At 42.8% G+C, this 288,358-nt stretch overlaps 2 protein-coding genes and 1 pseudogene across 8 annotated transcripts in view; 2 read left to right on the top strand and 1 right to left on the bottom strand.

Annotated features, from left to right (window-relative positions):
- The window catches only part of VPS20.2 (vacuolar protein sorting-associated protein 20.2), a 17,112-nt gene extending 13,482 nt beyond the window's left edge, over window positions 1-3,630 (top strand). For 5 of the 6 annotated variants that reach the window (XM_087662082.1, XM_087662083.1, XM_087662081.1 and 2 more), the window contains 3 exons: window positions 2,195-2,278; window positions 2,773-3,055; window positions 3,197-3,630. In XM_087662082.1, coding sequence (XP_087518208.1) covers window positions 2,195-2,278; window positions 2,773-3,055; window positions 3,197-3,225 — 396 coding nt within the window. In that variant the 3' untranslated portion in view covers window positions 3,226-3,630. The remainder of the gene's footprint in view (window positions 1-2,194; window positions 2,279-2,772; window positions 3,056-3,196) is intronic. The other variant, XM_087662084.1, reaches the window with a different exon arrangement.
- Window positions 3,631-59,402: 55,772 nt separating this feature from the next.
- Window positions 59,403-279,889, bottom strand: LOC148018275 (Insulinase (Peptidase family M16) family protein). Of its 2 annotated transcripts, none has more exons than XM_087661217.1 (26): window positions 279,622-279,889; window positions 279,131-279,206; window positions 254,280-254,347; window positions 222,776-222,867; window positions 222,488-222,561; window positions 222,305-222,348; window positions 220,714-220,765; window positions 220,509-220,631; window positions 220,255-220,367; window positions 220,005-220,167; window positions 177,999-178,091; window positions 177,773-177,858; window positions 177,417-177,512; window positions 172,514-172,617; window positions 122,186-122,288; window positions 121,948-122,043; window positions 121,649-121,838; window positions 121,490-121,551; window positions 120,054-120,158; window positions 105,648-105,849; window positions 105,348-105,556; window positions 92,721-92,845; window positions 92,424-92,475; window positions 61,883-61,969; window positions 61,686-61,808; window positions 59,403-60,833 (listed from the first exon to the last, which is right to left on the bottom strand). In XM_087661217.1, exons 1-26 carry the CDS (start codon window positions 279,739-279,741, stop codon window positions 60,528-60,530), a joined length of 2,964 nt encoding a protein of 987 aa, XP_087517343.1. In that variant the 5' UTR covers window positions 279,742-279,889; the 3' UTR covers window positions 59,403-60,527. The 2 variants fall into 2 exon arrangements, with proteins under 2 accessions (XP_087517343.1, XP_087517344.1); XM_087661218.1 differs by lacking the exon at window positions 177,417-177,512 and adding an exon at window positions 177,513-177,599 and having other exon boundaries at window positions 59,405-60,833.
- Window positions 76,532-77,502, top strand: LOC148018276 (uncharacterized; annotated as a pseudogene).
- Window positions 279,890-288,358: the final 8,469 nt, after the last annotated feature.

Here is a 288,358-nt window from a genome sequence, read left to right as displayed (position 1 = left end):
GTGATGCTTATTTAGCTAGCATTGGGTTCAAAAAATAGTCTAAGTGCTCCCACTCTCTACATTAAGAACGAAGGAGGCCACTTGCGGGTTATCATTCTCTATGTAGAGGATATGCTGCTAACCAGACCTACAGAGGATAAAATTGTAGATTTTAAGGCTGATTTGAAACATGCTTTTGTTATGTTAGATGTGGGCTGTTTACACTATTATTTGGGGATTCAATTCACCCAAAATTAGAATGGTATCATCATATCACAATCATAGTATGTGGACAAGCTCTTGCATAGATTCGACATGCAAGATTGGAAGCCTATGAGCATTTTGATGGAGCTAGGGCTGAAGCTATCCATGCATGATGGTAGTGAGATGCTTGATGTTGCAATCGACAATGAGATCGTTGGCTGTCTTATTTATCCTTGTGACACAGGCCTTGACATACAGTTTGCAATATCTTAGGTGAGTAGGTTTACGCATAGCCCATGGACATTGCATAATACATTGACAAGCTGTTAAGCGGATCTTTCACTATTTGCAAGGTACTCACACATATGTATTATTTTTTTTGGGGGGGAGACTTGTAGCTACAAGCCAATGATTTAGATTGGGTTGGACACTCAGACACTTGGTAGTCTACTAGTGGATATTGTTTATTTTTTGCGCTATTCATACATTTCATGCCTTCGTAAGAAAGTCTACAATGTCTACCTTGTCTTGGGATACTTGATTACATAGAATGTAGTGAGAGAGGAGACACTTGAGGTACTCGTGGTCAACCAGCTTGAACAATTAGAAGGAAAGGTTCAAAAGTTCAATCATAGAATGTAGTGAGAGAGGAGACACTTGAGGTACTCGTGGTCAACCAGCTTGAACAATTAGAAGGAAAGGTTCAAAAGTTCAATCATAGTTCAGAGTTAAAGTAAGCACATACAAATGGGATAAACAATAAAGGTATTGTATGAGACACGATAACTGATATGTGCAAACCCCTCGTTAAAGCATAACGTGAAGCAAAAGTATACTCAGCCATAACACAAATCCAATAGGGTGAAAAGGAAGAGTTGACAGCTGAAGCACGAGGAGAAATTCAATGTGAGGCAGCACATAACATCCCAAAAAGCAATGGGGGCAGCGTGAGATAGGGTGCAGCATATTAGATCTGAAAATGCAGAGTTGGGAGGAGGAAAACCAGTTGACCAGCTCAGGAAAGAGTTGCCTAGCACCTTGATCAGGTTGCAGCAGTGAAACAGAGTTATGGGCTGCACTGAAAACACACAGCTGAGACTGTGCGCAGGGAAGAACAGCAGCACACAGCACCAAGATCACCAACATGGACATCTGATACCATGTCAAAGTAGTGGAAAGCAATGGAAGCAAAGAGACACTGCTGTAATAGACTGCAAGCATACAATGAACAGAGAAGAACACTGCAAAGAACTCAAACAATCATCAAATGGGCAATGGGAGCCATAGCACAAATTGCAATGCAAGAGTTGTATTGTACAAACCACTCAAGTGAATGGCACGTGTGGTGACTGGTAGTACCTCTAGACTCCCTCTCTCCAAGTAGATGTGACAACAAGAAGGGAGGAATGGAGTACATATAGGGACCGGGGGGAGACAAATGAGCTAGCCCTAAAGTAGCAACTGCCTATAAAGGTGCCCAATACAAGGCCTAAACAAATGGCCTAGCACCCATGAAATGTACATTGCTAACAAGCAGACCCTGCTGTTTGTGGCCTTTTCTGAGATTTCTCCTATCTCCATAATTATTGTGCCATCAACTGTTTCAGGGAAGGTCCTATTTTATCTCTCAAGCTTGCCAAAAAATTGCTTTACTCTGTTTGCCAGAAAACAGAGAGGATTAGGAGTACTCTTGGGGTAAAAGGGTAGGTGTTTTATTGTATATAAACTTTAGTCTTCATGTAAGGTGCATATTTAACAAGAGGAGAAACAGGCTTTATGAAGACAAATACAGCTAAGATAGTGTACCTTTGTGGGAGATATCCAAAAAAAAGAAGAAACTATTTAAAGGCTCCCATCTAACTGTTTATGACAAAAGTCTTGCTACAGATTCTCTAGGCCACCAAATGGAATGCACTAGAGGCTTTTGATTGTTTCCACTGAAGCTTCAATACGTCTGTTGATTGTCAAGGAAGCATTTGTGTTCTGACGAAAGAAAACTGGTTGAATGCAGGAAATAAATGCAGTGCTTGGGGAACGTCTTACAGCTGAAGATGAGGAAGCAGTGCTCGCAGAATTTGATGAGCTGGAAACTAAGGTTCAAAATTTTTATTTTTTTATTTTGAAAAAGTTCAATGTTTCATTTGTCAGTTATCACAAGCCACTGATGATTTATGATGATTTTATCATATAGGAGCTCCGGCTGATGTTTCAGTCTCGTGTTGATGAACTATGATGCTAGATAGTTGAATGATTTACTGTGCTTTTTCAGAGTCATAGACCAGTCCTTAAATTACACCAGTACTACTTAGTGTGTCACTGAACGGTGTTTGGTTTAGAAAGTGTAAAAACCATGCGTCCAGAACCTTCATAGAGGTTCTTGATATGGAGCCTCTTGGTTGTTTTTACTGCAGCTTGAAATTCTTTATTTCTGCTTCATTTGTCTGCTTGACATGCAACTTTGGAATACCAGTTTCCTGAAAGGGTTTTATTATGAGCGTGGTGCTTTCCTGCCATAGTTGTTTTGTGGACCTTCATAGTGAGTATTCTGTGCATGGTAATCACATTTGTGCGCTTTTCTTCTGGATACAGATGGCACTAGAAAGTTTGCCAAATGTGCCCAGACCAGCTGTTGCAACTGAAGGACCAGATGAGGAAAGACCTGTGGAAGCGAACAAGGCCCCGAAGCAAGCAATAGCAGAATTGGCAGAAGCACCATCTGTGAAATCAGAAGTGCGAGAGCAGAGGGACAAAGAAGCTGAAACTGATGACATTCTTGATCTGCCGAGTCCTCCAAGCAATGTACTTCCTGTAGTCACTCATGCAGATTCTGAGGCTGATGGTCATGAGTCTCAGAATGCTAGCAAAGGGGAAGGTGAGATATTGTGACATCTTCAAATGGAATGGCTGTCCTCTTCTATCAAATTCAGTGACCTTATCTTACCTTGAGCCAAATTAAGATCAGGTTACCATGTAATATTTGTTTGAGGCCTGAGCATTAACTATTCTCTGTTAGTTGCAGAACGGATACTTTTAGCAGCATAATCCAAATCAAGTGCCTGAACAGGTGCGAGTGACAACAGACTGACTGGGATTTTTGGAGAGGCAACCACATTGCTGTCAATCACAGAACGACACTCGCACACTTAGATGGACAAACAATCATTATCAGACTTGTGAGCTCTGAACACATTTGGAACTTCTGTACAATTAGCCTTCCCTCTCGCAATATTATTACAGCTAATAATGGCCTGTCAGCATCTCAGAATTAAGATTTGTGAGAAGAGTCGTACAATATTGGTGTGGTCGTGGATACTGGCTCATGTTAAAATTTATACAGAATATTCGGTACAAACTACTCAGATTGCTCAAAAAGAGGCCACATTTGATGTCTTATGGACTTGTGTACATTTTGTGTTCTTAATTCCAGATACCATGTGTTTCAAGTTACCAATGAGATTGTGAGCGGATAGGTGTTGCAGACTGGCAAACTGGAGATATCTACAGTATGCACGCATACATGATGCACTCTCTTGCTTGCTGTTGTCTTGTGTTGCTCTTATCTGGATTGTATGCAAAGCTCACAGGCCTTGTGCAAATGGCTGAGTAAGACTTGCACCGTATAAGCTTGATAAAGGTTTCTTCATTTTTTAAATTGGATTAAAGTACATAACCAACAGTTTGAAACTAGAGATCTCTTTCAATAAGGCAGCTAAGTCGGAAGAGTAGCCCAGGTGGCTTCCTGTAAGGTATGGTGACACTAAAGTTGAAGGTGGGTCCAAAGTGATGTGAGTGGGAAATTGGTGTTGATGACCTCTTTAGCCGTCATTAATGTTTGCTGTGTCATGCTTCCGAAGGAGGACCCTCACTAGTCTACACACAAGTTAACGAGTTCCAAGATCTCTAGGGGATCAGATTGAAAGCCATTGGTAGTGACACCTGCAGAATATGGCTGGCAGACAAGCTAGGTGGCGAATGGATGCACCCAAGGTATGGAACAGCAGGGCATGCCTGTGTAATTTCATTCCTTGGTGAGCTCTTATCACGATGTATCAGGCTTCCAGGCCACTGGTGGACCACCCAGAAGGGTGAAATACCAGGGCTTTTTCGTATTCTGTGAGAAGCCTATAGCTAGATATCAAAACATATCTGATCCCTTGTGGAAGCGACTATGTTCCTTCAATGCCTGAAATTAATGGTCTTAATACTCTGCTTCATATCATAATTATCATCACAAGGGACAATATGGTCTGCACCTTCGAGCTGGGCTCCAGTGGCATTTCAGAGACGTGCTGGCCTCTCAGCCAGTTATCAGTGCCTTGGATTAAAACCAGTAGCAAAGAGGTTGGCCTTTGCGAAGGCAAATCCATAGAATTTCAACTGGAAAAGTTCTACTTGCCTAGCTCGTGGAAAGACAAAAAATGAAAGAATTTGGAAAAATGACTGGTAGAAGAAGCTCGTTCCTCATTTCCAGAACATGTTGTAAATTCAAACAACTTGTGTGTGGAAGTAAGTCGCATTTTTGAAGCAACATGCATCTACAACTGTATGTCTTGTTTTATCATCTCTACTTTAAGAACCTTGGTTGATTGTTCAATTGTACGACTGAGCCTTTTATATCATGTAACATGTCTAGGAGAATGAACTTACCTAAACTCATTATTCTGGTTGTGCTTGGTGGACTGCTCATAAAATGTACATCAATATTGTTAGGTGGATGTGCACACTATAATGTGGCCGAGTGGTAGGGTGGTTATAAAGAACCGAGTGATCATACTAGCTCAACTTTGCCTTAGTTGAAGCGAACTCTCTTGACATTGTGAGCTCAATTTGTTGCCATATGTGAACTCAATTTGTCGCCATGTGTGAATTTCATGATTAAAGAAATTGTACCAATAATTTCCCAAGAATGGTCAATCTATTAGCTATGAAGGCTTTTTGTCATTGGCAATACATGATGTTTTCATCTTTGTGTGCTACCAAGTGATAGTAGATATGATGTTTTCATCTGTGTGCGCTACCAAGTGATAATAGATTGGTGGGAAATTCTTAAAGGGTAAAAGTGCAATATCTTGGTGCCTATGTAATTTTGACTCAATGTATGTATGTTTTGGCTATGTTGCAATGAAATGCTATATGGCCTATTCAACCAGTTACCAAATTGTTGTCATTTGACTACTCAGAATGATCCCATAGAAGTGCCCCATGGTGCTCAACATGCATAAAGTTGAGCAAACATTCTATTTAGGGCATCTAAGATTGATTTTTTTGTTGCCTTCTAATGTTGTAAAAATTGCACACGGATAAGTTTGTGAGAATATTTTTTATAGGATACAATGGTCTTCATTCTAAGTCTCTCTAGATGCAATGATGTGACCAAGTTTGTCTAATTGCAATGAAACACAAACAAACACATCATCATCACATTTTAAGAGTGGCCAGAAGAAGAAAGCCTTGAATGTGTTCATCATTGCCTCAATGCCCTTATGGCTTAAGTGCGACGGTGAATGATTTTTTGCCTAAAAGAGGTTAGCTAGAAGGCAACAAATTGTAGACTCGAAAAATCCTCATTTTGTGCATATTTCTTCATCTCATCAAAATTCATGGTAAAACACAATAGAGATTGTTGAAACCTTTGGCTTACGCAATGAAGCATCATTGACCACATTCTTTGTTCTATCTACATGAATACAATCTAAAAGTAGAATATGGTAATATGTTATGTAGAATAGGAAGATCATACAAGGGTTGAGCAAGTATTATATTTAGGCAATCTTAGATTGATTTGTATGTTCTTTTTTTGTCCAATGTTGTAAAAATTGCACAAGGATAAGTACGTGCAATGATTTTTTGTTTCTTGGTAAGTTCCGAGGGTCTACAATTGAAGTTTTTCTAAATGCAATGTGATCAAGCCTCTAATTGCAATGACATAAGCGAATGCATCATCATCTTGTCTTAGAGCGCGTCAATAGAAGAAAGCCTTGAACACATCATTGCCTCAATGCCCTTGCTCGAGTGTGATGGTGAATGCCTTTCTACCTCAAAAGGTTTGGCTTGCAAACACCTAACCATAAACTCAAAAAATCCCCATCATAAGCTTATTTCTCCATCTCCTCAAGCTCATGATAAAACACAATAGTGATGGTTGAAACCTTTGGATTCCACAACGCAGCATCATTTGCCACATTCTTTGTTCCATCTACATGAAAAGTTCAAAGGTGAAACATGGTAATATGTTACGTAGAATTGGAAGATCATCATACAACCCCTTTGAAACTCCCTCAAAAACTTGGTCCAGATCCATTTAGTGAAATATCATAACATGTTTCTTTTGAAAATCTTGAAAAATTATTGATTGATACAATAAATGTTGGATTAATGAAATTGGTCCTTTTGGATAAGTAATAATGAATAGGGTGATGTCTCACCTAATTATTAGCTAGGATTCATGGCAACAACCTCCTTGAAGACAAGCCTTTTCATCTCATTAGGGCTTCACTTTGGAGGGCATTAATAAACATTTCGAGACCAACATCATATTGTTGGCCACGATGTTAAAAGTAAGGGACTTGCTTGAGTTTGGATCAATAGCTTTGAATATTTTCTCAAAACATTACAATGTAGAGAACAACATGAACGCATAATCATAAGGATATTGGGAATGAGATCAAAGAATATGCCACAACAACAATATATAATTGTTGTAGGCATAGTGAAGAGGAATATAGCCTTTCATCCACATTAAGGCTAATGCCTCTCACACCTAAGATCTCCACAATGAGATGCCAAAGTATAGGTGTATGCACGTGGAGCTAGGGTTAGTATAGGCAGATCTTAAGTGAGTCCCCATAAGAAGAAATAAAGTTCAAGTAATACTAACATATATGAATTGACTTCTGGCACATTTATCTATAATATACTTTCAACAACCCAAGTAATGAACATGCCAAAATTAGATTAGGAATTTGAGAAGAATGTATTTGGCTCAGGGGAAGATACTAAAAGTTGGAGAATAAATCATTTTTCAAGGTGGTGAATTTAACTACAAGATACAAAGAAAATGATATATAGCTTCAAGTACTTAATATTAGTACTAATAACATTGTGTGTTAAAGCTAGAAAATGCATTTTTAAGAAAATACTAAAATGGTGAATTTGGCACGGTTGAATTAATAACATAATTGACAAGTGGTGAGGATTATCTCTATTTTAAAATAAAAAGTATATGGAACCTAGGTACGTGGAAGTTTTTGATTTTACATCAATTTGAGAAAAATATTATTGATACATAAATAAAGATGCAAATGTTAGCTTAAGCAATAAGGATGCTAAAAGAGGTCTTAGATAAGGTATTGGACGGCACGCGTGCGTGCGGGCACACACGCACACACGCACGCACACACACACACACACACACACAAGATCTATGGAAGTGATTCAACATAAATGACATTCATTAAACAAGAAATACAATGGAAAATAGGTAGAGATCAACTAAGAAAAATATTGCCACTTCATATGCTTGAAAGTTGATTTTTATAATCAAAATGGATGTGTGAGTTAACCAAATATTATATGTGTATAGTTAGAGGACATTGGAGGGATTGGGAGTAGACACACACAATCCTCAATGGGTGCTTGGAAAGCATTCTAGACATAATTTAGAAACATTATAATGGAGTCTCAATGTCTCTATTTTATAGGCCATTTCATGATTGAGTTGCATTTGAGACACAACTTGAAGTGTTTGCAATATTACATCATAGTCCCAATACTTTATATACATGTCCCATGTGTTTAAACCATTGCAAAAAGAGGAACTCCCAAGCCATGTTCACTTACATTGTCCTTAGTAGATATGTCTACATGGGTTCTTATTCAATGTTACATAGATGTGAGCATATTGTTCTTGATCCAAGTGGATATACAAAGTAGTTTGATGCATTAGAAGTGAATTTGAGGCCAAATGACATGTGAAAGGATTTGATTAATTTTTTAATTGCATCCTTACTAGATATGAATTGGGAAAGAAGGAAACCTTATTTATTACTCATTTTCCTCTAAATCTAGACAAGCATTCATCTAAAATAATGGCAACGCCTCACTCTTTTCTCTATTTCCCCTTTCATTTCATGTTTGATAGTTCCATTCCCCAAGAATATTGAGTAGGATCTCCAAAAATTTTTTTCCTTCCCCAAGATTTTTGATTATGACTTGAAAATTGTAGTTCTTTGAATTTTGATTATGTTTAATAATGGCTTTGATTTTTTTAAAGTACTTTTTACTTTTGTACTTTTTAATTTTCTTTTGTTATACTTGTTTGTTGTTTGATTTTCTTATTATTTTTTAGTGTCTTCTCACCATCTCTTCTTCTCTCATCTCCATATGCACCATTGGAACAAACTTGAGGCATAATTTAGATTGTAAGAAGAAATAAACTTGTCAAGGTATGTTTTGGAATACGAAGAGAGTATAATTTTAATTTATAATTGTTTTTATACTAGTTTTTGAAGTCTTAATAAACATATACTTGACTATCACACACTTTTCTCTTCATCTTCTTTCTTCCCTCACCTTTCTATGTATTTATACCGTTAGAAGAAGCTTGAGGTATAATTTGGATTGAAAACTAAGAAACCTATCAAGATTGTTTGTAATACTGAAAATGAAAATCTTATATTGTGTTTGCATTTGCAATAATTTTAGCAATCCTAATGAATATACATTATTTCATGCCTCCTCTCCCCATCTCTCTCTGTCACACACACACACACACACACACACACACACACACACACACACACACACACACACACGCACGCACGCACGCACGCACGCACGCACGCACGCACGCACGCACAACTAGCACTTGGATATGCCATAAGGAGATACTTAAAGTTGCTATTCAAATCTTCAATAGTACTCTCTTTCTTTCTAAGTCAAGGTAACTATGGCCTCAAGGAGGTTATAACTGACCATTGATTTTTTACAAATTTTTATGTAATGTATATAATATATTCAATATTTAAAAGTATTTAATGTTACGAGCCTTTCTCTTCATTTTAGGAGATATGGATAAAGTTTTTATAAAAAGAAAGAGTCATATCCATATAAACAACCATAAGGTTCTGAGTGAGATAAAGTTGAAGTTGAATGGCTAAGAGATGAAGGTAAGAATCAAATTGATCTTTATGTGGATGTAGGGTTATGTCCATAGATCCATGCTTGTATTATATAGATAGAATGACCCCTTTGGCTAGACATAATGGTAAGAGCTTGGGAAAAAAGACCACATTTTATTTAGTAAGCATTTTACCTTTCAACTTTAAGTCATAATTTTTATGTTTTCTTATAGCCCTAGCATGTTTTTTCATGTGTACCACATTTTATTAAGGCACGTAATATCCTCTGTTGACAATTATGAAAAATTGTCAAATTGGAATAATTAAGACATGGAGAAATGCCACTATCAAGCAATAACATTTTACTTAAACACCATAATACATAGTAGTGGGATAATAATAAAAGCAAAATCCCCATGCAAGAAATAAAGAAGATAACTTTGATGTATAAGTTCATCAAACACTCCACAACAAATTAAAATACACATAGAAGGACATCCAAATGTTGGTCATTATGAAGTTTCTCATTAGTATGATGAGAGTTTGCATAATAGATGTGATTTAATAAGTTTACTTTGTATAGAACTCAATCAAACAACCTTCTCTTTTTGCTAGTTTTAGATTTCTCATCTTTGATTCCCCCTTCAACAAGATAGCGTTTCCTGTATTATGCATGGCATATTTTTATAGCCCTTGAATGAGGGATTTCTTATTAACAAGATTATCAACCAAGGCACAAGCATTATACCACATGACATATCTACTTTTGGGCCTTTGAAGCTTTGAGTGTAGCAAAAAAAATTAATTGTAACAAACTTTTCAATAAGTATAACCTTATGTCTTTTTTGGAGGTATGTGGAAAAAGCCCAAAAACTTAGATGAATATTTTAACACATATAGTAGTAAGATTGGGTGATTTGAAACTTGGCATAATAAATCTTCAAAATATCTAGGCTAAACCTTGGTAAGTAATGGCCAAGGGTTATTTAAGCATATAAATGATTGATACACCCAAATCTAATAGCGGATCTCATTTTTTGAGGATTCTAGTACTCCACCACTCTTTTGTTCTTTCAAAGGTTGATGGAACCCATCACTAGTTCCTCTATAATAATCACTAATGCATACGGAATGCTAGGTCGCTTCGCAATAGCTTCACATGTGTGAAGTTGTCGTGAAGCAGTGTTGTGAGTTCTCCTCCTTTCCTTCATCATCATCATCATCATCATCATCATCATCATCATCATCATCATCATCATCTTCTTCTTCTTCTTCTTCTTCTTCTTCTTCACACACACACACACACACACACACACACACACACACACACACACACACACACACACACACACACACACACACACACACACACACACACACACACACACACACACACACACACACACACACACACACACACACACACACACACACACACACACACACACACACACACACACACACACACACACACACACACACACACACACACACACACACACACACACACACACACACACACACACACACACACACACATTCATTATCACCATAATGATATTCCCACATGTTATAACCTTGGGAACACCAACTACCATGGGAACTTAGGTAAATTTGACAACCTTTCCCATCTCATGTTTTTTTATTCTTAGCAAGCAACTTTAGCTTGCCTCATGGGAGCTTATACAAGAAGCGATATCATAAAGATGCATTGAGAAAGGAACAAACCTATCATGTTCCCTTGCATCTATTATTTCCAAGAGAGTCAATTAATATAACTCACCACACGTAAAAGTATAGCAAATCTAAAATAGTAAAAAAAATATAACTGATTTTTGATATGAATAAAAATATATAGATCAAAATATCTCCAAGCGATGCATAAGATCTCCAATGTTAATTAAAAAAAAGAGTTTCCCTAGTTCAGCTAATCAAAGTGAAGCTATCTCTTCCTCTATGAATGATTTGAAAATTTTGATTTGCATGCCAAACATGGGCAGGTGAAGCCACAATATGCTCTTGCATTAGCATAACGGATGATGTGCTAGTATCTCCCCACCTTCTTACGCCTATTATCAACAAAAACTACAATGTAAACTAAGCACCATAGGTTACCAATAACAAGGATAGTATTAAACTAATAAAGATCATTACATTACATGCTCATCACAAAATAAAAATACATGGCCCAATATTCCTAGACCATTTGGTAGGTGCTATGTGGCCTTAATGTATGGCCACGAAGCAACCCAAGCCCTTACTTTCATACTTCATCCAACCCATGGGTATCTTATTTATATGAGATCAATTATACTTGTGGTTCTGGTTAGGGGTAGCCAAGTGAACATGAAAACACTAAATGTAACCTACGTGTGAGATTTCAACAAATAGGGGAAACATAATGTCTATATTGGGACCAAACTCCACATGCTCAATGACTCTAGCTAGAGTCCTTATAATAGCATGGCTAGTAACTGTTCACAAAGTACGCTGTAGATACTTTTGATACTCAAACACGGGATAGTAGGCATATCTTGGAGTAGGCATTTGCAAAAGTCGAGTAAAAACTTACGAAAGAGAGAGACCCATAATTAAGAAATAACTTTCTAGACACATCATAAATTTACGAAAGAGAGAGACCCATAATTAAGAAATAAACTTGGAGTAGGCATTTGCAAAGGTCGAGCAAAAACTTATGAAAGAGAGAGACCTAGAATTAAAAAATAACTTTCTAGACACATCATAAAGGATATTTGTAAAATACATGAGGCAAGTGATTGTAAGGGGATACCAACAAATACATCTCTCAGAAGAAGCATTTGATATCATTGCACTTTTTGAAGTACATCTTTATACACAAAGTTTGTAGTGACATTTGTGTCATCTACACTTTTTCGAGTAAGACTTTCACACCAGATGATGATTTCACCCTTGAAAGTGCTACACACAATTGGCCATGAGTAAACATAGGTGTTTTCAAGTAAAGGCCAACAACAGACAAAGTTTGTACTTGAGACTTATTGATTGTCATAGCAAATGCTAGCTGAACAAGAAACTACTTTCATTTCATAGTAAATGGAAAATGTAAATTGCTAGGAATGAACGTGATTCGAGGGATAAAAACCCTTTCACCTATATTTGCCCATGTTATTATTTGTGCATTATCAACTCTTTGTTAAAAGCCTTGCATATCAATCTCATGCGATTACACAATCCCTTTCTTGGATTAAAGTTTCTAAAGAGAATTATAGGTGCATTAATTTTCAACAACAAGAGATAAGGACAAAATCCACCTTCCAAATCCAGGGTATTTAGATACTCCATAGAGTACAAAAATGAGTTATCATCTATCTCTGCAATTGAATCTACAATGTAATAATGTGTAACTTCTCGTGGCATCAATTGCAATGCATGGTGATTTAAAGTGGCAACCTTTGAATTATGTGATGCAAGGATGGCACGCTTTCTAAAAGATGTTCCAAAATCAGTCATGTGAACACTTGGTGGTACACACTATGAACCAATGCCTCAATAGATTATTTTTTCAACACCACAATTGATGGAATGTGCAACTTATCACAATCATCTACAATATCTATCCCATCCCCAATCCTTTGAATCCAACTGCTAAAACCACAATCATTTACAATGCCAAATGTACATATACGCATATTCTTAGAGAGTCTTAAAACCTTCACATATTGCCATAAATAAGAATAGCATAGAGTCGCATTAACAATACTCTCATGGGAACCCTTGACCACTACTAGCAAGATCTGTCTAAAATATCCTCCAAAAAAAGTAACATTTCCACCAAATGGATTATCACACCTCATAATATCCCTCCAAGTCCTATCAAGTGCCTCAAAGTCCTATCAACTGCCTCAAAGGCATATCAATGCATCGTAGGAGCCTCATCCCACAAAATCAGGTTCGTTTGTTTGAATAATTGAGCAAGGTCACTTTGAACATGAATATTGCAAGTGGATTGACTATCCAATTCCAATGGGATTTTGAACCTAGAGTAAGCAGTATGACCACCGAGTAGAAGCAATGCAACAATCCTTGATGATGCAGTTGCCAATGCTATAGGTTGATCACTTCTTAACTTGGCCACCAAATCGTTATAAACAAAAGTCTTTCTAGACTGACTAGGACCATCCAAAAAGAATATGTCCCCAGAGTTCAATTCCATGGCACCCATAAAAAACAATATGCAACTTGATGTCTATAATTTAGTATTGCCTCCATAGACATATAAGCTCTTTGTTGCTCTACAATATCATATAGATATTCATATTGTAAAAGTGGATTGATATGCAATTGAGCATTTCGATCATGAGGATAGGATATGGTAACCTTGGAAAGTCTGACAAACTTCACCTATGCTAACGTAGAAAGTCTTGGAGTTGTAATAAAGCCTTATTAGATACTTCTTATTGCAGAGAATAATGGGAATTTCCATGACCTTCTTGCAACCTATACAAAATGTCCTTTGTCATTGGCATAAAAAACCTTTCCCAAAGTTGACCAGGTCGAGTAGGCTCACAAAAGTGTTGGGGGTAAAGGCGCCTCCACCTAGCCGCCCGTGTATTACTACACTGACAGTACCCGCCACTGCACACTGTAGGTGGCGGGCGCCCATCACAGTCACTTATTCTTTATTCTTTTAGTAAAAGTTTGAATAAAGGAAGGCCCTGCCACACATTGTGGTTGTTGGAGTTCCCACTTTTGAGTCTCTCTCTCTTTTGCTCTTGCTCTCCATCCGCCATAGCTCTCACCGCCAAGCTTCTTCCTCTTGGGCTCTACTTCCCTTTCAACCAGTATCAGTGCAAAAGCATTGGAGCTTGCCCGTCATTCTCTTCAACCCAAGCTTCAATGGCAACCATGGGACCTTCATTTGCAGGTATGTTTTGATCTCCCGTCTCCTCCATGACCTTCCGGCCTTCCATTGGCACCTTCCAGGGTTGCATCAGATCCCCCTTAACATTGCCAAGTGCTCTAGAGCACTGCTGAAGATCCCCCAGCCCCCAGGAATAGCCAGCGCAAAATGCGGCACATTTTTAGGGGGCTGGGCTGATCTGTTCTCGGTATTTCCAGCTTCTTCCCCGGCTGCCCAGCTCTGTTTGGCAACCTTCCCGATCATTGTTGGAGTCCTCGGCATTAGTTCTTGACTCCCGATGATCGATTCGAGTGCTTCCATCTTCAACCATTGCTATATACACAGTCCCAGGACTGTCAAAACAGGGAAGCACTTGACATTTACTATTTGATGCTTCTTGGCATTGCCCCTTTGATGCCTATTGATACTCGGTGATGCCCGAATGTTATGGGATACTATGTCTATGCTTTGGGACTAACTTGGAGCAGATTTGGGTACCAATTGAGCTTCATTTAACAGTAAATGTGCTGCTGTAATACAGTGGGCTGAAGCTCATTTACTTGGTGTATGCATTGGTTCTTGGATCCGGGGTGCTTACCGGAGATTTGAATGATGATATCGATGTATTTGGAGATTGTCAAATGCTTCTTTTTGGTTCTGGAATGCTTTTGAGTTTGGAATAGGCTCTACCTTGGTCATCATTCATTGGCATTTGGCTTCAGTTTTGGCATGCTTTGGACCGGTTTATGCCTGTTGTCACTGCTTGACATTTAGGTTTCTTGCATTTATGCTTTGGTCAGATATGGATTCCACTTGGTTTGCCCATGCTTGACACTCACTTGGAGCTTCGTCTTCAGATGTATTTGAGCATTTTAAACCTACTGGGCATTACATTTGGTTGTCAGTTACATGCTATTTGAATGATTTTAGGCTTATGCTTTATAGGTTGGGATTTTATGCTCAGGATGTACCCTACTGGGATTTGGCATGTTTGATGCTATGTACTTGATGTATTTGAGCGTTGCTTGCTCTATTTGCATCTGACTTTACTTCCAGTGGGAGCCTCTTGGTATATTCGGATGTACACAGAGTCTTACTTACACTTGAGCTTGAGCTTGTGGGACAATTCCATGCATTTGCTCTCTTGAGAGCTTTATGTCTACAACTAGTCTGTAGTGGGCTGATTTGATACGCCTATTGGAACAGGCACCTATCTCTGTCACAGGTTTGTCAGTTTTGTATGCATCTTGGATGGTCATTCATTGAGCTTCTTACTCTATTAGTTGTGCTTGTGCTTGGTCTATTCTCTTACCGTGAGACCCATTACATGCATGACTTCTAGACCTATGAGATATCTCTTGCGTGACAGGTTATTGGTTTGACAGTTCTTGGTACCTTCTTTCCCCTTGACACTCATTGTTGGATGTATCTTACTTCCTGGCAGTTGTAGTGACATTTGTATCAATGATTGCTTCACTTTGGGACAATTTTACATACTGGTGTCATTTATTCTAGCAAGCTGAAATTGCAGATTTCAAGTGCTTCTATGAGGGTAATGCTTATTGTTTGATGTTATCTTGGTCATATTTGGTGGACAGGTGATTCTCTTAGTGAAATCCACTCTTTCAGCTAGTTTTAGTAATGGTTTTAGTGCATTTTCTACCAATTACAACAACATGCAATTTTGCATTTTTGCTTTGATTTGGGACAGTATGGCTTGTCATATGAAAGACACAACTCTCTTTAACATTTCCAAGTTGGATGGTACCAACTATGGATATTGGAAGTCCTAGATATGGCAGGTTTTGGTGCAAAAGCTGCGGATTAAACCCTTGCATTTCAAGGGTGTTAAACTCGAAGATATGGATGACGATGTTTGGATGGAAGTTGATGAGCTATGCAAGTCTACCATTATCTTGTCACTCTCAGAAGAGGTCCATCATAATGTTGTTGAAGATGAGAATTAGAGTGCATGCAATTTATGGGAGAAGATTTGGGAGCTTTATGCTCAACAGAGTCCTGCATCACAGATGTATTGGCTGAAGTAGTTAATGCACCTTCACATGGAGGGGACATCCCTGTCATCTCTTTTCAGTTTCATGCTATCATGAAGAATCTGTTGTCACAGGGTATTGAGTTCAAAGACAACTTGCACTCATTGTTTCTGCTTGGCACCTTGCCTGAATCATGGGATGTCTTCCGTACTGCCATATGCACGAACAAGCTTGATGGGCTGAAAATCAGAGATGTTGAGAGTGCTTTATTGACTAAGGAAATCAATAGGAGAAACAATGATGCTTCCTACTCTTCACATGCATTGACCGTTAGAGGTGGCAGACATGGCATGCATGATAATGATCATAAGGGCATGGACTCTCAGAAGTCCAGGTCCAAGTCATGTGGTCGCAGTAAGTCCCATGAATGGAAGTCAGATCTTACTTGTCATTATTGTGGAAAAGTAGGACATATTAGGCTACAGTGCCATAAGATGCGCGATGATAAGCGCAAGGAAAAGGGAAAAGAGAAAGTGCAGGAAAAGTCTTCTGAGCACAGTATTGTACCTGCAAAGTCTAGTGTGAAGATAGAAGAGGTTAATGTCATGTAGGCCACTGATTCAGATGAAGATTACATACTTGTAGCTTCTTCATGCGATGCCTTATAGGCTTCTGAGATACATTCTATGTATGCGTAGTGCTGGATTTTGGATTCGGGTGCATCATTTCATGTGACACCCTGTAGAGATTGGTTTCATACCTATCGTACCATCTCTGGTTCTGTGCGTCTTGGTGATGATAGGTCCCTTGACATTGTGGGCATTGGAGATGTTAGGCTGCTGCAGTTTCCTTCTGGCAGTTCTTTTGTTTTGCATGATGTATGCCATGTACCTGATGTAGGGTATTTTGTGTCTTTTGGAGACTTTGCATGGAATATTACTTGTGGCAAGCTTGTGCTTGCAAGAGGTGCCAAGTCTGGCAGTCTCTATCCCTTGTATCTGGAGCTACATTGGATCATGTTTTGTCTATGGGTTCTATCCTCCATGTATTCCTCTAGCATGCTCGTTTGGGGCATATGTCCCTTAAAGGAATGAAAATGCTCCGTGCTTTGCAATATCTTCCGCCTTTTGACTCTTCACATTTTGATTCTTGTGATCATTGTTTGTATGGCAGGCAGACTCGGAATAGGCATAAAAAGTTTGGTAAGAACTGCATGGGTGAGCCCTTGGCTCTTGTGCACTCAGATGTATGTGGGCCCATGCCCTGTCAGTCACTCGATGGGGCAAAGTACTTTGTTACTTTCATAGATGATTACTCACGTAAGGTTTGGGCTTATCCCATCAAGATAAAATCTGATGTCTTAGACACATTTCAACGTTGGCTTGTATTGGTAGAGAACCAGTCTGGGCATAGGCTGAAATGCCTAAGGTCAGATAATAGGGGCGAGTATGTATCACATGCTTTTGAGCAGTTTTGTGATGAGCGGGGTATTAAGCATTAGTTGACTACCCCTTACACCCCTCCCCAGAATGGTATGGCTGAGCGCTTGAATATGACCATTCAGGAAAGGGTTCGTAGCATGCTTGGCTAGGCTGGCTTACTGCAACACTTTTGGGCTAAGGCAGTTACTACTGCACTGCATCTCATTAACCGGTCACCTAGCAATGGCATTGACTTTCAGGTTGCAGAGGAGGTATGGGCAGGCAAGCCCCCCTCTTATGATTATTTGCGTGTCTTTGGATGTGAGGCATTCTGCCATATGTCCAAGGACAAACGCAATAAGCTGGATCCTAAAAGTGTCAAATGCATTTTCATTGGCTATGGAGATGCAGGAGAGATGGGTTACCATCTATGGGATCTGCAGGGCGCAGAAAGTGATCCGTAGCCATGATGTTATCTTTCATGAGGACAGAATGCATATGCAGCTTGAGAAAGTGGTTGAGGTACGTAGAGTTATCTTTCAGGAGGAGCCACCTGCTTCTGTTTAGCCAGCTCCACGGCCAGCTAGACAATGTTCAATATCACCTGATGCTCATGGCCTAGATGTTAGACATGATGATGTTAGACAGGATATCGGTTAGGCAGTAGAGCCTAGGTTGAGGCGTTCTACTAGAGATAGACAACCTCTTGACAGTTTTGTGCCCTCTATGGATTATGTACTGGTTACAGATGCATGAGAGCCTCTCACTTATGATGAGGCTATGCACAGGGGTGATTGTCACTCTTGGAAGAGGGCTATGCAGTCTGATCTTGACTCATTGCATAAGAATTAGACTTGGGATTTGGTTTCCTTGCCTCAGGGTAAAAAGGCTTTGCCATGCAAGTGGGTGTACAAGCTGAAAAGTACCCCTGGACACCCCAAGCCGGCATACAAGGCTCGATTGGTTGCTAAGGGTTTTAAGTAGGAGCATGGTGTTGACTTTGATGAAGTCTTTTCTCCTGTGGTCAAGATGACTACCCTATGCTTAGTCTTGGCCTTGGTTGCACAGCTTGACCTAGACTTATACGAGATGGATGTTCAGACGACTTTTTTACATGGGGACTTGCATGATGAGATTTATATGGAGTAGCCTAAGGGCTTTGCAGACCCTGGCAAGGAACACCTAGTGTGCAAGCTAAAGAAGAGTCTATATGGCTTGAAGCAAGCACCTATGGAATGGTACCATAAGTTTGATGGATTCATGCAGTCATAGGGCTATAGCCACGGGCTACAGCCATAGTGCTATGGATTTGTGCTTATACACGAAGAAAGCCCGTGATGGTTCTTTACTGATTTTGGTACTCTATGTGGATGACATGATTTTAGCAGAGACAACTCATGAGGAGCTAGATGCCCTTAAGGCTCAGCCCAAGAAGAGCTTTGAGATGAAAGATCTGGGACATGCCTCTCATATATTTGGTATGTGCATTACGTGTGATCCTTGAGTACATCCATATATATGGTTGTACATCCATATATATGGTAAGGATTTTATGAATATACATTCATAAAATCCTTGAGTGCTTCCGTATGTAGGATGTTAAGCCTATTGGTTGTCCATTACCTTCTCATGTGAAGGTTTCATAGGCCGATTATCTGCAGACAGATGAGTAGAGGGCCGAGATGGCCAAGATTCCCTATGCATCAGCCGTGGACAGTCTTATGTATGCCATGATAGCCACCCATCTAGATATTGCTTTTGCAATTGGGGTTGTGGCACGTTATATAGCTACACATGGCAAGAAACATTGGGATGCCATGAAGGGTATCATGAGGTACCTGAAGGGCACAACATATATGTGTATTTGCTATGGTAGCTAGGATACAAGAGTTATGGGGTACATTGACTTTGATTATGCAAGACATGCAGATAGTAGGAAGTCCACTTCTGGCTATGTGTTCACTTATGCTGGAGGCGCTATCTCTTGGATGTCCAGGGCGTAGAAGTGTATGGCTCTTTCTACTGTAGAGGCCAAGTATATTGTAGCCATAGAGGCTTGCAAGGAGGTTATTTGGTCAGGCCATTTGATTGCAGACCTTGGTATAACATATGCTATGCCTACACTGCATTCAGATTCTATGAGTGCCATTTAGTTGGCCAAGAATTCCGTCTTCCATGCGAAGACGAAACATATTGAGGCGAGGTATCGCTTCATTCGCGAGGTCGTTGAGGATAGGTATGTTAACCTTGTCAAGATTCCAATTGAGCAGAATCCTGCAGTCTTGCTCACGAAGAGCATCACTACAGAGCGCTTTCCCTTCCTCAGGAGATTGATGGGCTTTGGATGAGATGACATCTTTTTCCTCATCCTGTTGTACATGTGTACATGTTGTAATGCCTTTTTTTGTTTTTACTCTCTCACTAGGGAAGATTCACCTTTAAGTGAGAGGTTTTTGGGGGTAAAGGCGCTTCCGCCTAGCTGCCCGTGTATTACTATACTGACAGTACCTGCCACCGCACACTGCAGGTGGCGGGCGCTTGTCATAGTCACTTATTCTTTATTCTTTTAGTGACAATTTGAATAAAGGAAGGCCTGGCCACACCTTGTGGTTGTTAGAGTTCCCACTTTTGAGTCTCTCTCTCTCTCTCTCTCTCTCGCTCTTGCCCTCCATCTGCCATAGCTCTCACCACCAAGCTTCTTCCTCCTGGGCTCTACTTCCCTTTCAAAAAGATCAAAATGGTTGCAAATAGCATTCGAACTTATGTACCAATTTGTATACATGCAACTTCTTCTAAGCACAAAGTTCACTCATCATCACTTTTAAGCATTTCTTTTAAAATGCATGCCTCATTTAAAGTATTAGATACCACATTGTCAATAGTACGCAAATCCTCAAAAGAGGTACATCGCTTAGATACTGTCAAAAGCATCCGTATGTAATAATATTTTGGAGAGGCAAGGGCCACAAAGTATACCCAGCCAACAATATTTCCATGTTATTTCTTGCTCCAAATCTTTCATTATGCATTCCACACCCCAAAATAGTGGAAAATCTTGATAGAGAATAGTCCTAGCCCCTTAGGATGAACTCTATTGCATAAAAACCATTCAATAAGAGTAGTTTTTTGGATATTATCATTTTGCATAACATTTGTTATATCATCTGTATCTTGAAAGACCACAAAATTCTCATCTAGCAAATGCACTTGTAAGCGTTGTATATTGGGCCTTCATTATGGAGCGAAAAATCAAATGTTCGCCAACATGCCACAGAAGCAGATATATATCATGTATTTAAGTAGCTTTTGATCTCATCCACCTCATGGTCCCTTGTAAGATTAGGTGCCCATAGTAGAGAACTAAATGGTTGCACAATCATGTCATTTATATATATACTTATATTTAAGTATATTGATATAAGTATACAAAAGCTACTGCAAAGTGTCATTTATATATGTCTATATACAATTGGCCATGAGTAAACATTGGGGTTTTCAAGTAAAGGCAAAAAAAAAAAAAGAAGTTTGTCCCTAAGACTTATTGATTGTTGGAGCCCCAAGAGAAACACCAAGAAAAAGGAATTCTCTTGCAAGAAAGTCTATCTTGTAACATCAACAAGCTTGTTTATTAGGTTTCATATGATCACAATGAAGAAAAGAACACCAGGCACAACAAATCTTCATGCAACATCATGTAGATCTCCCACGGATTTGATAGAATCAGCCATATTCTTCAATATCTTCACAAAATCCATCAATAGAACAAAGAAAGCAAAGGAATACACCATCTTTGAATGGAAGTACGTCACATAGTATTCATCTTCAATATCTTCATAGTCTTCTCTCTCAATCTCTCATATACAATCACTCTGTTTTAGTAGATTTGGCTATCTCTGACTCTCTCTCTCTCTCCATCAATAATACATCATATCCTCACTACAATCTCTCATAATCACTCTCAATAATCCTTCTTAGGTCGTGGATACCCCTCCCAAGAGGTATGTGTGATATGAAGAGTCACCAGAGCCACTACAGTGTCCTTTCATAGCTCACTACTGTCACTTCACTCCAGTCTTCACTTGAGTCTTCAGCAGCTACTTCTTTCACTTCTTTTAGCTCTTGCACTTGTATTCACCTCTTTCCAAGGCTAGAAAACTTTCCCAAGCTACACTCTCATCCAACAGAATACATACAGAAGCATATAGAACAGTCACAGTACAGTAACAGAACAGCTATAGTACAGAGACAGAAGCTCTACAGAAGACCTATAGAAGGTTACAGAATGTCATCAAAACCTCGTAACTCATACTCAAATCATTCCAAACTCTCATAAACCATTCAATAAGCTTTCATAAGATCTCAGTCTTCATCAATCAATACTCCATCCCTTCTTACAGAAGACAATTAGAACAAAACAGAACAAAACAGAAGCTATATAGAAGGTATACAGAACCAATCAGAATCTCTCAGAACCTCATATCTCTACTGATAAACATCATGAGCTTCCAAAACATAATCAATATAATCCAAAACACTCTCAAACCACTTCCAAACCAATCAATCATCTCATAAAATCAACCATTCAGCTCTCAAAAACAACAAAAATCAGCCAAAAAACAAGTCATTTCAACACTCAACATATCCCCACACTTAATAAGGAAGCATCCTCGCGACCCAGGAAAAAGGGAATACAAGTTCATCCAGAAGCTCAACTTTGATATTCAATAAATCTTCAAAAACAGTCCATCCAACCACGACCCCAACTTATCACCTGTATCTGATATAAAAATACAACGAAAGGAAAACCCTTTATACATTAACACTTCTTATCAAACTAAAAATCACAACAAACTTGTAAAGGATATAAGAGGTTGCTTCTTCTTATTCTTCTTCTTTTTCAGCATCTTCAACTCTCCAACCACGACCCCATCACCACAATTCTTCAAAAGGTAGCTCGCACGAAAGGCAATCCAATAGGCAATCACCACGTTCTTTTTACATAAATTAACCCAAAACACTACACACTACACACAACACAACCATCTGAATGACTCCTCCAAAAAAGAGAGATTTTCATTAAAAAGCATCCACCATACATTGGAAAAGGTATCAATGAAGATGATCCCTCTTAAAAGATTTATGATTTCGAAAACGATCCATAGACAAAGATTCATCTACAAATGTTTTGGGAGGATTCTGAAAAAACTGAAGGCAGCACATTCTTTCCAATAGGACAAGGTATCTGCTAGGCAAACAAAGGGCATGAAAATACAATATATCCAGCTGCTGGGAATCAATACTCACATTGACATTCATGCACAACTTTGGAATAGGCTTGGAATCATTATGAGAATGCCTATGCATGTACTCCAGGTACCAAGCAAAGTGAGCAGTTAATCTCACTGAAGGATCTGCAGACTGTGAATACTGCTGAGCAAAATGAATATAGTTCTGGTATGCTTGACTGGCAGTTATCCAATCTCCTGGAATTACTGGCCAGTTTATTTGAGGTCTTGTAAGAGAATCATTTGAGCTCCATCCTCTTCTTCTGGAAATCTGATGATCAAACCCGTCATAGTCACTAACCAACTGAGGTGGTTGAGATATAGAAGTATTAGGAGAGGGAAGTGGAATAAGGAAAAGTGGATGGAGATGGGTAGGCAAAATCATAAAAGGAAGAATAGTTTAAAGAAGGAGTTGCTGAAATTTGTAAGGAATCACTAAGGAAGGGTGTTAATTGATAAATAGGAAAGGTAGAAGGTACATGAATGGATGGAGAAGGACATGGTGGAGAAGGGAAAAATACTCTATCCTCGATAAAAGAATAGTATGTAAAGATGGGAATTTGAGGAAAAGATTGAGGTTGGAAAAGAAGGGGTAAAATGGTTGTGAAATTAGATTGACAAAGGGAAAGATATATATGATATCGGTGAGCCATTTGTTGGTAATACAGGAGGGTAGGAACAGAAGGTCCTAAGAGAGATATTCTATGATAGGCATAAAAAAAGGTAGAATCAAACAGATTATGTTTTGAAAGATAAGCTAAGAGATCCACCCTCAGTTGATTAGTACTCTGGGCATAGGTAGGGGCTGTGTTCTGTCTTTGATTCAGGACCACAGAATCAATCATGATATGCTAGGAATTATCAGGGCAATTAGCCACTTTGGAGGAGTAACTCTGGAACATGTCATCTATGCACAACTCCAAATGGTTGATATACAAAACAGCTTGTAAAACCACGTCTCCCACATACCAAGCCATATCCACCTCATCTGGAATCAACAAGTCTCCTCGTAGATACATGTAGGACATCAACATGGTATCTGTCGTGACAAAATATTCAAACACCATCCTTACCATCTCTGTCAGCAACTCAACAGACCAAGCCCCACTCCATCCATCCTCTGGAAGAGGTAAATCCATCGTGGAAAGCTTCATGTAGAAGGCCAACTTCTGTAAGTGATAGTGGACAAAGAAAGAATGGTTTGGAGGAACATATTCCTGAAACTGCTCAAATGTAGACCATAGCAAGTCCATCCTAGAATGGAATCGTTCCACTTTATCTTGGAAGAGAGGACACAAGGTAGCATGTCTCTGAAGAGTTGCCAAGTCCTGCTGTGAGAGAGAAGGGATCAAGGGAACATTAGGGCTTGGAGGAACAGACCGTGACTTTGCCAGTTGAGCTTGCAACTGCTTGATTTGGGAGGCTTGTGATTCCACTGTGTCATTAGCAGTCTGTAAGGCTGAAAGTTTGTCATCTAAAAGAGTTTGGAACTCCTGTGCTTCTCTGGACATCCTCTCCTTCTCCTCTGAAAGGCTAGTAACCTCTGATTGAGCCTCTAGTAATTGGATCTTCAAAGAAGATATCTCATCTCTTTGGGTTGCAACCAGTTGGGTTTGTTGCTCCATCTGCTTAAACAAATCTGCTAGGGTATCCTTAGCAGAGGCTAACTCGGATGTTGCCTTATGCAACTGGTCCTTAGACTGCATCAGTTCTTTATAAAAGGAAGCGTACAACTGTTGAACACAGGCTGTCACTGACAATTCAATGGAACTCTGAATGTCTTTACAGAGGAAAGGAATAGCATCTTCCGAGACGAGACTAGTCAATGAGGGGACTAATAGATCCAACAAACCTTCGCGATGTGCTCGGAATAGGTTATTACATGTGAGATACCCAGGGAGATCACTGCCAGAGGTAGCAGGAATGGGCACTGAAGGAAGAACTAAAGGAGCTTTATCCGCTACCCGCTTCAAGCGTTTGCGCTGTATGACCAGGGGAGGCGGAGAATCATCATCCTCTATATCAATGGGTTCTGACTCATTTGAAGGTGGAGGAGGAGGTACTGGATCTGATGGAGGAGGTGGAGGCACACTCGTCTGTAAACCTGAGCAGGTCAAGAAGGCAGATAAATACGATCCATAGGTGACATTGCCCCTGGTGACTTTGACGAAATGTTGATCCATCTTAGTGAGTAGGTAAGTGCTCCAATCAATAGCTACTCCTTTCAACACCATCCTTGAAGCTGTAAAAAGCTCTTTGGATAAGTACTGGGATGGCGTTTTTGCAGGCATAAACCTGTCCTAGAGAAACTGACAGACCATCTTTCACACAGGATCAGTGATCATGGAAAAGGAAACTCTTGAAGAGTTGATCACCTTCTTAACATCCAGTATTTCCCTTGTCTGTTTTTGTAACGGCTTCAAAATCTCTTCATTAGAGAAAAGCTGGCGAGTGGTAACAAAGGGTTCACCTTTGGAGGGAAGAGAAAGAGCCTTCTCTAAGCCTCGAGGTGTCAAAGTCATAGAAATACCCTAGACCAGTCCTGACTTCTTGCTGTAGGAGGCCAGAAACTCGTCACACATCAATGGATCCTTTGGAAGCAATGGAAAGGAGGTAGCTACAAAAGCAGCAAGTTCCGCCTTCGTGAGAGGCTCAAAAGTGAGTATGGAAGAGTAATCTCTACTAACTAGTGGGACATACTGGATAGGGGGAGGAGCGTGAGAAGGCGCCATTCAGATGGTGACACACACACCACAAACACAGACAATCAAGAAGAATGCATGCAAAGCAACAGACAAAAAACCAAGGATAAGAGAACAACCAAAACAATAAAACGTGACTCAACCAACTATCCCCAAGCAAACCACAGCCTAGAAAAAATTCGACATGACCTCGAGATATATGCGACCGAAAGCTTCATGCTATGCATCATACAAACACCCAAATCCTCGTATTAGGCAATAAAGAAAAAAAACTACACAGCGTACCCTTAACCGTAACAAAGAAACTGAACCAAAACATCACAACAACCCACACATATCAAGACCACAACTTTGATAAACCGGTATTTGACCATGGAAATAACTCCAAAGACTGCGCATACCCATCTCACGAAACCAGGTTCATTAAAAAGGGAAAATTAAGTGCAATGAGGGGGGAATTAATTTAATGATAGGTTCATTTTAATAAATTATTAAGAATGGGTGAATTTTATTAAGTGATAAACCTTATCAAGAAAATGACGGTTCCTTCTTAAAAAATTAATTACCAATTATTAGGTGAAAGCGGTGCTTTAATCCGAATCGCGGACTGCGATACCCAAACTGGGTCTCTAAATGCAAATTCATTGATTACAAATTAAGGTGATGTGGAGCGCTTTTTTGCCAGCGCGTGCTCTTGTGATGGCTGGTTCATTTTAATTAAAAATATTAAAGTGTCTCTTTAGCGCACTTAGCACGTGCTAAGTGAACGACTGGTTTATTTTTATTTAAAAAAATGGTGTGTTGAGCGTGAATGCGCGTGCCATGGTGGTGTGTAGGGTTCATCATTTGTTTATGTTTTTTAAAGAAATTAATCGTGATGTTTGGGGTAGCGAAAAAAATAATAATAATTATAAAAGAGAAAATACCTGGTAGTGGGCGTATGTAAATGCAAAGAATGCGCTCTCCTCAATCCAAAAATATCTCGATTTTTTCTCTGAAGGGTTAGGGGGTATGTGGATGAAAAAGGATGTTGTATTATATTGTTGTTTGTGTATGTTTTTTTTATTTTTGTTGTTGTGATGAATGTAGGTGTATAATGAAGTATTTTTTCAGCTTGGAAAACATGTCAAAAATAAGTAAAAATATTAATGGAATTTTTAGGATTTTTTTAAAAATTAATTTACATTTTTAGCATTTTTAATGAATTTTGATATTTTTTAGGTATTTTTAAAAGAATATTTAATGTGAAAATGGTCTGCTTTTTTTTGTTTTTTTAAATTTGTAGGTTAGAAAAAAAAAGGCAATTTGCTGCAGAAATAGTAGAAATTGTTCTAGATTTTGTTGGAATGTTTTTCAGAATTTTAAGTGGTTTTTAATAAGGTTTTTTTTGGTTGTTTTTTAATTATTCAATGTTTGTTAAAGGTTTGTGGGTATGTGAATTAAAAATCTGGGAAAATACCCAGAAATAAGCTGCGTGGCAGCTGCGTGTCCGCAACCAACAAACAAACACCCGCACCCGCGCACGATCAATCGCGAACAAGCTCAAGCCCCCACACGCGCGTACACACCTACATGTGTGTCTGCGTCTCGAGGGTGTCGACGGGTGGGACGAGGGTTTATGGAAGGGGTGTGGTGAGCTGTGGCGGGGGAATAGGGGGCTGACAGCGGGGTAGGGGGGTTTTGTGGATTAACTACGGGTGTGGATTAGGGTACGATGTGAGTGTGTGACGGGGGGCTTGCAGGGAGGTAGGTGTGTGCGGGTATTGGTGGGGGGAAAGGGGATGAGATGGGGTAAGAAGGTTGGTGTTTGGTTGCAGGGGAGGAAGGGGGGGTAATGGGGAATGGGTTAGTGTGTGGATGGTGTGGTGGGGTGGGAAAAAAGGGGGGGTAATGGGGAATGGGTTAGTGTGTGGATGGTGTGGTGGGGTGGGAAAAAAGGGGGGGAAGGGGGGCCTAGGGAGAGGGTGTGTGTGGGGTGTGTTTATGCAGGTGGGCACGTGGAGGAGGCCACGTGGAGGTCAATGGCGGCGGACTGGCGGGAACCACGGCGCGCTATCGGCGGGCGCAGAGGGCGAGGAGGGTGGGGAACCGTGGCAGGCCCGTGGCGCGGGCGCAGGAGGAGGGCGGCGCAGAGGGCGAGGAGGGTGGGGGACCATGGCGGGCTCGTGGCGCGTGTGCAGGAGGAGTGGGAAAGGGGAGAAGAGGGAGGTGGAGGAGGGGAAAGAGAGGAGGAGGGGGAAGGAGATGAAGGGGAGGGGAGAAGCAGAGAAGGAGGAGGGGAGGGAGGAGAAGATGGAGGAGGTAAAGAGGGAGGTGGAGGATAGGCGCACGCAGAGAAGGAGAGGGAAAGAGAGGGGGAGGCAGTTGGGATGGGGAAGGGGTTGGGAGAGGGGAGGGGGGATAGGGAAAGGTGGGGGTGGGTAGGGTGAATGGGCGGGAGGGATAGGGGTAGGGTGGTTAGGAGCAATGGGCATGGTAGGGTGGGGGTAGTGGAAATGGGCAGGGTAGGGGTAGGGGTGGGGTGGGTAGGGTTAATGGGCGGGAGGTGGTCAAGGGGAAAGGCATACCCCCATCTCGCGCCCATGTGTGGGGCGGGGTAAAAAAAATTTACTGTGACGGGATTGGAAGAGCGCACGGATGATGGGACGAGGCACGCGGACGCGACCAGGGCGCGTTAAGACACGTAAAATCGAAAACGGGCGCGTTCACACGCAGGACGAGTCACGTGAAAACACATAAAAATAAAGAAAAATTAATAACTCCCAATCCGATCGTCAAAACAAAATGGCGTAAAAATAAAAAGTGGACAGGACGACAGGGGGAAGACATGGAAAATGTGCAATGGGGGTTCTGGGGGAAAGACAGGGCGTTCACGTGCAAAAACACAAAAAATGGATTAAAAAACGTAATTAAAAATTAATATCAGAAGATCCGTGCATCGAAACGAGGTGCAGGAAAAAGAAAAACTGTGCAGAAAGACGTGCCCGACAATCCTATCACATCAAAACATAGTTTTGACTAAGATAAGACGCGTTCACGTGGGAAAAATCCAAAAAACAAATTCGAAAATGGGATCAGAAATTAATATTGGACGAACCGCTTGCCGGAAGTACATGCAGTAGGGGGGTACAAGGTTGTCATGTTAAAACACAGTTTCGGTGGAAGTAGGAGGGATTCACATGCAAAAAACACCAAAAATACGCCCGAAAACACATTTAAAAATTAATAATAAAAAATCCAGAAGGCGAAAGAGGGTGGAGGAAAAAGAAAAAAGGTGGGGAAAGGCATGGGGGACATGGCTGTCAAATCAAATTGGAATTCCGATGCAAACAAGGCAGGTTCACATGGAAAAATGTCAAAAAGACACACGAAAAAGTCTTAAAAAACCGGAAAATTAATATTGAACAAACCGTGCATCAGAATGACACGGAGTAAAAAGGAAAAATGTCAGAGGGAAAGTTGTTGTCAGGGCTATGATGTCAGATCATGGTTCCGAAGCAAGCAAAGCACGGTCACATGGAAAACCGGCTAATTTGCGCAAAATGCTTCAAAAAGTAATAACTTGAAAACTGTGCACCGGAACAGGGGTAGCTAAAAAGGAAAAATGGTCAATTCAGAGGGAGGAACATGGCTATAAGGTTGGATTTGGACTTCGGTGAACGTAGGATTCATTCACATATCAGGGAAACAAAAGCAGGGAATGAAGGAAAACTGCAAGGGAACAGCCCCAAGGGTGGGTGGAAAATGAACGAGTGGGTGGGAAGGGACCCCATCAGGGTAAAAGCAAGTCATGGCATAGAGGCATTAGCAAATTGAGGCAACAGGGACCTAGGACCATGCCACAGACCATCCACTAATGTCCCCACACTTAAAACATGAACGTCACTGAGAAACAGAAGTGGTAGGGTTAGAAAAACTTGGCCCACATTGTTGAGAATCAAGGTTGATTGTCAATGACACTTTCACCATCGCCGTCGGCTGCAGGAGGTACCAAGGCATCTTCACAGCACACATCCGTCATGGCAGGGACCATGCAGCAGCACCCAGGGAGGTAGCTGGTTGAAGGAATCGCAGGAAATTTGTTGATGGCGAGGGATGTTACACTCAACTCACAATCACTCAAATGGAATGAAAGAACAGTCACTCGCCCCATGACTAATATCACTCGAGGAAGAATGATTGAAACCCATATCTCGTACCCGGGTTAGAAATCGACAGGGGAATGGTGCAGAGGGAGTATGCCAGGGTGCACAGTTGATGGTGCATTAGTGCATCCAACCCATCTGGCATAAGTGCAAGGAGGAAGGTAAGGGAGCCTTACAATTCAGTGTACAGAACAGGGTGACGTGTCCTGTGATGACGGTAGAGACCCATCCCGTGGGTGCATAGGGAAACGGGAACATACCTAACTCCAAGTGTCGTAACGTCCCTCAATCTCACCTCTCGGTAATTGATTGAAGAAACTCCAGTCACACTCAGCCCACCCTCTGTCTCATGCTCTGTTGATATATATAGGAGGGCAACCATATCCTGAGACCCATTGATGTAATCCTCACGGTCACTTGTGCAAAGGTTGTATGCCTTGTGCGCATTGGATGGTGCAACTGTGCATCCCGCCCTGTGCCGGCATACGGTGCGAGAAGAAAGGCCAGGGAGCCTTATAGTGCAGTGCACAGAAACAAATGGTGCTTTGTGCATTGAGAGGCCTGTCCCGTGCATGCAACACTTCATTCATACTCCTCACCTCTCATTTGATTTGAAGGAAAAAGACTGGTCACTCGCCCCACCCTCTGTCTCACTCGTTGTTGATAGTTACAGAGGGCAACCCATACTCACGTCCCCATCTGGTTAGGATGAAAGCTCACGTCACTCGATTGTTTGTCGATGAAGATCGCGTCGTCAGTTGTTGAAGAGGCGTACCTAGGGAGGTAGCCATCAAATCGAACGTTGTGTTGGATAGGACATGTCGTCTGCTAGAGGACAGTTAGATGCTCTGCAGAAAGACCCAGGACACAACGTACTAAGGGAGGTAGCTTCGGAACTGGATCCTGGAAATGTTAATTGATGAATCCACTTTCTGGACTGCTGGGTGTTGCCACCTTTTCCACAGCCAGCTTCTCGTCCAAGGGTGTGTGCCACCTTTTCTTGGAACGAGGCCTGCTATGACAGGGAATTGCTTCCTTTTCTCCCATAACAGATTTGTTTTTCTTATCTTTTTTTTTCTTCTTTTTTTTTCTTTGTTTTCCCCTATTCCCGAGGGTGTTTCCACCTTTTCTCGAAGAATAGGTCGGCATGACAGGGACCTAAGTCCTTTTCTCCCATGACCGATATGTATAATTTTTTTCTTTTTTTTTTCCCTCGAATTAAGCAAGGGAATGGTAGAAAAACCATGTATCAGAACCAACCTCGCCACTGTCACTGGTGGAAAATAGAGGATAAGAGATCAAGGCTGGAAGGTAGGGTTGAGGGGACAGAGAGTTGTGTCCACCTCATCAGGAGTGGCTGAAGAACAGCTATCAGAAGTAGCATCATAAGAATGACAGTGCCACGCCAACGAGGTAAAGGATCAGGTGACCGTGATTGTCAGGATCCCCAAGGAGGGAAGTACTTCTTCAAGCGATATCCATTGATCAGGAAGGGATCATCAGAGGCATCAACGGTCTGCACTTGGACAGAGCCATTAGGGTTGACAAAAAGTACCTTATATGGGCTCATCCACCGCTATTGGAGCTTGCCAGGAAACTTGCCAAATCGTGAATCATAGGCTAGGACCAAATCACCTTCTTTGAACTCCTTGTGCTTGATGAAGCTGTCATGGTAAGCCTTGCGTCGAGCTTGCGTGGCTTCCATGCACTGTAGAGCCATCCTGCGAGTTTCGTCCAAACATTCCAGGTGCAGGAGACGGCGTTGCAGTGAATCATCGTCCCCCAAACACTCTTTGATAGCCACTCTCAAAGAGGGTAATTCCAGTTCAACAGGGAAAACAGCTTCTGTACCATACACTAGCTGGAAGGCTGTCTGTCCTGTTGCTGCTTTATGGGAGGTTCTGTACGCCTAGAGGGCCTCTGTAAGTCAATCATCCCAATCACGACGATGTGCGGCAATCGTTCTTGTCAGAATCGAGCAGAGGATGCGATTCGTGACTTCGACTTGGCTGTTGGCTCTGGGGTAATAAGGAGTGGACTTGCGGTGGCGGATCTTATACAACTCTGTCAACTCTTCCATGACTTTATTAATGAAATGAGTGCCTCTGTCACTTACCAGCTCTAAGGGACTGCCAAAACGGGTGATGATATTCTCGTACACGAACAAGGCCACGCTGTTACCATCATCCCGCTTTAGGGCTTTAGCTTCACACCACTTTGTGACATAATCCGTACATACGAGGATGTATCGGTTTTGCTTCCTTCTAGTGGGAGGATTGATCGGGCCTACGAAGTCGATGCCCCACTTCTCAAAAGGCTTCAAAGGAAGGATAGGTTGCAGTGGCATGGCACTTGTCTTGGTAGGTTTTTCCATTCGCTGACAAGCATCACATCTTTTACAGTAATCATAGGCATCCTTATGAAGGGCAGGCCACCAGTATCCTGCTAGCAGAGCCTTCCTGGCTGTAGCTTCTCTTGCAAAGTGGCCTCCACATGGCTCGTCATGGAAAGCCTTCAAAACAATCCCAATCTCATCTCCTGCAACACATCTTCTGAGCACTTCATCTTTGCCTTTCTTGTATAGTGCGTCGCCTAGCAGGGTGTAGGGGGCTGATTCTAACATAAGCTTCTTCCTCTCTCGACTAGAAATGCTAGGAGGATACTGTTGGGTTGCCAGTAGATTGGCAATGTTTGCATACCATGGGGTTACAGTTTCTACTAGCAATAGGGAAGCATCAAGGAGGTCTGGATCATCCTGCTCCTCGTCTGCAATTTGTGGGATACGTGACATATGATCTGCCAGAACATGGGAACGACCAGGTTTGGTAATCATCTCAAAGTTGAATTCCTGAAATAGAAGGAGCCATCTCATCATTCGTCCTTTCACGTCTGCTTTGTTCATCAAGAAGGACAGGGCCTCATGATCCACATAAAATTTAAAGTGGGTGGACATGAGGTAATTGCGAAACTTCTCTAGGGCAAACACCATTGCCAAGCACTCAAGCTCTGTCACTGTATAGTTCCGTTCCCTATCAGTGACTTTTCGGCTTGCATAATAGATGGGTTGATCCAGCTTCGAGGAGCCCTTCTGGCAGAGAACTGCGCCTAAGCCTTCAATAGATGCATCAGTGTGTACATGGAACTCTTTCGTCCAATCAGGAGGTTGCAGAATGGGTGCCTCAATCAGACACTGCTTCAGAGTGGTGAAGGCTTTGTCACATTCTTCAGTCCAAGTAAACTCTGCATCTTTCCTCAGAAGCTTGTGCAAGGCGGTTGCCTTTGTTGCAAAATGGGCTATGAACCTTCTGTAGTAACCCACATGGCCTAGGAATCCCCTCAACTATTTGAGGTTGGTGGGTGCTGTCAGAGCTGCGATCTTTTCGATCTTTGTAGGGTCTGTTGATATCCCTTGTGCAGAGACAATGTGGCCCAACAGAACTCCAGAAGAGATCCCAAAGATGCATTTGTCGGGGTTGAGGGAAATCCCATACTCCCAGCATCGGTCAAAGCATTGTTCCAAATGTCCCTAGTGTTTACGGATCAAACTATAGACACAGAAGTCATCCAAATATACCTCAATAAAATCGTGTAGATGATTTTGGAATGCGGCCATCATGACTCGCTAGAAAGTAGCAGGGGCATTGCAGAGCCCAAACGGCATCACTCGGTAAGTGTAGGTCCCCCATTCTGTGGTGAAGGTTGTTTTGGACTGGTCCTCTTCTACTATATGCGCTTGGTTGTATCCACTGAATCCATCCAAAAGGGAATAAAGCTCATGTCCTGCCACTGTGTCCAATAGTTGGTTTATGAAAGGAATCGGAAAGTGATCCTTCTTTGTCTTGGAATTGAGCTTTCGAAAGTCAACACATATACGAAGCTTGCCATTCTTCTTGGGTACCACCACGATGGGTGAAACCCATTCACTATTTGCCACTGGATAGATGAACTCGGCTTCCAGAAGCTTCAGCAGCTCTGCTTTTACCAATGTGGAATAATTCGGATTCATTCGCCTCTGTCGTTGCCATACTGGCTTGGCATCAGGCTCCAAGTCAATATGATGCTGACATATTGTGGGATCAATCCCCTTTAGGTCTTTATAGGACCACGCAAACACGTCCAAATTTTCTTTCAACAAGTTGTACAAGGTTGACAACTCCTCTTCTGGGAGGCTGCTACCCACCTTCAAGTGGCATTCAGTGCCATCTGCATCCACAAAAGTTAACTGCCTTTCACCTTCTACTTCACGGATGAAGGTCCCACGGACTGCTTCTGGATACAGATCCGACTCCTTCAAGGGAGTGATATCCTTTTCTGATGTCCCACTAGACCCAACTTCTTCTTTTGATGGAGACTTAGGTTGCTCCTTAAGATGTTGAAATGAGATTAGAGCCGTTTCAGGTTTGGTTTCAATATTAGTTACCTCTTGGCTTGAAGACTCATCTACTGATGACACATCCAGGAATGTCACATAACAGGGACCCTCTGATTTCTGTTGGAATCGTGAGACTGGTGCTGGTTGGTACAGTGCATCATCATCATCTTTTCTTGGCAAAGGCAGGTGAGGGTGGCAAGAGCCACTACTGAAAGACGGCTTATTCTTCTTAACCATTTCTTATAAAGATTTTTCATATGAGAAGATCCATTTACCAGACCAAATGGTACCATCGCCATTCTGTCTCATAGCATGAGCTTGTCTGCTTTTGATGCTTCTGGAACTTCTTCTTCAAATGTATCCTCTGCAGGTGAGATAGATTCTTCTGCCTCACTTTCATAACCTTCTTCTTCAATATCATCTCCATCCTCCTTTGTCTCTGTCTCTGTTGCTGTCGCTGTCGCTGTCTCTGGCTCTGGCTCTGGCTTTGGCTCTGTCTCTGGCTCTATCTCTGTCTCTGGCTCTGGCTCTGTCTCTGTCTCTGGCTCTGTAGGAGCTCTGTAAGAGAAGAACATATTCTCTGTTTCATCTTCTGCCTCTATCTCTGGCTCTGCTATGGCCGCATAACAGGGAGAGCAGTACATCCATGCTTCTATCTCACTGTCAGAAGTGATTTTAGAAGTCATTCCTGGTTCAGGCAGGAAGTATTCACCCATTGACAATGGCTTTGCATCTTTTGGGAGTTGGCTTATAGTATCCACTGTTAAGGAACGTGCCACTATTTTCTTGGGAAGGATCTGTTTGACAGCATCTTCGTCTACTGATGTTCCATCTGTAGCCTCATTAGGGGAGTCAGAAGATAATTCCAAGGAGGTGGACCCATGTCCTTTTTGAGAACCATATAACTTCAGCACCACTTTGTTGGGTCCTCTACCCAAGGTCAAGGTTCCTTTGAACCAATCCGTCCTTGCTCTGGCTTCAAAAAGCCATGGTCTGCCCAGTAACAGAGGGTAGGATGTACCATAAGAGTTTGGCTTCACCACCAGATAGGTTAGCCAATAATCTTTTCCAGCCACTGTAGTCTTCACATATGGGAGAATGCCCAAAGGCTTGATTCTGCTCTGATCCGCCAGTCTGATGAGCCATTGGGTGGGTTGCACACCTTGTAGGCCTAGATCCTTCATTGTCACATCCATCATGATGTTCATTGATGAACCTCCATCAATCAGTGCATTTGCAATGAAGCAGCCTTCTATCCACACGCCAGTCTCTGGGGTACCCGGATCTAGGAAGGCGTTAGCTACGTCCACTTCTTTTACAGACTTTGGAGCTTTATTGGATTTTGTTGCTGTTGAGGGAGAAATACTTAATCCACGTCTTCTTGTCAGTATACTTTTGAACTTTTTTCGGCAACTGGGAGACAACACCAATAATTGTCGAAATGTGAGATTTGGTTTAAAGGTATCTAGATCTCTGACCAGATCGTATTCCTTAATAGGATCCACTGGCTTCTCTAACCGGTTAGGGAATGGGGCAACACCCATTTTCATTTTCCTTATTTCTTCCAACAGAGGAATCATGGGAACTTCTTCTGTCCCTTGTGGCACTTCCTCCTCTTCTATCTCCTGGACCTTTGGTCCTGTCTCTAGAACTGTCTCTATAACGCTCTGTGGCACTGATGGCGCAACTTCCAATTCCACTAAATTGGAGGTAGGCTCTTGGGCCTTGGCCAGACTATCAGTAGCACTGTTTTTCACAGGGGCTGGGCTTGGACAGTCTTTTGCAGTGTGGCCTTCTCCTTTGCATCGACTGCATAAGGGCTTGTAATCCACTGACCTTCTGCGATTTGGACAATTTGGTGAAATGTGTCCCTTTTCTCCACATCTGTAACACTCCACTTCTGATCTCTGACCACCGCCAGATTGTCTTCCTCTGTAACTTTGGGATGGAAATCTTTTGGGTTCGAAATTAGGACCAAACTCTCTAGGCTTGGGTCCAATATCCTGTGTTGTCATTTTGGATTCCAGCAAGTTGAATCTTGCGTCTTCTTCCTTCCTTCTCCTATCATGCATCTCCTTCAGAGAGAAAATATCCTCTGTATGGTTCTTCCGCAAATAGTAGGAACAGAAAGCTCCAGGGATGGTTGGTTTTCGTATACATTCAGTGGCTAAATGGCCTACTTGATGACACTTACCACACCAAGTATTTGACTGCATCACATCTCTTCCTGCTCCTGCCACATTGGATATACTAGCAGTATTCACTTTCAGCGTCTGTAGCTGCTCTGTAATCACATCCATCAACTCCTTTTTGATATTTGCAACTGAGTTGGATAAATAATCTTTCAAGCTTTCTCCTCCTGAGGTACTGTCAGTAGGGTTTTGAGGAGTCTCTGTAATCACTGCATAAACAGGTTGGGCTGGTGTAGAGGGATCTTTGTTCTGATTCTGATTCAGAGCTCCTGTTTGAACTGTTGGTTGTTGGCTCCAGTTGGTAGGGTTCCACTGTTGCTATTGATTTAGCATTGGGAAAATTGGTTGGAACCATTGTTGTTGTGGTTGAACCATCATGTGAGGCATTGATTGTGGCCACTGTGGATTTGGTGCACTGTACTGTGATACTGAGGGCATTTGTTGGTAGGGGTAAGGGACTGTCCCTGGGACTGCATTTGTTGGGTACATCATTCCTGGCATCAGAGGAGGTAGGATTCCTCTTCTTGGATTCATCGCCAATCTAGCTTCCACTTCATCGTACAGTCTTGCACCTTCTGTTGCAGCTTGCAATGTGGCTGGTCTTTGCAGCTCCACAAACTTACGGACTTCTGGTTATAATCCTCTGAGAAACACCCCCTTCTGAATGCCATCATCTAGATTATGGTTAGTCCATCTCTTCAGGATGGATTCCATTCGTGAGACATAAACTTCTACTCTTTCTCCAGAGGACTGACTTAAATTCATAAATTCCTCTCGCATCCGCTCTTCAAAACCTTCACGCCTGAATTTAGTGAGGAAGGCCAACTTCAGGCCGTCCCATGTGCCAAAAGTTCTTGCTGCTTGTCTCTCATACCACTGAAACGCCGCGCCCTTGAAAGTGGCGGGGAATATTGCTAACCAATGCTCAGGGGTTCTGGCATTGTTAGCCACACATGCTACCATAAACTCTACTACATGAAGATCGGGGTCTTCATTGTACTCTCCCTTAAAAACTGGCAATGGGACTACATTCGTTGGCCTGTCACATCAATATTTCTAGGACGGATCTAGCTTGGAAGTGGACCTCCAGCAGGAGGAGGAAGGGCTTGATGTGCCATTGGGACTTCTGTAAAGAGTTCCGCAAGGGCGTCAAAGGCGGCTTCTGCTGCGACTCGTTCTCGGCTCTGATTTTTGGTTTCTCTCTTCTCACGTACCTCTGGACTCGTTCTAACGCTTGCCTCTTTATTGGGTCATTCATTAGGGGGTTGGCTCTACTATGTTGTTAGTGCTCCACAGAGGGTTAACAGAAGGCTTCAGTCTCTGGAGGACTCTCTTACCAACATTTCTTCTACTTCTTCCTTTTCAATGTCTCTGAATTCTTCTTTCATGCCGCTGCACAGAGGAAGGTATTCGGTTTTGAAGGTGTCAAAATGCATACGTCTGAGCATTGTGGTGGTGCTATCATCATAGTAATGCCAGCTTCTGATGGTTTCAACAGTGTATGTTGTGAAAAATACTCTGTCTACCAACTTTCAGTGGGTTGCTAATTGAACAAACAGAAGATTATCAGTGCACCAAGCATCCCATGTATCTTGCTGTTGAGCATCCACGAACAACTTCCAACTCTTTTCCTCCTTGTCTTTGTAAACCTCTACAAACCAAGATTCCTGAAGCTTCTTCACAATCTCCCACTTGATGATGTCTGGAAACTTCTCAATGAATGCCAAATCTTCCATGTATGGTCATTCTCTCTGTTTCAGCTCTTCAGTTAGTCCCCAAACAGTTTGCCACCAAGATGCAAGTTTCTGCTGCTTCAACAGGAAGAGGAAACTGTCCACCACATAGAGCATGCATCATGATGGTGATGTGTTTCCGCCATTGTGGGATGAACTTCTTGTGGAAAGTGGCTTTGATTATGAGAAATTCCAACTCTTCAGTGGAAGAAGGAACTTTACAAACATCCATTGAATTCTTCTCTTCTTGGCAATGCCATTTCCTTCATTTTCAGCCTCTTCTGGTGCTTGTTGATGGCAAGGTTCCCTGGCTGCGCACCAAAATGACAGCAACCCTCCCACGGCAAAAAAAACATGAAACCAAGGTAGAAGCATGTAAAATCTATGCACATGGCTGAGCATTAATCTCAAAACTAAAAAGAAACCATAAATCTTCCACTTAATAATGAACCGATTCGTTATCTTCATCATCTTCATCCATAGCTTCAACCATTATACAAGAACAAAAGGGAAAAGAAGAATTTCTGCACAAAAGACAAAGGAGAGAGGAGAGAGAACAACTTTTTGCACCACCAAAAAGGAGAATATGAAATTGGACAAGAGAGGGAAGGGAGAGAGGCACATAACCACTCGTGCACTCCACCCCACCTCTTCCCCAAAAAGCACATCCCTTTGTATTTTTATTATTTCTTTGAAACTTTGATACATTTGATATTATAAGACCTTCGGCCTTTAATTTTGAGTATTCCTACCCTTTACAAATGCATGCACGTAACACTTTTGTGTATACCATTTATTTATGATAGATGTGGATGTGGATGTGCCCCCCTCATATCTCTATCTCTTTTTGGTGATTTTATAACAATGTAGTATTATTCTCTTGACAAAAAATAAAAATATGATGCATGCTTGGATTCTTTTGTGCCTTGTTTTTATGCTTCTTTTGAGTGTCATCAATTGTCATAGCAAAGGCTAGTTGAAAAAGAAACTCGCTTTGTTTCATAGTAAATGGAAAGTGCAAATTGCTAGGAATCAATGTGATTCGAGGGATAAAAACCCTTTCTCCTATATTTGTCCCTCTTATTATTTCTACATATATCAACTTTTTGTTAAAAGTTTTGCATATCAATCTTGTGCCATTATACAACCCCTTTCATGGATATAAGTTTCTAAGGAGAATTATAGGCGCATTAATTTTTAGCAACAAAAGATGAGGAGGGAGTCTGCCTCCCAAATCCAAGGTATTCAAATCCTCTATAGAGTACAAAATGAGTTATCATTTGTCTTTCTTTGCAACCCAATCTCTACATTATAATACTACATAACTTCTTTGGGCATCAATTTCAATGCATGGTGATTTAAAGTGGCAACCTCTAATTTACGTGATGCAAGGATAACACACTCTCTAAAATATGCATCAAAATTAGTCACCATGAACACTTGGTGGTATACACTATGAATCAATGCCTTAATAGATTGTTTTTTCAACACCATGCTAGATGGAATTCACAACTTATCACATACATATCCCATCCCCAATCCCTTGAATCCAGTTACTAAAATCACAATAATTTACATCGCCATTTGCAAGTATATGCATATTCTTGAAGAGTCTTAAAACCTTAACATATTTCCATAAATAAGAGTAGAATAGAGTCGCATTAACAATACTCTCATGAGAGACCTTGACCAGTAATAGCAAGATCTGTCTAAAATCTCCTCCAAACAAAGTAACATTTCCAACAAATGGCCGATCACACGGCATAATATCCCTCAAAGTCCTATCAACTGCCTCAAAGGCATATCGATGTATTATCCTCATCCCACAAAATCAATCTTGTTTGTCTCAATAATTGAGAAATGTCACTTTGAAGAAGAATATCACAGGTGGGAATGCAATTGCCAGAGCTATAGCTCAATCACTTGTCAACTTGGCTAGCAAACACTTATAAAGAAAAGTCTTTCCAGACCCACTAGGACCATCCAAAAAAGAATGTCCCCAAAGTTTGATTCCATGTAATCCATAAATGTACAATATGCAAATCACTATCCATCATTTAGTATTGCCTCCATAGATATATAAGTTCTTTATTGCTCTATAATATCATATAGATATTCATCTTGTAAAAGTAGATTGATGAACAACTGAGCATTTAGATCATGAGGATTTGGCAAGTCTAGAAAGCCTGATAAACTTCACCTATGTTGACATAGAAAGTCTTGGAGTTCTAATAAAGCCTTATTAGATGCTTCTTGTTGTAGAGCATAATATGATACATTACCATGACCTTGTTGTAACCAGTGCAAGATGTCCTCTGTTACGTAGGCACTAAAAACCTTTCCCAAAGTTGACTAGGTTCAACATGCTTACAAAAGACTAGAATAGCCGCAAATAGCATTCGAACTTGTATTTTGGTTTGTATACATGCATCTTCTTCTAAGCGCAAAGTCCTCTCATCATCACTTTCAAGAATTCCCTTTTCAATGCAAGCCTCCTTAAAAGTATTACACACCACTTTGTCAATAGTATGCAAATCCTGAAAAGAAGTACATTCTTTAGATACCATCAAAAGCATCCATAAGTAAAAACATTCTCAAGAGGTAGACACCACAAAGTATATCCAACCAATAGTATTTCCACATTTTCTCTCAGTCCAAATCTTTCATTGTGCATTTGACATCCAAAAAAATAGTAGAAAATCTTGATAGAGAACATCCCTAGCCTCAAGATGAAACCTATTGCATACAAACCATTTAGTAAGAGTAGTTTTTTGGATATTATGATTTTACATAACATTTGATATATTATCTATGTCTTCAAACACCACAAAATCCTCACCTGGAAATTGCACCTATAAGTGTTGTATATCGAGCTCTTCATTATGGAGCAGAAAATCAAATATTCGCCAACATGTCTCAAAAGCAGATATGTATCATGGCATCTAAGTAGCATTTGATCTCATCTACCTCATGGTCACTTGTAAGATTAGGTGCTGAACCAACCCCAATAGAGAACTTAATGGTTGCGGGACCATGTCCTTACTTAACAACAACCAATGCCAAAATACCGCCACATTTATATGTGCATTGTATTTTTTACTCAAATAAGGATTGTATGGAACAACCCATTAGTTATCAAGAATATTACCCTTGATGATCATTATGTTTCAATAATCTCTCCTTCTATAAATTGGATAGCCAGTGTCACCAAACATTATTATGTGTGCAAAACTTTCAAGGAAATCTTTTAGTACATCATCCACTGTGCATGCAAGTACTCTTGGGATTCATTGGACTACAAGGACCATGAATATTGCATTTTTTAATTGTCTCAAATAAATTTGGAAACTTATCTTTGTTAAGCAAATCAACGCAAACCAATCTATCATAGTGATGAACCTCAACGGGTTTAAAGGGATGCCCCAAAATCAGTAAAGTATGGGAATGTGGCAACCCTCACTTTTGAAATTCAATCATATTAACATAACCTGTGATCTTCTCAAATAATTATTTCTTCAATAAGGTATGCATCATATTAGTATGCTTTGTATGGAACACTTATGCTATCAAGTTAGGACGATCATGACCACTTTGTCTAGGCAACAATGCATCGGTTACCTCAGACCACTTGGGATTGCATATCATTGTGATAAAGAGGTTAGATTTTTCCTTACCTCTAACTATGGCCATGGCATCTTGATATAATTGATACATATGTCTTCTCCCACAAGTAAAAGAGGATGGTAATACCACTCTTTACCAACAAAGATATCAGCCAATTGAGTTGACTGGTTATCAATTACCCTAACCATATCTTCCAAACCTTTGAAAACTTTTGAACGTAGAATTGATTGATTTTGATGGCACCAAGTTAGTATACATTGCTCTATGGCCATCACGTAATATGCATGCTTCTATGTCTTCACACACATGGAGGCAAAGTGCATAAAATTGCATTTGAGTTAAATAGTCTTTATTGTGTAATTCACATGCATGGATTGGAACATTGGAATTACTATAAGGAACTTTGATATGCCAACCATCATCACATTTGGGAAAAAGAAGGACATACAACATTGGCATATAAGCTCTATGCAAGTTTGACCATCTCGAGTATAAACATGAATATCTTGACGATAAAGAGTATCCTCATCATCACCTTGACTTGGCATGATAGCTACCACCTCGGTTGCCACTAGAGCCGAGTACTATCTATTACTCTATTGAACACCAAAAATAGTCATCCTCAATTCCATTTGAGGATTGTTTTGTAATTGTCAACCCACATATCTAAAAGCTTGTGCATATATATTGTGCTAATGAATCATCATAGATTGAAGCTCTCTAAGTAAGTTCAGTAAGAGGTCTGGCATAACCGCTAGCCAATTTGATAGCTCATTTTCAGTATCATAAACATACAATTGGGCAAATCTCGGTTTTTCTTGATGTTGCATATTGGGTAGAAGAGAACCTATACGATGATAAACTAAGGCATATAGTCTAGAAGTATAAGCATTACCAACACCACATAAGAGCTCATCAACATTTGCACCAAGAGATAAAAATGCAAGAGCACTATTATAAGCTCGTATATTATTTTTAAACTCTCTACTTTGAGGATGCACACCATGCAATAAATCGTACAATGGTTGCAATGGACATTGCAATGGAGGTAATATCACTTTTTCATTTTGCCAAGAATGTTTACCAAATAAAATAGAATGTTGCATTTGTGTTTTGCATCTCCACAGTTTGGTTGAGCATTGCTCACATACCTTAGAAAGACTCCCATGGAATGCATATCAAGGTGTTGAAACAACTTTATTGTGGTTGTTGGATGAATATCCATTGTGGGTAGAGTATGTAGAATGGAGCAAAATCCTCCATTCTTGGGGTTAAAAATGGGAACATTGTCAATATGTGATTCATTGATCACTGGATTTTCTAAACTTTGATCATTTTGAGAATTGGTACCATCCATTAGTACCAAAGGTTCATGTATAAGAATAGTTGGTTCAACATTTAAAGTAGAAATTTGGACATGAGAGGGCACATTTTGAGCAACAAAAGACATAATATCAATGAACACATTATGCCTCAGTAGTGGGACTTCTATTCTTTGTTGAATGTTATGGTAACCAACTTTTGGAAGAGAAGAAATATTCTAAACAACCAAAGGTATCATATTTAGCAACCTATCTTGTCTCTCAAACATATTCCTCTACTACGCAACATATAGAGAAATGGATGATCTGTTTTTGTAGTTGAACTATTTGAGTCTAGCAATTTGTCTTTGTTTATACCTAATAGACTTGAGTAGATGCCTATGAAACACGGAGGACATTGTCTTTAGCAATTATTCATTATGGCAACCCCATAGTTATTGCATTTAAAAAGAATTTAGCGTCAAGAGATAATTACATAATTGAGTCATAATTGTATGATTAGACAACTACATAATCTCTCTCTCTCTCTCTCTCTCTCTCTCTCTCTCTCATAAACTTGGAATTACAAATCTTTAAAATGGCCTTAATATCAACCTTAATATATGATCCTTTAAAGGAAACCATATTACTTTCTAGTTACATGATTGAAAGGGCCCAAGATAATGTTTTTAGGACACAAAAGATGGGGTTGACCATAAGGTTACATAAACCAATAAGATCTCTCTCTGTCTCTCTCTCTCTCTCCTTTTTCTTTGCATAACCTTTGGATGATACACAACATAGTTCTAGGTGAATGCTCTCACTATATATACATATATAGTGAGAGCATTCACTATAGGATGGTGCTCTCTTTCCCTCCCCTTCTCTCTCTCTCTCTCTCTCAAAATAAAATTGATACCTTTCTCGCACGAAAGTATTATTAGAAAAAAAGTGTAACAATAAAATTATTACAAGGTTGCAATGTTATTTTAGTAAAATGCTAGGCAAATAGCATGAGGGTAGCAAGTTTAATCCTCAATAAGTAGAATTGCATTGTTACACGAAAGGGAGGGGTTAGGGTTTCTTATGTTGTTTAACTTGATTTCTCCTTATCTTCATTGATTCATGTGGCTTCATGCGTGTCTCACATATGTGTAATGTGCTACTTTGCCTTCCTCTACGTACCTATATTTCCAATGAGTATCCTTATACATGTGTACATGTGTGTATATGTGTATGTACATATGCCTAAAGCAAATGTTCTTTGGCTTGTTCATTCAATTTAGTTGAAAACATCCTAAGGGCACCATCAAAATGTGCTTTGTTTGTCACACAACTTCATGCAAACCTTTGGCTTGTTCATTCAATTTAGTTGAAAACATCCTAAGAGCACCATCAAAATGTGCACACAAACTTGTTTGTTTATTAGATAGCTCTTTTATCTTGCTTGCCAGGAATTTAAAATATATAGAAGTTGGAGTTGGATAAGCTTCCCTCCTAGTTTTTATAATTCCTGCACATTGTGCATGAAAGATTTCCTATCTCCTTGCTACTTCTTTCATGTTTTGCACATTCACTTTCTTGGAGCCTACATTTGGATTGGCATAAAACATATAAAATATTCAACTTAAACATGCATAGTAAACTATGATAGGAACATGGATATGGAGGAGAAAAAAATTACATATCATACCCACGTAGTTCACAACAATTAGGCAAGCAACAAATAGAGGTTGGCATCATTGTCTCGCCTGATTTTAAGTTTGAGGAGTGGAAAGTACTACTTCTAGAAGGTCCACCATAGCATTTTTAATACTAGCTTCACCTTGCTCCATTAATATATAAGGTCCTATATTAAAAGAGAAAACTTCATGACTTACATAAATAATATACAAAGAAGCAAGTTACAAATCTATTTCAAGTTTAGGATAGACCTTAGGAGGTAGTCTTCAAAATGTGGTCAGAAAATCCTTGAGTTATGTGACATGAAGGTTAGAAAGTAGCCATAAGGCTACATAGGACTACCAATCTACGAGAAGATCAAATCCTCCCACTATATCTAGATTAAAATCTAAATTCAAAGGATCCTACTAATTATAGGGGTTTATGTTGTAAGAGCCTAGGGTTTAAATTATAGACTAAGAAAGATAGGGCCCTTTAGGTTATGGAGGAAAGTAGAGCCTAGGATTCTCTCCCTCTCTAGGTCAAATATCCCATTTGGGAGGGGGGCCTCTAAAACCTAAGAGAATGGGAACCTCTCTCTTTCTCTTTCTACGTGTGTGTATGTTTGTGAGAGCAAAAACCCACACATACATCAACCTCTATCTTACCCTCTACACATATTCTCAGTGTGATGTATCATCTCTTGATTGTGAGCTCTTGTTAGAGTTTGACAAATACATGGGAGATTTGGCATCTTTAGTGTGCATTTCTTCTTCTAGTCGAGTTTCTTGTGCATCTTATGCATTTTCCAACCTCTGTCACCCTGTCAATACACATTGTCATGTCCCTTGTGATTTTTGTGCCATGTTAGTTGCATTCCTAAAAAATTTTGTATGTTAACTGCATTAAATGCAATCAAACAACTAGTATCAAATTGACTAGTTTGGCCCATTTGCTGCTATATAGCAGGTTTGTTGGCTAGGGTAGATTATCTTATGCAAGTTGCTAATTCACTCCTCCATATTTGGCATACTCCATCTCTGGTGCTACTGTTGCCATCATCATTTCCAGCTTGATGTGGTGCCCTCCTTGACACCTCAAGTTGCATTCAAGGACTAATCAGTCCACATTGTTGTATTCAACATTCATTATTCACTCAATATGAATTTCTTTCTTTCTTCTTCTTCTTCTTCTTCTTGCTATCTCATTCTCTCTCCTTGTTCATGTTCTTCTTCCTTTGTGCACTCTCACTTGGTATCATTGCCAAAAGAGAAAACATGAAGTTGATCATCATCAAGGAGACTTCTCGAATTGTTGCTACAACCTTTTCAATCCCTATATTACTAAAATACAACCCTTATGGAGCCATGTGACAGCTCACACCTTGTGTTTTTATGCAAATGTAGCTTTCTAGTGCTTTTTGATTGTCATCACTAATCAACATTTTTGCTACACACATGGAATTTTGATGCACATGACATGTCTTCTCCTCTCGATAGATCATCTACATCATTCTTTCCATGAATCTATAGCTATTTTCACCTCTTGAGGAGAGATTTTTTACAAACATGGGTTTTTCAATTCTCTTGCACGCTATTGAAGATGTCTTATTATCCATTTGAAGGGTTTGATGACTCAGAGGATGAGGTCTCTCATCATTCCTTTGAGAGGTGGAGAGATAATTACACTAGTCCTCGATCACGAAGATCAAGAAGACTAGAGGTCATCAAGTGTGTTTCTATGGTAGCATTTTCCTCTTCCCTCCCTTCATGTTTCCCATAAGACCCATGCCACCATGGTCTTAAGATGCCTCCTTTAGCACCCTTAGTTCAGATGCTTGTACTTTCTTCTTTGCCCAAGCAGGACTACTTGGATGGTTCCAACTATTCTTTGTGGTCAAGTAAGGTGGAGTGTATTCTCAACACCTTTGACATTCGGGAATTTTTATTCATCGTGTTCCCCGTCTCATGGAGGATCCTGCGATTGTGCTACCTTATGAGATTGGCTCAAATCTTGAGCTAGATTCTTTCTTTTTATGACCTTGCAAGATTCTCTCTTGGTGCATGTTTGTAGATTGAAGATTGATGCAAAGGTTTGGAAGAAGCTCACGTCTCTATCATGAGAAGATGTTTCCTCATTGCATATCCTTTGAGAAGAAACTTTGGGTGCTCAATGTTGATGATTCTCCTTCCACACAAAGGACCACATCAACAAATTGGAGGACATGAGAGATGAGCTTTCATCACTCAGACGGATTATATCTTCTGAGGACACAACCATGATTCTATTAACTTGGTTGCATCTCCATAGTTTGATGTATTGTACACTACTGTTCTTACTTCATCAAGGACATGAGATACACTTTTTTGGGAGGATCTTGCCCCACTAGGCTTGGACTGCGTGATGCATGGCTCAAAGACATAACTACCAATGGATCTAGCTCCATGAGGGTTTTTAGTACAACTTTGAGGGAGGGAAGAAGAAGGGGAAGCCCTAGGCTAAGAAACAAAAGGACAAAAAGGATGATTCCAAGGGTTCCAACAAGAAGCTTAATGCCCCCATTAGGGCAAGGTAAGTCATTGTAAGGAGAACTACTAATAGAAGTACCCCCATTTGAAGCCCACAGAGGGGTCCAAGAACTCAAAGGCCACACTTGCTACCAAAAAGTCTGTCTTCATACACTTGTTCAAGGTGGAGGATAGGGCACTTTCTTCTTCTTTTGAGAAGCAGCCTTGGCTTGTGGGGATAGTGGGACCTCTTCCCACATGATGTAGCTCCAAGATTGGCTTTAGGACATGAGATCTAGAGGAGGATCCCTCACCATTGGTAACAACTCTTCCGTTACTATGCGAAGAGGTGTGGGGACCATTCCCCTCTTACCCAATTGGCATACTTCTTTAGCCAAAGTCCTCTACGTACCAAATTTGAGTTTTAACTTTTGAATTGTTTATAGTCTTAGATAGCTTGGTACTCGAGTCATATTTACCCAAGATGTAGTCACAATGGAGGATGCATCTTTTGGAGTTGCCCTTTTGACATATATAGAGGAGGGTGGACTCTAACACTCACATCCCTTGCTGCACGATCTTCCCATGAGCTTGGACTGCTTTGGCATGCTTGTTATGGGCATTTGAACCTTGATGATATTCGAGGGGATTCTTGAAAGAAGGAAGTTTAGCTGTTGACCATCTCAAGAATGAAACCTTCATTTCTTTCATCTCTTTGCGATAGCTTCATTAAAAAAGTTATTCTACACTTTTATTATATTGATCTAGGTCTCAAATAGACAGAAGATGGTGAAGGGACTTTTTAGCCAGCTAGTTGCCACCTATTTGACTTCATTTAATTCATTCGATAATATATGAAAATGCCAAAAAATGTAGCTAATGTGGCAAAAAATGCACAAGAAACTAGACTAGAAGAAAAAACACACACTAAAAATGCTAGAGATCCCATGTCTCTATCATACTTTGACAAGAGCTCAAATTCGAGAGATAATAGACTATCAACTCTATAATGGGTAGGCTAACAGTCCCTCTCAAATATTGGGAGTGTCTAAAGATTGAAGAATATCATGTGATGAAGCATAGAAGCCTTGGGCAAAGGCTTCATGAAGGGATCCACTACATTGTCCTCCATGGAACAATAAACCATCAATCACTCAGAATCCACGATCTGCTCTCAAACACAATGGTATTGAACCTTGATATGCTTTTTATGGGCATGAAATACGTGGATCTTAGCTAGAGCAAGGGCATTCTACTTGTCCACGATAGCACAAAATGTGTGAAGTGGCTGTTTGGTGAGCTTGAGTAGAAGTCTTCATAAAAGAAGATAGCAACATCCAGATCAAATAGCCAACAAGGCACTTGTAGTGGGTAGGATCTAGAAGGGGATCACTATTGCTAGTAACTTGGACTCGAGGTCCATGGGGCATGAAATAGGCTAACACCGACCATACCAAACTCTACAAGTAACTTGGAGATGTATCTATGATGGGAAATAAAGATGCCCCGTGCCATCTAATAAATCTCCAAACCAATGAAGAAGAGTAGGATCCCAAGATTTGTCATGTCAAACTCCTACCATAATATCTCCCAAGTCTGACTAACCTCCTATGAGGCACTCCCTATGATAATGAGGTCATCCACATACAAGATGACCAACACACACATGTCACCCATAACCTTGCAATAATGGTTGGAATCATGATCCCGAATTATGGAAACCACTCTGTAAGAAGAAGCAATCAATCCTTTGGTATCAAACTCAAGGAGCTTGCTTGAGGCCATATAGGGCCTTCCACAACTTGTAAACATGGTCCGCCTTCCCCTACACAAGAAAACTAGGAGGCTATGATACATAAATCTCCTCCTCCAAGATGCCAGTCAAAAAGGCCAACATCACATCCATCTAATAGACCAGCCAATGGTGATGAACGGCTAAAGCAAGATAGCTCAAATAGGGGATATCTGAGATGTCAGTGTGAAAGTCTCAAAGTAATCCAAACCTTCTTGGTGAGAGAATCCCTTGGTAACAAGTGGTGTTGTTTGTGTGCTTGTCCAAGGTCTCATTTGCCAAATACTTGGTCTTACACACCCACTTCACACCAATGACCTTTCATCCCAAGTCTAGTTCCACTTGATAGAATCAAGCTCAATTTGCATAACACTGCACCAAACCTCCCAATGCAAGAGCCTCATAAACTACAATAGGTTCATGGTCCTAAAGAGTCTATGACATAAGGGCATAATTCACACAAAGTAAACTATCTTATTGGGCCTAAAGCCGTGGGTTGATCTACGTGATCCAAGAGGTGTCTCAGGGAATTGAGTAATCCTTGAATCCTACATGAGTCTCTAATACCATTGTGGAATGATGAGAGGCTCAACCTATTGTGAAGGAGACCATGAGGCCTTTAGTACCTATAAAGCACTTGTTTATGGCAGGGACTCCCCCTCATTAAGGGAAGGTAGATCCCCCTCATCCAATGAAGGAGCCATCAAGGAGACAGAAAGGGAGAAGGTAAGGGAGAGGAGGAAGGTGGGAAAGGATTTGCAGACAAAGAAGAGGTGCCAAGGGGCAACCTAGAAGGAAGGGAAGGGGCTAATGGGGAGAAGAACCATCAATCAAATCTTTGGAGGCCTAGCCTCATCGAATATCAAATCCCTAATCACCTCAATCTTTCGAGTCTTTAGGTTGTAAAGCAGATGATAGCCCTTCATAAAATCAACTTAGCTAGTTGGATATATTTCTTGCTATATATAGTAGGTTTGTTGGTTGGAGTAGATTACCTTCTTCATGTTGCTGATTTTGACATACTCCTCCATCTCTAGTGCTGCTACAACCATCATAATTTCTAGCCTAATCTAGCATCCTCATTCATGCCTCGGGGTCGCATGCAGGGATTGATTAGTCCACACTGTTGTATTCAGCATTCATTATTTAATCAATGTAGATTTCTTTCTTTCTTCTTCTTATTTCTCTCTCTTGCTCTCTTTATATTCATATTCTTCTTTTGTTGTGTACTCTCACACATTCTGTAGTGAGATGGCCAAAGCCATGGCATTTACCATACTAGATGTTAGACATTAGTGGTGTAGGATTCCTTTGATTTAATGCTTGACTTGGTGCCATTGTGCTAACATGTTGGTTGACATTATAGGCTCCCTTCACATTAGGTCTTGTCTCTACTAAAGTCTCTTTCTTTATATCTATTAATGACTTGGCTATTGACTCAACCACTCTGCTCTCATCTAAAGTTCTCTACTTATGGAATTAATTTTAGTATGGTATCGAAAATGGTGCGGCACTTGCACTATGCTATGAATTGCGTGGCAAGGGGACTTGCTTGAGCTACTATGCCAAACATACACCATACATGTAAGAGGAAGCTCACTCAAGAACACAAGAAGAGAGATGGAGGTGAAAAAGTTTCCTTGCTGATTTTTCTTCCTTCTTACTCTTACAATATAATATACACAAAGTATAGATAAGATACAATATAAAGTAAAGTAGTCTATTGAGTCAAACAAAACATAACTGACCATACTAGTCAACTGGTGCTATAACTATGATAGTTGTGGGTAGGTGTATCAAACCAAATATAATAAGCGATAAGTTAGTGGCCATGCGAGGATCATGATGACTACCAACTTGCTACGTGTAGATGTGTAGACCTATCTAACCAGGCCATCCACCATCAATGTCCACATGTGTTGAGCTTGCTATCTCAACACACCAATCATATACATAGCTTGTGGAGCTATAGGCCCCCCATATATGGTACATTGGTTGCCTTTGATAAGGACATACCTGATGAAACTAATTTCGGGTTAGTTTATAACCTCTTACTCCTCAATTATCTCAATTAAATTTCTTCCCATCATTGAGTTTCTATCTTTGCTTCGGCTAAATTGGCTGGTCCCTTTAAACTCACATTCTCTTTTGATAGTCTCCTATAACCCTTCAATACAATTTCACTTTTCCATGTCTTCTCTATAAGTGTTTTGTACATCTTTTTAATTAGTGTTTTCATCTTTTTATGTAGCATTTGACACTTTCTATTGGGTTTTATGCTAGAGGTACTTGAACTCTAGATCCAAATGGTCATGGAATCCTTATCACCCAAACTTATTTAGAAATGCTTCTCTTAGAATGACATAAGTCACCCATGTGGAAAGGGAAATATTTTCATAAGGTTGCCTCATCTTTCAATGTTACTAGGAATATATGCATGTCACCCTAAATCGTTAAGCATGAATATGAGGGTCATCATCTTAGTGCCTTGAATATTGGTATAAAGTTGTTAAGTCGCATTGGTTCGCTATAGCCATATATAAGCCTCTTAATGCTTCTAAGTCTTCAAATATTGGTGCTTGCTCTTAATCTTTCTAAATCTTCAAATATTGATGCCCATTCTTTTGGGGTAGTAAATCATCTACAATCATATATAACCCTCTTAATGGTTCTAAGTCTTCAAAGATTGGTGCTTGCTCTTTTGGGGCAGTAAGTAGTCTACTAAGATTCTCCCTCCAAATAATGCAACCAATCCTTTCAAAGCAAGGGTCCTTGCAATCTAACACTATATATCTTTACCAAGATAATATCTTTGCAATCTTAGCATTTTCACAACATAATGCTTTCACAATTCAAGGATTGGTATAATCCTAAATCTACCTAGAGCTTGAGTATATATCGAATTCTAAATATGACATTGTTTAGACTATATTAATTATTTACATGGATGGCCTAAAGATATAGGTTTTTTTATAGTGTTACTTTGATGGTCCTTACTCAAAATTTGCTTCCTTCATCCTATGCTCCAATTATCTCTTATAACCTTGAGTTAATCCTGTTTGGGAAAGATTCATACTTGTCAAGCTCTAATTCTACCTTCTTTCTCATTCTCTTCAGTACAAGTAACCTATCACTATTCCTTTCCATCTTCTAAGGTGCCATTTAACACTTCTATCACTTAAACTTCTCAATCCTTCATACTTTACTCCTTTTGTGGTCTTGAAGGTTAGGTTAATCATGGTAAAGAGAAGGAAGAGGTTCATGATGAAAAAGAAGGTAAGGTGATTTGATGATAGGAAGTTTGGAGATAATGGAAGGAATAGGCGAAGGTGTTGATGATAAGAAGGGATGGTGGAGAAGGGATGATGGTGGTGGAAATAGAGAGGAGGTGATGGTAGGGAAAAGGGAAGGTGAAGAGCTAAGATTCCTCCTTCTCCCCTCTCCCCCCGTCTTTCTCTTCCCTTTCATAGGTGCCAAGTGGTATTGCTTCCCCTTTAGAAATCCCCCCACCCATGTCCTTCGTGAAAAACTTCCTCAACCCTCCTTCTCTCCTTCTCTCCTTCTCTCCTTAAAATGTATAAAATAGTCCCCCCTCCTCTTCCTCTCATTCAATATCATCTTATTACCATTTGACTCCACAAGTGCCAAGTGGTACTACACTCCCTTTAGAAATTCCCCACCCCTATCCTTCACCCAAAGACTTCCTCAACCCCCCTCCCCTCCTTAAAATGCATGAAACAGTCCCCCCTCCTCTTCCTATCATTCGACATCATTTTATTACCATTTGGCTAAATGGAGAGAGAGAGAGAGAGAGAGAGAGAGAGAGAGAGAGAGAGAGAGAGAGAGAGAGAGAGAGAGAGAGAGAGAGAGAGAGAGAGAGAGAGAGAGAGAGAGAGAGAGAGAGAGAGAGAGAGAGAGAGAGAGAGAGAGAGAGAGAGAGAGAGAGAGAGAGAGAGAGAGAGAGAGAGAGAGACCAATCTAGTCACCCTTTCTCCCACTTGTCCATTCCTCTTTGTTATTTCTCCATCCTTGTCCATACACCTCTATTCCACTTTACTCCTCCCACCCACCACTTTTTTGGTTGCAATTTTTCTCTTATCTATATTTTTAGTTGAAAACATTTTTTAATAGGGGCTTCACATATGCAAGAGACAAGAGAGGAAGAAAGGGTGTTCTCATGTAAATTAGAGGTGTTGTTCTTAGAAAGATTGAAGAAGGAAAACTATTCTCAATTTAACCCTAATTAATTTTCAAGAGTGGGCGCCCATGGGAAGTAAGCAATGTCGTTAAACAAGGCAAAAATGGTAGTATATGATGTGGAGACATTACAAACATGGTTGATAGAGTGCACTCTTAGGGAGTCCATTCTATTATTACATACATATAGAGATGTTTAAAATTTTTGTTATTTTTAGCATAATTTCTCCTTTAAGTAATTTGCTATTAGAATCTCATTTTGTTGGGATCCATTCTTTAACTTTTGGGTTTTCTAAGAGGTATCATCCAACCTTTCCTAGCCTATTCTATATTCAAACTTTGGGCTCCTCTTAGTTTTATCCCTCTTCCAATATTGGTACTACTTTCTCTCCCACCATTGTAGGCTTGAAGCTTCCCTTTTCCTCCTCTTTCCTTATTCTCTCATCATTTCAAGCTTTGTGCCCCCCTTATGTTGAACCTCTTCTCATTGAGTTCTTGTCTGTTGTTTCTCCGTGTAAGTTTGACCTCTAATCTACAAGATCTACAATTTTGTACCTCTTCTTGTCTACCTTTTCTCTATGTAAGTTTGACCTCTAATCTACAAGATCTATCGTTAAGTTCCATGTATTTAGTTTGTTCTATTTTTAAGATCCATGTATTTAGTTTGTTGTTCTTAAATCTTTATATCATCTACTTGTTTTTATATTAAAGTCCATACATATATTTACAAGAAGAATAGATAGGACTATTTTTCTCTCCTTTTCTTTTCACATTCTTAGTTGTCTCACTATTCATGCTTTCATCAATACAATATATAGAGCATATGCAAGCATTCTCATAGCAATGCAATTGATGAGCACTAGGAGTATATCCAAGGTTAAAAAATTCAATATTTGCAATATTCTTGTGCTTGGAAACACTAACTCCTTCCTCATTTTGGTAGTGGATGAAATTCCCACTATCTATAGGTTCCAAAATATGATACATGGTTGAATTACACAATATTATCATTGGAATTCGACATGCTATATGTTTTCAAATTCCACAAAAATATTAATTACTTGGATGATATACATAACACAACCCTCTTCTCATGACCATTTTGAATTTCTTCATCCATATTAGCTCTTCAAACTCTAGCATTCTTACAAGTAGGATTTCTTCTTATTCTCTTATTTCACATTTTTTGTGGTTGTGTAGATCTAGGCTCCCTTCTCTTATACATAGAGGGTTTGCCCTCATCTCATGGTCCATATAGAGTATACATTGTTGAGATTTTACATTTTCTTGTGTGTTTTTTATTTTTATGTGTGCGCAAAGAAGTTCCTACACATTTACATGATTGAGTATCGGGGTTTTTGATGGGTTACAATTAGGGTAATTTTAAGAGATTGACTTATGCGTGTGTTTTTTTTACAAAAAGGTGGAATTTATTTTGAGATGTGATAAATCTCATCTATGCATTGTTAGCTTCATAAACTTCATACATGTTACATAATACCATTTTCCAATAATTTGGCTTTGTGAGTATCTAACCTAGTGAACTTAGTAGAAATTTGATAATTGAGAAGTTGGCCTCATGGTAAACATAAATATCACTAAGTACAACAAGCTCAACTTAGCATAATCCATTTTGCTTGCAAAAGTGGTAGATAATTCCAAGCTTAATGCTATAAAGTGTAGGATCTTGGGATGCTTTGAAATTTCAAGCAAATAGATCCCTAAGGAAAAAAAAATCCCTTGTTGCCTACGAAGAACCATAAACAAGAGCATGTATTTGTTTCTAAGGTGGCTTCAATTATTGCTATGACCTTGTAATTACTTGTGCCGCTTTTACACATACAAAAAAGTTGACTCAAGTTGAGCCATTCATGATCTGTGAAGACCTTTGAAGTTTTCAAGGCCAAACATGATCATTGATTGGAAATCTTTAAGATCTCATAAAATGACGACCATGTTCTTGGCCTTGAAAGCATATGGAGATTTGTAGAATACTAATGAATATGATTACTAAACTAGTCCACACTCACCCTCATAGAGATATAGGGCTAAGATGACTAACAAATATACTTACTTATTTGATCTAGCGTAAGAAGAAAACTGGCTAATGCATACAAAACAAAAGGATCAACATACATGTAATCCCCTCATGGCAGCATGGGTCGATGATAAAATGTATTCAAATGCATTGCTATATAAATTTTCATTTTAAACATTTCATTTCAATGAGTGTAGGCATGGCAAATTACAAGTGGGATCCAACTGTGTTCCATGTGGATGAAAATGATGATAATCAATCAAACAATGAGAAACCAAAAGATGTATAAAGAAATTTAGAAAGAAATGGAGAACACCAAAGACAAAAATGAAGATATAGAACCCCCAAGGAAGAGAAGGTAGAACAACAAGATAAAGAGCCTCAATGTGAGCACATTGGTCAATATTTTCATGAGACTTGAGCTTGGAATTTTTGACATTACGACTTGGTCATAGGGAATATGGCATATCATCCCCCACCTAGACACTATAGTTCAAGATATTCCACAAGATAAACACCATGCTAAGCTAAGCCACTTTATACTAGGCTACACGCCAATCACATAGTGACTTGCACCTAAAAAAGGGGTAATGTGAACATTTGTTTCCTCTTTGATCTAATATCTCCTTATTTAGTAGTCCAATACTTCAATATCTTCTACTTCTATGAACTCTCTCATCAAATCTTATCCTACACCTTCTTGGCACTTATAACCATGGTACATTGTTGTTCCAGCTCATTCTTCTACACATCTTGTAAGAGTATCTATGATACCAATCATAGTGATATTGGATATTGATTGTATTAAATTGGACTCTTCTTCACTTAATTCCAAAATGAGTAGCTGATGACACCATTGATTGTGTTGTTTGTACAAACATCTAATCCCGTGCATAATCCTAGCCTAAATATGCTTAAGCCCTATTCAAGTAGCCTACTAGGATAATCTAATCCCAATAAAATGAAAATAAGGTTAGCAGTGCCTTGTTTGGACCAATGCAAGCCAAGATCTTCCACTCTTATTATTACCAAAACCATAGGCACCCACTTTGAAGAGTAGCGTAATAGCAATATGCAAGCTACTCCATACAATATAAAAGACTTCCTTTGAGGGTAACTACTCTCTAAGTTTTGTCAATGGAAATAGATAACTCCTATCTTGCTATTTATCAAGGGTAATTGGATTGGATTAATTTAGGCTTAGAGTTCTATACCATTTCAAATTCCTTCTTAAGTTTTCTCCATTGTAACTCCTTAAGCTCATTTTTAAACACTATTTACTAAGAAAAATAATTAAAGCATACAAACCTAATCATTCTTCCTAATACAAAGTTATTATCCCTTTTCAATTCCCCCCTCTACTAATTGTCGCCTTGTTGTCATATTTATGATTACTTCTTTTATCAATTGATCTCACTTCTCCACTAGACTAATATCAAACAAAAACTTAAATCACTCTTTTAAGTAATTAAAAATTTAAATTATTTTTAATTTCCCTTTATTTAAACTATACAAATTACCAAGGACCGTGTATTCATTCTCACATTAAACATTTAAATAAGACTCATACTATTGCTTTGAGAAAATAGTGCTATGCATCACATGCCATAATCTTTTTGATATAGCATTATAATAAAAATACACTCAGTTGTATATTTGAATGTTAACCCCAAATGGAGAAGGCTATAAAAAGGACAAATATTTAGAGGATTTCTTTAGAAGTTAAAATAAAAGAGTTGGCAAAGTGGTCAAAGCTTGGTGAAAGAAGTCAAGAAGACTAGTCAAAAGATTGAGAAAGCAACCAAGCCAATTGCACATAAATGGAGTGTTGGACATATAGATTTTAACAATTTTTAAAGAATAACAAAGATACAATATAGATACTTAAAAGCCCATATGTGGTATTGAAAATTTGATACCTAGCCCTTCCTTAAAGGCCACACCAATGCAAATTGTAATATCTTCTACATTCATATTCCGTATTTTGTTTTTTATTTAGTGTATATGCATGTATGTGTAAGATCCACAATAGTAAAATGAACATCCATGGCAAGTCCATGCATCAAATAAGTCATATGTATGCAAAAATAAAGCGATTACACATGGAAAGGAGGAGCGTTTGAAGCTAACCACTTGTGAAACTCCATATAATATGTAAAATGAATAAAGACTCATTCTTATGTGTGTATTTTGAGTGCTCAAGCTACCTTCGCTACCTTCTTGCTTCTACCATAGCTTATGTGAAAGAGAAAAAGGGCAATGAAGAGAGTGAGAGTGAGAGGGCATGAGGGACTAGGAGTAAAGCTCCCTCTTTCTTATGTTAAAGAGGAGCATCATAGTAGCAAATCAAGAGCTTGGTATACGAGATACATTCACTTGAATTGTGTGGCCATCTACTTCTTTTGGATGTAGACTTTAATAAGGTGAGCATTCAAGTGATTCCATTACAAACTTGGAGCCTTCCATATATCCTTTGCTGTCATGGGATTGAGAGAGAGATTCTTGGTGGCTCAAAGCTCAAGTATAATCAAGTAGGCTAGAGGTAGTCTTGTCTTGCACATGGAGGAAATTCTTGAAAAAGTAAGTCCATCTAAAGTCCTAACCATTGGAGGGTCAACATTTTTGATTCCATTGTGGGGACTAGGATAGAATCCTCTTTGTGAGAGTTCATACTTTCATTGTGTGTAGAAATAGGAAAATATGATTGCTCCTAAGGATCAAGTTTTGCTCTTCAATTAGAGCAAGCATAGCTAAATTAAAACATGCATAACCAAATTAGATAAACCCCTAGTACTAGATTAAGACGTAGATCTAATTGAAAGGATTGAGCCTCTTGCTCTCCAAATAGATGATCCTTTTGAAACATACTCCGTTGTGAAAGGTGAGGCCCTCCGAAGGTCATTGATTGCACTAACAAGCACACCAATAGCCACACGATTAGCATCAAGAAAACCTTGTATATATTACCCTCACAATAGTTTGTGTATTGTACATAATCAAGTAGGACTCAACTATTGTTATAAAACGTATCAAAGTACTTCCAATCTCTACTAGCTATTTTAAAACTCACTAAAGCTTATGATATACCACTAAAGACAATACTTGCTAATGTGATAAGGTTGGAAAAGGCCATGGATCACACACAAAAATGGATATACATCATAGACTAATATTGCATAGTACTATGCATCATGTGCAATCTATTACTTGTGCAACTAAGTTGAATCATTAAGATAATACTCACAAACCCCTCCACAAATAAACCCTCTACAGGCAATCACATAGCCCTCATATAGTGTTGCATTTCACATCATTACCTCACATTTAAAGAGTGCTTCCAAGCTTACTTATCGAGCAAATAATATCAACACCCACCTTTTTTGTTGGGGGTTCAACAAGGGAACATTACCCAAGTCTCATGTGTAGTGGAATTACAACCCTTCTCAACATCCAACTCCAAGTCTAGGCAAACATGTAGCTTGATGGTCAACTCCATTGCCATGGCTTGTCTAATACTTCGTTGAACTCCTCAAAAAATAGTGTGTGAGAACTATATGAAGTGATGAAACAAATATGCTTATTGCAACCCCCTTATTCCCCATTTTTCACATTTCCTTGGTTGCAATCTTCGAACGCTTACATATATAGAGAGAGAGACTTCTTTCATTAGAGCCCCCCCATCCCCTATTCTTTCCCATTTTGTTAGTTGCACCAGCACAGAAGCCAATCCAACCTTCCATAATTAGTTATAAGGCATCTTTGAAAACCTTAAAGTGAAATATAAATGGAGAAATCTTCTTCAAATCTACAAGGCCAATTGATATTAATTCATGTTTTTTATTTTGATAGGGCCATTCATGAACTCCTCTATCAGCAGTAACAAAACCATACACCTAACTCAGCTGCAATGAAGAAAAAATCCACCATGCAATGATCTTTGAAAAACAAAGAAACCAAAAAGCAAGAGTGATGAGTCCGACCAAAAACAAACTACCATATAGCCTGATCGACTGCCATCACTACAGTATCTAACGTGCATAGAATCATAGAAGATGATCACAAACTCTTCTCCTAGGAGGTCATGCTTCTTTCCGCATTAAGAACCCAAGTAGTCATTATAACATGGTGCGAGTGGAGGGCATGCTCAATGAGAGATTTTGTTTATGTTAAGGAAAGAAGACATAAAAGGGCTTTTCCTCTTTGTAGACACCAAGAGCAAAGCCCTGGCACTAGTAGCCAAATGGTTAGCATCAACAATAGAAAGTAAGCTGCACAAGATCAGTAGCAACGGTAACTGTAAATGATAACCCTTAAAATAGTTTGTCAGTCCACAATCAGCAACAAAAGTGATGCACCTAGCCACACTCGTGAAATGTGTATTGTCCATCCATTCAGCAAGAAAATGTAGAAGTTAATTTAAAGACCCATATTACACAGATCAGACAAAAATGATTACAGAACTTCATGCTTTGGCTGTGATCCAAGAACGTGTCTTTCAGAAAGACAAACCAGGATATAGCTGAGCCATGTTATCTGGCATCAGAGAGCTGCTGGTGCATGCAGGGTTCTCCAAAAGCTGATGCAAAAATTCCTGATATCGAAGCTCCATACTTGGAATCTTCTCGTTGGCATGAATTTGTATTTCATCAAATGATGTTACTGAACTTGACGCACCTCCTGATGACTTTTCCAAAAGCAAAGCCATTCAAATCAACCAGATAAATCTGTTAGGTCACAGGTGTGTGAAAACAGCTCAAGGTATTTGCATGAGCTCCTGCAAATATGGCACAATCTTTGTTCTTTCTGCAATCTTATATTGGTATAATAAAGAAAGGAAGATTGCAACATTCTTCTACTTCCAAAATACATCTTATCAATGCCTACGTATCTCATCCTATTGAACAGATACACCATGGTAAGTGACATGCCAACCTTGCCTAGGCACATTTTACAATCTCTTGCTCTCTATAAGTATCCTATATGAATGGTTATTTCAGATCCTGTTGCTCTTTGGAAGTATCCCATCACAACAGTTCCTCATCTCCATCATTTTGAAGGGCTTCTGGACCTTGCCTGCCCATGATAAAGGCATACAACTAGAAGCCCGTTGACTGGGCTCTGGCTCTCATGCTTGGCTTCTGAGCACAATTTGAATCAAATTCTATGCTCGGTTTCTGACCACATTTTGGATCAAATTCCAGCCTTATTTGAACTGCAAGGTATTGTTTTCCTGGTGAGACACCTTTTTCTTTGAGAAACAACACACTAATCTGAAACAGAGGTTCCTCTTGTGGCTGTAAAGGTAGGCATCAAATTGACCTTGGTCGAGAGCTATTTCCTAAACATACTGCTCAGTGTTCATAACAGGAACTTAACTCTCATTTCAAAGATCCAAACAAAGATTGATAACGTTTGAACTCATATATGTTATGAATGCGGACAGGCTTTGTAGCCTTGCTTGCAGCCTCATTCACCTCTGCTGAGTGATCCTCTTTCACATCCTCTATGACACCATTGACTTGCTTTGAGATTTGATATTCATTAAGGATGGACTTGACTTCTTGTTCATGAGCTCCACCATACACATGGATGCTTAGCTTCGCTCTCTTTTGTCCAGTACATTTAATGTGGTCTTCAAAAAAATTCAGCAGATCACCTTTGCTTAGCTTCTGCAGTGCTGCAACCTGGCCAAAAAGAAAAGAGGACATCCTTCAGCTTCTTTCCAACCAGATGAAATCTCAGTATAAACTAGCTACAAGAATTACTGCTAGGCATGGAGAACATGTTAGCCATCAAAAGTTTGACCAAAAAGAAGGAAAACAACCGTTTATTTGGGTACTAAAATAGCATGAAGCTGGCTTTTGTCTATTCCATAAGATTAGTGCAACATATACCCAGTCCATATTTCTGAACAAGCTGTGATCAAGACAGTAGTCAAACAATGTAGATTTTATGGAAGCCCAACCTAGTGTGGGAAGCCACACTATAATGCAGGGGCCATGTGCTTTTGGCCAAGAATCTCAAATCATGAATATACAGCCCAAGAAATGTTAGGATCTATAAACCATATTTATGTGTGGGAATGTAAAATTGAAAAGTCAATCCTCAGCAGCCAATCCAAAACTGACTCTCCATATACTTGTTGCAGCATTCGATGAAGGGATATTCTAGTGTCTGTCAAAGGTTCTCTCAAGAGTAGGGAGTGCTAATTATTTACATGACAGGCTAATCGAAAATGAAGAAAAATTGAGGAATTGAGATTTCTATACGCTTTGTAAAGAAAATTTGACAACAGATGAGGCAGGGAGGAGGCCCATCCAACCAGCTGTTAGCATGAGTTTGGACACTGGTACTCGCAACACACAAGTGGTACTTCGGCCAAAAGTGTGATTGCCACATAAAACTATGTCACAAACATTAAAATATTTTAGGATTGAGGGACCTAGTTTCATCCACTCGCAAGAAATACGTGGTGTCTGATAAAAGCACTTGCTATAAAGATAAAAGAAAACAAACACTGCAAAAACCTTTAATACCTCATCTTTATGCCGGTTGAACTTCAGGGTTCCATCCTCAATTTCACTCCAAAAAAAATGTGTCTCTTCCCTTAGATTCTTATGCTTTTCAAGCTTTATCTTTATTAATGCGTTCACATTTCTCTGCAGACAATTTTCACTTGCAGTTATGTACAGCTGGAAAAAGCATAAACATCAAAGGTTGCGAGTGTATTTACCCTGAACTCCTCCTCTGTTAAATCTTTCAAGTTTGTTTCAAATGAGCTCACAAAGTCCTCAATTCTTGTCTCAAGATCCTTTGGGTCCTGAAAAGATGCATAAGGATTCCCTATCAAAATTGTTATCATATAGTTCATCATAATGTATACATAACAAAATTCGGTCATGAAAAATCTCCCAGCTTCCTCAGTCACTTCCAGCAATAAGAAATAGTTACTACTAACCACGTGGCATTTACTTGAGAAGCTCCAATTGAGCTGTGACCATTGAATGTGCTTTAAATAGATGCAAGAGTAGACAAATAATCTAATAAATCCTGATGTTGTTGCAAATTTCCAGCTAAAATAGCATCCACTTTTGAGCTGGGTACTGGTGGAAATTACCTGACCTAGTTAACAATGGTGTGAATGCAAAGAGAAATATCACAGCAGCAAGCCTCCCTGAGGATTAAGTGAAGTGACTGAACAAGTGGTAGCTTGTTGTGTTGAATGATGCTAAGCTTGTGGCTATTAGCACAAGTATGAAGTAATTGTACATGATAAATGAGAAAGAGAAAATGTGAAAAAGAGAGAGGGGGAGAGACAAATGACACATTATTACTCAATCATAAATGAAAGCAATGTACTAACGAATGAGAGTAAAATGCTTGAAGAGATGATAATGAACAATGCCACACTTAAATGTGCTAGGGTTGCACAAGGGTTATTTAATTAAAAAAGAAAAAAACCCCAACCCTAAACAGTTCAACCCTCATAAGAAACCCTAACCCTAGTCACTAGTGTCACTAGGGTCTTAGAGCACTAGGGTAACAACTCTTTTAATAATAATTTAAATATCTAACAAGCCTGAAACATGGATTAAATGGCATCCATACAAAGGCCACAAGATGGCCTACAAAGTCCCCTCCATGGAATGGGCGGCTTGATCTAGGAACGGTAACAAAATCCTAGAATATAATAATAAGATATAAGTTCATGGTTGCACAAATTCATCCAAGTTGATATAGCAACCTATGACATTATTGAGTATGACAAATCATGGAACAAATGGAATCAAGTTCAAAGCTTGCTGAAAAGCCTAGAACTTTGGTTGAGGAAGAGTGTTCGTAAAGAGATTTGCCAAGTTGTCTTTAGTGGGTACACAAGACAACTATATATCTCCAACCAACAAATTTTTTTTTTTTGCAAATAAAATGTGGTTGATTATATTACTAAAAAAAACTGATTACAACAGAGTGCTCATGCTCAATAGACTAGCTGGAGTTGATGCGAAGTCACAAATACATCATGTATACAAGCCTCTCAAGGTAGTCTGGGGGGGATGGGGGCAAGGAGCCATGGAGGGGGGGGTGTATCGCCATCTGGGGCTGCTTGCCTGCATCACGAAAAATAGGTCCTGGACGGAGCTCCAAACGAGCCCTGGACTCACCCTGCACTTGCTAAGGTCGCTTGTACTGAAAGTCTCTCTCCATTGAAAGCCTCTTGATACCGTGCCTTTCAGATATGCCATCCAGTAAGATTCCCTATGATCTCCTATACCTCAGAGTGGTCTGCTGTGGGCTCCAGTACCTAGCGGATGGGTAGAGCCTCCAAACCGACCACTACGCACGACCCTACCTCGATAATGAATATTGTGTCCTGCATCCCGGCCTCATACAAAAGGTGACGGCCTTGCTGACTGCCTGCCAGCAGAAAGCTCCCCATGAGACACATCCAAGGCTGGGTGCTATATGGCCTCATACAAAAGGTGACGGACTTGCTGACTGCCTGCCAGCAGAAAGCTCCCCATGAGACACATCCAAGGCTGGGTGCTATACGGCGAAGGATGCGGCATGATTCTCTCCACACGAGCTGTGCCTCCTCGCATGACCAAAGGCAGTGCTTTGGGGTTTCCAGAGGCTGTTGTGTGCAGTGCTTATAACCTCCCTCCTGCATCTAGGCAAGCCAACTTCCCACTACTAAGCCTTCATGTGCCACCAGCCATAAGAAATACAATACCCTCCTTGGCCTCCGACTATCCCATAGGCGGCGCTAGAAGGTCTGTCGGAATAGCTCCGTGATGCTGTGCTCCGCCTAGTGTCTGCTACGTGACGGCGCCCAATCCATATCCTCCTGCATCAGCACATGTCTGCCAATCCTGGCAGTGTACTCCAGGAACCTTGGTGGCTTCTTGGTGACTGCAGTGGCCGTCCATAGCCACTCTCCTGGATCCCACTCTAGCTCATCAAGTCTGCCCTCCCAAATCCAAAGGCGCCACTCCCTGAGCTCCTTCCAAAAAACATAGGGGTCCAATTGCCATGTCTTCCCATGAAGGCCCACCATTCGAATCCTACTCTATGAAAGGGCAGCTATCTCCTCATCGTGCTGCCCTTTGTCAAGGGCCAAACGCCCCCCTGAACGGTGAAGAAAGTCCCCTGCGGGGCGTTGCCCACTCTACCTGCCACTTGTAGGGGGATGCCTGTTGGTAAAAACCTAGGGGTTCATACCTCCCCGGACTCTATCGGCACTCATATCGGGGGAGCAAGCCACTCCAAAGGTATTGCTGTGTCTATCTCCCTTCTCCTCAACTCCACTCCTCTCTGGCAGCCTGATACCCACTGCAACACCTCCTCGTCCACCATCCTGTACACCTCTTGCCATGTCCTGATGGTACGAGTTGAGCCGACCTCTCAACCAGCCCACTGGATATGGGGGCGCTCGCAAATCTATGCCCCTTCTCGATCTTTGACCTGGGGTTCTAGATTACTGGCTGACGGTCTATCTCCTCTTGGCAGCCTGGGGGGCTCTGGATTAGGTCCTTACGGAGGCCCTGCCATATGCGGAGTAAGCTACATAGGAAAGGTGATCTGGGCGGACGTGAAGATCCATCTCAGGGACGGCCTCCACTCACCGCCAAGTCTCGGTCTACAATCCTTAAGACCCTCCTATAATAAAACCTTCTAGGTTTGCCCGCCTCGTGTGAGGCTGCGGATAACTAGCTTGCCCAAGAGGGCCATACTCTAATACTTTGGGTCTATGATCCCAAGCCCTCCCTTTGACCAGTGCCGTATGATGGTCGCCCATGCCACCTTGGCCCTAGAATCCTTGGAGCCATCTGACCCTGACCAAAGGAAGTTCCGTACTAGGCGACGAAGCTGCACTACGTAGGATGAGAAGAAGCACCAACACGAGGCGATATACCATGCTGTTGCTAGGAGGCCTTGGTTAACCACCAGGGCTCGCCGACTAGTGAGAGGCGAGCCGTGCTCCAGTAGGTCACCTTCCTCCGAAAAGAATCAAGGACAGGAAGAAACTTCTGGGCGAGAGTGATGTTGAGTCCCACCTTGAACCCTAGGTACTGGACGGTTTGCCCTTTGCTCACCCATCTAAATCCCAGGTGGATGCCCCTCTCCGTGCTAGAGTCCGGGTCTGTGAGGAAACCAACCGACTTTCGCTAGTTGATTTTCACTCCCGCTGCAAGACAAAACACCTCAAGAGCCAGCCTCACTCTCTCCAGCATCAACTCATTGTCCTCTATGTAGAGTGTTGTGTCATCTGTATACTCTGAGTCTAACAACTCAGTCTCCTCTCTCACTAGAAGTCGGAGGCCGTGTAACCCGCTCATACGTGACCTGAGGAAATGGAACATTGCCTCTGCAAAGAGTAGGAACAGGTACGAGCCAAGGGGCAGCCCTGCAGTACCGATCTCTCGAAACAAAACTCCTTCCCACGCCTATCACCTATGAGAACCCTGCTGGTGGCTGATCTGTAAAGCGCGGAGACCCTGCAAATCCAAGCCTGGGGAAAACCCAACCTAACTATGGTGCCCTCTAGGAAGTCCCAGTCCATCTTGTCATAAGCTTTCTCTAAATCCAAGAGTAGTACGGCCAGTTTTTGCCCACTGTGCTGAGCCCACTCTGTTGCCTTAAAGAAGGTGAATACATTGTCCAAGATGATCCTATCCTGGAAAAAGCTTGTTTGTGTGTCATGGATGATGTCTCGAAGCATGGGGCATAGTCGCCTATCAATCATCTTTGCCAGTGCCTTATAGACCATTGACAATAATGTGATCAGTCTCCACTGGGAAAGCTCCAACGGGTCTCTCCCTTTGGGAAGAAGACTGATAAGGCTTGCCGAAAGACTCCCTGGCATCTGTCTCTTGAAGTGAAGATCTCCTGGAAGGCCATTAGTAGTAGGAGGTCCTCACCACTTCCCACTAGGTAGTAAAGAAGGCCTTAGAGAGGCCATCCTCTCCCGGGCATTTTTGCCCGTCCTTTGTATGAAAAGCCTCCTCTAGTTCCTTCTCTGTGAAGGGGGCTAGGAGGGAGCGTCCCATCTCCTCTGAGACAAGGGATGAGATGTGATCCTAGACCAGCTGTCTACATCGCTGCCCTCTAGCTGAGGCTGTCTCCTACTGGAACAGGTGAATATAGTAGTTAGTGGCAATCTCCATCACGTCGTCTAGGCTGGAATGAGTCCTCCCATACTGATCTCGAAGGCTGCGTATTTGCTCTCCTGAGGAGCGAGGTTGGTGCACCTGGAAGAACTCCCTGCACATCGTATCTCCCTTCTACGCCTAGAAAGCTGCTGAAGTGCAAAAAGAGAACTCCAAGTGCTTGCCCTCTAGGCTAGCAATGGCTGCTCGCGCACATCTCCTGTGCATGGAGGGTGGGATCCCCTGGTGCCTCCTTTAATAATCTCTGCATGGCTGCAAGATCCCCCGGAGTACTCTCTCCTCCTCCCAGCTCTGCTACCTAGATGGCTGCCTCTTGGGGCAGATTTTGCTTGACTCGACTAGGGCCTCTGCAACCTCCTCTGCGATCCAGTCCCTCCTGCCCTACTCCTTGGTCCAAACCCACTCTATCTGTCTCGTCACCTCCTTCCTCCTTTAGATCGAGTCCGGGCTCGTGTGTCTAGGGCAGATGCTAGGGGGTCTAGTGTCAGGAGAACCGGATAATGATCGGATAACGTGGTGCCTACCAACTCCCCAATCTGGCCTCCACGAGAGCCACCCCACTCTCCCACATAAAGCCTGTCCAACCACTCCAATAGGACTCCACCTAGCCGCCTATATCCCCAGGAGAAGTCTAGTGACATCTCCCTCTTGTGGAAGGCAGGGTCTCTCCAGGCATTGCATGCTCCTACTGCCAATAGAAAGATCTCCCATGCCTCCTCCTTCTCCCCAGCCATACCGTGGTAGTTTTTGTCTCTGCCCTGCTGGTCCTCCAAAGCTTCTAGGTTGTTGAAGTCTCCTCCAATGATCCAAGAGTCCATCTCTGGGAGTCCGTCTGCGATCTCCACCCAGAACCTGCTGCGTGCCCTAACCTCTGTAGGGGTATAGACATTGAGGACTCCAAGGCACGAGTCCCCAATATCCAATCTGATCCATAAAACCCTCCCTGCCACTATCGTCCCGTGATCTCATCGTACACAGGCGGTGAGACTCGGGCTAATAGAGGTGCATACGCCTCCACTCTTGCCGTGGGTACCAATGGCGTGTTCCTAGTAGATGTGTGAGCTGCCCGAGAGTACCTTCTCAACCCACTGGGCCTGGGTGGGAGTGAGCTTGTGCTCTTGTAGAAGTAAGATGTTGATCCATTCGGCAAGGGCAAGCTGCAGCTCCTGCCGAACAATCAACTTCTTGGAACCACATGTTCCACTGTAGTGGAGACTATTCACATCCTAGGATGCAAGGTGTAAGCTCATGGGGAAACCTGTGATTGAATGAACAGGCATCTGTTCGGTGTGGAGGCTGGTGATGAGGAGGAAAAACTATTGGATATGCAAATATGCTTTGCCGCAGGTCTGGATGGCGAGCTCCAATCCCCCATGGTGGCCCTCAACTTAACCAAAGGGGTGATAGATGCTCCACGTGGTATTGAGAGTCATGACTTTGTACACTAGTAGAAACAGGCCGCTTGTGCTAGGGGCCACTCGATCACATCCCTCGACGCTCTCCATTGTGGGGGGGCTCGAAAGATCATGCTCAAGTGTGGTACCTCGGCTCTAGCCCACCAGTTAATGTCCATCATGCAACCAGGCCACTGCTGTGCAAACAGTGCTAGTTCTTCTTCTTCCATCCACTAGGAGATGTGGTCCGTCACCTGACTCTTCAACTCCTCAATTTGTGTCATTGTCCAATCCCGTGAGTGAGAGGACTGAAGGAAAAAGGCGTAGTTTGGTCCATCTGGTGGTACTAGTAGATGGGCCTTGCCCCTTCTTGACTTATAAACCATGAAGATCTCCACCTCTAGAGGTAGTGGGAACTCTCCATGCTCCGCAACTCTCAGATAGGACCATGGGCCATTGTAGAAGAACTACTGTAGCAATAATTGTGCATGTCTCGGGAAAGTGTGACGGGCAGCAGGGGCAAATGAGTTGGTGGTTGTATGGGAGGGGAGGATCTCCTGAAACGGTTGCGGATCAGGGGGGGGTACTCCGCAGGGGGGGTAGGGGGGGGGGGGACTGTGGGATCTCAAGTGGGGTATTCTATGGCACGGGTGGTGGCTATGGGGGACTGTGGTTCTGCCGGGTGGGGCAGGCGGGGGGGGGGGCTACGAAGTGCACTGTCGAGGGGGCGTCGCTTGCCCTCCTGCTCCTTGTTGTCGGGGCTGCGTCTGAGAAGCTAGTTGCGGCCCCCCTTGCAGTCGCCCTCTCTGTCGTCTTTGGACCCGTGTGAAGCCGTCAGTGTCTACCTGCGGGCTTGTCGGCGGAGCCGCCTTGGCTCCGAAGCGCGTACAATCTACTGCCTGATACCCAAAGTCATGGCAGCACAGGCATTGCCCTGGTTGCCCAACCACAATGACTTGCTGCCTAAAGGAGTGACCTCCTACCTCAATCTCCAAGAACTTTGGGATACACTTTGTATCTTTCACGGCCACTCATACCTTTGGAACTCCTACAGCTATCATTGCATCCACAAAGGAGGCAGGGAGAACTATGCCGAAGAGTTGTCCAAAGTCTTTCACTAACTAGCGGTACTCTACCGCCAGTCCAGGGAAAAGTAAAGTGATTGGGTGTCTAAGAAATCTGTTGTGGAGCGCAAATGACTCCACAGTGAAGCTGCTATACCAGGGAACTACGTAGATGATCCCCTTCCTAGAGGCATAGGGCGAGCTCTCCACTAACTCACGAGCTGCATCCGCAGTGGTAAGTCAAACCATGAAGATCCCTCGGCCCATGAGGACTGCCTCCACAATCTGCGCTGTGCCAATGCGCAGCGTGGAGTGGAGCCAATCCCACAGCTGGACCCTCGATGGGGAGTGTCCAACAACCTGACCAAAGATCACTATTTCTTTCAATTCCAACTCTGTGGCATGGACGACTAAGAGTTGTTCCTCAAAGAGGATGATGCGCAAGGTGTTTGATAGGGGGGCACTCGCAGAATGCGCCAGTGTCTGACCAGAGGTTTCCATTGCGCATCCCTGCTAGGAACCTACCTATTATGTTGCTGTGCTATCGAGGGGGGGAGTTGCTGCAAGGGGGAGGGAGCAACTAGAGGTGGGGGGGGGGGAGTCAATGGCGAGGAAGGGGGGGGGGGGGGTCGGGGGAATTTTGTTCTCGTTTTCAAAGAGGTGGTGTTATCTCAAAGCGGAAGAGGCGGGAGAATGCGCATGGGGGGGGGAGGGGCAGCGGGTGGCCAGGGGGAAAGGCAGAGTGCAGGTAGCCCAGGGCGGATGGGGGAGGGGGCAAGACAGGCGGCCACAGGGTAGGCTTGGCGAGAGGGCGGGGGGAGTGCAGGAGGGTAGGCGGCCAGGGGGTAGGCCTAGTGGGAGGGGAGAGGCCTGGTGAGAAGGTGCAGGGCGGGGGGGAAGCGGACTCGTGCTGGCGGGGGGGGGGGGGGGGGAAGAGGGCGTAGTTGACAGTTGAGACGGAAGTATCATTGCGTCGCGATGGCAGGGAGTTTCTTGGGAAATTTATTATTGGAGGTCTCCTACTTCTCCAACCAACATTTGCTTATGAAATAACTGTAATGAATCTCTATGTGCTTTGTGTAGGCTTGAACTCGGTTTCGCACAATGGCCAAAGCACTTTGACTGTCAGCGTAGAGAAGTGTTAGAGCCATCTAGTGCACATGGAGATTAGCAAGTAGTTTGTTGTGAACATTGCTTTGTACTCAGCCTCATAACTAAAATGAGCAAATGTAGTGTGCTTCTTACTGAACCAAGAAACAAGAGATGTACCCAAGAAGAAGTTCCCCCTATGAGAGAGATGAGAATCTAAACATCTAGCCCAATCTCTACCTACATATCCACTTATGGAGCACATTTTGTTAAGGCACAGAACATATTTTATTGACAATCAAGGATCATTATCAATATGAAACATGCAAGGCATGAAGAAGTTCCACTACCAAGCAAAAACATTCTACTTTAGAACCACAAGATGTGGTGATGGGAAAAGGAAAAAAAAATCACTTAGCGAGATGTTCAACACTTTTTATAGAAAACAACTTTGATGTGGAAACTCATTAGACAATACACAACGAACTAAAGAAAACATACAAGATCCAAATGTAGCTCAATATGAATTTTCTCATTAGTGTAATGAGAGTTTGTATAAAACTGTGATTCTAATCACATTATTTTGCAGAGAAGTTATTCAAGTAACCTTCTGTATCCATGCCAAAAAAGTGAAACATGAGCTTTGTAGAAAAGGCTGAGATTATACTGCCTTTAAAATATTGAAAGACGTGCTTCATTGACTGCCAATGAAGTACTGACGGGTTGTGCATGAACTTGCTCAATTGGGAGACAACAAACTGAAGATATGGCCTAGTATAATGTAAATAGATTAAGCATCCAACATCTTGCCGATATAAAGTAATATCATAGGATCCGCTACCATCATTGGATGTGAATTTAAAACCAAGCTCCAAGGGAGTAGACATGAACTTGTAGTCCTCAAATTGAAAGCATTGAAGAAGCTGTCCAACATACTTGGATTTTATCATGATGATGCCGACCTCAATGATGGCAAATTAGATACCCAAGTGATAGTGAAGAAGACCGAGCTCCAACAGGGAAGGGTTTACAATAAATTAGGCTAAAACGCTACAATTTGACCAACATTATCTTAGTGACAAGCATGCCATCCATGTAAACAACAAGAATAATAAGATCATATCCTTGATTGAATGTAAAGAACCTTTGTAGAGCTGTTTAGGAAGCCAGGATGCAATAAACGAGTATAGATGCAGTCATACCAAGCCTGTGGAGCAAATTATAAATCATACCAAGCTTTCTTGAGACAACAATCTGTGTTTGGGGCCTTTAACCTCAAATCCTAGAGATTGTGAAACATATACCTTTCAATGAGATACTCATGGAGGAATCCCATCTTGATATCCAACTAATGCACCTCCCATTGAAAATTGGCAACACATACAATAATACTCTTGATGGTAGTAATGCTAGAGGTAGAGGCAAAGGTCTCCTCAGTTGATTCCTTACTCTAGGTATAATCCTTGGCAACTAGGTGCGCTTTGTACCAATCCATAGAATCATCTTTCTTTTAATTTTAAAAACCCATTTGGTACCTATTGCTGCTCATGGAACACAAAATGAGGCTGCTGTTGTGACTGTAAATCAGGCGGATTCGGCTGCTGTAATGAGCCTGTAGGTGGTGAAAATAAAGGCTGACAAGAAGGATTAGCCATGGAACATCATGCAAGCTTGCTAGTTTGCCACGAAGTGACGAGCAAACCAACGAATTGGAGCAGTTTCCAAGAGACCATGTCTTGCATTATTAACGAGCAGTAATATGCTGTCAAAGATGTTGAAAGAATCAATAACAGGCCATTTTTGATTGTCTAGCAAAGGATATGAAGGATTTGCAGCAATGATAACATCTCGGCTGACAATAATCTTGTTGGAAGAAGGTTGATACAGCGGGTAACCTTTGCTTTCAGCACTATACCCAATGAATATGCATGGAACCACCTTGTTATTGAACTTGTGCTTTTTTTAAGAGGGCGCATGAGCATACGCCAATGAACAAATGTCCTCGTATGAGAGAGAACGATTGGAGCCAGCCTATGCCTCATAAGGAGTACATGTAGACTGCAGTATAAATGGAGAATCAACATGAGAATCCTTGGGAAAGGAAAATCGGCACATCCTACCAAGTAGGCAGCCTTCATAAATATATTTGATGGTAACTGGACTCAAGGAAGATCTCAGGACCATATCCTTTGACTGGAGCTTCAACAATGCACGATACTTGATCTGGCCAAGCCTCTAGTGCCATAAATGTATATCTTGTAAATAATGTTTTGCTGATAAGGCATGATCAATAGGAGTTTCAGCAATTTGCTGTTCATATGTATCAAGACAATAGAGGCCTTTAGTGAGGGTCCTTGCCAACAAAATAGAAGAAGAAATCAGATCATCATACACTACACATCATGGGCCATCAAAAACGACTCGAAAGCTAGAAGTGGCAACAACTAAAATAGAAATAAATTCTTCTTGATGCTGGGCACAGAGACAACCTGCACATGACTAATGCCTTCAACTGCATAAGAGGCATTGTTTGCACACATAATTGTGCTCCCCAAGGTACATGAGCTATAGGTAAGAATAAAGCTTGACAAAAAGTGATGTGCTTAGAAGCACCATTGTCAGAACACCAAGTAGAGGCTGCTTCAGTGATATAAACACAATCATCATGAATAGAAGGATTATGTTGTCATTGAATTGAAAAGTTGTAATCCTTGAATTGAGTATAGTTCATGGTCTCATGTGTGATAGCAAGACTTGTCTCCTCTAATGCAATGTATAAGGTTGCACAAAGTGTCCTTTTATAGAAAACTTAACCCCACACAGCTTAATTGGCATAAGAAACCCTAAACCTAGTTTAACTAGGGTTCTAGAACCTGGGGGTAACAACTAATTTGATAATAGTTTAAGTATCTAACAAGCCCATAACATGGATCAAAGGACATCAATGTGAAGCCCAAGAGATGGCCTACAACAACTATAGACATGTTGGGGGCATCCTACAACCCATTATGAGCAAACGAGAAACATCTCAATCCAAGATAGTGGAAGACTCATGCAAACCATGGTCTTCTAGAAACTAAGTCTACTCGATCGTATCTTTTCTCAATATCTAGCAAGGAAGCGACTCACCACAAAGTTAAATATTATCTGTGTTTCAATCATGCAAGGAAAAAAGGGGCTAATCCACCTCATATATACATTTTGTATACACATAATGCCTTCTAGCCCCAAGGGTTTAGTGTGAGGGGAAAGTAGAGCACCTACGTTGATCATCATTAAGATATAGGTTAGATCCATGCTAAGTATTATAAGTCCGAGCTGATTGATGGCATGACCATGAGGCACTTCTTGCAAATAAGGATCCTAAGCTTTAAAAGAATAAATTTCCCTTAAAACGTATTAAGACACCAAATATCAATGACAAAGGATCCAAGATCAAGACTAACATTGAGGCTTGATCAAGACCATGGAAGATTATTTTTCCATTGCACACACTAGTGTTGCAAACCAATCAATGATCATGTGTTTGTGCTTGATGGGTCAAGCTCATCTTTGGCCAGAATAGTAGTGTCATGACAATGTGGTAATTGAAGGAGGCATTCTTTGAGTGCAAGTAGAGCCACAATAAGGGAGGTAATGGTAACATGAAAATGTCATAATTGGCGCTAGTAGCATTGGTCACAATGGTCATGAAGTGATTTAGGGCAAATGCACTAGGAACACTTTAAGGTAGGGATGTTCACGTTCAATGGAGGGATCAACTCATCCGATCTGTACCATGTAGTATAGCCTGTTTGATCCCGTTTAGAGGCATCCGATGGCTTCACTACACCAGTCAACTATGTTCTATCTAAGGTCAAGCTCACCATTTGGTGACCGTTTTCTATGCATTTTCCTCCCGTTTTCTCCAATGGCTCTCTCTTCTCTACCATCTAGTCTCATCCAACAACTCTCTTCTCTCTTCTCTCTCTCTCTCTCTCTCTCTCCTAGATACTGCTTTACCACATTGACAATGAGTGTCTACTTAGATGATCTCTATTGGGGCTTGCAAAAGATGGATCCCCACATACCCCTGGAGAAGTTTACAGCAGCACTTGTTGGAGCACTTCACACCCAACTGCCATTTCCCCTCGCACATCCCTATTTCACCCCTCCAAGCAAGAATGTCCCATAGAATAGTTGGTATGACGAGGAGTGCAGGGAAACCCGTCTGTCTCTAGTAAGGTGAAGCATGAGGGAGACACACACACACACACACATGCTCGATCGTTTGTTGCCTAGTGCAGCAAAAGAAGAGGGCTTTATTCAGATTGAAGCACAAGTTCTGCCAGCTATTCTTGGGACAGGACAGCCAGGAGGCATGGTGGGCAGTCCAAGAACCCCGAGCCTATACACCCATTACCTCCCCAGATATGTGGTATGCATATGCTACCTCACTATATTAGGTACTTGGGCAACCCCCACTACCCTGACCACCAGACCTATGTCATCTACCTTCTTTATCACAAAGAGGGTTCACGATGCTATTGATAGACTCCAAAATGGTTGAGCTTAGGACTATAATGGACTAGTAGCAAAGCACCTATCACGTGCTATAGATATCCTCACACCCTTTCTAGCCCACCTGTTCAATAGCCCCCTGTATGACGGCTTTCCTACTAATTGGTAAGCTAATATTATAGTAGTAATCCTGAAAGTTGGAGACCCCATGGTTCCTACGAACTATAGAATAGTAATGGTTGGCAACATGCTAGCTACGCTTTATGGATCAATGCTAGCGCATGAGCTGAGTAAATGGGCAAAGAAGCACCAACATTGAGTACGTGGATAAGCAGGGTTTAAGAGGGGTACTTCACCCTTGATCATATCCTCACACTTTCAGCCATCATTGAGGAAAGCAGAGCACACGAGAGACAGATATACTGCTACTTTGTGGATTTCTGTGAGGCCTTTGATACAGTATCACGTACCAAGCTCATGCAAAGCCTACAAGATTTTGAGATCTTGATGAAGATGAGATTGGGAGGGGGGTTGGTACTAGCACTGTATGAGTCTATTGTAGGATGGGTCCGAGCACCATGAGGGCTATCGGAGGAGATCACCAGCACCATTGGAGTGAACGAGGGATGCCCACTCTCACTTGCTCTATTTGGCCTTTATATTGATGAGATATCAAATTACATTGATAGACTTGCAGAGGAGGGGGAGGGGGGTATTGATACCCATATTACTATATGTAAATGATACCCATATTACTATATGCAAATGACATAGTTCTCATCTCTAGTACACTAGAGGGATTGTAGTGTCACCTAGATGCACTACAAACCTTTTGTCATCAGGATAGAGGTCTCACAGTGGCTCTTGGGAAACCAAGGTTATGGTGTTTAATACTTCCTCCCAATGGATTCCGTCGTTGGTATCCCCTTTTGCATACGGAGAGGAGTTAGTGGAGGTGGTCCAGAGATATGTTTATTTGGGGATTACATTTTTAGGGCCGAGATTCACTTTGAAGAGGGCAACAAAGGATAGAATGACACGAGGCTATGTGGATCTAGGATCGATGGAGAGCCAATGCGCATGCATACATTTTTAGGAGCCTTGAATGAAGCTCTCGCTCTTCAACACTTTGGCCACACCAACGCTTCTATATGGGGTTCCCATATGGTGATCGAGCCTCTACTATATGAGTAGAGCCACGCATGATTAGCCACTATCCAAGGACAAGAGATATATGAGGGAAGGGAGCATATGGAGAGACCCTAGTACTTTTCAGATGTGAGGCCGATTTGGCCTTTTGTAGATGTTAATATAACTTTCTTTCTCTCTCCCATGTTCCTTCCCCTCCTCTCTCTATCTCCCACCCCACTAAATACATAACCTATCTATGGGCCATACCTATACACTCATTCTCTCTCTCTCTCTCTCTCTCTCTCTCTCTCTCTCTCTCTCTCTCTCTCTCATGACGGGTGAGCAACCGTAGCGTGAGCAGTTGTGGCGTAAGGGACCTGGCGTGAGCAGTCATGGTGTGACTGGCATGAGGGACCTGGCATGAGCGACTATGGCGTGAGCAGTTGTGGCTTGAGGGACCTGGGGTAAGGTGATGTACTTGACGTGATGGAATGCAGTCGTGAGCAGGTCTCTCTCACTCAGCTGTGAGCAGTTGTGATCAGAGAATACAGTCGTTCTCTCTCGCATGCTGGTTTGGATGAATGCAGTTGTGAGCAGGGTCTCTCTCGCATGCTGGTTTGAATGAATGCAGTCGTGAGCAGTCGTGACAAGAGAATGCAGTTGTGAGCAGGGAATGCAGTCGTGGCCAATGTGGACTACGCAATTATACATTGACTCTGATTTTGATTATGCCCTGGAGTATGCAGTAATGCACTGACTGGGGCTGCAATTTGTATTTCTGCAGTGACTGAAAATAGTGTGAAGGCATTTGGGCTCGTAAAAGATTACTGAGCTTGCAAAAATTTAGTGAGGGGTTAGAGAAACCCCAGAAATTTCCAGGAATCATAGAAACTGCTCTGATTTGTTAGTACAAAGTACAAGCTGAGTGGCTTTGCAGAGTGTGTGAGAGATGGATAATGTGGACAAATGCAAGCATCAAACCGTGGAAAATGAATATCTGGGAGACGAATCTGATCAAGAACTAACACAACCGTCCATGGAAGCAATGTTCAACACCCCTCCTAAGAACGCACGGTACAAGACATATGGCTGTAGGGTCCGTGACTGGACCATCTCCCCAGCATCTGATATGCATGGAAAGACTTCACGCACCATGAATGAAAAGAAATACGAAGAAATTCATCTCATGATTCGCTTTGAACTACGAATTATGAGACAAGAATTGGAGAAAGAAATATGAGAGCAGGTCAAAGCCGAACTGATAGTAAATCAGAGGGCAGAAATGCAAGACATGCAGATAAAGATTAAGAATGACTTACAGGCACAAATGCTGTCCGAAATGCACACGCTGAAAACTGAAATGCTGATGCCTACAAATCAGAAATCTTAGAACTGGAGGAAGAATTGAATACATTTAAGAAAAAAGAAATGAACACGCAAGAAGAATTATAAAAAGAGAAAGAGGCTTTGAAGGCATGTGAAAGGGAGGTTCATTCATAGGCAGAAGTGACAAAGACAACACAGAAGCAGATAGAAGAAGCCAACCCGTGGATTGAGGTAGTAAAAAAGAATAAGGAAACATCAGTGAACAAGACTAAAGTAATGAATGCTACCTTGGAAGAAGAGGCTAGGAGACGGGCTAGGGTTTTACATGTACGGGTAGTAGAATGGGAGGAGAAGAGCAGTCCACAGGAAGATGTTAAGACACTTGCTTACAAAATTGGGGCTTCAGACGTACCTATCATCAGTGCTTGGAGAGTGGGGAAAGAGGACTCTGAGTCCAAGGCTCTAATTCTTCGCTTTGGAGACATAGAGAAAAAAAAGGCCTTCCTCTCCAAGAGGAGAGCCCTCAAGGGTGAGAAGATTTATTTGGATGAGGATCTTACCCCAATACAAATAGTGCATCGCAGAGAACACATGCCCAAGGTATTGGAGGCTCGCAAAGAGGGAAATTGGGCTATTTATAGGGATGGACGAGTCATCATCACTGACAAAAGGACTTCATGACGGTACGAGGCATATGAGACACTTCGGATGTCAATATGGAACTGTAATGGAGACCTACACTTGGATGCTGGTTACTTTGAAGATAGCTTCTGAAACATAGATATAGCAATGTACACAGAAACACACCAATATAAAGGTAGCCGACTACCAGACATGCGGGGATACAGGTGGGAAAGTGCATTTCGTTCAGCAACTAGAAAACCAGGAAGCACTAGGGGTTCTGGAGGTGTGGCCATACTATACCGAGAAGACCTTAAAGGGATAGTGCAAGTAATGAAAAGAGATGATGATGCACGATATTTATGGATTAGGATACATGCAGGAAGATCACGAGATATATTTATTGCAATATGCTATTTTCCTCCTGCAAATTCTACCTATGCCACACGAGATGGATCTCCCTTTGATATACTTTATGAGGATATCATGAGATATGCTAGCATTGGGGACATATTGTTAGTAGGAGATTTCAATGCACGCACTGGAGATAGACAGAGTGACTTTTATATGCATGATAATGCCATATTCAAAGAGATCGATATAGATGAAATAGGCCTACGTAGGAGAGCCTAGGATAAAGAAGTGAGTACCTATGGGACACACCTATTGACTTTGGGAAGTGCCATAGACTAGCCATCTTTAATGGTCTGTCACAATGGCTAGGATCTGACAATTTGACATGTTGGAATCACAAAGGAGGGGCAAGTACTGTGGATTACATGATAGGCTCACCAGCATTGATACTAGACATCCAAAACTTTAAGATATCTAAGAGACCAATTGGCATAGCAGCAAATCATGCTATTTTGACACTCATGCTCTCTTGTGTACATATGAAACATGAAACACCATGCCTCCCTAAACATCCCAAATACTACTTTACAGAAGACACCTCACACATCTACAGTGCTTCTCTACGGACTAGTTTATATACATTGGACTTGAGTAGATCGTTGGAAGAATGTACAAGGGATTTAGCAGAGGCCATACATGGATTAGCCATGTATGCATTCCCACACACCCTACCCCAATGTAGACCCACACGATCTACTGCTTCCCAAAATAGCTGGTATGATGATGAGTTTAGAGTCACCTGAGCTCGCTTACAAAGGGAAGTGGAGCTAGGCACTCGGACACATTGCCAAGCAAAGTCGTTCTTCAAACACCTTTTGCGGAAGAAGAAACGAGACTTCTTAGCGAAAGCAGAAGCAGAGATATATCAGCTATTTTGGGGCGGGATAGCAAGAGCGCATGGAAGATGTTTCATGAAAGACAGCCCCCCATACAGATTACATCACCAGATGCTTGGCTTGACAATGGGAGACAGTTGTATGACCTGTTAGGACAGCCACCTATGCAGCCCCCACAAGCTTGTAGGCCAACACAGTGGTCTTTCTTCACATGGAAAATGGTTGGGGATGCAATTTATAGATTACAAAATGGGAGGGCACAAGATGAAAATGGACTAGTAGCAGAACATTTCTCACATGCTTGTGACATATTAGCACCCATATTAGCACACATGTTCAATAGAGCAGTATGTGAAGGTTTCCCTATGAGTTGGTCAGACAATACTATAATTCCGCTATTTAAAAGTGGTGATCCCCTGATTCCTAGCAACTACATGACTATCATGATCGGTCATTCTTTGGCCAAGATATATGGATCTATATTGGAGCATGAACTCAATGAGTGGGCTGAAATGCAAGGCAAGACAGCACAAGGATAGGCAGGTTTTAGACAAGGATATACCACGCTTGACGATATTCTCACACTTAGAGCCATTATTGAGGAGGGTCGAGCCCGAGACAAGAGGATCTATTGTTGCTTTGTAGACTTTCGCAAAGCTTTTGATACAGTGCCTTGTACACGCATCATGCAGAGATTGCAGGACATTGGAGTACCAGAGGGTATACGATGGGGTGTCTATGCATTATATGAGGCAGTGGCAAGTCATGTACGAGCACTTGGGGGGACTATCAGAGAGGATTGACAGTACCATAGGAGTGAAACAAGGATGTCCACTTTCACCCACATTGTTTGGTCTATACATAGATGAAGTGTTTGATTACATAGACCAAAGAGGAGCTGGAGCCAACGTGGTAGGGGTGCTGATATCGATATTATTGTATGCAGATGATATTGTTCTCATTTTCGATTCACCGGAGGGATTGTAGTGCCATTTAGATGCTTTGCACATCTTCTGTAGAGATAAAGACCTCATAGTGGACCTTGGGAAGACCAAAACCATGGTTTTCAATACTTCAGCAGCATGGGTGACTACATCTATGTACTAGTTCACATTTGGGAGAGAGATACTAGAGCATGTGAGGGAATATGTCTATTTGGGAGTCACCTTCTTTGGCCCATGTTTTTCGTTGAGAGGGGTATCAGAGGCATGTTTGGCACGTGGATACGCAGCACTAGGGGCACTCGAGAGTCAATGTGCTCACATACAATTCCAAGAGCCCCGCATCAAACTCTGGTTGTTTGACACCCTAGTCACACCTACATTACTATATGGAGCAAAGGTAGGGGGTTGTAGCTTGTACCACAGGCGTCTTAGCCCACTCACTGATCAAATTGGAGTAGAGAGGGATTATTATGATGGTTGGGATAGCATGGAAAGGCCATTGATCATGATGATAGCACGCATGATTAGGAGTAAGCTCTCCACCCCACATCCATTGTCAGAGCAGAGCTAGGGGCAACACCTATAGTTACGAAGGTACTCTTCAGGGCAGTGACCTTTTGGCATAGACTATGGGAACTTCCATGCCATAGATACTCTAGATTGGCACTAGCCTCATCTAGACAACTAGCAGCAGGAGGCAAGAAGAACTATTGGTTTTCATAGATGGCTATTTGGATGAGCCTACATGGTTTGGATATTGCGGTCTTCCACCTTTGGATTATAGCCTTGATTGCCCTACACTTTCTCTTAGCTGATCAGAGTTGAACCAAGTGATCAGAGCTGATATCTTGAGGATTGAGACGGCAAGGACATGGATCCATCCACCACTCCCTCTAGAATTGAGGATGGAGTTCTACAAGAGTTATTTCTTGTGCCTCTCTGATGATGGTTTCACTATTCGGCCAGCATATATGGACGCCCATCTCTCCCATAGTGTACGGGTTGCTATCGGACAGATTCACACCTCCTCACACAGGCTTTAGATGGAGACAAGAAAATGGACAAATACCCTAGTAGAGGATAAGACTTGCCAGCTTTGTGGTCGAGAGCCTGAGACAGAGGAGCACTACATATGCAGATGCATAGTATACTATGACATACAAGGACGGTACCACTGCCTCTTCCATGATGGATTTGAACCCCTTCGTCGCGTCATGGAGTACGAGGACCAGAGATGCCTAGGTCTCTTCCTCCTAGAGCTCGAGAGGCGCCGAACTGCACTATTGCGAGACAGGAGGCCAGCTCACCCAGAGGGACACACACAGAGAGCAGAGACAGACTTTTTCTACAGAGCCGACCCTACTAACACTACCAACCTAGCAGAGACAAAGCCACCCCGTCAAAGGACACAGCGTGGAGTCACATTCGATAGAGCCATTTCCGTTCGTCGAGTACGACAACCTCGTCTACTAGGACCACGTCTGAGGAGGCCACACTACTCTCGGATTAGAGCCATTATCATGAGACACCGCAGACTCACCACTAGGCATATTAGTGAAGCAGCTAGGGACCGCATCATAGCTGAGATCATGTGTAGATCTTGAGACCATAGTCTCCACCACACTTTTGTACATGGTTATATCAGATCTGGTTCTCCTTTCCTTTCCTTTTCTTTTCTATCGATGGAACAACACTACACATGGTTCAACCCTAGTATAGTCCCATCGTATAGTTATTTTCAATATTGTTTCATAGGCTATCCACATATTTGTAATGTTATCTTTACCTTATTGATGAGATGACATTAGACATGGATGTACTCTGGATTTTGTCTCATAGGCCACATTGGCCTTATGAAGACGTAAATATATATATATGGCCGAGATGCATGGCCTGAGATTAAAAGGCCAGGCTGGCTTCAAGAGGGGATATACAACTCTAGACCATATCTTTACATTGAGGGCAATCATCGAAGAAGGCAAGGCATTCAAGAAAAAGATCTATTGCTGTTTTGTGGACTTTCGCAAGTCCTTTGACATAGTGCCACGTGCTAGACTCATGAGAAGAATGCAAAACATTGCCTTGTACGAGACAATGACGGGTAGAGTACGAACACCTGATGGCATCTCAGATATAGTCAATAGCACCATTGGGGTGAAACAAGGCTGTCCACTTTCACCGACACTATTTGGGCTGTATATAGATGAAATTTCAGAATATGTGGATAGGACTGGTGGGGCTGGAGCCTGCCTAGCTGGAGTGCTGATACCATTACTGCTTTATGCCGATGATATTGTACTTATATTTGACTCATCTGAGGGATTAAATAGACACTTGGATGCATTATCAGCTTTTTGCAAAGATAGAGATCTTAAGGTGAACCTTGGGAAAACTAAAGTTATGGTATTTAACACTTCAGCTGCTTGGGTGACAAGAGCTGAGTACCAGTTTACTTTTGATGGAGAGCCAGTGGAGATGGTTAGGCAGTATGTCTATTTGGGGGTCACATTGAAGGGACCACAGTTCTCTTGGAGAGAGACATCAGAGGCTCGTTTGGCAAAAGCATATGCAGCCTTAGGTGCATTGGAGAGGCAATGTGCTCACATACAATTTCATGAGCCGCGCACCAGACTGTGGCTTTTTGACACCTTGGTTACACCCACACTCCTATATGGGGCAGCTATTTGGGGTGCGAGTCTCTTTCACACAAGGAGACAGCCTTTGGGAGACCAGGATGGACTAGAGAAGGAATACTATGACGGATGGGAGCATATGGAAAGACCACTGGTCATGATGATCTCACATATGATACGAACGAAAAGCTCGACCCCACATGAGGTTATCAGAGCTGAGTTGGGAGCATCACCCATGGTGGTTGAGGCCTTGGTCGAGGCAGTGACTTTCATACATAGACTATGGGAGCTCCCCCAAGATAGATACCCACGGCTAGCCCTGGCCTCTTCTAGACAACTAGCAGCAGACGGTGACAGACACTGTTGGTATGCTCAGATGAGTACATGGATGAGTCTACATGGGCTGTAGATTGACAGACTACCCCCCTTTGACTATAGCCTGGATTACCCTACACTTGACCTAACCCGATCAGAGCTAAACCATGTGATCAGAGAAGACATACTGAAGTTAGATATGGAGAAGAACTGGATCCTCGACCCCCCTCCCCCCATGGCACGAGGATGGCATACTACCAGACCCACTTCCTTCAGGTATCTGAGGATGGTTTCATCACTCGACCCAATTACATGGACACACAGCTGCCTCATGGACTACGCATAGTTATTGGTCAGATCCGCACCTCATCCCACCACCTGAGGATTGAGACAGGCAGATGGGAGGGTATACAGACAGAAGAACGCATATGCCCACTATGCGACAGAGAGCCAGAGACAGAGGAACACTACATCTGCCGATGCACTGTATATTATGACATACGAGGTAGATACCACTGTCTATTTCGAGAGGGTTTTGGACTCCTGAGACGGATCATGCAGTTTGAGGATCAGAGATGCTTGGGATTCTTCCTCTTGGAGCTCCAGAGGCGCAGAGCAACAATTCTATGGAGTAGGAGGCCCCCACAGCTTGGCTCACATAGACAGAGAGCAGTCACTGACTTTTTCACTGATACACGACAGAGTATGGCAGATACCACTACTACTACCACGCAGCCTACAGGAGTACATCATCATTGGACCTCATCTTCTGTAGGTATCCCTTTGGATAGAGTAGTGGCACTTAGCCGGTCTAGGCGCCCATGTCCACCCGGACAAAGGCCTAGACATCCACACCACTGACAAATTAAAACCATCATTGAGCACCACAGGAGACAGATATCGAGACGCCTCAGCCATGTAGAGATACACCTCCTTAGAGAACAGACATATCATTGATGGAGAGTTTTCCTTTCTCTACTCTCACTTTCAGATCACTGACATGTTTCCCTTTTATAGGACACTATTTCATTTTTTTTCAGTCTTATAGGCATGTTTTTCATCTTTTTCTCGCTCCAAATGAGAAACACACCATCATTGTATGTATTGCTTTGGTCTCATAGGCCACATTGGTCTTTTAGAGACGTTAATATACTCTCTCTCTCTCTCCCCCTCATTTTTGTTTCTCACGAACTCTAAACCCTAAAACACTTTCCCTCTCTATAAAAATCTCTCTGTCTCCCTCATCTCATTCATCCTTTCTAGTATCTACTCACTTGACTCTTGAGCTTCTCACACACTATTCCCTCAAGCACTCTTGCCATCTCAAGGTCTCTACTCCCTCTTCAAGCTATCTCTACTTCCTTGATCTCTCTACCTTTCCTACTTTCTCAAGCTTTCTCTACTCTCTCAACCTCTCTATCCCTCAAGAAATCTCTACTCCCTCAACTTTTCTATGCTTTGCACTTCCTTAATCACTCCATCCTCCCATTGATGGACTTCCGCCGTCTCACAAAACCTTAGACCATAGGATTGAAATTTTGCCCGATAGCCATCCCATCTCTTAGAAATCTTATAGGTTTAGCTCGAAAGAGGAGGACGAGATAGCTAGGCAACTTCAAGACGATTTTGCCAAGGGTTATATTGTATTGAGGAAATCTCCATGAGGTGCGTCTGTCCTTCTTACTAAAAAGGATGGTATGATGCACGTCAATGTCAAGTATAAAGGTCTCAAAAAGGTAACCATCAAGAATAGCTATCCATTACTGAGGATGGATAATCTTATAAATTGACTGTGGTATGCATATTTCACCAAACTTGATCTAAGGTCTAGATACCATCAAATACGAATAACTTCGGAGGATGTCCCAAAAACTGTGTTTTAAACGCGATATGGACATTATCAATTTTTGGTCCTACCTTTTGGATTGACCAGTGCTCCCACAACTTTTCAATAGATGATGAATGATTTATTTGGTCCACATCTTAAAAAGTGTATACTCGTTTTCCTCGACGACATTCTTGTTTATAGTAACTCATTGGAGAAACATGCCAAACACTTGTATATTGTTTTACATCTTTTAAGACGAGAGCAATTGTTTGCCAAACTATCCAAGTGGGAATTTTTTCACACGGAGCTATTATATCTTGGTCATGTCATGTCGATTGATGGCATTTGGATTGATCCCAAAAAGGTACGAGTATTGCTTAACCCTTGATATGTTTCCTTAGGATATCCTAAGAAAAAAGAAACATGTTAGTAAACTAGTTATTTGGACTAGTGAGCTCAATCCATGTGCACTGATATTACAAGTTATCAATCCGAATAAACCTTTTAAGATTTATACGGATGTGAGAGATTATGTTTTAGGTACTGTTTTTTATCAGTATAGCCGACCTATTGCATTTGAGAGCCATAAGCTAACGGATACCCAAACACATTATGCTACTCAAGCAAAGAAATTATTGGTGGTAATCCATGTGCTTAACGTATGGTGCCTGGCTTATTATTTGGACAGATTACCATTCATTGCAATACCTATGTGATTAGCTCAATCTTCGTGGCCATAAGTCAAGATGGATGGAGCTTAAAATTCGCTATAGGAAGGACACAACTAATGTGATTGCCGATGCTCTTAGTTGAATTCTTGAAGTCAATGCCTTATCCTTTTCTGAAATTTCAATTGATTTCTATCTTTCTCTCAAAGAGCATTGCCAAAATTAACTTCATTTTAAAATCTGGTAACTAGTTCAAGAGGAGCCTAGTAGCCCAAGAAGCTTAGGCAGTCCAAATCCCTAAGGACTCGCCATTGAGAGAACGATAGCATAAAAGTATTCCATTCAGAATGGATTACTTTTTAAACAAGGCAAAGTGTGTGTGCCTGATTGTTGGGATGTAAATGTCCTTTATTCACCTCCGTGTATTGTACACGTGTATTATTATGTTGTACATGTGAATGCACCCTTACGAGCCCCAAGTATAAATACATTTTAATCTTTGTGTACCAACATATTGTTGGTACACCCAAAATCAGATCGTACTCTCTCTGTCACTCTCACTTACCAGCACACTTCTCTTGCTGTAAATCTTTATGCTTTCACTAGCCATGCACTCAACAATTGGTATCAGAGCAAGACGGTGCAAGGCGGCAGTCACTGCAGATAGTGCAGTTGTCATTGAGACCGACGGATCAGACATGCTGTTGTTGAGAAGCAGGCAATAATCGCAGCTGAGCAGGCCACAGCTTTGTGATAGGCGAACAACCTAGGCGACAAGCAAGTAGCCAGCGACAGATCAAGCTCAACAAAGTATTCTTTCCCCGCTGATTCTTCCAAGCCCATTCCCTTGGTTGTTGTTTTGCTAGATACTAGATAGGGACAATGGGAATCTCGTTAATCCATTCATGCGTGTCACTAATTAGATGATGAGGCAATAGGAGGCATGCGTGACTTGCTATCAGTGTGGTTAGAAGGGCTACAAGAAGGAACAAGAGAGAAAGAAGAATGTAGGAGACAAAAAGAAGAAAGAGGATAAAATAGATGCATCTGAGGCAGCCAAAGGCAAGGAAAAGGCCAATGTGGCCTCCAATGTAGTCATAGAGGAGCTCTCGGATGCAAAGGCTGATGTACTATGTGTAGTAGATTATGATGCCCTTGTATGTCACATGTAGGATATGCAGATTACCAAGGCTGATGTGATTGATGCACTTCTGTCAGTTGATGATGGTGTCACTCAGACTTGGATTGTAGACTTTGGTGCCTCTTTTCATGTAACTCCTTGCTTGGAATGTTTTGCTATGCTCAATACAGGCAGTTATGGAAAAGTATATCTTGGAAATAACCATGCTTGCAGCATTGATGGGATAGGCACTATACACTTGTCTTTGGACAATTGGCAAGAGCTTGTGTTGAAAGATGCCAGATATATGCCTGATATCAATAAGAGTTTACTATCTGTTGGACAGCTTGACTTGCATGGTTACACTACACTGTTTGGTGGTGGTTTGTGGAAATTGAAAAAGGGTTCCATGCGGATTGCAAAAGGAACCAAGAAGGACACTTTATATTGTCTGCACTGTAAAGCTTTGAATGGCAAGTTTCTTGCAATTGCTGAAATTGGCTATCATTTGAAGTTGTGGCACAAGAGATTAGGCCATATGAGCCAGAAAGGACTTGATGTCCTTACCTCTTTGAAGAGGGTTGATGGAAAAGGCTCTAAATTTGATTTTTGTAATGACTGTCACTTTAGAAAGCAAATGAAAAATTACTTTTACTTTGGTGTCTCCCGTAAGTCCAATGTCTTGGACTTAGTGCATTCTGATGTATACAGTATACCTGTGAAATCGTTGGGTGGTGCTGCATATTTTGTCTCTTTTATTGATGATTGTTCTAGGAAGATTTGGGTTTGTCTATTGAAAAAGAAAAGAGAAGTGTTTGCTGTTTTTAAAACTTTTCATGCATTTGTGACCACTTAGACAGGTAGAAAGCTGAAATGCTTCAGAACTGATAATGAGGGTGAGTTCACATCTACTGAGTTTAAGTCTTTTTGTGACTTGCATGGAATCAAGAGGAAGCTTATAGCTCCTTACAACCCTTCTTCAAATGGTGTGGTTGAAAGGTACAATAGGACTTTATGTGAGAGAGTGCAATGCAGGCTGTCCACTGCTAATCTCCCCCATGCATTTTGGGGAGAGGCACTTAAAACCGCGGTTCACATTCACAATCGTTCTCCAAATAGGTCCTTAAATAATGGCATCCCTGAGGAGGTTTGGTCTGACAAATTGGCCTCATATGACTATTTACGGATATTTGGTTGTGATGCTTTTGTGCATGTTAGAGATGAGGTAAGGAATAAACTTGACCCGAAATCCCCCTAAAGCATTTTCATGGGCTATGGTAATGACGGTAAATTTGGCTATAGAGCGTGGTTACCACAGTCCAAGAAAATTGTTCGCAGCCATAATGTTGTGTTTAATGAGGCAAAGTTGGTGAAAGGTACTTTAACGTCTGACGAAGACATGAAAAAGGTCAAATTTCAGAATTTGTAGTCATCTATTACTTCAAACGATGAGCCTCATGATACTGTACCACAGGCTGAAATTGATGATCAGCCACTTATTTTTGAGCCAGACGATGATAGACAGCAAATAGAAGCACAAGGAGGTCATGGATAGCAAGATATACTTGCTGATTATGAAAATGCAAGTGCTGGAAATGAAAATGAAGGTGCTGTACAGCATGAACAACATGCTGAAAATGGCTTACAGCAGCCAATAAATGCTGAAAATAACATGCCTCTGGATGTAGACCTGATTCTTGAGAATGTAGATCATTGGGTATGCAGGTCTATATGCTTAAGAAGGCATCCACATAGGTATGACCACTCTTTGCACTATGTGATGCTTACAAATGAGGGTGAGCCTCTTACATATAAAGAGGCCAAGTCATGCAAATTCAGTAGTAAGTGGGAGCTAGCTATGCAGGAAGAGATTAAATCTCTCTATGCTAATGATACTTAGAATCTTGTGTCGTTGCCTAAAGGAAGAAAGCCTCTTCCAAACAAATGGGTCTACAAAGTAAAAACAGTTGATGGGAAACCCAAGTATAAGGCCAGACTGGTTGCCAAAGGGTATGCACAGAATGAAAGAATTGACTTCCAAGAGGTCTTCCCACCAGTTGTGAAGATGACCACTCTACGTATGCTTTTTGCTCTCACTGTTGTATTGGATTTAGAGCTATACCAAATGGATGTGAAAACAATTTTTCTGCATGGTGACATTGATGAGGAGATCTACATGAAACAACCCGAGGGATTTGTAGTTCTTGGATAAGAGTAGTTGGTGTGTAAACTAAAATGCAGCTTGTATGGGCTAAAGAAAGCACTACGGCAGTGGTACAAAAAGTTTGACACTTTTATGCTCTCTCATGGGTTTACACGCAATTATACAGATCATTGTTTGTACATGAAAAAGGATACAGATGGCAACCCCATCATGTATGTGGATGATATGTTGCGAGCTGGGAAAAGAAAGACTAGCTTGGATGCTCTCAAAGATCAACTCAAATCAGCTTTCTCCATGAAAGATTTGGGGAATGCTAAGCATATATTGGGCATGAGGATTCGGAGGGATAGAACGTAGAAATTACTATTCTTATCTCAAGAGAAGTACATTGAAAAGGTACTGAACAGATTTAACATGGTTGAAGCTAAGCCTCTTGGGGTGCCCTTACCTCCACATCTTAAGCTTAGTAAAGCCAACAACCCAAAAGATGACATGGAAGCTAATGCTATGAAGGGAGTAGCAACCATAGCATACAGCTCAAGGGTTGATATCCAACGCTTTCGCAAGCTGCACACTCAACACCGATGATCTTGATATCCACAAGAAAAGTTTATATGAGTGACACGATGCATTGAGCGTTGGACACCCTAGTATACACTAGACTTTGGCCTTGGTCACCCGTCATTCTTATTGGCTGCACATTAAGAGTATGGTTGAGTCTTATGTGCGTGAGTGCTCTCAGTGTCAGCATAACAAAGTAGAACAGAGCTGAACGGCACAAACAAGTGAGGATGTTGCATTATTTGTAAATCCATGATAGAAAATGGGATAGATATTAGGAGACCAGTATTGTACATAGGACTAGCAAGGCCCTCTTATCATTCTCTAGAGTAGATCTAGTGCAAAGTAAGTATCTTGATAATGTCTCTAGTGCACTACAAGTCGGGGTGGCAACTATATCCAAATAGTTGGCGAGCATAGAGCAGGAGATGACATGTACAACTCTATAGAGAAATTTGAGCAAGTGTACAAGGCAAAGAATTTCACCATAGATTCCAACAAAGAATAAGTTTTCAACAAGGTTTTCAAGCTATGCTTGGGCAAAAATGGGTGCTCATGTTCATTGGACTTGATGATGCATTGCAACTCAACTCTCTCCCATTGTGCAGCTATGGTCATGTCCATGAGCTTGCTAAGAGTATCCTTGCTTTAGTCCACTAGTTTTTTATTTCATTATCCCAAATTGAGTTGTGTTAGTTGACTTGAGTTTAAGTTCATCATTGCAACAGAGAAGCAACTTATGGAATTATGCAAGCATGTCTCCCAGAGACAATTTGATTGGGAGTATTATCTTTCTCAAATTGAGTTTGCTTATAATAGTGCTAAGAATTTAACTACTAGTTATAGCCCGTTTATGCTTATGTACAGTGATGAGCCAAAACCACTAATTGCCACAAAGCTTAAGAGGGGTGAAAATGCAGTTCGTAGTCGATTTTCTGGACGACATATAGGAGATGTTGACAATTGTGAGGGAAAGGATTAAAACGGCCTAGGATCATGCCACATTCATGGCAACCAACATCGTACTCTTAGGGAGCTCCAAGAAGGCATGTGGGTTTACCTTAAAGTCCCAAAGGACTCTGATTCAATGACTATTGGTAAGTGCTATAAATTGCCTTCAAGGTATTGTGGTCCTTTCTAGATTACCAAGAAGATTAGTTGCATATCCTATGAGTTAGATTTCCCTTCGGAAATCCAAGTTCATCCTATGTTCCACGTGAGTTGTTTAAAACAATGACTGGAACAAGGTTAGCAGATTCTCCTGATTGAGGAAGTCTCACAGCTTGAGGATATAGCTCGTTATGTTCCACTCGAAACTAAATGGATTCTTGACCTTAGGACTAAACAATCCCATCAGATTGTTTATCCTAAGTATTTGGTCAAGTGGAAAAACTATCCGAAGACGGAGGCTACTTGGGAGTTGATATGTTCATTGAAGAGTAATTTTTCTCACTTCGTCACTGAGGATATTGCTAAGGACAACAATCATTTATAAGGGCCCAAGTGTTATGTGCCTAGACATTCGGATGGGCCCTAGTAACATTGGTCACAATGGTCATGAAGTGACTTAGTGTGAATGCTTGGGTTTAGGGCAGCTGAGTCCTATTTATAGGACTCAAGGCCCTATTGCGCACATTGATCGTGTGATCACCACTCTTGGACTCTTAGCCTCTTGGCTGATGCATCCGTACATCAAGATGGTACGGGCTTGTGATATAGGATATCAACCCTTGGGATGTGGTTGTGACCTAGAGTGCTACTACCCACTTGGTAAGTACTTCCTACAAGCGATGGATGCTAGGACAAGGGGAAGAAGAACCACGGGCGCCTTTTTGTATCGGCACATACAACAAGCCATTATTGAGGTAAATGATTTGTTTATTTGCAACTTCCCAACTTTATTGATTTGTTTACTTGTAACTCCCCAAATTTATTCTAACTTCATTATGTGTGATCTTGTGCATTGGTCCATAAAACATTGTGTAACTTGTTATGGACAATGCCTCAAATTGTACCACTATGAGATGGAAACTTGAGGCCGACTTTCCATTCATAGTATGAATACCATGTGCTATTACATTGCCTAAATCTTCCTATAGAAGATATAGGCAAGTTGGAGGGGGTGAAGAGGATTATAGATTGTGCTACACATTGCCTACCCAAGAAGGGATTCCTTTTTTGATCTTGGTAAGTGCCTTCAGTGTCTCAAAATTTCATCACCAGTGGTAGAGTTCCATCACCAGTCCTAGGAAGAGGGGAGTGACTACCACTTTAATGAGTTACTAGTAGATGACTGCAGTAAAGTGGCAGTCACTTCCCTCTTCCTAGGACTGGTGATGGAACTCTACCACTGGGAAAATGACTTTAGTCACCTCTTTGGGACCCTTCTATGAGCTTCATGTGCAAATGCAGTGACAGATACAAGGGTGATGAAGGTACAGGTTGCAGTCATAGATACCCAGGTCCCATAGGATTCCTATGGCTATCCAGGTAGTGGCTATGGTGCCATGAGTTTGGCCATCAAGCAAGAGACTACACTCACTTTGGGCAGAAGCTTGAACCAACACAAGCCCACTTGACAGACCTGAATCCGAGCATTCCTAGCAACTCAACCTCCGCCCCAAGCTACAAGGATGCCAACATTTGTACAACACAGCCCCTCAGAGGCTAGCCTCTGGGTTTCATAGAAAGATAGTATGCCAATACATACTGCCCAACAAGTCATTCTTATTGCCCATAAACTACATTCTCTCCTTTTCAAAGTGGTCAACCTAGAGAATTGAGATGTATAGTCCTGATAATTGTGTCTATTTCATAAAAATGAAACTTCACTTTTTTAAACCTGGAGATGTTTATTGCTGGTGAGCTTTCAATGGACATTTCTATTCTCTTGAGGAAGAACTAGTCAATTTAGAGATAGTTTTACAAAGCCATTAGGGATGTACAAGTTTATTCACTTCAGAAAAGGTCAGGAAACAAGGAGACTCACTATATCTTTTTGGGAGACTCAAGGAAATGATTATCAATCAGTTCTGAAATTTCATGTCTGAAATTTTTTAATCTAGTGCTAAAAGCTCATTAAAATCTGATGGACAGTTGCATATTTCTTCTCGTGGCTCTTTTACATTCATTGGCAAAAACCAGCAGATCCAGAAAATTGTTGGCTTACAATGTATATAAATGCCCTTGGTGTAATGTTGAAATTATAGTATTTAAAGAGTGATAGTAATTAATGTGCACACATGATATAATATGAGTTTGAAGACGTGTGCGACTGGAGAGATTTTGGTGCCTCAAGTAATAAAATGCAACCAAATGGTAAATAAGGGAAGAAATAGAAGAAAAGCATGCTCCCAGTTGCTGTCCACTATTATCTTTGTGTAATCTCTCATATCATTTATCCACTGTAAAACTTCACCTGTCTCTAAGATCCTAAATCATGGCCACTATAATAACAGCACAATTGGATCCATGCTTGCTTAATATTAGCCTTCATACCTTCACGTCTGATTGAATGATGAATTGGGCTCCTCTAACACCAAAATCATCCCTACAATACAAGGAACATTATAAGCAACACAATGTAGAAAAATGGTCACATTCTTTTAAAGGTAGATCGTTTTCATCTATAGAGAAGATAAATAACTGTTGCTCACATTCACATCCACCTCTCTCTGTTTATTTAATTGTAAGTTTCTGACTACTAGCTGTACCTAATGTGTAATGCAACAAAATGGAGAAAAGTATTCAGGAGGTTTGACAGCCATGGATATGACTGTATTGTGATTTCTGTACCTGTTCACTAAAGCTACTATGTAACCAAGTTGCTGCACTGATCGAAGCTGATAAAAAACTTCTTGCTTTGCAGTGAGAATAAATAGTTCCAGCAGTACATTTAGCACTGTGTCATCACAACCAATCTAACCCAAAAAAAAGATTAGCGTACTTTCTCAGCACCATGAAATTCCAGTAGACAAATGTAACAAATTCTAATTTACAAATAGATAAGCAACTCAACATTGCCATGAGGGTCACATTGCCCCATTGTGCAACCAATAATTTCTCCAGCAGTGTTCTTTAACTTCTAGCTTTGACTTGTACTCGTGCAATGCCCAGATTGCGCATGTTTCATTAACCATTCTGAAAAGAAGGCCAGAACTTGCTATGGATATCATACTATGTATAACCCATATTGCTATAGGTATCATACTATAAATTATAGGAAATTACATGTTATTATCCGTTTGTCATCTTAGTAATGAGACTTTCCTCTTTAAATTTGAGATATAATAAAATACGAATAAGAAATGGATGCATTCTGAATAGTCCAATTATGCCAGGAGCCCCAAAAGCACAAGTGGCAAACGGTCATCACATGTGACTGCAGACTCTTGTATTTCACTTTCACAATAATTAAGACAGTTAGCCTTTTTCTTTTTTCTTTTTTTTTTCCCCTTTTTTTTTGGGGGGGGGGGGGGGGGGAGAGCACGCGAGAGAGAGAGAGAGAGAGAGAGAGAGAGAGAGAGAGAGAGTGGAGTTCCAGCTCAGTTCTGATTTCGCCAGTCAGAGTTCAGAAAGGCATTTGTGATAGGCATCTAGTTCTGCTATGGCAAATTTGCAGGAATCTAATGGTATTGATATGGCTTTTCTCGATCAGTAGATTGGACAAGGGAATGACAAAGACTTGGCAGACTCGGATGGTGATTCATTGGCTGAAGAACTCGGGCTGTTGCTGGACGGTGATGAGATGGGCAAAACGTCGTAGGATGTCAGTTGAAGAACTGGTCTTAGGCCCAAATTTGCCCCAGCTAGAGGCTCATGTTTCCTGCCAACAGCCTGATGGGTCTCTTCAGTTCATGCTGGCCACAACCAATCTTCTTATGTCGGACTATGTCCATGTTAATGAGGGTAAAGCTAACTCATTACCGGATGGGGATCAAGTAGTTGCAGTCATGGGAACCAACCTGGTCTTAAACAGATTGCTGCTTTCCAACCATGAGAGAGCAACCATCTTTTACTTTACTGGAAGGACTCCTTTGATCACTAGAATTTGTACTTGGCTCCAGTCCATGCTTATCAGTTTTGAACAGTGCTCAGATGATGCTTCAGGGCATATGTAAATCCCATTGGTTGAAGAGATTATGACGGTCCAAAGGATTTCTTTGAGGTTCCTTTTCGTTCCGCCGAAGTACAGGCTCTTATTATGCAACACATTCCTTTGTTTATGGATGGGTAGCTAGTTCATGTGGTCCCTCGGTGACCCATGGCTGAGTTTCAAGGGGTGCTGAAACAGGCATGCCCAACTTGGGTAGAGGTGGTTGATTTTCTAGCACATCTCTGGAGACTCCTCTCTCTTGTTTTGAGAACCCTTGGGGAGGTTTTGGTGGAACCTCGGCTAGCTTCCCGCAATCGGAATACGGCATGTATGCTTTGGTATACAGGGAAACCTTGCCCGACAAAAATTCGTTTTGAGGTTCCAAGGTTACAAACGTTGGTGTATGAGTTGAAATGGCGTACTTTTGCAGGACACTGTTTCAAATGTGGCCACTTGGGCCATTTCATTTCGGAAGGCGACAAAAATATGGAGGTAGTGCAATGCCCTATGGAACCAAACATGGAAATGCAAGACCATCTCCCTCAGCAGATGATTCAAAAGCCAATAGTTGATCCAAAGCAGCTCTCCCAACATGGCTGTGATGAAGGCAAGAAGGATGTTTCCCACGTTGGTGGGGGAGGGTGCTTCAGTTGCAGGTGGCGGAATTTGTCTCCTCAAGAGGATTCTTGGGTCATTGTGGTTCATTGTAATGCCAGATAGGATTCTCGCTCGAATCCTGCCCATCCTCCGCCACCCCTAATCACTCAAACCTTTCAACACAAAGGTAAGGGGTTTTATATGAAACCTCAATCTTTGCGTGCTCCAGTAGTGGAAGATAAAAGGACTTCTGATTCAACTTTGAGCTTTGATGCGTGTGAAGGCTTGTGCCTCCTCGGGAGGTTTTCCGTTCCCACCAACTACAGCTTCCTTCTCGAGCTTCGATTGCAGGTCTGTAGAGGGCAGATCTTGTAGATGATATCCAAAGTAAAATGGAGAGATTCCAAGCTGCCAAGGCTATTGATGTAAAAGGGAAAGGGAAAGCGGTGGTTCAATAGTTTTTCTCATTTGTGATTGATCATGACAATTGCTTTATGGAATATGAAAGGTATTTCTTCGGGCCGAAAGCAGTACATGTTGTGGAAAGTTGTGTTAGCTAGAAATTGGGATGTTTTTTGTGTTGTGGAGCATAAAACAACACACTTTGGTTGGTGGATCTTCTTATGTATACAAGGATTATGCAGTTTCTTTTAGTGGTTAAGCTCCGTATGAATCGGGAGTTATGTTGGCTGTCAAATCCTCCCTGTAACCATCGTTGGTTTCTCAAACCCTTGTGGCCGATTTGTGATTCTGGAAATCATTTATGAGGGAGAGGTTTTGTGGTTTGTAGGCGCAAATGCTCCTTCTACCGCAAGGGAACATTGTTAGCTTTGGGATGACCTACATTGCCTTGCCTGGGCTCGTCAACGCTTTGTTATGGGTGATTTTAATGCGCGTGTTTCTGGGAGTCAGGCAACTTCTCCGCATTCCGTTATGGATGGTCCTAAGCGACGATGCTCTTGCAGCGGTATCTTTGAAACAGGACATGTGTTCTTGGATGTATCCATCACAAACCAAATATACTTATCATTCTTTTCAGCATCCAAATACTTGGGCCAGACTGGATAGGATCTACATTTGCCAGAGTGATTCTTTTCTTCCTGCAATCATTGATATGTGGGTGGAAAGACAGCATGTTTTGTCAGATCATTACCCTTTGGTCTTGGAAATGAGCCACAAACTTGTTCATGCATTTAAGGCTCTCCTTGCTCGTTAACCTCTTCGGTTTAATCAATCTTTTCTGTAGCAAAACTAGTTTTTGGAAGGTGTTGAGCAACTAATAGCTTCTTTTAGCTCAAGGATCCTATATAGAGGGATGGAAGCATGGACAGTTTTTAGGGATAATGCGTGAGCGTTATCCCAACAATATGGTATTCAGCATGCTTTCTCTTTTCGAGCTGAATTGCAACATGCCCAATCTTTATTGGCTTATTCCTTGTCTCCGTGTTAGACTGGGGATTCCAATGATGACTTGCTCACATGCATTGAATGGTTGAAAGGCAAGGTTCAATCTCTTCAGGAAGAAGAATATACAAAATACAAACTGTTGGCTAGAGCCGAAGCTTTACATGATAATAACTATCAAACTCATCAATTTTTTGCTCGTCTGCATCAGAAATATGCCCAGGCAAATATTGTGCGCTTAAAGGATGGGCAAGGTGATATGGTGAGTGATCCTGCCTCCATCATTCGGATGACTGTTGACTTTTATAGGTCCTTGTTGGGTCTGCAAGAGATTCTTTCTGATGCTGTTCTCTCTTCTCGAACATATATTTGTGACCTGGTTCGTAATCAGCTCAAACCAGAATGGGTGAACTTAACGGAGGCTGATATTTCAAAAGATAAACTGGAAAAAACAGGAAAAAGTGCTATCCCACTTGTCTCAAAGGAAAAGTTTTGGCTGGGATGGGTTTTCTAATGAGCTGTTTTCAGCCCATGTGGAACTCCTTAAGGACCCATTAACTCACGCGTGTCAGCAAGTGTGGAATTCTGGTATGATGCCTTCAGATTGGAAGATTGTTGTCATTAGGTTGTTGCCCAAGATTCCCTCTCCAACCTCTTTGAAACAATGGAGACCCATTTCTGTTATGGGGTCGTTATATAAAATCTTTTCCAAAATTATTGCCATCAAATTGCAGAAAGTATTTCCGCACCTTATTCATCCACGTGAATACGGTTTCATTAAAGGTCGGAATATAAGGCACAACATTTTGAATGTTCAACGGGGAATCGATTATGCCAAAGCTTCTAGCCAATAGCTTGTTATGCTTCAGCTAGATATTGAGAAGGCATTTGATCATGTTAGCTGATCATGTCTACAATGGATTTTGGTCCCTGTATGATTTTTCTAGTTGATACCATTAGTCAGGGTGTTGTGGCTCGTATTGCTCTTAATAGAGGGATAACGGAGAAAATTGCCTTATCTCGGTCTCTTCAGCAAGGCTGTTCTCTCAGTCCTTTGATGTTTGCTTTGGTAACTCACCCAATGCTCTCATTATTGGATAAGTTGGCAGCTCAAGGTGAGATAGTTGGCTTATCTCTTCCCTGCGGTGACCAGCTTGTGGGTCAATCTTTGGCAGATGATTCTTTTTATGTTCCTCAAGGCTGATCGCACTAATGTTAATTGGGCAATGGTAGCGTGGAATCGTTTTGCTTTGGCATCGGGTCTTCATATTAATACTCAAAAATCTACCCTTCTCTACTGTACGAAGAATGATCTGCAAGCCTTGAGTTGGAATGGAATTGTGATTCCAAGGGGTAATATAACCAGACACTTGGGATATTGTATTGGTGTGGAGGTAGCTCCCGGTGCCTTGCTGGATTGGATGGCCTCCCAGATTCATGACAAGTTCATGTATTGGAAATCTCAGAGTTGGCCTCTACATGTCAGACTAAAAGTGGCTCAATGCATTATGATTAGTATGATTTCGTTCTTTCTGCCATTGCTTCCTTGGACTAAGAAGTCCCTTTTGGATTTCGTTCAACCTATCAAATTCATGTTGTGGAAAAAGAAAGGCAATTGTTTGGGTTAGGTATGGATTTCATGGCAGCATGTGACTACTCTGAAAAGGATGGTGGGTGCAGCTTTGTTGGATGTTAATTTACACATGGCCGCTTTGAGGCTATCCCTTTTGCAGAGTCTATGTATTCAGAGTCATCCTTGGCTAGATATTGCTAAATTCTTCATAGAAAAGATAGACATCTCTCATAGTAGCATGGTTATTCATGCTTCTTGGTGGCATGTGCTTAATTCCATGAGGCCTATTAAGGTCTCCTAGTCTTTTCTCCTTTCTCATTTGATTGCATCCTAGCAGGAGATGCTACGTTTTGCAGTTTGGCGTCCTCCTAATATTCGTAAGGAGGAAAAATCGATGCAAGGAGAAATATTGGCTTCCTCAAGGTTGTTGGATTGGCCACAAAAAGATTTGCAGTAAGACAAACTTAATCGGATGGCTCGGTTGGGGTTAAAGACAACCTTGACGGTGTTATTCGTGGGCAACCCCGTCTTTATTCTTTTAGGCGTATTTGTTAGTTCTTTAGGATGCCTAGTGGATATAGTGGTATTTGGTCATCCATACAAGATAGTCTTCAGAGGTTCTCTCCTTTGCTTGCGTTACAATCATTGTATCCATGGTGTGACTGGATGTTTGTGCTTCCTGATGATTTTGAGAAAAGGTCAGCTAATCAGATATATCATCAGATGGTGGAAGCCAAGAGATGGGTCACTCGGAAAGTTAATAAGTTATGGCATCTTTGGGATAGCAAAAAGAAGTGGCGGGAAAGATTTATCTAGCTTTGGAAGTCTAAGGTTCCGTATCAAGGTAAAGTGTTCATATGGAGGCTACTCATTGGGTGCTTTCTAACGGGAGATGTGCTCTGTGCCCGAAAGATCTCTGCAGGTCGTTGTGTTTTCTACAGTACATGTGATGAGGCATTGCTTCACCTCTTTGTCTCTTGCCCTGCTGCACGACAGATCTGGAGTTTCATTTCCCGAGTGTGGTTCTCGATGACTCAACACTGCATACCAACTCGTTCGTGGATTATGGGAAATATGTCCTCTATGTCTTCTTTGCATTCAGATTGTTCCTGCCTTTTCAATTTCCTTAGATGGACAGCCCTCTGACATATATGGCATACTCGGAATGCCTTTATTTTTTATTCAGCATCGAGCATCCATGGGCATGTGGCCCGTGTGTGTGGATTAGTGCTATGGAAAATCTCTTCTATGATGTCAGCCGACCTGGTTCTCCCGGATATTGCTGCTCCCTGGCTGGCTATTGTTCGCTCTACTCCAACTGTTCTTTTTGTGTGATTTATTATTGCTACTCATGTAATAGGTTGTTCAGATAGCCTGCAGTCCTCATGTAAATATCTCTAGAGTGAGAGAGTTTGTGTCTGTTAGTTCTATGCTGACCTGATGGTCTGATGTAAATATCTACTACTTAATTCAATTATCTTCACGAGAGAGAGAAAGAGAGAGAGAGAGAGCGTGAGAGAGAGAGAGAGAGAGAGAGAGAGAGAGAGAGAACAAAGAGAGATGGCGGATGGTCGTGCCCTGTCCCTGAGCTGCCTGTGGAAGCCTTGTCCCTGAATCGCCTGCGTGGTCGCTCCCTACCCACGGACGTCAACCTGCACGTGGGCGCCTACCTGTGGAGGTTCGAGATTCGCCGAGGACGTCCGTGTCTGCACGTTCTGCCCCGTTCCCGTTTCACTTGCTGTCTTCGCATCTTCTGCCTTGGCCATCCGTCGCCTACCCAGGTTGAGATCCGGACTCCCTCTGCTGTGTGACCATGCCCTACTGCTCTGCGTCCCGCCTGACGACTCCCCTCTGACTCGTGCACAGCTAGTTCTGCCCTGCCCTTGCCTATCCTCTCGACTCATGCTATCTCCCCGCGTGCGACCCTCCTCCTCTGGGATGACTTTGCTGAGGAGAGACAAATCGATTGCAGCAGACGACCTTACGCCAGTGCAGTTCTGCCCTGCCCCTGTATGAACAGCCTTCTCACTGCCAGTCAGGTACAGACCTGTTGTGCGAGCAACCCAGACTTCAGCACAGTCCCTGTGCGCCCTTCTGCAGGCCCCCAGACTTACAGGCTTAGATCTGCGGTCAAAAGGCTTGCATACAGGCATCTGCAAGGACAGAGAAATCTGATTGCAAGGACAGGTCACGTCAGAGAGAGAAGACAGCAGTATGGCTGGCCTGGATATAGATTTTCTAGACCGGACGGTGGCAGCCCTTGGCCCTGATTCTAATACAGAGGAGCCGGAGGATATGGTGCCGTGCACAGAGGAGATGCCTCCGGGTTCTGAACTGCCGCCTGCGGGCAAACGCTCCAAGCATACTTCTGACGAGCCAATGGGTTCTCAGGAACGTTCCTATGCGCAGGTTGCCTCTGATCCTGTGGATTCGCAGGAGATTGACTGGGAGCATTTGTTGGACTTTGCCAATACTCTGCTTGGCGATTATGTTCAGCATAATAATGAAACTTTTTCTGACGCGGGAACTGATGACGTGCTGGAAGCCACGATGGACCCGAAATCAGTCTTGCGGTCTTTTTCGGTGTTTTATGACCGTGCTGTTATACTTTTCTTCACTGGCAGGATCCCAGTGCTTTCACATATTCGCCAGTGGATGCACCATTTATTGCAAGGGGAGTGTGTTGAGGAGATCTTCCTTGGTCCTCGCGGCTTTTATGAGGTGCTGTTGAAATCGGAAACACATCGAGCTGAGCTTCTATCCAAGTTGCCATTATTCTTTGATCACCGCTTGGTCCATGTTGTACCATGGCGCCCTATGGGAGACTTCCAGCGTCTGCTTCAACGAGAATGCCCGGTGTGGGTGGAAGTGGAGAATTGTCCGGCGGTCTATTGGCCATTGTTGAAGGATGCGATGGCAGTTGTGGGAACAGTGCTGGTTCCCCCAAGCCTTAGGGCTATGAATCGAAACCGTTTATGCATGTTATGGGACACGGCCAGGAAAAGGCCTGCGTGGCTTCGCCTCACTTGTTCTGGCATTCATCCTTTGCATTTTCGCTTGAAATGGGGCAACTTTGCAGGACACTGCTTTTCATGTGGTAAATTGGGGCATTTTATGGCCGAATGCCCCGAAAGACAACTGTCTTCCGAGGATGCGCATGTTGTGCTGCCTAAGGATGACATGGTGCTTGATGCCGCGGCACAAGAGGCCCTTCAGCCACCTAATGTCGTGGATAAAGGCAAACAACAGGTCTTGGGTTTGGATTCCCGTAGCACTGATTGGATTGAGGCACGTCAAAAAAAAGGTAAAAAGTTGGATGCAAGCCTGGCGGATCCTCGGCCTAATGCTTCACAGGATTCCGTGCGCCTATGCGCAGGAAAGAAATGTTCACTTCACAGCATGCTGTGCGTACTATGGCCTCGTCTGCTCCCCGTAATCAATCTACAAAGAAAGTCTATACAGACGGTCCCAAGGGCCCACCTGCTAAGCTGGCGTTTGATACAAAAGGTAATGTGATTACACCTTGGGATCGGCGTTATCCCCACTCCACTCCTAAGGCAGTGGATTTTCCTTCTACCTCTAAAGCAGGTCGCCAGAATTCGTTTGCAGAACTGGCTGATTTTCTGGATGAGGGTGTCCTAGATACTCTTGCGGAAAAGGTGAAATCGAGGCAACAGACGCCTTGTTCCTGACTTCCTTTTTTTGAAGATATATGAAGATAGCCACGTGGAATGTGCAAGGCATTTGCTCTCGCCATAAGCAACATCCCATGTGGACTGTCTTGCATGAGAACCAGTGGGATGTATTGTGTGCAGTTGAGCACAAAAGTCACAGTGAAGCAGGAAATATTGTGGATTGTCATGGATTCCGTCTGTTTTATGTAGGGACGTATGCTACACACCATTCCGGTGTGCTGATGATTGTCCATGAGAAATACCAGCATGTTCTTGTTACAAATGATGTGCAGGGCCACTTTCTGATAATCGAAGTCTTATTTGAAGGAGAGATTTTATGGTTGCTGGGCCTCTATGCTCCGAATGATCCTGCATCCCGACGGGATCTTTGATCGACTTTGCAGGGCTCGATGTCACTTGGCCGAAGGGGGTTTTTGATGGGAGATTTCAATATGTGTGTTGACTCTTCTCAGTCCACTTCAGGGCATTCGGTAATGGATGCGCCGGAAAGCCGGGTGTGGAATTCCTTTGCTTTGCGCATACTTAAGCAAGATCTTTGGTCGTGGCTTCACCCTTCTTTTTCAGGGTTTACTTTTCATTCCGCACAATATGCAACTACTTGGTCGTGGCTGGACCGAATGTATATCATGCAGGGGGATGATTTTCTTCCCGAGAGGCTGGAAATGAAGGTCTTGCAGCAATATGCATTGTCGGACCATTTCCCCCTCCAGCTTGAGATGCGGGCACAACCTATTGCACCTTTTATGCAGTTGCTCGATAGGCTCCCTTTACATTTCAACTCCTTTTATTTGAAGCATCCAATTTTTCAGGGCTATATGCAGCAATTGATTGAAAGGTTCTTATTGGACTTCGCCTCTGAGGGCTTGGCTTCATTTGCACGGCTGCTCTCTAATGTGCAGCGGGTTGCTTGACAGTATGGGATCCATCATGCCTCTCTTTGTCGGCGACGTCGACATGCAACAGAGGACTTACTAGCTTTGGTCCGTTCGTTGCTCGTGGATATCCCAGATGATGATTTTCTGTTGTCACTGGAGATGCGTTTGGTCCATCTTATTCAAGTGTTTCAGTTGAAATCTTTTCAGCAGGCCAAGCTGCATAACTTGACTGACACATTGCAAGATAGTGCCTGCCAGTCTCATAAGTTCTTTCCGCCTTGCATGCTTCTCCTGCTCGTGAAAATATGACTAGACTCCAGGATTTGGAAGGTCGCATGGTCACTGATCCGCAGACCATTGTCAATATGTGCAGAAATTATTTTATGGAACTTCTTGGTTTTTCTCCCTCGCCTTCTAGCTAGGTTACGCATGCCCGCTCGGTCTTCTATCATCTAGTCCGCCAACAGGTTCCACTTGATATGCAAGCCACGTTGGAGGCGGATATTTGCGAGGAGGAGGTTATGGATGTTTTGTTACACCTGCCTAAGGATAAAAGTCCTGGTTGGGATGGTCTCACTAATGAATTCTTTGAGAACTCGGCCACACAGCTGGTGAAGCCATTGGCGGTTATGTTTCAGCAGGTTTGGGAAACAGGGGTCATGCCTTCCTCATGGAAAGAAGGCCTTATCAAACTGATTCCAAAGGTCCCTTCGCCATCAATGCTGCAACACTGGAGACCAATTTCTTTGATGGGCTCGATGTATAAAATCTTCTCCAAAGTGCTGGCTAATCGGCTTCACAAGCACCTTCCAGCTATTGTGCATCCTCTCCAATATGGTTTCATTAAGGGCCGCAACATTCTGCATAATATCTTAAATGTGCAAATGGCTATTGACTATGCGCGGCACTCCAGTCAGGAAGTGATATTGATTCAATTGGACTTGGAAAAGGCTTTTGACTATGTGGACTGGTCTTTCATTGCAGATCTCATGTTTGCTATGGGTTTTGGTACTCGGATGTCCCGATTGATCTACACCATTAGTGCTGCGGCTTCTTCAAGAGTTATGCTCAATGGTGGGGTTACAGAGCCATTTGTCCTTGCACGCTCGGTCAGACAGGGTTGCCCTTTGAGTCCTCTCTTCTTTGCCCTGGCGACTCATCCGGTCCTTTCAATGTTATCCTCAATGACGGCTTCTGCTCAGCTGACAGGATTGTCTCTTCCTTTGGGGCAACACTTCATTAGCCAATCTTTGGCTGATGACACCTTTATGATTTTGCGGGCGGACAGGGACAACATTCGAAAGGCATTAGATGTTTGGACGCTCTTTGGTCAAGCCTCTGGTCTTCGCATCAATGCCTTTAAATTAGCCATACTTAGTTGCACGGAGCCTGATTTATAGTCATTAGGCTGGCAGGGCCAGGTGATTTCCCGTGGCTCCATTGTCAGGCAACTTGGATACCCATTGGGGGTGGATGTACGGCCAAAGGAACTACTGGAGTGGATTTCACAAAAACTGGCGGCGAAGTTTATGTATTGGAAGTTGCAAGCGTGGCCATTCCATGTCCGCCTCAAAGTGGCTCAGACAATTATGCTACCAATGCTAACGTATTTCCTGCCATTGCTGCCGTGGACGCCTACTACTTTGAAGGCTCTCACTCATCCCATTCGTTTCATGCTATGGGAGAAGGATTCACTGCAGGCAGGTATTTCGTGGATTTCATGGTCACATACATGTACCCCTAAACGCATGGGTAGTGGAGCTATTTTGGATGCAGAAACTCATATGCTGGCTCTTCGTTGGTCTCTTTTTCGTGCCATGTGTATGGATCATCACCGGTGGACCATTATAGCCCGTTATTTTCTTGAGGACAGCGGGCTACGCCATGGTAATACACGATTTCGAGCCTTCCGGTGGCATGTCCTTAATGCTGACTCTCGATTTTCCAGTCCCTCTTCCTCTCTGTTACTGCACTTGGTCGGCTCTTGGAAAGTAGTACTCCAAAAGGCCCGTTGGCATCCAGTGGGGGACCGCTTGCAGACTAACTCCTTTCAGCTGGAATTGTTGGCAGTATCGAGATTACTTTCATGGGAAGACAAACATCAGCTCAGACCGAGATTTAACCGCATGGCCCGTTTAGGTGTGACTTCAATTGCGGATGCTACCCTTGCCACTCGCAATGTCCTCGCATCGTTTCGGACTGCTAGGAGACTTTTCAAGATCCCGCGTGGATACCGTGGTTTATGGCAACAGCTTTTGTCGGAGCTTCGGGGTAGGCAACCCTTTCCGTCCCTGGCTGTGGATTGTCCTTGGTAGGACTGGGACCTTGCAGGCCGGTTGAGTCTGGAAAAGGCCTCTACTAATCAGGTGTATCATCTTCTCATTCAAGATCACCAATGGCTGGGTGTGAAAGCTAATACTGTTTGGGACTGCGGAAATCGCAGTCATGGTGGCAGGCAACGGTGATGGAGGGCTGGCTGAATAGGGCACCTTTCAAATGCAAGGTCTTTCTTTGGCGGGTAATGATTGGTGGTCTTCCTCTTGCCTCGGCCCTTTCCAAGCGTAGAATCTCGAATGGCAATTGTTTCTTCTGTACCACTACTGTGGAATCGGCCCGACATCGATTTCTTTCTTGCCCGATCGCCAAGAATATCTGGTCACTCTTGTCACAAATTTGGCGCGCAGTGGTGGGGTCCTCACTAACTCCTTTCGATTGGGTTTTTGTGCACCCAAAGTACCCCACACCGCCACAGTTACATATGAAGATCTTATCTCACTTTTTCAGATATTGGGGATGCTGGCACATTTGGACCACGCGCAATGCTTTTCTCTTTGACTCGGCCTCTAATGTACCGAGACATATTGCCAGGCTTAAAGGGCTCTTGCATTGGCAGATAGATCTCATCCGGCACTCCGACTTGCTCCCTCGGGAGGATTTGCTTCCCTGGCATATGGCAATTGCCTCTGGGTCGTTGCCATGATTGGTGTAACCTTTTTCGTGCATTAGTACGGGGATTTCCCACACGTTGGCCTAGGGCCCTCGTGTCTCTTGTAATCATGTAATCCTGTAATCTTGTACCTTTTTTTTTGTAATTAATACAATTACCTTTTACGAAAAAAAAGAGAGAGAGAGAGAGAGAGAGAGAGATTCTGTTTTCCAAGGAGTGCTAAACATTTTTCCTACCTGCAGGTAGAACTCGATCGCAGAATTAGCATCGAGCATGTTCAAACCAGCAATGGGATAGTAGAAGTTTGCTTCCTGGTCAAGTTTAACAACTCGTCTTTCAGGATACTGAGCATCAAATATTGGTTTGCTCTTGAAATAATGGCCTTCAGAAAAGGACTTCTCAATCATTAAATTCAGATTTTCAGCTTCCTTTTCTGTCATATTTCCTAGAAGAGAGAACAAGTAGGTTAGAAATTGGTTCCTTGAGTGAGAAGAGGATGATAATATGGCCAGCACCAGGATTCAGAGGTCATATACCTGCAACATAACATTCAAAAAAGATACGTGACAACATATGTGGAATGAAGGCAGTGAGATCTGTAGCCTGAAGAGTTGGAATAACTTGTAGGTACGCATTAAAATCCCAGGTCATGTGTTCCAGAAGTAATGAGCAGTAATAAAGCGCCTGTTGATAGGGTTGCCGAAAGCGAAAATTCAGGTAATCTTTCAAGACCTTTTCCTGAATGCAGAAGCACACATCAAAGATTGTAACAGACTATTGTTCAAATTGCAATGCACAAGAAAGAACTTTTCCTTTAAGCAAACAGACCCTTCAAGCAAACAACATTAGAAAGTTGAGCATAGAAGAATTAATTTAAGCCAGAAACAGAATATATCTGAAGAATATTTTCTGCATTGCAAATAAAGTATGTACCATCATACAAATTATTTGTCTGCTTCCAGTGGCTTGCCATTTCACGTTGATTGTTTGGGCATAGTAAATAAATATTTAGTGGTTCTTTAACTATGGAAATATCAGATGTTCATGATCTACTTCCCCTCTTCCTCCATTACTATATCATCAATATTCCCCCACATATATACATACACATCTGCCTATAGTGAACAGTAAAAGCTAAAGTACCTTCTCGAATTTTCCCAGGTTAAATTCTGGAAACTACCCATATAGATTTTAATACAATTATCTGAATGTATCTGGAAAGTTCACTGCATATTCTAGAAATGTTCTAGCCTATTAAAGCCAATAAAAATATATTCATGTATAACACATTTGGTGCAACAAATTGAATCATGGAGTGCCAGGCAGCCAGTCCATCCTTGGTAAGAAGACCAACATACTCAATGGTGCTCAATTGCCACTAAAGTAGACCTCTTACCCAGCTGATATGACTGCACTCTGGAATCAGAGTAAAAAATGAAGGCATTCCATGTATTCCAATCATGCCAACAACCCCAAAAAAGTAGAAAGTGGGAGACTACCAATACACGTGGTTGCATGGATCTTGCCCATTTGGGGATTTCCATGACCTGATCCTTCAGATGCATGGAGCCTCTAGCAATCAAATGCCAAACTCCAGACAAGAAAGACCATATGCAGACATGTGGCCGTGCAAGTCAAAAACTTATGAAGAGAGGTCTCATCAATTGTAGTACAAAGGAAGCAAGAGCCATTTGAAATGTTGTGTTTTTAAGAGGCAACAACAAGCAAGAGCCACCCATCAATGTTCGCCAAATCAACACTTCACATTAAAAAGTGTTTGTATTAAGCCAATCCATGATCACTATAGATTTCCGTAACTGTCTGTTCTCGTGGATCTAACCCACACTTCAAGGCATCAATCCTTTCTGTGTGCAAGTCTAACCCTGATATGCGTGAGTTCTGGTCATACAGGTGCCCAATCGGGCCATGTAGGTGGAAGTGTGAACTATCTTTTCTCTAACCCACCGCGTGGGTCCACCATAACCTATGACCACTCATCAGTGGCCAGCTCCAATGCACTTTTCTTTATATCTAATTAGTGAAAAGGAAACAAATTTAATAAATCATTATATAGACAAATTAATGAAAAAGGATACAAATTCTGTTTCTATAGAGTTGTGACAACGTCGACAATTCAATGCATTGTTGGTAACAACTTGTATCACATTTGAGGCACTCACTTATAACAACAAATTACAAGTAACAATACACGGAGGTTAGAGAGAGAGAGAGAGAGAGAGAGAGAGAGAGAGAGAGAGAGAGAGAGTTGAGCCTTTCAAGATTCAACTGTCAAGATTCAAGAATAAAGAGAGATGGGGATTGGGAGAAAAGAGAGAATTGAGATAGATATTAGAGAGAAATTAGAATGGGGAGATAGACAGTTATGTATAAATTATAATGAAAGAAAGTGAAACAAATTTAAAAGGCAATGTATACCTCAATGATAGCTTGCAGAATGTGGCTGTAGATGAATGCGCCCATTGTTTTTCTCCCCCTTTTGCTGGTATCTACGGCCCACAAAAAGTAAGTGCCGAGTATACGTGAGATGAGTATGTTGGTGATGCACCATTTCTTATGATTACTTCATCCGTCGCTGAGAATGGAGCAACCATATTTTATCCATACGGCCAGAATAGGATAAAGGGCTCTATCAATCCACTTCTTCTCTTCATCAATCTTTTTCGTCCTCGTATCATCGTATGTGACACTAGTCCATCATTCACATGGACTCACATTGGCAATGGCTCTTACCATGTTCTTCCATTGCTCTTGTTTTAGGACATTGAATGCAAGATTACACTCAATCACCGTGTGTGTAATTTCAATGTCCGCAAGTCATTGCCTTTCTCTAAGAAAGGCAATCGATCCATGCACATGACTGGGAGCTTGAGAGAGACAGGATTGTCTCTCCAATGCCGCATGAGCCTCCACTCTTTGTCTTTTGCCGAAGCCGGATGCGGATGTGGAGCCCCCACAACCAATGGGAGACCTCTCATGTATTGGTTGAAGATACACTCACATTCAATGTTTTCTCGTTAGTAGACATATGAGTTAGTGCCAATACACCACCTCCTCCTCTTGTGGATCCCTCTCTCATCTTGGCCAGAATCTCATCCGCGATGTTTCGAGGGATTTCCTTGCATGGAGCAACTTGCCCCCCCATCTTGGAAAGATGTTGGAGAAGCCACGTTGCACCACTTGTATAGCGCTTCCCGCAATACTTGCATGTCCAATGGTGGGAGTTCGAATTCCTTGTGTCCCTCTCCACATAGATCATGTGCAAATTGAAGACCTCGTGCTTCTCACGAGTCATGGCGCCGGTGACAGATGGAGAGGCCCGGGGGAGAGTGAGAGAGAGAGGGAGAGTGAGATGCTTGAGTCTTAACTCCTGAAACTTGAAAGTTGAAACTTGAAAGAGAGGGAGAGGGGGTAAAGTTGAAAAAGAAAGAGTGAGAGAGAGAGGATGGGAGAGGCTTGAGCCTTGAGCCTTGAGTCTTGATAGGGTGTGGAAAAGAGAAGAGAGTGAGAGGCTAGAGCTTCACGAATCACAAATCAATTCAAGCTCCAAGAGAGGTAGATGAGAATGGCAAATGCTTGCTAAATTGGTGTGGAAGCATGGAGAAGAGGAGCACCTTTTGTAGATGAGAAAAGGATCAAGCAATGAAAGAGAGGTCAATAGTCAAAACACACCTGCTAGCTGGATGGAATCCAAGGGGGTTTGGGGGAGGAGTGCATAGCTGGAAAAGGGAGTGGACTGAAGTATCCAAGGCTTCCCACCCCCCAAAAGTGCCATGCTGGAAGACACATGCAGGAGGAATGTGTAGGTAGAACATGGGGAGACGTGGCAGACATGGTGGCCAAGAAAGGCCCCTTTTTTCATACGAAACCGTACGGATATGTACCATACCGTACTATATAGTACGCATAATACCATACGATGTATGAGTGCAACTATGGATGAGAGTAACTTTAGAGCCTTTGTAACAACCATGGAGATATTTTGTACAGTAGCTAGTGCCTTAATTAATTGGCACAAGCCTATGGATTTTGAATATGTAACACTAGGCAGCCAGCTGTATGAGGATTTCCTTATGGGACCATAGTGAGATAAATTGGATGCCATGTGGAGATTGACATTACCTCAAAAGAGCAGCTAATCTTGCCACCTCTCCTCTTGAGCTTAACACAAAAGCTTCTTTATTGCAGCTTGGCAAGACTCTCGCTAGCAAGGAGAGCAATGGTCACCAATCATGTCCTTGCGACTATGTGGTACATCACGTCCTACTTGGCATTCTCCAAGTGATGTATTGGCCAAGTGAGCTGCCTTGCGAGGAACTTCATTTGGTCCAAAGGAGACAAGAGCGCGGCCAAAGTGAAGGTTGCTTGGAATGTCATCATATAGCCTAGATCCAGGGGCGGGTTGGGGATCATAGATCCAAAAAGCCAAAGCACAACCTTCTTGGCTAAGCTCATTGTTAGGTGTTTGCTTCTAGGTGAGGAGCCTTGGAAGAAGCTCCTAATAGGGATGCTACATGCTATGACACTTGCTCACAGAGGACCATGGCAATCCAACATCCACTCGATTTTTCAAGATCTCACAATCAAGGACTTGGGAAGGAGCTTTGAGGTCAAATTTGCAACTGCCATTATTAGATCATGGAGATCTGTATTACCAAGGCTCCACTAGCTATCCCCCACTATAGCTCAAGAGAAGCGAAGGCAGCCTTTTCTCTTCAATCACTTTTTAAGATTAGACTCCAACTATACTCTTGGAGAGAGGACATACCTATCATGGGGGAGATTCTCTTTATAGGCTGTTGTATCAATGGGAGATTGATTTGCATTCCAGAAGTTACTGCAGGAGGCTCAGAGATAGAGATGACAAGGTCTCAAGGGAGCTAGAGTTATGATCGAGGCCATGGAGGGAGTTGCACCAGATTGGTGGAGAGATACAGGTACCTCTCAGACGTGGATCTGTCTCTTCTCTAGAGGGGACATTCTTCTAGCAATCTTTGTGACTAGCAGAGATAGGACATTTGCTTTTACGGTTGAGGAGGATGGCCATCTCCAATGAGAGGACCTTGGCCACACAGCTTTCATTGGATGCTCCAAACAGAGGATCAAAGTAGTGGCTCACTTCGAGAGGAAGTAACACATTGCCCTAGACCCAACCACATATCTGATAGATGGATAGAGATATTGGGCTTATTAGAGGAGATCTCTACACAGATTACAATGGAATCCAAGAGAGTGGGCGAGGAGGGATTGGTTCATTGATAGAACTTGTGACGTGGCTGGGGAGGAGAATTCAGATGAGCACGATTAGAGCTTAGCCAACAACGCGCCCTCTCAAACATCACCTCCCATTCTTCACCTAGAATCCAAATGAGCTAGAGAATGTTGCTAGAAACCTCTAGTTTAATCCCAACACCTAGGCTTAGATTTGTATAACCAGGGTCAAACATTTAAATGAGGTTCTTAGTAGCAACAATGTTGGATTTAGGATTGCAAGAATGCAAGTATACAACTTGGAGGAGAAGTTTAAGAAAGCACAACTCAAAATATATTGAGAGGTATCAATAGAAAAGATTTACAAGACTATGTATGCCCTGCAAGTGAATAGGCATATATGCAAGGCTGAGAAAAAACACCTCCTAAAGAGGGAAAAAAGTACCCCGACAGTGCTAGGTGTATTCACACAAATCACTACCATATTAGCGAATTCCCTCTTGGGAGTGAGGCAGTGAACGAGAGTTGGCACTCATGTATAGGAAACTGCTAAACCCAGTGGACTACATCAATTCAAAAAGGGAAGTAAGCCCAAAGCTTTGTGGAAAGCTTCTAACTTCTCACGAGACAAAGTCTTTGTGAAAAGATCTGTAAGGTTGTCATGTACTAGCACATAGGCCAAGCTGACCTTTCCTACAAAGAGTCTCCCTGACATAATGATAATGCACCTCAATGTGCTTCGTATGTACATGGAGCAGTAGATTCCATGTAGCTACCAATGGGCTTTAACTATTAGTGGGATGGTGGTGGCAAATGACAGTCCAACCCCCAAATCAACCAAGAGGTATCTAAGCCAAATACACTCAATTGTACTTGTGAAAGCTAACCCTATATTGACCTTCACAACTAGAAGTGGCCACATCAGTTTGCTACTTACTCAACCATGATATGCATCAGCTGCAAAGCATGAAACAAAAACCACTTGTGGGTACACAAGAGGTTCTCAGTACCCCTCAAGTAGCCAAAGATCCCTTCACTACTTGCCAATGCTTAGTGTTTGGGCTATGCATAAACCTACTCATTTGTGAAGATTGCAAACTAAATGTTTGACCTCATAATGCATACATAAATCAAGCATCCAACAACCTATTGATAGAGGAAGACATCAAACTATCTCTGACATCATGAAGGCTAAATTTCAAACATATCTCCATATCAAATTGCTTATAGTGAATGCCCAAATAATGATGCAATTGATCCGAATCCAACATGTCAAAAGCTTTATTCAACTCGGCCTTAAATTTAGTATTATATGTCTCATTAGGACCAATGAACAGCATGTCATGAACATAAACCATAATCATCAAAGGTGCATCACCCTTATCTCTAACATATAATGTGCTCTCAATGGGACTATTCTCGAAACCGTATGCAATAGAGTATACATATATCTTCTTATACAAAGCCCAAGGTGCTTGCTTCAAAACATACAGTCTTTTTCGATCTACACACTTTGTTTTCTTGCCCCTTCAGAACACTTTGTTTTCTTATCCCTTTTGCACAAAACCATGAGAATAAAAAACACAGACAATACATTCACATTGCATTTTATCACCAAACGAAGAGTAGATGCAAAACCTTGTAAGCATCAAAAAGGCCATTGAGAACAATCTCCACAAGTGAACTATCTAGCAAAATCTCACCTACAACAATCAACTACTCCTTAAGATCTTTGATCTTTGTCAAAAAATTGTCCATGGAGACACCATCCATATGTTCACTTTCTAACTATTGACGCAAGTAATCAACACAAGCCTCATCTCTTCCGTGATACAAACATGCAAGAGTATCCCAAGCATCCTTAGCTATCTTACATGATTCAATGTGTGGAATCATGGTTCATTTAACAAACAAAGCAATGAAAGCATAAGCCTTCGTATCTCTACCATCCCAACGAATCTGCTCAGGATTACATGGTGCTGGCACTCTAGAATCAACTACAGCAAAACCTACACCTGCAACATCCTTAACATCACCTATTTTTGTTGCTTCTATTGCACTCACAACTTTTGAGACACCACTAGGACAGCTTTCAATTCCATGCACAATGTTGCAAAGCCCCTTTGCAACCAATACACAATGCGTTATATAAGTCCACAACAAATGGTTCCATCCAACTTATCCTCAACAACCAACATTCGAAATACATCATTGTTTCCAGGCATGGCCATTGAACTATACTTGATGCAAAAGTTGCTTGTATAGAGGAAAATATCCACAAAACCAACTTGTGCTATGTAGCATAGTATAAAGAAGGCCATAAGGGCTCTCACTAGCAGAAAGGACTGATGTCAAAAATTCTGCACAAAAGGACAAAATAGCCTACAAAGTACTAGCAGTTGTACAAAGAGAGGCCATAGTGAACCAGAACAAAAAACCCAGTATCTGAAAGAGCTTGAGATCATGTGCACACAGCTAAGGACTTCCACCTAATTGTGAGCTATTTGGATGGAGGAGGCCACAACTAAATTTAGAGTGTTCTCCAGATTCGTAGCCAAGTTGAGACAATACCATCAAGTAAGGCACTAGCACCAGCATCATGTTCGCTCTTCAAATATTTGCTGAAATCCAGGGACCCATGACCATTAACCTATCCCCAGAACGACTGCTAGACAAACAACTCAGTTAAGCTGAGATACAAATAATACTATGTAAACCATGAGAAACTCAGATGTAGAAGGTCCTCCATTTTCTCAACCAACTATACACCAACCCACTTGCCTTGGACCAATCACTGAACAAACCCTAGCCAAGGACTCTGCAGATTGGACAAAAAGTAGACAGTCTGCTTGTTAATGGGTCCAAAAGGGTTTGAGCAAAGATGGTATCTCCACTGCCTTCTTCAAAGATTTAAAGACATTTTACAAGAATGGATGCTGGCAGGATGCCAAAAAGCCTGACACATGGCTTGATTCATCTCGTCCCTAAACACGAGGACAGATTAAAACTAGGCCATGGAGACCCATCACCTTGCTAAGAATAGACTTCAGATCAAATAGGTCCGAGTTTTGGTTTTGACTAATCCAACAAAGGAGTATATGATTAAATTCTTAGATTTGAGAGCTTTGGCATGGCAAATACACAGAAAACTTTTAGGCTGCTTCTGACTTTGACAAAATCTTGGAGCAAGGTCAATTGGACTTTTCACAATAGCACCATGGAAAGAGAATGGGATTTTGCATGATACATCAAATCTTCACACAATGAATGTAGAGGGACTGATCATCTTTGGATGATAAACCAAGGATATTTATTTGCTCCTCTTTTTGCCTTCATGCTGAGGCTATCAGCAACTTCTTGACCAAGTGTTGAGGTTGGAATCAGAGGCATTTGGATAGCACTTAACCCTGGAAATATTCTAGATATCTATTTTCTCAACATATTTGTAACAGCCATATAATTCCTTTGTTTATCTTTTCAGGCTTTCACTAACTTGCACAAGTCTTCTCATCTTGAAGTGAAGCCCCTTACCTGTCCAAGTCTTGTAGTTGTAGGTACAAGAGGTACGATACCATACAATACAAAAAAATATGGAGAGATAACTCGCTGCCCATCATGTCACCTGCCACCCCTGCCGCCCGACTGTTCCCTCACGCCTGCCCCCTGCCCGTCGCCTTTGCACATTGGCACAGTGCACATTGGCGGAGGCAGTCCTGATGGGCCAAGGGATCTTCATGGTTCGACTCACCTCTACGGATACAGCTCCACAAAGTGGGTCATTTACATGGTTCGCTGGTATAGCGGCTTCACAGTGGAGACATTTGCGCTCCATAACAGATTTCTCAAACATCCAGTCACTTACTTTTCCCCGGATTGGTAGTAGAGTACCGCGAGTTAGTGGAGGACTTTGGATAGCTCTTCGGCATAGTTCTTCTTGCCTCCTTCATGTTGCAGTGACAACTGCATGAGTCCCAAAGGTACGAGTGGCCGTAAAAGTCACAAAGAGTATACCAAAATTCCTGGAGATTGAGGCAGTAGGTCACTCCTTTTGCGGCAGGGCATTGTGAGCATTGTGATTGGGCAACCACGGCAGTGCCTGTGATGCAATGACTTTAGGCATCATCAGGCAGCAAATTGTACGCGTTTCAGAGCCAAGGCGACTCCGCAGACAAGCCCACAGGTGGACGTTGACGGCTCCACATGGGTCCAAAGACGGAGACGGCAAGGGGGGCCGCAACCAACTCCTTAGACGCAGCCTCGACAACAGGGAGTAGGAGGGTGAACGACGCCCCCTCAGCATAGGCCCCCCCCCCAGCCGCCCGCCCCACCCGACAGGACCACAGTCCCCCACATCTACCAAGGCATAGCTAGGGAGGAGCAGGAGGCATGGGAGATATTTCTACTGGCAATAGGAGCATGTGATAACTAGAGAGACCCTTCCTTCCACAGGAGGGAGAGGTTGTTGGACTTCTCATGGGGATACAGGCAGCTAGGTGGAGTCCTGTTGGAGCAGTTGGACAAGTTTTATGTGGGAGAGTGGGGAGGCTCTTGTGGAGGCCAGATTGGGCAGTTGGCGGGCACCACGTTGTCTGATCATTGCCCAGTTCTCTTGACACTTGATCCCCCAACATCTACCCTAGACACACGATCCTATCGAATCCCTGACTCGGTCTATAGGAGGGAGGAGGTGACGAGACAGATGGAGCAGATTTGGAATAGGGTGGGGCAGGAGAGACCGGATCGCAAAGGAGGTTGCAAAGGTCCTAGCCAAGTCGAGTAGTATCTGCCTAGAGGCAACCATACAGGCCAGGTAGCAAAGCTGGGAGAAGAAGAGAGTACTTTGGCAGGACCTTCCAGCCACGCAGAGATTATTATAGGAGGCACCAGGGGATCTCACCCTCCACGCACAGGAGGTGCGCATGCGAGCAGCCATTGTTGGCCTAGAGGATAGGCGCTCGAAGTTCTCTTTCCGCACCTTAGTAGCTTTCTAGGCGCGGAAGAGGGACACAATGTGCAGGGAATTTTTCCAGGTGCATCAGCCTCACACCTCAGGAGAGCAGATACGCAGCCTTTGAGATCAGTATGGGAGGACTCATTCTAGCCCAAACGAGGTGATGGAGATTGCCACTGACTACTATAGATGCCCTTTCCAGTAGAAGACAGCCTCAACTAGAAAACAACAATGTAGATAGCAAGTCTGGGATCACATCCTGTCCCTCGTCAGAGAGGAGATAGGATGCTCCCTCCTAGCCCACTTCACAGGGAAGGAACTAGAGGAGGCTTTCCATACACAGGATGGGAACAAATGCCCGGGAGAGGATGGCCTCTCTAAGGCCTTCTTTACTACCTATAGGGAAGTGGTGAAGGATCCCCTACTGATGGCCTTCCAAGAGATTTTCACTTTAGGACATATGCGAGGGAGTCTTTTAGCAGGCCTTATCAATCTTCTCCCTAAAGGGAGAGACCGGTTGGAGCTTTTCCAGTGGAGACCGATCACCTTATTGTCAATGCCTATAAGGCACTAGCAAAGATGATTGGTAGGAGACTACGCCCCATGCTTCCAGACATCATCCATGACACACAAACAAGCTTTGTCCAGGATAGGAGCATCCTAGACAATGTATTCACCTTCTTTGAGGCGATAGAGTGGGCTCCGCACACTGGGCATAGACTGGCCGTACTTCTCTTGGATTTTGAGAAAGCTTATAAAAAGGTAGATTGGGATTTCCTAAAGGGCACCATGGTGAGGTTGGGTTTCCCCTAGACTTGGATTTGCGGGGACTCAACACTTTACAGATCGGCTACTAGCAGGGTTCTCATAGATGGTAGGCGAGGGGAGGAGTTTTGACTGGAGAGATCAGTCCAGGAGAGCAACCCCCTGGCCCCATACCTGCTCCTACTCTTTGCAGAGACGATGTCTCACTTCCTCAGGTCACGTGTGAGCAGATTACGCAGCCTTCGACTTCCGGTGAGAGAGAAGACCGAGTTGTTAGACTCGGAGTATGCAAATGATACAGCACTCTACATAGAGGACGATGAGTTGATACTGGAGAGAGTGAGGCTAGCTCTTGAGGTGTTCTGTTCTTTAGTGGGAGCGAACATCGACTGGCGAAAGTTGGTTGGTTTTCTCATAGACCCAGACTCTAGCACGGAGTGGGGCGTTCACCTGGGATTTAGATGCGTGAGCAGGGGGCAAATCGCCTCCTACCTAGAGTTCCAGGTGGGGCTCGACATCACTCCGCCAAGCAATTTCTTCCACTTTCGATTCTATTTGGAGGAAGCTGACCTACTAGAGCACGGCTCGCCTCTAAGTAGTCGACCGAGCCTTGGTGGTCCTCTTGGTTTTCTCATAGACCCAGAGTATCAAAGTATGGCCCTCTTGGGCAAGCTGGTTGTCTGCGGCCTCACACCAGGAGGGCATACCTGGAAGGTCCTATTGCAAGAGGGTCTTCAAGATTGTAGACGAATGCTTGGCAGTTAGTGGACGCCATCCCTGAGATGGATCTTCACGTCAGCCTAGATACCCCCCCCCCAAATCACCTTTCCTACATAGCTTGATTCGCGTGTGGAAGGGCCTCTGCAAGGCCCTAATCCAAAACCCCCCAAGCTGCCAGGAGGAGATAGACCAACAGTCGGTGATTTGGAACCCCCAGGTCAGAGGTTGGGAAGGGGCACAGATTGGCGAGCGCCCCCACATCCAGTGGGATGGTTGGGAGGCTAGCCAGGCTCATACCATCAGGACATGGCGGAAGGTGTACGGGATGGTGGATGAGGAGGTGCTGCAATGAGTATCAGGCTGCCAGAGGGGAGTGGAGTTGAGGAGAAGGGAGATAGATGCAGCACTACCTCAGGAGTGCCTTGCTCCCCCGATACGAGAGCCCATAGAGCCCGGAGAGAGATGGGCCACTAGGTTTTCATCAACAGGCATCCCCCCACAGGTGGCAGATAGAGTGGGCAGCACTTCACCTGGGGTTTTCTTCACTGTACAAGAGGGGGGCGTTTGGCTCTTGACAGAGGGCACCAGGATGAGAGAATAGTTGTCCTTTCATGGAAGAGGATCCAGGTGATTGGCCTTCAAGGGAAGACATGGCGGCTGGACCCTTTTGTCTTTTGGCACGAGCTCAGGGAGTGGTGCCTCTGGATCTTGAAGGACAGGCCACTTGAGGAGGTGGAGTGGGATCCGAGAGAGTGGCTATAGCCGGCCATTGTAGTCGCCAAGAAGCCACCAAGGTTCCTAGAGTACACTCCCAGGATTGGCAAACACGTACTGATGCAGGAGAATATGGAGTGGGCGCCATCACGTAGCAGGCATTGGGCGGAGCATAGCATCACGGAGCCTTTCCAACGGACCTACCTTTCCAATGGACCCCAAAGCACTGCCTTTGGTCATGTGAGGCGGCGCAACTCGTATGGAGAGGAGTATGCCGCATCCTTTGCCGTATACCACCCAGCCTTGGATGCATCTCATGGGGGGCTTTCTACTGGCAGGCAGTTAGCCAGGGCGGTCACCTTCTCTATGAGGCCAAAATGCAGGACACAATATTCATTATCGAGGCGGCAGGGTCGCAGTGGTCGGTTTGGAGGCTCTACCCATCTGCCAAGTACTAGAGCCCATAGCAAACTGCTCTGAGGTATGGGAGATCATAGGGAGTCTTACTGGATGGGATACCCCTGGAAGGAACGGTGTCAGGAGGCTTTCGGCGGAGAGAGACTTTCAGTATAGGCGACCTTAGCAGAGCTCTGGACCTCCACAATCCACTCCCTCCACAGCCGATGGGATCAGGTGCCAGGCGAGTCCAGGGCTCGTCAGGAGCTTTGATGTCATTTCATGCACACTTGGGGCAGACAGGACCTGTTTTTCGTGATGCAGGCAAGCAGCCCCAAATGGCGATACACCCCCCCTCCATGGCTTCTTGCGCCCATCCCCCCAAATCGCCTTGAGAGGCTTGTATACATTATGTATTTGTGACTTTCATCAGCTCTAGCTTGTCTGTTGAGCATGAGTACTCCATTGTAGTCAGTTTTTTGGAGTAATATAATCAACCACATTTTACTTGAAAAAAAAAGTACAACAAAATATGGTACTAAATGTTATCATAAGATTTATAAGGTACAATACAATATTAGTACCAAAAAACATTAACTTGATTATTTTGGACTACAGATGTTAGGACACATGTTTAAAGCCAAAATAGCAAGGCCATTAGAGTGTATAGGATGAACACATGATGTTAACAAGCCAAAACGTTTATGGCATATGCCACATGCACAACCTGTGCTACAACTTAACAAGTAGATGGATGGGAATGGATAAATCATACATCAATGATCGCACAAAAAAGAGGAGTGTATGCTAGACGCAAAATGAGGCCTAGGATGAGCTATCACTATCATCAACATCATCATTGTCATCTACATCAGAGTGCTCATCAAGAGAGTCTGAAGATGACTCTGATGAGATGGATGATGAGAGTCTCAAGTCATCCTCACTGATGAGATTACCATCATCATCATCAATCATCAATGTCATCCACATCAATGTACTCTTGCAAGAGAGTCTGAAGATGACTCATTGGAGGCGGATGATGAGATATTGTCAAGCTTATCCTCACTAATGAGCTTACCATTATCATCAAATATAGAGGATGAAAAAGTTAAAACTATTAAGAAAACAGCCACAAAACTATCAAGAAAGGTCAAAAACTGGTGACATGTGCCCCAACTACTGTGTGTGTGTGTGTGTGTGTGTATGTGTGTGTTTTGGTGGTGGGGGGTTGGGTTTCTGTCAGCAGAACTTGCTTTTCTAAGTACAAACCCATATGGTATGATACAGTATGAACTGTACAGGATGGACCTGTCTGTATGGCATACGAGTGCAATCATGCCAAGTCTAGAAGCAAACTCATGAGTTCTAATGGATACTTAGGGAAACAGCCTTGGTGGGATTGAAATTGAAATGGAGAAGCAACTCGCAGCTCAGGTAGAGAAATTTCTCCTGCAAATGGACCTTTCTTGAGGCCATTATAAGCTCTCCCTTGTTGTATCTGGTTCCTGTTGTATATCTTTTACGTTTTACAGTCAAGATGGGCTTTCAGGGGATCTTTTGTGTGTATTTTGGCTTAAGCCTAACAATATCTGGATATCCACTGAGCTAAAGGCTGCAAGCCTCCATTTCTCATCACCTATTATCAGAGGTTAGCAAGCACTCACACAGCCCTCTTTCAAGCTCATCCCCAACTGGACAAGAGAGCCAAAGGCAGCATCTCATCCTGGAGCCTACTAACCGATAGGACCCAGGCCTTACGTCTCTTTGGGAGCCCTCAGCTCTGAAGCAACCAGACCTGTTGGAGATTGCAGGCAACACAGGTCTTACCCCTTATATGCAAGATGACAGACTAGCACATCTAAGAGGAGTGTATGCAACAAGAGGGGACATAGCAAAGCTATTCCTCCCAAGTAGCATCTCCCACCAAAGCCTCGTATTTCAAACATGGCTTGGTTAGCAGTAAAAATTATATCAACTTTAATACTAGATATTGATTTTCATTATTCCAAAGGTGGTTACTAATAGCTCTCTGTTTTCTCTGGAAATAAAAGGAATATATTGACTTTCAGATTGGTGTCCAAATACTTGGAGAGCTCATCCTTGCAAACTTGAGACCTATAACTGCATTACAAAATGTCAGAGATCATACAGAAAGAGGTGTGCTTACCTTTATGATTAAAAAACGGTCTTCTTTAACTTCCAAATCCACCATCTTCTCAATTATCTTTTCTAAAAGAATCACTATTTTGTGGTTGTATCCAAATATCGATACCTAATCAAATAGAAAAGCAATCATTTGCACCATCACATTTTTAGCAAATGCTAAAACTCACTCTTGGCTAAACAGTAAGCATCATTCAAATGCAAAGTTAATAAACAAAGGAAGCCCACTAGCAGAGAAAGGATCCTGCATTCGACATAACCACTCTTTCTGTTTATAGCCCTTAATTGGCAAAACAGGAATTTATCACCAACTCCTCTTCCCAACCACAAAAATCAAAATATAACAAGCTAAAGACCAATTGCAAACAGTTTTTTAAATGACATTTGGTAACATGAATAGAGCCTTCAAGCTGTGAAGATGTAACCTCCCACAAAAGAATTTATTACTTAAAAACGAGATCATGACACTCATTTATTTCATAAAACCTGCATCACTTACAGGTGAAAATCTCAAAGAATCACTTGAGTAAAAGAAAAGAACTTGCTGACTGTTTGCTACTCTTATAGATATATCTCAGGGAGCTTGCTACTTGAGTATTGACATACAAAAATTTTGATTTGAGTTAGTGTGCCAATCATGATTGTTGATACACGCATTACTATGTGGTCCAAACAGATATGACCTTTCTGCTCTCTCAGAGCTGTGTGTGTGAATCTAGCCTGTAAATGTCAATCTGTGAGATCATCCACATTTCAACTGAACATCAACCTTGAAAGATTTGCTTGAAAGCAACACCTATCACAATTAAATCCAGGTAATGGTAAAACAAGTAGTTTTTTCAGGACTCCGACTACCTACATTGAGTAGCTGTTTTGGCCGAGCATACAACTCAAATTCAGCAGTATTTTTTCCACAACTTTTATGAAGTTCTCATCTGTTTGCAAGAGAGTTACAAAGGTCATCCTTTTACATGCCTGTCTTGGAGTTAAGATGGTTGCATTCATTTAAACCTGATTTCAGATTAACGAGAGCTGGCAGAAAATAGTGTTTCACTAGACTCACAGAGTGGGTTTAAAAAAACAGAGAGAATGACAGGAAGCCCACTGAGCTAATTTTGAGTCTGTCTCATCTGAGTCAGATCTCTTCCCTGGTCCAATCTCGTTACTTTCCAATCTTAGGCTCCGATGCAGGTAATCACAAAGTGATGGGTTATGAAAAGTGTATGTTACCCATCTACAAATCCACTTCCACTGCAAGCATTCTTTGCATACATGAAACAGCAATCCCAAGTTCTAAAACCTCAAGTGCTATCACTCTTGAAGCTGTAGAGATGAGGCTGTCACTTTAGAATTTTTTAATGACAGTTGCAAAGATTGATTAATCAAAGAGTCGAGGAGCCAAATTTTATTATTTCCTAAACACAGGAAGGACGCTAGTACCTGAAAACCAGATTTTATCTGATGAATACCATACTTAAGCCCAGCAACTTCTGCATAATAAGCTGCAAGTGGCAGAGAACCATAAAATCACCATACAAAACAACTGGAAAGTAGAATTCTATTAGCAAATTCTTGATCAAATTGAAATATAACACTCACCATATTCATTCAGACAATCAACCAATAGCTTCAAGTATATAGTCGACAAAATAACAGCTTCAGGGGAGCCATTTGATCCAGGAGAATGGAAATCGACTTTGATGCATGCCTTTGGAGTTTGGAAATTAGAGTCCAGTTTATACCATAGCTTTGACATGTCAGACTTTCTCAATAAAGATGGATGATCTGCCTAGATCACGAGTTCAACAGTTTAGCATAGAAATATATAGCATTCGCCATGGCATTTCACATGATAGGACCCTTTTCCGCCCACAAGGGGGCCATCTTATCCAAGTTACCTTCTCAGCAGAAGACTTAATAGCAAAGTCACTTGGGAGAAATGGATTTGGTAAGGGCAAATGCAATCTTGCATCACTAGTTCCACTTGTCCATTCCTACACATGAAAAAGCACGGAAACGATCAAATTTCATTCTAAGTTAAAGCTCTCCATTTAGAATGCAATTTAAAATACTCCATTAACAAAACACAGAGGCAGCAATGACATGAGAACACCTTAACAACTGAAAAGATCCTACCTTTACAAGCTTTTCCTCAATCTTCTCCACCGTGAAAGGTGTTCCATACCAAGGCTCAAGACTTTGGGTCTTTTGATCAAATTCTTTAGATGCCCAAAGGACTCTGCAAATGGCATGTCAAAGCAAGCTCTCTCTTTTTAGTCTAATAAGCATTTTTATTCTATTCAAAAAATGGAAGCATCCAACATCGTAATGAAGTCCAACTTTCATCACATTAACTAGCAGCCAAACTGCTGGCAAGACAAAACAGGTGAACACATGAAACCCAACCTCCTCAAACCTACAATAAGCACAAAAACTACAAAAAACAACTGTAGACAGTTCAGATTTTCAGTATTAAGTTGTTCAACCTAGGCTTACAAAACCTAGACAACTTCTAGACTGGACGATCACCAAAGAACTAGCCAGTATCATGGGAAATAATCAGGCCAATTTTGGTAGTAAGCATCTCTCACTCTCTTTGGCATAGCTTCGTTCCACAGGGGCTCGTAGGGCTTTTTCGCCTTTAGAGCCTTCTTGAACCGGTGGTTCGCACAGATCATAGCTAGGGCATGCCAATTGAAATGGTTGCAGGCTTGCTCCCAGTAGTAGGGGTTTGCCATGGAGTAGATAGAGAAGGCGACAGAGCCCCAGAAGATGTTGGAGAAGCCCTCCTTGTCGGCGTGGGGGACGCCAGGGTCCCCCCCGTAAGCAGGCCCGAACATTTTCTCCATGGCAGGCAGGTCACGCAAACCAAATCCTTTCTTCTCCTAAAAGCAAGCTCTCTCTCTCTCTCTCTCTCTCACACATAATAGGTAATTGTCATAATCATGAAAAAGTATAAGATTACAAGACACAGGTTGGCTCTAGGTCATCGTGCATAAATTTAGCTCTCTTTTACACAAGGTCAGATGACTAAAAGAGTACAAAAGTCACAACAAAGAAGCAACAAAGATTGATATATGCCAAAGGACCGAGTCCGCCTCGGAAAGGAGATCAGTGTGGTGAATAAGATCTAGCTGCCAATATAGGAGACCTTTCAACTTAGCAAGGTGTGTTTGCACCCAGACGCCGAATCAAAAACAGAAGCATTCAGAGTTGTCCAATTGTCCCAACAGCCCCAAAAATGGAGAAATGGAAAGAGAATCTTCATATGTGGTTGTGCTAAAGTAGGGTAATTGGACTGAGCAAAGAATCGATCATCAGAGGGGCACAATGACGAGCCAACCACAGCCCTCCAAATAGCAGACAATAGGGACATGATTTTCCATGCCAAAAGGCACGAAAGAAAATGGGCGAGAAGATTTCTCATTGGTGAGGCAAAAAAAACAGGAGCCATTGGAAAAAAAGCATTTTGCAAGGGCTCCGGCAAGAGCTAACTATGGCACGCAAAAGGAAGACTCCATGATAGTCAGTTTCCACCAATCCCAAGATTTATGCAATCCCCACACAATATTGACCCTAACGACCCCAATGGTGGTCCTTAATCATAAGGTGGTACACTTGATTAGCTCAAGCCAATGAGAAGAACCAAGACCAAATGTCTTGCTTCAAAACAAACATTTCAAAACCATACCACGTACGGTTCTCAGGTGCATCCATCATTGAGTGCTCACAAGTAGACTATCAATGATGAACACATTGAAATCTCCCATCAATACTCGTGGTCTACCTAGAGACAAGCAAGTTGCAACCTAGTCCCACAAATCCTGTCTTGACAAAGAGTCATTTGGTGCATAGAGGCGTTTGTGTTAATGTTGTAGTTAATTTTTATGTTGACATTGATGTTAACATTGCTTTTCAGTCAAGCAAACAATCTAATATCCAAGGGAGACACCTTCTAAGGGCGAAAGCTCGCTACCCATCACGTTTGCTACGCTCCAACCCCTTGCTATCGCGCTAACGCCCCCGCCTCTGTCCCGCTACTCCCCCATCCGCCTCTGCCTCTGATCGACCCCTCTCTCCCTGTCTGCATCTGCCCTGCACAGTGCCCCCCCGCCCTGTTTCGACGCCCCGCCCCTGTTCGATGCCTATCCCCCCATCCGCCTCCCCCTTGCACAGTGCCGCCCCGCCGTCGTTTCAACGCCCCGCCCAGCCAGCCCCTGTTCGACGTCTTGCCCCTGCTCAACACCCTGCATAGCGCCGCCTTGCCCCCTGCTCGACGCCCCACCCCTACTCGGCCTCTCACAACGCCGCCTCGCCCCTGCTCGACGCCTCCACCCCCGCCTGCCTGGTCACGCCACCTGCTCACCCTTGTTTGGAAAAACACACACCCCCCCCCCCCCCCCCGGGCCTATTCCGCCTTGAGGCCCGGCCTAGCAGACACACCACCTGTTTTGAAAGCAGTAACTTCCCTCCCTCTCTCTCTCTCTCTCTCTCTCTCTCTCTCTCTCTCTCTCTCTCTCTCTCTCTCTCTCTCTCTCTCTCTCCCCCCCAAGCACAGCAGCATGATAGGTAGGTTCCAAGCAGGGACGCGCAATGGAAACCTATGGTCAGACGCCGGCGAACTCAGCGAGTGCCCCCCAGTCAAACACCTTGCACGTAGTCCTCTCTGAGGAGCAGCTCTTAGTCGTCCGAGCTAAGGAGCTAGAGCTAATGGAAACAACGATTTATGGTCAAGTAGTAGGAGATTCCCTAGCCAGGGCCCAGCTTCGGGACTGGCTTCACTCCACGTTGCGCATCGGCACAGCGCAGATCATGGAGACGGTCCTATTGGGCCAAGGGATCTTCATGGTCCGGTTCATCTCGGCAGACGCAACTCGCGAGTTACTCCCCAGTTCACTATATGCATCCACGAAGGGGGTCATATACATGGTCCCTTGGTACAGTGGCTTTATTGTGGAGGTGTTTGCACTCCACAACAGGTTTCTTCGGCACCCGGTCACCCTTCTTTTCCCCGGCCTGGCGATTGAGTATCGCCAGTTGGTGGAAGATTTTGGACGGCTCTTCGGCAATTGACAGCAGCAGGAGACCCAAAGGTACGGGTGGCAATGAAAGAGGTCAAGAATATCCCACAGTTCCTAGAGATTGAGGCAAGCAGGCACTCCTTTAGGCAACACGTCATTGTGACTGGGCAACCAGGGCAGTGCCTGCGCTGCCACGACTTTGGGCATCAGGCAACAGTTTGTACACGTTTCGAAGCCAAGGCGGCTCCGCACACAGGTCCACAAGTGGACGCTGACGGCTTCACACGGGTCCAGAGACAACAGAGAGGGAGACGGCAAGGGGGGGCGCAACCAGCTCCTCAGACCCAGCCTCATCAGCAGGGTGTTGGCGGGCGAGTGACCCCCTCTCGGCAGAGCACTCCACAACCCCCCTGTCCGTCCCACCTGACAGGACCACAGTCCCCCACATTTTCCACCCGCGCAACAGATTGCCTCGCCTGACTTCCCACAGTCCCCTTACCCACCCCCACCCCCCCCCCCCCCAACTGACCTTGGCCCACAGCCCCCCCTTGCCAGGGCCACCACCCCCCCCGCCCCCCCAAACACCCGCCATGCATCTCCATCCATCCCACCATCCCTCGATCCTCTTCCCCCCCCATCACCCCCCCTACTGAGCACCCCCCCTGATCCACACCCAGGTCAGGTGAGCCCCCCCAAACCCACCCACCCTCCTCCCACAAGAGGTGATGGGCCACACACATCTACCTCCTCCGCGCACCAACAGTCTTCCCCCTCCCACACAGCCACCAGCTCATCTGCCCCTGCCACCCGCTACACCCTCTCGAGACAGGTATAGTTGTTGCCACAAGAGTTCTTCTGTAGTGGCCCATGCTCCTACCTGCGAGTTGCGGATTGCGGAGAGTTCCCACTACCTCTAGAGGTGGGGATCTTCGTGGTTCATAAGTCGAGGAGGGGCAAGGTACATCTTCTAGCAACACCGGATGGACCAAACTACGCCTTTTTTCTTCAGTCGTCTTACTCAGGGGAGTGGATGACTACATAGATTGAGGAGTTGAAGAGTCAGGTGGCGGACCACATCTCCCAGAGGATGGGAGATGAAGAATTAGCACTATTTGCACAACAATGGCCAGGTTGCATGATGGACATTAACTGGTGGGCTGGTGTCGAGGTCCCACACTTAAGCATTATCTTTCGAGTCCCTCCACTGTGGAGAGCTCCGAGGGATGTGATCGAGTAGCCCCCAGCACAAACGGCCCATTTCTACCAATGTATAGAGTTGCGATTCTCAGCATGGTTGATAGATGCATTGATAGTACCACCTGGGGCATCTATCACCCCTATGGTCCAACCAAGGGCCACCTTGGGGGACTGGAGTTCACCATCCACACCGCTAGCAAAGCGCACTTGCATGCCTCACAATCTCTCCTCCTCATCACCAGCATCCATACCGAACAAATGGCTGTTGGGTCAGTCACAGGTTTCCCCATGAGCTTACATCTTGCATCATGGAATGTGAATAGTCTCCACTACAGTGGGGCATGTGGTTCTAGGAAGTTGATTGTTCGACAGGAGTTGCAGCCTGCCCTTGCCGGACGGATCGACATCTTGCTTCTGCAGGAGCAAAAGCTCACCCTCACCCAGGCCCACCGGGTTGGGAAGGTACTTCCAGGCAGCTCGCACACTTACTAGGAGCAAGCCATAGGTGCCCACGGCAGGAGTGGAGGTGTATGCACCTCTATTGGCCCGAGTCTCACCGCCTGTGTACGAGACCACAGGATAATAGTGGCAGGAAGGGTTCTATGGATCAAATTGGATATCGGGGACTCGTGTATTGAAGTCCTTAATATCTATGCCCCTACAGAGGTTAGGGCACGCAGCAGGTTCTGGGTGGAGATCGCAGCTGGACTCCTAGAGGTGGACTCCTGGATTGTGGGAGGAGATTTCAACAACCTGGAGGCCTTGGAGGACCAGCAAGGCAAAGGCAGAAACTACCAAGGCATGGCTGGGGAGGAGTAGGAGGCATGGGAGGTCTTTTTGCTTGCAGTCGGAGCACGTGATGCCTGGAAAGACCCTGCCTTCCACAAGAGGGAGAGGTCAATGGACTTCTCCTAGGGATACAGGCGGCTAGGTGAAGTCCTGCTAGAGCGGTTGGACAGGTTTTATGTAGGAGTAGGGAGGCTCTCGTGGAGGTTAGATTGAGCAATTGGCAGGCACCATGTTATCCGATCATTACGCGGTTCTCTTGGCACTTGACCCCCCAACAACCGCCCTAGACACAGGATCCTGTCGGATCCCTAACTCGATCTATAGCAGGGAGAAGGTGACGAGACAGATAGAGCAGATTTGGACCAGAGAGTGGGATAGGAGGGACCGGAAGTAGAGGAGGTTGCAGAGGTCTCGACTCAAACAGAATTTTCCAAGAGGCAGCCATACATGCCAGGCAGTAGTATTGGGAGGAGGAAAGAGTACTCCGGCGGGACCTTGCAACCACGCAGACATTATTGCAAGAGGCACCAAGGGATCCCACCCTCCACGCACAGGAGGTGCGTGCGCGAGCAGCCTTTGCTGGCCTAGAGCAGAGGCGCTCGGAGTTCTCTTTCCGCACCTCACCAGCCTTTTGGGCGCGGAAGTGGGACACAATGTGCAGGGAGTTCTTCCAGGTGCACCAGCCTAGCACCGCGGGAGAGCAGATACGCAGCCTTCAAGATCAGTATGGGAGGACCCGTTCTAGCCCAGATGAGGCGATGGAGATTGCCACCGACTATTACACGCGCCTTTTCCAGCACGAGACAGCTTCAGCTAGAGGACAGAGATGTAGACAACAGCAGGTATGGGATCACATCCCGTCCCTCGTCATAGAGATGGGATGCTCCCTCCTAGCCCCCTTCACAGAGAAGGAACTAGAGGAGGCTTTCCATACATAGGATGGGCAGAAATGCCCGGGGGCGGATGGCCTCTCTAAGGCCTTGTTCACTACCTACTGGGAAGTGGTGAAGGATCCCCTATTGAGGGCTTTTCAGGAGGTTTTCACCTCAGGACAGATGCCAGGGAGTCTCTCTACAGGCCTTATCAGACTTCTCCCCAAAGGGGAAGACCGGTTAGAGCTCTCCTAGTGGAGACCGATCACCTTATTGTCAGTGGCCTATAAGGCATTGGCAAATATGATTGATAGGCGACTACTACGCCTCATGCTTCCAGATATCATTAATGACACACAGACAGGCTTTGTCCAGGATAGGAGCATCCTAGACAATGTATTTACCTTCTTTGAGGCGACAGAGTGGACTCAACATAGTGGGCAGAGACTCGCAGTACGACTCGTGGATTTCGAGAAAGCTTATGACAGGGTGGATTGGGATTTTTTAGAGGGCACCATGGTGAGGTTGGGATTCCCCCAGGTTTGGATTCATGGGGTCTCCAGCCTGTATAGACTGGCCACTAGCAGGGTTCTCATAGGCGGAAGGCGAGGGGAGGAGTTTCGGCTGGAGAGATTGGTTCGACAGGGCTGCCCCCTGGCCCCATACCTGTTCCTACTCTTCGCAGAGGCGATGTCTCACTTCCTCAGGTCACGTGTGAGAAGATTACGCGGCCTCTGACTTCCAGTGAGAGAGGACACTGAGTTGTTAGACTCAGTGTACGCAGATGAAACACACCTCTACATAGAGAACAATGAGTTGATGCTAGAGAGAGTGAGGCTGGCTCTTGACGTGTTTTGCTTTGCAACGGGAGCGAAAATCAACTGGCGAAAGTTAGTTGGTTTCCTCACAGACCCGGACTCCAGCACAGAGAGGGGCGTCCACCTGGGATTTAGATGGGTGAGCAGAGGACAGACCGTCTGATACCTAGCGTTCCAGGTGGGACTCGACATCACTCCTGCCAAACACTTTTTTCTTCTTGTCCTTGATTCTATTCGGAGGAAACTGACCTACTAAAGCATGGTTCGCTTCTTACCAGCCAGTCGAGCCCTTGTGGTTAACCAAGTCCTCCTAGCAACGGCCTGGTACATCGCCTCGTGTTGGTGCTTCTCCTCATCATGCGTAGTGCAACTTCACCGCCTAGTGCAGAATTTCCTTTGGTCTGGATCTGATGGCTCTAGGGATTCCAAGGCCAAGGTAGCGTAGGCAACCATCATACGACATAGGTCAGAGGGAGGGTAGGATCATCAACCCATAGTATCAGAGTGTGGCCCTCTTGAGCAGGCTAGTTGTCCGCAGTCTCACACCAGATGGGAAGACCTGGAAGGTCTTATTGCAGGAGGGCCTTCAGGATTGTAAATCGAGGCTTGGCGGTGAGTGGAGATTGTCCTTGAGATGGATCTTCATGTCAGCCCAGATCACCCCCCCTAGATCACCTTTCCTTCGCAGCTTACTTCGCGTGTGGAAGGGCCTCCGTAAGGCCCTAATGTATAGCCCCCCAGGTTGCCAAGAGGAAATAGACCATCAGCCAGTGATCTGGAACCTCCAGGTTAAAGATCGGGAAGGGGCACAGATAGATGAGCGCCCCCACATCTAGTGGGCTGGATGGGAGGTCGGCCTGGCTTGTACCATTAGGATATGGCGGGAGGTGTACACGATGGCGGACGAGGAGGTGTTGCAACGAGTATCAGGCTGCCAGAGAGGAGTGGAGTTGAGGAGAAGAGAGATAGACGCAGCAATACCTCCGGAGTGGCTTGCTCCCCCGATACGAGAGCCAATTGAGTGTAGGGAGGTATGGGCAGCTAGGTTTTCACTAGCAGGCATCCCCCTTCAGGTAGCAGGTAGAGTGGGTGGCGCTCCGCAGGGGACTTTCTTCGCCGTTTAGGAGGGGGGACCCACCACCCTTTCATGGAGGGGGATTCGGGTGGTGCGTCTTCAGGGGAAGACATGGCGACTGGACCCCTATGTTTTCTGGAAGGAGCTCAGGGAGTGGCACCTTTGGATCAGGGAGGGTAGACCACTTGATGAGCTAGAGTGGAATCCAGGAGAGTGGCTATGGCCGGCCTCTGTGGTCACCAAAAAGCCACCCAGGTTTCTAGAGTACACTACCAGGATTGGCAGACATGTATTGATGCAAGAGGATATGGACTGGGCGCCGTCACGCAACAAGCACTGGGCGGAGCACAGCATCCCCGAGCCCTTCCGACGGTCCTTCTCGCACTGCCTATGGGATAGCTGGAGGCCGAGGAGGGTGTCGTACTTTTTATGGCTGGTGGCACATAGAGGCTTCGGAGTGGCAAGTTGGCTAGCCCAGATGCAGAAGGAGGGAGGTTGTAAGCGCTACACACAACAGCCATTGCAAACCCCAAAGCACTGCCTTTGGTCATGTAAGGAGGCATAGCTCGTGTGGAGAAAAGCATGTTGTATCCTTCAATGTATGGCACCCAGCCTTGGGGTGTATCTCATGGGGAGCTTTCTGTTGGCAAGCAGTCAGCCAGGGCCGTCACCTTCTGTATGAGGCCAGGATGCAGGACACAATATTCATGATCGAGGCAAGGTCGTGCACAATGGTCCGGTCTGGAGGCTCTACCCATCCGCCAGGTACTCGAGCCCACAGCAGACCGCTCGGAGGTATGGGAGATCATAGTGAGTCTTACTGGATGACATATATGGAAGGCACAGTGTCAGGAGGCTTTCGGTGGAGAGAGACTTTCAGCACATGCGACCTTAGCAGAGCTCTGGACCTCCATCATCCACTCCCTCCGTGGTTGATGGGATACTTGGGGCGGCCAAGGTCTGTTCTTTGTGATGCAGGCAAGTAGCCCCAGTTGGCGATATACCCCCCCCCCCGGCAATGGCATCTTGCCCCCATCCCCCCTGGAATGCCTTGAGAGACTTGTATACATGATGTATTGGTGACTTTGCATCAGCTCCAGCTAGTCTATTGAGCATGAGCACTCTGTTGTAATCAGTTTTTTTAGTAATATAATCAGCCACATCTTATTTGCAATAAAAAATAAAAAATCCAAGGGAGAGAAAAGATTGAGGTATCAAAGAGAGAGAGTGAGCATTTAATGTCGAGGAGAGTCCATGTTGGGGCCTTTGGGGGGGGGGGGGGGGGGATGTGTGTCTATGATGTTAAGTAGAGAGAGAGAGCCGGTGAGAGGAAACTGATTGCTTTGAGAGAGAGAGAGAGAGAGAGAGAGAGAGATAAGATAATATAATATAATATAAGATCTATCAACGTCTCTAAAAGGCTAGAATGGCCTATGAGACCATAACCAATACAACTGGTATCATCATCTCTCATCAAAGAAGAAGGAATAGAGATAAATTTATGTGTAGGTCTACATGGTAAATTGGGATGAGAAGTATGGACAACTGAAAAATCTGAAAAAGCTGAAAAAAAAATTAGGTTTAAAAAGATTAAAAGAGTGTAGAGTATCTCCCCCTTAGCCTATGGAATCTACCAAGACTTAGCAAGCTACCTCCGACTCAATTAGCACACCAATCTGTATCTGTAACAAGCAATTGTGATGCAAATGTGACGCATATAGGCATGCCTATGTAACCAACATTCCTCCTTGGATAGGGTGGTAAATAACCTAATTAAGCACTATTTACAACAATTAACAAATTCATAAAACTGAAAAGTACACTTTACCATATAATCTTGGACATTGGACACCCTGTTGGCCCCAAAACCGGGTGCTCCATTCGGTTTTTATTTACCTTAATTGAAGAAGAAATTGATGTACAATGGGATTCTCCCAATCCCTTTCGGTATTCCAACTCCCCTTGCTGTTCAAAATGACCCACAAGTCTTTAATCTCATTTGCCCCCTAATTCGGGCAATCAATTGGCCTTCACCCACTTTGATGGATATGGAAAGTGCCCCAAATTCAATTATTTGCTGGCCCCTCCACTTGAATAGGCTAAAAATAGCTTCAGCCCTATTGAATCCAAGTCTTGGAGCTTCTAATTTCTGGCACGCTTCTCGAGGCTACTGCTAAACCCTAATTGCTGCTACAGATTAGGATTTACAACAAAGAAAACTGAAATTTCTCAGCCTCAGATGATCTCAATGCTGCAATCTTTGGAGCAAGGTTGTAGAAAGGCTAGGAGATGAGAGAGAACACTGAGGAGAGAGAAAATTCAGACTTTCTTCACAAAGAACTGAAGAAAATCTATCACTTACTGCTGCTGCCCTGTCTCAACAGCTTGTAGATGCAAAGAACTAAATAAAATCAGTCATTTATTGTTGTTGCTCTCTCTCAACAGCTTGTAGATGCTATCACTTGTTGATTGGTCTTCTCCTGCCCCTGGCTGCCTGAGAAGGTCCTCTAATGGCTGCAAATCAAACCAGCAGCATGTCCTCCCTCTCTCTTACAAGCTGAAAACATTAATAATGCCTCTCTTCAACCTCTAAAGACATTTTTTAGTCTTGCATGGGCATTTTTTACAAGTGGCAACCTTCCCAAATGGTTCTTCCAACATTATCCATAATTAAATATTAATTTCAAGTCTTTAAATACTAAAAATTAATCTAATAATTATTTCAGTGCATTGAAAAATAATCTGGCTGTCCAATAATTAAATTGGCTAGACAACTTCCATTCCCGAGTGTCTCTGCGCCGTCTTTGACCATCAAATTGACGTTAGGTACCATTAAACGCCACTTCTCTAGTGTCACTAACTGACACTTATGGCCAAATGAATGACCTAGGCCAACAACTGGCACCAAGTACCACCAAGTACCTATGCGGCATAACTTATAGCAACTTTTGCATTTGACATCCCGTGATTTCGTTGGGTCCCAAGCTCGTAAATTTACTCTAAACCCAGTTACTCCTCACATGTGCAACATTTACTTAACCATGTGCTTAAAAATTAATCCACATGTTAAGTGAGGTTTCAAAAATACATGTCCTCATGATAGCCTATTTCGCCGAGTAGCTACTCTAGGGTGTCGTGCTCTGTGTAATGCTATAGCTCTGTCAACTATGATGTGGTCTGATGATGTCTCTCGATGACGCCTATCAGTAGGAGATGTAGTATTTGGGGTGGTAGCGGTTGGGGGTTTAGCTATAGTGAAAAAGTTTAAAACTGCTCTCTGAAGGGGTGGATGAAGTTGGGGTCGCCTCCTATCCCATTACAATACTGCTCTGCGCCGCTAGAGCTCCAATAAGAAAAGACCCAAACATCTTTGGTCTTCATAGTCCATCACCCATCTTAGTGGTCCAAATCCCTCCTTAAAGAGGCAATGGTAGCAACCTCGGATATCATAGTATACAATACATCTACAAATGCAGTGCTTCTCTGTTTCCGACTCCCATCCACAAAGCTGGCACATCTTCGCATTGGCTACAATATGGCTCTATCGACCTGTCTCAATCAACAACTGATGCGATGAGGTGAGAATTTGACCAATAGCAACTCGGAGTCCATAAGAAAGTTGAGCATCCATTTATCTCGGTCTCACTATGAAACCATCACAAGAGACTTACAAGAAGTGGCATCGGTATTGTGTCATTTTTGTGCCTAATGGGAAAGGGGGCTTGGACCAAGTCCTTTCTGTCTCCACTTTAGTGATATTTGCTCTGATCAGACTATTCAACTCTACATGACTGAGACTCAAAGTAGGGCAATCAAGGCTGTAATCAAACGATGGTAGTCTATATGTACTCATGCCAAGTTTGTTCAGCCACGTGCTTATATGTGCATACCAACACCTGTCTATCTCCTCTACTGCAAGCTTTCTAGAAGACTCCAAGGCTAGTTTAGGGTATCAGTCTTTAGGGAGTTGCCATATCCTGTGGATGAAAGTAATTGCTAGGAATAATGCCTCAACTACCATGAGTGCAACACCCAATTTTGCTCGGATGATCTCATGGTATGGAGGCATTTCCCCTTATCGTACATTCTTTCATGACCAGTAGTCTTTCCATGTGTTCCCAATCCTCATAATGTAGTGCTTTCGGTCCATCACAATCCATCAATGGCATCTGTCTAGTATGATAAAGGCTTGGACCCTAAATAGCTGCCCCATAGAGTAGTGTGGGCATAACTAAAGTGTCAAAAAGCCACAATTTGATACGAGGCTCTTGAGACTATATATGTGCACACTGCCACTGTAGGCTACCCAAAGTTGCATATGCCCATGCAAGCCTAGCCTCCGAAGTTTCCTTCCATGAAAATTATGGCCCTTTGAAAGTAACCCCAAGGTATACATATTGTCTAACCATTTCCACACGCTGACCGTCATACATAAAGTGATGCTCTGAATGTGTCACCCAAGCTGCCGAGGTGCTAAAGACCATAATTTTAGTCTTTCCAAGATTAACCTTGAGACCTTTATCTTCACAGAACACATGCAATGCATCCAGATGTCGTTGTAGTCCCTTAAGTGAATTTGAGGAGGGAGAGAAAATGAGAGAGGAGACCAACTTACTAACAAATTATAGGACGGACCTTCAAGGTGCCACCCGTGGGCATGCACAACAATCAAGACGAAACGTAGGACCAAATTGCCACACGTGCTGGCTGCATAGCACAACTGCCGATGTGGGGAAATGTTGGGACTACTGCATGGCACGACGACTGCTTCTTCTCATCTCTTCTTTCTCTCTCATGTCTTCTTTCTGGGTCAATTCGTGGACCCACGTGGTCAAAGGAGGAGAGGAGAGTCAATCCATTAAGAGAACATACTCATCTCTTTTGTTTTGATTTTCCAAACCTTTGTAATAGAGAAGCTGTCCCTTTTTTTTTTTTTTAATGACTGAACAAATCTGCATTAAACACACTCTATTTACAATCCTGTCCTCTTTTGTGATGTGTGCCTCCCTCTACTCTAATCTGCGCGTACTCTCGTGTTATAACTTTTTCTCCCAATCTACTTGTTCTCTCTCGGTCTATTCCTTCTCTCTCACCACCATCACTTCTCATGGAGTAACTCCTTTTGATACACTTGTTCCTACTGAGCCTCAATTTATGAAGGATGCCCATCCGAACTTGAGCACATGCACAGGCAATGTCCCAAGAGATCCTCTTCTATGAATTTTGATGAAGACTCATCACAAGTGGCTATTCAACAAGCTTAAATCAAGGACATTCAATGGCAATTGGCCGAGATGCGCACTCCCCAATTTTCATTTGTGGTTGCAGCCATAAGGATGTTGCCTCTTCAATCCTAACTCGATCGCTTTAAAGGGGAAGAGAAGAAATGTGACGAGATCAACATCGATTCATGGCTGGCCAAATGGACGGCTTATTTTGATTTTTATTAGTTTGATGATATTCAATGTATCGGACAAATACAAGTTATATTACAAGTAAAGGTGTATACTTTGTGGGCGGAGTACACCCCAAGCTAGAAACATGGGCAGATTTTCAATTCCTTTTTCACAAGCATTTCATAACCAATGACGGATTGAAAATCTTTGTAAATTATTTGAGCTTGATATGGGGAAGAAGGCCTTGGACCCCTATTCACAAGAATGCAAAGATCTTCTTCACAAAACAAAGACTTTCGCCTCAAGCATTCCTCTACATACTTTATTTTTTCAGATTGCCACCGGACTACTAGAATGAGGTGCTCCGCAATCCATTACATTCACTAGAGGACATCTAAAAGTACCCCAAAAATTTTGATAATACTTTGGCTACAATTAGAGGCAGCCAATCCACTGCTAAATCCCATTGAGCCATTTGCATCTTCAAGCCAAAGAAACCTTCTATCCCAACCATAACTCATCAACCACCTTTGGAGTTGCACAAGAAAGACAATAACCAACAAATTAGTCCACGACATGTGGTCCTTGATGTATCCATCACAATCTGGTTATACTTGTCGATCTTTGCAGCATCCTAACACTTGGGCCAGAGTGAATCAGATATATATTTGTCAGAGTGATTCCTTTCTTCCAGAAGTTATTGACATGTGGATGGATTGACAACATGTCTTATCATATCACTTCCCTTTGGTCTTGGAAATGACCCATAGACCTGTTCATGTATTTAAGGCCCTTCTTACTTAGTTGCCACTTCGTTTTAATCAATGTTTTCTGCAGCAAAATCAGTTTTTGGAATATGTTCAGCAACTGATCACTTCTTTTAGCTTCAAGGTCCTATTTGGAGGGAGGGACGCATGGGCCGTTTTTAGGGATAATGTTAGACACTTATCTCGTCAGTATGGTATTCAGCAAGCTTTCTCCTTACGAGCTAAATTGTAGAATGCCGAATCTTTATTGGCCCACTCCTTGTCTCTAAGTCAATTAGGGGATTCTAATGATGACCTGCTCACATGCATTGAATGGTTTAAAGGCGGAGAGAGAGGGACCTAAGCAACTGTGTCTTTGTTCTTTCCGGCATATTCGCCAGCACTTTCGGGTGCCTCGAGGCTACCATGACATTTGGTCGTCCATACAGGACATGCTTCTGAGCTTCTCTCCTTTGCTTGCTTTAAAACCATTGTCTCCTTGGCGAGATTGGATGTTTGTGCTTCCTGATGATTTCGAGAAAAGGTCAGCTAATCAGGTCTATCATCAAATGGTCGAGGCCAAGAGATGGGTCATTGGAAAGGCTAATAAATTATGGCATAGCAAAAAGAAGTGGCAGGAAAGATTCATTCAACTCTAGAAGTCTAAGGTTCCTTATCAGGGTGAAGTGTTCATGTGGAGGTTGCTTATTGGGGGTCTTCCAAATAGGGACGTGTTGCACGCTCGCAAGATCTCCAGTGGTTGCTGTGTATTTCACACTACATATGATGAGACATTGCTTCATCTCTTTTTCTCTTTGTCCTGTTGCTCGACAGATTTGGAGTTTTGTTTCCTGTGTGTGGTCTTCGGCGACTCAGCAGCAGATATCAGCTCATTCGTGGATTATGGGAAGGATGACTTCCATGTCTACTTTGCAATTAGATTATTTTTGCCTCTTCCATTTCCTTAGATGGACAGCTCCGTGACATATTTGGCATACTCGGAATGCCTTTATTTTTTATTCGGCCTCGAGCATCCATGGTCATGTGGCCCGTGTTTGTAATTTAGTGTTATGGCAGATCTCCTCTATGGTTTCAGCTAATCTGGTTCTTGAAATTGTTCCTCCTTGGCTGGATATTGTTTGCTCCACACGAGTTGTCCTTTCTATGTGATACTTGTGTTTTAGAGTCTTGGTAACCTTTCATTTGTGTCTGTTTTTCTTAGTTGACTTGAAGGTTTGATGTAAATATTGCTACTTAATGCAATTATCTTCACACACACACACACACACAGAGAGAGAGAGAGAGAGAGAAGCTAGATCTCATCCAACACTCCGACTTGCTCCCTTGGAAGGATTTGCATCCTTGGCATATGGCAATTGCCTCTGGGTCGTTGCCATGATTGGTGTAACCTTTTTAGTGCATTACTACGGGGATTCCCCACACATTGGCCTAGGGCCCTCGTGTCTCTTGTAATCAGAAAAAGAGAGAGAGAAAGAGTGAGAGAACCTCTTCACATGATGGCTTAGTGTCATCATGTATCTTGTAATCAAGTAATCTTGTATTTTTTTCGTAATTAATACAATTACCTTTTACGAAAAAAAAAGAGAGAGAGATTAGTCGAAATCTTAGAGAAGGACAAGGCATTAACTTCGAGGATCCAACTAAGGACATTGATAACCATATTAGTTATGCCCTTTCAATAACAAATCTTGAAGTCAAATTCTTACATAAGCCTTGCCCATCTTGTCTTGCGGCCTTAGAGGTCATGTTGATCACAAATGTATTTTAAAGAACAGTGGTCAATCCAAATAATGAACCAAATGCCATACAAATAATGATGCCATATTTTAAGCACATGGATGACCACCAACAATTCCTTCTCTTGGATGATGTAACATGTTTGGGCATTAGCAGACTTACGGTTCTCAAATGCGACAAGTTGGAGGTCCTTGTAAAGAGCAATATCCATAGGATAATCAATCACATCTGTATAAGCTTCAAAAGGTTTATTCGGGTCGATAATCTGTAATATCGGTGCAATGGTAACTAGCTATTTCAAGATTTGAAAACATTGATCGAGCTCATGAGTCCAAACAACTAGCAGACTAACATGGCTTTTCTTGCTTTGGATACCCTTAAGCAAACATGTCAAGGGTTCAAGAATATGAGCATAGTTCTTAATGAATATCCAAAAAAATCTAGTAAAACTCAAAAAAGTTTTTACTTGCGTTATGGTCCTCGGAAAACACCAATTAAGTACTACTCAAATGTTTTTGGATCAATTTGAATGCCACCAATCAAGATGACATTTCCAAGATAGAATAGCCGTGAGTAAAAAAAATTGCTATGTGTAAAAATATTCCAAGATGAAATTTCCAAGATAGAATGGCATTGTTGGATCAAAATATTCAAACTATACACTATATGATCTGAGCGATCCGTAGAAGGGCTTTCCACATAACATACATGATAAGCTCAGTTGATGTAGATACCATGTGGAGTTGTAATTTTTGCACCAACCGAGAAGAAAGGAAATTGTGAGTAGAGCCATTATGGAGTTAAAGTGTTAATTTCTTGGTCATTAATATAATTAGTGACCTTTAAAAGGTCATATGGCCAAACATGGTTTTATTTATGGAACACCATTATTACTACTCACATTAATAACCATCTTTTGATAAAAATTCAAAAGAAATACCTTGAGCTTCTACAATATTAATCGAAGCCTGTGAGGTAGACTACTTATTGTGAGGACACTCCTTTTTACTATGAAAGTGGGCCTCGTTTGATGGCATGCAAAGCAATGACCCTTTTGCGATTCTCATAATGAGTATTGGGAGTGGCAATAAGGATGTAGTTCTTGATTAAAATGTGGAGCCCTAGGAATCCTCGGATTTCCTAGATAGTCTAGGGAGGCGGCCACTCTTGGATGTCCCTCACTTTTGTAGGGTCAACCGAGATTTCCTTGACTGAAACAATGAATCCTAGATACTTGATCTTCTTTTTGAAGAAGGCACATTTGCTCCTCTTTGCATAGAGCTTATTTGCCCTCAAGGTTTTGAGGACAATTTTGAGGTAGTTTGGATGGTCTTTCTCTTCATTGAAATAGACTAGGATGTCATTAAACTACAAGGGCATCCCAAGCTTGTCGCTCAGTACCATCCATAACTGAATGCAAAGAAGTAGCCTGATTCCCAGATAGACATGCATTAAAGTCACCCATGACAAAACGTTGACGAGCCATGGAAAGGCAATGCAGGTCATCCCAAAGTTGACAACGTTCCCTTGCCGTAGAAGGAGCATACACACCCACCAACCACAAAGCCTCTCCCTCATAAAGAATCTCCAGAATCGCAAATCGGCCTGGAGGGTCTTGAGAAACCAGCGATGGTTGCAAGCAGGATTTGACAGCCAACATAACACCAGATTTATACGAAGCTCAACCAATGAAAAACACAACGTAATCCTTATAAACATAAGAGGATCCAACCAAAGCATGTTGTTTATGCTCCACCACACAAAATACATCCCACTTTCCAACAAACACAACTTTCCACAACCGATACTGCTTGCTGCCCGAAGAGATACCTTTCACATTCCACAAAGCAATTCTCATAATAAATCGAAAAAGAGAAAACTACTGAACCATCGCTTCCTTTTCCTTTTACGTCTATAGCTTTAGCTGCCTGGAACCTTTCCATCTCGCTTTCGATTACATCGACAAGGTCTGCCCTTAGCAAACCAACAATCAAAGCACGAGAAGGGAACTGCTATTGCTATGACTGAAAAACATCCCTAGGAGGCAAAAGCCCTCCCTGCGCATCAGAGTGCAAAGTAAAATTGGAATTTCTTGTATCATCCCCTTCCGGAGCACGTGAAGATTGAGGGTTCATGTAAAACCCCTTACCTCCACGTTGAAAGGTCTGAGTGATGGGGTGTGGCAATGGGTGGGCCAGAGCCGAACGAGAAGCTTGTGTTGCATTACGTCTAACCACTGAAACCCAAGAATCTTCTTGAGAAGACACATTCTGATCAACCGGAATGGAAGTACGCGCATGCCACCAAGAAGCGTGAATAACCGTGCTTCCATGAGAGATGGCAATCTATTCTATGAAGAGTTTGGCAATATCTGACCAAGGATAACACTGAATACATAGACTCTGCAAAAGGAACAGCCCCAAAGCGACCATATGCAAATTAACATCCCACAAAGCTGCACCCCCCATCCTTTTCGGAGTAGTGACATGCTGCTAGGAGATCCATGCATGCCCTAAATGATTGCCTTTCTTTTTCCAAAGCATAAATCTAATAGGTTGGACCAGATCCAAACCTCTCTCTCTCTCTCTCTCTCTCTCTCTCTCTCTCTCTCTCTTTTCGTAATGGATGTTATATTAATAAAGTACTAAACGACAAAAGAGTTACAAAAGTCATGGCAAAGACGCAGAGGAAATTGCCATATGCAAGGGAAGTAAGTCCTCCCGAGGGAGTAAGTCAGAGTGCCAAATGAGATCTATCTGCCAATGCAAGAGACCTTTAAGCCTAGCAATATGTCCCTAAACATTAGAGGCTGAATCAAAAAGAAAAGCATTCCGAATGGTCCAATTGTGCCAGCAACCCCAGTATCTAAGAAAGTGAAACAAGATCTTCATATGCGACTGTGCCGGTGTGGGGTATTTCGGCTGCACAAAAACACAATCAAAAGGGCTTAGCGAGAAACCAACCACTGCTCGCCAAACCGCTGACAAGAGTGACCAGATTTTCTTAGCGAGAGGGCAAGAAATAAATCGATGACGCGCCGATTCCACACTGGTGGTGCAAAAGAAACAATAGACATTGGAGATTCGACGCTTGGAAAGGGCTGAAGCAAGAGGAAGACCACCAATCATCACCCTCCAAAGAAAGACCTTGCATTTGAAAGGTGTCTTGTTCAACCAGACCTCCATCACATTTACCTTCCACCATGACTGAGATTTACGCAATCCCCATACAGTATTAGCTTTAGTAACCAGCCATTGATGATCTTTAATGACAAGATGATACACCTCGTTAACTGAGGCCTTTTCCACATTCAGCCGGACTGCAAGGTCCCAGTCCTGCCAGGGACGATCCGAAGCAAGAGCAGGAAAGGGTTGTCTGCTCTGGAGCACCGTCAAAAGCTGTCCCCATAAATCACGGTATCCACGAGGGATCCTGAAAAGCCTCCTGGCTGTACGAAACGATATCAACACATTGTGACTGCCAAGGGTGGAATCTGCAACTGAAGTCAAGCCCAAACGTGCCATGCAGTTAAATTTTGGTCTGAGCTCATGTTTGCCTTCCCAAGAAAGTAATCGTGAGGCTACCAACAATTCCAGTTGAAAAGAGTTAGTAGCTAAGCGGTCCTCTGCTGGATGCTACTAAGCCTTCTGGAGAACCAATTTCCAGGAACATACCAAATGAGCAAGCAGGGATGATGGACTAGAAAACCAAGAGTCTGCATTAAAAACATGCCACCAGGAGCTCCGAATTTGGGTATTACCATGCACAACCCCGTGATCCTCAAGAAAATAACGGGCTATAAAGACCCACGGGTGATGATCCAAGCACACGGCGGGAAAAAGAGACCAACGAAGTGCCAGCATATGAGTTTTGGCATCCAAAATAGCCCCACCACCCATGCGTTTGGGGGTACATGCATGCGACCAAGAAATCCATGAAATGCTCGCATGCAAGGAATCCTTCTTCCATAACATGAAACGAATGTACTAAGTAAGAGCATTCAATGTAGTAGTAGTCCAAGGCAGCAATGGTAAGAAATATGTGAGCATTGGCAACATAATTGTCTGAGACACTTTGAGGCGAACATGGAAGGGCCAAGCCTGCGACTTCAATACAGAAACATAGCTGCCAGTTTCTATAAAATCCACTCTAGTAGTTGCTTCGGACGAACATCGACACCCAAAGGGTACCCAAGATGCCTGACAATGGAACCACGGGGAACAACCATTCCCTGCCAGTCCAATGACTGTAAATCTGACTCCGTGCAATTGAGAATGGATGATTTCAAAGCATTAATATGAAGACCAGAAGCATGACCAAAAAGAGTCCAAACATCTAATGCTTTGCGAAGATTGTCCTTGTCCGCACGCAAAATCATAAAGCTGCCATCAGCCAAGGATTGACTCATGAAGTGCTGTCCAAAAGGAAGAGACAATCCACCCAAATGAGTAGAAGTTGCCATATGAGATAACATCGAAAGAACCGAATGAGTGGCAAGGGCAAAAAAGAGAGGACTCAAAGGGCAACCTTGTCTCACAGAGCGTGCAAGGACAAACGGCTCGGTAACACCACCATTCAGCATAACTCGCGAAGAAGCCGCAACCCTAATGGTGTAGATCAAACGAGACATCCGAATACCAAAGCCCATAGTAGAAATAAGTTTTCAATGAAAGACCAGTCTAAATAATCAAAAGCCTTCTCTAGGTCCAATTGAATCAATATCACCTCCTGATTAGAGTGTGTTGCATAGTCAATAGCCATATGCACATTTAAGACATTATGTAGAATGTTTCGGCCCTTAAATGAAACCATATTGAAAAGGATGCACAGTGCTAGGAAAATGCTTATGGAGCCGATTCGCCATTACTTTGGAAAAGATTTTATACATAGAAACCATCAAAGAAATTGGTAGCCAATGTTTCAACATAGACAACGAAGGAACTTTTGGAAGCGGTTTGATAAGTCCTTTCCATGAGGAATGTATAAACCCCGTTTCCCAAGCTTGCTGAAACATAGCCATCAATGGTTTCACCAATCGGGTAGCAAAAACCTCAAAGAATTCATTGGTGAGACCATCCCAACCGGGACTTTTATCCTTGGGCAAGTGTAACAAGGCATCCATAACCTCCGCCTCACGAATATCTGTCTCCTAAGTAGTTTGCATGTCATGTGGAACCTGATTGCGGACCAAATCAGAGAAAACTGAGCGGGCATGAGTAATTTGGTCAGAAGGTAAAGGAGTAGAACCAAGAAGGTCTACAAAATAAATCCTGCACATATTCACAATAGTCTGAACATCAATGACCATTTGACCTTCTGCATCCTGGAGTCTAGTCATATTCTCTCGAGTAGGAGATGCATGGAGAGCTCGAAAGAACTTATCAGTCTAACAAGCACTATCTTGCAAATTCTCAGTCAAATTTTGCAGTTTGGCCTGCTGATAAGATTTCAATTGAGACTCTTTAATAAGATCAGCCAAACGCATCGCCAATGGCAGCAGAAATACATCATCTGAAGTCTCCACCAGTAGCGAATGAACCAAAGCCAATAATTCCTTCGCTGCTTGTCGACGCCGCCAACAAACAGAGACATGATGGATCCCATACTGCCGAACAATCCGCTGCACATTACAGAGCAATCGTTCAAAAGAAGCATTGCCCTCAGAGGAGAAGTCCAATAAAAATCTATCAATCAATTGTTGCATATAACCCTGAAAGATTAAATGCTTCAAATAAGACGAGTTGAAACGCAAAGGGAGTCTATCCAGAAATTTCTTAAAAGGTGCAATGGGTTGAACAAGCATATCAAGCTGTAGAGAAAAATGGTCCGACAAGGCATAGTGCTGCAACACTTTCATTTCCAACATCTCAGGAAGAAAATCATCATCCTGTATGATGTACATGCGGTCCAACCATGACCATGTAGTTGTATACTGCGCAGAATAAAAAGTAAACCCTGTAGAAGAAGGATGTAGCCAAGACCAAAGATCTTCCTTAAGTACGGCAAGAGCAAACGCATTCCACACACGGCTTTCCGGAGCGTCCATTACCGAATGCTCTGATATGGACTGTGAAGGATCAACACACATATCGAAATCCCCCATCAAAAAACCCGTCTGCCAAGTGACAAGGAGGTCTACAAAGTATTCCAAAGATCCCGGCACGATAAAGGGTCATTTGCAGCATAGAGGCCAAGTAACCATAAGATCTCTTCTTCAAATAAAACTTCAGTCACCACAAAACAACCATGTATATCATTTTAAATAAGAACAGGCTGATATTTCTCATGTATAATCATAAGCACACCAGAATAATACATGGCATGTGTCCCTGCATAAAACAAGCGAAACCCATGGCAATCCACAACTTTTCCTGCTTCGCCATGACTCTTATGCTCAACAGCACACAAGACATCCCATTGATTCTCATGCAATAAACTCCACATGGCATGTTGCTTATTGCGAGAACAATCGCCTCGCACATTTCATGTGGCTATCTTCATGTGTATTCAAAAAGAAAATCAGGAACGAGGCAAAGCTTGCCTCGATTTAAGCTTTTCTACTAGAATCTCAAGGACTCCCTCATCCAAAAAAATCAGCTAACATGGCAAAAGAGTTCTGACAGCCAGATTTAGAGGTAGACGGTGTATCCACTGTCTTGGGGATGGAACGGGGATAACGACGATCCCATGGGATAATCACGTTACCTCTAGCATCAAAAGCCAACTTAGCATATGGGCCCTTCGGACCATCTGTATATACTTTTCTAGTGGGCTGATTGCAAGGAGCAGAAGAAACCATAGCATGAGTAGTGTGCTCTGAAGAAGACATGTCTTTCCTGCGCATATAAGTACGCAAGGAATCTTGTGAAGCATTAGGCACAGTATCCGCCATGCCAGCATCAAACCTTTTATCTTTTTTGGCACGTACATCTACCCAATCATTGTCACGCGAATCCAAACCCGAAACATGTTGCTTTCCTTTATCCAAAACTTTAGGTGACTGTGTCGCATCCTTCAACACAGCATCAAGCACCATATCTTCCATGGGAGGAAAAATATGCTCAGCATCTGAAGTCGGTTGCTTCGCTGGACATTCGGCCATAAAATGCCCCAATTTTCCACACGAAAAATAATGCCCTGCAAAGTTACCCCATTTCAAACAAAAGTGCAAAGGATGCATGCCATAGCAATTAAGACGTAACCAAGCAAGCCTTTTCCAATCAATGTCCCATAAGATACACAAACGGTTACGATTCATGGCCCGTAGGCTCGGGGGAACCAAAACAGTGCCCACAACGGCCATGGCATCTTTTAACAGTGGCCAATAGACAGTCAGACATTTTTCCACTTCAATCCACATCGGGCATTCGTGTTAAAGCAAGCGTTGAAAATCTGCCATTGGGCGCCATGGCACAACATGGACCAAACGGCGATCAAAGAACAATGGAAGTTTAGTCAGCAGATTGGCACGATGCTTTTCGGATTTCAACAGCACCTCATAAAAGCCTCCGGGCGCAACAAAAATCTCTTCAGCACACTCCCCTTGTAGTACACTTTGCAGCCACTGGTAAATATAGGAAAGCACTGGGATCCTACCAGTGAAGAAGAGTATAACAGCACATTCATAAAACACTTAGAATGAGCGCAAAACATTTTTAGGATCCACAGTGGCTTCCAGAACATCTTCAGTTTCAGAGTCAGAAAATACTTCATGATTATGTTGAACATAATCACCAAGCAGAGTGTTTGCAAACTCCAACAAATGCTCCCAATCAACATCCTGAGAATCCACAGAATCAGAAGCAACCTGAGCATAAGAACGTTCTTAATGATCCATTGTATCTTCCGAAGTAATGCTTGGTGTGTTTGCCCGCAGGCTAGAAGTCAACAGCAGGTGGCATCTCCTCTGTGCAAGGAACCATATCCTCTGTTTCAGAATCCGGACCAAGGGCTGCCACCGTTTGGTCAATAAAGTCCATGTCCAGACCAGCCATGTTGTATCACTACTTTAACAACTCTCTCTCTCTTTTTTTCCAACTCTCTCTCTCTCTCTCTCTCTCTCTCTCTCTCTCTCTCTCTCTCTCTCTCTCTTTTCGTAAACGGTAATTGTATTAATTACGAAAAAAGTACAAGTTTACATGATTACAAGATACACGATGGCTGTACGCCAGCGTGAGTCAACTGTCAGTACAGAGCCCGAACAGAGATACACAAGTCATAGCAAAGACACAGTGGAGATTGCCATATGCCAGGGGAGTAAGTCTTCTCAAGGGAACAAGTCACAGTGCCGAATGAGATCTATCTACCAAAGCAAAAGACCTTTGAGCCTGGCAATGTGTCTCGGAACATTAGATGCCGAATCAGAAAGAAAGGCATTCCGAGTGGTCCGATTGTGCCAACATCCCCAGTATCTAAGAAAATGGAATAAGATCTTCATATGCAACTATGCCGGTGCGGCGTATTTTGGGCATACAGAAACCCAGTCGAAAGCGCTCATCGAGAAACAAACCACCACTCGCCAAACCGCTGACAAAAGCGACCAAATATGCTTAGCGAGACGGCAAGAGATAAATCGATGACGGGCCGTTTCCACCGTGGTGGTGCAGAAGAAACAACTCTCTCTCTCTCTCTCTCTCTCTCTCTCTCTCTCTCTCTCTCCATAATAAATGTTATATTTATAAAGTACTAAGCAACAAAAGAGTTACAAAAGTCATGGCAAAGATGCAGAGGAAATTGCCATATGCCACGGAAGTAAGTCCTCCCGAGGGAGTAACTCAGAGTGCCAAATGAGATCTATCTGCCAATGCAAGAGGCCTTTAAGCCTCGCAATATATCCCTGAACATTAGAGGCTGAATCAAAAAGAAAAGGATTCTGAATGGTCCAATTGTGCCAGCAGCCCCAGTATCTAAGAAAGTGAAACAACATCTTCATATGTGACTGTGCCGGTGTGGGGTATTTAGGACGTACAAAACCGCCGGCAAGAGTGACCAGATTTTTTTAGCGAGAGGCCAAGAAATAAATCGATGACGCGCCGATTCCACACTGGTGGTGCAAAAGAAACACTTGCCGTTGAAGATTCGACGCTTGGAAAGGGCTGAAGCAAGAGGAAGACCACCAATCATCACCCTCCAAAGAAAGACCTTGCATTTGAAAGTTGTCTTATTGAACCAGCCCTCCATCACAGTTTTCCTTCCACAGTGACTGAGATTTACGCAATCCCTAGGCAGTATTAGCTTTAGTAACCAGCCATGGATGATCTTTAATCAGAAGATTAAACACCTGGTTAGCGATTGCGACTGGCAAGGGTGGCATCTGCAACTGAAGTCAAGCCCAAACCTGCCATGCGGTTAAATTTTGGTTTGAGCTCATGTTTGCCTTCCCAAGAAAGTAATCGCGAGGCTGCCAACAATTCCAGTTGAAAAGAGTTAGTATCTAAGCGGTCCTCCACTGGATGCCACCGAGCCTTCTGGAGAACCAATTTCCAAGAGCATACCAAATGAGCAAGCAGGGATGATGAAGGACTAGAAAACCGAGAGTCTGCATTAAGAACATGCCACCAGGAGCACCGAATTTGGGTATTACCATGCACAAGCCCGTGATCCTCAAGGAAATAACGGGCTATAAAGAACCATGGGTGATGATCCAAGCACATGGCACGAGAAAGAGACCAACGGAGTGCCAGCATATGAGTTTCAGGATCCCAAAAAGCCCCACCACCCATGCGTTTGGGGGTACATGCATGCGACCAAGAAATCCATGAAATGCTTGCATGCAAGGAGTCCTTCTTCCATAACATGAAACGAATGTACTAAGTAAGAGCATTCAATGTAGTAGTAGTCCAAGGCAGCAATGGCAAGAAATATGTGAGCATTGGCAACATAATTGTCTGAGACACTTTGAGGCGAACATGGAAGGGCCAAGCCTGCAACTTCCAATACAGAAACTTAGCTGCCAGTTTTTGTGAAATCCACTCTAGTAGTTGCTTTGGCCAAACATCAACACCCAAAGGGTACCCAAGATGCCTGACAATGGAACCACGGGGAATAACCATTCCCTGCTAGTCCAATGACTATATATCTAACTCCGTGCAACTGAGAATAGCTAATCTCAAAGCATTGATATCAAGACCAGAAGCATGACCAAAGTGAGTCCAAACATCTAATGCTTTGCAAAGATTATCCTTGTCTGCACACAAAATCATAAAGCTGTCATCAGCCAAGGATTGACAAATGAAGTGTTGTCCAAAAGGAAGAGACAATCCAACCAACTGACTAGAAGCTGTCATATGAGATAACATCGAAAGAACCGGATGAGTCGCAAGGGCAAAGAAGAGAATACTCAAAGGGCAACCCTGTCTCACAAAGCGTGCAAGAACAAATGGCTCGGTAACACCACCATTTAGCATAACTCGCGAAGAAGCCACAGCACTAATGGTGTAGATCAAACGAGACATCCGAGTACCAAAGCCCATAGTAGATATAAGTTCTGCAATGAAAGACCAGTCTAAATAATCAAAAGCCTTTTCCAACTCCAATTGAATCAATACCACCTCCTGATTAGAGTTCCTTGCATAGTCAATAGCAATTTGCACATTTAAGATATTATGCAGAATGTTTCAGCCCTTAATGAAACCATATTGAAGAGGATGCACAATGGCAGGAAGATGCTTATGCAGCCGATTCGCCATCACTTTGAAAAAGATTTTATACATCGAACCCATCAAAGAAATTGGTCGCCAATGTTTCAACATTGACGGCGAAGGAACTTTTGAAAGCAGTTTAATAAGATCTTCTTTCCATGAGGAAGGCATGAACCCCGTTTCCCAAACCTGCTGAAGCATAGTCGTCAACGGTTTCACCAGTTGGATAGCAAAAACCTCAAAGAATTCATTGGTGAGACCATCCCAACTGGGACTTTTATCCTTGGGCAAGTGTAACAAGACATCCATAACCTCCGCCTCACAAATATCTGTCTCCAAAGTAGTTTGCATGTCATGTGAAACCTGATTGTGGACCAAATCTTAGAAAACTGAGCGTGCATGAGTAACTTGGTCAGAAGGTGAAGGAGTAGAACCAAGAAGGTCTAGAAAATAATTCCTGCATATATTCACAATAGTCTGAGGATCAATGACCATTTGACCTTCTGCATCCTGGAGTCTAGTCATATTTTCTCGAGCAGGAGATGCATGGAGAGCTCGAAAGAACTTATGAGTCTCACAAGCACTATCTTGCAAATTCTCAGTCAAAGTTTGCAATTTGGCCTGCTGATAAGATTTCAACTGAAACTCTTTAATAAGATCAGCCAAACGCATAGCCAGTGGCAGCACAAATACATCATCTAGAGTCTCCACTAGTAGGGAACGAACCAAAGCCAGTAAATCCTCCACTACTTGTCGACAGTGCCGACAAAGAGAGACATGATGAATCCCATATTGCCGAAGAACCCGTTGCACATTAGACAGCAATCGTTCAAAACAAGCATTGCCCTCAGAGGAGAAGTCCAATAAAAATCTATTAATCAATTGCTACATATAGCCCGGAAAGATTGAATGCTTCAAATAAGACAAGTTGAAATGCAAAGGGAGTCTATCCAGAAATTGCTTAAAAGGTGCAATGGGTTGTACAAGCATCTCAAGCTGTAGAGGAAAATGGTCCGACAAGGCATATTGCTGCAACACTTTCATTTTCAACATCTCAGGAAGAAAATCATCATCCTGCATGATGTACATGCGGTCCAACCACAACCATGTAGTTGTATACTGCGCAGAATGGAAAGTAAACCCTGTAGAAGATGGGTGTAGCCATGACCAGAGATCTTGCTTAAGTATGACAAGAGCAAAAGCATTCCACACACGGCTTTCCGAAGCGTCCATCACCGAATGCTCTGATGTGGACTGTGAAGAATCAACACGCGTATTAAAATCCCCCATCAAAAAACCCCGTCTGCCAAGTGACAATGAGGTCTACAAAGTATTCCAAAGAACCCGGCGGGATAAAGGGTCATTTGGAGCATAGAGCCCAAGTAACCATAAGATCTCTACTTCAAATAAAACTTCAATCACCACAAAACGACCATGTACATCATTTTTAATAAGAACAGGCTGATATTTCTCATGTACAATCATAACCACACCAGAATAATGCATGGCATCCCCCCTACATAAAAACAAGCGAAACCCATGGCAATCCACAACTTTTCCTGCTTCACCATGACTCTTGTGCTCAACAGCACACAAGACATCGCACTGATTCTCATGCAACACAGTCCACATGGCATGTTGCTTATTGCGAGAACAAATGCCTCGCACATTCCACGTGGCTATCTTCATGTGTATTCAAAAAAGAAAATCAGGAACGAGGCAGGGCTTGCCTCGATTTAACCGTTTCTGCTAGAATGTCAAGGACTCGCTCATCCAAAAAATCAGCTAACATGGCAAAAGAGTTCTGACGGCCTCTCTCTCTCTCTCTCTCTCTCTCTCTCTCTCTCTCTCTCCGTAAAAGGTAATTGTATTAATTACGAAAATAGATACAAGTTCACATGATTACAACATACACGAGGGCTCTAAGCCAACATGTGGAAAATCCGAGCCAGGAAAAAGTTACACAAGTCATGGCAAAGACGCAGAGCAAATTGTCATATGCCAGGGAAGTAAGTCCTCCCGAGGGAGCAAGTCCGAGTGCCGAATGAGATCTATCTGCCAATGCAAGACACCTTTAAGCCTAGCAATGTGTCTCGGTACATTAGAGACCGAATCAAAAAGAAAGGCATTCCGAGTGTTCCAATTGTGCCAGCATCCCCATTATCGGAAAACGTGGAATAAGATCTTCATATGCAACAGTGGTGGTGTGGGGTATTATGGGCACACAAAAACCCAATCAAAAGGGGTTAGTGAGAACCCCACCACCACTCGCCAAACATGTGACAAGAGCGACCAGATATTCTTAGCTAGCGGGCAAGAAATAAATCGATGTCGAGCCGATTCCATAGTAGTGGTGCAGAAGAAACAATTTCCGTTCGAGATTCGACGCTTGGAAAGGGCCGAGGCAAGAGGAAGACCACCAATCATCATCCGCCAAAGAAAGACCTTACATTTGAAAGGTGTCGTATTCAACCAGCCCTCCATCACAATTGCCTTCCACCATGACTGAGATTTCCGCACTCCCCATACAGTGTTAGCTTTAAAACCCAGCCATTGATGATCTTTAATCATAAGATGATACACTTGATTAGCACAGGCCTTTTCCAGACTCAACCGACCTGCAAGGGCCCAGTCCTGCCAAGGACAATCCACGGCTAGGGCAGGAAAGGGTTGCTTGCTCTGAAGCACTAACAGAAGCTCTTCCCATAAATCACGGTATCCATGTGGGATTCTGAAAAGTCTCCTGGCAGTACGAAACGATGTGAGGACATTACGACTCGCAAGGGTGGCATCCGCAACTGAAGTCACACCCAAACGGGCCATGCGGTTGAATTTTGGTCTAAGCTCATGTTTGTCTTCCCATGAAAGTAATCTCCAGACTGCCAACAATTCCAGTTGAAAAGAGTTAGTATGCAAGTGGTGCTCTGCTGGATGCCAACACGCTTTTTGGAGCACCACTTTCCAGGAACCAACCAGATGCAGCAACAGAGAGGAGGACGGACTGGAAAACCGAGAGTCTGCATTAAGGACATGCCACCAGGAGCTCCGAAGCTGGGTATTGTCATGCCGAAGCCCGCTGTCCTCAAGAAAATAACGGGCTATAATGGCCCACGGATGATGGTCCACACACATGGCGCGAAAGAGAGACCAACGAAGTGCCAGCATATGAGTTTCGACATCCAAAATAGCTCCACCACCTAGGCGTTTGGGGGTACATGTATGTGACCAGGAAATCCACGAAATACCTGCGTGCAATGAATCCTTCTTCCACAACATGAAACGAATGGGGCGAGTGAGAGCCTTCAAAGTAGTAGGATTGCCATGCCGAAGCCCGCTATCCTCAAGAAAATAATGGGCTATAATGGCCCACGGGTAAAGGTCCACACACATGGCGCGAAAGAGAGACCAACGAAGTGCCAGCATATGAGTTTCGGCATCCAAAATAGCTCCACCACCCAGGCGTTTGGGGGTACATGTATGTGACCAGGAAATCCACGAAATACCTACCTGCAATGAATCCTTCTTCCACAACATGAAACGAATGGGGCGAGTGAGAGCCTTCAAAGTAGGAGTCCATGGCAGCAATGGCAAGAAATATGTGAGCATTGACAGCATATTTGTCTGAGCCACATTGAGGCGGACATGGAAGGGCCACGTTTGCGACTTCCAATACATAAACTTAGCTGCCAGTTTCTGTGAAATCCACTCCAGTAGTTGCTTTGGCCGAATATCAACACCCAACGGGTATCCAAGATGCCTGACAATGGAACCGCGAGGAACCACCTGACCCTACCAGCCCAATGGCTCTAAATCAGACTCCGTGCAACTGAGAATGGCTGATTTGAAGGCATTGATATGAAGACCAGAAGCATGACCAAAGAGCGTCCAAACATCTAATGCCTTGCGATTGTTGTCCTTGTCCGCACGCAAAATCATAAAGCTATCATCAGCCAAAGATTGGCTAATGAAGTGTTGTCCCAAAGGAAGAGACAATCCGGGCAGCTGAGTAGAAGCTGCCATTGAAGATAACATTGAAATAACCGGATGAGTCGCCAGGGAAAGGAAAAGAAGACTCAAAGGGCAACCCTATCTCACCGAACGTGCAAGGACAAATGACTCTGTAAACCCACCATTGAGCATAACTCGCGAAGAAGCCGCAGCACTAATGGTGTAGATCAATCGGGACATCCGCGTACCAAAACCCATAGCAGACATAAGTTCTGCAATGAAAGACCAGTCTAAATAGTCAAAAGCCTTTTCCAAATCCAATTGAACCAATACCACCTCCTAACTAGAGTGCCTTGCATAGTCAATAGCCATCTGCACATTTAAGATATTATGTAGAATATTGCAGCCCTTAATCAAACCATATTGAAGAGGATGCATAATAGCTGGAAGGTGCTTGTGGAGCCGAATCACCAGTACTTTGGAAAAGATTTTATACATCGAACCCATCAAAGAAATTGGTCTCCAATGTTGCAACATTGACGGTGAAGGAACCTTTGGAAGCAGTTTGATAAGGCCTTCTTTCCATGAGGAGAGCATGACCCCGGTTTCCCAAACCTGCTGAAATATAGCCGCCAATGGCTTCACCAGTTAGGTAGCCGAGCTCTCAAAGAATTCATTATTGAGACCATCCCAACCAGGACTTTTATCCTTAGGTAGGTGTAACAAAACATCCATAACCTCCTCCTCACAAATAGCTGCCTCCAAAGCGGTTTGCATATCAAGTGGAATCTGATGGCGGACTAAATCATAAAAGACAGAGCGTGCATGCATAATCTGGGCAGAAGGCGATGGAGAAGAGCCAAGAAGATCCAGAAAATAATTTCTGCACATATTAACAATGGTCTGCGGAACAATGACCATTCGACCTTCTGAATCCTGGAGTCTAGTCATATTTTCTCGAGCCGGAGAAGCATGCAAGGCGCGAAAGAACTTATGAGTCTGGCAAGCACTATCTTGCAAATTGTCAGTCAACTTGTGCAGTTTGGCCTGCTGATAAGATTTCAACTGAAATTCTTTAATAAGATCAGCCACACGCATCGCCAGTGACAGCTGAAATTCATCATCTGGGGCGTCCACCAGCAGCAAACGAACCAAAGCCAGTAAGTCCTCCGCTGCGTGTCGACGCCTCCGACAAAGAGAGACATGATGGATCCCATACTGCCGAGCAACCCGCTGCACATTAGAGAGCAGTCTTTCAAAGGAAGCCGAGCCCTCAGAGGCAAAGTCCAATAAAAAACCTCTCAATCAATCGCTACATATAGCCCTGAAAGATTGGATGCTTCAAATAAGACGAGTTGAAACGTAAAGGGAGTCTATCTAGCAACTGTACAAAAGGTGCAATGGGTTGAACAAGTATCTCAAGCTGGAGAGGGAAATGGTCCGACAAGGCATATTGCTGCAAGACTTCCATTTCCAGCATCTCAGGAAGAAAATCATCATCCTGCATGATATACATTCGGTCCAGCCGCGACCATGTAGTTGCGTATTGTGCGGAATTAAAAGTAAACCCTGTAGAAGAAGGGTGGAGCCAAGACCATAGATCTTGCTTAAATACCTCCAGAGCAAAGGCATTCCACACACGACTTTCTGGAGCATCCATCACCGAATCCCCCATCACAAAACCCCTCCTACCAAGTGATATGGCGCTCTGCAAAGTCTTCCAAAGATCCCGTCGGGATGAAGGGTCATTCGGAGCATAGAGGCCCAGCAACCATAAGATCTCCCCTTCAAATAAAACTTCGATTACCACAAAACGGCCTTGAACATCATTTTTAATAAGAACAGGCTGGTATTTCTCATGGACAATCATAAGCATGCCAGAATAGTGCATAGCTTGTGTCCCTGCATAAAACAAGCTAAACCCATGGCAATCCACAACTTTTCTTGCTTCACGGTGACTCTTGTGCTCAGCCGCACACAAGACATCCCACTGATTCTCATGCAAGACAGTCCACATGGCATGTTGCTTATGGTGAGAACAAATGCCTCGCACATTCCACGTGGCTATCTTCATATATCTTCAAAAAGAAAATCAGAAACGAGGCACCGCTTGCCTCGATTTAACCTTGTTTGCTAGAATGTCAAGGACACCTTCATCCAGGAAATCAGCTAACACAGCAAAAGAATTCTGACGGCCCGCTTTAGAGGTAAATGGAATATCCACTGCCTTGGGAGTGGAACGGGGATAACGACGATCCCAGGGTGTAATCACATTACCTCTAGTATCAAACGCCAACCTAGCAGGTGGGCCCTTTAGACCGTCTGTATATACTTTCCTCGTAGACTGATTACGGGTAGCAGAAGGAACCATAGTACGCGCAGCATGCTGTGAAGAGACCATTTCTTTCCTGCGCATAGACGTGCGCACAGAATCCTGTGAAGTATTAGGCCTAGAATCCGACAAGCCAGCATCCAACCTTTTACCTTTTTTGGGACGTGCCTCTAGTCAGTCATTGCTACGAGAATCCAAACCCAGGACCTGTTGTTTACCTTTATCCAAAATATTAGGTGGCTGGATTGCCTCCTGTGACAGAGCATCAAGCACCATGTCCTCCATAGGCATCGCAACATGCGCCTCATCTGCAGACGGTTGCCTCTCTGGGCATTCGGCCATAAAATGCCCCACACGAAAAGCAGTGTCCTGCAAAGTTACCCCATTTCAAGCGAAAGTGCAAAGGATGCATACCAGAGCAATTAAGGCGAAGCCACGTAAGCCTTTTCCTGGCAGTGTCCCATAACATACACAAACGGTTTCGATTCATGGCCCTTAGGCTTGGGGGAACCAACACCGTTCCCACAACGGCCATGGCATCCTTTAACAATGGCCAATAGACAGCCAGACAATTCTCCACTTCAACCCACACCGGGCATTCACGTTGAAGCAGGCGCTGAAAGTCAGCCATCGGGCGTCATGGCACAACATGGACCAGGCGGCGATCAAAGAACAATGGCAGTTTGGACAGGAGCTCCGTCCGATGCGTCTCCGATTTCAACAGCACCTCATAGAAGCCTCGGGGCCCCACAAAGATCTCCTCAACACACTCCCCTTGTAAATGGTGCAGCCACTGGCGAATATGGGAAAGCACTAAGATCCTGCAAGTGAAGAAGAGTATAACCGCACGGTCATAAAACACCGAAAAAGAGCGCAAGACAGTTTTCAAGTCCACCGTGGCTTCCAGAACTTCTTCAGTTCCCGATTTAGAAAAAGCTTCTTGATAAGCTGGACATAATCGCCAAGCAGAGTATTGGCAAACTCCAGCAAGTGCTCCCAGTCAATCTCCTACAAATCCACAGAATCAGAGGCCACCTGCGCATAGGAACGTTCCTGATGACCCATTTACTCTTCGGAAGTGTGCTTGGAGTGTTTGCCCGCAAGCAAAAAGTCAGAACCAGGAGGCATCTCCTCTGTGCAAGGAACCATATCCTCCGGTTCCTCTGTATCAGAATCCGGACCAAGGGCTGCCACCGTCTGGTCGATAAAAGCCATATCCAGCCCAGCCATACTTCTGTCCTCTCTCGCTGTTTCTCACTCTCTTGCTCTCTCACTGGCACACACACACACTCTATCTCTCTCTCTCTCTCTCTCTCTCTCTCTCTCTCTCTCTCTCTCTCTCTCTCTCTCTCTCTCTCTCTCTCTCTCTCTCTCTCTCTCTCTCTCTCTCTGCACGGTGATGGAGGAGCTCAGCACGCTGGCAGAGAGAGAGTGCATGCGCGCACCCGAACAGGCAGGGTTCAGACGGGCATTTTCTACCATAGACCACATCTTCACTCTCCGTTGTCTGATCGACCAGACACAAGTGAAGAAACAGAGATTGTATTGTTGCTTTGTGAATTTCCACAAAGCCTTTGACACAGTTCCGAGAGAGAGGCTTTTCAGACGTCTACTTGATCTGGGGGTGGATGATGACATGATGTGGGGTATTTATTTATGCACTATATGAGCGGGTTACTAGCAGAGTCAGATGTCCGGGAGGTATATCAGATCCCCTTGTGAGCACCATTGGTGGGAAACAAGGATGCCCACTCTCACCGACTCTATTTGGGCTATACATTGATCAGATAGCAGAGTTTATTCAACAGCGAGCCGGTGGAGGTATAGATCTCAATGGAGCCACAGTTCATGTCTTACTATATGTAGATGACATTGTGTTGGTCACAGATTCAGCTCAGGGATTACAGCAGCATTTATTAGCATTGGATGATTTTTGCATACAGAGAGGCATGACAGTGAACCTTGGTAAAACCAAGGTTCTTATATTTCATACATCAGCTCAGATACACAGACATAGTATTTTCATGGCAGCAGGAGGGAGTATTGAGGTCACTGGATCATATGTATATTTGGGAGTCACCTTTACAGTAGCTTCAAGGATTTTCTCGATGACACAGGCAGCTCGTGACCGCCTCACTAGAGAATACTCAGCATTGGCTCTTATGGAGCGACAGTGTCATCAGGCACATTTCCAGGAGCCCCGCACCAAGGGGTGGCTCTTTGATACTCTAGTCACCCCAGCACTGATGTATGGAGCAGCTATATGGGGGCCAGGCCTTGCCGATTATGTATGGACATTGATGGAGAGACCTCAGGTGATCATGATATCTAGATTGATTCGCAGCAAGGCCTCAGTCCCACATGACATTGTGCGAGCAGAGCTTGCCACACCGCCCATGTTAGTCAAGGCATTATTTCAGACAGTCTGCTTCCTACACAAATTTCAGGATATGGACAGAGATCGCATTGCATACAGAGCATATATGGCATCTCAGGAGATGGCTCGAGCGGGGGATACCACATCATGGTATGCACAGACTAGAGCTTGGTTTGACAGACATGGGCTGGACATTGATAGACTCCCACCTCTTCTATATGATACTCAGGCTCCCACTTACACCCTCTCTCTCTCTGAGAGAAACAGAGTCATCAGACAGGAGATATGGCATTTTTATATACAGAGGACATGGGTCAGCCCTGCACAGCCACTGCATCGAAGATGGCACATTATTATACACAGTTCTTGAGCATATCAGAGCAGGGATTCATAGAGATTCCGAGATATATGCAGATCTATATGCCACATCGATTGAGAGTTCTTATTGGACAGCTCAGGTTATCATCACATCAGCTTATGATTGAGAGTGGCAGAGCCAGTGGCATCCCACGGGAGGAGAGGATATACCCCCTTTGCAGATCAGAGGTGGAGAGTGAGAAGCATTTTGTTCTCAGATGCCCGGCATACTCAGAGTTGAGATCTAGATACACATTGAGCATCTCACTTCAGGGATGTATGACTGATATGGATCAGAGATCATTTGGCCGTTTTCTGGGAGAGGCATGGCACATCAAAGAGCAGAGCACACAGCGGGTCCCAGTCAGAGAGGGGCCCACCCAGACGACTATTACACAGTTCTTTCAGACAGACAGAGTGAGAGCTACTGTACCAGCCTCCAGCCAGACCTCCGAGCTCACACTACAGCAGGCTGAGGACCAGCGTACCCGACGCCGCACGAGGATCCGTGGGTTTCAGACCCCACAGCCACACTGACAGGAGATCCGAAGGATTCTTGATCTACATAGACAGCAGACTGAGATCCGACGACACTCGACACATTGGATCTCAGACCTCCAATTTGCTCTTTCTCCACCGCCGATGTACCATATCATGCATCCAAGAGGGATCACCTGCTATTAGCGACTTCGACGACTGCTACTATATCCCAGGATAGTATATCTCCCTGCATCTGTTACATATACACATCGCACCACTTTATCATAGCCGATAGTTGTTCCCCTATCATAGCCAACATTTGTTCCCCTTTTGTAGCCATTATCTGGAGTACCAGAGCTACATACGCACATACACATACACGACACTTATCACACTCACAGCACAGTATTTTCAGTTTCCAGTTTTTAGCTTTTCATTCAGCACTTTTATTTTGGATAGTTGGACCTCATCAGTTGTATCACAGTTTGTCTCATAGACCAGTTTTGGTCTTTAGAAGACGTTAATATAACTTTCTCTCTCTCTCTCTCTCTCTCTCTCTCTCTCTCTCTCTCTCTCTCTCTCTCTCTCTCTCTCTCTCTCTCTCTCTCTATCTCTCTCTCTCTCTCTCTCTCTCTCTCTCTGTGTGTCTTTGTACAGATCAATGGGCACTCTGGCCGACACGACGCCTCTCTGCCAACTGTCGGGCTTACGGTTTACCGCAGCTGGGCGCCTCGGCAGAAAAGGACCAACAGGACAATTAAGCAAAAGACAGGGCGATTGGGCAACGCGAATGGGCAGAAGACAGGGCAAGACAGAAGGCGGGACAGAAAGTGGGACAGAAGGCGGGGCGCAGCAGGGCGGCGCTCAAGACTTGGACGAAACGAGGGCCCACGGAACATAAAGGCGACGGCAAGGACCTTTGCCCCCAAAACCGACGACAGGCAAGCAACGCCGACGCCGTCTGCACGCCTGCTGAAGCTCGAAAGGAACAGACACAACGAGAAGAATGTTACGCTTGAAACGCAGGAGGCGACTACACCACGAACCTCGATGAGCGGACAGGGAGCGCCATCCTCTCCAGCATCATCATCATCATCATCTCTCTCTCTCTCTCTCTCTCTCTCTCTCTCTCTCTCTCTCTCTCTCTCTCTCTCTCTCTCTCTCTCTCTCTCTCTCTCTCTTCGTAATGGATGTTAGATTTATAAAGTACTTAACCACAAAAGAGTTACAAAAGTCATGGCAAAGACGCAGAGGAATTTGCCATATGCCAGGAAAGTAAGTCCTCCCGAGGAAGTAAGTCAGAGTGCCAAATGAGATCTATCTCTCAATGCAAGAAACCTTAAGCCTAGCAATATGTCCCAAAACATAAGAGGCTAAATCAAAAAGAAAAGCATTCCGAATGGTCCATTTGTGCCAACAACCCCAGTATCTAAGAAAGTGAAACAAGATCTTCATATGCGACTGTGCCGGTGTGGGATATTTGCGCCGCACAAAAGCCCAATGAAAAGGGCTTAGCGAGAAACCAACCACTGATCGCCAAACCGCTGACAAGAGTGACCAGATTTTCTTAGCGAGAGGGCAAGAAATAAATCGATGACGGGTCGATTCCACACTGGTGGTGCAAAAGAAACAATTGCCGTTGGAGATTCGATGCTTGGAAAGGGCTGAAGCAAGAGGAAGACCACCAATCATCACCCTCCAAAGAAAGACCTTGCATTTGAAAGGTGTCTTGTTCAACCAGCCCTCCATCACATTTACCTTCCACCATGACTGAGATTTACACAATCCCCATACAGTATTAGCTTTAGTAACCAGCCATTGATGATCTTTAATGAGAAGCTGATACACCTCGTTAGCTGAGGCCTTTTCCAAATTCAGCCGGCCTGCAAGGTCCCAGTCCTGCCAGGGACGATCCGAAGCAAGGGCAAGAAAGGGTTGTCTGCTCTGGAGCACCATCAAAAGCTGTCCCCATAAATCACAGTATCCACAAGGGATCATGAAAAGCCTCCTAGCTGTATGAAACGATATCAACACATTGGGACTGGCAAGGGTGGCATCTGCAACTGAAGTCAAGCCTAAACGTGCCATGCGGTTAAATTTTGGTTTGAGCTCATGATTGCCTTACCAAGAAAGTAATCGCGAGGCTGCCAACAATTCCAATTGAAAAGAGTTAGTAGCTAAGCGGTCCTCCGCTAGATGCCACTGAGCCTTCTGGAGAACCAATTTCCAGGACCATACCAAATGAGCAAGCAGGGACGATGAAGGACTAGAAAACCGAGAGTCTGCATTAAGAACATGCCACCAGGAGCTCCGAATTTGGGTATTACCATGCACAAGCCCGTGATCCTCAAGAAAATAACGGGCTATAAAGACCCACGGGTGATGATCCAAGCACATGGCACAAAAAAGAAACCAACGGAGTGCCAGCATATGAGTTTCGGGATCCAAAATAGCCCCACCACCCATGCATTTGGGGGTACATGCATGCGACCAAGAAATCCATGAAATGCCTGCATGCAAGGAGTCCTTCCATAACATGAAAGGAATGTACTAAGTAAGAGCATTCAATGTAGTAGTAGTCCAAGGCAGCACTGCCAAGAAATATGTGAGCATTGGCAACATAATTGTCTGAGCCACTTTGAGGCGAACATGGAAGGGCCAAGCCTGTGACTTCCAATACAGAAACTTAGCTGCCAGTTTCGGTGAAATCCACTCTAGTAGTTGCTTCGGCCGAACATCAATACCCAAAGGGTACCCAAGATGCCTGACAATGGAACCACAGGGAACAACCATTCCCTGCAAGTCCAATGACTGTAAATCTGACTCCGTGCAACTGAGAATGGCTGAGTTCAAAGCATTGATATGAAGACCAAAAGCATGACAAAAAAGAGTCCAAACATCTAATGCTTTGCGAAAATTATCCTTGTCCGCACGCAAAATCATAAAGCTATCATCAGCCAAGGATTGCCTAATGAAGTGCTGTCCAAAAGGAAGAGACAATCCACCCAACTGAGTAGAAGCTGCCATATGAGATAACATCGAAAGAACCAGATGAGTGGCAAGGGCAAAAAAGAGAGGACTCAAAGGGCAACCCTGTCTCACAGAGCGTGCAAGGACAAATGGCTCGGTAACACCACCATTCAGCATAACTCGTGAAGAAGCCCCAACACTAATGGTGTAGATCAAACGAGACATCCGAGTACCAAAGCCCATAGTAGACATAAGTTCTACAATGAAAGACTTGTCTAAATAATCAAAAGCCTTTTCCAGCTCCAATTGAATCAATACCACCTCCTGATTAGAGTTCCTTGCATAGTCAATAGCAATTTGCACATTTAAGATATTATGCAGAATGTTTCAGTTCTTAATGAAACCATATTGAAGAGGATGCACTTTATGCAGCCGATTCGCCATCACTTGAAAAAGATTTTATACATCGAACCCATCAAAGAAATTGGTCGCCAATGTTTCAACATAGATGGCGAAGAAACTTTTGCAAGCAATTTAATAAGTCCTTTCCATGAGGAAGGTATGAACCCCGTTTCCCAAACCTGCTGAAACATAGCCGTCAATGGTTTCACTAGTCGGGTAGCAAAAACCAAAAAGAATTCATTGGTGAGACCATCCCAACCAGAACTTTAATCCTTAGGCAAGTGTAACAAAACATCCATAACCTCCACCTCACGAAAACCTCTCTCCAAAGTAGTTTGCATGTCATGTGGAACCTGATTGCAGACCAAATCATAGAAAACTAAGCGGGCATGAGTAATTTGGTCAGAAGGTGAAGGAGTAGAACCAAGAAGGTCTAGAAAATAATTCCTGCACATATTCACAATAGTCTGAGGATCAATGACCATTTGACCTTCTGCATCCTGGAGTCTAGTTATATTCTCTCGAGCAGGAGATGCATGGAGAGCTCGAAAGAACTTATGAGTCTCACAAGCACTATCTTGCAAATTCTCGGTCAAATTTTGCAATTTGGCCTGCTGATAAAATTTAAACTAAAACTCTTTAATAAGATCAGCCAATGGCAGCAGAAATACATCATCTGGAGTCTCCACCAGTAGAGAACGAACCAAAGCCAATAATAATTCCGCTGCTTGTCAATGCCGCCAACAAAGAGAGGCATGATGCACCCCATACTGCCGAACAACCCGCTGCACATTAGAGAGCAATCGTTCAAAAGAAGCATTGCCCTCAGAGGAGAAGTCCAATAAAAATCTATCAATCAATTGCTACATATAACCCTGAAAGATTGAATGCTTCAAATAAGACGAGTTGAAACGCAAAGGGAGTCCATCCAAAAATTGCTTAAAAAGTGCAATGGGTTGAACAAGCATCTGAAGCTGTAGAGAGAAATGGTCTGACAAGGCATATTGCTGCAACACTTTCATTTCCAGCATCTTAGGAAGAAAAGCATCATCCTGCATGATGTACATGCGGTCCAATCGCGACCATGTAGTTATATACTGCGCAGAATGGAAAATGAACCCTGTAGAAGAAGGATGTAGCCATGACCAGAGACCTTACTTAAGTACGGCAAGAGCAAACGCATTCCACACACGGCTTTCCGGAGCGTCCATCACTAAATGCTCTGATGTGGACTGTGAAGGATCAACACACATATTAAAATCCCCCATAAAAAAACCACGTCTGCCAAGTGACAAGGAGGTCTACAAAGTATTCCACAGATCCCGGCAGGATAAAGGGTCATTTGGAGCATAGAGGCCAAGTAACCATAAGATCTCTCCTTCAAATAAAACTTCAATCACCACAAAACGACCATGTACATTTTTAATAAGAACAGGCTGATATTTCTCATGTACAATCATAAGCTCACCAGAATAATGCATGGCATGTGTCCCTGCATAAAAGAAGCAAAACCCATGGCAATCCACAACTTTTTCTGCTTCACCGTGACTCTTGTGCTCAACAGCACAAAAGACATCCCACTGATGCTCATGCAATAAACTCCACATGGCATGTTGCTTATTGCGAGAACAAATACCTCACACATTCCACGTGGCTATCTTCATGTGTATTCAAAAAAAGAAAATCAAGAACGAGGCAAAGCTTGCCTCAATTTAACCTTTCTGCTAGAATGTGAATGACTCCCACATCCAAAAAATCAGCTAACACGGCAAAAGAGTTCTAAGGGCCAAATTTAGAGGTAGATGGTGTATCCACTGTCATGGGGATGGAACGGGATAACGACGATCCCATGGGGTAATCACGTTACCTCTAGCATCAAAAGCCAACTTCGCAAGTGGGCCGTTCGGACCATCCATATATGCTTTCCTAGTGGGTTGATTGCGAGGAGCAGAGAAACCCTAGCATGAGTAGTGTGCTCTGAAGACAACATGTCTTTCCTACGCATATAAGTACGCAAGGAATCTTGTGAAGCATCAGGCATAGTATCCGCCATGCCAGCATCAAACCTTTTACCTTTTTTGGCACGTACATCTACCCAATCATTGTCATGCGAATCCAAACCCGAAACATGTTGTTTGCCTTTATTCAAAACTTTAGGTGGCTGGGTCGCATCCTGCAATACTGCATCAAGCACCATATCTTCCATGGGAGGCAAAATATGCTCAACATCTAAAGTCGGTTGCTTCGCTGGACATTCGGCCATAAAATGCCCCAATTTTCCATACGAAAAACAATGCCCTGCAAAGGTACCCCATTTCAAACAAAAGTGCAAAGGATGCATGCCAGAGAAATTAAGACGTAACCAAGCAGGCCTTTTCCGAGCACTGTCCCATAAGATACACAAACGGTTACGATTTGTGGCCCTTGGGCTCGGGGGAACGAAAACAGTGCCCACAACAGCCATGGCATCCTTTAACAGTGGCCAATAGACAATCTGACAGTTTTCCACTTCAACCCACATCAGGCATTCGTGTTAAAGCAAGCGCTGAAAATTTTCCATTGGGCACCATGGCACAACATGGACCAAACGGCGATCAAAGAACAATGGAAGTTTAGTCAGCAGATCGGCATGATGCTTCTCGGATTTCAACAGCACCTCATAAAAGCCTCGGGGAGCAACAAAAATCTCTTCAACACACTCCCCTTGTAGTAGACTTTGTAGCTAGGATCCACAGTGGCTTCCAAAACATCTTCAGTTTTAGAGTCAGAAAATGCTTCATGATTATGTTGAATATAATCACCAAGCAGAGTGTTGGCAAACTCCAACATATGCTCCCAATCAACATCCAGAAATCCAGAGAATCAAAAGCAACCTGAGCATAAGAACATTCCTGATGATCCTGTCAGATGGGAGATGGCACTCTGACTGTCAGTATATAAAGGAGTAGGCTCCGTAACAGATACATCCAAATCAGCAAGTAAACGTCTAAGCCATACGCACTCAACTGCAGTAGTGAAGGCTGCCTTGTACTCAGCCTCACATGACGACGTGGCAACAGTGGATTGTTTCTTGCTAAGCCAAGAAATGCATGACGAGCCAAGAAAGAAACAATTGCCACTAGTGGAGTGACGAGTATCAAAATCACCAGCCCAATCAGAGTCACTGTAAGCATGTAACTGCAGTGGTCCCCCCTTGGCATAAAGCAATCCAAGAGCTCTAGTACCCTGCAAGTAACGAAACACACGCTTCACAGCTTGCCAATGCGACATACGAGGCTGATGCATGTACCTGCTCAAAACTGAAACGGCAAACTGTATGTCTGGCCGAGTGTGGCATAGATAGATGAGACATCCCACTGCTGGAGCATAAGTATGGATATCAAACAAATCACGGTCATCATGTAATGACAGTTTGAGCCCAGGTTCCATGGGTGTACAAACTGGCTTGCAATCCCATAAGCCAAACTTCTCAAGAAGTTGCCCAATGTACCTTGACTGACATAATCCAATGCCTCTAGCATCATGTACAAACTGGATGCCCAAGTAATAGTGCAAAATACCCAAGTCAGACATGTCAAAAGTTTGCTGTAAATTATTTTTGAATGCTGAAATCTGATCAGCACGTGTTCCAGTGAGCAAAAGGTCGTCTACATATAGACACAAAATCAGCATGGATCCCCCCTCTTTATGTACATAAAGGGTAGACTCAGATGGGCTGTTTACAAACCCCTGACTAAGCAAGAAAGCATCTATCTTTGCGTACCAAGCTCGTGGAGCTTGTTTCAAACCATATAGAGCTTTTTTCAGCTTGCAAACTAAATTTTCTGAGCCTTCAACTGCAAAACCAATGGGCTGCTGTACATACACTTCTTCCTGAAGTTCCCCATGTAAGAATGCAGTCTTTATATCCAGCTGATGCACTTTCCAACCAAAATGTGCAGCCAAGGCAATCATAGACCGAATGGTCGTCATACGGGAGGTAGGAGCAAAGGTCTCCTCATAGTCAATGCCCTTTTTCTGTGCGTAGCCTTTAGCTACCAGCCGTGCCTTGTACTTATCTATGGATCCATCTGCATTCCTTTTCAATTTGTAGACCCATTTCGTACCAATGGCACGCTTGCCAACTGGCAAAGACACCAAATCCCAAGTATGATTCTTATGAATAGAATCCAATTCAGCTTGCATGGCTGCCATCCAATGCACACTATGTCGTGCATCCTCAAAACATTCAGGCTCCTCATTATCATGAGTACATGCTGCCATAACAAACTCCATGGAATGTGCTGAATCATGCAGTCGAGTTTGCCTTCGAGTACGACCAGCCAAGGGTGTTTCCAAATGACTATCTCTCATAGTCTGCGTGTACCATCTAGGCACCTGTCTTGCTTCCTGACTGTGTACAAGTTCCTGCTGAATTTCAGTTTCAGCAATGTGCTGATTTACTGCATGTTCCATAGGAGCAGCTGGCTGAACATTAGGTTCATTTGCTGAAGTACCAGCTGAATCACCAAATGTGATGGGCAGCAGCCCTTCAAAGACATCACGGGCAGCCTGATATGTATCAAAACCAGCCAAGGATAATTCTGATTTTTCATCAAATACAACATCCCTGCTGACAAAAACCTTCTTGGTCACGGGATCATAGAGTCTGTAGCCTTTGCTTTCGCTGCTATATCCCATAAAGATGCATTTTACAGCCTTGTTGTCCAACTTCTTTCGAAGTACTTGTGGAATATGGGCATATGCAAGACACCCAAAAGTACGGAAGTGGCCAACAGAAGGTTTGCGGCTGTGCCAAGCCTCAAAAGGTGTGACGGTTTTCAAGGCCTTGGTAGGGCATCTGTTCAAAATGTGGCAAGCGCACATGACGGCTTCCATCCAAAAACTATGAGGCAAACTCTTTGCCTTCAGCATACATCTGGCCATCTCCATGAGTGACCGATTTTTCCTCTCTCCTACCCCATTCTGCTGTGGAGTATATGCAGTAGTGTACTGATGGATAATGCCCTTCTGCTGCAAATAAGAATTCAGCATAGAGGACATGTATTCCCCCCCTCGGTCCGAACGGAGAGTCTTAATCTTGCAACCAGACTGAGTTTCCACAAGTGCACTGAAAGCCAAAAATGCATCATACACTTCTGACTTCTTTTTCAAGCAGTAGACCCAGCACAAACGTGTAAAGTCATCAATAAATGTTACAAAATAGTAACAACCACCCAATGACTGTGTCTGCATGGGCCCACAAACATCCGAATGCACAAGCTGCAATCTGGCTGTTGCTCTAAAAGCAACATCACGGGGAAAAGAGAAACGATGCATTTTGCCCAAAATGCAACCCTCGCATAAATGCTCAGGAGGTCTCTCCAAGAGAGGTAATCCATCCAACATCTGAGTACGCTGTAATAGCATCAAGCTGCCATAGTTTACATGCCCCAAACGAGCATGCCATAACTCTGCCTCTAACATAGCAGGAGTAAGAGTGGATGTCAAATATGCAGACTGATCTACCGAAAGAGCATCCAACTCATATAACCCATGACACAAAGAACCTGTCAAGACCAATGTCATGTGTTCCTTGTCACGGACCATGCAACGGTCATCATCAAAGGTGACCTGCAAACCACAACGTGCCATAGAAGAAATGGAAAGCAGATTCTTCTTAATGCCAGGCACATACAAAGCATCTTGTAGGCGGAGAATAGAGCCATCAATGGCTGTAAGCTGAATCTCCCCAATACCACGAACAGGGTATGATGCATTATTAGCACACTGAACAGACTTCCCAACGGGAGGTGCACCAAGAGAAGCAAACAAATCTCTACGAGATGTGATATGCCGTGAAGCACCACTGTCAAAGAACCAAGTGTCAGCATCTTCTGTAGAGCTAAATGCTCTATCAGCCCAAGAGACATCATAACTGCAAGTGTAAAAACAATAGTCCCTGTCTGCAACAAAGGACGCGGACTCACTAGCAGTGGAAGGAGCTGCAGAAACAGACATCCCTGACTCCTTCTTCTTCTCTTTGGCGATGCGCTTCCTGCACTCAGTGATGTAGTGGCCAGGCTTCTTGCAGTAATGGCATTTTCCTTTCTTGGCTTGCGTGCCCCCCTGTTTCTGACTTGTCTGTGAAGTGTTACTACTACCAGAACTCTGCGAAGCATTTTTCCCTTGGCTATTTTTACCCTTCTGCCTTGACATAAAAGCCTGCTCAGAGGCTATACCATCCACACCACTGTTCCGTCTAGTTTGTTCCTCCTCTAGAAGCAAACTGACAAGCTGAATGAAAGTGATGGGCTCTTTCGAAATCCTCATAGTGAGGTTCAAGGCAGTATGAAAAGCCAAGTAAGAGGGAGGCAGTGAATTCAATGTCGTAGAAATCAGCTGCGCATTTGAGTAGTATTCATCCACATTCATGAGTTGCTCCCGCAAGTCCTGAATTTTGTTGAGATGATCCTGCATAGAATCACCCTCATTCATCTTTAGAGTCTCTAGCTCTTTCTTCAAGAAAGAGATGCGAGTCTCATTCTTTTCTGCAAACATCTGCTCCAATATCAACCAAGCTTCTTATGAAGAAGCTGCTGAACGAATATGAGGAATGATAGAACGCTGAACTGCCAATGCAATCAGCGACATAGCCTGTGCATCCCGTGTATCCCAAGTTTTCTGAGCTGCAGTTCTTGGGGGAAGTGGCTGCGGCTGAGGTGGAGGGGGCTGAGGTTGCCCTCTTGCACGTCCTCCTGGAGGAGGAGTAGCGGGAGCCACAACTCCCGGTCGTGCTTCCTCTCCACTGACATAATCCCACAAATTTTTTGCCACTAATACATTCTTCATCATGAAAGACCAAAGGGAATAATTGTTCCCATCCAATCGGTCTTCCTTGGACACATAGGTGAATACATCTCCTCCCTGATTTGCCATTATTTCCCAAAAGGCAATAGAGCAATGTCAATGCAGTACGGGCTGGAAATCTGCAAATTTCCAGAAATTGCAGCAAACACAAGTCTGCAATTAATGTGCAAAGGGTACTCTTTCAAAAAACTGTCACTAATGCACGCTTCCCAAGGTGCAATTAGTGCTCAGCAGCACTAAAACATCAAAAGCCCCAAAATTTTGCCAAAATCTCTGTCAAAAACAGTCGTTCTGTGACTGTATCAGCAGTTTAAATGCATCTGTCCTCCAAATACACAAAAGCCCCAAAATTTCTGACCATTCAGTCAGAAATTTGCATGAAATTTACTTTTCCAGTAAATCTGTGCCAACCGCGTGTGAACCGCCGCTTCCAGAATTTTATTCTGGGCTGGAATGACAATAATTTTGAAAATTTTACCTGGGCGTGCAGCACGTCGCGAGCTGCTGACGTGACAAAGGCAGGCGGGCAGGCGGGAGCAGGTCGTCAAACGGGCTGACCAGTCGCGATGGGCAGGCGGGCTGCACGTGGTCAAAAACGGCGGGCAGGACTGTCGAAGACTGCGTTGACGAACAGCGCGCGTGCTGGGCAGATGGCGCGCTGTGCAGAACTGGCGGCACGTTGTGCAGGACAGGTGGCCTTTGGGCAGGGCGCGCTGTGCAGGACAGATAGCACGCTGTGCAGGACAGGTGGCACGCTGGGCAGGTGGCGCTGGGGGCGTCTGCAACCAGCGCGCTGGGCAGAGAAGGCTGCGCCTGGACTGAAGACGTCTGCAGATGTGGACGACTGTTGACGGGCAGGACTGAGCTGCAAGTGACGTGGCTGCTGACGAAGGTACAGGCTGCACGTGCTGTACCAGACAGGTACTGACGAGCTGTCAGTGCTGACGCAAGTCCTCGGGAACCGAATAGAGCTGCTGACCAGCTCTGATACCAAATGTCAGATGGGAGAGGATCGAGGTGCAGCTGAAGTGCAGTAGACAGTGTGAGAGTGAGAGACAGAGTTGAGCACGACACCCAATGCAATAGTATTGAATAGAGAGTAAGCTGAAAGTACAAATGATAACCCTTATACCTTAGAGTTATAAGGGGCTGTTCACACCCGAACACAGTAAGTGCCCGTAAGTGTGCACCACAAGCACATACAAAATAGTACACATAATCTGGGGGAAAAAACCTCTCCTACCGAGAGTAAAAAGTGCCCCAGTGTCCTAGTGATCACCCGCACACTCCCATATGAGCGTAGGCGTAAGTAAGGCGTGTGAGATACCCAACAGATCCATTGTATCTTCCGAAGTAATGCTTGGTGCGTTTGCCCACAAGCTGGAAGTCAACAGCAGGTGGCATCTCCTCTGTGCAAGGAACCATATCCTCTGGTTCCTCTGTTTCAGAATCCGGACCAAGGGCTGCCACCGTTTGGTCAATAAAGTCCATGTCCAAACCAGCCATGTTGTATCACCACTTTAACAACTCTCTCTCTCTCTCTCTCTCTCTCTCTCTCTCTCTCTCTCTATGTGTACAGGGGCAAGTAAAATCTCTGATCTGTGCAGGGTCGCAGTCGCGTGCTCCCAGATTATGTCTCTCTTTCTCTCTCTTGGCACAGCAACATGCACATTGCAGGCACCCACGGGCAGCAAACGCAGTGCAGATGGCTGGCGGGGCAGCAGATGAAGTATACCTGTTTCTCCAAAAACCGTGGCCTGTCGGACTATCCTGTGGACACTTGTTTGCCGGCTGGACTGAATGCCACATCAATTGCCTCTTCTCCTGGCGGCTTGTGTCGTCTCCACTATCCAGAGCCCAGGCATCGCCCGTCTGCTCGTTGAACTGAATGATCTGTCGCGTCCCTGCTCTGTGCCCTACTTCTCGCGAATGTCTGTCAGAAGCGAGCAGGTCAATAGGCGCCCCTTTCAGACAAGTCGGCAGGGCGAAAGGTCAAGGGCACGGCTCAATGTTGACGTCAAGGCAGAATGAACCGCGCGCAGGTCTGAGGTCTCCCACAACGCAGGAAGCACGTCACTTGGTCAGGGGGGAGCCAGATCCACCATCGCTTCACCGACTTGATCCACACCTCTCTCTCTCTCTCTCTCTCTCTCTCTCTCTCTCTCTCAACTACACCCACAAGCTTAACCTGCCCCCATGCCAATCCTTCCCTGCCTCAGGCCCTGACCTGGCCAATTAGTAGGGGCAGGGGTAGGATGGGGCAGGGCAGGGGTGGGTCAGGGGACCCCACCACTTTCTTACCAGCTTCTCTTCTTAGCTCTGCCACTGTTCTGCTCTGACCACACAGCAATCTCAACACACAGAAAATGATAGCTGGGGAAAAATGGAACTGTTCGGTGCCCAATTTCCATTATGAGGTCATCACTTTGGCCACTTTGTTTAGCAATTTTCAGCAAATGAGCTACAAAAGCTCTTTCAAAACACGGACAAACTTGGGATCTAATTTTTTTTCACAACCTGTGTTTTAAGGGAAGGTCCCATTTCCAGAATGTCTTCAAGCTATTGTTCCACCTTTTGGTTATCTTATCCAAATTCTAAACTTCGCTAGCAAGCTTTAATTGAAGAGGAGGTTATAAACTATGGCTACTGAACATGGAACAATTAACCATTTTGGGAATACTATAACTATTTTAGGAGTAGGCTCGTGCTCATTTCCTTCACACTACCTTGACATAGGAAAGAGCTGTAAGGACCCACACTCTTCGAACAAAAAAATCAAAAAATCATTATTCTAAGATAGGTGCTCTCGCCACTAGGAGGCCTACCTGACCAATGAGTACAATTTGAACACAATTCCATGACAAAACATTGGCCAGCGTCAAGGATCTTCAAGATGGATATAAGTATAGATAAGGTCATAGAGTATCTACTTACTTGGTCATGACCATTTTGGAATTATTGTCTAATTTATTCCACATAGCCATACAATGTGGCATTGTAGCCACTAGATTGATTGTTCACTCAATCACTGTATCTATCATTTACTTAGCTGCTCTTTACTTGCCTTTTCTTCCGCCGTATATTTTGCCTCAGCAAGCATTAATAGAGATTTCTTTTCTCTAGAGCGAAAAGAACAAGATTTTTCCTCTTCCCAATTGCATGGTCAAAAAAGTCAAGCCTCTTCTTATCAGACAATCTAATAAGTCAAGCTTTTTCATTGTTCAGGATTCCAATGATTGTATCTCTCTACATGTGTGGCAAAGGAGGTGACTTGGAAACATTGGCTGTAGAATTGTCACTTAGTCAGGGTGGCCTTCAGGAGGGCTCTCAGGATAACATTCAGAGCACTCAAGTAGATGATACTACTGCTTTTCATGCCATGATCCTAGGAAGGTTCAAAATCGTCAATAGCCCTTGGTGGACTGAAAGACATTGTAACAAATAGAAGCTCCCTTCTAGCATCATAGACTAGTAGAAAATCTATTATAGAAAAAAAAGAATGAGTAGAGGAAATGCAATGCTTTCTTAATAAGTTGGGATTCTAATGATTCCCCCCAAGCATATCCTTTCACATTCTTCTCATGTTCTCTCTTGAGCACATTGTACAGGATTGTCTACATTGAGATCAAACAGCCCAAGAGATTGCCCTGCAATCTTCTTTGTGTTGACTGGGTTCCATTGTATCTTAGCTTATTCCTAAGCTGGAAATCACAGATTTACTTTGTGAAAAAGAGGGAGAATTATGGATCCTAGGAAGGTAGAGGACACACATATCACAATCTATAACAATAGCAGCTCATGTCCAGTACGCCCTCCTTACTTGCAAATCACACAAGCCAAATTTGGAAAAATTTTGAACTCTTCTAGAGACCAAAACTATCTAAGGAAGTATTGTTTCCCAACACATGTCAAACACGGCTAAGTGATTAGTAAGTTTCTATTTTGACAAAGCCATACTGAACCCTTGGCTGTTTCACCAAAGTTAGTATGAGAAACCTTTGCAGGAATAACTTTAAATACTCCTCTATGCATCAAGATGCATACATGCATCACACATATGTAGAGGCTTGCAAGCATGCACAAAATGCTAATACAGTATGGCATACATATGCATACCTAAGTAAAAGAACATGAAAGAGGCATGCATAGAGATTGGCATGTGTTGAAAAAATTATGTAATTTAAAAATGAGTAGGCCCTAGGCTAATTCCCAACTCCTTTCACTTTTTCAGATACATGCATCATTGTGTGCTGAATATCCAATGTAATTTGAAAGTGATTAGGCCCTGCAGCAACCTTCCCAACTACCTTTACCTTTTCAGATACACAGATACTAAAGCTTCAAGCAACAGAAAGCATTACACCAAACAAGCCCATGGACTTTTGAATGATGTGAAACCACACAAAGCACATTAGTTCTGCAAAATATGAATCTCACCTAACATTTTCAGGTGTAAGCATCTTGACTACCGACATTATAGTCTCAAAATTGAACGTGCGAGGCAAAGATGAGCCCGCTAGCCAATCTTCAGGTGGATACCGCTGTGCCAAGTACAAACAACCCTCAAATTCAAATAAGGCTACACATTCATGTCACAAATCTCTTTAATTCCATAACCATTACCCAAGCAAAAAAGTGGTCTCTCTTGCAGAAATATAAGACAGCACTCACTTCATTTATTCTAGCGTTGAGGTAGAGCCCCACTATATTTATTTTCACATGTACCCATGACTTTTTCTTTTGTGATACTTTATTACTGTGTGGGAAAACAATAGATGTGAAAACCACCATGAAACACTAATAAAAGATAAAGGAACCGTCCTATAAGTTGAGAGGCTAAGTGTTAAAAGGTAGACATATGTTTTGCTCAAAAGAGTAGGTAGGCAAGAGCTTATTGTTGGAAAATTTTCAGCAACTCTTTGGCTCTAAGCACCGAGGTCCAAGATGTCATGAAATATGAGAACATTGTTTAGAGTTAAGAATGAGAACAAGGATCATAGTTGTCGGATATGAAAGGTATGATACGGTATGGTATGATAAAATACGGTACTAAATGGTACCTTGAGATTTTATAAGGTATGGTACGATATTAGTATGAAAAAAAAAACTTAATTATTTTGGACTAAAGATAATAGAATAGATATTTCAAGTCTAAATAGCAATGCTATTAGAGTATATAAGATGAATATTTAAGGGTAACATGCCAAAACCTAATGCTACATGTGCTATTGCTACCTACAGCTTACAACTACATAGATGGGAGTGGATACATCATACATGAATGATCATATAAATAAGAGAAGTGTGGGCTTAGGAGAGAGAAGGTTGAGAGAAATTGTTTGAATCTCAAATAACCTAATCTCATGGGAGAATCATATTAATATAAGGAGCACTTAGCTCATCCCAAAGTGCAGTTTGAATGGGAAAAGATGTATCCATCACTGATAGCATTGATTTTCACTGGCGACTTAGGCTTGTTGTCAGAAACCTTGCTTTGTCCCTTGTTTGGACATTGCTTCGCTATGTGGCCTGTTTGTCCACATTTAAAGCACTTCCCTTTTTTCATGAAGCGTTGCTTTTCTTCTTCGGAAAGTTGCTTTGCTTGTGGGTATAGATTGGAGCGAAATTGAGGAGCATTAGCAGGTGCATAGGGCTTCATCTTCTTTTGATTTGATGGCTGCTTTTGCCGCTGTTTTTGTCCTTCATTTGGGGCTGAATACTCCTCATCATCAGCTACTCTCTTCTTATCATTCTTTTGGAATAATTTGTTGCCATTGTGCTCCATTTCCCATATCTCAGCATGGTTAATGAGTTCCCTGAGACTAGAACAATGATAATGATTAAGAGCAGTACGAAGTTTAAAATGCAAACCTCCTTGAAACTTCCTAAGCTTTTCCGAACTGCTGATCTTCTTGAAATGTTGGACCTTCAAAAGTAGCTCCCAAAATCTCTTGGTATAGTCACCAAGTGACTCATTTTTCCTTTGCCAAAGCCGATCCCATTCCATTTTTACATCTCTTTTAAAATGAACAAAAAGAAATTGGCTTTGTATCATGCGAACAAAGAACCGCCATGATTTTGGGACAGCATGATCATATTCCAACCCCATCCACCAAGTATGGGCTAAGTCGGTTAAATGTAAAGCTGCAAACTTAATCTTTTCTTTTTCTTTATACTTGTCACGACCATACAAAATTTGAAATTGACGAATAAACTTCAAAAGAAGATCAGGATTTCGGGAACCATCATACATACTGAACTTGATCTTCTTTTCAAGTTGAGATAGTGACTTAGTCTTCTTCTTCTTCTTATGCCTTCGTCCATGCCCGGATCTTGAGGTTGAAGATGATGAAGTGCTTAATGGGGATGAAGATGGAGATGAGGGTGAAGAATGTCGATGCCTTTGACGATGATGAGGTCTTCCACGAGAAGGGTGTGACTCTTCGTCACTAGAAGAGAGTCCATCAGAGTAGGCGCCAAATGACATTGAAGAAGAGGATGAGCTTCGACGCGATCTCTTTCTTTGTCTTGAAGTAGAATGGGACTGCCTCTTAGAAGTAGTTGGACTTCTTGATCGGCTCCAAGGGCAGAAAACAAACAAACTTATAATTGTAAGCACTACCAGTGTTGGGGTGAGGACCGAGCCAAAGCTCTGATACCACTGTAAACGCCCCGAACAACGTAGTATGCTTAACAATTATGATATTCGCTTGTTTTCGAGATTTAATATAAAAAAGAATGAACACTTAAAGCTGAAAATGAAAATTACTCACAAAATTACAGCCATGAAAATATAAAAGTAATGGAGACAAGATTGAGGGTTGAAGATGGGCAACCCCCCCCCCCCCGAAGGAATGTATTTCTGCTCAACCCAAGTCTCTTAGGGAAGAGCTCAGTTACAATCAAACTGAGAGTGAGAAGAAGTAATTCTCACTCTCACAAGATCATGCAAAGATGTACAAACACACATGCATTATCTATTATGCAATGATAAGAACTGATTTCTTTACAGCTATGAGAAAAGAAAGAGGGGAAATCAGCCTTTCTCCATCGTTGAACAGTAGTACATGGATAGGGCTTGCTTCTTGTTGCTAAAATGGAAGAAAGAGCTTGAGAAGGAGGTACTGTAATGAATTTACAGGCTTGCTGTCCTGTAAAACAGCAGTGATAGAAGAGGGAATATGGAGGAATTTGATAATGGAGAAGTGGGGGATGATGATGGGGATGGATGGGGCCAGTTTCTAGCTATCTGTGGGTGCTGTACATGAGTTTATAGCAAAGAAAAATGATGCTGAATGAAGAAAAACGAGCTCTTATTTATAGGAGAGGGAAGAGCTAGTACAAAAGGGGAAAGTGGAGTAGCACAAGACAAGTGTCCAGCCACATGTCATGAGATGTGACAAGTGGTGGGACACTTGGAAACTTGTGTGACAAGTGTCTTAACACTTGTCTCTTCTCTATGGCCTTCCTTTTTGGACTAAATACTGTCAAGAATAGAAACAACCAAATTTAGTAAGCACAGTCCGAGTACAAAACTTACTATTTTTAGAATGACATCCCTATTTTTTAGGACTAGCATTTTTAGGCTAATTCGAGGCTCCTAAAATTTAAGGACTGATTGTAACTGTCTGTTCTGGTGGATCTAGCCCACACTTCAAGGCATCAATCCTTTCTGTGTGCGAGTCTAACCCTGATATGCGTAAGTTCTGGTCACAGGCGCCCAATCGGGCCATATAGGTGGAAGTGTGAACTATATTTTCTCTAACCCGCCACATAGGTCCACCATAACATATGACCACTCATCAGTGGCCAGCTCCAATGCACTTTTCTTTATATCTAATTAGTGCAAAGGAAATAAATTTAATAAATCATTATATAGACAAATTAATGAAAAAGGATACAAATTCTGTTTCTATAGAGTTGTGACAACTTGTAATAAGATCCTAAACATTTGGGGCCTAGGCACTGAGCACCATGCATGGGTATGGGCTAGGTCATTAATAAAACCAAGTAAATGGTTGATTTCTTGATTCTCTTAGGTTTACACCAAGATAAATGTGCAACATTGAGGGAGCTTTGCCACATGCATCTAATTAGTCAAGCAGCTCAAAATGTTGGACTTGTTGTGGGCTAGGTCCATGATTCGACTTATCTCCACTTTGTGTGATCAAGGATTCAGTATGAATGGCATTCACATTAGTGTCTTTCTGAGGTACCTTGGCGATGGCTTGATCACCCATTGCTTGAGTATTCATCGTCCTAGCTGATTGTCATTATTTGCCTATATTTTGATTTATAGCTTCTTGCAAATAACTATTGTGGTATTGGACATTGTTGTATATTTCATTGTACTAATCACCCATGATTTGAGAAAGGGTGTTAGTTAAGTATGTATCATGGGCTTTAGGCACTGTATTTGGCCTTTAGTTGGATGCCAAACAGAGGCAGCTGGGTGGCCCATTTTAGGGCTTCTCAAGCTGTGTTGTGTCTTGCCCTAAAGCTTTAAGGGTTTCTTCACTTGTCTCATGTCTCGCCCCAAGGCCTCTATATGTGCTCAACTCCACTCTTGAGTGTTTTATTGCATCATCTTGCATCCTTGGAGAGAGGGGGATGGGAGGCACTGGTGCTGGTCATCATTCTGTTGGTGCCAACTTGTATTGTAATGCACATCTCATGCTTCATCTTATGGATTCCACTGACTGTTCGTTGTGAGTTTCTTGTGTTCATGTGTTCTTTCCTTCTATCATAGTTCATGCTTTCTCTTTCACTCTTCAAAACATTTGCACTCTGACAAAGACATGCTGGTGACCACAACCACCAGCCACATGGGCATCAGCAGGCAGGAGAGGAAAGAGGAGCAATGGTACAGGAGGGACAGGACTGGAGGAGAATGTGGGCAGGGGCCGCAACAGGCAGGGAGGCAGCACTAAGAGGAAAGAGTCGAGAGACAGTTGTGAGGGGCGGTGGCAGCAGCAGACCTGTGAGGGCATTATCAATCAATTGGAAGCATTGCCAATGTGTTTTGCTGCCCTCACTGTAAGGCAGATGTCAACAAACATACTCCATTTTTCTAAAAATATTTGCATCCGCAAAAGTAAGAATTGTATTGGGCCCCACCTCTCCAAATCCTCGCACCTGGGCTCAACTGTTATTACACTTTGCTCTTGTCAGTAACACGTAATTTACCTAGCCTCTGTCTTTTGCCATCTTACCAAAATATTACAGGGAACCACATATTACCTTGTATAAAATCATTACACAAAAAATTATTATTCAAATGAAACCCAACCTCCAAGATAAGACTATCCATGAAGTACTGAGGAACCAGAAAGAATCTGACCTGCATGTTGCTAGATTCAAATTTCTTATTCAAATGAAACCCAACCTCCAAGGTAAAACTATCCATGAAGTACTGAAGAACCAGAAAGAATCTGACCTGCATGTTGCTAGATAAATAGGAAACATAGTCAAATGGTGCATTTTTATCCCTGAAATGGAAGTTTGTCTCATGAACAGCCTTTACCTGGATATCATGATGTAGAAAAGTCACTAAATAATGCACACTCATAGCAGGTGCATGATTTAATTGAAGATATGCAATATCAGATAAGATTCGATAAAGGACTTGCAGTGAATAGTAGCTTATCATCCTTAATATGCTCTGCAGTATAACATGAAGAAGCTCATGGTCCATACCTCATCAAAGATCCATTGTGTGACACCTTCGTTTTGCAATACTTGTATGTACTGGAATGTAAAGTTAATAATGTCCTCCACATGTTCTGTTCACAACAAGAAATAAGCAATGCTAGATGTACAATTTTTGCTTTCTTCGATTAGTGGTCTGGAATGCACCAGCCACTCCTCAAAAAATTTATGAGAAGCTATAGATGCCCTACAAGTTGAAAGAGTTTGCCCTTACTTTGCCCAAGGTCAGTGAGCTCAATAGTGACTGTGAAAAAAGCATAGTCAAAGCTTTCATCTATTTCTCCAGCACTCAATCCAGAAGCCCAACCTGCTTAGGAAAACCATCCAATGAACAATGAGATACTTTAATTTCTAAGCAAACACTTCCATCAAAATACCAATCTGTTTGAGAAAACTTAAGTAGATTAGAATCGGAAAGTGTATTCAAGAATCAAAACCATGTTTTACTCTCGGAGCTTCTCCCTGTAACTTCAAGCACCAGAACTCATTCTCAAAGTGCCCATTCTTCTTAATAGAAAATTAATGGCACAGTAGATCAACAGTCCATACATAATGAAGTTTTGAAACTAGCAAAAAGCTTGCAAATATAAGCAAGCAAGAGCCTTATTTTGTGACTGTAAATGTGTGAAAATATTTCAAATGCACTGCATTGGTAGCTTTACAGATTTTAAGAGCTTGCTTCCAAAAGCATTTAGCTTCACCATCTAAGGCATTGGCCTTATTCAAAAATCTAGGATCCTTCTTCTGTTGCATGTCTAATCCATACACACAGCTGATTACTGGACATAAGTACACTTGTGATTACCGAAGTATCCCCCCTGGTCCCAAGAAAGCATGCAGAAACATGATTCCAAGTTGGTAAATGGGTCACATAATCCAAAAAAAAGAGAATCGAGGGAGGGAGGGACAGGGGGAGCCATAGCAATGGTCGGATAAACCAATTCCTCTACTTTAGCGAAAAGGGAACGACCTACCTCCAAACACAGAAATTTGTTTCAAACCCTTTCCTTATCCTCCCAAAGCCAGCCCCTCAAATTAGATGTCCAAAAATGACAAAGAGACCAGAGAGACAGTAGGTTTTGCGGGGAGAAACATAGTGTGTACAGCAAATATTGAGAGAAGAGAAACTCAGAAACAGAAGAACACGGTGATGATACACTGAATCATCCTATGAGAAGAAAAAGCTCATACAGCAAAGCCGAAGCTTAGAAGATAATAGCACTCTCAAGTCTGAATTAGATGGCAGCACCTTTGGGAAACTACACAGTGAAGGGAGCGAAACACAGTCCTCTGAGCAGTGGGCTATCGAAGTAATCACTGGAAGGAGAAGGACAGTTATTGAGGGAGCGAACCACGATCCTTTGATGCCATCGGAGATATGGAAGATGATCATCAATTGTCGAGGGAGTGAATCACAGTCCTCAAATGCCCGCAAGTGGCCTCCACAACAAAACGCAAATCCCAAAATGTGTCAGAGCTATCAAACGCAAGGAGAGCAGCCCAAATGCTGACACCAAGTGATGGATGATGACGCCAGATGAAGGGACAGCCACCAAGAGGGTAAACGCAGCTTGCAAAGGCCTATCAACCCAAAACACAAGCATCTAGGGCTACAAAAACTGATGCAAGATGTGGGGTGATGCCATGCAAGAAGATGCTGACACCAAGTTGGGGAAGGTGACACCAAATGTGGAAGAGGTCTCTAGGCAGCCAAACACAAATCTGGTAAAGCCTGAAGGGAGTGGAAGAGGTCGCCAGCTATGAAGGACTAACGCCAAGGTGGGAGTGTTGTCGCCAACTATGGGAAAGATACGCCAGCTAAAGATGGTTGAAGACAGCCATGAACTATGATGTCCTCCGATAGGGATGTAGGCAGTAACAACATGAGGAGAGAAGAGTGTCGGAGTGATGGAAGAAGAGGAGTGAAGAATGACTAAAGTGGAGTGTGGAATGAATGAAGTGACTACTATTTATAGGCATAAGTTGTCTAGGGTGACGCACCACTATGTAGGTGCCCACACTAAAAAAGTGGCCAAAATGTGGGCACGAGCCCTTTTTTGGGGCTGTCAGTGCAAAACCCCAAATGAAGTGTGTAAACTGAAGAAGTGGTTTCTCAACACCCCCTCCTAGGCCCAAAAAGGGATGAAGAAACAGGAGCGAAGCCAAATACAAAAAAGATGTAGAGGATCCTGAAGTTCCAAGATTTCCACCTGAAAGGTAACCTATACTAAGCAATAGTAGAGGGGATGAATTGAAAAACCTAACTTCACCTCGGGAGAGAAGCCACTAGCTCTCTAACTCCATACTAGAAGGAATTCGAAGACCTTGTCACCAAGTTGCAGTTGAACCACCAACACCTATATCTAGGCGTTGCCTGAAGATCCTGGGTATCAATAGGAGAAATGACTGCTCTAAGATACCCATCCCAAAAGAGTTAAGGGTGGGTGAAGAACTTCATGATGAGAGGTGCCCTCTCTAAGGGTGGGGATGCAAGGTCCCCCTCTAAAGCGAAAGAAGAAGTAGGAACCCCCTCAGAGGGCGAAAAGAGTACATCCCCCTCTCAATCCCACTTTGCAAGAGAGAGGGAATCTAAACCTCATGGATCATGAACTCCAAATCATTAAATGACGAAGGAAGTGCCACCGATCATGCCGCAGAAGGTATCTGGGGTATCGAAGATATCAAGGAGCTCCCAAAGGTAGCCTCTCCAACCTAAGTAATCGAGGGTGGGGAAATGTGAGGCTCAGCCAGAGTCAAGGGCAAGCAACAATCTCTCTCAATGGAAAGTAATGGAAGGTGTCGAACAGCTACTATCTCATGAAGGAGCAGACTGCCAAGGAGACGATATCCAACAATCACTCTCTCAGTGGAGTGGACTATAGAACCGTGGGTTGTCAAGGTGGCATTCCTGAAACCCTAGAAGAAGTAGAAGCAACCTCCGTAGCACATTGTGGTTGTCGCAAGGAGGCCATGGCACCTAACGATCCTCCTTTTGCTCAATGTGTGCATTGGATGCATCTTATTGTCTTGAGAATAAAAATCTAAAAGCCTATGCAGAATAAACTCTATGGCCCAAAAGAGAGAGGTGGCACAACGAGTACTTGGGGGTAGACACATACTCCGGCAATGTAGCTCAACAAACATCCATGTCGGCAAGCATCGGTGGGGGTTCCAATGATGTCGGAAGAGGAGCACCCAGCAATCTGTCCATATGCTTGTGAAGAAATCATAGCATTGAATTGTCGACCTGCAAAAGGGAGGGTGGGTGAGAGAGGAAGAAAAGGGTATCTCTGTCTCCTAGTGATATAGCGGAAATGAAGGGGGGCAATCAAAAGATGATGCCAAATCCGCAACATGTCTTTGCCTTCTCTGATGCAGAGGATCTTCATGGCTCACTAAGTGCCTCTAGCTCTAATACCATGTCAAAAAAATGGCAAAGAAACTAGAGAGTCGGTAGGGTTTGCGAGGAGAAACATAGAGAGTGTACGGAAAATACTGAGAGAGGAGAAACTTAGAAACACAAGAACACGGTGATGATACACTAAATCATGCTATGAGAAGAAAAGGTTGATACAACGTAGCTCAAGCTCAAAAGATGCCTACACTGTCCTGTATGAATCAAGCGGGAACACTCACGGGAATCTACACAGTGAATGGAGCAAAACGCAATCCTCCGAGCAATGGAGTATTGAAGTAATCACTGGAAAGAGAAGGACAGCTATTGAGGGAACGAATCATAGTCCTCTAATGCCGTCCCAGATATGAAAGATGATCATCAGCTGTCGAGGGAGCGAACCATAGTCCTCAAATGCCAGGGAGTGGCCTTGGCAGCAAAACGCAAATCCCTGAGTGTGTCGAAGCTATGAGATGCGAGGAGAGCAACCTACATGCTAATGCCAGGTGATGGATGATGATGTCAAATAAAGGGACAACCTCCAGGAGGGTAAACACAGTCTGTGAAGCCTTTCAACCCAAAAACGCAAGTATCTAGGGCTACAGAAAAACTAACACCAAATGTGGGGTGACGCCAAGCAAGAAGATGCTAATGCCAAGTTGGGGAAGGTGGTGTCAAATGTTGAGGAGGTTTCCAAGTAGCCAAACGCAAATCTGATGAAGCCTAAAGGGAGTGGAAGAGGTCGCCAATTACGGAGGACTGACACCAAGATGGGAGTGCCGCTACCAACTATAGGAAAGATGTGACAACTAAAGATAACGAATTGTGATGTCCTCTGATAGGGGTGTGGGCAACAACGGCATGCGGAGAGAAGAGGGTCAGAGTGACAACAGAAAAAGGGTGAAGAATGATTGATGTGGAGTGTGGAATGAATGAAGTAAATAACTATTTATAGGAATAAGCTATCGCCCACTGAAAAGTTGGCCAAAATGTAGACACGATTCCTTTTTGGGGCTATCAGTGCAAACCCTATATGAAGTGTGTAAACTCAAGAAGTGGTTTCTCAACATTAGAATGCTCAAAAAATCAAAGAAATTCTCAAGACTTTGAAATTGAAACACAAAACCCACAACTCGAGGGTTAATGCATGTTGACATCACATTCCAAAGATTAAAGTCGTTACTTTGGCCAATTTTGGTACAAACACGGATTCCATTCTAGGCACATCTTCAACTTGAGCTATTATGTAAAAGAGCACGAACAAATTAGAAACAACTATTTTATGGACCTTTGTCAAGACTAATAGCACTTACAACCCATGTTGGAAGTGGAACCACATGACCAAACGTGCCAAAAATACCACCAAGATAGAAATGCATCTTCCCTAGGATCATTGAAGGGCCTTCTTCTTAGTATTAAGAACAGGTGAAATTCCTTAGATCTAAATGCACAAGGTCTCAAATAGAGAGTAACTTCAAGAAGCATGACAAGAGAGGATGAAATTGAAAGAGACAACTCCAACTAATTAAAATTTAGCTAAAAGGCACATTGTAACCCTTTGTGAGATGGGGTGTAAGCTAGCTTTCTACACAAACCCAAAACCCAAGGCTCTATTGAAAGCTCTCTCAAAAGAGTGAGAGAGACTATGAACATAAGATGCAGCTTCCAAGAGCCCTCCTCCATAAATTCCAAGATTAGCTCTAGATAACAAACTAGATTTCTTACAATCCCTCCCTACTCCTAAGATTTTATCCCCAAAGGTACACAAAGGGTAAAAGTGTCACTACAAAAGTTCAACCATGGGAGAGTAGAGAATATATGCTGGTAGACAAAAGTAGTTGGCTCCCAATTGACCTCATCATTAAGCATACCCTTCCACTCAATCAAAAGTTTCTCCACTCTGCTATTGTGAAGGTGGCAGTCATGCTAACAAATGATCCAAATAGGAATGTAAGCAATCTCTCCACCATCTATGATAGAGGTAAGTTTCAATGAGGCTGAAAACAGAGGTCCCACATACTTTTAAGCTCACAGATATAAAATGCATCATGCATCCAAGTAGTGGAGTGAAGCTCTGACTTGTAAGCTACTTGACCAACCTTGTAGAGTAGGATAAGGATCATATCTGTGTACCAATTTGGAGTGATGGCCCTGGACTTTGGAATGTAAAATGAAACTAGCTCCCCAATTTTAAAATCTTAGTGCCTCCTAGAGTCCTACCTCCACAACCCTACAGAGTATAGCATAAGGACCATGATATCCCTATGCCAATTTGGAGGAATGGTCCTCCCTAAGCACAGTCCTACCAAACTTAGGAATGTGATATAAAACTAGCTCCCTGATCTCAAAATTTATGTGCCTCCTACATCAATCTACTTGAACCTTCATCTTCCCTTGAGCTTGTTTAAGATTAGTAAAACCAACCTTCCTTCTTAGATAGGGTGGTAGATGACCTGATTTAACATTAATTACAGCAAGGAAATAATTCATAAATCTGAAATAAAATCTTAACACAACAATCTTGGACAATTGATTGGCCCCAAAACTAATGCCCCTTGCAGTATTTCATTAACTTGTATTGCTTGAATTAGTAGTACACTATGATATAGACTGATCACTTAAAAATTCAAATACATTTGGCTTTCACTAAGGACCAACTGCATCCAATTTACCCCTTGATTCCAATACAATTTGGCCACAATTTGAATCTAGAACACTCTCATGCACGTCAACTTTAATGTGGATGTCCAATCTTTATCACATGTATTGTAAATGCTTCCATTCCAACAACTGCTCTAATCTTTGGGCTTTAGTGTAACGGGTATGTTTCCTGAGGTGGCTGAGAAATCCTAAATTCTATTACAATTTAAGATTTAACAACATAGACACTCCCAAGGTTGTCTTGTCTAATGGCGTCCGATTAGTACAATTCGATGCTAGTACGATACTTATCAGAATAATAAATCTTGGACCTGCGTCCAATGAAAGAAAAAATACATATAATTTTAAGTATAAGCTTAATGTTTGGACTTAAAAGTTAAAAACGTAAACTTAGAGATTCAAGTCAAAATTGCAAAAGAGAGTTGAAACAAGACTCAAGAGTGTAGCATGAATAATGAAACCAACAACTTTATTATGAGTTAGATGTGCAATCTCACACAAAAGGTATACAAAAATGGATTGAGATAAAAGCCATCATCCATGGCTCAATCCGAATCAAGATACATGATTACTCTAGGTGCTCATATCACTCTCCGTATTGAAGGTGGAAGCATCCTCGTCGCCGCTTGAGGAGCCATCACCCTCAACAAAATCACCCTCACTAATGACATTGCCCTCGTCATCATACTTGGCCTCTCTAAGCTCTGCGTGAGAAGAAATTATAGATATGTCCTCTTGGGCCGAACTAGAAGTACTTCTCGAGCCACACCCATGCCATGTGTAGCATCTAAGGGTCCCACGAGCATCACGGGCAACCGATATGGATGCCCAAGTGGAAGCTCCATCGCTACTAGCGCGAGGGTGAATAACAACAAGAGCACGGTGCGCACGAGTGCGAGAGATCTGCCGGTCTATCTCCTCGAGCTCCAAGTAAAGCTCCCTAAAGATTTGCTCCTCCTCCAAGTCTCTCTCACGAGTCACACTTTTAAGTGTGCTAGCGGAGAGCTTAAGTGAATCCATATTTATCTATATATTTAAAAAATGAAAAACTTAAATTAAACAAATGGAACTTCTCTAAATATCTTTCATAATCTATGAATAAATTCATGAACTAAAAAGTATAAAAATTGAATATACGATACTTGTTTTGCCATAGACATCTCATGCATGTTGCGTAGCATATGTAAATTGAAGCGACAATAAATTAGTTGCTCTAATTGTCATGTGCTAAGCTTATTACCAATTTTGGTATGCACGAAGGAATAGGCAGACCAATTACTCTCACATACACCCAACGAACAATCCTAAACCATGTGAAAAAAAAAGTAAGTTTAAAATTTAAACTTGCAAGTTGTAACTAGAATTAAATGAAAAAAGAGAAGAAATTTTTAAACCTATGTAAGAATGCATAAGGCCACTCTTTGGAGGTGGGGCAATTGATAGCCAAATGACTCCCACGAAAAAAGAGGCTTCACCAACGATTCCCACTTTCAACAAATGGTAGATGCAAAAGTGGTGCCTCTTTGATCGCTATAATTGATGAGATCTTGGAGAAAGGTACCATGTTGCTCCTCCGTCAAAGCCTTTGTAAGAAAGGCATCACGATCGGCAAGGACATTGGCATCCATGAAGAGAAAATGTTTTTTTTAAGGCGAGATGTAAAAGTGCCACAAATCCATGTATGGGTCGCTTCATCCACTCCCATTTTTTTTCTTCAAAAAGAGAATATCATCTCTTTTAGGGGTGGTATCCAAGATATCACTACAATAGGTGTAAGATGATAGAGATTTAGAGGGAGATTTAGAGGTGAAATTTGAAAAGAAAGAGAGTGAGACAATATGAATTATAGATTCTAAAACTTTAAAAAAACATGAATCTTTTTTTTTAAGAAATAAAAAAAATACCATAAAAAGGAGACCTCTCCATCCAAGATGGTCAATTATTCTCTCTCCTCCATTGCATCCCCCATACGATGATAGAGGAGCTCAATAGTAGTCCCCCTCCATATCCGTCATGTGAAGCACTTCGTAGATGGGAGTGACGGCAATAACAATACCTCTCACATCCATCCAAAATTCCTCCTTTAAACAAAGCCTTTGAATGGCCTTTCCTTCCACTTGGCTTGATATGGACTCCCCTTCAAGCCACTCCTTAAACTCATCTAACACGACTGTTTTTTGTAGCTTATTGTGAACGTCATAGAGACGCTCTATGAGACTTTTATGGAAAGGGAGTGCTTTGGGTTTTAGGGTTTCTTTTGGGGGGAAGAGAGAGAGAGAGAGAGAGAGAGAGAGATTTTTTAAATTCTAAAATTTGAATGGTGACCCATCATCCATGGAAGAGGATGGCTGCATTGTGCCGCTGTGTGTATATGAGAGAGAGAGAGAGATGGATGAAATTTGAATCATGAGAGAGGGAGAGGAAATGAGAGAGCTTTTAAACTTGTTAGTTTAATCTTTAAACTTTTCTCTTGAGTCTTTGAGTGAGAGAAAGAAAAGATAGAGAAAAGGAAAAGAAAGAAAGGAAAGAAAAGAAAAGAAAAATAGAGAAGATTCAAGAAAGAAAAGAAGAAAAGAAAGCATTGAAAGAAACGGGGGGGAAACGGTCAAAAAAAGGGACTATTTGTTGGCCACAAGTGTACACGGTACGAGTAACGGTGGATCGTCAGACAGGGCGGAGTCGGCGCAGTCGGGTGGAAAATAGACTAGACGGGTCCAGACGTGGCGGATGGGACTAGACGGGTCAGATGAGTTGACCTGTCCGTCGGATATGGACAACCCTGGGTACTCCTATCCACCACCAAATTGCAGAAAATGGCTGAAGATATTGTTAGAGAGGTGAGAGATAGCTGAAGAGAAAGAAAATTTGCAGATCTATCACCAAAAATTGCTCAAAACTACTTGCACCTGATTTTTTACCATAGAAATGCTGTGTTGACGCCTGATTTTTGACATTAGAAATGTTGTTGCCTGCTGCTGTAGAGGCTGGAAATGCTGTTGCCTGCCCCTAGTCAACTCCTCATTGCAGTTGCTTGCAGCCTGGGCGTCCTCAATCAGCTAGGGACTGATTCTGGCAGCCCTTCCTAGCTGAAAGTCCTGGCAGCAGTCTACAACCTAAAAAATGGCCCTCCACAGCCTTAGCCAGCCCCAAAAACAGCCTCTATCTAGTTTGCATAGCAGGTTCTTTCTAAGTGCTGGGTGGAACACCTTCTAAAGTGAAACTCAGCCTCTAGACTTTATGTTCAGCAATTAATAGTTGGCTGAAATTTAATTATCCTCTTGTTCCTGCCCATTGATAGTCTAGCATTAAATGTTTAATTATTGCTAGCCCAAATGACACCACCAACCATTTTCAATGCCCATTTAATGCTCTAGACCAAATTTGACACAGCGCACCCACAGGTACTTGTCTCACATGCTTGTCACAACTTTTGCCAATGTGCCCACTGCATAACTAGCGTTTTGGACTTGTCATCATGCCAAATTTGACTTGTACTTCACATGTAAACCTCAAATGAGCACAACTTAATTATGCCAAAGCTAGGCAATAAAAATACACGTCCTTGTGATAATAAGTCTTGCACTGCTACTTTGGTCAATCTATTCACTATGACTTAAACTGTGTTTCATCATTTCTTAGTGACATATTGAGCTAAAAAGTGCAATATAAACTAATTAGCTCTTTAGTAGAGCCCCGAAGCATGCTTATCACCAAGCATTTCATTAAATTACTGAACTTTCCCATAGAGTATTTGTGTCCCATAAGCCAAACCCTACTTTGAGAGGATCTACTCATCTACAAATAGAAGGCAACCTGTCCATTCAGCCTATCATGATTTTTCAGGTCTTCCTCTTGTTGGCACCCACTTCTCCACTATTGTCAACACTCATCCTTGGTGGATACCTCAAATCATGGTGGTAACCAGCCCTTTGCCAGCTCTTGGTGACATCTACAGGGGCAACACATTCCTGCATTTTCAGTTTCCAGTTGACTCTCGTACCTTCTTGACACTTCTCAATGTACCGCTCTCTATTCCAAGCTGCTCCAGTCGTTTCCAACCTGACCCAGATACTAATCTGCCTTTGCAGCTACTGACCACATCCAAGGCTGCCTGCTTCATTTTGGGATCCATATACAGTACATCACTCTCTCCGACTCATACTCTCGACCTTGCTTCTTCAAAGATAATTCATCCTGCATAATGTGTTTACTGCATTAAACACATATCTATTCATTATTCATTCATATTTTGTGTTCATTGTCTCTGAGTTACCCTAACCCTATTGAGTTGTATAATCAATTTGTACTTTGTCATACACTTGTCTTTGTATTTTGTGTTCGAGTACTTCTATACATGGTATGAGAGCTAGGTACTCTCTAAAGAAACCTAGGTCCTCGATCAAAGAGCTCATCATCAAAAACACAAACTCTCAAACAAAATATGACTTCAACACTTCTTCACTCCTTTAGTCTCAAGAACAACCTATGTTGAGGCCTTGACTTCCCAGAAAATGAAGAAAGGTGGTTGAAAGAACAACACCACGACTGAGTCAAGTAGTGAGGAGCAAAGTAACTCCCCTCCAAGATTGAAACTAGGTTAGCAAAATACCCCCAAAGGAATAGGTACTGTCAGCATTGCCAAAAGATTAGTCATTTTAACAATGAGTGTTGCTCAAAGGCCCACAACAATCCGTCCAAGGCTCAACCCTCCCCCCCACCTAGAAACTTGAGTACATCAAGTGAGAGCACTTCTACCTTGCCTCCACAACCAAGAGGGAGTCATCCTCCATCCTAGTAGGTTAGATCCCCTTATCACATAGCAATTGGAATGTCTATCCCTATTATACGCGAGGGGTTATCAAATTGGTTTATCTATACTACTACTCTCGACTTTGGTCCTCAAGCACTCCTAGTCTCCCTTAAAGCTAGCCTTGATGAGTCCCCTTCTCCTTCTGAGCTGCCATCTCCCACTTTTCCAAGAGACCTTCTAGTCCAACAAATCATGGGGTCTTCTTCCATTTCAAATATCATTGATATTGATAGTAGTCGTACAACACCTCCCACCTACATATCTATTGACTCTCGTAGGGCATGCTCTAGCCCATCTTCTCTCTTCTACTACACATTCCTACTCTTACTATCCTACACCTTTGACATACCTACCCTTTTGGTTTTGGGAACATCTTAAAATCCACCACAAATCACCCACAAGTACTTTTCATTGAAGTTGAGATATAAGTACTTTATGGTCTTACATGGGGTTTTTTTTTGTGCTTGTCTTTTCAGCTTGGCACTACTCCCTACAGGACCTAACAATTTTATCAAAGTAGAGACTTGGATTGTTCAACACACCTTATCTTGGTTGCCCACACTTTGGACCAGCATGGAGTCTTCTCTCAAGGCCAAGTTCTTGTTTTCCTTGAGATGACCTTGAAGGCCATTCATTTCATAGGTTTTCAATTGGACATGCATCTCACTCTTCTTCTTGGGGTACTCCTTTCTCCCATCAATATCGACATCTTGGGGAGAGAGGGGTTTCCGCCTAGCTTTCTCTTCGATCATCCGATAGTGAGAGACGGTGGCCTCTTCTCTTGGCACTTACACAATTTTGATTACTTTTGCTTCAATGGCATGTATTGTACTTTCTATCATTATTCATAGCATCTGGATGATTACGATTATAAAAGGATACTTAAACAAGTAAACAATTCCCTTTCAAAGGCACTGTCAAAGTGACACCATTGCATAGCATTTTACTTGAGCATAACATTCTGCATTGCCCTTTGCATTATCGCACACATTGGCATTCTATTCTTTTATACCTAGATCTAACCATCCCTTTATTTACCTTCCACTAGAGCATAGATATTTCATAGAATCAAAACAAATAAACAAACTCCACCAAAAAAACAAAGAAATGCTCCATCGCCTTTGAAGGTAACTAGGCAGTCGATGAGCACTCTTTGTCCTATGCCTTGGCCTCTTTGGGATGATCCTTTGGGCTTCCAAGGTAAGATAATCATTGTCTTTGTTGTCTTGGTAAGCCACCACGTAGCCAACATGCACCCTTTGTCCAATGTCTCGATTGCTTTGGGGTGATTATCGGCTCAACTATGTTACAATCCCTTTTTTATTCCAATATTAGGCTTGGGAGAGGATATTGAGCTAAAATGTTGGGTGTAAAGGCCCTTATGCTACTCTCATGTATATATTTATTTACACATATGATCACACCCTTGCAGGTGTAAGTATACCATACCCTAAGTATAAGTATATTCTTTTTTTCTTTGTGTGCACCACACTAGTACACACCCATCTCTTGACTCTTCACTCTCTCACTACACTGAATTGCTGCACACATCTTGATTGATGCATACATTTCTTGAGTGCTTCCTCTGGCACTTTTCAAACTGGTATCAGAGCATTCACAAATGTATCTGCATTTTCAAGGACCGGAACAAGCCATCATTTTCAATTAGTGGTCAGTTTGAACAACAGGAATGAGGCAACAGCAAGCGTGATAGTCTGCAATAGACATGACTAGTCAAGCGACAACATTTCAAGCCAGGCGCAAACGTGACAGGCAACTCATGTTTTTCGCAAGTGATTGCTGATGGCAGCAGCTCTCAGGCAGGTCGAACAGCAACGGATGGCACAAACAGGTCAGCAGCAAGACCAGACCCAACATCCCAGGCCAATGTTTCAGCTAGCAACAGCTCACAAGCAATCGACAAGTCAACGGCCTAGCTCTTCGACACTTTTTCTGACATTTTTTAATTCATTCCAGCAAGCAGGTCCCTTGTTCATTAACAGGGGTTCATATGCATAAGCACTGAGCCCAGATCTATGCAAATTTATGCCTAAAAATTTGGGGCTTTTCCCAGATTTGATATTGGTCATGCTAAACAGTGACATCTAACCCAAAAATTGTAGACATTGTGTGCATTTACCTCAAAAAATTGGGGTTGTTCTTACACAAGTGAAATTTCGCTCAACTGAGCCAATTTCACTATAATTTGTACACATTTGGACCCCAAAATTTGGGGGTTTTGCAGAATTTGTGAAATTTCTGCAACATTTGTCCGTATTTGATACTCGGGATGATGAATTAATGCAACTAGGGCAAATTTACTACAAAAATTTTGGGCCTTTTCACATCATTGATGCATTTTAAGCCAAATTGTGCCTTGACAGTGAAATTACAGCCGATTCACTACTGAGTGGGAGAAATTTGGACTTGAGATGTATCAAATGTTGTAAAAGGGAAGCTTCTCTTGATACATGTATTGCTGAATGCTCATTATGCAGTGAAACAGTGGTATATACAGCACTTGGGTTATTGCATTTGGGCATTATGGTGATGTATTATTGAAGTGGAAGTTGTCATTTATGCAAATGTATCAGATTTGATTCATGTACATACTGCAATCAATACTTGGGACTGAAATTGCAACAAAACATCTGCTTCTTGGACACCTTTGGAAGCGAAGTATACTTTTTCTGAAGGATTGTGATGATGCTTTGGCAGAACATAAGCCTCTCACTCTGTCAGATGAAAATTGGGCTAAAATGAATAAGCATGCCATTACTTACATTAAAATGGCTATCACAAATAATATATTGGTTGATATCAAGGGACTTGCTACTGCTTATGCAGTTTGGGAGAAACTCAAGGCTATGTATGAGAATACAACTCCTGTCAATCACGTACATCTCATGAGAAAGTTAGTTAACTTGAAGCTCGATGAGTCTAAGACCTCCTCAATGTATTTAAATGCTTTCACTGGTATTTTGAGTCAGTTACACTATGCAAGCTTACCAACTTTTGATCCTAAGCTGAGGACTATCTTTTTGCTCATGACTTTGCTAGATCCATGGAAAGCACAATCCCAACTTGACATTCAATGATGTGTGTGGTTATATTCTCAATGAAGAGATTAGACACAAGGCAAGTAGAAAAAATAGTGGATTAGCCTACAATGTAAGAGGATGAACTGAAAAGAAGTCAAACACTACAAATAAGAACAAAAATTGCAGCAAAAGCAAGGAAAAACAACAAGATATCACTTGTTATCAGTGTGGACGCAAAGGACATAAAAAGCCTGACTCCAAGTACTATTAAAAGGAACAAGAACGCAAGAAACAGGCTAATGCAAAAAGCAAAAAGAATGAAAAGGATGGCAAATCTACCCCTAAAGAAACAGAAAAAGTAAATGTGGTATCTAATGTTGTTATTGAGGAGATAGAAGAGGATAAAGATGTTGATTTGTTGGTTGCATCTTCAAATCCACATACTAAGACAGTGAAGCACATGTATATCACTAAAAGGGACATGATAGATGCCTTGTCTGCTCATGATGGTTTGTCACAATCGTGGATTGTTGACAATGGTGCTTCATTTCATGTAACTCCATCTTTGGAGTGTTTTTCTTCTTATACATCACGTAACCTTGGGAAATTCTATCTACACAATAACCATGCATGTGATATTGAAGGAATTGGCACCATACACCTAGCTCTTGAAAATAGTCAGAAATTGATCCTTCATGATGTTAGGTATATACCTAGCATTAAGAAGAGCTTGCTTTCTGTTGGGTAACTAGACAGCAGGGGTTACTTCACTACCTTTGGTAGTGAAATGTGGAAGATACAGAAAGAGTCTATGCTAGTTACTAGAGGAGGTAAAAAGGGAAATCTATATTATCTCCATTGCAAGGCACTTTTCGGAAAGTTTGTTGCAGTTGTTGAAGTGCAATCACACACAGAGTCATGGCACAAGCGTCTTGGACACATGAGCCAAAAGGGTTTACAGGCACTTTCTTCACTTAAAAGAGTTTATGTAAAAAACTCAAAACTTGACTTTTGTGATGACTATGTTTTGGGAAAACATGTCAAGAGTTCGTACTCTCATGGAGCCTCTAGAAATGCATGTATCTTGGATTTAGTCCATTCTAATGTATGTTACAGCCCATAAAAACTCATAGTGGTTTTCATTATTTTGTCTTTTATTGATGACATTCTAGAAAGCTATGGATTTAGTTGCTTCAGCAAAAAAGTGAGGCATTGGATGCCTTTAAAAAGTTTCATACATTTGTTAGCACTCAAAAGGGCTTAAAATTAAAATGCATAAGAACAAACAACAGAGGAAAGTATGTATCTAAAGAATTCAATAAGTTTTGTGATATCAATGGGATTAAACAAGAGCTTACAGCTCCTTATAATACATCATCTAATGGTATGGCCGAGCGAATGAATCACACTTCATGGGAGAAGATTCCGTACATCAAAAGGGCTTAAAATTAAAATGCATAAGAACAAACAACGGGGAAAAGTATGTATCTAAAGAATTCAATAAGTTTTGTGATGTCAATGGGATTAAACAAGAGCTTACAGCTCCTTAAAATCCATCATCTAATGGTGTGCGTGAGCAAATGAATCACACTTCATGGGAGAAGATTCTGTACATACTGGTCCACAGCTAATATCCCGCAATCGTTTTGGAAAGAGACACTTAAAACTGTAGTGCATATTTGCAACCGATCTCCACATCGTGCACTTGAAAGTGGCATCCTTGAAGAGGTTTGGTCTGGCAAACCTGCTTCATATGACCACTTAAGGGTCTTTGGCTACGAATGCTATGTACATGTACCTATTGATAGTAGAGCCAAACTTGACATGAAATCCCATAGAGGCATCTTCATGGGTTATGAAGATAAAGGTGAAATGGGCTATAGAGTTTGGGTTCCAAGCATGAAGAAGGTGCTACACAGCCGAGATGTGATATTTAATGAGTCAAAGCTGCTGAAAAATGCCATATCTAATATCTTGCAATCGTTTTAGGGAGAGGCACTTAAAACCGCAATGCATATTTGCAACCGATCTCCACATCGTGCACTTGAAAGTGGCATCCCTAAAGAGGTTTGGTCTGGCAAACCTGCTTCATATGACCACTTAAGGGTCTTTGGCTATGAACGCTATGTACAAGTACCTGTTGATAGTAGAACCAAACTTGACATGAAATCCCATAGAGGCATCTTCATGGATTATGGAGATGAAGGTGAAATGTGCTATAGTATTTGGGTTCCAAGCATGAAGAAGTTGCTACGCAACCGAGATGTGGTATTTAACGAGTCAAAGCTGCTGAAAAATGTCACATCTAATGATTTGGACAAAAAGAAAGTGAAATTTCAATATGATCAACCACTTGAACAGCCATCAGCCACTGAAAATTCAACTCCATTTGATGCTGGTTATGATACTCAGCGTATCATCATTGAGCCAAATGAAAACAGACAGCAAAGAGATACTGAAAATCAACTTGGGCAACAAAATCAACATGCTGAAAATGAATTATAGCAGCTTGAAAATGTATTACAGCAACCTAAACATGCAGTTCAACAACTAAATAATGAGGTCATTGGCATTCCTTTGGATGTGGATCCATTGCCTGATAACACAGATCATTGGGTAAGAAGGTCTACACGGGTCAAGAGACCTATACAGAGGTTTGATCCCTCTTTGGACTGCATTTTGCTCACAAATGAGGGTGAGCCTCTCACATATAAAGAGGCATTATCATATGAGTTAAAGAAAAAGTGGAAGCTAGCTATGCAGGAAGAAATAAAGTCATTGTATCAGAATGATACTTGGGATTTGGTTCCATTGCCCAAAGATAGGAAAGCTATTCCTAACAAATGGGTCTATAAAATCAAGTGTGTGGATGGCAAACCCAAATACAAAGCCAAGCTTGTGGCTAAGGGCTATACACAAAAAGAGGGGATTGACTTCCCGGAAGTTTTTTCACCAGTTGTCAAAATGACCACTCTTTGGATATTGTTTGCTTTTGTAGCATCTATGGATCTTGAACTTGATCAGATGGATGTTAGAACTGCATTCTTACATGGTGATTTAGAAGAAGAGTTGTATATGAAATAGCTAGAAGGCTTTGTTATGCCAAGAAAGAAGCACTTGGTGTGTAGGCTTAAGAGAAGCTTTCGAAACAAGCTCCTAGACAGTGGTGTAAAAAGTTTGACGCCTTCATGCTCTCACATGGATTTAAAAGAAGCAATGCAAATTATTGCTTCTATATAAAAAAGGCTGATGATGAAGCCTTATAATATTGGTACTTTATGTGGATGATATGCTTATTGCTGGTAAGCATAAAAGCCAGGTTAATACATTAAAAAGACAGCTGAATTTAGTCTTTTCCATAAAGGACTTGGGTCCCAACTGAATTGCCCAAAAGATGATAAGGCAACCAGCTCTATGAAAGGTGTTCCTTATACTTCAACTTGTGGTTCACTCATGTATGCTATGGTTGCCACTAGACCTGACATTGCTCCTGCAGTGGGAGTTGTAAACAGGTTTATGTCAAATCCTAGCAAAGCATATTATAAAGCAGTGAAATGCATCTTCTGGTGCCTTAAGGGCACACAAAGAAAATGTATTTGCTATGGGAAGGGTTGCAAGTCTACTAGCAAATACATATTTACCTTGACTAGTGAGGCAGTTTCTTGGTGCTCTAGATTGCAAAAGATAGTAGCACTTTCTACCACTGAGGCTAAATATATTTCAGCCACTGAAGCTTCGAAAGAAGCTATTTGGCTTGGTTGTTTGGTCAAGGATTTTGGGCTACCCACCAAAGCACATGTACTTGGATGTGATAGCCAGAGTGTTGTATGCCTTGCTAAGAATGCCATATTTCGTGATCTGTGGTATCACTATATCAAATAAGTTTTGGATGATGGTCTAGTCACACTAACTAAGATCAAAACACAGGATGACCATGCAGATGTTCTCACTAAAAGTCTAGCCAAGGCTCAACATGAGCGTTGCATTCAACTAGTGGGAGTTGGTTAAAGGTCCGCTTAGGACCTTTAAGTGAGAGGTTGTTGGGTGTAAAGGCCCTTACGCTACTCCCGTGTATATATTTATTTACACATGTGAGCACACCCTTGCAAGTGTAAGTGAACCGTACCCTAAGTATAAATGCATTCTTTAATTCTTTGTGTGTACCAAACTGGTACACACCCATCTCTCGACCCTTCACTCTCATTGCACTAAACTGTTGCACAAATCTCATTGACGCATACATTTCCTGAGTGCTTTCTCTCGCACTCTTTATAAAAAATGCATTAGAAACCAATTAGCTCTTTAATGCAGCCCCAAAATATGCTTGTTAGCAACCTTTCCATTAAATTACCAAATTTTCCTAGAGAGTGATTGTGTCCCACAAGCCAAACCCTGAAGGATCCACTCATCTACAAATAAGAGACAGCCTATTCACTCAGCCTATCTTGATTTTTTAGGTCTTCCTCCTACTCGCACCCACTTCTCCATGATTGTTCGATTGACGCATACATTTCCTGAGTGCTTCCTCTCACACTCTTCATAAAAAATGCATTAGAAACCAATTAGCTCTTTAATGCAGCCCCAAAACATGCTTGTTAGCAACCTTTCCATTAAATTACCAAATTAAACTCGAGAGTGTTTGTGTCCCACAAGCCAAACCCTGAAGGATCCACTCATCTATAAATAAGAGGCAGCCTATTCACTCAGCCTATCTTGATTTTTTAGGTCTTCCTCCTACTCGCACCCACTTCTCCATCATTGTCTACACCTCCTTGGCAGACACCTCAGTTCATGGTGGTAACCAGCCTTCATCAGCTCCTAGCAACAATTTGCAGCCCTCCAAACTTGTGTTTGCTGATTGGCAATAGTTTCCAATCTGCATACATCAGTCTCTAGCCACTGCCTACTGTCCGAGAGCCTCTCCTTGCTTGCTTTTGCTGCATCCAGCCCATCAGACAGCTCCATTTGCAGCATCCAGCAGTCGCCAACTTCTCAAGGGACAGCATATTGCTGCCTTTTCAGTTTCCAGCTGACACATGCACCTTCCTGACACTTCTCATCCTGCTGCCAACTGTTCCAGCTGCTGCAGTCATTTTCAGCCTGATCCAGACTCTTACAGATCTGCCTTGGTGAGCCTCAAGCAATGTCATTGGTGGCAAACTCTCTATTGAGGACATGGGCCTGCTCAGCCTATGCCATTCAGAGATCCGTAAGGATTGAATAGTGGACATTCAAGAAGAGTATTTGTTAAATGGCAAAGCAGCCCACATGTTACAAAAATTGCAACAAGGCCTCCATGTAGATGTTCCCCACTATAAGGGCCATATTCACCTATTGTTGACTTAAAAGTCTTGTGACAAGGTAATGCAAGAGCTTCAAGCTTTCCCCCTTGGCTTGTCATTGTGGGGCTTTCAAGACGACAATACAATGCTCAATGCAGTAAACATACTATGCAGAGTGGATACTTGAACTCCCGTGTCTCTAAAGGGCCAAGGCAGAGTGTTATGAGCTAGAGAGTGTGATATACTTTGTATGGATCCTGAACACAATAGGCAGCCCAAGGATGTGGTCAGCAGCTGTAAACGCAGACCTAAAGCGTCTAGATCAAGCTGAAAATGACTGCAGCAGCTGGAACAATTGGCAGCAGGCTGAGAAGTGTCAAGAAGGGTTTGCCACCAATGACATTGCACTGGTAAGCCATACTGCAACAATATGACTTCAAGATGAAATCACTTGAGGGAGGGAAACATTTGATTATGTCATAAGGATTTGAGAACTTGATGATCACTTCTCGCTTTGATATGCCCATCATACAAATCTTGATACCATTTCTTGATTGTGTGTAAAATGGCCAACACTGCCTAATCGTATTTTAGTAGGGTTGCTTCTTTATTTGTAACCTTTATGCTCTCATAAGACACTACACCATTGGTTTGGTACAATAGTGCCCCAATTATTAGTATCTCTACCGCTAGCATATGCTCTAGGAGCGAATGGCTGTAAGGAATGTAGATATACCAAGATTAAGGCTGAAGTGAGCAACTCCTATAATTGCTAAAGACTCTTTTCAGCAATAGCAACCCTAACAGAAGCTTCTGTTGGAAAATGGCAGCCAGCTATGGAGAGAGAGAGAGGAGAGACAATGACAGCAAGAGAGTGAGCTGAAGCAAAAAGAGTAGAGTGTACTTGCTAGAATGAAAGATAGAGTGAAGGTACAACTTACGTTTAGGTCAAGGGTTGACCTAACCAGCCTTCCACCAACTAACTACAGTTAGGTTTATTTTACTCTAGAGTCTAGTGTCACTACTTTAAGTTTCTGAGACCCTAGGTGTACACACCTTACATTGACATTTTAATAAGTGTCAACACCACACAAATTAGATTGGGCGCTGCCCATAGAATCCGAAAATTCTAACACCCCCATGCAATGCCAATGTGATGAAGTACAAGGATGATCAATCACCAAAGGTAACAAGTTTAAGGACTTTCGAAAAGCCCCAAACTTCTCGCGTGGTAGTGCCTTGGTGAAAATGTCTGTAGCATTTTTCTGTGTGGGTACATACATCAAGTTGATCTCTCCTGCATAGCATTGTTGAGATATCGAGCTCCACTCGTGATACGCCAGGGTGACCGTTGTGTATTTATGTCACCGACTTGTCAGTTGCAGACGCGGTTGGTACACCGCCCATGAATAATAGCTACATGATAGCTATCCTTATCTACTCTAGTTCGTGGCTCAGTTAGTATGCCACCTTAGTTAGTTGAGTTTGGTTTGAAACCCATATATAGGGTTCTTCTATTTCTTTGTACTTGAGTTCTTTTGGCTTACACAACTAAGAAGAGAAAAACTGTTTTCAGCCTCCACCCTTGTGTGTATTCCCCCATTGTGCAAGCAAGAAAGCTACAAGTGAGACTCCTTCCTTCTCTCCCACAATCTTGACATGGTATCAGAGCCTTGTTCGTGGTAAGGAGCTCAAGAAAGCAAGCCAAGCTCGCGGTGTTCTGGTAAGAGGAGCAGTGTTGCTTTCATTTTCTGTTTTGGGAGCAGATCTCTGCAGGTAGCACAGCCAGAAAGTTCAGGAGTGCATTGTCTCAGGTTGAGACGCCCTTCGCGGTGAAGCAAGAGGGCAGTATATGCTGCGGGAAAGGAATTTAGCCCTTAGCGACCTTTTTTTTTATTTGAGGCCATTTCGGGGCCTGTTTTGAAGGCGGAAGTTTTCTGCACGCACTCAGGAAAAGGCCCTGTTTTATGCTGTGCGACCACTGTTCTACAGGTCGGTGAAAAGTTACCACAGAGATTGCATCGTATGCTTGTGTGCAGAGACATTGGGACTTACAGAATCATCCCTGTTGCCTGTTGATGCAAAATCATCACTAGGAAGTGACTGTGTGGTCAAATACCACTTTCGCCAGTTTTGCAGATTTGCCCTTGTGAGGGTAAAGCTGTGTTTTTTGCAGTGACAGAATTTTTTGCAGTGTTCTGTAATGGCGTCTGATTCTCTTTCACAGATTGTCACTGAAAAGCTTGACAAGAACAACTTCCAAGCATGGAAGTTTAGAATGATGAATTTCCTCATGGGAAAAGGATATTGGGAATTTGTTGCAGGAAATGAAGAAAAACCAGTTCTTCCTGATATTCCCAATCAACAGCAAATGCAGGCATTTAAAGCATGGCATGAGAGAGCCAGGAAAGTTATGTATTGGCTGTCTATCAGCATTTCAGACTCTATGATTGTGCATATTCAAGATGCAAGTACGCCAAAGGAGGCATGGGATACTCTGTCAAAGATGTATAGCACAAATACGCAAGCCAGGAAAATGCAGCTCAAGCAAGAGTTGCACAATGTGCAAAGAGAAAATATGAGCATCAATGACTACCACATGAAGGTGAAGAAGATTGCAGATGCACTTGCTTCCATTGGGTCGCCAGTGGAAGATGATGATTTAGTTTCTGTGACCTTGAATGGTCTAGGAAATGATTATGCACAGTTTCGGACATCCATTTCAGTTCGTGAAAGATTTCCTGATTTTGAGGAGTTGATTGCTCTTCTAATTTCTGAGGAGCAGAGAAATGGTGGTGCATCTTCATCAGGAGGAACTTCAAAAGAAACTGTCTTCTACTCAAATGCTGGAAGAGGTAGAGGCAGAGGTAGAGGAGGCCGATTTGGAGGCCGTGGTAGAAATCAGAATATGCAGCAAACTCAAGAAAACCAGTCCTATGGAGGAGGACGTGGTAACACTAGAGGCAGGGGGAGTCAAAGAGGTCGTGGTGGATGGCAAAGAGGACAAAATGCAAACAGTAATGTTGAATGCTACTACTGTGGTAAAATGGGTCATATGGCTAAAGACTGCTATAAAAAGCAGAATGACATCATGAATGGAAAACTGCAACAAGGGAATTATGCATCTTCTAGTAGACAGGGTGATGACAGAAATGAGCATTTGTTCATGGTGTAGCACATGAACAATTCTGTGACAAGTGCAGAAGAAAGCAATGATGTATGATATGTTGACTCAGGTGCATCAAACCACATGACAGGTCATGTAGAATGGATGGAGGATACAAGGAAAATGGAAAAACCAGGATTTGTGGAGACTGGTGATGATACTGCACATCCTATTGTGCAGATTGGAAAAATTCATTTGTCTATGCAGGATGGGGAAAAGAAATACCTGTCCGATGTATTTCATGTCCCGAATATCACCAAGAATCTGGTTTCTATTGGTCAAATGGTTGAACAGGGCTTGCAAGTCAGATTTAATCCTCATGGATGCTTTGTTGAGGATATGAAAAATAAAGGTCGCTTGATAGCAAAAGGAAAAAAGAAGGGCAGAATGTTTACGTTGGATGCAGACATGTCTGAATTGAGTGCAGCAATGTTTGCAATGGGACCGGTATAGTTGCAGATATTGATATCAGGCATAAACGCATTGGTCATGTTAATGTACAGCGACTTAAATCAATGCAGGCCCAAAATATTGTTGCAGGATTGCCTAAATTCAAGGCTGCAGAAATGCATAAGGTATGTGAAGCCTGTCAGTTTGGAAAACAGGCAAGGAAACCATTTCCTAGACATGTTCAAGAGAGTAAGAAGCCATTGGAATTAATCCACTCTGATGTGTGGACTACTAAAGCTGCATCTCTTGGAGGCTGTCATTATTTTGTCAGTTTTATTGATGACTATAGCAGAAAAGTTTGGGTGTATTTTATGAAAAAAAAAAGTGAAGTTTTTGGGCATTTCAAAACTCTTAAAGCTATGGTTGAAAAAGAAACAGGTCTGCAAGTAAAATGCCTAAGGTCAGATGGAGGGAGAGAGTACCTCTCAAATGAGTTTGCAAGGTTTCTGCAGGAGCATGGCATAAAGCAGCAATATTCATGCAATCATACCCCACAGCAAAATGGAATTGCAGAAAGAAAAAACAGGCATATTGGAGAGGTCTCTCGTGCCATGCTTAATGAAAAAGACCTGCCAGATTTTTATTGGGCTGAAGCAGTTGCTACAGCAGTCTACATAATGAATAGGACTCCCACTGCAGCAATACATGGAATGACTCCAGAGGAGAGGTATACTGGTAGGAAACCAGATATTTCTCATTTGAAAATTTTTTGTTGCATTGCCTATGTACATGTGCCAGATGAGTTGAGATCCAAGTTGGATCCAAAAGCTGAGAAGTGCATCTTTATTGGTTACTCTCTGCAACAAAAAGGGTTTAGATGCTATAACCCTTCTACTCGTAAGTTTACAGTGAGCAGAGATGTTTTTGATGAGATGAGTAGCTGGTATAAACCAGTAAATGTGATTGATGATGTAGATGCACAAAATGGTAATGCTACACAGAATTCACAGCAGCAGTCACAAAATATTAGTGGACCTGGAGCGTCCTCTAGCAGTGGTTCACATTCTTCATGGACAGGCAGATTGAGATCAGGAGAATCTTCTCAAAGTAATACAGATAGTGGTATGCAGGTATCACGAAAAGGAAAAGAGAAGGTTGATCAGCCCATGTTTGATGTGAATGCAGGTCACTCTTATGTGGATGGTGAATCCAGTGGCTCAGAACAGAGCATTGATGATGAGTTGGGTATTCCTTCTATTGTTACACCTGAGTAAGGAAGACCAGGGATGTTTTGAGAGCACCTGGGAGTGAACCTACTTTGCGCAAGTCTATGAGAGCTAGGTATCCTGTGGATAGGCTGAAATATGATGGATTTACAGCCATTCACTATGCATATATGGTTAAAGTGATACAGCAACCAGAATCCACTTCTTTTGAGGAAGCCATGGGAAAAGAAAAATGGGAGAAAGCCATGGATGAAGAAATGGATGCCTTGGAAGCAAATGCTACATGGGAATTGGTACCTTTGCCTAAAGGTAAAAATGCAATTGGTTGTAAGTGGGTTTATAAGGTGAAGCACAATGCAGATAGTTCTGTGAATAGATACAAGGCAAGATTAATAGTCAAGGGGTATGCACAAACATATGGCATTGACTATGAAGAAACATTCAGTCCGGTTGCAAGGATGGCAACCGTAAGAGCAGTCATTGCTATGTCTGCATCAAAGGGATGGTCTTTACATCAGATGGATGTAAAGAATGCCTTCTTGCATGGTGATTTGCAAGAAGAGGTCTATATGGAGCAGCCACCAGGTTATGTGCATGCTGTTCATCCTGAGTTTGTTTGCAGGTTGAAGAAAGCCTTGTATAGCTTGAAGCAAGCACCTAGAGCATGGTCTGACAAGATAGGACAGTATCTTGTCACTATTGGCGTTCAGATTTCCAAGGCAGATTTCTCACTTTATGTGAGAAAAACAGAGAAAGGTATTATGCTACTTGTCATTTATGTTGATGATTTGATTATGACAGGTGACAGTGATGAAGATATCATTCATGTGAAAATGCTATTGAAGCAGAAGTTTGAGATGAAGGATTTGGGAGAGCTGCGTTATTTCTTGGGCATTGAGGTGATTAGATCACCAAGTGGAATTCAGCTCTTGCAGAGACAGTATGGATTGGACATGCTGTCCAAATATGGGATGACAAGCTGTAAGCCTATTTCAGTTCCTTTGGAGCAGAATGTGAAGCTGAGCACAGATGCAGGTGAGCTTCTAGAAGACCCTACTATGTACAGACGCATAGTAGGAAGTTTGATTTATATGACTATTACCAGGCCAGATTTGAGCTATGCTGTTGGATTGGTAAGTCAGTTTATGCAGGCTCCAAGGAAACCACATTTGGATGCGGCTAGACGCATACTCAGGTATGTGAAGTCCACATTGCAGTATGGACTATTTTATGAGACTGGGGTTCAGATACAGTTGCATGGGTACACTGATGCTGATTAGGCTGGTAGTATTTCTGATAGACGATCTACCAGTGGATATGTGTTCTCTTTTGGGAGTGCTGCAGTCACTTGGAGCAGCAAGAAACAGCCTACAATTGCCTTGTCGAGCACAGAGGCTGAGTACAGGGGTGCAGCAATGGCTGCATGTGAGGTAGCTTGGTTCCATAAGCTACTTTATGATATGCATCAGTCTACAGATGGATCAGTTGTCATTTGTTGTGACAACATGAGTAGTATACACTTGGCAAATAACCCAGTCTATCATGCTAGAACAAAGCACATTGAGGTGCATTATCACTATGTGCGAGAGAGGGTTTTACTAGGTCTTATTGATCTAGTTTATGTCAGCACAGAGGATCAGGTAGCTGACATATTCACGAAGGCATTGGGCGCAGAGAAGCTACGCAAGTTCAGAGACCTGCTTGGTGTGCAGGAATTGGGATTGAGCTCGAGGGGGAGTGTTGAGATATCGAGCTCCACTCGTGATACGCCAGGGTGACCGTTGTGTATTTATGTCACCGACTTGTCAGTTGCAGACGCGGTTGGTACACCGCCCATGAATAATAGCTACATGATAGCTATCCTTATCTACTCTAGTTCGTGGCTCAGTTAGTATGCCACCTTAGTTAGTTGAGTTTGGTTTGAAACCCATATATAGGGTTCTTCTATTTCTTTGTACTTGAGTTCTTTTGGCTTACACAACTAAGAAGAGAAAAACTGTTTTCAGCCTCCACCCTTGTGTGTATTCCCCCATTGTGCAAGCAAGAAAGCTACAAGTGAGACTCCTTCCTTCTCTCTCACAATCTTGACAAGCATCTCTCTCTAACATAATGGTAATGCACCTCTATGTGTTTCGTGCGAGCATGAAACACAGAATTTCGTGCTATTGCAATAGCACTTTGACTATCAGAAGGAATGGGTGTAGGACCCTCCAATGGTAAATGTAAATCAGCCAACAATTTGCACAACCATACACATTCCACTATTGCCGTGAAAGTTGCCCTGTACTCGGTCTCACAAGACGAGGTAGCCACTGTAGGTTGTTTCCTGCTTAGCCATGAAATGCATGAACAGCCTAGAAAGAAATAGTGTCCACTAGTAGACTGTCTAGTGTCTGCATTACCAACCCAATCTGAATCACTGTAAGCCTATAAGTGCAAGTCTCCCCCCCAGGAAATAATAAAGCATGTGATTGAGTACCTTGCAAATATCTGAAAATCTGCTTAACAGCTTGCCAATGTATGGTCCGTGGGCTATGCATATACCTACTCACCTGAGATACTGCATACTGAATGTCAGGGCGTGTGTTGCAAAGATAAATAAGACAGCCAACAGCCCGTTGGTTGTACATTGCAACATCAAACATCTCTTCACCATCATGCATAGACAGCTTTAAGTCTAGCTCCATAGTAGTGCACATAGGTTGGCAATCTTGCATACTCTACCTATGTAACAGCTTATCCACATATTGTGACTGTGACATGATGATACCATGTTGATTTTGGGTGATTTGAATCCCCAAATAATAGTGTAGGCAGCCCATATCTGACATAGAAAATGCATGTTTTAATTCAGCCTTAAAATCTGCAATTTTTTCTTTTGTAGGTCCAGTGAGCAGCATGTCATCTACATAAAGAATAATAATCAGCAAGTCCCCCCCCCCTTCATTCTTAATGTATAGAGTAGGAGCAGTCGGACTATTTTTGAACCCTTTGCTAGCAAAATAAGCATCAATTTTGGAGTACCATGCACGAGGAGCCTGTTTGAGACCATAAAGAGCTTTATGCAACTTGCATACCATGTGCTCTTTCCCCTTAACCACAAACCCTGGAGCTTGTGACACATAAACATCCTCATGGAAATCCCCATTCAAGAATGCTATCTTAATGTCCAACTGATATACTTTCCAGCCATAATTTGCAGCCATAGCAATCACACATCTTACCGTACTCATATGGGATGTAGGAGCAAAAGTTTCTTTATAATCTATGCCCTTCTTCTGTGCATAGCCTTTTGCTACCAACCGTACTTTGTACCTGTCAATTGTACCATCAGCCTTGCATTTGAGTTTAAAACCAATTTTGTGCCAATGGCCTTCTTGCCAAGTGGTAAATCCACAAGATCCCATGTAGAGTTAGTGGCAATAGAGTCTAACTCATCCTGCATGGCCTGCATCCAATGTACATCTTGTTGAGCTTCGTCAAGGAAGTAGGCTCATCATCATCCAATAGCAAGCTCATAAACACATGCTCATCACAATCATCTACTTCCATAAAATTAATCAAATGTGCCCCACCTCCATTATTTGCTACATTTCTAGCAGCCCCTTTAGTGCGTTGAGATATAGGAGCATCCATTTTAATCTCCTGGAGAGTCTATAACAGCCATCTTGGGACTGTTTTGGCTGCATTTACAGCAGCCCTTTCATGTTGTACTGCTCCTTCCACTTCATGTGGCAAACCATCATCGATACCCTGCTGTTCGGGGGTATATCGTGCAGCAACAGCTTGTTGTATTAAGTCTGTCCTGCCATTTACAGCAGGTACAAACTCCAAAGTAAGTGGCAAAAGACCCTCAAAGACATCACCAATGTCATGGGTGGCTAGCATTTGAGACTGATCATGTGAAAATGCAACATTTTCAGTAAATAGGACATCCCTACTGACAAAGATTCTATAGAATTTATCAATTGATTTTCACAACAGTCACAGCATCAGGTGCCACATTGATCCATGGACTCTCTTCGTGTGTGGGCTGTACAAGCAATAGCCCTTGCTCTCCGAACTATAGCCGATTAGTAGTCTACTTTGGGTTTCTTGCCATGCCAAGCTTCCAACGATGTGATCATCTTCAGTGCCTTAGTGGATGCACAATTCAACACATGATTTGTACACTGAAGGCCTTCTAGCCAAAATTTATGAGGTAGCCCCTTGCTTTTTAGCATACAATGAGTCATCTTCATAAGAGTCCGATTCTTCCTTTCAGCAACACCATTTTGATGAGGAGTCATTCTAACAGTGGCTCGATGTGTAATGCCATGATCAAGCAAATATGTCTCAAAAGCACGAGACATGTATCCCCCCCCCCCCAATCTATGCGAAGTGTCTGCACTTTTAAGTCAGTTTCAGCTTCAAGCTTCGCAATAAGATGTTTGAAATGCATGAACACATCGGATTTTGCCTTCAGCCCATACACCCATGTATACCGAGAGTAGTCATCAATAAATGTAACAAAGTACTGATGACCTCCAAGTGCACGTGTCCTCATGGGACCACAAACATCAAAGTGAATAAGCTGCATTTTTTGGACAACACACACGGCACCATCCTTTTTGAAGGTAAACCTATGCATCTTGCCCAAAATGCATCTCTCGCATGCATGAGGAGGTGGACTCTCCACCGGAGGCAATGCATCTACCATATGACACCTCTGTGTAAAGAAAAATACCCTAACACAAAAACCGTACAACAAAGCACAGACTGATAAAAAGAACACAGTTAGGGTTAGGGTTAGGGTTAGAGTAACTTAGAGAAAATGAGCACAGTGAATAAACAAAATAATATGACTACTAATAATACGATGCTCATGCAGCAAACACACTATACAGTGAATGAATACTGAACCTCGAACTCCTGTATCTCTAGGATCAGGGCAAGGGTAATGAGCTGGAGAGTGTATCGTACTCCGAACGGATCCCGAATCGCAGCAAGGCAACCTCTGGATGTCGAACACTAGCAAACGCAGCAAGAAGCTCGATCTGATGCAGACAGCAATGACGAGAAAGAAAGACTAGAAACACAGCCTGCAGGAGAGAGAAAGACTAAAAATGCAGGCAGGACAGCTTGCAGGAGAGAGAAAGACTAAAAACGGAGCCTATAAGAGAGAGAAATACTAAAAACGCAGGTAGAACAGCCTGCAGGAGAGAGAAAGACTAAAAACGCAGGCAGGACAGCCTGCAAGAGAGAGAAAAACTACAGCGACTGCAAACAGGAGAGAGAAAACTATCAAGCAGCAGCTGGAGCCTACAAACGCAGCAGTTTGCTGGCGTGGCAAACTATACGACAACAGTCCAGATGAATAGCAGTCAGTCGCCATACAGAAACAACAGCAATCAACGTGTGGAGGGCTACAAACAGGCGCCAAATTGTAGGGAACAGTGATGGACAGCAAGGGTTGAGATGTCCTCCGTGACCAAGGTGTGGACAACAAGCTGGTAACACTTGAAACCTGCAAAAACGAGATTGTGAAAGAGTGGAGGGCTAGCTGCCAATTTATAGAAAATTAGGATTCTAGATCCTCTCCCACTTAACTTTCTCGATCCGCTCCCCGTTTTAGGGTTTTGGCTAAACTAAGCCTAAAATAAGCATATTTTGGGGCTGTTTAAGTGGCTAAGTGCATTTCTTAGCACAACATCCCCTCTCATGCCCAAAATAGGGCAAGAAAAGTAGGCCAGCCTAAATTTTGATTTACCCCAAAGCAGCCAAGGCATCGGACAAAAGATACACGTCGGTTGCCCAGTGGCCTACCAAGACTACAGAGACGATGGATATCTTACCAAGGGAGCCCAAGTGATCACCCTAGAGAGGTCAGGGCATCGGACCAAGGGTGCTCATCAACTGCCCAAGGGGCTACCAAGGCCTACAAAGGCAAATGGAATCAACAATGGACTTGGTTTTTTTTTTTAATTGCTTTGAAAATACATAAGTAATATAGCGGCAGCGGCCAATTAAGTGACAGATAGCAAGAGATAAAGAGAGTTTTAAACCCAAGGTATTCACAAAACTAGCAAGCCAATCCCTCGTAGTGACGAGGATAAGAGCCTGAGGATGATGAAAGTGAATGTATGTGCCAATCATGTGTTGAATATGTGAGAGGCAAAAAAAACGGTGGGATTAGCAAAACAAGCAAAGCAAGCAAACAAGCAAGGGTAGGGAAACTGCCTTTAGGGGAACTGCCATGTGTTATGCTACGAATATGGTGGATCCTAGAGTCAACCACTCCAAAAGACCGAAAAGGGATAAATGCGCACAGATGCATGTTGGCATGAACAGAATGCCACTGCATAGGGTAATGCAAAGGGAGATGCAAGATGTCATGCTCATTCAATATACTATACAACAATGCCATTGGGACAGTTCCCTCGCAAGGAAAGCGTTCACTTGTCCAAGTGCCCTTTTACAATCAGGTCATTCTGATAGTGTGGATGAAGTTACGAATGCCCATAATACAATACAAAAGAATAAGAGAATGTAATGTCTAAAAAATTGGAAGAATCATCATTGTCACGATCAAGAGTAGGAGCCGTCTCCTCTCAAACTAAAGGGGAGAGCAAGAGGAAATCACCCTCTCCCCGTTAAGCTGAAGAAGTAGGGGAGGCTGTACCCAAGCCGTTCCTCGGTAGCAGGTACAGAAGAACCGACCGGTTGACCGCTTTGGTCAAGATATCTGCAAAATTATCTGATGAAGGCACAAACTCTAGGCGAATAGTGCCTAGCTCAACCAACTCTCTGAAAAGTAGAAGTGAACTCCCACATGCCATGTCCGTGGTGTGATGATCGGATTGCCCGCAAGGGCAATGGCACGCTGGTTGTCGCAATACACAATTGTGGAAGAGACACATGGAAAATGAAGCGCAACCAGTAAACTGCTCAGATAGATGGCCTCGGTGATACCATCGAAGAGAGCCCGGTACTCAGCCTCGGCCGTGGAAGCCGCCACCATCTCTTGCTTACGACTGGACCAAGAAATGGAAGCCGTGCCCAAGGTAAAGAGGTAGCCGCCATAGGAATGCCGGGTGTTAGGATCTCCTGCCCAATCAGAATCAATATACCCCTGCAAACATAAACCAGAACCATATTTCAAGCCATAAGAAAAAGTACACCGCAAATAATACAACACACGAAGATATGCAATCCAATGTGACATCCTAGGTACTGTGAAATATTGACTGAGTATGCTAACTGAATAAGCTAAATCTGGCCTAGTGTGAATTAACCAAAGAAGTATTCCTACAACAGAACGATAGGTATGTGCATCGAAGAGCTGTCCTAGAGTATCCTTCGACAAGTGGACAGTAGGATCAAGAGGCGTGGCCACTGGCCATGTCTGATCCGAAGTGGTAAGCTTACCTATCTTGTCATCAAGCATGTGTGTGTACGCATGACACCCAAAGACTCTGAAATGGGAAATAACACACCGAGAGCCAAAAAATGCATCATAAGGGTCTTTTGAGGAAGAGCTGCAGTCGCGCACTGGTTGAGGACGTACACCGAAGTCCTAATAGCCTCGACCCAAAGGCGCTCAGGAAGCTCTGCTGCGAACAGCATAGAGCATGCTATTTCCATAACTGTGCGGTTCCTACGCTCTACCACTCCATTCTGAGTGAGGGAGTTGAAAGAGATGAGCTGGCAAGAAATACCATGCTTCTGTAGAAACTCGAAAAACTCGTGGGAGATAAACTCACCACCGCTATCACTCCTCATGCACCCAACACGACGACCAGTCTGGTTATGAACCAACAGCACCCAAGCAAAAAAATATGTGAAAGCATCTGACTTATGCTTGAGGAAGTACACCCACATGTATCAAGAATGATCATCCACTATCAAAAAGAAGTACAATGTGCCGTTCATAGCAGCAATGGATGTTGGCCCACAAAGATCAACGTGAATCAATCTAAAAGGCTCCTTAGCTCTATGTGTAGACTGCTGAGGAAATGGGATACGGTGCTGCTTCCCGAGTTGACAGGCTTTACAGACACCTCGAGCTAGCTTCAAGCGTAGAAGGCCCTCAACCAGCTCACGGCATGACAATTCATAAAGTGAGTCATAACCAAGATGCCCTAAGCGAAATGCCAAAGACGCTCATTTTGCGTAGGCTCCCGAGATGTAGCTAAGGCTTGGAAGCTATGGAACACGGAGCCTTCGGCGATCGGCTCGGTTAGAAAGTGTCATCTGGTATAGGCCATTAAGCTATGCCTCACCGCGAGCAATCACTAAACCAATCAGAGAGTCAAGGACCTCGACTGTGGTCGCTGTAAAGAAAACTGCTCACCCAAACCGGCAAAGCTGCTGAACAAATAACAAGTTCACCCTAAGTTGAGAGACATAATATACATTGTCTAGTGAAGCCAAATCCGGACCCTTGTGAGTAGCAAAACTAACGCAACCTTGAGCCTGAATCTTGATCAAGGAGTTCTTTCTTACACGGACCCGCCTGGTTACAAGGGCTCGGATACGGAAAATGTCCTCTATAGGAGTCATGTGATGTGTAGCTCCATTGTCCACAATCCAAACTGGAGCTGAAGTGCTCGGCTGTGACGAGTGGGCCTCTGCAGTAACCTCGTTGGGAGGCAACTCACAGATGTGGACGAGACTCACATCTGATGTCTCTGTGGAGATGATATGGGCCTCTGCAGACTAGTCAGACAAGCCCTCTAGAGTTGAAAACATTGTCGACTGAGATGACTGTGCGGTGACAGTGTGAGTCTAACCTTTAAACTACCCCTTGCCATCACCCTGCCTCCCCTGCTAGGGGTTGCACGACTGAGGGGCAGGGGTCTGAGACTTAGGTTTTGGTGCTGTGCCTCGTGCCTTTGATCAACACTCGTCGTCAAAATGGCCAGCCTTTTCACAATGTTCACAATACCTATTCTTTTTAGGTACATTCTGCCACCCAAGTTTGAGTTGTGACTGGGAGTTTCCTTGAGAATCCCTAGATTAATTTAGCTTTTGAATTTGATTTTGATTTTAAGTGGAGGTTTGGTTTGGTTTGCTCTTCCCTTGTTACCCTTTCCGAGAATGAGCAAGAAGAGCCCCCTCTGAAGAGAAATTCATATGAAACTGATTGAACAACCATGCGTAACACAACAGCTGACACTCAAATTCATAGAATGTAGGCATGGTAGGCTTTGAAACTATTCCTTCCACAAAATTAAAGTATTTCTTGGCGAGTTTATTTAGGAACAATGTGACCTGATCGTCAGAGGACTTGGAAGTCCCCGTAGTGGAGAATTCAGCGAGGAGACGCCGTACTCAGTCAACTTGACTTTCGAGTCAGCCCGATCAGTGATTTTGAAAAGCTGAAGCTCATGGTCAAGATTAATATGACAAGTTCTATCTTGAGCCGCATAGCAGTCAGCCAAGTGTGCCCGTCGCTCTAACGCTAAGTCAAAATGTTGAAGTTGAGAATGAAACTCTAGCAATAAGCCCTGCATCAGCACAACAATAGCGGAGGCATTCCTCGCCTTCTATGAGCAGACGACCTCGTATGGAACAAATGCGGAATCGGGTTGGGGTTCCAACCCCTGCACTAGATTCCATAGGTTCTGTGAATCAAGAAGATGTCTTATCAAATTCGACCAAGTAGTAAAGTTTGACCCATTAAAACGAGTCTCGTCATTAAATGCATTCTTAGCAGAAGATGAGCTAGAACCATGAGGTGTTGGGTGGGTGGAGTAAGATGATAGAAAGATGGTAGAGGTGAGAGTAGCTGATAAGAGTAAGAAGGAGGGGGAAGAGGTGGGTAGGCATTAGTAGACTGTGAGTGTCCAATGAGTGCCGATTGATGCGAAGGCACTGGAACATGAATGTTTCCATAAGGTGCCGGTATAGGTGGAGGCACTGGGACACAGTAGCCTTGTCCAAAGTAAGGCTAGGACACAGCATTATGACCAGAAGGTCCACTAGGCAATGCCATGGAGGCAAACTGTGGAGGCAACTGATCCACACTCGAGAGAGACTGAGTGGGATACCCAGGCTGCAATGATTCCGAAAGTGTGTATGAGGTAGGTGGAATACCACCCGGCTAAGGGAAGAATGAGGTCCTAAAGGATATGCCTATGTTTCCATAATCTCCCGGTGTGATGTGCGGTGCGACATGAATTGTCTGAAATGGAAATGGAAATGGTGTAAATGGAAGTGGTGAAGCAGTGGAAAATGTGGTGGGATGGGCGGGTTTTGAAACTGAGATGTATGAGGTACAGATTCTTTTTGTTCATTTTTATCATTTAAAGACTGAAAATGAAACTGTGAAGATGATGATACACCATATAATGAAGTGAAAGAAACATCAAATTCATTCTGATTATGTGAAGTAGACGGAAAAGAAGGAAGGATAGAAGCAGAGTTACCTGGCTTTTTCTTATAATCCCCATGACATATGTTAACATACAAGAATTGGTTCTCTAGAGGACCTTTTCCGTAGTCAACAGACTGGACTCTGTCTTCCACATTATCTCTACCAGTATATTACAAAACACGAGGTAAAACAAGAAGGCACAAAAAACGACTCAAAAGTACCTTGCACCGAAGAGGACGGAAGAGTCTGAAAAAATGGAACATACTCCGGATCTTGCTCTCCAAGAGAGGAGCCCATCCCTGATGTAGGTCTCGACGGCCCTGCAACATCATCAGACTTACGCGCAACATCTGAAGAGTGAAATCCATGTATACCTTCATTTAGAAGCTTTTCTAGAAGGGCAATCCTTCGATCGAGCTCTTAAATCTTCTTTTGTCAATAGGCTATGATCAGTTTATATTCCTCAGAGATCAACTTGCCTATCTTTTCTTCATGTACTCAAATGTTTCTCCCACCATATCGGAACTTTGTGGAGCAAGCTGATTGGCCCACTCTCGCTCCGTTCTTGGCATAGGCTGATCTGGAGACTAAATCCGTGTTAATGTGTTCAAAGTCATTTGAATCTACTGTTGTTCTTGCTGCTTGGGAAGAGCTTTCAAATCAAAGGTCTAGGTTTCTCAGAGAGTACCAGGCTTTGATACCATGTAAAGAAAAATACCCTAATACAGAAACATAAACAGAAACCGTTCGACAAAGCACAGACTGATAAAAAGAACACAGTTAGGATTAGGGTTAGAGTAACTTAGAGACAATGAACGCAGTGAATAAATGAAATGGTATGACTACTAATAATACTATTCTCATGCAGCAAACACACTATGCAGTGAATGAATACTGAACCTTGAACTCCTGTATCTCTAGAATCAGAGCAAGGGTAATGAGCTGGAGAGTGTGTCGTACTCCGAACGGATCCCGAATCGCAGCAAGGCAACCTCCGAATTTCGAACACCAGTAAACACAGCAGTGAGAAGCTGAATCTAATGCAGACAATAGCGAGGAGAAAGAAAGACTAAAAATGGAGCCTACAAGAGAGAGAAAGACTAAAAACGCAGGCAGGACAGCCTACAGGAGAGAGAAAGACTAAAAACGGAGCCTACAAGAGAGAGAAATACTGAAAACGCAGGTAGAACAGCCTGTAGGAGAGAGAAAGACTAAAAACGCATGCAGGATAGCCTACAGGAGAGAGAAAAACTGCAGCGACTGCAAACAGGAGAGAGAAAACTATCAAGCAGCAGCTGGAGCCTACAAACGCAGCAGTTTGCTGGCGTGGTAGACTGTACGACAACAGTCCAGATGAACAGCAGTTAGTCGCCATGCAGAAACAACAGCAATCAGCGTGTGGAGAGCTGCAAACAGGTGCCAGATTGTAGGGAACAGTGATGGACAGCAAGGGTTGAGATGTCCTCCGTGACCAAGGTGTGGACAACAAGCTGGTAACACTTGAAACCTGCAAAAACGAGATTGTGAAAGAGTGGAGGGCTAGCTGCTAATTTATAGAAAATTAGGATTCTAGATCCTCTCCCACTTAACTTTCTCGATCCGCTCCCCGTTTTAGGGTTTTGGCTAAACTAAGCCTAAAATAAGCATATTTTGGGGCTGTTTAAGTGGCTAAGTGCATTTCTTAGCACAACACTCTGAAGGGTCATCAAACTCCCAAAGCTCATGTGTCCATAGCAGGCATGCCATAGCTCGCATTTTGCATAGTGAGTGAAAGAGTAGTGACGGCTAAAGCATCATGAGACTGTCTGTCATATGTATCCAACAAAAATAGACCTTAATGTAGGGTGCCAGGTAGCCTAAGTGCATAATCCATCTCTCTGTCTCTAACAATGCATTTGTCATCCTCAAAGATGACCTGAAAGCCATGCTTGTTAAAAGCAGAGATAGACAACAAGTTTTTTCTAATACCAAGTACAAAGAAGATATCTAGAAAGCATAAAATCACAACCATCTGCAACAATAATAGTGACTATCCCAATGCCACACATCATAACTGCTGTTGTTCGCACATGTAACACGCTTCCCAGCAGGGACTGAATGCAAAGAGGTAAACAAACACTTCTTGGAAGTGATGTGCTTTGACGCCCCACTGTCAAAATACCATGTTTGTCGCGTTTCAGCAACATTAAATGTTGAATCAATCATTGAAGAATCATAACTACATGTAAGAAATGCATAGTCCTCCTCTACAAAGTTGGCTGATGTATCATCATCAATAGATTTTTTGGTTGATGTTTCTTGGACAACCAAACCGGAGTCCTTTTTTTTCTCTTTGGCCAATCTCTTTCTGCATTCATCGATATAGTGACCGGGCTTCTTGCAATAAAGGCATTTCCCCTTCTTTTTAGTCTTTTCTGTGTCTTGGACAACCTTATTTAATGGCTGTCCAGCATCACCCTTTTGCTGATTTTTTACATTTTGCTTGACTTTTTCTTTGCCTTTGAACTTGAAAAGCATAGCCACATCACCTGAATGCAATGCCACATTCTTCCGAATCTGTTCCTCTTGCAGCAAGAGACCTTCCAACTCCACAAATATAAGGGGTTGCTGCCCCCCCTCAAAGACAGCATCAAAGAGGTACGGAAACCAAGATGTGACTCTGAAAGAGAGTTCAGTGTGTACCGAATGTGCAAAATATTTGCCCTTTTTACTGACAAGGTAATCAAAGAAAGTGCATGTGCATCTTTTGAGTCCCATTTTCTCTGATCCTCGGTAGGAGAGAGAGAAGGGGCAGCAGCAATAGCAGCACCAATACCACCACCAACAACCTGTCCTCGAGCGTTACGCTGAGGTGTCTGAGGTGTAAAACCTCCTGGTCACTGCAAATCACATGTAGCATAGTCCCACAAGTCCTTCACCACAAGAAGGTTACGGACCATAAAACTCCACAGTGGGTAGTTTGAGCCATCAAGTTTGTCTTGCTAAGTGAGGACACCAAGGATGTTGCTTTGATCATTATTCCCTTGACATGCCATGTTGTCAATGATACACAAAAATCTGCATTCAAATACTTCATTGCTGAAGTATAGAGTATACTCCTCAGAGTACCAAAATCCCCCACAGGATTAAGAAACAAGTATCAAGCTGTCACTCAAATGCCAAAGTGTGCACAATGCCACCCAAATCAACACTCAGCCAGTAAATTACAGCACTATACTGCTATACCACACCGGCCTCGAAATGTGTGTCCCCAAAAGTACAAAATACAACAACTTAATGCTGATTCTTACCAAAATTTACTGAATTTTTCCAAATTTTTCTGGCCAATCTGACTGTAACAGCAATTAAATGCTGTTGTACTGCTTGTTGCTTGCCTTGGAGTGCGTGTTGGGCAAAAGACCCAAATTTCCTTCTAAAATTTCAAAAACATTGAAGAAATTTGTACCTTACAGCAACTGGAATTTCTGCGGAAATGTCACCTTCGGGATGCATGTCAACAATGAACAGCAGCTGAAATCCGCCTCGTGATGCGTGCCGGATCCAAAAAACTAAAAAGCCCCAAATTTTCTTGAGCCAATGTGGAAAAAATTGCACAATGTCTATGACTTTGGTAACAATTTGCGCAAAGGGCCTCTAATCGGGCAAAAGCCCCAAATTTTTGGTGGAAATGTCCAAGAAATTGAGACATTTCTTCGAATTGGTTGTCAATTCAAACTCCGAGAGCAAAAATTAGCAAAATCCCCAAATTTTTGGGCAGCATGGGCTGAGATTCGAGAAGAGATGGCTGAATTAGACTGAAAATTCTAGAAATTTCGAGAAAACCCCAAATCTGAAAATTAAGGTTTTTGCATTTTTTAGGGTTTGCAGAAATTGGCAATCAGGACTGAGAAAATGACGAGCAGAGCTAAAAACAGCAGCTCCTCGGGCTACGTGCAGGGCTGTGTGTGGGACTGCATGCTGGACTACGTGCAGGCTAAAAACAGCAAATTTGGAGTAGATGACTGAGCTGGACAGATCTGGAGCAAATGGACAGATTTGGAGCTGATGGCTAAACTGGACAGATCTAGAGTAGACGAGACAGCTCAACTACAGCTCCTCCTCCACTTCAGCAGCACCTCACAACAGCTGAAAACTCTTCCTTGAGCTGAGAACCAAGCTGGCAGCAGTAGGACCTTGGGCAGGATGGCACCGGCTGATGGTGGCTGAACGGAATCCACGCGTACGAGCTGCTCTAATACCAAATGTTGGAAAATGGCAGCCAGCTATGGAGAGAGAGGAGAGACAATGGCAGCAAGAGAGTGAGCTGAAGCAAAAAGAGTAGAGTGTACTTGCTAGAATGAAAGATAGAGTGAAGGTACAACTTATGTTTAGGTCAAGGGTTGACCTAACCAGCCTTCCACCAACTAACTAGAGTTAGGTTTATTTTACTCTAGAGCCTAGTGTCACTACTTTAAGTTTCTAAGACACTAGGTGTACACACCTTACATTGACACTTTAATACACCACACAAATTACATTGGGCGCTGCCCATAGAATCGGCAAATTCTAACAGCTTCTTTTCTCAACCTATCACTAAGGAAAGCCACTATCTCCGCATAATGCTTCATGGAGCATCTATAAAAAGATGAAAGCCCTAAAACCCATAAAGGTGCATGGTGGATTGATAGGTGAAGGCCAATCTTTTACACATTGTACCTTCTTGGCTCAGCCCGGTTCAGCAAGGCCTTCACTTTGTTCTTTCATGGAAAAGAAAAAATTCTACTATAAGACTCCTCGGAACGAGGAATCCTGAGGCAAAGTGCAAAATACAAAGCAGCCTTGTAAGGGACTTCCATACCAAAAAATATGTAACAAGGGGGAAGTCTATTACAAAGCTTGAATGAATAGCCAATCACAAGGTCTATAATGCCAAACCATGTGGATGTGGAAGAGAAAGAAAGTGTTAGAATCCTGAGTCCTAAGAAAAGCATCTCTCTTCCTCTTCATAGTCTCCAAACTCCCCTGTATTCTCTCCCATCTCTCGCGAAGAGTATGCACAATCTCTATTCAAATCTTGGAGAGATTCTTTGCAATACATATGTCCAAAAGATTAATAGCCTCACTACATCAGGATGTCCATATGTACCAAGCAATAATGCTAGCTATGAGCTCCAACCTGTGGCAATGCCCCCAAGTCCACATTGTCTATGAGAAATCTAGCATGATAATCTTACTCACTAGCTGCCTAGAAACAAGATAGGCATGACTCCCTTGTATATTCTCATATCCACAAGCGGTATCCTTATCTTCACTCTATGAAGTAGATCATGTTGGGTTTGACTCACACCTATGCTCACAAAGGAGTGTCAGTGATCTTTAGTAGGGCACTGGGGCACTTTTTTACTCTCCGTACGAGAGGTTTTTTCCCCTAAATTTATTCCCATTATTTTATGTGCCTATGTTACACAATTTTAGGCACTTACCATGTTTCACACGCTTCGGGGGTGAACACCCTCTTACAACTCTAAGGTTTGAGGGTTGTACTTTGTACTTGCACCTTACACTTTAGATTATTGCATTGGTTGCCGTGCTCTCACACTCTACACTGTCTACTCCACTCTCAGCTGAGCTTTGATCCCTTCCTTCTCTCACATTTGGTATCAGAGTTGGCCCTCCGCTCAACTCAGATTGTAACCAGTTGATCCCCTTGGCATTCAGCCCAGTGTGCACACAGCTTCTGTCGTCTGCAAAAGAAGCCTGCCAGAAGCCAGCAACTCAGCATAGCCTGCAAGCAAGCCCGCTGCCACCAAAGGAGCAGTCACAGAGCCACCTGCCACCAGAGGAGACACCTGCTGCCACCAGGGGAGTCGCCTGCCACCAACTCAGCCACCCCAGCCTCCACGTGCTCTACACCTGCTGCCCTTTCCGCCTTGGAAGCCCGCCCCATGCGCCTGGGCACCGCCTGTGACCTACCCACCAGCTATGAGACCTGCGGTCGCCTACTCCAGTCAGTGTTGCTCCAGTCCACGCCACCTATCAGCACAGTCCCACCTGAGCAACGCTGCCCCCTTGAGCCTGGACCACCAGCTGACACCGCCTTGATGACACTCGCTCCGCCCACTGCAACTCGCACGCCTCCAGCTATTTCAGGGCTCCACCAGACCTGAGTGAACTAGCATTTGAGGTAAAGAGAATTACCATTTTTTAATTCAAAAATTTGAGTTACAGCAACGGGATTTTGCCTGAGGTGTGTATCTGCAAAGATTACTTGGCAAGCAGATCAGAAAATTTGGGGCTTTCGGGTATTAAGCAAACATTGGCGCATGTAGTACAACTTTGGTCTGAAATAGATTGATTTTGAGCATTTTGGGACAAGAATTGCACCTTGGACAGCATGCATTTCAAACAGTTTGATAGTGTGTGCTTCAATTTGCAAATTACAGCAAAGTACTTGCTGTAATTTCTGGAGATTCTAAGATTTCCAGGTTAGATGGCTCTATTCTCCGCTTGTAGGATGCCTTGTTTATGCCAAGTATAAAGAAGAATTTGTTATCTATTTCTTCTTTGGCAAGGTGTGGTTTGCAGGTCACCTTTAATGATGACAGATGCATGGTAAGAGATAAAGAACACATGACTTTGGTTTTGAATGGCACTTTATGTCATGGGTTATATGAGTTGGATACTCTTTCAACTGATCAGTCGGTCTATTTAGCATCCACTCTTACTCCTGCTATATCACAAGCAGAGTTATGGCATGCTCACATGGGGCATGTAAACTATGGTGGATTATTACATTGGATGTTGTGCTCTCACACTCTACACTGTCTACTCCACTCTCAACTGAGCTTCGATCCCTTCCTTCTCTCATAGATCATTGAACTCTTGGGAGTGCGCATCCAAAATTTTCTTCCCCATGTCCAACGTAAACAACTTGCTAGAATTTTTAATCAATCGTTGGTCACAAACCACTAATGAAACATCCCCTTAGAATCCAACCTACACTTGAGACACAACACGAGCCATGCCCACAACAAAGAACATAAAGGGAAGTGGCATCAAACTCATCCCCCAACCATAGAGCCAAGTATGCTCACCTCGAGCCTAGGAGCTAGCAGAAAATTGGGTCACAACAGCATCCCCAAACCTGGGGTCACGTACCACTAGCCTACACCATCCTAGTGTGAGAAAGTGTTGGGGTCTACTGGCCAAGAGTCCAAGAGTGGTGATCAAACAATGATGGAGTTCTATAAATAGGACTCAGCTGTCCTAAACCCTATGTATCCCACGTGCATTCGCACTAGGTCACTTTAATGAGCACTATGACAAATGCTACCGGTACCCATCCAAATATCAAAGGATGTTATAATAGCCTTCCAAGGGGAATTGGTTTCCTGAACTGAAAGAAGGCTGTGTAAAGCAATGTGCACTCGTGCTTTCTCAAGAGAGCATCATATTTCAAACAGGCTGTTGGGCTTTGTATATCAGGCGAGCAGTGGGGATAGCAAGAGCATAAGGAATTAGCCATATGTGAGGCTTCATATTTTGGGCAGGCTGTAGCAATAGCAAGAGAGGGAGAAGCAGGGAACATATTAAGCCCTTTAACTACATTCATGCTGGACATTGCACTTTACTCTGTAGAGAACCTTCTCAACACTTCTTTAACCCTCTTTTGATCATTACAGTGCATTCTATCGTTTCTAAGCACCACCTAGCTTTACTAAAAATCCCACTTTTCAGATCCCATAGTATGCTTCAACACAGTCTTGCCAATTCAAAGAAGAAGTGAAGTCGTCTTCTTTTTAACAACTTAATCAACCACTTCAATTCATCGTGAATTTCACAAGAAACCTGAGACTCTAACTACTAACTAAGAGGTCAAAAACCAAGGCCTCCTTTGAGAAAACTACTCAGTACCTAGACTTTTGAGGAGCGCAAACAAGGAACCATCAGCTTCATGACCAAGAAGATGACTAACATATTGAGATGGCCCCTCCTTATAGCAACGGATTTCTGGTGTTATGGGCCAAGTCAAGATAAGTGAATGTCCTTCCTTCACTGGAACAGTTTTTACTAAGATCTGCAAATTGCATTTATGAGAGCAATAAGCTTATATTTTATAGAAGAAAAAAATACACGGTTTGACAGACTGTCTAAAAAGACTCACTTGAACATCCTCTTGCTGACAAGGTTGTCCAGGGAAATGAGGGGACTGAATCTTTTTGTTCTCTATTGCACTGAATTTCGACTCAACAAGGTTTTGAAGATCACTCAAGCTCTCTGTCATACAAAAAGCGAGTTAATGAGCTTGTTCCAGTTAAGTTCTATACAGCAAAGCTCTGTGCCACTAGTTTGTAGGAGATGCCATGTATTAATGCAAGTCCATACTGAATTGTAGTGCACTCTGCTTTGCCAACTCACCTTTACCATACACAACAAGGCACATCAGGTTAGAGGAATAGTGCTCATCGTAAAACTTCAGCAGCTCTTCATGTGTGTCAATTCCCTTTGACTTTGGTTGAAGATCAAGAGTCTCAAGGCTCCCTGTCAACAAGTTAAAGCATGATAAAAGTCGAGTCAGAGAACAAATATGAAAACTAGGTAGCTAACTTTCTTGAAACTTTACCAGTTCCAAATTTGCTGTACGGATGCCCTTTATAGGAGTTATGTTTTGAAAGCTGCATACCATAAAATGTTATCATTATTTGAGCCAAAAGTGGTTTGCAAACAAAACTATTATTATGGATCAACACAATCAGGCCTTGTCTTTAATCTTCTGGACAGCACCTTGAAGACACATGATTTAGCAGCAAATTCACGAATCCCAAACATAATCAGTTTTATCTCAGTTTTCCTGGACACAGCCTTGTTTGAGAATAAGTGATTAGACCAAAAATCCATAACATACTTATCGTCAATTTGTGTACAGTTTCTTGGTTTTTTGGTAGAGAATTTTAACCTTCTTCTTAAAAGACTGCTAAGATATGCATTGTAATTTGTACCAATCTGCAGAGAAGTTTGTCTACAACTTTATCATATCATCAATTTTCATTTTTCCGAGTAGATAATGTAGAGAGTTTTTCACAGATCCAGCTCATTGTAAATAAGTGGATGTTAATATACTTACTTTACACACTATAGTGCTTATGCATTCATATTCTACTTAGGGATTGATCCAGCAACTAGATACCTTTTGAATGAAAAGATTTTTTATTTCCTTCACGACTGTTATCTTGCTCTTAAATACTCATTGGACACCACTTCAAGTCCAAGAAAACCATTCTCTAACCATTTGAAATTGATATCACAACTTCAAACTTTAGGAGTGACAATTAAGTGCTCCAGAGCTTGAAAATTTTCCTAAAGAGTAATGACTGAAGTCTTCTCTGTGGTGTGAAACACTAAGATACCAATGAAGGTAACCCAAAATCCTCTCTAACAGGGATCTACAACTTTGTCTTATATTCATTTGCTAGGATGCATGTCCACTAATGCATAAACTTAGGAATGAGCTTATACAATCTAGTATTTGTTTGTTGTTCCAGTAGCTTGACTCTAATAAAGTATGCAATACAATACAAAATGTATCCTTGTCTTTCCCTTGGTCAGCTCTAAATGTTAGTTGTTAGGTACATGACATCTGGCATTGTACATGTGCTGCAACTGTGAGCACCTGAAGCCTCAGTGTCAATAATCACAGACAAAAAGACATAGACAGCACACTTCCCAGCATCATCAACCTATACCATGTCTTTCCTGCTGCTGAACCCATGCACAACCATCAATAGCCACTTAAGGTTTAATATGACAGCAACATACATTGTAAGGATGCAAAACATATATAACAGAGTACTTTGATAGCAATCCAGGACAGAAGTCAGAAGTACTATCTGTGTCATGGTCAACATATAACTATAAACCAACAGCTTGCAAAAACTCTACTCTGGCCTTCCCTTGCCAAGTGTTCCTCCAATAATGCTCCTAGTACAGGCAATATAGATATGTATTTCTAGCCACCACAACGAATTTAATTGCCAAACCTTGGCAGTAGTGACTAGGAATCTATACATGTATTATACATATTAGGAGTTTTGTTCATAGAAAATTCAGCTACAAAAATATAAGCAACATACTGCACCCTTGGGGTTCACTACACACAACCCTTCTCAAGAAGAACATGAGTGACTCAACGAGTCGATTGCTGCATAATGGCTTACTTGATTGAATCTCCAAGCATCAACTGTCAAGTTCTTCTTATGTTCTGCATCAGCAAAAGACATATTGATGACCTCATATTTATATGCTTTTCCCAACTAATGTTCATTTCTCAAATTAGGTGCATCACAACCATAATCTGCTACCATCACACAAAAATTAAGCTCTCGGCCAATTAAAAGTACCAGAATCGACAGCATTTATCTCCCTTGATGTTGCATCTGCCGACATGAGTGGTGAGATGAAAAATTGTACAAACCTGCTTGTACAGAGATATCTGTGAGTGCTGGAGATGCAAGCAAATATGTTTGACAGGTAATTAACATGAATGTCATGCCTTAAGGACAAGCTTGATGCCAAATGAAACATGCCAGGTTATTTCACTAGATCTCTGACTATTTGCACGAGATGCTTTGAAGCTAATCTGCATGTGCATATTAAAAAATGATTTTGAACAGGAAACGTGACTTGACCTGTCCAATGCTTCATCTAGGTGATCTGCATTCACATCAAAATAGAAGTTTGTGTGCTCAGAGCTTGTGTATGCATTTGAATGTCCTCCATGCTGAAAATGAAACCTCTGCATTAGCCAACTTTTGACAGGCATTGTGTTGAAAAATGCACACAGATGATTGATTAGAGATGAAAATCTCATTAAAAATTAGGTGCATATCATCTTGCATCTCATGCTTGCCGAAATGCCCTGGCTTCACCCCATTGCCCTGCCCCTCCTTTCTTTCCCCAAACATCACCATCAGTAAAACAGGGTGGAAGAGCAAGAGTTAAGCATGGCTTGTGCATATCGTCAGTAATAGTCTTCTCTCTTCCCGACAAAGATACTTATCACTCCATAACAGCCATACCATTAACCATTAAAATTAATGTTAATAAGCGTTAAGGACTATTAGCATTGACATCAAAATTAACAATAGCATTAACTATTAATATACTTGTAGGATTAATTGCCACGCTAACAAAAAATTGAAGGAACGGTATAGCGTGAACAATAATATTAAATGTCACACCAACATTAAATTTAATTGCAACAACCTTGAAGTGCTAGTTCTCCAAGCTCCAATTGTCAATATCATCAAAAAAATACTTGAGCAAAAGCATCACCTCGACACAACCTCCAACACAAGTATCAAACAAGAAGCCTACCTTGTCATACCCACTACCTATAACACAAGCCCCCGGTGCCTATCCCTTTCACTAGTAGTGTCTGTTGGGATAAAAGGCCCTTGGGCTTGCCTATGTACACTGACTGCCCATATTCTTTATTCATATATATGAGATAGGGCAAAAGGCTATCATATCATCCTTGACAGCACCTACATTGTGTGTGCTCTTCTCTCCCGCATCTTCCTCTTCTCCTTCTCCACTGCCATTGCATCCCCTTCAACTGGTATCAGAACTTTGGATCAAAGCTTGATCGTGGAGCTTGGCCCAACATTACTTCAGCCCGGATTGAAGAAATAGAGCTTGGAGCTTCAATGCCAGCCATGGCTTCTTCCCCCCGAGGTAAGATTTCATCTCCCGCCTCTCCCCGGCCCTTATAGGCCCTTTGCAGGTGTTCCTTGGCTTCATTGGGCACCTAGTATGCCCCCATTTGCCCCCTTATCCTCAACATAACTAGCATCCCCCACGGTAGCAGCTCACGTTTTTTTTGTGCCTGTTTCAAAATCTGGCTCAAAAATCCCATTTTTTCTTATATCTCAAGCATCCGGAATCGGATTTATGCAAGGTAAGAGTCTAAGTTCGGGTTTTGGCACGCTCTGGACGCAATGGCCATGTCAGATCTACCAAATTCTGATCACAGAATGTTCTGCAATAGATCTGAGTTGATTTACAGCAAGAAAATGGCATTATCTGGTTAACAAGTTATTTTATCTCCAGTTTGGTTATACCTATGGTCTACGGGTGCTCCCGACTACTCGGAATGATATGCTGATGTATTTGGATGATGCCACTTTGATGTTTATGCTCCCAAATGCTTCTTGAGCAAAGAGTAGAGGTCAATTCTTGGTTCACTAACATTTTCTTTGTAGCTGGCATTTCACTTGACAAGGTTTATGCCCTATGCTACCCATTATGGGACCGATGTCTGATGTGGATGCTTTTGGATTCGGCTGCAGTATGGCAAATGTTTAGGCTTGACAAGACTTGCATTTGAGGACTTTTGTGGAGCAGTTGGACATTGATTTGGCTTTTTCCATTACGACCTTGGATGCTACTTGGCCTTATGCTCCAATGGATTGGATCCTAGGATGTTTGGTTTATGCAGGCATGTATTGCTTCCTTGTCTTGGCAGTTGGTTATTGAGCAGTGATTGCTCATTTGATACTTGGATTTATTATGGGATACCTGGTTGATTAGTGGACTTTACAGTGCTTGGGCTGTAGTTATGGCTTTCTTGCTCCCTTGTTGTCTAGCTTCTATGCTAGTTGGGCTACTGTTGCCCGTCCATGTTAGAGAGTAGATGCTATGTATGCTTATCCATCTATGCACATGGTCTACTGTTATATACCTTACAGAGCCACTTATTTGGATGTTGTTATACACAGATGTTTGGGCTCTCTTGAAGCTCGACTCTTGTAGGATGCTTTGCCACTTGTTGATCTTTACTTGACTTGGATATTCCTAGGTGGCTTGTTGTACTGCAGAGCTATGCATATGCATATGGTTATGGACTGATTTCATGGCTGAATACCATATGCTCTTATGACAGATGTCCTATGCTTTGCCGTATTGTGGTTGGTTATGTCATGCAGTTGGCTATGACTCTTCTTCATGTGGGAGCTTTTGCATCCTTGGTTGATGCCTTTATGTCCTCCCCCGTCCGTTGAGGTTTTCATGAGCCTTTGCAGCATGCTTCTACCATTGATGTACTTGCAGATGATTGTCTTCATGAGCAGGTTCCCTCCGTTAGGACAGCCCTCGACTCCATGAGCTCCATGGCTGCTATGGATAGCCCTTTTCATGATGACTTGGATTCCGTGTCGTCTTCTACAGGTTCTTCAGTTACAGATGTTGTATGCTTCCATTGTGGAAAGCTTGGGCATGTTAAAAGAAAATGTTTTAGACGGATTAGAGAGCAGCAGAGACAGAGACGGACTCGACATGAGCAGAGAGTTAGCGATGCAGCAGGTGTTACCACTCTTTCTAGTGGTGAGGTACATGCAGTTACCCATGATGATGCAGTTGAGCATGTCCTCTTGTCATCTACTTTCCCTACAGCTTACTTGCTCAATGATCACACCTATGTCTTTGATTGGCTGTTGGATTCTTTAGCCCCTTGTCATGTTACCCCTCATAGAGCATGGTTCTCTTCTTACAGGGAGGTTAACAAATGTATTGATTTGGGCCTCGAGCAGACTTATACTATTGTTGGTACAAGGAACATACACCTAGCTTTGCCTAATGGGACTTCTCTTGTGCTCCATGCTTAATGTCTATCCGTCAGTTGCATGATACAGATTACTCTGTTTCTCTTTAGGATAGGTCATGGAAGATCTGTCGTGGTTGCTTGGTTTTGGCTAGAGATTCTAGAGTTGATTCTCATTACCCAATGCATGTCTGTCAAGTGGGAGATTCTATGGTTGTAGTTATCCGGATACCACATGCATTGTTATGACATTATTGCCTAGGCCATATGTACCACAGAGAGATGGACATCTTGTCTTGTTCAGACTCCATGCTGCCTCCTTTGTCACATCCAGATCTTGATGCTTGTCCTAATTGTACTTATGGTCCTTGCAAAGCCCCTTTGGCTCATGGCGATCGTAAGAGGCATGATCCTCTAGATCTTGTCTATTGTGGAGTTTATGGGCCTATGCCTACCCAGTCACTTGGTGGAGCTTCACATTTTGTGGCCTTTGTGGATCATGCTACCCACTGTGTTTGGGCTTTTCCCTTGGTACAGATTGAGAATGCCGTAGTTATGCTTGACAGGTTTATGGATTCTACTGGTTGCAGGTCTAGGTGCTTGCAGATGGATTATGAGAGTCATGCTATCTCTCCCAGCTTTCAATCCTATTGTCAGCAGTCTGGCATTGATTTCCTATGCCCACGATATTATGGGATTGCTCATGGCATGTGCCTGACTCTACAGGCAAACGTTGCTTCTATGCTTACCACAGCTGGGTTATCTTATGGCTTTTGGGCTAAGGCCCTTATGACAGCAGTCTACTTGCTTAATAGGACGTCGTGCCTGACTTTGGATGGTACTACACCACACGAGGCATGGAGTGGCATGAGACCCTCCTATAATTACTTGAGGATGTTTGGCTGCCAAGCATTTGTATGTATGCCAGATATGCCTATGTCACGCAAATGTATCCTCCTTGGTTATGGAGATGGTGACTTTCAGGCTTACAGGTTATGGGATTTGGATGCCCAGCAGGTTATATGCAGCCATCATACTGTCTGTTATGAGACGTAGACATCTCTCAAACCTCTTGATGCACGTTCAGTGCGCTTTATGGTTGATGCTACAGCCGTATATCAGTCTTCTGCTTCGCTAAGGCTGCATACTTTCTTGAGACCCTGTCTGACATGTGTCCGAGATGTTGGCCCTTCTTATATGATTGACTTTGGAGAGTCTATGTGCTCTCAGTTGTCTCCTATGCGCTACTCTAATGCTTATGCATTACAACCTTGCACTCATGAGTTGTGCTTGCTTCATGAGAAGCGTTCTTGGATTGCTCCGCTGTATGGAGCTACGGGATCGCTTATCTCTTGGATGTCATGGACTCGAGAATGCTTGACTCTTCTTTCACAGAGGTTCCCGCTTATTGCAAAGCTCGCTTTCCGATTGGGCGTTGGGTGAGATGTCATGATTCCTCACCTTATCTCTTTTCATTTTTTCTTTGTTTTTTCACTCCCTGGCCCATTGGCCTTGTAGTGGAAGGTTGTTGGGGTAAAAGGCCCCTGGGCCTATCCGTGTACACTAACCACCCATATTCTTTATTCATATATATGAGATAGTGCAATAAGGCTATCATATCAATCTTGATAGCACCTACATTGTGTGTGCTATTCTCTCCCACATCTTCCTCTTCTCCTTCTCCACTGCCATTGCATCCCCTTCCGTGTCCCATACCACCTTTATAATAAAATGAAATCCTAATGGCTTAACCATCATAGGAAACCCGAAATGAAACCCAAAACCCTAATGTCACTTAGTGGCTTAGAAACTAGGGGCAAATTTTGAATTTAGAAGCAATTTAAATACTTACGAAGCCCAGATCATGGATCAAAGGGCATCAACGCATAGCCCACGAGATGGCCTACAAACTGCCATCCATGAAATGGGCGGACTGACCTAGGAACAATGACAAAATCCTAGAAAATAAAAGAAAGTATAAGGTCATGGTTGTACAAGTTCATCCAAGTAGATATAGCAATGTATGACAATAGAAAGTATGACAAATCATGGAACAAATGGAATCAAGTTCAAGGCTTGCCAAAAAGCTCGAAACTTTGGTCAGGAACAACCTTCGTGAAAATATTTGTCAAGTTGCCTTAAGTGGATATATAAGACAACTCTATATCTCTAGCTGAGATCCACTCACAAACATAACGGTAATGAACTTCTATATACTTTGTGCGGGTATGGAACACTCATTTCTACGCAATGGCCAAAGCACTCTAGCCATCAGTGTAGATAAGAGTCTGAAACCAGTCTTCCTTCTTGGAATAGGGTGATTTAACCTGATTAAGCACTTAATTACAGCAATAAATAAATGCACATAAAATGAAATACACACTTTACCATAACATTCTTGGACAGTAGACTCCCTATTGGCCCCAAAACTGATACCCCTTGCAGTATTTCTTTAGCTTTCATTCAATTGAAAGGAGTACAACTTGAGATTCTTCAATCTCCTCCTACTAATCAATTGCTCTTGCTGTCATAAATGACTAGCAAGCCTTTTGGGTCATTTGACCCTTGATTCACCCAGGACTTCTTCTCCAATTTGACCCTTGGCTGGCCAAATGCTGCCCCAAATCAATTCGGGATGGGCTGGCTCCTGAAATCCCTTGATAATCTTCAATTATCAGCGATTTCAGTCCCTTGAGCCTTCAATCTATGGCACGGATCCCAAGGTGGCTACTAAACCCTAATTTCTGCTGTAAATTAGGGTTTACCGCAGAAATTACAGATCAGCCCACCAAAATGGCTGAGATCTCCTCCAAAGGGCTGAGAATTGTTGAGAATGGCTGAACATAGGCTGAAGGAGATGAGAGAATGCTGTAGAGAGAGAAAATTCTGAGATTTGTCGCGAAGAACTAATCAAAATCAACAGCTACCCTGCTGTACTAGCCCCAAACGGATGCACCAACAACAATATGAGCATCAGAGACTGTGATCTTCAGGAGAAAGTGCATCAACAGCAATTGTCGACTTCCCCAAGTCAAGAATATGCAATCTCCATCACCAAAATGGTCTCCAATGGCTGGGAATTGGCCCCAAAAGCTAGCAGCAACAGTCCAACACCTCTTTCCAACAGCTCCAAAATGAAAAAACGAGATTTCCCTCTCCCTTCAGCCCTATTTAGCCTTTCCCCCACTTGATGAGAAAGTTTTGCCAAGTGGCAGCTTTCTTAATCCATTTTCAGCAATTTCCAATCATTTAATTAATTTTCAGAATTAATTAATTCTGAAAATTAATTCAGCCCTTAATCCATGCCCAGAAAATTGACCTTGCCCATCCAAAAATTAATTGGCTAGGCCATTTGCAACCCAAAGTGGTCCCATGCATTAATTGACCCTTGGACATGCATTAATCCATTAATTAATGCCTAGGCCCTAGTATCACCACTGACACTTAATGGCCAATAATGGTCCTAGGGACAAACTGACACCATAGTTCACCTAAGAACCTAACAAGTATAACTTGTTACAACTTTTTGCATTTGACACCCATCTTTTTCACAGGGTCCTTGGGCTTTCAGCTGTAATAAAAAAAAAAAAAGTAGCTTGCACCTCACATGTGCATCTTCTAATTGCACATTTGATTAATCCTTTAATCAAATGTCAATTAAACATAAGCAAAGCATCAAATTTTCACCTCCTCCTAACAGACTACCCCCTTGAAATCCTTGCAATCGTCGTCGATTGCACTGTAATGTGTCAAAGCAAACAATATTGCACTGGAATTTTCACAAGGTATCATAGTCAACACAACATTGGCTATTGCTGACTAACTATCTCATATACCCACCATTTGCTGAAAATTTCCAGCCAGCATAAACATAGCATAAAGCTCAACAATAGTCCAGAATTGTTGCCAAAAACTCATCGGATGCATCCCAAACTCTTGTTTCTCAACAGTGCTGACTACACAACCATAGTAAAGCATAAACCGGGCCGAAACTATGGCTGAATTGTCAATGACATTCGTTTGCATGCAGCCATCCATTGAATCAGCTGTAAACTATTAAAAACTGAGCATGACCTGATCATAAACTGATCATGCACTGATATGAGAACTGATCACAAATGGCTGCAAATGTGACTACAAACTGATCACAAGCTTATGGTAAAAAAACTGTTCAGAAACTGATGCAAAAGCTGATGCAAAACTGATCCCAAAGTGATCATAAACGGTTCTCAAACTGATCAAAAACTGAGCTGACACTAATCAGAAATTGATCTCAAAACTGAGGCAAAAACTCATGCCAAACTGGTCCAAAAACTCATGCCAAACTGGTCCAAAAACTAATGCATAAGTATAGTCTCAGAGCCGCGGTGACAACCATACTCATATACATGTATCTCACAGTGACTAGTACACCCAGTAATGAGCTCATGGCAGATATACTGTCAGCACAGTACCTTGGATGCATGCTGAATACATCCGAGATCCACTACATACGAGAGCTGTCCAAAACCGATGGAGTGGAAGTGCTACCTCCCCCTTGAGCATCAGGCAATGCTCCGGACGCCCGCTATGCTGAACCTGAGTAAGCCCGATCCAAAATCGGCTCTAATTGAAAGGCATCGAGATAAAGTTGCAACACCTGAGGATGGTCTACCAAGTCATGCTCTTCCATCCATTTTGCATCCATTGGTGAATAATTTTGAAACTTCACCAAATATCTTATGGAAGCTTTACCTTTGACATTTTCTCTTTATGTGCCAAAATCTGCTTGGATACCAATATCTCATTTAGCTCCTCTACGTTGGACTAAATTTTAGCAGATACATCCTTAGGTGCATCACCATAAAAATGCCTTAAGAAGCTCACATGAAAGGCATAGTGTATCCGCTAGTGTAGAGGCAATTTCCATAATAGCCAGCATTAAGCGTAGCATTTGCATGACCAGCAATTATTCCTTGACCCCCAAAAGCATGACGGGGTACCGATGCTTGCCCATATGCGTGATTTTGCACACCAGGCATCATACCGATGCCGCCATACATCGAATTATGCATTCCATGAGCCATACCCGAGTACATTGGGTTATGCAAGCCATGCATTGGTTACTGAAAGTTATAGGGAGGTGTGCCATGCATTCCCACATTCGGTCGCTCACCCGCTATAGCATGAAAAATTGTGCTACCACCAAAGTAAGCTAACTGTCCCAAATTCTCATGCAAACCTTGCTGTCCAAAAACCATAGGATTGGCATTTACAATATGAACTTGCATTTGCATTTCTTGCTCCAACTGGCACCAACTGCTTTTCACCATGAGCATCTTTAGGAGCATCTTGAGAAGGCTTTGGCTTGTTCTTCGGTGCATCTTGCTGTCCCGAAGTTCTAGAAGAGGATTTTCTCTTCTTGCCCTTGTTGTCCTTCGTAGGAGTGTTCAAAAACCGAGTAAATTGAGGATCTTTTGCCAATTCAGCAAAGATATTGGCTCCTGCCCTCATTCGATTCTTGAATGCATCATCAAATTCCATTTCCCCTTCTTGATCATAATCCTCTTTCTGCATTGAGGGTCCAACATCTTGGCCTTCAACCACATTTTCAGCATGTTGTCCATGATTCGTGCCTTGTCCAAGATCAGGCATTGCATTTCCTTCTTCCCCATGTGAATGTGCATCATGAGAGGCATCATTACAGCTTGATTGCATCCCACTGTATGAAGACATCTTGCTGTAATTTCTCAGCTGAGCACAAAGATCAACACTAGCAAAAATCTTTGGCTTGCAATCAGGTGCCTCAGGCCCACCAAATCAAGAGATTTGATATATCCCGGCAATGGAACCATGAAACCAACCTTCCTTCTCGGAATAGGGTGGTTTAACCTGATTAAGCACTTAATTACAGCAATAAATAAATGCACATAAAATGAAATACACACTTTACCATAACATTCTTGGACAGTAGACTCCCTATTGGCCCCAAAAGCTGGCATCAACAGTCCAACACCTCTTTCCAACAGCTCCAAAATGAAAAAACGAAATTTTCCTCTCCCTTCAGCCCTATTTAGCCTTTCCCCCACTTGCATGGGAAAGTTTTGCCAAGTGGCAGCTTTCTTAATCCATTTTCAGCAATTTCCAATCATTTAATTAATTTTCAGAATTAATTAATTCTGAAAATTATTTCAGCCCTTAATCCATACCCAGAAAATTGACCTTGTACATCCAAAAATTAATTGGCTAGGCCATTTGCAACCCAAAGTGGTCCCGTGCATTAATTGACCCTTGGACATGCATTAATCCATTAATTAATGCCTAGACCCTAGTGTCACCACTGACACTTAATGGGCCAATAATGGTCCTAGGAGCAAACTGACACCATAGTTCACCTAAGAACCTAACAAGTATAACTTGTTACAACTTTTAGCCTTTGACACCCATCTTTTTCACAGGGTCCTTGGACCTTCAACTGTAAAAAAAAAAAAAAGTAGCTTGCACCTCACATGTGCAACACATGTGCATCTTTTAATTGCACATTTGATTAATCCTTTAACCAAATGTCAATTAAATATAAGCAAAGCATCAAATTTTCACGTCCTCGTGACAGAGTCAAAGCCATCTAGTGCACATGAAGATCTCCAAGTAACTTGAGGAGCCAAACACACTCCACTATGCCTATGAACCCTGCTCTGGAGTTTGTACTCAGCTTCACAATTGGAGGTAGTAATTGTAGTATGTTTCTAACTAAACCAAGAAACGAGAGATGTATCCAAAAAGAAGCAGTTGCCACTATGAGAGACACAAGAATCTGAACATCCAACCCTATCACTATCAAAATATCCATGTAAAGAGAATGAAGAACCAGCCTTGTAGAAAAGTCCAAGATCTAGGCACCTTTGATATACCAAAAGACATGCTTCACTACCTGCCAATGAAGTACTGAAGGGCTATGCATAAATTTGCTAAATTGGGAGACCATAAATTTAAGATCGGGCCTCGTGTGACCTAGTTAAATCAAGTATCCAACAACCTACTAATATCAAGAAGTATCAAACAATCCGTTACTATCATCAAAAGCGAATCCAAAATAAGCTCCAAGGGAGTAGACATGGGGTTGCAATCCTCAAACTAAAAGCCACTAAAGAAGTTGTCCAATATACTTGGATTGTGTCATAATGATGCCCCTCTCAATGTTTGTGAATTGGATACCCAAATAATAGTGAAGTAGACCAAGATCTCTCATGCCAAAGGTTTGTTGTAAATGAATCTTAAATAATAGTGAAGTAGACCAAGATCTCTCATGACAAAGGTTTACTATAAATCAATCTTAAATGTGCAATTTGACCAGTATTTGTCCCAATGAAAAGCATGTCATCAACATAAAGTACAAGAATAATAAGATCAGATCCCTAATGTAAAGAGTAGCCTCAGTAGGGCTATTTTGAAATCCAAGATGCAATAGATGAGAATGTATGCGGGCATACCAAGCCCATGGAGATGGCTTTAAACCATACAATGCCTTCTTGAGACGACAGACTTTGTTCTCAAAGCCTTTGACTACAAATCCTAGAGAGGCTAAGAAACATACTCTTCAATGAGATATCCATGGAGAAATGCCATGTTGATGTCCAATTGATGCACCTCCCAATGAAAGTGAGTAGTAATAGCGATAATACTCCTACTGGTAGTAATGTGAGAGGTAGGGCCAAAGGTCTCCTCAAAATTGATTCCTTGCTGCTGGACATAGCCCTTAGCAACAAGTTGGGCTTTGTACCTGTCAATAGAATCATTTCTTTTAATTTTATAAAGCCATTTCGTACCTATTGCTGCTGCACACTTGCCATGAGGCAAGTTACATAGCTCCCAAGTGTCATTCTAATGGATGGAATCAATGTCTGCCTTCATTGCTTCCACCCAATGATCATCTAAAAAAGCATCTTTATAGCATAAAGGTTCTTCATTGCATGCTATACACCAATGCACATGCAAGAAGATTACCGTGTTCCTTGTAAGCAGAGGCTTGTGTGCAGGCAGCCAAAGAAAGAGGCTGCTTACTATCCCGAAGAGTGTCTAGCAGCCGACGAGGGACTTTTTCAGCTGCTGAATTTGAGCCCTTGTGTGCTCCAAGCTATCATGAATACGGGGCTGCTCATCGGAGAACGTATCATGATCATGTTATGGTTGTAAATCAAGCTGAACAGGGTGGTGCAATGTATCTATAGGTGGTGAAAATAAAGGCCAAGTAGAAGGATCAGCCATGGAACCATTATGGAAAAGTGGTAGTAGGCTATCAAAGATGTTTTGAAGCATCAATAATAGGCCATTTTTGACAATCCAACAAGGGAGGATAAGCATTTTCAGCGAAGATAAATATGCAGCAAACAACCTTATCATCCAGCTCATGCCTTTTCTGAGAAGGCACATGAGCATACACCAATGAACTGAAAGCCCTCATATGAGAGAGGGAAGGCTTGGAGCCAATCCATGCCTCATAAGAAGTGATGGTGAGTAAAGCTCTCGTGGAACACCTGTTCAAAACATAAGCGGCACATAGAATAGCATCGAACCAAAAAGAATTAGGTAAATTCTTACTCTTCAGCATGCATCTTGCCATCTCCATAGGTGACCTATTCTTCCGTTCCGCTACTCCATTTTGCTATGGAGAGTAAGGAGCGGTCCATTGATGATGAATACCTCAAGATGCAACATACTCTGAAAACTATTTGGAAAGATATTCACACCCCCCCCCCCCCCAGGTCGATACAAAGGGTCCATATATGAAAGCCACTTTGATTCTCCACCATGGCAATAAAAGTCTTGAAGCAAGAAAAGCCTTCATACTTAGACATTAGTGCATATACCCAAGTGAATCAAGATTTGTCATCGATAAAGGTGATAAGATATAAGAATCCACCAAGAGATATGGTCCGCATAGGACCACAAACATCGTAATGAAGGAGATGCAAAATAGATGGAGAATGAACATGAGAATCCTTAGGAAAGAAAAATCAACGCATCTTACCAAATAAACAACCTATGTGATCCAATAGCAAGTGAATTTTTGGAAGATCTCTGACCATATCCGCTGACTAGAGCTTCATCAATGCTCGATAATTAATGTGGCTCAGCCTCTGATGCCATAAATGTGTATCTTAAAAAGATTCACTTGTTAGTAAGACACTATCAATAGGCTTCTCTACAAAACTATTGATCATATGTATCAAGACGATAGAGACCTCTAGTGAGGGTGCCTATTAAGACAATGGAAGAAGAAACTTGGTCATCATATATCACACATCGGGGGCCATCAAAAATGACACGAAACCCTGAAGTTACAATGGTTGAAATGGAAATAAGGTAATTCTTTATGTGGGCCGCATAGAGAACATCGTGCAATGTCAAAGGAGTGCCCAAAACAAAGACAATATGTACATGACCAATGCCTTTAGCTACATAATAGATATTGTTAGCACACAACTGTACCCCCTTAGGTACATGAGAGAGAGAGAGCGAGAGAGTTTTAATGCTTGGCAAGAGGTGATGTGTATAGATGCACCACTATCGAAATACCAAGTAGAAGATGCATCAGCAATAGAAAAACAAGTATCATGAATTGAAAGATTATACTAACACTGAATGAAAAAAGTATAATCCTTAAACTCAAAAGTTGGCACTCTCGTGTGCCAAAGCAAGACTAGACTCCTCCTTCTCCAATGCAATGTGCTTACAACATTCAGTGATGTCATGCCCTGACCATCTTTTGGCATTAATTACACCTATAGGGTTTATTGATTGTACCTTGAAGGGTTGGTAGAGGATGGACCAGTATGGAAGGATCTCTTCATTGAAGAAGGACTGGAAATAGAAGGATGACCAACATGAAAGCTTACTGATTTTTGACCAACAAGCTTGTTTTTTACTTTAGGTTTTCCCTTTCCATGATGATGAGTGGAAAAGGCTTGTTCAATTGCCATGGTAGCATTGTGGCTGAGACGGCCTTGTTCTTCCTACAATAAGAGAGAGACAAGCTGGTCGAAACTATAGGTAACTTGGTTGCCCATAGTTACCAACCACAAAATGGTAGCAAAACCTTGATATGACTCTAGTAGGCCATTAAGAATGATGGAAACAAGCTGATTATCTGGAACCACTTCATCAATATTTAATCATTGCTCAATAATATCTTTGATGCTTGTAAGATAAGCATCCATATTACCTCTTTCCATGTGAATGTCTTCCACTTGCATACATAGTTAAGCAACACACGCTTCATTGTGCACTTAATACAATGATGCAAGCTTATCCCATGCATTCTTGGCTATCTTATATAATCAAATGTGTGGAATGACAGCTCTCTTCACAAATAAAGCGATTAAGGCATGAGCTTGGAAACCACGGCTATCCCATCGAATCTACTCTTGAGTGGGAGGCAATGTGGAAGAAGATGATTTGGCATCATGAGAGCCACCTCTGGATGTGGAGGCAAGAGGTGGTGCCGATGTTGGAGAAGCCGGCCTTTTGCTCACGGCCTTTTGCTCAATACCATTGACAATATGTCATAAATTCTTCTCCACAATAACAGGTCGCATCATGTAAGCCCACATTGGGTAATTGGTGCCATCCAGCTTGTCGTCAGCACCAAGCATACCCAACAAATCATTATTATTGCTGGCCATAAGTGGAAATTAGCAATAAAATAATAATTTCCAAGTGAAGAGAGAGAAAATAAATGCCCAAGTACTGATGAACCACCAAAAGAAGATATGCTGCCCACTATAATGGAGTCAAATAAAACAAAGAATGATAATTTTCTCTTGATGTTTTACAGCTGAGGAGAGAGAAAACTATACTGAAAGTAATAATTTTCAGAAATAAAATATTACCCCAAAAAGGCAGCAATCAGCAATATGCTGAAATCAGAGGTTAATGGATGAAATGCTTTGATAATGTGGACAGCAGCAGAATTTGAGAGGATTTGCCCGATAAATGCACCTAAATAATGGAATTTGCCTTCAATGTCAGGAAAAAAACAGGACCAATTGCGAAAACAAGATGATTTTTGAGCACGTCAAGGCCAAAGAAAGTGATTGAGGCAGAAGCCCCAAATTTTATCCGAAAATTGAAGAGAAATTGAAGAAATTGGATAAAATCACTACCAAATTGATGTCAAATTATGCGCCTACAGCTGGATAAAGCCTAAAGCGGTAATTTTTATCAAAAATTTGAAGAGAAATTCAAAAAAAAATTTGAGAAATGTCCGTTGCCGAATGTTGTGGTTGTAGATGAATCGAGCATCAATGCCAATGGAGAACACCAAATTCTTGAAAACCCCCAAATTCATTAGTGAAATTTGCACAAAATTCAGGCAATTTGATGAAAATCCCCAAAATTGGCATTGATCGATGGCAAATTCCTTCAATTTGATGATGAATTGGTGAAATTGATTGAAAGCCCCAAATTTTTGGCATGGATTGGAGCTGAATTGGGTGTCATGATGACATTTGATGTGGCAAGCCATGTCAGCTTGTTGGTGAACACGGCATGAAGGGGGTGAAACAAATGACTTGTCGACTAGGAAACTTGGCAATCAGAATCGGCAACATTGTGAAGGCCCAGCAATCACATTGATTGAGGGAGGTGGTGTACACCCTCGCAGGTCAATCCCTGGTTGAGTAATGCAACGTGTCGGTGTGATGCATTCGCAAGTCGATAGGTCCTCAACAAGTTCAAATCAGCTACCTACATGCAATGGATCCCTAATGGCAAGTCTAGAGGTTGGGCAAGGGGCAAAGTGCAGGTTCATAACCAAAAGCGCCAGGCAGATTAGTCACTCCAACAATCGAGTGGAGATTGAAGGGTGGAGCCTTGGGCAGCTATTGGCACAGACGAGCAAAGATGTGGCATGAAGAGACCAAGTGGTGGCAATGAACAGTAGAAACACTAAAGGCCAACTATCGATCACCACTCGTCCAAGTTAATAGAAGCCGACACAATGGTAGTGGCTTCGGGTAGCAGGTCAAGGTGTGGCGCTCAATGGCAATGACTGTGAGGAAGATCATCGCGAGCAATGGCAATGGAGGTAAGTGGCTCTAATACCATTGTTGGCCTAGGTGTGAAGTAATTGTGCAATTAATTGATAGAGAATGAAAAATAAAGAAAATTAATCAATACACGTTAACTTAATCACAAAATGAGAGACAATGCACAATAACTTAATCACAAAATCAGAGGCGATGTATTAATGAATGAGAGAGAGAGTACAAGGCTCAAGGTGGTCACAATGCATAATGCCATACTTGTGTGCTACTGATGCACAAAGTGTCCTTCTATAATAAAATGAAACCTTAACAGCTTAACCGGCATAGGAAACCCTAAATAAAACCCTAACCCTGGTACGGTTAGCGCCTAGGACACTAGAGGCAACAACTATATTTAATTACAATTTAAATGCCTAGGGAGCCTAGATCATGGATCAAAGGGCATCAATGCGTAGCGCATGACATGGCCTACAAATGCATTCTAGTTGTAGATGATGATTGTTGGTGTTGCACATGGGAAATGAAGCATTGCTAGCAAGTTCCTCAAGTACACAACCTCTATGGTGTTTGATACTCCACCTCAACAATGAAAGCAGCTACCATCTCTTGCTTACGACTTGACCATGAGAGAGAGGTACTAATGTAGCCACCAGGGAAACACCCAATGTTGGAATCTCTTGCCTAGTCAGAATCGGTACAAGCTACAAATCCAAACCATGACCATAAGTAAGCCCATAAGGATAAGTATACCGAGCATATCTCAACACACGCAAGTCCAACGTGAAATTTTACGTGCATTGAAATACTAACTACACAAACACACCGAGAAAGCTAAATCTGGCCTAATATGAATCAACTTGGGTAATTTCCCTATAGTCAATCTATATGTGTGCTCATCAAAGGGCTCTGACCATGGAAATATTTTGCTAGTTGGACAATGGGATCTAGAGACGTGGCCACATGCCATGTCTGATCAATACAAATCTATTCAACTAGTTAAAGTGCATACTTCTACTAAGAGATAAAAATGGAATCCCCAAATCTAACTAGCTCCATCCCCAAAAAATAAGACATCTAACTGAGGTTAGTCATCTCAAATGTAGAACTAAGCCAAGTTTTAATATCTATAATGGTAGTAGATACTAGAATTTGGGCCTCTAATGAGTAAATCATCAACGTATAGTAAGATATAGCTAACGCCCTCTAAAGTAGATTTGACATATAAGTCTAGGTCATAAGGGATAGAATAAAAAGCACAAGTCCGAACAAACTCATCCATCCTGTGAAACCATGATCATGGTGCTTGCTTCAACCCACAAACGAAAGACCTTATCTTTACGGTCTGCAAGAGAAAATCCAAGAAGCTACTCCACATAGACTTCCTCCTCTAGATAACCATTCGAAAAGACACTTTTGAAGTCCATCTGATAGATTGGCTAACCGTAGTAAATTGCCAATGCCACTAACAAGTGCAATGATGCCAATCACACTATGGGTGTGAATGTCTCCTCATAATCTATGCCATGCTATTGAAAACCTTGCACTACAAGACGAGCCTTATATTTATACAATGTCTCGTCAGCTTTCGTTTTGGTCCTGAAGTTCCACTTAATCCCAATGGACTTCTTGTGGCCTGGACAATCCACCAAGGCCCAAATTCCATTCCAGTTGATGCTCTCAAGCTCATTCTCCATGGCCTCACACCACTGGGAATGGTTTAGAGCCTTCTACTAACTCTCTAGCTTAGAATACGCTATGTAATCTACCATAAAGAAAAACACGAATGAAGTAGTAGTTGCAAGTTAAACAAATCTTCTCATGCCCTCTGAGATGGAATTCAATGGAAGGATCCTTGAATCCCACATGGTTTGCTCATATCAATGAGGTAACAAGTCCCTTGGAGGAGGCTTGGGATATAAAAATAAGTCCATAAGAATGGGTACACTGAACATATCTCAATACACACAAACAAGCAGTCCAATGTGAAATTTTAGGTGGAAAATATTTTGTAAACAAAGACACAAAGTAAGCTAAATATAGCCTAGTGTGAATCAAGTAGAGTAATTTCTCTACAAGAGATCTATACATGTACTTGTTGAAGTTATGACCATGGAAATCCTTAGCTAGTTTAATAATAGGATCTAAAGTCATGGCCGCAAGCACTGTCTAATCAGTGCAAAACTATTCAACTAGTTGAAGTGCATACTTCTGCTAAGAAACAATAAATCCAATCCCCAAAGCTACCTCCATCTTTTTTTTTTTAATATCTAACTAAGATTAGTCATCTCAAATGTGGAGCTAATTTGGGCCTTACTTTTTCAATGATAGCACAATCTAAGCTTCTAATGAGTAAATCATCAACGTATAGTAAGATATAGTTGAACCCCTCTAAGGTAAATTAGACATATGATTCGGGTCATACAGGGTAAAATGAAAGCCATGAGTTTGAAGGAACTCATCCATTCTATGGAATCATGATCACATTGCTTGCTTCAGCTCATAAAGAGCTTTTCACAAATGAAACACCTTATATTTATGGTTCACAAGAGAAAATCTGGAAGGCTGCTCCACATAGACTTCCTCCTCCACCTAACCATTTAGAAATGTTCTTCTAATGTCCATCTGATACATTGGCCAATCGTGGTGAGCGGCTAGTGCTACTAACATGCAAAATAATACCAAACTCACTGTGGATGCGAAGGTTTCTTCATAATTGATGCTATACTTCTATCTAAATCCTTGCACTATAAGGAGAGCCTTGTATTTATCCAAATTCCCATCAACTCTCATTTTGGTCCTAAAGATCCACTTAGTCCCAATGACATTCTTGTAGCTTAGACAATCTATCAAAGTTCAAGTTCCATTCCAGTCAATGCTCTCAGGCTCCTTACCCATGGCCTCACACCACTCTGCAAGCTTTAGAGCCTCTTGCCAACTCTCTGGCTCAAAATGCGCTATGTAATCTGCCATAAAGACAGATGCAAATGAAGCATTAGGTGCTAGCCAAATAGATCTTCTCGAGTTCTCCTAAATGGATTCCAGTGAAAGGATCCCCCACTCCCACATGGTCTACTAGTACCAACGAGGCAATAGGTCCCTATAAGAAGGCTTAAAAATGGAAGTCTACATGTGGGTCAGAAGCGAGTAGAAGACCCCACTCGGATAGCACCTAGTAGTGATAGAAGAGTTCTAGAAGACTTTATCTAAGGAAAAACACAAAGACTAAGTGTAATGTACTTGTATTATACATGAAAATATAATTACACAAAAGGTGCAAGTTTGATGAAATCGCAATGGTCGAAAGAATCACCTAGTGAATAGCAAACTATGGGAGAAACTATCTAAACCATGGAGCTAATATGGGTAAGATAACGAGCTCTTTTCGAGCCTTACCCTTAGAAAAACCATGTCACCTTCTTTGAATGTTCGTATGGACTTAATGGCACTATCTCTAATGAAGTAGACTGAGGAATCAGCTTGAAAACAAGTGCAATGGGCTCACTATATCCCAAACTTTCCTAGTTTACCATCAAGTGTGTACATGTAGGAACGACCACCAAACACTCTGAAGTGGAAGATGAAAGACTGCATACTGAAGAATGCCTCGAAGGGGATCTACTAAGAGACCACCACAATTGAGCACTAGTTGAAGATGTATACTGATATGTTAACAACCTCAATCCATAGGTGCTTGGGAAGCTCTATAGCGAACAACATAGAGCATGTGATGTTCATCATAGTCTAGTTTCTACACTCTACAACTTCATTCTAAGAGGGGGAGCTGGTAGAGTTGAGTTAGCCACAGATGCCGTATTCATGCAAAAACTCAAAAAAATCGTGGGAGGTAAACTCACCATTGCTATCACTCCTCGTGATTCTTATATGACGACCTGTTTGATTTGATCCAAGATGCATCCATGTAAAGAAGTATGTGAAGGCGTTAGATTTCTGCTTTAAAAAATACACCCACATATATTTCAAATAGTCATCCATGATCAAAAAGAAGTACAACTCATCATTAAGGACAATAGTGGATGCTGGCCCACAAAAATCAATGTGAATCAATCTAAGGGGCTCCTTAACTCTATATGTGGTCTAATGAGGAAATGGCGTGCCATGCTACTTCCCAAGCTTACGGGTTTTACAAATATCCTTGGATGGTTTTAGGTATGCAAGGCCCTCAGCAATTTGATGACATGACAGCTTGTAGAGAGAGTCAAACCCAAGGTGTCCAAAGCAGAAATACGAGAGAACTCATTATTCATAGGCTCCAATGTAGTAGCTAAAGCCCGTTTTAATGTAGTAGCTAAAGCCCGAAAACGGTGGAACTTAAGAGTTCTCGACAATCAGCTAGGAGAGGAACTAAGTCATCATATGGAGGCCACTAGGTTGTGCCTCACTATGAGCAATCACTAAACAAGTGTTAAGAGTCTATGACCTCCACTATGGTCATAGTAAACATTGTCCAATTAAGCGAGATCCCAGCCCTCGTCAGTATTAAACTTGACACAATCTAGATCATGGATTAGAAGAGGAACTAAGTCATCATATGGAGGCCACTAGGTTGTGCCTCACTATGAGCAATCACTAAACAAGTGTTAAGAGTCTATGACCTCCACTATGGTCATAGTAAACATTGTCCAATTAAGCGAGATCCTAGCCCTCGTCAGTATTAAACTTGACACAATCTAGATCATGGATTTTGACGGAGAGGTTATTCCCACATCGGACATTTCTAGGTACAAGAGCTCGGGAGATAAAAATATCCTAGATAAAAGGTCATGTAATGGGTGGCACCACTATCCACAATCCAAATAGGTAAAGATGTATTCAGTCAAGTAGAGTGGGCCTTTGTGGTCACCTCGTTAGGAGGTAACTCACAAATATAGACTAAGCTTGCATCCTCTTATGTCTACAAAGGCGAGGTGGGCCTCTGGTCTAGCAAACAAATCTAACATGGCCTCTAGAGTTGAGAACGAAATTGGCTGTGATGGCTAACTAGTGGCAATGTGGATCTAAGTCCTCCACTGCCCTTGATTCCGGTTGCCACCACCTTGCCTCCCCTACTAGGGTTTACCCGAATGAGGGACAAGGGTCTAATTCTTGGGTTTAGATTGTGTGTCTCTTGCCTTTGATCAACACTCATTGTCGAAATCATTGTCAAATGGCTAGCCTTTTGACAATGTTGATAATACCCATTTTTCTTAGGTACATCCACTACCCGGGTTTGAGAGCAGACTATGTTTTCCCTTGTGATTCACTTGATTGATTTCGTTTTTGGTTTTGGTTTTGTGCCTTCTTGTGTTGCCCTTGTTACCCCCTTTGAGAGATAGTGACAAGAGCCCCCTTTGAGGATGTGCTATGGAACTAATCAAGCATCTTGTCATCCCCTCTAAGGAGGACGTACTGTGGAACTAGTCAAACAACCAAGCATAACATAGTAGCTAACACTCAAACTCATAGAATGTGAGCATGGTTGGCTGTGAAATCACTTACTAAATGAAATTAAAGTATTTCTTTGTTAGCTTATTAAGGAACAATATGACCTAGTGATTAGGAAACTTAGGAACCCCTATGGTAGAGACCACAAGTAATCGCAGATATTCCACTAGCCTAACCTTAAGGTCATTCCAATCTATAATTCTAAATGCTTAGAGTTCGTGATCGAGATTTATACAACGGGTTCTATCCTAAGCTGCATAGTGGTCACTCAAGTATATCTACCACTCCGATGCAAGGTCAAAATGTTATAGGTGGGAATGAAACTTTGGGAGTAATCCCTCCATCAACTCAACAATAGTAGAGGCATTTCTAGCCTTTCAAGAACGGAAAATCTCATATGCAACAAGAAGAGGGTCTAGTTGGGATTCTAGAACCTTGTACAATGTTCCACAAGTTTTGTGAGTCAAGGACATCCCTCGTCAAGTTTGACCAAGTAGTATAATTAGCCTCATTAAACAACTTTCATTAATAAACGTATGCTTGGCTGACAAGAAGAAAGAACTATGAGGTGTCGGATAACAGAGGTAAGTTGGGTAATGAGGAGAATGAGATGAGTAAGCAGAAAATAGGCTATGATAGTCCAAAAGGTACTGGCTCGCAAGGTATTGGGACTCTGCTATCTAATTGTAGACTGAGGCACAAGAAAATAACCATGTTGAGCCAAAAATATGTTCCAAACTAGTTAGCTCTTTAAGACAGCCCCAAAACATGTAAATCACCATAAGTTTCATTAAATGGCTCACACTCCTAGAGAGTTTCTATGTCCCATAAGCAAAACCCTAATTTGGGAGGATCTTTCTACATTTATAAATAGATAGTATGAACTGTGGTAATTCAATTGTGGTAGTGAACTGGATGCCCAAGTAGTAATGCAAAACTCCTAAGTCAGACATGTCAAAAGTTTGCTGCAAATTTTGTTTGAATGCTGAAATCTGATCAGCATGTGTTCCAGTGAGCAAAAGGTCATCAACATAAAGACATATAATCAGCATAGATCCCCCTTCTTTACATACGTAAAGGGTAGACTCAGATGAGTTGTTTAGAAACCCCTGACCAAGCAAGAAAGCATCTATTTTGCATACCAAGCTCTAAGAGCTTGTTTCAAACCATATAGTGCCTTTTTGAGCTTGCATACCAAATGTTCTGAGCTTTCAACTGCAAAACCAATGGGCTGCTGTACATAAACTTCCTCCTGAAGTTCCCCATGTAAAAATGCAATCTTGATATCTAGCTGATGCACTGTCCAACCATAATGTGCAGCCAAAGCAATCATAGACCTGATGGCCGTCATACGGGAAGTAGGAGCAAATGTCTCCTCATAATCAATGCCCTTTTTCTGTGCGTAGCCTTTAGCAACAAGCCGTGCCTTGTATTTATCAATGGATCCATCTGCTTTTCTTTTCAGTTTGTAGACCCATTTCGTTCCAATGGCTTTCTTCCCAAATGGCAAGGACACCAAATCCCAAGTTTGATTCTTAGTAATAGAATCTAATTCAGCTTGCATAGCTGCCATCCAATGCACACTGTGTTGTGCATCCTCAAAACATTCAGGCTCTTCATTATCAAAAGTACTTGCTGCCATAATAAACTCCATGGTATGTGCTGAATCATGCAAACGAGTTTACCTTCTAGTACAACCAGCCATGGGTGCATCCAAAGGACTATCTTGCATAGTCTGCAAATACCATCTAGGTAGCTGTCTAGCATCCTGACTGTGTGCAAGCTCTTGCTGAATTTCAATTTCAGCATGATGCCGAATATTCCGATCAGCCAATGGCTGAATTTCTGCACTTTCCATAGAAGTAGCTGGCTGAACATTGGGTTCATTTTCTGAACCTCCAGCTGAATCACCAAAAGTAATGGGCAGCCGCCCTTCAAAAACATCACGGGCAGCCTGATATGTATCCAAACCAGCCAAGGATAATGCTGATTTTTCATCAAAAACAACATCCCTGCTGACAAAAACCTTCTTTGTAACGGGATCATAGAGTCTGTAGACTTTGCTCTCATTGCTATATCCCATAAAAATGCACTTAACAGCCTTGTTGTCCAATTTTTTTCTAAGTACCTGTGGAATATGGGCATAGGCAAGACGCCCAAAGGTACGAAAGTGACCAACAGAAGGTTTACGACTGTTCCAAGCCTCAAAAGGTGTGATGGTCTTCAAGGCTTTGGTAGGGCATCTGTTCAAAATATGGCAATCACACATGACTGCTTCCATCCAAAAACTATGAGGCAAGCTCTTTGCTTTCAACATACATCTGGCCATCTCCATGAGTGACCGATTCTTCCTCTCTGCTACCCCATTCTGCTGTGGAGTATAAGCTGCACTATACTGATGGACTATGCCCTTCTGCTGCAAAAAGAATTCAGCATAGAGGACATGTATTCCCCCCCTCTGTCCGAACGGAGAGTCTTAATCTTGCATCCAGATTGATTTTCAACAAGTGCACTGAAAGCCAAAAATGCATCATACACTTCTGACTTCTTTTTCAAACAGTAGACCCAGCAAAAACGTGTAAAGTCATCAATGAATGTCACAAAATAATAACAACCGCCCAATGACATGGTCTACATAGGCCCACAAACATCTGAATGCACCAACTGCAATCTAGTTGTTGCTCTGAAAGCAACATCACGAGGAAATGAGAACCGATGCATTTTCCCCAAAATGCATCCCTCGCATAAGTGCTCAGGAGGTCTCTCCAAGAGAGGTAAGCCATCCAGCATCTGAGTATGCTGCAAAAGCATCAAGCTGCCAAAGTTTACATGCCCCAAACGAGCATGCCATAACTCCGTCTGTATCATAGCAGGAGTAAGAGTGGATGTCAAGTATGCCGACTGATCTACTGAAAGAGCATTCAACTCATATAAACCATGACACAAAGATCCTGTCAAGACCAAAGTCATGTGTTCTTTATCTCTAACCATGCAACGGTCATCATCAAAGGTGACCTGCAAACCACAACGTACCAAAGAAGAAATAGAAAGCAAATTCTTCTTGATTCCAGGCACAAACAAAGCATCCTGTAGGCGGAGAATAGAGCCATCAATGGCTGTGAGCTGAATCTCCCCAATACCACGAACAGGGTATGATGCATTATTGGCACACTATACCGATTTCCCAATGGGAGGTGCCCTAACTGAAGCAAACGAATCTCTGTGAGATGTAATATGTCTAGAAGCACCACTGTCAAAGAACCAAGTGTCAGCATCCTCTATAGAGCTAAGTGCTCTATTGGCCCAAGAGATGTCATAACTGCAAGTGTAAAAACAATAGTCACTGTCCACAACAAAGGACGCAAACTCACTAGCAGTGGAAGGAGTAGTAGAAACAGACATTCCTGACTCCTTCTTCTTCTCTTTGGCAATGCGCTTCCTGCACTCAGTGATATAGTGGCCGGGCTTCTTACAATAATGACATTTTCCTTTTTTAGCTTGCGTCCCCCCTTGTGTCTGATTCTGCGATGTGTCCGAAGTGCCAGAACTCTGTGGAGCATTTTTCACCTTGTTGTTTTTGCCTTTCTGTCTTGCCACAAAAGCTTGCTCAGAGACTATAGCATCCACACCACTATTTTCCCGTGTTTGTTCCTCCTCTAGAAGCAAACTAACCAGCTGAATAAAAGTGAGTGGGTGCTCAGCAATCCTCATGGTGAGGTTCAATGCAGTATGAAAAGACAAGTACAAAGGAGGTAAGGAATTCAAGGTGATGGATATCAACTGTGCATCTGAAAAATACTAATCTACATTCATGAGCTGTTCCCTTAAGTCCTGAATCTTATTTAAGTGATCCTGCATAAAATCACCCTCATGCATCTTCAAAGTTTCCAACTCTTTCTTCAAGAAAGAGATTCTAGTCTCATTCTTTCCTGCAAACACATGCTCCAAAGTCAACCATGCATCTCGTGAAGAAGATGCTGAACGGATATGAGGTATGATGGACCGCTGAACTGCCAGAGCAATCAGCGACAAGGCCTGTGCATCACGTGTATCCCAAGCTTTTTGAGCTGCAGTTCTTGGAGGAAGTGGCTGAGGTGGAGCGGGCTGACGTCCCCGTTGTCCACGTGCTCCATGGGGAGGAGGAGTAACGGGAGCTACAACTCCCGGTCGAGTTTCCTCTCCATTGACATAATCCCATAAATTCTTGGCCACTAATACACTCTTCATCATGAATGACCAAAGCGAATAGTTATTTCCGTCCAATCTGTCTTCCTTGGATACATACGTAAAGACATCACCTCCCTAATTTGCCATGATGACAAATTTCCAAAGACAAAATGAGCAATGTCAAAGCAGTATGAACTAGAAATCTGCAAACTTTCAGAAATTGCAGCAAACACGCTTCTGCAATTAATGTGCAAGGACGTACTCTGTCAGAAAAAAACTGTCTTTTAATGCACGCTTCCCAAGGTGCAAACAGTGCACTGCAACACTGTTATATCAAAAATTTTGCCAAAATTTCTGTCAAAACAGTCTTTCTGTGACTGTACCAGCAATTTATATGCAACTGTCCCCAAAATACACAAAAGCCCCAAAATTTCTGATGATCCAGTCCAGAAATTTGCATCAAATTTATCCCACACATGTGCTGTGCCTGCGGTCCCTGCTGCGTATGAACCTCCTCTGCCAGAAATTGATTCTGGACTAAAATTAAAAAATTTTGTTTTTTAAGAAAAACACACCTGACGTGGTCAGGGCGGACGAGCAGAGTGGCAGGTCTGACGTGGACAGGGCAGGCGGGCGGCCATTTGGGCAGACGTGATGGCGCTAGCGACGTTTACAGCTGACGTGGACTCGTCAGGCGGGCGGGCTGGACAGTCGCGAGCAGACATTGCAGGTTGCTGGTCGTAAGGCGGTCTGACGGAAGTCTGACGTAAGTTGCGTGGGCGAACAGTCGAGCCAGCTGGCAACAGTGCTAACGAACAGGATCACACTCGACTTAGCTGGCGCCTGGACTGACGAGGGCAGCGCTGACGAACAACGCGCTGGTGGAGCTGCGCTGGCGAGTGGCTTTGACCTAGCGGGTAGCGCTGATCTGGCGGGTGGAGCAGCACGCAGTATTCTGGAGCTGCACGCTGTAACGCTGGCAGACTGACGGGGGCAGGGGCACTCTCAGCAGGTGAGCGGCTCTCTGACGCTGGCGACTGTTGGCGAACAGCACTGGCGTGCTGAAGACTGACGACTTGCACACTGCACGCAGGAGCTGAGTTCAGAGTTGTGCTCTGATACCAAATGTGAGATGGAAGGATCAAGGTGCAAATGGGATTCAGTAGACAGTGTGAGAGAGTGAGAGACAGAGTTGAAGCACGACACCCAAGAGAGTAGACTGAATGAGTGTAACCAGAAAGTACAAAGTACAACCCTTAAACCTTAGGGTTGTAGGGGGTGTTCACACCTGACACACACTAAGTGCCCAAATGTGTGTAACATAAGCACATAAGTACATAGGACAATAAGACCATAAGTCTAGGGGAAAAAACCTCTCCTACCGAGAGTAAAAAGTGCCCCAATGTCCTACTGATCACCGACACTCCCATATGAGCGTAGGCGCAAGTGAGGCGTGCGTGAGTCAAATACCCAACAGAACATCTTGGTGTGATGTGAGATGTCACTAGTGGTGTATGCATAGGAAAGGTGCATGATGTGAAATGTAAGGCAATGAAAGAAATGAGTGCGATGGGTGGAAATTTTAGTTGAGGTGATGATGATGTGTGAGTGAATTCATTAAATTGATTTTCTAAATGTAGCTTTGGGATTGAAATGTGGATGAAGATAGAAAAGAAAAATGAGAGGTTTCACCTACTTCGAATTGACCATAAAACTTTAAGAAAAAGTAGGAGAATGAAAACTTACAGAAGGATTTACAAATTTTTCTTACAAGCACATCTTCTTATGTTAACATAAAGATAATAGTCCTCTTTGGGACTTACATTGTTATGTCATGGATTGATTGAATAATTCCTTCTTCCTCCTGAGTATCACCAAAAACTTGCAAGGAAGTAGAAACATGAAAAGATGAAGTATAAATAGACATGCATGGCATGGGAGTGAAATGGAGGGGTAGAGAATAGAGGCTTGTACTCCATACTAGTTTCTCCAATGAAATGTTTTGTCCAACATGGAGTGTCCGTCCTTCCTATAAAATCAGTAGATCTGTGCACCAAATCTAAGGGGATAACAAAGGTTTACCTTCTAGTAGCACTTGAGCTAGATGCATAAGGATAAGCTTGTACTAAGTTCATGTAATCTCATACAGTCTCTGGACTCCATGGTAGTCTGATGTCTCTTCTCATGTATTAGACCCTTGCAGCGCAAGTTGTAAGGCGCACTCCTACTTGAGCCTCTACATGGACAATTCTAGAGATTGAAGCAGTGTAAGTCCACAACAATGTAAGTCCTCTTTCCTTCTTCTTCTTGAGTACCACCAAAAACTTGTAAGGAAGTAGGAACATAAAAAGATGAAGTATAAATAGATATACCTGGCATAGAGTGAAATGGAGGGGTAGAGAATAGAGGCTTGCACTCTATACTAGTTTCTCCACTGGAATGGTCTTCCGACGTGGAGTGTCCATCCTTCCTATAAAATCAATAGATCTGTGTACCAAATCTAAGGGGATAACGAAGGTTTACCTTCTAGTAGCACTCAAGCCTAATATATAAGGATAAGCCCGTACTAAGTTCATGTAATGTCATACGTTTTGTGAACTCCATGGTAGTCTGATGTCTCTCCTCATGTATTGGATCCTTGCGGAGCAAGCTATGAGGCCCACTCCTGCTTGGGTCTCTGCATAGACAATTCTAGAGACTGAAGTATTATAGAACTATTCCAAGTAATTTTCCCTCTATGAATATATTTCTAATGATGAGCTCTCCAATAAAAAGCCTAGGTTTCTTCTTTGAGTACCCACCTCTAATACCATATAAAAAATACTCATCCACAGATAACAAACATAATCATACAGCAAAGCACAAACTAATATAGAACACAATCAGGGTTAGGGTAACTCAGAGACAATGAACATTGAAGAAGATAATGAATGAATGGTGAATGTTGAATGTATAGGATGTTTAACAACAAACGCGCTATACAAAAGTGAAGTATTGACCCCTGAACTCCTATGTCTCTAAGATCAGGGCAAAGAGTATGAGCTGGAGAGTGTATCATACTCAGATGGATCCCGAAATGTAGCAAACAGCCTTCAAAGATGTTTGGCAGCAGCAAACGGAGCAATAGGGAGCTAGATAAATGATAGACATGTAACAAACAGTGGAGTTCTATCAGGAAAAGTGTAGGCAACAGCTGCAGCACCAAAACACAGGAGTAGATGATGACATGGCAGAGCAGACCAGCAAATGTAACAGATAATGATTTTGCCAGAAGTAGATGACTGCTCCTGGATGTTAAATGCAAGTTGATCAAGCTCCTGCAACAGTAAATGCAGCCAAACAAGGCATTGAATAGTGAGAACGGGCTGGAGAAGGTAGGCAGCAAAATGCAGCCAGCCAGCAAGTGGATGCAGGTTGATCAGAAGTCACCAACAATAGAAGGAGGGCTCGATATAGGCATAGTTGTTAGACAACAGCTTTCCACACGTAACCAAATTAACGGAAAGGATTCTCTCGAACTGAGATATCCTCCAGATGACAAGGTGTGGACAGCAAAGATATGGGGAACCATGCGGCTTCATGTTGGGAAGATCTCTTTCTTAGTATGGCTTGTAACTCACAGAAGCCTAGTAGCTGGCAAGTGGCTACATGGTAAGGACCCAACATGCACGAGATGTGATGATCCAAAACATACAGAGACATTGCCTATGGGACTGACTGCTCTAGAGCCCATGAGGTTTGGAGGAGAGCCCTCAGGATAGTATTTCGCAGCACAACAGAGACCATGGTGGTTACCTGGGGGGCTGTAGCATGGGTCACAAATAGAGGCCCAACATGTGGCTATAAGGATGTTCAAGGGAGCTACTCTTTCTCATCATTGGACAGCATCTGAGCAAGATTCCCACTCCAGATTACTCACAGGCACAGTGGACTCGAGGACACTGCCATAGATGGGAGTTGATTGCCAGTAACATAGCCTAGTATATTTGGACTGTGAGATGCAGCCACACTATTGACCTTCTGGATGTATCCACAGCAGAGACTCTATCAAGGATCTGGACAGAGATCATCCACACTCTCCACAGGAGATAGGAGAGGATGCAAGGTAGCTCTGAGAGGATGAGGAAGAGAAGAGAGGCTTCTCTGAAGACATGGGATTCAGGCACTTTCTTCCAGACTGTCATCATCTCCTACAACATGTTTGTCACAACAAGTAAACACAAAACTGCACAATCTCTTTAGAACTAGTATTAAAGATAGGTACATCGGAAACGGACAACCTTTGTCATTACCAGCTTGAAGAACAACTTGTCAAGTTCAAGTTGGAGGGATTGAACCTTATCAAGCAGGTACAACAGCTTTTTGAATTGATGGGTTAGCTACAAAACGCCAACAAGACCTTTTAAGGATGATGATTACATTATTTATGCCATGCAAAAGTTGTTAGATTCTTTCCATGCATTCAAATTAGAATAGATGTTCAATCTGGATTGCCCAAGGTTCTACATATCACATTATGTTATAAACGAGAATTGAAGCTTCTAAGCCCTCGATTTCAGAGGGGACCCTTGTTTCATCTAGGAGCCATGGTTGGAGACGTGGCAAGAACAAATGGGGTCATGGCAACAATCAATCATGTGATGAGTAGGACAACCTCCCACATGTAATTATTATGATCAGAGAGGCCATCTTTAAAGAGACTCCTATCGGCATATGGAAGATGAGGTCAAGTTTGGTACCAAACTTAGTGAGGGTCCTACTGTGGATCTGGAGCTCCAGGTGAATGAGATCATTGTTGTGGATGTTACCAATCCAATGTTGCGTCAGATACACCATATGCTTTTTTCTATTCCCTTCCACCCTCCACTTCTTCACTGCCTAGCTGGCAGCCAGCAAGGCCATCTCATCCTACCAAGTTTACATGGCATTCCCTGATTCAAAGGCTCCTTGACTGCTGGCCTACACCAGTCAGGATGTGTTCTCCAACAAGCACTCTTCAAAGGAGGACTACCCGGGATGCCCTGCTTTTCCATCTTTACAAGATGAGGCACCCTTTCCTTCACGAGACAACCCTCCCTCCCTAGTTGTGCACCGCCATCCACCTCCCTTTTTCTTGCTTCTCCAGCACCATCCTTCCACCACTCTACTTTGCCAGTTTATTCAGTTTAGCAAGCTGCACCAGTGCCCCCAATTCCACTCATTCATCCTTTAGAGAAAGTTTCCCCTATTTCACCATCTTCACCTGCAAATGTTCCTACACTTAGGCCCATTCTCCCATGATTTGAGCCAATTCTTCATGATCTCGACTTGATTGATCTTTCAGGGCCTATTTCTACTCCTCTTTTGATACTGCAATTCATCTTTCCTTTTCACCTGAGAAAGTTGTCTATGATGATGTTGCAGAAGTCAACCCATTGGCCGAGGTCCTTTGCCTTGATGATATGTTAGAGGATCTCCCTAATTTGGTATCCTATCATTCAGGAGTTTCATAGTCATCTTCACAAGGAACCTTTGACAATTGATTGTTTGGAGGATTCAATTTTTACAGTTCTTTATCTCAGATGAGTAACATTTAAATAGTTAGGAACATTGGAAATTCTACATTGCAGATATGCAAAAAATCTCCACATTATCACATAAGGGATGTTAATAATGATAAAATGTCTGGAAATTTATTTATATTGGATTAACCAGAATAAGGAGGTTTTTATTATTGTTGCAACCCCTAAGAATAAGGAATTCCTATAGATCCAGGGTTGTTTTCCCTCTATATCTCTATCTAATTGGATCTCAATTACTACTCATTAATTTTCATTTTCCTTTCCTTGGCATGTATATCCATGGCATGTGCCTACAAAGTGAGAAAGTTGCATGGTGTTCATGTACCTCTAAACAAAAATGGGTTTGCCTCGGTATCATGTGCGCATGATGCACTAAACGATCCCAACCGTCTAATCTCTATGCATTCAATGCATAGTGCTTTAGTTTCTAGCTGGCATGCTCAATGACTCTTTACGAATCAGCCGTTTTTGATTCATGGAACCCAGTTCTTGATTCAATGTGGAGACTGGGAGGCTTTCCTCTTGGTGTCTATTTCAGACTACATCATACATGCACGCCTGGGTAGCAGGGATGTGAGAAAGATGTATCTCACTCCAAGCGGTATCTCCAGTTACCAATTACAATCCTCCTTGGGAGGAGAGCAATGAATTGGACACTCGCTGTGGTTGTGCTTGCTATGTAGCCCCACAACTCAGCAGCTAGAAAAGTATATAAGGTTGTAAAGGCTGGGAGCAAATTTATGACTAATACTTGACAGCCCTGTAGCCCACAACTCAGCAGCTAGAAAAATATGGAAGTTGTAAAGCTACACTTCCATGAGCCTCATGCAAAGAGAACTTTAGATAACTGTACAGAAAGCACGCACCTTAATAAATGCTGTTTAAGAGGACAAACTTGAAAGAAGAAAAGGATAGAAATGCACATTATGATATTTTCCACTTGAACATGTTTTATTAATCTAAGTATGGCCACGGGGCTTCACATGACCTGCCAATAAATTGCCAGGTTGGACTTCTCACAGCAAAGAAACTGCACAACTCTTGCCAAATGGAGCTGATTATCTTTTGGCTTAAATCCTAGTCTGCAATGAAGCCCATAAACTTCCTCAAGTTCTCTCTCAAAATGCATAGCAGGCAATAAACTGACCGTCAGTGGAGGCAGTTAAGTTGTTATCTGTAGAATATTGTCAGTGCACAAACTCCTTAAAGAGCTATAATTGCATCCAGCAGATATGCTAGCTGTGCTATTATTATACTTATATGCATCTTCGTAACTTTTGGATTTAAATCACTATGAATGAGATAGCAATAAAATGTAAACTGTGCCATCATGATATTTAGAAGAAACTTCAAAAACTCCAATGCTAACATTAAAATACAACAAAGAGAAAAAGCAAACCTCTGTGAGGTACTTCATATAGCTATCTTCAGTCGGGTATTTTGCACTTGAGTAGAACAACATATGCTCTGCAATGTGCATCATAAAGAATGAATGTGAACATTATCTGAAGAAACAGAGAGCTTTTTAAGATTAACTAACTTTTAACCACTATAATACATGAAGGCCAAAATGATGTAGAATAATCATGAAGGATGGCACACTTGTCTTAACAGACTCCAATCACAGCCCATGAAAACAATCTGTTTGAAGTTTGAACTGTCTGCCTGAAGCACCTAATGACAGGAAAACCAACCTACAGAAATGAAGTGATGCAACAATCCTCTCAACTGATACCTAACACAAGTTAAGCCATGCATGCAAGTGGCGGTGCTCATACTGCAGATGTTCCTTATGTTCCAGGCTTGGACTATCGTCTTCTTTCATCAGTGATCAAGATTTGTAGACTTGGCCTCACGGTTGGTTTGACAGGGACTCCTTTCGGGTTCTTGATGGAAAGAAAAGACATGTTCTTTTTGCGACAGGCACAAGGAGAATGGTGTCTATAAGATGTAGAGCTCTTCAGCCCTTATTTCTCTTCTTCTTACCTCTCACTCTCAGTTTGAGCTATGGCATGCTCAGTACGGCTATCTCAACTACAAGTACCTTGGGAAGGCTGCTCCTGACCAGCTTGTGCAATTGCCAAATGTTGGGGTGAGCCATCTGCCATGTGTATCTTTCATCTGTGGTAAATCTTGCATCTATGGTAAACACCATAGGGATAAAGTTCCTGCTGAGGCTTCAATACGGGCAAAGGAGCCCTTGGAGCTTGTTTTGTATAGATTTGTGTGGACCAATGCGGATGAAGTCCCTAAAGGGAAGCCTAAGCCGCTTGAGGCTCCATCTACAAGGGAGGAGATTGCTTCTCCATCAGATTCCCTGCCGGTGGATATTCCAAAAACTTTGGTAGAGAAGGAGTAGCAAGGGGAGTATTGGCCTCCTCATTGGGCTCGTAAGATACTTTGTGATATAGGGATTGAGGGGCTTCCTAAGGAGTGGCAGCCACTACAAGATTGCCTGTAGCGATCTGAAAGGAACCAAGCATATTTCACCAAGCTTGTTTGTACCTACTACCAACTATGGTTTGATGACTTGTGCCATGTAGGATAGGGAGCCAACATCGATAAGGGAGGCGATGTAGTCTCATCATTAGCAGAAGGCCACACATCAAGAATTCGAGCCTATTGACCAAAATGACACTTGGTATTTTGAGCCTCAACTCATGGCAAGGTCATAGTGGTAAAGTGAGTCTTTAAGACGAAGTATCTTAGTGATGACAAACTTGACAAGCACAAGCCACATTTGATTGCCAAGGATATTATGCAAAGGCCAGATGTTGACTTCCATGATACTTTTTCCCAAACAAGTTGTATGGCCGCCATTTGGATGGTACTTGCTCTTGCCGCCCATAGGAGATGACCTGTTTAAGGACGTGAAGTCAGCGTTCTTGAATGGTGGCTTAAAAGAGGAGATCTATGTATTCCTAGCTTTTCTTTCTCAAATGTAAGGTATACAAGTTAAAGAAGGCCCTCTATGGCCTCAAACAAGCTCCTTGTGCTTGAAATGAGAAGATAGACTCATTTCTTTGAGATAGGTTAGGATATCGGAGATCCACATCCAATCCAAATTCGTATAAATGTACCTCGTGTCACCGAGAGGGCATGCGGTGTTTGTGCTCGGTGTCAACAATCTCACCTTGACAGGTGACCATGCCCAGACGGTCAAGTAGACTAAGGCAATACTCCATGGGAAGATTGAGATGATGGATATGGGACTTCTATGTTTCTTTCTAGGTCATAAGATATGGCAATTGACAGGGGGATCTTTCTCTCCCAACAACTTTTGAGATGTAGGGATTTAAGGGCTTCCCGAAGAGTGGCAATTGTTGCAAGATGGTCCATGGCGATCTCACAGAAACCAGGCACGTTCCACCAAGCTTATTTGTACCAACTATGATTTGAGGACCCGTGCCATATAGGATAGAGAGCCAACATCAGTAAAGGAGGCACTACAGTCTAATCATTGGCAAAAGGCCACTAAGCAAGAGTTGAGTCTATTGAGCAACATGGCACTTGATATCTTGAGCCTTGGCCTGCCCATCGGAAGGTGATTGGAGTCAACCAAGTCTTTAAGACCAAGTACCTCAATGATGGTACACTCAACAAGCACAAGCCATGGTTGGTTGCCAAGGATTTTATGCAGAGGCCAATTGTTGACTTACATAATAGTTTTGCTTAGCATGTGATTGGTTGGTTGCCAAGGATTTTATGCAGAGGCCAATTGTTGATTATGTTATAGTTTTGCTTAGCATATGGTTGATCACGAGGACGTAAAATTTTATTGCTTTGCTTAGCATATGATTAAAAGTTAACTGAATATGCAAATGTGACTTCCACATGTGAGGTGCAAGTTAATTATTTCATAGTGTGGGACCCAAGACCCCGAGATATCAATTGGTACCAAAGGCAAAAGTTATAATAAGTTATACCTCATAGCTACTAGGTAGTAGCAAGTGTTAGATTTGGGCCTAGACTAATTTATTGGCCACTAATGTCAGTGGTGACAATTGACACTATGCATTAATTAATTAATTAATGCCAATCTAGGTGTCAATACCTACTCAGGGACACTGGGGAGACAAATTGGCCTAAGAAATTTAATTATTGGCTGGCGGAATTATTTTTTTGGGCACTAGAATTATTAATAAATTAATTGTCAGAAGGTACCTTTTAAAAATTGACTATATAAACAGCCTATGGGTCACTATCACTTGTGAGAGAGTGTACCCAAGTTGTACTCTAAGCAACTTAGTAAGCAAGATTTCATTCTTGTACTTTGAGCTCTTCTCTCCCTCTTGTGCACACATTCTACTGCTGCAAACTCTGATTCTCAACAAGTGACAACCAGCAAAACAAATTGAATCAGCAATTTGGCGATATGCAGGTTTCAAGAGGTCATGGTAACTTTAGAGGCAGGGGGAGCTTTAGAGGAAGAGGTGGATGGCAGAACAGAGGTTCTCTCACCCGTCGCGTGAACTACCATCCGACCTGCCCGCCATCAGGCCTGCTCGTCGGTCTTGTTCGCCATCACCCCCGCCCTCGCCTGTCACCCGCCGCCCTCGCCTGTCAGACGCCGCCCTCGCCTATTGGCCACCGTGGTGCTCGCCCCAAGTAACAGCTCGTCTATGGCAGTTTTTCGCAGGGCGCACAGATCTCTTCTTCCTCCCAGCGAGAGTCAGTATCCACCGTTCGAGCCTGAGCCTGCGCCCCTGGGTTCTGCGACTTACGCACGGAGACAGAGCAGCCCTGCCTTGACACAGAGAGAGAGAGAGAGAGAGTGAGAGAGAGAGTGAGCGTCAGTGAGAGAGCAAGAGAGTGAGAAATAGAGAGGGAGGACAGAAACATGGCTGGGCTGGATATGGCTTTCATCGACCAGACGGTGGCAACCCTTGGTCCAGATTCTGATACGGAGAAACCGGAGGATATGGTTCCTTGCACAGAGGAGATGCCTCCCAGTTCTGACTTTCCGCCTGCGGGCAAAAGCTCCAAGCATGCTTCCGACGAGACAATGGGTCATCAGGAACGTTCCTATGCACAGGTGGCCTCTGATTCTGGGGATTTGTAGGAGATTAACTAGGAACATTTGCTGGAGTTTGCCAATACTCTGCTTGGCAATTATGTCCAACATAATCATGAAGCTTTTTCTGACGCGGAAACTGAAGAAGTTCTGGACCAGGGTGGACCCAAAAACTGTCTTGCGCTCTTTTTCGGTGTTTTATGACCGTGCGGTTATACTCTTCTTCACTGGTAGGATCCCAGTGCTTTCCCATATTCGCCAGTGGCTGCACAATTTACTACAAGGGGAGTGTGTTGAGGAGATCTTTCTTGGGCCCCGAGGCTTCTATGAGGTGCTGCTGAAATCGGAGAAGCATCGGGCTGAGCTCCTGTCCAAACTACCATTGTTCTTTGATCGCCATTTGGTCCATGTTGTGCCATGGCGCCCTATACGTGAATGCCCGGTGTGGGTTGAAGTGGAAAATTGTCCGGCTGTCTATTGGCCATTGTTAAAGGATGCCATGGCCGTAGTGGGAACGGTGTTGGTTCCCCCAAGCCTAAGGGCCATGAATCGAAACCGTTTGTGTATGTTATGGGACACTGCCAGGAAAAGGCCTGCGTGGCTTCGCCTTAATTGCTCTGGCATGCATCCTTTGCACTTTCTCTTGAAATGGGGTAACTTTGCAAGACACTGCTTTTCGTGTGGAAAATTGGGGCATTTCATGGCCCAATGCCCAGAGCAGCAACTGTCTTCAGAAGATGCGCATGTTGTGCTGCCTATGGATGACATGGTGCTCGATGCTCCGTCACAAGAGGCCACCCAGCCACCTAATGTGTTGGATAAAGGCAAACAACAGATCCTGGGTTTAGATTCCCGTAACAATGACTGGCTAGAGGCTCGTCCCAAAAAAGGTAAAAAGTTGGATGCTGGCCTGGCAGATTCTGGGCCTAATGTTTCGCAGGATTCCGTGCGCACGTATATGCATAGGAAAGAAATGTTCTCTTCACAGTATGTTGCACGTACTATGGTTCCTTCTACCCCCGGTAATCAGTCTACGAGGAAAGTATATACAGACGGTCCAAAGGGCCCACCTGCTAAGTTGGCGTTTGATACGAGAGGTAATCTGATTACACCCTAGGATCGTCGTTATCCCCGTTCCACTCCCAAGGCAGTGGATATTCCATCTACCTCTAAAGCAAGCCGTCAAAATTCTTTTGCAGTGTTAGCAGATTTTTTGGATGAAGGTGTCCTTGACATTCTAGCAGACAAGGTTAAATCGAGGCAAGCGGTGCCTCGTTTCTGATTTTCTTTTTGAAGATATATGAAGATAGCCACGTGGAATGTGCGAGGCATTTGTTCTCACCATAAGCAACATGCCATGTGGACTGTCTTGCATGAGAATCAGTGGGATGTCTTGTGTGCGGCTGAGCACAAGAGTCACCGTGAAGCAAGAAAAGTTGTGGATTGCCATGGGTTTAGCTTGTTTTATGCAGGGACACAAGCTATGCACTATTCTGGCATGCTTATGATTGTCCATGAGAAATACCAGCCTGTTCTTATTAAAAATGATGTTCAAGGCCGTTTTGTGGTAATCGAAGTTTTATTTGAAGGGGAGATCTTATGGTTGCTGGGCCTCTATGCTCCGAATGACCCTTCATCCCGACGGGATCTTTGGAAGACTTTGCAAAGCTCCATGTCACTTGGCAGAAGGGGTTTTTTGATGGGGGATTTCAATGTGTGTGTTGACTCTTCTCAGTCCACTTCGGGGCATTCGGTGATGGATGCTCCGGAAAGTCGGGTGTGGAATGCCGTTGCTCTTAAGGTACTTAAGCAAGATCTATGGTCTTGGCTCCACCCTTCTTCTACAGGGTTTACTTTTCATTCCGCACAATATGCAACTACATGGTCACGGTTGGACCGAATGTATACCATGCAGGATGATGATTTTCTTCCTGAGATGCTGGAAATGAAAGTCTTGCAGCAATATGCCTTGTCGGACCATTTCCCTCTCCATCTTGAGATACTTGCACAACCCATTGCACCTTTTATGCAGCTGCTGGATAGACTCCCTTTACGTTTCAACTCGTCTTATTTGAAGCATCCAATCTTTCAGGGCTATATGCAGCAATTGATTGAGAGGTTTTTATTGGACTTCGCCTCTGAGGGCTCGGCTTCCTTTAAACGACTTCTCTCTAATGTGCAGCGGGTTGCTCAGCAATATGGGATCCATCATGCCTCTATTTATCGGCGACGTCGCCATGCAGCGGAGGACATACTAACCTTGGTTCATTCGCTGCTGGCGGATATCTCAGATGATGAATTTCTGCTGTCACTGGCGAGGCGTTTGGCTGATCTTATTAAAGAATTTCAGTTGAAATCTTATCAGCAGGCCAAACTGCACAACTTAACTGACAATTTGCAAGATAGTGCTTGTCAGACTCATAAGTTCTTTCGCGCCTTACATGTTTCTCCTGCACGAGAAAATATGACTAGACTCTAGGATTCAAAAGGTCGAATGGTCATTTATCCGCAGACCATTGTCAATATGTGCAAGAATTATTTTTTGGATCTTCTTGGTTCTTCTTTGTCGCCTTCTGACCAGGTTACGCATGCACACTCGGTCTTCTATGATCTAGTCTGCCATCAAGTTCCACTTGATATGCAAGCTACTTTAGAGGCAGATATTTGTGAGGAGGAGGTTATGGATGTTTTGTTACACCTGCCTAAGGATAAAAGTCCTAGCTAGGATGGTCTCACCAATGAATTCTTTGAGAGCTCGGCTACCCAATTGGTAAAGCCATTGGCGGCTATGTTTCAACAGGTATGGGAAACAGGAGTCATGCCTTCCTCATGGAAAGAAGGCCTTATCAAACAGCTTCCAAATATTCCTTCGCCGTCAATGTTGCAACATTGGAGACCAATTTCTTTGATGGGTTCAATGTATAAAATCTTTTCCAAAGTGCTAGCGAATCGGCTCCACAAGCACCGTCCAGCTATTGTGCATTCTCTTCAATATGGTTTCATTAAGGGCCGCAACATTCTGCACAATATCTTAAACGTGCAAATGGCTATTGACTATGCAAGGCACTCTAGTCAGAAAGTGGTATTGATTCAATTGGATTTGGAAAAGGCTTTTGACTATTTAGACTGGTCCTTCATTGCAGAACTTATGTCTGCTATGGGTTTTGGTACTCGGATGTCCCGATTGATCCATACCATTAGTGTTGCGGTTTCTTCGCGCGTTATACTCAATGGTGGTGTTACAGAGCCATTTGTCCTTGCACGCTCGGTGAGACAAGGTTGCCCTTTGAGTCCTCTCTTCTTTGCCCTGGCAACCCACCCGGTTCTTTCAATGTTATATTCAACGGCAGCTTCTACTCAGTTGGCCGGATTGTCTCTTCCTCTGGAACAGCACTTCATTAGCCAATCTTTGGCTGATGATAGCTTTATGATTTTGCGTACAGACAAGGACAACATTCGCAAGGCATTAGATGTTTGGACGCTCTTTGGTCATGCTTCTGGTCTTCGTATCAATGCCTTCAAATCCGCCCTTCTCAGTTGCACGGAGTCTGATTTACAATCATTGGGCTGGCAGGGTCAGGTCATTCCCCATGGCTCCATTGTCAGGCATCTTGGGTATCCGTTGGGTGTTGATGTTCAGCCAAAGCAACTCCTAGAGTGGATTTCACAGAAACTGGCAGCTAAGTTTATGTATTGGAAGTCGCAAGCGTGGCCCTTTCATGTCCGCCTCAAAGTGGCTCTGACAATTATGCTGCCAATGCTCACATATTTCTTGCCATTGCTGCCGTGATCTCCTACTACTTTGAAGGCTCTCACTCGCCCCATTCGTTTCATGTTATGGAAGAAGGATTCATTGCACGCAGGTATTTCGTGGATTTCGTGGTCACATGCATGTACCCCCAAACGCCTGGGTGGTGGAGCTATTTTGGATGCCGAAACTCATATGCTGGCACTTCGTTGATCTCTTTTTCGCGCTATGTGTGGGGATTATCACCCGTAGGCCATTATAGCCCGTTATTTTCTTGAGGACAACGGGCTTCGGCATGGTAATACACAACTTCGGGGCTCCTGGTGGCATGTCCTTAATGCAGACTCTCGATTTTCCAGTCCGTCCTCCTCTCTGTTACTGCATTTGGTCGACTCCTGGAAAGTGGTGCTTCAAAAGGCGCGTTGGCATCCAGCGGAGGACCGCTTGCATACTAACTCCTTTCAATTGGAACTGTTGGCAGTTTCGAGATTACTTTCATGGGAAGACAAACATGAGCTCAGACCAAAATTTAACCGCATGGCCCGGTTGGGTGTGACTTCAATTGCGGATGCCACCCTTGCCAGTCGTAATGTCTTCACATCGTTTCGTACTGCCAGGAGACTTTTCAGAATCCCGCGTGGCTACCGTGATTTATGGGAATAGCTCTTGTTAGTGCTTCAGAGCAGACAATCCTTTCCTGCCATTGTTGTGGATCGTCCTTGGAAGGACTGGGACCTTGTTGGTCGGTTGAGTCTGGAAAAGGCCACTACTAATCAGGTGTATCATCTTCTGATTAAGGATCATCAATGGCTGGGGGTTAAAGCTAATACTGTCTCGCGATTGCGGAAATCTCAGTCATGGTGAAAGGCAACTGTGATGGAGGGCTGGTTGAATAAGATACCTTTCAAATGTAAGGTTTTTCTTTGGCGGGTGATGATTGGTGGTCTTCCTCTTGCCTCGGCCCTTTCCAAGCGTCGAATCTCGAACGGCAATTGTTTCTTCTGCACCACTACTGTGGAATCGCCCCGACATCGATTTATTTCTTGCCCGCTCGCAAAGAATATCTGGTCGCTCTTGTCACAGATTTGGCGCGCGGTGGTGGGGTTCTCACTAACCCCTTTTGATTGGGTTTTTGCATGCCCAAATTACCCCACACCGCCACAGTTGCATATGAAGATCTTATTCCACTTTCTAAGATACTGGGGATGCTGGCACAATTGGACCACTCGGAATGCCTTTCTTTTTTATTCCGCCTCTAATGTACCGAGACACATTGCCCGGCTTAAAGGTCTCTTGCATTGGCAAATAGATCTCATTCGGCACTCGGACTTACTCCCTCGGGAGGACTTACTTCCCTGGCATATGGCAATTTCCTCCGGGTCTTTGCCATGACTTGTGTAACTTTTTCGTGGCTTTGTATTGGGATTCTACGAGAGAGAGAGAGAGAGAGAGAGAGAGAGAGAGAGAGAGAGAGAGAGAGAGAAAGAGAGAGAGAGAGAGAGAGAGAGAGATTACACGCGATGGCTTAGAGCCATCGTGTATCTTGTAACCATGTAAACCTGTATCTTTTTTTTTCGTAATTAATACAATTACCTTTTACGAGAGAGAGAGAGAGAAAGAAAGAAAGTTATATTAACGTCTACAAAAGGCCAAGTTGGCCTATGAGACCAAAAGGTTACATACAAAATGTCTGGAAAGTTTTTCAAGTCCCACTAAAGCTACTATATGGTGTTATGGTGAACTAGGTGAGTAGGTACAAAATGGTATACAAACTCGATACAATCTAGATGCACTTCAAGTACAGTGTGGAACAGCTCATGGAGCGGGTCATCTTAAGATGTCCCGCATGGGCCTGTCTAGCATGGAGAGGCTGAAGCGGCGGGGTATGGTTCCCTGGTGGCGTTGTAGTCTCCATTGTATCTGTAGGTGGTGTCTCCTACGAGGGCGTGGGCCTGCTGGGTGTGGACTGCGAGCCCTGCCTCTCTCTGTAGCTCTATCCAAGGAGAGGACTGATCAGTCCCTGCATGCAGCCCAAGGCATCAATGAGGGTGTGGGCCTGCTGGGTGTGGACTGCGAGCTCTGCCTCTCTCTGTAGCTCTATCCAAGGAGAGGACTGATCAGTCCCTGCATGCAGCCCAAGGCATAAATGAGGGCACAAGATCAGGCTGAAATGATGACAGCAGCACCGACAATGATGGAGACAGTGACGGAGATGGAGAATATCCAGCCTGCTGTCCATGCCAGAGATGGAGAAGACTGCAGCAACCAACAAAGCACCTATCAAGGAACAAAAGAATATGATCTGCTTGGCCCATTCCTCCACTATAAATAGCTGAAAATCAGCTAAACTGGCCGACCAGCAAATCTGGGGCTAAAAATGGCCGACTGCATCAGTCCGACTACAATAAATGCAGTCAGCAGTACCAAAAATGCTGATGTAGCCATTATGGGACAGTCACACACTAGCAAGGGCTGGAAACCGACTGAAAATGCAAGAAACGCACACAAAACTCCATTGTAAGAAGAAATGCATGCTCTAGAATGAGCTGCTTGTCAAGAAAAGAGGTATGCTTTGATACCATGTCGAGAAAATGACAAAGAGACCAGAGAGATAGTAGGGTTTGCGAGAAGAAACACATAGTGTGTACGGCATTGAGAGAGAAGAGAAACTCTGAAACACAAGAACACGATGATCATTGATGATGCACTAAATCATGCTATGAGAAGAAAAGCGGATACATCAGAGCCAAAGCTCAAAAGATAACTGCACTGTCCTGTTTGAATCAGGTGGCAGCACCTATGGGAATCTGCACAATGAAGGGAGTGAAACCCAGTCCTCCAAGCAATGGGCTATTGAAGTAATCACTAGAAGGTGAAGAACAACTATTGAGAGAGCGAACCACAATCCTCTGATGCCATCAGAGATATGGAAGATGATCACCATCTGTCAAAAAGAGTGAAGCGCAGTCCTCAAATGCTAGAGTGGAAAAAGATATGCAAAACACAAATGCCAAATGCCTACCGACTATCAAACGCAATGGTGGATGATGACATCAGCGAGTGGAGACTCATGCTTGGGTAAGAAAAACTAATGCCTAGTGCCCCTGATCAACAAACACAAGTTGCAAAAGTGCTGCCAAGTAGCAATGATGTCGGTAGGTACAAAAAACACCTCCATGCTACCAGACGCAAGATACAAATGACACTTAACGGGTGGAGGCTATCACCCGACTGTAGAAGACAGACGCCAAATGATGGGGGAGATGTCGCTAGCAAAGGAAGAAGGTCGCCAGCTGCAGAAGACCTCCAAACACAAACATGATGATGAGAGAACATGGCATCTGAAGGAGAAGAGGAAGGGTGACCATGAACTGCGATGTCCTCCAGTAGGGGTATGGGCAGTAATGGAGTGGAGAGGGAAAAGTGTCGGAATGATGGAGGAAGAGGGGTGAAGAATGACTAAAGTGGCATAAGAATGAATAAAGTAACTACTTATTTATAGGCATAAGTTGTCTAGGGTGGCACACCACTATGTGGACACCCACTGAAGAAATGACCAAAATTTGGATACCAGCCCTTTTTGGAGCTATCAATGCGAAACCCTAACTGAAGTGTGTAAACTGAAGAAGTGGTTTCTCAACATTCAAACATTGCCTCCTTTGTCAAAGCACATGACAAACATGTCAGAGCTCCTATAATGTCCCCGTCTAACTCAAACTAAGGCTCACAAGCACGAGATGACAATGCATAATAAACATGACTACTAACAAAACCTGGAAATCAATCCTAGCTCCAAGATTTCAAAACCTACCAGACTTTAATCAATGCATGAGGGAAGTCCCTCTCTAGAACCTATGCATCTATATACCTATATAGATAAGGCTCACATGTCCCACTGCACCACCCTCTCACACTTTCTCTCTAACATTGGAGAGTCCTGAGAAATAACCACATCACTTACACTAGAAAGTAGTAGAAGGGGCTACCAAGCCCTTCCCGTGATCTAAGAAGAGGACCCTTCTGAGCCTTGGTCTGCACCTTCACCAAAGCATCTGAGTCGGAGTCGGAGAAGGCAGATGACTCACTAAAGGAGTCCATATCTTCCTCCTTCCTCGGAGCTTCTAACTCTTTACAATCCTTGCACAAATGTCCCTTCTTACCACAGTGATAACATCGGGCCTTCTACTCCTTGTCACCCCCCTCTCTCTGAAGCTGCAAATGCCTCATTGGAGACACCATACTGGGATGGCCTCCCTTGTAACTGCAGAGATACCTCATGCTCAAGTAGCATCGAGAACATATGGGTAAAGCTCACTAGCATCAATGATGTTCGGACGACCTGCAAAGCATTGGCTACTCCATCAAACTCTAGAGGGAGCTTGTAGAGTACTCACACATTAGCTGACTAGACTACTAACATATAGCTCATGTAAATTCATCATTGGCAGATGCTTCCCGCCATAGATAGTTGATTAAATCATTGATTTGGCTTTTGAATACTCAAATGAACACTACATGTGAATTCTCATTTTGTGAAGTCTTTGCTATTGGTTTGGCTGTATTTCCTCTCTGTATACCCTCTTTCCTCTATCTTCTCTTCTTCGGATGGCTCCTCCATGCACTTCTACAAATGATAAGTTACATGGCCCTGACTATCTTACATGGAGTGCTATGATGAAAGCCTAGTTTGTGCAAGTGGATTTGGTACATTGTATGTAGAGCTATTCCTCAGCCTCAGCATCCTTTTCCTCTTCCGAAGATTTTGATGAGGACAACCATGAGGAAGTTGTGCTTACATGGGATTCGGACAATGCACGTGCATATTTTGCACTGCTTCAATGTATTTCTAAAGAAGTTCTACCGGCGGTTGCCTCCTACAAGACATCACTAGAAATATGGTTGAAGTTTCAAATGTTGTATGAGACACCTTCCCTCATGCGTGTTCTGGCCCTTTATGGACAGCTCTAGCACATGAAGTTTGAGCCAAAGCACACTATTCAGTCATTTTTGCTCCATGTTACGCAAGTACATCATCAGCTTCGACACATGCAGTCTACCCTTCCAAAGGCACATCTCGTGGGAACGGTACTCTACAAGCTCCCCCCGAAGTTTGATGGAGTGACCAATGCCTTGCGAACATAAATATGTTAGCCAGTTAGACAGTCAGTGCCACGTCAGCGCAGTACAACAGAGGAGGTGCCACATCATCAGTTCCACATCAGCAATGCAATCGGACTGCATAGTCGGCTAGTTTTCTACTATCGGCTGCATTTAATGCACCCGACCTAATGCTGTTATTTATTATTTCTTGGCTATTTATAGCCAATTCGTGTGGCACACTTGATTAATCATTCTTCACTGATTTCAGATTCTGATCTTGAAGATCTGTTGGCTGAGACAGACTGTGCTCGGGCTGACGGAGATCGAGGTCATCAAGTCGGAGACATACGCAGATATTTCCTCTCCCCCCTTGTGTATTTCTGCACTCTTATACAGCATACTACACCACAGATTTTCTACGTTTACACTGTCTCCTTTTCTCTCTCTCTCTTCTCTTTGTGTTCAATCTCTCCCAGTCTTTGTCCTACGCTTCCGTGTCGCTGCACTCTGACATGGTATCAGAGCTGTAAAGATCGACTGACTGAGGGCTGAACCTCTTTGAAGAGGAGATTTCAGCGCGACACAAGGCTGCGTTTCCAGATTTCAAGGGCGAGTGGGAGGGCTGCGCATCGGATCAAGGCTGAAGCAAGCGTGGGCGTGCGGGAAAGGAGTCTAATCGGAGAATTTGCTGCAGGTTACTGCTGTTCGAAGGGGAGGAAGGCTGCGTTTGAGGCCTTCCATTGCAGACTTTACCTTTTCATCGCCTCCGGCAAGTGAAGAAGGTTTGGGCAGCGGAGGAATCAGTTCTAGAAGGCTATGTTTTCACAGTCAGAGGGGGCTGCTTTTGCATTTGTGCAGGTATTGCAGGTTAACATGTCTACAAAGACTGATTTGGAGTTCCAAATGATCATGGACAGGAAGGTGCCTGTCCTACCGGCTCTTCCAACAGATCAAAAGCTTGATGGTGACAATTACCGCATCTGGCGGGTGATGATGTTGGCCATTTTAGAGTCTTATATTTGACGGAACCGGTGATGGAGGAGATTAACAGGCCCTCGGTGAGGGATGAGTCCAAACTCTCTTCCAATGCTCGTGTGGAGTTAACCAAGGCTCAGTCTCATTGGGACAAACTGAATGCCGGGTTCGATCTTTTCTGTTTCTGTCTTGCACCACAGCCGTGATAGCTCACATTGAGCACTTGATGGTGGCTCGTGAGATATGGCTGGAGCTCAACCACATGTACAACAGGATGACCCTGATGAAGAGGGTTTCTTTGAAGGTGCAGATGCGTACTTTGTACGTGAATAAGTCTTCTTCGCTTCGGGAACACATCAACAAGCTTCGGCAGCTTCAGAGATCGTTTAAAATGCAGGGAAGCCTATTTCCTCCGAAGACATGAGGAACAATTGAAGGGACAGAATGCTTCCAAACCAGAGGCATTGGTTGGCCAAGCCTCTCAGAAGAAGGGAAAGGACCAAAAGAAGAAGAAGGACAACAAATCCAAGAAGGACAAGGAGAAGGAATCAACTTGCCATATTTGTGGAAAGACCGGTCACTGGAAGAAGGATTGTCTCGACAAAGACAAGAAGGATACCAAGAAGAAGGACACGAAGGACTCTATAGTGGTGGCTGCATCCTCATCAGCCGCTTTTCTACACTTAGCAGTCATTGAGGACTCCACACCGACAACTTCTGATGTTGCGATGACAGCTCCCCACGCTCGAGAGTGGATTGTGGACAGTGGTGCCTCACGGCACATGACTCCTTCTTTCGTTAGTGTTGCCCATTTGCAACCTTCACGTGGGCAGATTCTCATTGAAGATAGCTCTTCTGTGTCTATTGCTGCACGGGGTGAGATGCAGCTTACTCCAGATGGACGTAGTGGTACCCACACCTCTGAGGTGTTGCATATGCCAAGATTGGGATATCATTTACTTTTGGTTCATATGATTTGTGCTCTTGGTCTCTTGGTGGAGTTTGACAGTGATACTGTTCGAGTCCTTGATCCTGGATCGAGGAAGGTTCTCTCTGCAGAACATGAGGAGAATGGAGTCTACAAATTGAAGTCTTCTTCAGCTCTTACTTCTCTACTTCTTACTTCTCAAACACAATCCGAGCTATGGCATGCTCGGTTTGGCCACCTGAACTACGAGTACCTTCAGAAGGCGTCGCGAGGGTCTTTTGTCCGAGGATTGCCGGACATAGTGGTGAGCCATCAGTTATGCGTCTCCTGCATTCGTGGGAAACTACATTGGGATGCGATTCCCAAGAAAGCTTCTAGGTGGTCTACTTCACCCATGGAGCTTGTATCTACGAATCTTTGTGGCCCGATGAGGACTGAGTCCCTGAAGGGGAGCTTATACTTCATGTTGATCGTAGATGACTACAGCAGGATGACTTGGGCCTATTTCTTGACTTTGAAGTCAGAGGCTTTCTCTCATTTCAAGGATTGGCTTCTTTTTTAGGAGAACCGTTCTGGTCGGCGACTAAAGACCTTGCATTCAAAAAAGGGAGGTGAATTTATGTCTAATGAGTTTGCTCGTTTTTGTGCAGATAGGGGCATTCATTAGGAGTTTGCTAACACCAACACTCCCCAAGAGAATGGCATTTTGGAGCGGAAGAACCAAAGTGTGATCGAGACGGCACGCACCATGATGAAGCACCGACAGACATCTCAGTTTCTGTGGGCCGAAGCAGTGGCTACCGCAATTCACATCCTTAATCGATCTCCCACTTCGGCCGTTGACAAGATAACACCTTTTGAGGCTTACTTCGAGACTAAGCCTGATGTCTCTTATTTCAGGATCTTTGGGTGTAACGCTTATGTGCACATTCCGAAGACGCAGCGTGATAAGTTTGAGGTGGCTTCCCAACGACAGGTTTTTGTTGGCTATAGCTCCCAATCCCAAGGTTATCGTTTGTTTGATCCCGTTAAGCGGGATGTCTACACGTGTCGATATGTGCGGTTCATGGAAGTACCGGCCACAAAGGGGGGTGAGGAGCACCCCATCCTTGGAGATCCAAGGAAGACTTGGGCTCTCGAGACAATTTCTTTGGAGCCAGAGTCTCTTGATGTAGATTCTTCTTCGGATTCAGAGTCTTCTCTTCCACCGGCCACCCCCGAGGAGCTTCCGCCAGTGGATGTTCCTGAGTCTTCAGCAGATGGAGAGCGACAAGGAGAGGTTTGTCCTCCTCCTCGTTGGGCCCATGACACCCTCAAGATTCAGGGATCGAGGGGGTCCCTGAGGAGTGGGAACCGCAAGATGGACCGTAGAGGTTACGGAAGAACCAGGCACATTCTTCGGAGCTTGTTTGCTCCAACTATTGTTTACTAACCCGTGTTATACAGGATCGAGAGCCCACTTCAATGAAGGAGGCTTTGCAGTTTGATCATTGGTGGAAGGCCATGGAAGCCGAGTTGGAGACTATTGAGAGGAATGGCACTTGGTCTCTTGTTCCTCATCCCTCTCACAAGAAGGTGATTGGCATCAAGTGGGTCTTCAAGACCAAGTACCTTAGCAATGGTTCTTTGGACAAGTACATGGCTCGCCTTGTTGCTAAAGGTTTTGCTCAGCGCCCAGGCATTGATTTCCATGATACTTTTCCCTCCACTGCTCGTATGGTGACTATTCAAGTTGTTCTTGCCTTGGCTGGCCATAGGAAATGACCTGTTTATCAATTGGATGTGAAGTCGGCCTTTCTTAATGGTGACTTGCAAGAGGAGATCTATGTTGAGCAGCCTCCTGGCTTTGGATCCTCGGATAGGAAAGTTTACAGGTCGAAGAAGGCCTTGTATGGCCTCAAGCAGGCTCCGCGTGCATGAAATGAGAAGATTGACTTGTTTCTTCACTTGAAGTTGGGATATCGGCGCTCCAAGGCCGATCCGCAGCTTTATGTGCACACTTTCGAGGTTCGTCGTGTGTTGTTTGTGTTGTATGTTGATGATTTGATTTTGACAGGGGATTATGCACAGAAGGTCTGAGAGACCAAGACAGCTTTACATCAAGCATTCGAGATGACAGATTTGGGGCTTCTTCATTTCTTCTTGGGTCACCAGATTTATCAGTCTCAGAGAGGGATTTTCATCTCTCAGCAAAGGTACATTCAAGAGCTCGATGACTTTTGAGATGGAGACTTGTCGGCCCATTACTACTCCTATGGATCCGAATTGGAAGGCCACTTCAAACTCAGACTCTCCCGTGATGGATGCTTCACGCTACCGTCAATTGATTGGATCCTTGATTTGGCTTCTCAACACTCATGTTGATCTTTGTTTTGCTGTGCATCTTTTAGCAGGGTTCATAACGGAACCCAAACAAGTGCATTGGCAAGTTGCCTTGAGGATTCTTCAGTATTTGAGGGGGACCTCTGACTTAGGGATTTCTTATCCCGCAGGTACAGATGCTTCAAATCTGGTTCTCGCAAGTTGGAGTGACTTGGATTGGGCTGGCGATATGGACCACTGACGGTCTACTACAGGCTATTGTTTTATCTTGGGTACAGGTGTTATCTCTTGGAGTAGCAAGAAGCAGCCCACGATAGCCCTTTCTTCTACTGAGGTGGAGTATTGAGCTGCGTCTTCTACCACATGTGAGGTAGTGTGGCTTCGGAGATTGTTGGAGGAGCTTGGCTACGCCCAGACTCGTCCTACTCTTCTACGGTGCGACAATGAGAGTTGCATTGCCTTGGTACGGAATCCAGTATTCCATGCCCGGACAAAGCACATTGAGATCTAGTATCACTTCATTCAGGAGAAACTTCTGGATGGGACCATTGATGTGGAGTATTGCAAGACAGAGGATAATCTTGCAGATTTGTTTACGAAGACGCTTCCCCAGGCTCTTCTTCGGCAGCATTCCAGATCCCTCAGTCTTTTCACCCGTCCAGGATTTGAGAGGGGGTGTTAGCCAGTCATTTCCCAGACAGTCAGTGCCACGTCAGCACAGTACAACAAAGGAGGTGCCACGTCATCAGTTCCACGTCAGCAGTGCAGTCGGACTGCACAGTCGGCCAATTTTCTGCTGTCCGTTGCATTTAATGCAGCCGACCTGATGTTGTTATTTATTATTTCTTGGCTATTTATAGCCGGTTCGTGTGGCACACTTGATTAATCATTCTTCACTGATTTCAGATTCTGATCTTGAAGATCTGTTGGCTGAGATAGACTGTGCTCGGACTGATGGAGATCGAGGTCATCAAGTCGGAGACATACGTAGATATTTCATCTATCCCCTCTTGTATTTCTGCACTCTCATATAGCATACTACACCGCAGATTTTCTATGTTTACACCGTCTCCTTTTCTCTCTCTCTCTCTCCTCTCTGTGTTCACTCTCTCTTAGTCTTTGTCCTACGCTTCCGCATCGCTGCACTCTGACAAAATATCCTCTACGCCTGTGAGCTTTACACATATGTCTTCAATGCTGCTTAAGCATGAGGCATCTTTGTGTTTACAGGAGAGGCTCTCAACTCATTATGGAGGTTCCAGTGAGGCCTTTACAACTTCAAAGAGGGGTGACATGAAGTCAAATGCCCAATGTTATCACTGTGGTAAGAAGCGAGACTTGTAGAAGGACTGAAATGAGTTAGCAGCCTCATGGAAGAAGAAGGAGAAGCCAAAGAAGCAGGATGAGAACTCCTCCGATGAGTCATCCTCTTCCTCAAACTTCAACTTTGATTCTCCGGCCAAGGGGAAGTCTAAGCGCGGCTGGGATCCACTTCTTCAAACCAAGGGAAGAGCTTGACTGCCCCTTCCTCCACTACTTTCTAGTCCAAGTGATGTGGTCATCTGTCACGACTCTCCAATGTCAAAGAGGGAGTGAGAGGGTGGTCAGATAGGGCGTTTGAGGCATCTATATAGGTACACAAGTGCACAAGTTCCAGAGAGGAACGTTCCTAATACATCGACCGAAGACTAGCAGATTCAAACCCTGGAGCTGGGATTAACATCCAAGTTCATGATGGGCTATTTCTTTGATAGAGAACGGGATTGGGGGCTCCTAGTCCGAGCTCACATGAGGGGACCACTTCGACAGTCTTGGCCAAAGCAGGGAATTCATGGTCACGTATATTCAGAGGCATTTTTGATAGGTTGGTATTATATGCTACTACGAGACATTGTTGACCACCATCCTTCTCTATTTTCACGAGTTGGTACGATCGACATTGACATCAAGTTCTCTCTGAGGCACCTTAGTGGTGGCTTGATCACCCACTACTTGGGTATCCATGGTTCTACTCTAGTGATTCTTTGTTGTATGGACCATTGTATTGCATCAAATCATCCATGATCTGAGAGAGGGTATTAGCAAGATTGTCAACTCATGTGTGAGTCTATGCATGCCAGATGGACTGGGTATTTTAGTATGTATTTTAGGCATTATGTTAGTGATTTTTGTGTGGCATTTCATGCAAGTCTGCCAGCATTAAATGCTAGCGAACCAACTTCCATATTTGGCATATTTTTGGCCTATTTATTCAATGGCTCCTCCTCCTCCCATTCAGTCATTATCATTCCTTAGGTGGTCTTCCTGTTGGAGAGAGAAGCCAATGCTAGTGCCCACGCAGCCAAGACTCACTGTTGTACATGTCATTCTCGTGTTTGGTATATGGATTCCATTTTTCGAGCACATCTCTAAGTTCTCTTCCTTTGTAGTGTTCTTTTATTTTCTTTCTCTTCAGTCTTGTGTTCAGCACTTGTCTATGCTTCCATTGTTAAATCACTTCTGACACCTACAGCTGCCCTTTTATCTACAAAGACCGAGTACCCAACAACTTGTACTACCACTTGTGAGACCTTTTGGCTTCAAAGGTTATTGGAGAAACCTGGTTCTTCATAGCTACTACACTTTTGTGTAACAATGAGAGTTACATAGCCTTGGCATGGAATCCCGTTTTTCATACTAGGACAAAGCACATAGAGATCCAGCATCACTACATTTGTGAGAAGCTCTTGGACAAAACCATTGATGTAGAGTATTGCAAGGCAAAGGATAATGTGGCCGCTTTGTTTACTAAAGTACTTCCTCAAGCTATTCTTTGTCAACATTCCAAATCTCTTAGCCTTATGCCGCATCCAAGATCTAAGAGGGGGTGTTAGAGAAATGGTCATCCCCAGGATGCTACAGTCAACCATTTACAATATTGCAATCGACTAGTTTCGACTAGCCGACCTGATGTATTTTATGCATTTTCACAATCTATTTATGGTTGGCTTGCCTAGATGTCAAACTCACTTCAATTTCTTATAGGTGAGAGAAAGCTCCGGTTAGTTATACTTCGACAGCCCATTGTATATAACTACCTTCAATATTCAATACTCGGTATTCATACTCTACAATCTTCATTGTTCTACTCTCTCTCTCTTTTTTTTTTGTAATAATATTCAATACTCGGTATTCATACTCTACAATCTTCATTGTTCTACTCTCTCTCTCTCTCTCTCTCTCTCTCTCTCTCTCTCTCTCTCTCTCTCTCTCTCTCTCTCTCTCTCTCTCTCTCTGTGTTTGCTGCACTCTGTCATCATCACACCACTAGGCAGCCAACAAGTACACTTTGGTCGATACCTTGCCTCTCTAGGCTATAGATCTTTGGGCTCCCAATGTCAAAATGTGTGACGGGATGATATGTACTCATACCATATCAAAGAGACAGTAGGGTTTGTGGGGAGAAACAGTGTACAGCAAACACTGAGAGAATAAGAAACTCAGAGAAAACACAAAAGAAGTAGATGATGAATGGTGAATCACTAAATTATGCTAACTTAATCAAGCTAATATAGCGGAGCCGAAACAGAGTATACAACAAACATTGAGAGAAGAAGAAACCCAAAGAAAAGACGAGAAGTAGATGATGAATGATGAATCACTAAATCATGCTAAGTGAAGCTGAAACTCTGAAGCTCTGAAGACGACTACATTGTCCTATTTGATCAAGCGGTAGCACCTGAAGGGAATTCGCACAATGAAGGGAGTAAAACATGGTCCTCTGGCAGTAAGAAAACGAAAGTAATGCTAAATGATAAAGGAAGGTACAGCCAGTTGTAGAGGGAGTGAAACGCAATCCTCAAGAGCTGTCAAAGATGAAGGATATGCTGAAATCTCTCAAAGATGATGGCTGCTATCAAGGCGACTACTGGGCAGCCAGCTGGAGAAGAAAACACAAGAATATTTGATGAAGATCTCTCCATGTAAGTGGCTATAGACAGTTTAAGAGTGAAGAAAACATAAAAACGCAGGTATTTGATATAGTGCTGATAAAGAGGGTGTAACCTACTGTAGACGGCTTGAAACTGCTGCAAACACAAGCCTAATGATGACATCAAGTGAGGAGGGCTGATGCCAAATGATGTAGGCTGCAAAACACCAAGTGGAGATGGATGCAAAAGCCATAAACTATAATGCCCTCCTTGCAAGGTGTGAATGGCAATGGAGAGGATGGAGAAAGGAGAGAAGAATATGGAAGAGAGTGACAGAGTTTTGGAAGAGATGAATGTGTGGGATAATAAATGGGTGAAGTCAATGCCATATTTATAGGCACGGACTGTCTCCAGCAGTACCCATTGAAGCCTCTTGGGTGGCGCGCTAACTCTCAGAAGTGGCACCCGGACACTAACTAATGATCCAAATAAAGCCTTTTTGGGGCTATAAATGGAAACCAAAACAAAAATGAAGGAGAAGAGATGTATTGAATGTCTTGGTTTCTCAACACCTTACATAAGATAACTATCACCTCTATAGTCTTGGTAGGTTCTTGGTGGGCAAGCATCATGCACCCCTCGACCACTGCCATGGCTACTTTGGGGTGGGATGCCTTGGCATATTATGGGCTGAGTTATACTTGGCAATCCCTCCAAGGTCCCAATTTTGGGCCTCAGAGGGGTGCTAAGCTAAAAAGTGCATTACAAATTTAAACCTTAACTAGCTCTTTCAAACAGCCCAAAACTCAAAAATTACTAAACTTTTGATGTCCCATAAGACACCCAAACTTTGAGAGGATCCACATCTATAAATTGGAGGCTGCCCAGCCATTTGAGCCAATCCTATTTTGTAGATTTCAGCCACTTGAGCCTGCCCGCTTCTCCATCAGCTCTCAGCTTTGACTAGTGTTTTCAACACTTGACATCCATCTCCGGTGGACATCACGCTCCAAGACCTCCCTCAACTTGCTTCCACAAGAGCCATTAGCTCTTCGATAGCTTTGCCTTGAGCATTGTGTACATACATTCATTTAATTCAGCATTCATTGAGTTCATCAAAGTGTCTTCTTCTCTATTTTGCATTTTTGCGTTTTTGTTTAAGTCATTGTGTTTTAGTCATGTTCGTATATTCTATGTTTTCTTGGTGCAAACCCTAGCATATCTTCACACCAAGCACCTACATGGCTGGGGATAGCCACAGCTATCGTGGGGGAGATTGCAATGCACCTTGACATCGACCACATACATGTGCTCATATCTCTCATAAGCGACGAGCTGGGCAAAAGCAAATGACATGACAAGGATGCCGCATAGACAAAAGGATTGCACAAGAGAGATCATGCGTGCAACCACAGTGAGGTAAGACAACTCATGCAAGGTTGTGGATACAAAGTCATCACAAATTTTGGCCCACTATTGGGTCACAAGATTAGTTAGTTATTATTGAGGTGGCTCTTACTAAAGTCTTGTTGTTTTCTAACCATTAAAGTGATGGCAACAAACTCCCAAGCTAAATTGTGACCAAACAAAACAATCTATTGCACATTTTTCAAAGCTCAATAAAACAAGACTATTGGCAAACTACAAGGATCATAGTGGTGTAGTCTGCAGATCATCATGGTGCAAATCATTGTGATCAGCAAATGCGACCTTATTCTTCTTTTCTCCGTGCCTACTGCAAGGAGCGATGATGTCAATACTTCCTATATATCCCATGCATTTGACGATGAGAGATACGGTGTAATGTGCTTTGTCTAGGCACATTTTAGCGGACGAATCCAAGCGATGCCACTTGGCACTCCCTTGGAATGTTACCGATTTTGTCGCCTGGGGTTTCTCAAGTCTGTCACCTCGCAATGAAACATTTTACTAGCCGATAAAATGGATTGTTTAGAGATCAGCAATCTCACATGTTCATAGCAAATCGCAATTAAAGAGACCAATCGAGGATGAGTGTGAGACGTAGAAGAGCTGTCCCCATTCAAATAGAGAGGCAACTTCAAGGAATCAAAGTCAAGAGTGTTGATTCATGCTTGGGCTCTCGGAGAGCTAATACATATACAAATCTCCATTAACTATTGTAATAAAGATTTTGAGAATCTCTTCCACCATTTTGGGTTCTCTAATCTTTTCTTGAGTTGTGCAAATAGGACAAAGTGTCTTACACTACAATTGTCAGTTGTGCAAATAGGTATACATCATGGGTTTTAGGCATTGCAAGAAGCAGCATCTCCAAAAGGATTGCAAGAAGCTAGCAACTTTTTGGAAGAAGCAAGGGAAGAAGGGCAAGGTCAACTCCAATTCTTCATCATCTTTAGACTCCAACATTGATTCCGATCACACAAATAAGCCTAGGGTGACAAAGGAATCTATCTTCTAGCCCTAGAGATGCCATCATCCCTCACGAGTTCCTAGGTCAAAGAAAGACTAAGAGAGCATGGTGGTGAGGCTGGTAATTGCCATCATCCCTCAAGAGTTCCCTGGCCAAAGAGGGACTATGAGAGCATGGTGGTAAGGCTTGCCAACCTCACCAATTTCTTGATGCGATAGACATTGGGGGAGGCTTTCTACATGCATCCTGATTAGCGTAGTGGTTCAAATTCTAAAGCTATTGTGACCTCCATGTCCATGATGGAAGGTTTCAACAGTAAGCATAATATTGCTCCTATTCTTGTTCTCACATGGGGGACACTTTGGCATGTGGGCTGAAGGAGAGAAATCTAATGTGGACTGAAGAAGAGAAATCTAGGGTCATGATGTGCTATTGTATGGTTGTTTGTAAGAGGCAATAAGATTCGAGTATTTCAACTCTTTGTGATCAAGGATTGAGTAATGGCTTGATCACCCACAGCTTGGGTATCCATGTTCCTATACCTAACTTTCATTGTTGTATGTATTATAAGATTAAAAAAAATTTGACAAATCATTGTTGTGGTACGGAACACGATGGTGGTCCCTATGGACTTGTATGTTTCCCCCATCATTGCATATAGTATTGTATTGATCACCCATGATCTAAGAGAGGGTATTAGTTTGGTACACATCATGGGTTCTCTTCTACATTTTGATTAGCCTTTAGTTGAACATCTTTAAAGGTAGTTGGGCGGCTCTTTTAGGGTTGTTTCAATTGTCTAGCCTCTCATCCTAAGGTTGTAAGGTCTCATACTGATATGCATCTCTCTACTCTCTTATTAGATATGCTCAAAATATGTATTTGCTTTTGCATAAATATATGTTGTACCAATGCCTTTGTTACAAGGTGAGAATCAACCTTCCTTTGTCTAAGAGCTAAAATTTTATCCTTCCAATGCTTTGATATATCTACAATTGCATATGCTTTCACCTTAAAAACTCCCTTCATACTTGGACACATATATACCCAAGATAAGAAATGATATGTATCCATGATCCAACTCTTCTTCATCTTTCTTATTACGTACTTCTATCGAGAGAATGCTTGTTCTTTTCTCAGGCATCATAACCTAGGTAATAGATATAAGGAAGTATGTGTTAGCCCTAAACAATAAGCATCTTAGGTCTAGTAATCACCAATATGTTGTATAAATCCACATGGTATAAAGAGATGCTTACACTTTTGTAAACACATACAAAGATTGATATCAAGATACATATAGGTATATACATTGACACAAAGTAAGGATTCAATTTCAAAGCATCACTTTAATCATACCATTTAAAGAACTTTGTATAAAGAAATTGCATTATAATGTGTGGGAGTCTAATTTGACTCAATACATTGCATAAAAATGTAAGTATTAAAGAGTAGTCAATACAAGGATGGCACTCATATGGCATGCAACGAAGGTGTAGGCATGTGCAAGCTCTTGGGTATAGAGTGTACTTGTGTGTAATTCAAACTCATTCATGGTGTTCTAAAGTTCAAATTGAAGTTCTTTGAACAGCTGCAGTTGTTTTGGTCTCCTCATTAATACAATAATTGATTTCCAAAATCCTAACAATAAATGTCAACTAGTGTCCATTAAAATCAAGCTCCAAGATCAATGCATTGTGACAAGGATTTGTGGTAGGTGGTCACACTATTCATCATCTCTTTAATGCTACAAGCAAGAAAGCATCCATTACTAATGGACAAGGTAATTGTATATTAGAAGAAAGAAAGTAGGATATCCTCACTCTATCATGCAAAACAAGCTCAAGTTGTGCCTCTCACCTAGAAAATGTGCTAACCCTTGTATCTCATCGGGGTCACAGAAATACCCCACGTTGACATCCATAGCAGCTGCAGCCTGTATACACCATATTCACTGAGAACTTTGAATTTTGTTGCCAAGGTCTGATAGCTTTCATATGGAAATGAACAAAGCAAGCATCCAATCCTTAAGCTACTTCTGAAAATTCTTTGTTTCTATGATGCTTCTGTATCCGGGATCGTGGCTAAATCACTCTGAAATTCAGCTTTTAAAGTAGGAAACATGGGAGATTCTTTATTTAAAGTATACTATATTTATTATTATATACTCTAAATAAAAATAGTATGCTACTTCTAAAAATTCTTTGGTTCTTTGTTTCTATGATGCTTCTCTATCTGTGATCGTGGCTAAATCACTCTGAAATTTAGCTTTTAAAGCAGGAAACCACTGGAGATTCGGTCTGACAAGAGAATTTAATCATGCTTGTGAGAAGAAGATCAATGGTCTTTACCTTATCGGTCTCTGGATCACTCACGAGAAGAACTTGAAGCTCGTTAGGTAACACAACTCTCCTGTACTCTCGTTTGTCGTTGCAGGGCTTCAAAATGACGATCCCTTCTGCGTCCTCCATTGCTGGTGTCACTAGCTAGCCTGCCTGCCCCTCTTCCGTTGTGAGAGAGCACAGGAAGAGCGTTTATTTGCAAAGGTTAAAAAAATGCCAAAGGTGGTCCTCCATAAGGCACCCCATAACCTTTACTTGAGCAAATGTCATAAAGGTTAGGCTTTAGACTACGACAAGGCAGGGTATAGGGGCCAATAGAGTGTCATCTACCTGTCCAATTATTATTTTCTTTCCAAGTAAGTCACCTAATTTTTTTAAATAGTCAAAATATATACATCATAGAGCACTCATTTTAAAAATATTTTGTATTTTTTAAATATTTTCATAAAGTATATTTACTTATAAACAAAGGCTTCATAAAATAGTGATAGTGAAGGGCAAATAGAGTGACACTCAAGGAATTAAGATGCATTGCTTTAAAATCTCACAAAATCTAAAATATATAAATATTTACATGGTTCAATTGTTTGACTCACATTAAATTTATATATTATGTATTAGGATTTATGTTATAGCTTTAAGTGGCTAAAAAAGATGCATCTTGTCATAATCATTAACTTTAATACAAAATTCATATTTAAACTTCAACATAATAATATTTGATTGGGTGTTAGTTGAATATTTACATCTTTCATATTTTTGGATCCTTTTTTCTAATGTTTTTTTAATAACATGAGTGTGTGTAATATTGAAAAAGAAATAAATATCTACATCAAAATGCCATATATACATGTTTTAGGCTTGTTGGTAATCTGTTATTATCTATACTACATTATTATTTGAGCTACAGGTTCGGGAAAGTGTCGAACCGCCACAGTACTCCTGAACCTAGCTCCCAAACCAAACCAAAGTGACCATTAATGTCACATGATTGAGGGCAGAAGGAAAGGTAAGTGACCATTTATGTCACATGATTGGGGACAGAAAGAAGGAAATGTGGTCTCCTTCCACCACCTTCTCTTCTTCTCTCACTCTCGCTCTCATTTTCACTCACTCTCACTCTCACGGGACAGGAAGAGGTAGGCCAGCAAAAAGCAGCAAGAGCAGGCAGTAGGCAACAGGTCAGTCCTCTTTTTTTCTCTCTCTCTCTCTGGGCATTTTTGTGTTCTCTGTCTCTCTCTCTCTCTCTGCCATGCATGTCCATCTTCAGGTCAGTCCTCTCTCTCTCTCTCTCTCTCTCTCTCTCTCTCTCTCTCTCTCTCTCTATCACGTCTTCAATTCACACCTCTCGTGCTTCTCTTTGACGAGACGCTTCTGTGTGTGTGTGTGTGTGTGTGTGTGTGTGTTTTCAGCTGCTTCCTCTCTACACACGTTTTGAACTCCACGAGATAACGATGATAGTCCCCCTTCATCTTCAGGAAGAAGACCTTTGACTTGCTCGCTCGCTCCTGGTCAACTCCTGGTTCCCTTTGTACTCCTACGCCCCATATGCTCTTCCTCTCTCTCTCTCAGACAGAGGTGAGAGAGAGAGAGAAGCACGTTTACTTCTCTCTCTCTCTCTCTCTCTCTCTCTCTCTCTCTCTCTCTCTCTCTCTCTCTCTCTCTCTCTCTCTCTCTCTCTCTCTCTCTCTCTCTCTCTCTCTCTCTCTCTCTCTCTCTCTCTGTGTGACAGACGTATACTTTTGCGCCCCATATGCTTCTGACGGACACCTTTGACTTATCACATCCGTCGGCGCCCCGTATGCTTGACCTTCTCTCTCTGCACTCGCTCGCTCCACACGTATCTGTCGGCATCAACTCCTGGCTATATCCCCCTTATCGTATCGGCACACTCCCCCTTATCATATCCGTCGGCTTCCAACAAGGCCACTCCCCCTTATCGCATCCATTGGCGTGTTTACTTCTCTCTCTCTCTCTCTCTCTCTCTCTCTCTCTCTCTCTCTCTCTCTCTCTCTCTCTCTCTCTCTCTCTCTCTCTCTCTCTCTCTCTCTCTCTCTCTCTCTCTCTCTCTCTCTCTCTTGTGACGAACGTCAGGGAGAGAGAAAGAGAAGCGCGTTTACTTCTCTCTCTCCGTGTGCATGCACGCATGTGGAGTACCTGAGCGTTTACTTCCTCTCTGCGCCCATTTTGATTATGGTCTTCTTCCTTATCGAGCTCGCTCGCTCCACACTCCCCCTTATCAAATTTTAGATTATGAAGATCTTCTTCTTGGTTATATCGAGCTCCTGGTTATATTGAAGAGTGTTTACTTCTCTCTCTCTCTCTCTCTCTCTCTCTCTCTCTCTCTCTCTCTCTCTCTCTCTCTCTCTCTCTCTCTCTCTCTCTCTCTCTCTCTCTCTCTCTCTCTCTCTCTCTCTCGGACGTCACAGAGAGAGAGAGAGAGAGAGAGAAGTGCATTTACTCCTTGATGCTCCTCATTCCCCTTGGCCTCTTCCCTCTACTCGATCGACAAGATAATCCTCCATGAAGTTACAGATAGACGTCACAAAGAGAGAGAGAGAGAGAGAGAGAGAGAGAGAGAGAGAGAGAGAGAGAGAGCATGTTGAGTGGTGGAGTTGGGATTTTTTATGTTTAGAGGCTAGCTCTGGTTGCGATATATTGTTGTGATTTCCTATTGTTGTGTTATAGCAAGATTTTTTATGTTTAGAGGCTAGCTCTGGTTGCAATATATTTTTTGGTGCATGCTTCTCTCTCTCTCTCTCTGACGTCCATCATCAAAGAGAGAGAGAGAGAGAGAGAGAGAGAGAGAGAAGTAAAGTAAATATACTTCTCTCCTGTCCACTTTCTCTTGCTTGCATTTATTTGAGTTAGTTAGTTTACTTGAGTTAGTTATATTTGAGTTATTTATACTTGAAATAGTTTACTTGAGTTAGTTATACTTGAGCTAGTTAGTTGCTTGAGTTAGTTTACTTGAGAAAAAAAATTTGTGTTCATGAAATAACCACGGGTGAAATAACCAGTCAGGTTCACTAATTTTCAGTTCACATTTGCATTGTTGCATTCCCATGTGTGTTAAGAAGACCATTGTCCACATTTGCATTGTTGCTCGCGAAGAGGCATTAAGCTCCTTTGCTGCATCCACGAAGAGGCATTAAGCTCAGAGTTTAGTTAGTTTAGTTATTTAGTTAGTTTTGGTTGTTTAGTTAGTTTTGGTTGTTTATTTAGTTTAGTTAGTTTATTTAATTAGTTATTTAGTTAGTTTTGGTTGTTTGTGGTTATTTAGTTTAGTTAGTTTATTTAGTTAGTTGATTAGACTATAACTTAGTTTATTTATTTAGTTAGTTAGTTTTTTTAATTAGTTATTTAGTTAGTTTAGTTGTTTGTGGTTATTTAGTTAGTTTATTTAGTTAGTAGTTACTTTAGATTGTGTGTTAGTTACTTTAGATATAGTTTAGGGTTAGTTAGTTTTTTTGTTTTAGTTTATATATGTGTTAGTTACTTGAGAGAGAGAGAGAGAGAGAGAGGGGGAGAGAGAGAAAGAGTTTAGTTTTGGTTGTTTGTGGTTAGTTAGTTTAGTTATTTTATATAGTTATTTAGTTAGTTTTGGTTGTTTAGTTAGTTTATTTAATTAGTTATTTAGTTAGTTTCGGTTATTTTATTTAGTTAGTTAGTTGATTAGATAAGTTAAATAGTAAGTTAGTAGTTACTTTAGATATAGTTTAGGGTTAGTTTACTTTTTTGTTTTAGTTTATATATGTGTTAGTTACTTGAGAGAGAGAGAGAGAGAGAGAGAGAGAGAGAGAGAGAGAGAGAGAGGTTGTTTTGCTTGGTATGATTTAATTTATTGGTATTTTGGTTTATTTTGTGCAGTTTGTTTATGAGGATTGCTATTTCACGTCGATGATCTCTCTCTCTCTCTCTCTCTCTCTCTCTCTCTCTCTCTCTCTCTCTCTCTCTCTCTCGTAAACTCTCTCTCTCTCTCTCTCTTTCAGGTTGTAAATTTATTTTGATGTATTTATTGGTTTAAATAGTAAGTTAGTTAGTTAAATAGGTTGTTAGTTAGTTTGGTTAGATTTGTGGTTACTTAGTTTACTTAGTTTTGGTTGTTTGTTTAGTTTAGTTTATTTTATTTAGTTAGTTTATTCAATTAGTTGATTAGATAAGTTAGTTTAAATTATTTTTGTGTGTTATATATGGATTTAGTTATTTAGTTAGTAGTTACTTTAGATTGTGTGTTATGGGTTAGTTAGTTCAATAGGTTGTTAGTTTTGTTGGTTTACTTTAGTTAGTTTAGTTTGGTAGTTATAGTTTAGGGTTAGTAAGGTAGTAGTTACTTTAGATATAGTTTAGGGTTTGTTTGTTTTTTTGTTTTAGTTTATATGTGTTAGTTACTTGAGAGAGAGAGAGAGAAAGAGAGAGAGAGTTTAGTTTTGGTTGTTTGTGGTTAGTTAGTTTAGTTAGTTATTTTATATAGTTATTTAGTTAGTTTTGGTTGTTTGTGGTTAGTTTAGTTAGTTATTTTATATAGTTATTTAGTTAGTTTTGGTTGTTTAGTTAGTTTATTTAATTAGTTATTTAGTTAGTTTCGATTATTTTATTTAGTTAGTTGATTAGATAAGTTAAATAGAAAGTTAGTAGTTACTTTAGATTGTGTGTTAGTTACTTTAGATATAGTTCAGGGTTAGTTTGCTTTTTTGTTTTAGTTTATATATGTGGTAGTTACTTGAGAGAGAGAGAGAGAGAGAGAGAGAGAGAGAGAGAGAGAGAGAGAGAGAGAGAGAGAGAGAGGTTGTTTTGCTTGGTATGGTTTAATTTATTAGTATTTTGGTTTATTTTGTGCAGTTTGTTTGCTATTTCAGGTTGGTGATCTCTCTCTCTCTCTCTCTCTCTCTCTCTCTCTCTCTCTCTCTCTCTCTCTCGCTCTCTCTCTCTCTCTCTCTCTCTCTCTTAGGTTGTAAATTTGTTTTGATGTATTTATTGGTTTAAATAGTAAGTTAGTTAGTTAAATAGGTTGTTAGTTAGTTTGGTTAGATCTATGGTTAGTTAGTTTAGTTAGTTTTGGTTATTTATTTAGTTTATTTTATTTTATTTAGTTAGTTTATTTAGTTATTTAGTTTAGTTAGTTTATTCAGTTAGTTGATTGGATAAGTTAGTTTAAATTATTTTTGTGTGTTATATATGGATTTAGTTATTTAGTTAGTAGTTACTTTAGATATACTTTAGGGTTGGTTTGTTTTTTTGTTTTAGTTTATATATGTGTTATGGGTTAGATAGTTAGTTAGCAGGTTTTACCTTAGATTATGGGTTATTTAGTTAGTAGGTTTTGCCTTAGATTAGTTGCTTAGTTACTTTAGATTGTGTGTTAGTTTAGGGTTAGTTTGTTTTTTTGTTTTAGTGTATATATGTGTTATGGGTTGCTTAGTTACTTTAGATTGTGTCTCTCTCATTCTCTCTCTCTCTCAGGTTTTAAATTTGTTTTGATGTATTTATGTATTTATTGGTTTAAATAGTAAGTTAGTTAGTTAAATAGGTTGTTAGTTTTGTTGGTTTACTTTAGTTAGTTTAGTTTGGTTAGTTAGTTAACCAAACTAAACTAACTAACTTTAGATATAGTTTAGGGTTAATTTGTTTTAGTTCGGTGATCTCTCTCTCTCTCTCTCTCTCTCTCTCTCTCTCTCTCTCTCTCTCTCTCTCTCTCTCTCTCTCTCTCTCTCAGGTTGTAAATTTGTTTTGATGTATTTATTAGTTTAAATAGTACGTTAGTTACATATAGTAAGTGAGTTAAATAGGTTGTTTGTTTTTTGTAAGTTAGTAGACAAATTGATGATTGATTAGTAAGTTAGTAGGTTTTACCTTAGATTAGCTGTTTACCTTACTTGGTTTAGTTAGTTTCGTTGGTAGGTTACTTTAGTTTAGAGGTTGGTTAGTTAGTGCATTGGTTGGTTGGTTAGGTGTATAGAGAGGGAGAGGGAGAAGCAGAGAGAGAGGGTTAGTTAAACTTTGGCAGTATTAGACATGGTAGTTTTTGCTGTTTTTAAATTTTGAGAATATTTTATATATCCCTCAAGGCTAACGCGTGCTTTTTGTCCAGTATGGAGGCTTCTACAGCAAATAAGAATATGTCTATAGAAGATATTATACAATGCACTTCTAACGTGCAAATGAATGCACGCAAAATAAAGGAGGCCACAAGGAAAAAGGTCATTCGTCGTGCACTTAAGCATGTTGCAGGGCATGATAGTTCCGTTGGTTCCTTAAGGTTTATTCATCACTTGGATGGGATTGAAAAGCAAGTAAAGACACTATTTCGGCGTCAAAAAGCTTCGATTTCAATTTCTGAGAACATTGGTGACCGTCTACAAAGGATTGAGAGAATGTTGGATGAGAAATATGTAGGACACCTTGCTGATGTAGTAATGATACAGGGCGAGTTAGAAGAGATCAAGGGTTATATAGGTGACATTTATGAACATATCCTAAAAAATTGGTGGCCGCGTGCTGGATCTTCGAACGATCAAGAAGAGAAGTTGAAAGATATTCTTGATAGTGCAGGTCGTATAGAGGATGGAGTATGTGAGCTGATTGCACACAAGAACGAGAGCTTAGTTGCACCGGAGAACATTGCTCTTGATGTGCAACTTACTTCTTTGAAAGTTTATCTGAATAGATTTTCAGCAATGTTAACGCAGATGAATCGCTGTGCAGGCTCATCTTCTGGCACTGGAGATCATTGCCCTTGATATGCACTAGAGAACGTTGCATCTTTGAATAGTGGTTCACAATAGGTTTTTGGCAATGTTAACCAGTGCTTCTTTGTCGTGGTTTGCTTGGTATATGTAATTCTTGCAAGACTTCTTAAATGAATTGTTTGATGAAAATCTTCATTTTGAAACACATCGTATGTGTCTTGCAAATTATAAAACTACTTTTAAACCATTTTGATAGTCCCTCTTTCTCTCTGTTTCTCTATGTTTCTCTCTTCATTACTAAGCAATTTTGCTAATGTACTTTTGTAACTTAGATTGGATTAGATACATAGAATGATTGCAACTTTGATATGTTGGGACATTTTGTATAGTTTGCCTCCCTCTCTCTCTCTCTCTCTCCCTCTCTCTCTCTCTCTCTCATACTTAGGTGGCTTATGTGTTCTTTCATGCATTTAGGGTTTGTGGTTGCGAATGTGAGTTGGTAAGCTATTGTGTGTCCTATGGGATTGACACCAATAAGTATTTCAAGTTTGGGGACACCTTTCTATATAGGAGATGTTCGTTTCTCTCAAGATTGTGCTGATGTACGTGAATGAAGATCGGCATGGCATGGCCTTAAGGCAATGCGTGGTTAGTACTTGATGAGCATCATGCGTGCATGATAGCACTCATGTGTAGCGTACATATATTCTTTCATGCATTTAGGGTTTGTGGTTGCGAATGTGAGTTGGTAAGTTATTGTGTGTCCTATGGGATTGATACCAATAAGTATTTCGAGGCTGGGGACATCTTCCTCTATAGGACATGTTCTTTTCTCTCAAGATAGTGCAGATGTACATAGATGAAGATCCATTGGTAGGGCCTTTAGGCAATGCATGGTTGGAACTTGGTGAGTGCCATGTGTGCATGATAGTACTTATGTGTAGCATACATATATTCTTTCGTGCATTTAGGGTTTGTGGTTGCGAATGTGAGTTGGTAAGTTATTGTGTGTCCTGTGGGATTGGCACCAATAAGTATTTTGAGGCTGGGGATACCTTCATGTATAGGACATGTTCTTTACTCTCAAGAAGATTGTGTGGATGTACATGAATGAAGATCCGTTCGCAGGGCCTTTAGGCAATGCATGGCTGGTACTTGGTGAGTGCCATGTGTGCATGATAGCACTCATGCATAGTGTACATATATTGTTTCGTGCATTTAGGTTTTGTGGTTGTGAATGTGTCTATCACTTATGTCTTGACGTTTGGTATGCAAATAGCTCTGAGATTTATTTGTTGTGCAACTCTTATGTTCTCTTTAAAGTTTGGTGTAGCCATGGAACAAAGCGAAGCCATAGGAGATATTCTCGACGTAGTGCTTTCAACTCCATTGAATGTAATGGATTCAGTTGAATTAAACAAAATGGCAACGACATCATCTCTTCGATGCTTGCTAGCTTGGAGCTATTCGCATGGGTATGGAAGATAGTTTTTTAATTGTGATTGCATCAAAGTGCTACTATTTATATTTTTGGAGATGATTGTTTATATGTTTCATTACTGTCAACGTATGGGCTCTAATAGAATGAATGTGCGAAAAATGAAAGAGGTGGCAAGGGGACAAGAGATGCATGTTGCTAAATGTACAAGAGCTGCAAAGCTTCGAAGAAACACAAGGGCTACTTCGGGTGCTTCGGACTTTAAAAAACTTGAGGCCAAGATGAATGAGTTGATGGAAATGCAGATGAGTTTATGTACGCATGTTGATAGTGCGCTTGCCATATACTCAATGGAGTTACATGAACAGGCTAAAGGGCTGCATGGTGTTGTGTGCGAGACAAAGCACATACAGGGTGTTCTCCAGCAAGTGTCGACTAATCTAGGTGGTGAAGTAAGGGCACTTTCAGCAATTATTTCTGAGACAAGCAGATTAATGAATCTGCTGGTGAACGATATGTGGGCTTCGATTTGGGGGCTTGGAGATGACCACGAACCTCTGATCTGCCAGAGGGGTTGTCGGTTGCCATTCTTGCAATTTCAAATGAATGTTAGTAGGTT

The sequence above is a fragment of the Lygodium microphyllum genome, chromosome 21 (assembly GCF_053477565.2).
Source record: "Lygodium microphyllum isolate KBCC chromosome 21, Lygodium_microphyllum_v1.1.10, whole genome shotgun sequence".
Taxonomy (NCBI): domain Eukaryota; kingdom Viridiplantae; phylum Streptophyta; class Polypodiopsida; order Schizaeales; family Lygodiaceae; genus Lygodium; species Lygodium microphyllum.
Note: the sequence above shows the minus strand (reverse complement) of the source record. Positions and strands in the feature narration are given on the sequence as shown.

Bases quoted from the DNA above. Each gene is read 5' to 3' on its own strand.
- LOC148018275 (XM_087661217.1), bottom strand. From the start codon at position 279,741: ATGGAGGACGCAGAAGGGATCGTCATTTTGAAGCCCTGCAACGACAAA. The intron at 178,092-220,004 runs GTACTGAGTAGT...TTTCCTAAGCAG, and splicing joins TGCGCTCCTCAAAAGTCTAG to GTTGGGCTTCTGGATTGAGT. The intron at 122,044-122,185 runs GTAGGATCTTTT...TTTCATGTGTAG, and splicing joins TTGAGGAAAAGCTTGTAAAG to GAATGGACAAGTGGAACTAG.